Source organism: Amblyomma maculatum, chromosome 1, assembly GCF_055883805.1.
Source record: "Amblyomma maculatum isolate TAMU_Amacu chromosome 1, ASM5588380v1, whole genome shotgun sequence".
NCBI lineage: Eukaryota > Metazoa > Arthropoda > Arachnida > Ixodida > Ixodidae > Amblyomma > Amblyomma maculatum.
Genome location: NC_139344.1, coordinates 419,027,445 through 419,301,174, shown reverse-complemented (window position 1 = coordinate 419,301,174; position 273,730 = coordinate 419,027,445). Strand labels below are relative to the sequence as shown.

General features: G+C 45.2%; 6 protein-coding genes across 10 annotated transcripts; 3 read left to right on the top strand and 3 right to left on the bottom strand.

Annotated features, from left to right (window-relative positions):
• Window positions 1-28,310: 28,310 nt before the first annotated feature.
• Window positions 28,311-78,597, top strand: LOC146209214 (sodium-coupled monocarboxylate transporter 1-like). Its single transcript, XM_084587370.1, has 17 exons — window positions 28,311-28,376; window positions 41,848-41,967; window positions 43,932-44,000; window positions 47,728-47,779; window positions 51,045-51,112; window positions 51,834-51,914; window positions 55,872-55,945; window positions 59,366-59,506; window positions 60,128-60,257; window positions 64,270-64,358; window positions 65,225-65,334; window positions 68,047-68,114; window positions 70,117-70,203; window positions 71,496-71,662; window positions 74,429-74,526; window positions 75,525-75,640; window positions 76,767-78,597. Exons 1-17 carry the CDS (start codon window positions 28,326-28,328, stop codon window positions 76,830-76,832), a joined length of 1,587 nt encoding a protein of 528 aa, XP_084443496.1. The 5' UTR covers window positions 28,311-28,325; the 3' UTR covers window positions 76,833-78,597.
• A 26,975-nt stretch (window positions 78,598-105,572) lies between these two features.
• Faf2 (Fas-associated factor 2) lies at window positions 105,573-163,976 on the bottom strand. 2 transcript variants are annotated; one of them, XM_084597137.1, is made up of 12 exons: window positions 163,859-163,976; window positions 163,396-163,464; window positions 163,199-163,302; window positions 160,623-160,741; window positions 156,688-156,717; window positions 154,679-154,779; window positions 143,992-144,077; window positions 139,777-139,868; window positions 139,263-139,440; window positions 125,009-125,180; window positions 119,135-119,278; window positions 105,573-107,548 (listed from the first exon to the last, which is right to left on the bottom strand). In XM_084597137.1, exons 1-12 carry the CDS (start codon window positions 163,931-163,933, stop codon window positions 107,369-107,371), a joined length of 1,350 nt encoding a protein of 449 aa, XP_084453263.1. In that variant the 5' UTR covers window positions 163,934-163,976; the 3' UTR covers window positions 105,573-107,368. The 2 variants fall into 2 exon arrangements, with proteins under 2 accessions (XP_084453263.1, XP_084453271.1); XM_084597145.1 differs by lacking the exon at window positions 163,859-163,976 and adding an exon at window positions 163,788-163,809.
• Window positions 163,977-164,063: 87 nt separating this feature from the next.
• Window positions 164,064-165,059, top strand: LOC146209212 (BRCA2 and CDKN1A-interacting protein). Its single transcript, XM_084597157.1, has one exon. The coding sequence runs from the start codon at window positions 164,178-164,180 to the stop codon at window positions 165,033-165,035; it is 858 nt and encodes a 285-aa protein (XP_084453283.1). The 5' UTR covers window positions 164,064-164,177; the 3' UTR covers window positions 165,036-165,059.
• A 7,152-nt stretch (window positions 165,060-172,211) lies between these two features.
• Window positions 172,212-201,387, bottom strand: botv (exostosin like glycosyltransferase 3). Its single transcript, XM_084597114.1, has 9 exons — window positions 201,076-201,387; window positions 200,467-200,637; window positions 198,695-200,195; window positions 195,623-195,724; window positions 190,783-190,937; window positions 187,310-187,437; window positions 184,528-184,672; window positions 183,143-183,271; window positions 172,212-180,251 (listed from the first exon to the last, which is right to left on the bottom strand). Exons 1-9 carry the CDS (start codon window positions 201,223-201,225, stop codon window positions 180,042-180,044), a joined length of 2,691 nt encoding a protein of 896 aa, XP_084453240.1. The 5' UTR covers window positions 201,226-201,387; the 3' UTR covers window positions 172,212-180,041.
• RagC-D (Ras-related GTP binding C/D) lies at window positions 201,307-244,891 on the top strand. 2 transcript variants are annotated; one of them, XM_084597128.1, is made up of 9 exons: window positions 201,307-201,447; window positions 201,979-202,133; window positions 202,285-202,379; window positions 215,448-215,581; window positions 218,851-219,050; window positions 228,826-228,940; window positions 233,659-233,801; window positions 235,159-235,307; window positions 244,410-244,890. In XM_084597128.1, the coding sequence occupies exons 1-9, from the start codon at window positions 201,445-201,447 to the stop codon at window positions 244,556-244,558; spliced, it is 1,143 nt and encodes a 380-aa protein (XP_084453254.1). In that variant the 5' UTR covers window positions 201,307-201,444; the 3' UTR covers window positions 244,559-244,890. The 2 variants fall into 2 exon arrangements, with proteins under 2 accessions (XP_084453254.1, XP_084453249.1); XM_084597123.1 differs by lacking the exon at window positions 201,307-201,447 and having other exon boundaries at window positions 201,952-202,133; window positions 244,410-244,891.
• A 6,677-nt stretch (window positions 244,892-251,568) lies between these two features.
• LOC146209209 (putative protein-lysine deacylase ABHD14B) lies at window positions 251,569-265,945 on the bottom strand. Of its 3 annotated transcripts, none has more exons than XM_084597069.1 (5): window positions 265,704-265,945; window positions 262,907-263,139; window positions 261,108-261,273; window positions 260,135-260,439; window positions 251,569-255,120 (listed from the first exon to the last, which is right to left on the bottom strand). In XM_084597069.1, exons 1-5 carry the CDS (start codon window positions 265,711-265,713, stop codon window positions 254,914-254,916), a joined length of 921 nt encoding a protein of 306 aa, XP_084453195.1. In that variant the 5' UTR covers window positions 265,714-265,945; the 3' UTR covers window positions 251,569-254,913. The 3 variants fall into 3 exon arrangements, with proteins under 3 accessions (XP_084453195.1, XP_084453206.1, XP_084453202.1); XM_084597080.1 differs by having other exon boundaries at window positions 262,907-263,067; window positions 265,704-265,944; XM_084597076.1 differs by having other exon boundaries at window positions 262,907-263,070; window positions 265,704-265,943.
• Window positions 265,946-273,730: the final 7,785 nt, after the last annotated feature.

Sequence of the window (273,730 nt, the reverse complement as noted above, 5' to 3'; positions counted from 1 at the left end):
GAATCGTCCACGAACTTCAATTGCGGCATGCAACATGAAATGAAATGACAAAAAATATAACAAAAGTACTTCGGCTAACTCAAATGTAACTATGACCTCTTTCTCGTTAACTTGCGTTCGTTGAGCCCAACGCAGTCTCAGTGAAGGTAACATCCACATAACGAGCGGAGCCCTTAGATACAATCTTTTGCATCCGTCGGTCGACGCCTTCACGGCTGTTCTCGGAACTCCCGCAGGGTTAGCAGCAACGCGACGCAAATACATTGCTTGTCCCGCGGGGGTTGCAAGATCTGTCGCGGCCGGATGCTGTCTCAGCAGTCATCGACACAGCGAAAAGCCCCCAAACCTCTTAACCCAGCAAAAGAAAGGGAGATGTACAAGGCCGGGCAAAAGTGGAGGGACCGTGCGATTTGACAAAATTGCATGGCAGCGTGCAGTAGCTGTTTTCACGATTTGCATATGTAAACCACATGACATGCTTGCACGCTTGCCCGAGTACTTTTGCAGGCGCACATTTTTATATAGAAAATCAGAAATCGCAGTGGGTCGCGTCGTCTCTCCACTTTTGCGCAGCACTGTACATAGAACCCCTTACTAACATATCAGAAGGAATGTGGAGACTCGGAGCGACAAACGTCGGTACTTGCTCGAAATAAATCGAAAAAAAAAAAACTTGCTTCACTTGGTTCTGACAAATTATGCAATGTCTTAGAGTTTAAGAAGCAGCAACCGTAAGACCTTCTTCAATTTTTGTTTTTAATGCGAGATCGTTCAAGGCCTCGTTTTGCGGAAAGTCCGCCATTGTCGTCATTGTCAAAGGAGTATCACGACCATTCGGGAATCTGGCAGCTAAATGGTATGGTCGGGCTCTGATTGGTCCTCGAGCTGTGTGGAGTCACGATCGAGGCGGCCGAAAATGGCAAGATGTACCAAATCGGGTGGCTTCTTTGAGATGGGATTCGAACCCAACGGGCTCCATGAGCGCTGAGAACGACATGCTATACTTCTAGGCCACGCAGGCTCTTTCGTGAAGCATGGATAAAGCGGACCTTTTATCTATGTCAGGTGGTCTTTCCCGAAAGATGGTAGCTTAAGACTGCGCGTTAATAAAATGTGCGAAATATTAGAGACATAATTTATTATTGACTATAAGCAAATAGCGGAGTGAATGCATAAGGATAAGGATTTATAAGACAGACCTAGGACAGGAGGCATTAACAGTCACGATATACTTAAGGTGCGGTGAGACATTGAAACTGAGGTTCAGGTATTGGCTGTTCAGTAGTAGTAATAAAGGTTATGGCTATAACATTTGCAAGGAATTTTAAAGGCAGACGAAGCTTTCATTAGAGTTAAAAATTAGTCTTAAACTTTTAATAGTATATGTTATTTTTATTACACATATTTTTATTCGTATGTATGTTTGCCTTAAGATCTGCTATCCGCAGAGTATTGTAATTTTGTCTAATTGTAGCAACAAATAGTTCACAAAAATGGAACTAAAATTATTCGCGTGCAGCCAAAGCTAAATTTGTTGTTTTGTTTTTTTTTTTTTTTTTTTTAGTTTTGTCTATGCAAGAAAATTGTCACTTATAACCGGTCTCTTTAAACTGAAACAAAAATACAAACGCACCTAGGTTATTTATTTATTTATTTATTTATTTATTTATTTATTTATTTATTTATTTATTTATTTATTTATTTATTTATTTATTTATTTATTTATTTATTTATTTATTTTGTAAAGAAGACAAAGAACGAAAAACGCTGCGGCACCGCCATCACCATCGCTTGTCTCCGGCGCCCATCTCTCGTGCTGAAGCTGGGCCCTGCGGCTGGCAATTCGACCCTGCTGTGCCCGAATTACTGGCAGCGCTAGACGTTCAAACCAACTATTAAATCCACATTTCAATTTATTTATTTATTTATTTATTTATTTATTTATTTATTTATTTATTTATTTATTTATTTATTTATTTATTTATTTATTTATTTATTTATTTATTTATTTATTTATTTATTTATTTATTTATTTATTTATTCGAGTACCTGCATATCGCCGTGGTGGGCATTACAGTAGGGGGGACGAGGTAAAAGACACGGACACTTGTTATTGATTCTAGTTCCAGTTCTGTAAGTGACACTCATTACCATAAACTGAGAATTTTGGGTTGCTTATGCCTTATAGTTTCCAAGAAAAAGGTACACAAACCCTCAAAAATGTTGTTTTGAAAAAAAAATGCCGATAAATCATTTTAAACTATTTGAAAACATTTTTATTCTTCAAAAAGTTTCTGGGATGTAGTCTTTTGAAGTGGCATCATTGCTGCCCCCTTTATCTTTGTTCCTTCTGTCATTTCGTTCTTGTCTTAAGATCTCAGCTCGAAATCACTTTTCTGGACCCTCCGTCTGTCCATAAATGTTAGCGTTGATACACTCAGAGGTCCACGAGTGGCTCCCAACTGTTTAAACACCCTTAATCGTGCTACATTTCTGTAATCAAAGCAAGCATGACCGACAGTTGTATCAACTGTTTTAAGACTGACAAATGTGGTTTTAGGATAACTCACACATATTATTTGGTTAAGTGCCCCATTGCCATTCTGGGCCCTCCCTTGAAGGCACCTTGAACGTTTTTTTTTTTTTTTGTTTGTTTTTTTTTCGTTTTTTTTTTTGTTTTTTTAACAGAAGAGCAACAGGACATCCCAATGGCTTAAATATGTACTAGTCGCAAGAGTAAATTAAATTCCAAACCGAAACAGGAGTTCGTAATCAAAAAGTTCAAAGCATTGACTTTCAGCAAGTATCGGAAACGAAGAGACCACGTCGAGATGCACCACTTTTCCTGACAACATGTCAAAGAAAAAGGACAAAAATATTTTTGAAACCGCAAATACCTAAGTATGATATATATTTGGAAAAATGAAAAACTTCTCTATCAGGTGATGGCATACTCTCAAAATCGAGTTTTTTGACCAAACAAAGCCTTTCCTCATCTCAAAAGAGGAGCTTATAGGTATCTCGATGGTTCTTACCACTGAAAAATAAAAATATAATACTAGATTTGTTGCCTAAAAATCGGCATTTATATTAATGTTAAGTACATATTGCAATTATTTTCGCTCCTCAAATTAGCAGAGTACTGGGTCCAAACTTGGCAACATCTGGGAGCCTGTATTACCTTTTTTGTAACGATATGTATTGCCTTAGGGCATCAGTTGGGTATGAAAAGAATAATGAAGAAATGATTAAATGAATGGAAAAAAGATTTGCTGATTTCATGAAATCCAGGAGTGAGCGATGATGTGGTCTCTGCTTCCAGGCGATATACGATGCAGGATTGCTTGCTGATAAACCAGCTATCATCAGTTTCCGGATTCTTGTTGGTTTCAATGCTGAGAAGTCCCACAGCAAGTGGTGAATGTCGGCTTCAGCATTTTCGTTTCTACATATCGGACACCCTGGGCGGGGATATAAGCGTCCGAAGTGAGACCATGTCCCAATGACAGCTGGTGTGAGGGCAACCCCGACCCGGATCCTCCTAAACGCAACCTCCTCAGCACGAGTATAAGACCACGCGGGGAAGGGTTACAGCACACGTAGGGATAAGCGCACGTGTGCTGCGCCGGAGGTGCTCCTTTATTGATAAAAGTAAGATGGCGTCATCCACATCAAACAGTCGTGGCACTGATGAACCTTGAGTCACGAGGCGGGTCGCTGAATGGGCGGGCCTTTGGGAAGGCAGAAGGTGCCGTGTGACTCACTGAATATGTAATAACTGCGGAATGCGTGCCGCAAGCTGGTGGATGTCGTGACATATTTTTGGTGAACGGCTGACACGTCAGAGCAACCGTACTGCTTGAAGTACATCAGTGCGGAGGACAACTTGGGCAGCAGGGAACTTATAGTTGTAGTGGCCACGGAACAGAGTGCCTTCTGAACTCCCAAGAGCTAAGCGCAGAACGATGTAGGTGGTTCCGAAAGCTGAAGCACAGTGGTCTGATTCAGGCTAAATCTGTACGGACAGTAGATTGCTGCTTTTGCTTCACAGTCTTGTATGCTTGCATCCTTGTACACTACATTGGCCCTTGAGGCAAGTGAGCATCTTGCTCTTCAAACCTCTGGCGAAGCGACGATGCCGAGTTAGCAGATGTTGGTCTGCCGTTATCAGTTGGCTTGTTGTCGCTTAACTGTACAAACTTCCGGGGAGGGAGAACTGGCACAGGCAGCTGAAGAATAATTTATGAAGGTGAATACGCCCTCTGTGCTTGCATGCAACGTCATGGAGTTGCCTTAAGCCTGCGAGTGTCACGGCGCTGCCGCACCAGCTCATATCGATAATGTTGAGCTGCGCACTCTCTTGTAACGCTACGACCGGTGTGATTCGTAGAAGGCATGTAATATGTAAGACATATTATTGTTCTGCAGAAAAGTTTCATGACGCCTGCACCAATTCGTTTCTCTTGTCTCTGTTTTCACCCTATCAGTGCAAAACGTACATCGGGCTGATCAGAGATATCAAGCACCACCATGCGTGCGCGTCACAGCAGGAGTCACTGTCAGAAATTTAAAACCTCCATCGCCCTGAAGCACAATGCTACTCGATACTGATATGAAGGGATGGAATCTTAATTCAATGATGGTCAATTTTGAAGAATCTATACTTATTATTCTGTGAAGCGGACAAGTGCGAACTTTTCGACGTCAGGCCAGCTTTGTGAGCCACTGTAGGGAAGACGGAATCGGGGGCACGTGGGGAATGAATGGCTCTGAGGCAATTAAGAAGAGATGCTCCATGATAGCGGGGACATAACGTTTGGGGAAAAAAAGATCATAATGAAAATTATGCACTAAACATCGTGCTGGACCGATGCGCGTGCTTAGATGTTTGGCTTTGAACGTTCAAGGCGGCGAGCCTTTTGAGGTGTGGAATAGTGTTGAAGTTGCGTGCAATGTTGCATCGGAGTCTTGTCGTAGAAGCCTGCCTCGTCCGTCATAAGCGGAGAAATTCAAAGTGTCACGGATACCCAGGTGACAGTCTCGTTGGCAAGCTGTTAAGCTAGCCAGTTGCTGGAAATTCCTGCGCGTCTTGGCACTCACACCCCTCTTACTGAGACGGAGCAAGGTCGGGAGGGCGTGGATTAAGTTTATGGGAATGTTCACGGTAAGGCGTCACGTGCCAACTGCCTGAACGACTTCCATTCAATCTGTGCAAGTCGGATAACTCCGGAACGCATGATTGAAGAACCGGGCCAATTTCCCGCCTTCATTACCTAAGTGATGTTGCATCTTCCAGAGAGACTGAACTGGGGGAAGTACACAGCCACAAATATTAAATATATTTTAATATATTTTGTGACGTTAAAGACATATTATAATATTGTTACTTGGTGACAAGCAAAGAAAATGGCACAACATGGCGACATGATGAACGATGATTTAATGGCTGGCCTACCGCGAGGGCTTTTCTAGCGCCACTGCCGATCTTATTCGAAAAGCTTCCCGGGGCCACCGAGCGATCGTACCGATCGGTTCGTTTAAGTCGATGATGACATGATGGTGTAGATGTTCAAGAAAAGTTAGAAGAGAATGATGCGCTTGCCACCACGTAACAATATTATGTGCTAAGTTATTATTTTTGCACTAAAAGCGCTATGCTTTTAGCATACCTGGACAGTCAATTTCAAGCTCAGACGGCAGCAATGACCCCGCCTCGACTGGAGACTTTCTACTGGCTTTTATGTTGTTGTTCTCATACAAATTAAATAGTTTCCGTAAAAGGCCCTAGCCAAAGAGAACGCCCCTTTTAGAACAAAGTCTTAACGACAAAAAGAAAAGTGCAGAAGTCGGAATATGGATTTTTACGCCGGTGGAGTTTGTGACGGCAGCAGACTGCTCTTTTATTTTTATTTTTCAAAGCCCCTGTGGGAACAGGTATGGTTTTATCTCCTAGGAAAAACTGACAATGTGCGCAATTTTCTTCTTCTGCATACATATATATATATATATATATATATATATATATATATATATATATATATATATATATATATATATATATATATATATATATATATATATATATATATATATATATATATATATATATATATATATATATATGTATATATATATATATATATATATATATATATATATATATATATATTACATTGACCTAATTGAAATATGACGTTATTCATTGCCAGCATATCAGCAGAAAAACACAATTTATATAAAATGCGTGCCTCGCAAACCTTAATGCTTCTGTGTCATTAAAGAGGTTCTATCATCCGTATGAATTCAAGGTGATAACGGCGTCAGAATGCCTCGAACTCCTGCCGTGAGTGATCTATGTGCACTTACCGTCCACACCGCGGAGAATCGCCAAGAATGGCAAGCGGGGCATCCCGTCGACACAACGAGAGGAAAAAACTTTTCATTCCGACATGTGGTATGAGACAGGTCCTAACCGGACTATCGAAAAAACTTGGGCCTTCCTCCAGTAAATACGCTATATTCGTGCTAAAATCCGCATTCAAGGGGAAAGAAAAATAAAAAAATACGCGTCGGTTACGCACCGCTGGGTAACGCGCCGTATTGACGAAGGCAGTTCCAGGTACTGCTGACACGATGCCGCCGTTAAGCGGTGACATATGCGCCAGGATCGCGGGATTCGAATGACACTTTGGCACGAACAGGTGCGGCGCCTTCTCGTTTACGCACAAAGTTGAAGCATATTATTCGTGTCCGCTGTCGCAATTTCCGACGCAAGCGCTTACACTACTCCAGTTGCGAGGACACCAAACATGGCTCGAACCGCAGTTGGCCGTAAACGAAGAACAAATGGCCGAACGGCTTCGCACGCATTTCACAATCGTGTTTGCAGGTAACAATCGCCCACCGTTGCAAAATGGGTCTTATTTAACAGAGCACGGGCGACGCGTCACTCCTCACAATAGCATTCGTCAAAGTCGCCTCATGCTTGCATTTCCATGCTGCTACGCAGTTTTGCAGCGTTGTTCAACGGCTGCCTGCGCTTGCTACTCGGCAGCGTCCGTCGATGATCCAGGGTATATCTCCCCTCTCATCACCCCCCCCCCCCCCCCATGTACCGTCAACGTAGCCTCTCACAGCCACGCGTATAACGCACGCGTCTCACGAGTGTGGGCGATAAAGAATGGTTACCGAACCCTCCCTGACATTCATGATGCAAGCCATGAAATGAACTTCAGAACGTGTAATCACTGCCCGATGAGGTTCTTGTGCACGGCAGGATCAACTGAAAAAAATTGTTTGAGGAAAGGTAACGTGGAAGAAACTGGAAAAAAGGAGTCTTCCGGAATTCGCAGCTCTTAAGCAATTGACACCCCGAAGGGATTAACCCTCGGAGCAAAAAATGCGAAGGAATTGCGTACTTAGACCGCATGGTGTGCACTTGTCCTAGCTTTGGAGATACGAACAGAAATGGAGATTCCTGGTAGGCAGTGTTGCTTGGCCGGAAGAACAAGACCAGCGTCAAGTCATCGGTCTGGCCATGACTGCCACCGCGATTCAAGAGATCCCGGCCGACAGCTTGGGAGTAAAAGTGACCTGCCTCCGGTGGTGCCAATAAAGGTCCTCTCTCTACCTCTCTCTCTCTCTCTTGGGGAAAGCAAAAGTGCAGTATCTATCTCACTTCTCGGTGGAGGCCTGAACCACACTGTGATGGAAAGAAAATAGGGAAAATGTGTCGCAGCGAAAGGCTTAAGAATACTTTCGACCACGTGCGGATATTTACCTCGCACTGACATGGCAAAGCACAGAGATGCATCTGTGTTTCATCTCCTTCGATACGCGGCTACCACAGGTGAGTTCGAAGCCGAGTACTCCAATTGTGTAACCGGGCATCAGGACCACTCAACTACCTGTGCGAAACAGGGCGCAAGTCGAGGGTGCATCTCTGTGTTCCAACTTCGTTACAGGTATATTCGACAGCATTTATTTATAAGTTGCAAAGTAACGAGCGGGTTGCTATGCCTTCGGTCGAAGAAGTGGAACATCATCCAACGCAAGTGCCCCTTACCTTATAGTGTTCCCGCACTCTACAGGCGGGTAGTTTTCTTAAGAGGAACTGAAATCTGATGCTTCTGCTGGACTCTCAAGTTGCGAAAGCATAATCTACACTGAATATATTAATGTAGTTCTAAACCGACTGTTCGCTTTCACTTCAAGAGCATGGGTATGATTACTACAGTATCCCACCAGCCCCCCATCCAGAATCTACTGTGTGTTGAAGCGAAGCCTCAATCTTAGAAACCAGCCTCCACATTGTGAAGCATCAGCCACCTCGCCACCTCCCTACCGCCCCCTTTACTAGGCCAGAACAGAACAACCAGCCGTTGCTTCACGTGCCACCGCAGCCGCCATATTTATTTTCTTCTCCCAGCGGCAGTGCGTACTTGGCGAAGCCAGAGGAATGCGCTACAGAGTCAAAGCATCAAATAATTCATCTAGGGTAAACTCAATTGTTCTCGTCACGCAGTTGTATCAGATGTTTGATCATTCAGTAATCTTTTACGCGAAGAGTATCAGTCTCGTTCAGTCGAAAAGCTGTCGCCGTACCCCAGTTCCCCCTCGGGTGTTGTCGGGAGTTGTCAGAAGTGTTTGAAACGTGGTAGGTAAGTGGGGGGTCTGTATCATCATCATCATCATCATCAGCCTGACTATACCCACTGCAGGGCGAAGGCCTCTCCCATATTTCTCCACTTAACCCGGTTCTGTGCAAGCTGCATCCACTTGACCCCCGCGAACTTCTTAACCTCATCCGCCCACCTAACTTTCTGCCGCCCCCTGCTACGCTTTCCTTCTCTTAGAATCCAGTTTGTTACCAGTTTGTTAAGGGTATATTACTAGCATCTTACCGGTATCCCTCAAGAGGAAAGTATACAACAGTTGCATCTTACCTGTACTCACCTATGGGGCTGAAACGTGGAGGCTAACCAACAATTCTACTTAAGTTGAGGACAACCCAGAGGGCTATGGAACGCAAAATGGTAGGTGTATAACATTAAGAGATAGAAAGCGTACAGAGTGGATCAGAGAAATAACTCATGTTACCGACATTCTAGTGGAAATTAAGAAGAAATGGGCATGGGCGGGACATGTAGTGCGAAGAGAGGATAACCGATGGTCGCTTAGGGTAACAAACTGGGGTCTGTATAATCCTTTTCAAAAGAACCCCTTAATTCGGTGCGCCCGCAGTGACGCTTCTGGTGCAGAAAGTATCTTGTCATAGTTACTAATTCCCTCTAGGCTGTCACATCGTGAGAGCCTTCATCGACTCTCATGTAGGGTTTCAGCTTGCTATCCTCAACCAGGTCTTACTCGCACCGGAAGTCCCACCGGTATCGTTGTGCGTATGAGGATGCTGTATCAGTCAACGCAAGTGTAATACTTTAGGCATCATAGTGTGTCCACAACACAGGCCTAGGCGAGATACACGTCAGTACGATACGTTAACGCTCCACCAGTTCCCCGCATCGCACGAACTGATCCGTCAGAGTGGATTGCTGCCATCAAAGGAAAAAACTTCGACGTAAAAAACATTGTCGCGTGTGCTTTCGCGCCACTTTGTTGGCAGTAAGAAAACCGAGGAGAATGCAGCCCCCACGCTGAATTTCGAGCATAGCAGAAAGACAAGCCACGATCGTCCGTTGTTAAAACCGGTGAATGCGTGCCCAGTTGCGCTCACTGATTCACCATATACGATGCCACTAAATGCTGGCAACTTGTGACGGTGCCACTTCTCGTTTCAGAAGAATCACCTCATTGTTTATATTTTGCGTAAGCCGTTACCTACCCACCCAGACTGCAAGTAATTATGATTCCAAAGCCTTGCTCGAGGAGGAGAGTGAGCGCCGAGTTGGGACGGCAGTAAAGAACGGCAATCAGCGACTGGTGTGCCTTCCTTCTTCTACAATTTATGGTGCCGAAACCTGGGAGGCTGTCGTGAGCTCCGCCATTGATCCTGCCTGGAGGTTACCAAGAACAACGTCTCAAACCTCCAGGTAGGCTACCAGAGCTCTTCCAGCGGACCTCCAAGAGAAGAGAAGCGCCCACCTGACACCAGCCGCCTTTCTAACTCCAGATGGAGCGCGCCAAAGCTAAGCGTACCGCCCAGCGTGCTTTACATACCCGTTTGAGGAATGAAGTGGCTCAACGCATCTAATTGGGCACTGGCACTCTGCTCGCCTTCAGGCGAGCTTCAACAGCGCCTCAGAGTATGCAACGATGGCCTGCGATCCCTCAACGGACAGCTAGAGACATTCGTTTCGGACGAAGACGTGGGAGAAGAATTTGCTTTAGTCTTACAGTACGAATACTCAGCCGCCGAAACTTTGACTCTACTCCATCACCACATCGAGGATTTGCAAGTGCCACCTCCTGTTGTGCATGCTCCTACTCATACTACCGACACTGCTAGTGAAATCCCGACGGCAGACAGTGTATCAACTGCGATGAGTGCTGTTGAACGACCACGCCGAGTTGATTCACCGTCTGCCAAAGCTCGACTTGCTTCGCTTTAATGGCAACGTGTCCAACTGGCCAGCTTTTTGGGACATGTACAATCATACCGTCCATTCTAACGCAGACTTGAGCATTAATGGATAATAGCCTGCTCAGTGGAATGACGGCGCAAGCAATCGACGGCATTCAATATGGAGAAACCTCATACGGCGACGCCATCATCATAATAAAGACTCGCTTGGGAAATCAACAGATTATTATAAGCGGTACTTGGCTAACCTCTGCACACTTAAGCCTGTCAAGTCTTCTGCTGATGTGGTTGCGTTACGCAGTCTTCTGGGCTACGCCACCATCAATACCAGAGGGTTGCAGGCGCTCGGTGTGCATGAGTTATCTCACTCTGCCATGCTGGTAGAGACTCTTGTAAAAGCAATACCGAGTGAAGTCATGATAGACTACTACAAGCAGCGAAGCATCCAAGAGACTCTGAACAGCAGTCAGCAGAACTGGAGCTCCGACGATTGCTGGATCACCCATGCATCGAGATGGAAGCTCGAGAACAAGCTGGATACATTGGGCGATCGAACTGTCAAGCGGTCGTGACCACACGCACTGATAATGACGAAACACGCGGCTGGCGTCGGAACTCCTTGCCGGCTTCTGTGCTGCACAGCGCCACGTCTGTTCAAAGCGGTGAGTGCTTATTCTGCCTTTCGACGTCGCACGGAACGCAATTTTGCACTTTCAGCATGAGTCTACCTCAGCGGAGAAGCCTCTTAGCCAGATCCGGCCGTTGTTTTAGCTGCACGAATCCAGGGCACAGGTCGAAAGACTGTCGATGTAACATTCGCTGTTTGAAGTGCGAATGGAGGCATGCGACTTCAATGTGAAGTATGCTGATACTTCACGGCAAACAGCTACCACTGAAAACGACGTCAGCTTGCATACCGCGGCTAATGGTGCAACAAGTTACGTACAGACAGAAGTACTGTTGCAAACGTTTAGAGCGTGGCTGATCACAGAGAGCCATTCCATGTACATCAGAGGCACTTTTGATAAGTGCAGCAAACGGACTTTCATTACAAACGACGTCTCACGGAAATTAGGACTAAAGCCCGTGAAAACTATCGATTTGGCCATAAAACCTTTCGGGACAGCTACGGAATCACCGACACGCAAGCTCAACTTGGTGCGCCTACATCTGCGAAGCCAATATGACAACATCAAACACGAAATTGGGGCAATAGAAGTTCCGTGATTTGAGATGCACTGGCTGAAGTTCCTAGTGCACAAGTCCTTGTTAAACAGTTGGTTGGTGCGAAGAAGTCTCTTGCTGACGTGATGAAGTTTCCAGGCCTGATTGACAGCAAAAGAGTCGATTTGCTTATCGGGGCAGACCAACTTTCCAAGTTCATTTTAAATAAAATCTCTTCCCATAACCAGGCAAATGGCCTCGCAGCCTTTAATACAAGGCTTGCTTGGACATTGCAAGGCCCTGATTCTTGTGATGGAGGCATTTTATCTCAGGTAGGACAGTCTTCGTGCTACGAATGAGCTCTGTCGTCTCAGAAATTTCGAATAAATTCCACCGTTTCTGGGAGCTGGACAGCATTGGTGTATGTGATCCTTCAACGAGTGCTTGCGAAGACAGCTTAGTTTTAGAGAATTGTCCCGAAAACATCCAGCTGCGCAACGTCGGGTATGAAGTCATACTTCCGGGGCAGGCCTTGGATGCTAACCTCGATGACAATCGTTCGGTGGCGCCCACTCTGCACTACAGCTTGGTTCAACGCCTTGGCGTTGGTACCGACTTGCTTCAGCAGTACGACGCAGCAGTCAGGCAACATGAAGTGGACGGGTATACAGGAAACATACCGTCCGAGCAGTAGCTCAGAGAGAAGATTTATTACATGCCTCACAAATCTGCGGTTCCAGAATCATCTACATCAAAGCGGCTACCCGTCGTTTCGAATGCGTCGTCACACCCGAATGGTTTTTCATCAGTGTAGGAACGCTCGAGGAAAGTCACTTACCTCAGGGGCGGTATGATGACGATGTAATTTTTCTACTGAATTCGATAGGCCTCACCGCTAACGTGCCAGATGGTTTTCTGCGGTTCGCTTCTCAGTGGCATGACCAAGATGATCTGCGTTTCTTATGGCTTCAGCACGCACCACTGCCCGAGAGTCATTTGCCGGTCATTCAGGAACACAAAATGACATGCGTGCTCTTACAACACGTTGAGGCTTGTTTACAACTTACACGGATATCAAGCTACATCACTAACAGTAATTCACTGTTCACTGGTCGTACCAGTTCACTTGACGCACAAGAACTGCGACAGGTCAAGACTCTTCAGGTGGAACCAAGTTCAGAATGATGTTTTTATTATGGAGATCTTCCTCCAACACACCAAGGGAAAACGTTTTGACGCATCCTTGATGAGAGGTCTTCACCCTTTCATTAATGACGACTTTGTGCTCAGGATTAGCACCTGGCTTCTGAATACTCCAGTGAAGTCCACTGAAGTTGCGCCTGTGATGCTCCCTGTGGAAAACCCGTCAACACGCCTTGTGCTGTTGCATTCATATCGTAATGTTCTCCGTGGCGGTGTGCGAGATGCGAGGAAGGATTCAGATGACACGACCTTGTCAGTGTGTCAATGTTTCAATGTGTCCACGCAAAATATGTGGTGTGTGCGCGTTTTCGGCTGAAAGCAGCTGATGCTCCGACAGCATCTCTTCCGTGCGAAAGGCTGCAGGACGCTCAACCTTTCGAAATCCGGTCTGTTGATTTTCCTGATCAGTCAAAAGACCATCTAGGGACGTAGTAAAGTTTCAAATTTCTATTAGACAGTAACACGTGAAAGACTACTGGGCTAGTGACATTAGAACATAGCAGTTTATTGTCCAGACAGCTGCTTCGTGGGGAGGGGAAAGACTCGTCAGACTCGTTAAGGCATGCCTGCGGAAAACGTTTCGAAAAGCAGATTTTATACGCCAGAGCTCAGAACACTGCTATCTGAAACTGAAGCCGGTGTTAATTCAAAAACAATCACCTTCATTTACGCCAGTGCTAATGAGCCAGGTGTGTGCGAAAGCTGAACAATGCGCGAAAGCTGTTTGGTCGACTGGTGTTATCGTGGAATGTATAGGGAGTAAGGATTCGGTAGTCTGCTCGTACCGACTTCGTTTACAGCAAAGATAGGAGGTAGTTAGGCATATTAGATATTTTCATTTCATTTCAATTATTAATACTGTCAGCCACCAAAAGGGGCTGTAACAGAAGTGGAAAATAGAAAACAACACGATGAAAATCAATAGCCAATCAAACATTGTCTTTAAATGCACACACAAACAAAACAAAAATGAATTACACAGAAATCGGAACAACAGCCATCCTACACAACAGCAATAGAACCTCATCACCCTGTGGTAGTGCCATAGATGAAATTTTCTAAATGGCGTACAAATTCAGATAATGATGATGATCGAACAGCAGAATCTGGAAGAGAGTTCCAGTCCTTACAAGTTCGCGGGAAATAATTAAACTTGAAGCAATTATTTTTTGTAGCCGGCAATGGGATGAACCTACTATGACGATGCCTTGATGTCTCATTAGTTTTGATCTCAGAGTAGTCTGATTTATTAATTTTTAGATAATTATTGATACTGAGGTAAAGAGTTTTTAGTCTTTCATACCTGGTTAATTCTGCTTTCTAACATTGGTAGTTGGGCTTGTTGGCAGAGGTCTGTTGAAGAATGGTTACGGCGGTATTTATTATATATAAACCTTGCAGCGAGCCGCTGAATCCTATCTAGCTTGTGAATGTTAGTTGCTGTGTGAGGATCCCATACTACTTTGGCATATTCAATAATTGGTTTTGTAAGCCAGGCACTTTACATCCGGGGTAGCACTGTGCATTGTGCGCCGCAGGTACCATAGTGTTTTAAAAGCTTTGGAGATGACATTTTCAATGTGGGTATTCCATCGTAGGTCTGATGTAAGAGTTAAGCCTAGGTATTTATACTGATCAACTCTTTCGAGCAACCCTATCTATTACCGATTGTCACCTCGGGGCCGGGAGTGTGTTGAAGATTTGAGCCTGATAGTTGAGAATGACGAAAAGGAAGAGGAAGTGCGAGAGCGTGGGGCTCGAGGAGGAGAGTGAGCACCATGTTGGGACGGCAGTAAACAACGGCAATCAGCGACTGGTGTGTCTTCCTTCTTCTACACACGTAGCGAAAGCCGCACACATTTACTCTAAGTGCTGCGTAATGTTCTTTTGTCTACTATGGGCCATCCGCATGAGTCATCCAACCAATATTTCACATCGTATGAATGAGCGCACGTCTCAGAATCTGCCAAAAAATAAAAGTACGTGCATGCCACATGCGCATGAAATGAAACGGAATAGTAAAACATAACACTGTACCCTGCACTCCAAAGTACAGGTAAATACTACATTCGCTCAAAGCTACAGAAGAGAGAATGCAAGCAGCTCATTTGTTAGTGGCTTTACGTGGCCGCGCTCTAGCACAAACATTTTCTAGGAAGACAATTAAGCAAACCTAGTCTCTCATAGCCTGAGTCGCTTTGGGACGGTAAACCCCACAAACCAAACCTAGTAAAAGCTTAACAATTCCGCTTCTTACGTCAAACATTACACCACTCAAGCGCTCTAGAACGGCTTTTCATGCGTATGCTCTTACTAGAAGATAGATAGGGAGGGGGAGGGAAGGCAGGGATGTTAACCAGAAAAGTTTCCATTTGGCTACCCTACACAGGGGAAAAGGGGTAAGGGGATTAAAGAGGGGAAGAGAAAAGGGACGTGCAGCAGAGTCACAGTTTGCCACTCACGCCGGTGGCTGACAAGTGGCATGCTTAGTAACCAAAATGCTTGTCGCAGGCCGTTTGCAAGGCTTAAAAATATGAATAAATGGGCTTAGCAAGAAATTTTGTAATACATACACTGCTATTAGCAGTGACCAACACTTTCCACTCGGATGGACCCGGCGTACTCATAGGCGGCGGTAACTAGGTAGATGCATTAGCCTTCGCATGTCAAGAAAGGCTGAAACTAATCTAACCCCTGTGACTGAACTGTCTTGCGGGTGCTTGTGATGACGACGCAAAGCAGAAATGTCAGAGTTAGATAAATATTTACCGCGAGAGGGCATGAGCATACACGAAGCAATCAGGCTGAATTGGCATGGCAATAGCCGTGCATGGCGTTTTCGAAATCTTTTTCCGCTACGCGTCGTGCGCATGGCACCATAATGCCAGCTATGAACCAGATTTGAAAAGTTCAATAAATAATTGATAAGCGCTAGGTGATGGATGGGAAGTGTGCTGCTGACTAGTGACAAATACTAAAGGCATAATTGATTAATTATTAACCAACAATGAAGATAATAAAAGATCATAAAGTAAAAATAAAACAATAACGAGGAATCAAAAATAAAATTGCCAAGACTAAAATGTTAATTCATTGTGCAGTTGTTCGTCGTGGCTTAAAAAGTAGACAAAGCGAAAAAGAATGGGCGCTACCTACTTTTAAGGCGAAGCTTAAAAGTCGTCCTATTTATTTTATATTGATGTTTTCTTTTTCATAGCTGTCTTCTGCAACGGCTTGCGGGAAAGCAAAGCGTAAAAGTAAATCTACAATAAAAGCAGAAAATTCAAGGAAACGAAACTCCTGATGTTTTCGTTCCGCAAGCAGGATATAATGTTAATAACGCTGACTTCCTTTGCGCATTTCTCTCTCTCTCTATTGTGACGAAACTTTGACAAAATTATCGCGAAAATCTTGCGTTGAGCACTCATTACCGGCACATGGAAAGGTGTTACAATTTAGCATCATGCGAATTCAGCTACTCCATCATCACCACGCTTACGCATTCCAGTATATTCATCTCGCTGAAAACAACAACGACTTAGAGGGGATAGAGGGAGAGAAAGGACCTCCAATGAAACCGCTCGAATGGTCTCAACTGTCGGCAGTGCGCTTAACAGCTGAATTTTCATGCGCCGCACGTTTCGCCAACTGGTTTCCGTTCTGAGCACAGCCGACCACATTGCGTCGAACTCTCGTCGCGTCCCGCGAGAAGCGGCACACTCTCACCTGTGCTTTTCAGTCGACGGCTTTACATTACTCTGCCGACAAGCGTCCGTCGTGTGGGACCATTGTATCGGTCAACGCGTGGACAACGTGCGGCCTCCCGGGTACAATCACTGTTCAAACTGCGGACGAACGGTAGGTGAATAAGCATTATGTATTGCACGTAGCATTCAAACAAGGTAACTTGTTTATAGGTATATAAAAATTAAAAACTTGCCCTACGAAGGTCAGATATACTGAAAAAAAAATAAAACACCGTCTCAATACTAGCCTTATTGCCCTTGGTACATAAGGATGTTCTCATGAAGACTGGTCCCTGAGCCGAAGCGTCAAGTAAGATATTCAAATTAAATCAATTATTTTCCTTTTAATCATAAACCTCCAGCAATGCAAGCAATGTATAGTATGTATAGATTCGGATTATGATTAAAACCACGTTTGCTTTCGGACCGTTACTTCATATTGTCCTTCCATTTTATGTTTCATTTTACTGACCATGGTAGTAGAATTTAGTAAACACTTCGAAAGCTTGCATTGTTGGTTAGGTTTGTTAGAGAGGTAAAGCATGAACCAGTTCACCGCTTCGTGCCTCTTCTGTGCGCTTTGTTAACTCTGGGCAGATGTTTCCCCTTTTAGTGCAAACTTCTCAAGACAAAAATAAATCAATCAATAAATAAATAAATGTGAGAGAAAGCCCGAACCGAAAAAACAGGTTGTAGCAGGCAATAAAACCCTGTTTTCTACGCACTTTAAGGAAACCTGGCTTGATATATCAAAACGATCTTAGCACCTTTTTATCAAACGGAACCGCCTTAAAAGAGCTAGAACCAAAGGTTTAAAACTTCTCGTTACACTACGCGATAGAAGCCCTGCGAAACGCGCCACATTTGCCCCTTAATGCCAGAAATGCACATATTAACTGAGTATGCGGGCACGTTACCATCGCCTACATTTTCGGGAAGTGAAAGTGCATCTGAAGAGTTGAAGCTTTAACTCACGGATAGCACACACAGCTCGCTCAGTCGAAACGTGGTTGCCGCAACCCACAAATAAAAAAAACGTGTCGGAAAACATTCGCACGTGATTCCGTGTGAAGCCTGTGAGACAACTGTTATTTGGGTGAGGTTCGAGAGGGTGTTATATAATTTCTCTTTCGATTAACCGTCTTCTGATAATCAGTTTGCAGACTACTCCGCGATAGGTATTTGAGCCGACGACCGTTCATTGTAAGTGTACGTGGCCAAAGTGACGAGACTAAACGAAAACTAATCTCCTTGTTGACGAGCATATGGGTGCTAATAGAAGGGGAAATGGAATGAAACCACCATGAATGCGGCAAAAAAATGGTTTCATTACAATTTTTGCACGAAATGAAATGCTTTTTTTTTTCGACACGTTTTCTTTTCTTTCTTTCTTGTTTTTTCCGGTTTGGAAGACGAAAAGGTCGTTTCGACCGAAAGAGCTGTAAGCGTTATCGTGTAAAAAGATAGTTTTTAAAAACGCATATCATTACCGTGAGAGAGGAAATACACAACATTGAACGGTGGGGCAAGCGTGACAAATTTCAAACGTGAGACGCCGCTTGCATGCAGTCATTTATGAGTCTCATGAAATGCATTGGTCGCTCTATGAAGCCACCACTGAAAATTTGCGAGACGCGATTATTTGCGAACAAATCTACTTTATTGCTACCTTGCGGTCGTACCGGCTGGGATTCATAGCAGGCGCTGGAGCATGTTCGTTCGCTCAAATTTCAGATATTCCACTCGAGTCAATCGCGTGACAGCAAAGAAATATTTTACCGTCCTTCGGCACACCGCAATACTGCCGTCTACAAATCCTTAATATATAGCGCCTTTAGAATTTATTTATTAATTATTTGTTTATTTATTCGCAAATACTGTTGACCATGGGGCCATTACCGCATTGGGACGTAACATGGTTTTATTTCAAAGCATTTACAAGGAATACAAATTTCACAATATATTTCAATCATACCGTATGCAACGTAATACTTAAGGCAATTTTTGTAACCGTTCTTTGATTTTCAGGCCTTCAACGCAAGTGAAGATAAATCACACAAACAAGAGAACAAAAATTCAGAGTACTTTTCCGGTGTAGATATGATAGAGCATACAGTCCCCGGGGGAAGCTTGGCTATTCGTTTTTGAGTTTAAAGCAGAAATAGATTTTTTTTTTTTTTTGCTTTTTTCAGATGTTGTTAAAGTAGCGGCCTGTAACGGAGATGGCGAATTATTCCATTCTGCTGTCGTCCTAGGAAAGTAAGAATTGGCATATACATAAATGCGCGGAACCGGGGCTTGGTAGTGATATTTATGGCTTGCTCTTAGATGCTTAACTTGTTTGGGCACTTAATGGTAGAACTGTTGATAATCAGGAGTTACTGGAAACCCAAAACATGAATTTCAATCTGGCCAAGCACCGACACTGATTTAAAGGTGGCATATTAAGAAGGAGCAGCATCTCTGTGACAGAGTCGGCACGTGCATATTGAGATATTATACATCGAGTCGTTAAGTGTTTTATTATTCCGCTTTCCATGGGATCAATGCTTGCTTATTCTAACGTTGACCATGCATAATTTAAATTGGCAGTTAGTTTGGCAGCTTGCGATGTCAGCTTTAATCTTCCACGCATAAACCAGTTTCTTTTCAGCATATGAGCAAATTTTTAGAACATGATTTTTCCAGTCTAAGTCTCGAGAAATGAGGACTCGCAGATATTTAAGTGTGTCGACTATGTTAAGTAAAGTAGAACCGAGTTCATAACTGTAGTCACGCACAAGTTTGGTCTTGTTCGTTACTCGTAAAACTGCAGTTTTTTTTCATTGTTTAATTTTCCATCACTCACACCACTTTTCAACTGCTGCGACAGCATCATTAAGCATTTTCTGGCTATAACAGTATAGAGGAGACAGTCATCTGCAGAAAGTCTACCTTTAACGTCTTTATTATTATCGGAAGCAATGCAATTGATATATATTAAGAACAAAACGGGGCCTGAGACGGAGCCCTGAGGTACTGAGGAAGTTATGTTTATTGATACTGATTTGCTGCCATTTATTTCAACAAACTGGGCTCTACCGCTAAGATATGCTGCTATCCATTGTACTAGCTCGTTATTAATTACAATTAGTGCTAGCTTGTTAATTAGATTTCTGTGGTGGACTCTGTCGAAAACCTTGGAAAGGTCCAGGCATATGACATCAATTTTATTTTTATTACCCAGTGCCTTGACTAAATTATTAGCTTTATCTACTAGGCGTGTTACAGTGGAAAACGTTTGTTGAACCGCATGCTGATTTGAAAAAGAAAAGTGTTTGTTGTTTTAAGATGTGTATAGATTTCGTTTGATATTATATGCTCACAATGTTTGCAACACACGCCAGTTAGAGACGGGTCTTTAATGTCAACTGCCCTCCTATCTCCAGTTTTGTTCACGTCGACGACTTTAGCTAAGAGAGAGTCATTAAGAATGCGTTTCTTTTTTTTTTTTTTTTTTTTGTACGCAAACTTGCCATAAGGCATATTATATAAAGTGAAGTAGGGAAGTTTTAAATATAATCATCAGATAATGGCTGACCCATTCCACATGCGTGCGGCGCTTGGAATGTTGTCCGGCCCGACGGAGTTTTTTTTTTTATTTATATTTAAAGCAAGTCATAACACTCCTTCATAGGTTATTTCAATGCCGGGCATTGCTGTCGCTTGTGTCTGAGACGACAGCTCCGATTGCAGACAGGTTGTTGATGGGGATGTAAATACAGATTGAAAAAAACCTATTGTAAGTGTTCGCTATCACAAAAGAGTCTGTAGTCACCTGATCATTGACGACAATATTATAAGAGCTATCATCCCTTTGTCACAAGTGATGCCAAAATCAACATGGAGAATATGCCATGTAATTAGTTAATGCGTCACCTAATGTATAGTTTTTTACTTTTCTGAGAGTTTTTTGCAAGAGGCTTGATGCATAAGGTATAAACTACAATTTCCCGGCACTTCCTTTTCCGACTGATTCTCCTTTTCAAGTGTTTAATATCCCGAGTAATCCAGGAATTATGTTTGTTCCTCCTCTTTCATCTTGTTGGAATAAGTGTGTTGACGCAGTGGAAGACGACATCTTTAAACTTTAACTCCCTGATAATGACGTAATGCTCCTTTTCAAATCTATCGAAGGGAAAAGATAAGTAGTCGATAACACTTGTGCGGTCCGCTTTACTTAAATCAGGTACATGGATGACGTGCTCTTTCAACCTTTGCAATCCAGGTTGTGCCGTTATCTGAACAAAAATCACTTTGTGGTCGGACACACCCTCTTCAACGTTCACTTCGTAATTGTATATTCGCCCATCAAGAAACAGTAAATCCAACGTTGATTTAGCTGTGCCTGCTACACGTGTACTTTCAGTCACCACCAGCGTCCGGTCATTATTAAAAGCACTATCCAGGAGCAGTTCACTGCTTTCTGCGTCTCTAGTTATCAAGCAATTCCAGCCAATGCCTGTAAAATTTAAATCTCCTGCAATAATCAGCCTATGATTCCTGAGTTTTATATTTTCTAGGTAGTACTCCAAATTTTCTAGATTCTAAAGTGGTGCATTTGGCGGTCTATAGAGCGCTCCTACGAGATAAGAGGTTTTACACGTATTTAACTGGCACTAGAAACTTTCGTGATTCGGGATACCATTTAAGGGTGAGAATTGGATGCCTTTTTTATCAATCGATCAATCAATCAACTTTTATTTCCAAACAGAAAAACACATAAAAGGTATGCTGGTCAATCTAAGCACGCAGTGCTTGTAAGATAACCAGGCAGCCAGTGTTGTATGTTTTAGAGGAAATAAAGCATCACAAATTCGGAAACAGTGCACCATCGAGGAAAGAAAAAAAAATCACGCACACACAAATAAAATCATAACACCAAGTTTCGCACTAGGCAAAAAAAAATAGTCATGTGAAAACTTACACGTCACAATACAAAGATAAACACCACTTCCTTACATTTTTCAGCATTTTCATTCGTGATTTTGCTCCATACAGTGTTTCACTTAGTTCACTAAACGTTTCCGGTACATAATAATTTCGGAAACAATGCGACGCCCCCTCTTCGCGTTTTCCGGTCACTGCGAACTATCCTGTATCCTGAAGGCATCAATTCGCTATCATTTATTTCCGGACATAGCCAAGTTACGCTGAATTAACTACAAACGGGTCGTAATTGGCTATTACGTACTCTAATTCTGCAATTTTATTGACCAGACGCCTAGCGTTGAGATTTATCAGCCGGAATGAAGGAAGCTGAATGTCAGCTTAAAATTCATTCCTGATTTCGAGTAAGCGGATGCTTTTTTGCACAGCGAATTTTAACGCGGCTGGCCTTAGACTAATCCCCGAAGAAACCCTCACCGTCTATAACCAAATTTTCGCATATAAGTCGAACCTTTTCCCTCGTCTCGGTCTTTCTTGCAGAGTTCCACAGATTATCGCCTATTGAAATACAAGTTCCTTTTAGTTTTCTGCTGTTTCTGAACAGTTCTTGCTTTTCCCTGTATTCATTGAGCTTACGAATAACCGGTCGAGGCTTCTTAGCTTTTTCCTCACTGATTCTGCGAATTCTTTCCACGGTTTCCACTGTAACACTTAATTTATCCTGAAAGACATTTGTAACAACTTTAGTGCAGAGATGTTCCGTATTTTCTTCCTCGCTTTCCTCTATTCCGAACGCCATTAGATTATTCCGTCTGCTTCTAGCTTCTAAAGCAATTGTTTTTCTCGTTTTGTTTTTAAGGGTGCTGTCAAAGATATTAACTATCTTTGTCAGCTGTTCAATAATGCGGGCGTAGTCCTTAAATGCTTTTAGGCTGGTTTCAACCTCTTGAAAAATCAGTGACTGAGTACTGCTTTAATGCTACAGTTCGTCCTTAGGGCTCTCAAACTACGCGTAGCGAACTGCCCGTTACGATTAAGATATTCGAGTTATGAAAATCAAAACCGCGTAACCTGTCGAAAAGCGATAACAATTTTCTCACTCTAATTTTCAAAGCGTTGTTCCCGTTCATGCAAGAGATAGATCCTGGAAACGTATATTTGAAACATTTTATTTGCAGACATGTATTATGCCCCATTCATCATGAGACTCAGAAATTCCGCTGGTGGCATTACTTGGAAAAGGTTTCAGAGTGTACGTGTAGCGAAACGTTCATTCCCGTACAGATGTGCGGCATCTAGGGCAGCTCCGACCACCCAGCGAAAACAGGATGTATCACAATAAATGGCCAAAAAGAAAAATAACGTGATTACGCTTTATGTTCTACGTCTGTTTTACACTATAAAAAATCGGGTGAATAAGCTGTCATAAATGCAAAGCGTCACTGCAGCGGAGAGGGAGGATTATTATTTGAACCGTCTGATGTCTCCAGTTAGTGTGGCGGATACCGCACCGAGGAGCATTGCGATGTTGAAGGATGATGGCCGCTTTGTACAGCTGGAAAACTTCAGTATGGCCGCTTACAGTAAAAAATTGAGAGTTGTTAGAAACGTGCTGCAGAAATGAGCAGAGAGCAGTTCCTCCCAGAGATGGGCTATTCCACAGATCGTTTACTACTCGCAGAATGTTTAAACGTAAAGCCATTACCTCCTATAAGCTTGTGAGCGATAGAATAAGAGCTGAAGCGTTTCCCTGCCGTAATGTCACCATCACACTGAATAAGGCGGCGGCTTCTGGGGCAAAGGTTTTGGATCTCTAAACTGTTGTACAAACGCGTGACTAATTGCGTTCGAAACTGCATGAGATCTAATGCAGGTGTGCTGGCCATAGATTTTCCCCCAGGCCTCGGTCAACAGGCGGAATGCAAACCAGCACATGCATGGGCGTCGGAAAAAGATTGTAGGCCCCCAAAATGTGACCCCCAACTGCAGGAATTATCGCGTTCGAAGTTGCGTAAGATCTAGCACAGAAATGCTAATATCGACTTGCGATCAGCCGTCAGTCGAGATTCGACCGGTCAGCGAACGTTAACATGCAAGTCTCTATGGCATCGGACTGGCCCACATAATTAGTATAGTGTCCACCGTTTGGGGATAATTTTAGGAGGTGATGGCTACATATAGATCGCAGAGCATATGGCCTACTACATACAGTCCGTAACTTGGCAAAATGTGGAAATGTGGTTGGTTGATTGACAGGCTGATTCGCTGCTTGACTAAGTGATTGGATAATTGGTTGCATAAGTGAGTGATTGCCTGTGGATTGGCTTAATCATTTACTGATTTATTTGTTGGTTGATTTAATTAGAGAATAAGAAACAGATTGATTGATTGATTGATTGATTGATTGGTTGACTGATTGAGTAATTGATTGATTGATTGATTGATTGATTTATTGATTGATTGATTGATTGATTGATTGATTGATTGATTGATTGATTGATTGATTGATTGATTGATTGATTGATTGATTGATTGATTGATTGATTGATTGATTGATTGATTGATTGATTGATTGATTGATTGATTGATTGATTGATTGATTGAAGTAATGAATGGTTGACTAAGTGATTGTTTGCGCGACTGACTTAATTGTAGACTGACTGACTGACTTCTTCGGTGATTGATTAAAAAGATCCATCTGGTGTGATTTTTATTCCTTTGCTTAAGGGGAAGAAGGTAGGCATATTAGGGCGAGAATGCATTGTTATTGTACAGGATGCAAGAAAGAGGACACCTCAGGCTGCCGAGGGTGTGCGATGTGCTGTTTCTTAATTCCAAAAAAAAATCCGTTCAGGCATATATGATCTAATAGGTCCGTGCTTGTTTTGTCTGAGACGGGTATCCTCATGTCACGCCGCCATGGTCCTCACTGTGATCTAATTGTGATGAAGCAACCAGACAGTTAATAATAACAGCATGGAAAGCAAATGAGCCAAGAAGGCAACTATTTTTTTTACAGCTTTCCGCTATATATAGACCATGCGCACGAAAAAGACGTGCACTGCGCTGACATCTGCTGACAAAGAAAATGATTGCTGCAATGCCAGGTTTTTTCATGATTTACCTGCATCTCATGGCGATATTATGACATCAATCTGGCAGTATAGAGTTTACTTCTCTGAACATTTGCGCTCGGCAAGGAGACTATATATGCATAAACACATCGCGCTTTGTAAAGAAAAGTGATCATCATCATTAGCCGGACTATATCATCCACTGCAAGTCAAACGCCTCTCCCATGTTCCTTCAAATGACCCGGTCCTGTGCTAGCTGTATCCACTTGTACCCTGCAAACTTCTTAACTTCATCCGCCCGTCTGACTTTCTGCTGCCCTCTGCTACGCTTGTCTTCCCTTGGTATCACATTCGTTCCCTTTTCGACCATCGATTATATTCCCTTCGTGCTACATGCCCTGACTATGCCCATTTCCTCTTCTTGATTTCCACTTGAAAAGCTAGCACAGAACCGGGTTAATTGGAGAAATATGGGAGAGACCTTCGCCCTGCAGTGGGTATAGTCAGGATGATGATGATGATGATGATGATGATGATGATGATGATGATGATGATGATGATGATGATGTGCTAGCTGCATCCACTTGGCCCCTGCGAACTTCTTAACCTCGTCCGCCCACCTAACTTTCTGCTGCCCCCTGCTACGCTTTCCTTCCCTTGAAATCCAGTTTGTTACCCTAAGCGACCACCGGTTATCCTCTCTTCGCCCTACGTGTCCTTCGTGTTTCAGCCCCACAGATGAGTACAGGTAAGATGCAACTGTTCTATACTTTCTTCTTGAGCAATACCGGTAAGTTGCTAGTCATAATCTGCGAGTGCTTGCCAAATGGGCTCCATCTCAATCTTATTCTTCTTGTTATTTGCTTTTCATGGTTCGGATCTGCGGTTACCACCTGTCCTAAGAAGACATATTCGCCCACTACTTCCAGTACTTCGCTACCTAAAGTAAAGTGCTGTTCCTTCCTGAGGCTGTTGAACATTACCTTAGCCTTCTGCATATTGATTTTCAAGCCTACTTTTCTACTTTTCCTGTCAAGGTCATCAATCATTACTTTCAGTTTATCCCCCGAGTAGCTTAGCAAGGCAATGTCATCAGCAAATCGCAGATTACTGAGGTATTCTCCATCTACCCTTATCCCTAACTGCTCCAGAAGTATGGTTGCTGGTTGCTGCGCAAAAACTATAGAGATCTTCCAGTACTTTCACATTCTGCTCATCTGCACCCTAATATCGCAATGCCTGCATGACTGCAGAGGTTTCAGTTGAGGGGAAAGAGAGGTACCGGAATCATAATGAACGATGCTGGTGGGGTAGCAAGTCATCACCTTCATCGCACTAAATTAGTCGAAGTGTCGGAAGCTATCGTCCCGCTGGTGCCCTAAGTCTGCTTTTCTGCCACTGGGAGAGCTGGCTTGGCCAGGTGCTCGTTGCATAAAGCAAGACTTCTAGTCACCTGTTTTTTTTTTCTTGCTCCTGTGTTTGACATCCGACTAACTACGTCTTGAAAGTCCATTTAGATGCCCACCGTACCCACCACTCTGACGTCTTGTAGCAATCGAAAGAAGCCACTGCAAAGTCATGGCGTTCAGGGCGCTCTGGGAAGGCGTGTATGGTCACGATGCTTGCTGCTGTATAAATAGTCAAGGTCCAAGTTACGGGGTTGTAGTGGAAACAGTGGTTATCAGATAAAAGAAGCATACGCCAGCCTCTCAAGACGAGCCTTCCAAGATATATCTGGGCGTCGTTACGTTTCACGCTGATAACAATATTTTTTCAAGCTAGAGAGAGCCAGATTTGCCATTCCCAACAAAAATCGGAACAAATATATTTATCCCGTAATCTAAATTGCGAACCTGCCGTCTATGTATACTTTTAATATTCACGGTAAAGGTGCGTGTTTTTAACTCTAAGCGTGTCATATGGAAGCAGCGGTATATGGGAGGCTGATAGAGGTTTAAAAGAAACACATTGCAACCTAGTGATTTGGAATATACGTCGCAGCAGCGGTCTTGAAAGGCACTGTCAAAGGCATGATCAGTGATGGAACACCCCAAGCATGACACGACTACCGAAGTACGCATTGCGGATAGAAAGTAGCCTGAAAAGATAAAACAAAGCATTTACAGAAACTTTAAGGGAATGCAGGGAGGCTATGCTTCGCCAGTGATTCGAATGAAGAGCTGCGTTGATTAGCTCACCGAGCAAGAAAGCTCAACAAGGTTCTATGTACAGTGCCTTCAACTGCATAAAATGACGATTCTCCAATCAGGATCAGATTGGTGACATCACGTCACCGCGACAAACAACGGGGACAATAAGAGTAACGACTTTTACATTTGCCGATTGCTTCATACTTGTTTCGTCTAAAAATATCTGGACAAAATTGTGAGATTATCGGTTTAATTCGCTATTTTTGAGCTGGTATATTGTACAGAAACTTCCAGCGTATGGGCTCGGTGACGTGATACTATTTATTAGCGTAAGAGAATTATTACTATCAATAGCTGATTAATTAGTCACCAAGTGCTAAAGAGGGCGCCATATATCTCCAAATCCGGACCAAGACGGTTCTCGTAGGTGTTTCTATTTGAGATAGCCGAGCACTGTTGCTTGGTCACCTCAAGCTTATACTGAGGGATATTAAACATGTTCTCTCTCTGTAATTAGTTCAGTTTGCTTGTTGCGTTGCCCGTATGCACAGTTGAGGTAATATGCGTATGTACGACTGCGCTCATTTTGTGAGTCCCGAAACTAGAAAAGTACAGCAGTTGCATACGCAAGCTGCATGCGATCAATTTGTTTTGAAGAGAACGCAAGAAGGACACCGATATATTTCGTTGATATTGTTTTCAAGAGAAATACTACATTACATAGAACTGAAAGTCTCTTTGGTGGCGAAGAGTTTGGGTTTGCTTTTCTTGGCAGCACTCCGAAAAAGAAAGGGGGGTGGGGGGGGGGGGGGGGGGGAGCTGTTATTAAGCCCCGAAAGAAGCAGGCTTGCGCTGCGTATACGGGCTGTGATAAAAAGGACTCTTATCTACTTTTTCTTACGGCGTCCCTGCCCGAAACAAACAGCTAACTGCACACATCCTTGGCCCTCACCTGCTTTCTCCATCTGATCACGTTGCCGTCGCTAGCATTTATGGTCGCCAAGTTTCATTACATGGCGAATCAGCACATCACCTTTGCTTCGGCAACACTCACAGCCGCAGCAGCAGCGATTTACCCTCACTCTCCTTTGTTTTGCATCACCTGTCGACGTTCTTTCTTTGGTCCATTTTATATGGCCCGGGGTCCGCCAGGCCGGCATCAACAGCTGCTTTTCTTTATTACCAGCGAATAACGGGTGGGTTGTGGCGCAGTTATAAGGTGTCATTTATATACCGCAAATATCCGGGCCAACTTATATTTTTTGCCCCCGTCCCCTCCCATGTCCACGGGAGATGCCCACAGCCCGACAAACGTTGGTGTGCGGCCCAGCGCAGCGCTGAGATCTGCAGAGCTATGGCGGGTGGATTCACGGCGATGGACTACGGGGTCCTGGCGTTCCTGTTGGCCCTGTCAATGTCCATCGGCGTCTGGGTGGCGTGGCAAGACCGACGCCGCCAGAGCAGCCGCCACTTCCTCACGGCACGCGGACAATTGGGCTGGCTGCCCGTCTCCCTATCCATGATGGCAAGCTTCTTCTCGGCTGTCAATGTGCTCGGCCTACCTGCGCAGGTGAGGAGCCGCTCTCGTTGGTGAAGTTTGACGCGGTCACTCATACTTTATCTCACAGATTCCTTCTCAAGAGGGGAGATTGCCAGGGCACGAAGATGGCTTCCGAAAGTGTGCGCTTTCCTTGTACTTCCTTTTGATATCGTGTGTACGCATTGATTTGCTAACCAAGCTACAGTGAATAAGAGCGAGGATTTTCTAACAGCCTAATAAACGAATTAAACTTCTAGCGCACGTACGAGGAAGGGAAGTAGAAAATAGTAGAGTGTAACGTCTCACAACGATACGTATGCTGTCAGAGGCGCTTTCAGCGCAATCCATGGTGGTGTTTTTTTAGAAAACTGAAAAGCGTAGCATGCATGAAGTTTTTTCATTTCACTTCACCCAGGTGCTTGCAGGGAAAAAAAATAGAGGCTGTGAGTAAGATACATTAGTGACATCCTCTCTACATCCTCTTGAACGCTATGCTCTAGCAGTTTAACCGTCTCTAAACGTTTCAGTATTTCCGCATTGGATTTCACTTCATAGGTCAGCTTGAAATATGACAGTGCTCACAAGCTATAAAGCAAGACAGGCCATCACAATATGAGAACGTTGCTTTAAGGGCAGATTTTCCACTTATGATAAGTCGAAAAACCTAAAACTACACGTGGCCATTAGAGACTGTGCGCTGTTTTTGACAGCATCTATTGTAACAACAGGTTAACATCAGAATTTGATGGTTAAAAACGAAAAGTACAACACAAATACAGGCTGCAGAAACGTACAACAGGAAAAAAACTGCACAGGTTGAGCATACGAACGAATGGCGTTGACGCAAAAGATGAAGCACCGACAGCGTCAGCTGCCAAGTTCCGCCTGTGTTCAAGGACGGAAATACATGTGTTGTGTCTTTAGCGCGCTCTTTGTTCTTCGTCCATTCCGGCTGGCTATTTGACGCGCTTTTCCCCCGGCACTGGTTCACGGCGAGCTATGTCGTCTAGATGGCCATAAGCGACCAGACGAATGCGCCCGGGAGTCGATGGACACGACGCGGCCCACCTTGTATGGTGAGACGAGAAACAAGCGGGCGCCGCCAAAGCAATTATTGAACTCCCTTCCTAGTCACGTGGTAAAGCAGTGGAGAGGCACAGCAGTGCGAGAGGCGAGGTTGAGCAAGTGTCATAGCTACGCCTCTCATAGCACATCGCGTGGTAAGACGTCACAGCCACACCTCCGCTCCGCACACAGCTGAAAGTCAAATTGTATCGAGCCTGGACTTGGGAGTTGTACCTCCAAGATTATAGCTCTCGATTTAAATCGACGCAACTACAAAACAAATTCTACAAAACTAGAGGAACGTAGTAGTTTACGACAAAACCGTAGAATATCTTGTCTTATTTTTGACACCGCGCTGTAGTTTTTCGGTTGGTTGATTTCCCTGCGTCAGTGGCCCTGTGGTTAGTGTACTGGAATGCGGATTCGGTATTTCCCCGGTTCAATCCCGCCCCCGGCGGCCACGCTTTTGTGGAGGCAAAACGTAAAAGGCGGTCGTATACTGTACCATGTCAGAACACGTTAAAAGACAACTTGGGGTCAAAGTTATCCGTAGGGCCTTCCACTATGTTGTCTCTCATAGCTTGATTCCTTTTGGAACAATAGACCCCATTTACGACACACTTCAGCCCGCAGCTTTAAAAGCAGCCCAGAAATTCTGGACAAGCATATTTTTTGGGTGAGAGGTTGTTAATTAGTGAATCTTTATGGCAGATCCCAATATTAGACCATCACAAACAATATAATCATAGATTTTCTTTTGGGAGGCTTCTACCTTTTTGGAGTTGTCAAAATAGTACCGCCCCCCCCCCCCCAACCCCGGGTTTTCTATGACTGTTTCACTACTCAAAAATAGCATAGGATGAGCATTACGAGCGAGATCGGTTTTGCTATGCATCGAGAATTAGAACAATTCTGCGAAATTGTTAATAACAGTTTCGTTCCACAGGTGTCGCACAGTTAAAAGCGATGTCCCAGAAAGCTGCCCTTGAAACAGATGAACGCCGGTAGAAGCGCATAGCGCAGCGTTGCCATTTTCCTGCTTTCCGTGCTTCCCTTTCCTTGTGGCACCTTTTCCCGAGTTCACGTGAGTAAATGCACTTTGCTGCTCGCCTCATTACTAATATTTTAATGTGCGCCCCTATTGTTCTGCATATTGTTACGGTGAAATAGCAAAGGGGGTATTTATTTACAGTGATATGGCAGTGGGACAAGGTGAAGCCTGCTAGCCTCCAGGCATCAACGCTTTCTCCTCTTCTTCTGCCAGACACGCGCAATCCTTCCTCGTCGTCAGTAGCGTGACATATCCCCCTACTCAGCCTAAGCCCTCTGGGCGTGTTCGTGAGTCGTGCGAGGCTGACATGGCTTCACGCGGGCAACATGACATAGTTCTGTTTTGGCAGACCGACGACCCGATGCTATCAGGCGGGCTATTGCAGAAGTTAAATTGCTGATGCGTTTGACAACCACATATGGGCCGTCATAGTGGGCCAAGAGTTTTTGATGTAGGCCACGGCGCCGAATTGGACGCCACAGCCAGACTAAATCGCCTACAGAGTACGTGACCCGCCGGTGACTGGCGTCGTATCGCAGTTTAGAACGTTCTTGTGAAACACCAGACCATAATCGGGCGATTCTCCGAGCTTCTTCGGCGAGACAGAGGATCTCAGCCAGGCAGGGGTCTTCACGGCTTGTGAAGGGCAGGATAGTATTCAGGGAGTAAGCGTGGCGGTCTGACATACAGCAGTAAGAATGGGCTGTACCCAGTCGTCTCATTCATGGCGGTATTAAACGCATACGTAATGAAGGGTAGTATGGTGTCCCAGTTCTTATGCCCTGCATCCACATACATGGCTAGCATGTTTATAAGCGTTCTGTTTACGCGCTCAATCAAGCCATTTGTCTGGGGATGGTATGGCGTCCAGTGTCGGGAAGTTACGGCGCATAAACGCATGCGCTCTTCAACAACATCAGCAGTGAATTGTCGGCCCCGATCAGTGACGACAATTCGTGGCGGCCCGTGTCGTAAGATGACTGAGTGCAGCAAGAAAAGCGACACCTGATGCGCCGTAGTGCATGGAAGAGCGGCGGTTTCGCAGCAACGTGTGAGATAGTCCACGCAGATTACAATCCAGCGATTTCAATCCACAGACTTTGGAAACGGACCTACGAGGTCAATGCCTACTTGACCAAGCAGAGCTGTCGGGGTCTTCATGGGGTACAGTAAGTCAGACGGAGTTTAATTGGGCGTTTCTGGCGCTGACAATGCTTGCAACTGACAACGTATTGTTCAATCGTCGAGCGCATTCTGGGCCAGTAAAATCTTTCTTGAGCACGGTGGAGTGTTCGAACCGATCTCAAATGCCCAGAAGTTGGATCATCATGCATGACACCCAATACGTCCGTGCACAGCGTCTTGGGAGCTACGAGTAGGTATCGCTGGCCGACAGGCGAATAACCCTTTTGCTATAGAAAGCCATCACGCACACAAAAACGGCTTGTAGGTACGCTGGCTTGGGCGACGGCAAAGAGAGGCTGCAGACTGCTATCATTTTATTGTTCCTTTTTTAAAACATTCGTGTCGGGGAACGCTGGCTCGAGGTTCGATATATAATTGTCGAAATCGTCGCTGTCAGGTCCAGTCGTGATCATTGGCATCCTATAGAAAGACAATCTGCGTCTGCATGACGCCTCCCGCTTTTGTACACGACGACAAAGTGATATTCCTGTAACCGGAGGGCCCAGCGTGCGAGGCGACCACATGGGTCTCGAAGGTTCCGCAGCCAACAAAGTGAATGATGGTCAGTTACGATAGTAAACGACCGTCCGTACAATATGAACGGAAACGCTGCACAGCAAAAGCTACAGCCAGGCATTCCTGTTCGGGGAGAGTGAAGTTTCGCTCCGGCTTGCTCAGGGTACGACTTGCGTACGCGATAACATGCTCTCGTTCATCGTGCCGTTGGACAAGGACTGCCCTGAGATCGATTCCACTAGCGTCCGTGTGAACTTCTGTCACTGCAGCAGGATTGAAGTGACGTTAGATGGGTTTTGATATTAAAAGAAACTTCAGTTGACGAAATGACGCGTCGCATTCTGGTGTCCAGTCAAAAGTGGAGTTTTTGTTGAGAAGGCACGTCAATGGGTAAGCAACGTCATCAAAATGATGTATAAAGCGTCTAAAATATGAACACAACCCTAGAAAACTGCGCAGCTCCTTCACTGTCTGCGGGGGTTTAAAATACTCAACAGCGGCAGTTTTCTGGAGATCCGGCATTACACCATCACTATTGACAAGGTGTCCTAGCACCAGCGCTTGGCGCTCTCCAAAGCGGCACTTTTTCGAGTTTAGAATTAGGGCGGCGTTGTGCAGACAATTCAAGGCGCGTACTAGACGGTCATTGTGTTCTTGGAAGGACTTCCCAAATATGACGACATATTCCAGATAGCAAAGACAAATGTCCCAGTTTAAGCCGCGCAAAACTGCGTCCATAAAGCGTTTAAATGTGGCTGGCGCATTACACAGCCCGAATGGCATAACATTAAACTCATGAAGGCTCTCTGGCGTTAGGAAGGCTGTTTTTTTTCCTATCCGCAGGGTCCATTGGAATTTGCCAGTAGCTAGATCTGAGATCAAGACAAGAAAAATAGGACACACCAGAGAGTCAGTCGAGGGCATCATCTATGTGAGGAAGAGGATAGACGTCCTTTTTCGTAACAGAATTTAGACGCCGATAACCGACGCAGAATCGCCACGAACCGTCTTTCTTGCATACAAGAATAACAGGGCGGCCCAGGGGCTAGATGATTCCTATATCACCTTCTTCCGTAGCATGTCCTCCCCTTGCTCATGAATGACTTTGCGCTCAGATGGGGACGCGCGATATGGCTTTTGACGAATGGGACGAGCCGAACCAGTGTCCATAGTATGATGGGTCCGATGTACAGGGCGAGAGGTTGGTCCATCTGTTTAAGAAAAGTCAAACACAGGCGAAAAGGGTAGAAGAATATCCACAAGAGTACGGCGTTGAGGTGAGTTGAGATCGGCGCTGACTATGCGAAAGATCGAAGTTTCATCAGCAGCTAGAGGTACGGTGGCATCTGTGACCAAAGCAACGACGTGGGGCGCATCGGGTCCACAGGAGGCAAGCTTCAATCCCGGTGGTAAAACTGCGGGCTCGGACGATGGATTTATTGTCCATAACGAGGCACTACCAAGATGCACAGAGATCATACAATGAGGGATAATAACATTTTTCTTCAGGCATGCTGAGTGAACTGGGTGCACCACGGCCTGAAATGAAAACTGGTCAAGAAGTGGAGCGGACACAGGGACGAACACGGCAGACAAAGGGGGAACTACCGTGTCTTCGGTAATACTAAAAACTGTTTCTTCATTACTGCCACTTTCAAAAAGAGTCGGCAGATGCGAGCCGTCAAAATGAACCTCTTGACTTCGGCAGTCCACGGTAGCGCCGCAAAACTTCAAGAAGTCCATTCCTAAAATGATGTCATGCGTAGAGTGGGGTAAGACTACGAATTGAGCTTGAAAAATTGCACCACCCACAGACACTTCCGCACTACACACACCCAGTGGCTGCAACGCCTCTCCACTCACACCACAAAACGTTGAAGCACGGTCATATTCAAACATCACTTTGCGTCCCAACAAGCGCCTAAACTGATTACTCATCACAGACACAGTCGCACCCGTATCTACCAAAGCTAATGTACACACACCATCAATGAACACACGAATTTTGTTTTTGAGCATTATAGTTGGAGTTGGAGCATTATAATATAGTTATTCATTCAGTCACCATCACAAGATATCAGTCCATTGATGACCAGTTGGCATAAATATAAATGCCCGCTTTAACAAAAGCGGAACGACAGTGCCTGCATGGCCACTGGGCTGAATGTTTACCGCGGAACCCAAGAGTCCTTTAGAGCTGCTTTCTGATCCCATCCTCTCCCCCAAGGCGAAGCCCGAGTATGATGCGCCTACAACTCAGCAACTCAGCTACGTCATATGGTTCCATGACGTCACGCTACCTGTCAATCAATCAGTGCATGACCATGTCACCAGCTGGCTACCACTTGCCAGGGCCATGCCCGTGACCCTTCGCTTACAGCGCCCCCACGGGATATTCGGGAGAATGGAGCTTTTGAGGAGAGCATGTGCTTTTTTTGCTATTAGCAGTTGTACCTCGCATCTGACTACATTATAGTAAGTGGAAACAACATAGGTTGGGCTCATCGCTTCCTGACTGATTTGCCGAAAGATGTCCGTTTACTCTGCTTTACATATCGTTCATGTAATTGCGTACACCTATAAGCATCTCGATAGCAACTCAGGACTTTAAAGCCAAGAAGTAAGAAATTAACGTTTTGGATAATCGGTCTAGGAATCGTTGCGCCGTCTCCTTTCATCATCTTTAAAAAAGTACTTTATTGCGCTCAAAGCGCATTAACATACTAAGGTTCCGAAGCAATAGAAGGACGAGACTGGCAAACGTAACGCTTTAGAAGCAGTATAGCATAAACACAGCAATATGTAAAATTGTATGACTAAACACAAGCTTTTTTGCATCTTACACAGTAATAACAGCGATTTTTAGCGTAATAACAGCGGTACCCGCCCATTGGGTAAGACTACAGTTGTCAACCACCGCATTGACACCGGGGACGCCAGTCCTATTCACAGGCGGCCCTATCGTGTTTCGCTTGCTGAGCGACGCGTCATTCAAACGGAGGTCGAAAAGATTTTAGCGAACGACATAATCGAGCCTTCCAGTAGACCCTGGGCATCCCCTGTGGTGTTGGTCAAGAAGAAAGATAACAGTTGGAGATTCTGCGTTGACTACCGTCATTGGAATAAGATGACCGAAAAGATGTATAACCTCTTCCGCGCATCGACGACACGCTTGATAGTTTGCACGGAGCCAGCTACTTTTCATCCATCGACCTTCGTTCCGGCTACTGGCAGATTTCTGTCGATGAGAGAGACCGTGAAAAGACAGCGTTCATCACCCCTGACGGCCTCTATCAATTTAAAGCCATGCCTTTTGGCCTATGTAACGCCCCTGCAACTTTCGAACGGATGATGGACTCGTTGCTGCGCGGCTTCAAGTGGACGACTTGTCTTTGTTACTTAGACGACGTCATTGTTTTCTCGTCCACTTTTGACAGCCACCTCTCTCGCCTTTCTACCATTCCCGAGCTATTCCGCCGCGCCGGCCTTCAACTCAACTCAAAGAAATGCAGTTTCGGCTATCGGGAAATCAAAGTGCTTGGTCACTTGGTTAATGCTTCCGGTGTTCAGCCTGACCCTGACAAGATGCGTGCCGTCAAAGATTTTCCCCCTCCGCGTTCATCCAGTGATGTCTGAAGCTTTATTGTCCTGTATTCCTATTTCCGACGATTCGTCCCGAACTTCGCAGTCCTTGCTCGTCCGTTCACCCACCTTCTCAAGAAATACGTTTCATTCTATTGGGGCCTGAACAAGTTGCAGCTTTCTCAGAGCTCATTGCTGCTCTACCTGCTCCACCAGTCTTGGCCAACTCCAACCCTTCCGCCAATACTGAACTCCGCACCGACGCAAATGGCCATGGCATAGGAGCTATACTCGCTCAGCGACAACACGGCCGTACAAGGGTGATTGCGTATGCCAGCCGCCTCCACTCAACACCCGAACAAAATTATTCTAAATAAGACTTGAAATTTCTCCAACCAACACTTTTATTTTATAAAACCCGACGTTTCGGAGCCGGCTCGGCTCCTTCTTCAGGGGTGCATGACGCGGGGCTGCGTGCAGCTATAAGTAAAGGATTGGTCGAGGGGGAGAAGAAGGTGGGGGGGGGGGGGGGGGGGAGAATGGGGAGGGGGTGGAATGTGTGTGAAAGGAATGAGAAGGAAGGAGGGGGGTTTAGACGAGTGAGGGTGCCGCAGGTGCATGTGTGCTCGCTGGCGACTTTTTTCTTTTCTTCTGTGAAGTGGCCAGGAAAGAGCGAAGACCTTGCAAGTATACAGCAGGGAGGTTGCCTGTTGTCCGGTTGATGTTATTTGCGGTAGACTTTCAAGTCTTATTTAGTTATCAACCCAACCAGACAGGCAAATCTGTCGAAATGTTTAGCTTTCAAAATTATTCTATTACAGAGCGAGAGTGCCTGGCGCTTGTCTGGGCTATTACAAAATTCCGCCCTTATTTGTTTGGCCGCCATTTTACTGTGATAACAGACCATCATGCCTTGTGCTGGCTTTCCTCTCTCAAAGATCCTACTGGCCGTTTGGGGCGCTGGGTGCTACGATCACAAGAATACACTTTTTCCGTCATCTACAAGTCCGGCCGGCTTCACCAAGATGCAGACTGTTTGTCACGTCATCCCGTCGACTCCCCTAGTCCTACAGACTCTGACGATGACGCATGTGTCTTGTCTGTCTCTGCCTTTTCTGACATTGCCGACGAACAGCACTTAGATCCCTCTCTGCGTTCCATTATCCTCCGTCTTACCTCCAACCACACTGATCCGTCGCTGACCTTATTTGTGCTGCACGAGAACACCCCCTATAGAGACGTAACATGCGACCAGATGGCACAGACATTTTGCTCGTCGTTCCCCAACACCTGCGTTCCATCATCTTTGAAAAGTTCCATGATGCTCCCACGGCTGGCCACCTGGGTGTCCCTCGCATATACGACAGCCTACGCCGACATTTCTACTGGCCGGGGTTACCGCTCTGCCCAGCAGTACATTGCCGCATGAGAACTGTGTCGACGTCAGAAGAAGCCCACAATTTTGCCTTCAGGCCATATGCAGCCGATACCTATACCGACTAATCCGTTTTCCTGTATAGGCGCTGGCCTCCTTGGCCCCTTTCCAGTTTCCGCCTCGGGGAATAAATGGATCGCCGTCGTCACCGATTACTCTACTTGGTACGCTATTACCCGAGCCACCCCGACCAGCTGCGCCACAGACGTCGCTGACTTCCTTCTACAAAACGTAATTTTTCATCATGGTGCTCCTCGTGAACTACTAACTGACCCTTGCCGCTATTTCCTGTCGCGAGTGGTTGACGAAATTCTCCGTTCGTGCTCCGTCCGCCACAAATTCACCACCACCTATCACCCCCAGACCAACGGTCTCACGAAACGTCTAAACAGTACCCTCACAGACATACTGGTCATGTATGTGTCTGACGACCATCGGGAATGGGACGTTCATCGCCCCTTTGTAACATCTGCCTACAATTCAACTGTCTATTCTACCACTGGATACTCCCCATTTTATTTTTTATTTGACCGGCACCCATTACTGCCCTTCGACACCTCCCTACCCGCGGCAGACGCCACCAGTACTTACGCCAGTGATGCCGTCGCCTGCGCTCATGATGCCCGCCGGATAGCTCATTCCAGGCTCTCTGCATCCCAAGAATTCTAAAAGTTTCGGTACCGCAGTCGCCGCCGTGATGTCCACTACACTCCATGATCTCTCGTCTTGCTGTGGCTCCCGTGCCGTCGAGTCGGCTTGTGTGAAAAACTTTTGCCCCGTTACACAGGCCCTTACCGTGTTTTGCACCCCGTGACCGACATCACCTACGAAGTTGAATCTGTGTTTCCGAAGTCCTCGTCCACAGCGCGAACCTCCGAAATAGTGCATGTGTCCCGTCTGAAGCCCTATTATAAACGTTCTACTTCCCTAACGTAGACCGCACCGAGACTGTGCTTTTCCCGCGGGAGGGTAGTGTTACTTAGCTCTGTTCACCGTTCGTGATGAGGATGAAGAAGTGCAACAGACTCCGAGAAGACGACGACACTAAGGGTTGTGAAATCGGTGCTCTAATCAACGTTAGTTGTGCGGGCAACTTTCGGACTGTAGATCTTCCACGTAACAGTATACTACAGTATTCATACGTGAATTACGCTACACGGCACACTACACCGTTGCAGTACTCATACGCCAATTACCCTACATGACATATTATGTCACTGCAATATTCATTCACATATTACAGTACACGACATATACCACGCCGCTGCAGTGCTCATACACATACTTTGTCACTCACTCCAATGCCTCCGACGACCTCCGGCGCTGCATGGTTATACACAAAAAAAATCACTACACACACAAGAGAACTAAACCAAAACGTTAACACAGAGCCCATCATCTGTGTTAACGTCTTGGTTTAATTATTTTGTGTGTGTGTTGTGTTTGTGTATAACCATGCAGCGCCAGAGGTCGTCGGAGTCGTATAGCTAACTAGCCCTCTCGCAAGTACTACTGAGCTTTAGAACTCCAATGTATTCACTATCCCCCCCCCCACCCCCGGTCGAGAACACTTGTATCAACATAGAGCGTTGTTGGGCGAGTCAGTCAATCATGATACATAAAAGAGGGGTATTACGCACAAAAAGCCAAGGACCAGAAGTGAACACCACAAGCGCAGGCTCGCGACTGAGTTTTATTTTAAAAACACATCTTATATAGCTTCAACCTGTCAAGTCACACACCAAGGCAGTCTAAAAACCCGCCTTCCCTCTGATACAATCTGATTAATGGGCCACTAACGCAAACTTCACCTTCCTCCTTTACACAAAACACTTCGGCCAACTCACGTGCCACGTGGTTATGGCTCCTCTTCAAAACTTTAGTATCTGCCAACAAAGGCAGGCACGGCCAATGACGTGTAGCATCTGGGCACGCGCCACTTATATCAACTTGTGTGACCTGTATGTGCCGCGCCCTCTGACATGAAGAGCGCCTCCTTTCTATCGTCAACGCCGGAAATTTCACCACTTCATTTTAGAGCATAGTTCTACTCTTCTCAACGCAGCTCCCAACGTCATTCATTGCGCGTTTGACATTGAGCCGCCGGTGCGGGACTAGGGCAAGAACCCCTGCCGACGCCACTGCCCGCTCCTGCGTCTTCCTCGTCTGTAGTCCTAACAGGGCCCGCCGAGCGATAGTCCCGATCGTAGACACAGAGTCTATCCGCTCATACGGCATGGCTAGGCGATGGTTTAACTAATGATTCACCTACACTCGATCACTCAGTCCCGCCGTGAATGAGATGCTTGCCGTTCCGACTGCGTCAACGCTTCGGCGATCGTCCAGCCGGTACAGATCGCCGAAAAGTAGCAAAGAAGAGAAATCCTGATCGGCTCGAGGCGAAAACCGACGAAGAGTGAGAAGCTCGCGTTGAGAAGAAACGCCAGTGTGACCGTGTAGCCGTGCTTAAAATAGCTTACACGATATGAGAGCTCACATTCGGATAACTATACGTTTAACCTGGATAAACCTCTGCAATTTTATAAAACTATTTTTTTAAGAACTCCCAATAATGCAGGGTCATCCTTAGCAAGGTTGACTTCATTTGGACTTGCCCTTGATTTGGTAACTTGATTTTCAGATTCTTGAGCCATTTTCAACAGACGCCACTGCGGACTATGGTGGGCTTTCTATGTTACGAGCTCTTTACCTCTATCGCGCTAAACATATTTCCGCGCTTCTTAATTAGCCCATGTGGGTATGGTTTGAGTGCTAGCATGCGCTCGTTTATAAACAGCAGTTTAATAAAAACATTGATACTGCAAGCCAGCCTGCATTCCGAGCCACCTTCGGCCCTCTGTTTCTCCGGTTCTGAGTCAGTAGTACCTTCTGCAGTTTAAAAATTAGAAATAAACATAACAGAAGGCAATAATATACTTTTATTATCCCTCGAAATTCATATAGACATAAGCATGCAGCACACCCGTAAAGCACTTTTTTTTTTTCAGATAGATGCAGCCAAAAATGATTTATCAAACAATTCCCAACAAAATATAGCTAGTGGATTAGTGGAGTTAGAGCGCGAATGTTTTGCGCCCAGTGAATCTAATTCCCGAATTGCACTCTGAACGTGCAGTCATTTAGAGAATCACACTCAGTACATACGCGCACACAGATCACTCAGTTTAATCGTATTGTGGAAATGAATATAAATACAAAAACGAAGTTATGCGATGAAACACAGGTCAAATGAACTCTGCACGGAATGCAAATAAACTCCATGTGAAACGATATTGCCATTTACAGACGTGCCATTTGGCATAAGACGGGGATGACCAATAGGTAAATAGGTGGTAGAGGCTATTGTTTTCGAAAAAACGGAGCAAGGTCCGGCTCTTAGAGTTGTCCGTCAGCCACAAGCTCAGATTTGCCTCCCTTGTAGCCGACAGTACCTCCTTTATAATCGTAGGGTTCTCGTGGTCAGTATTCTTGGACACGTTCATAAAAAAAATGGCGAAGGTTCACCATAGAGGCTGGTATGAAACACATAATGCATGTGTTCAGCAAAGCGTCATCAAGCAATGCACTGGTAGCTACACGCACAGGAAAACATGCGTTCGCAGCTTGAATTTTTCAAACGCGAAAATACTGATATCGATGTTGATATCAATACGTATCATAACAGTTCACTACATCAACACACCAACGCCAAGCTGTCAGAACGGATCCTCGATCGTGAGTTCTCCGCGGAGAACTCACGATCAAGGATGCTTCACCGAGGATACTTCAGCAACGCAGCAGTAAATTGTGAATTGCTGCTTTGGAGCCGTACACACGCATGTAATGCATTGGTCAAGCGTATGTACGCCGAATAATCTTTTTTAGTCGCACAGTGGGAACAGATACGGCATTATTAAAACACCAAAAGGCCTTCAAATGCCAACAGTTAAGCTCTTACTCCGAAAAAAAAAAAAAACACCTGCTCTTAGATTTCGAAGGCTTATTGGTGTTAATGGTGCCATGACGGCTCCTTTACGCGTCTGAATAAATATTATTCGGCTTAAAAACATTTATGACGACTGTACCTTAAACCTCTAACAACGCGTGGATAAACATAACGTGAACACGAGGTATGGTGACGCCAGAGAAAAATAACCTCAGCTTCTGGGAGCAGCTCAAGGGAGGTGCAGCAGATCGGTTCCTTTCCCATGTCCACGGCTGCTCGGGGCATGCAAAGAAGAGCACGTCGCCGCGTCGGTCGCATGTGGTCCTGTATAAAAAGCAAAAACATTCTTTCACAAAATATAAGTTGCATAGGCCATTGCTGATTGTAAGTTGCATAGAAGTAACTGTACACGTTACCAGAACTGTACACAGTGTTTTCACTTTCGTAATGTTGATAATTCTGGCAGAGTGTTCTTGCTTGTTCATTTCCATAAAAGGTAGTGCTGAGTAGGTTCGTGCGCGAGTGACAAAGTTGGTCTTGCGCTTCGGTCCCTCGCTTATGCCGAGTAGACTTTCACCCCAGAATAAATAGTTGGAAGTCAGCGCCCCTATTGTATTATTCTTCTTTATATTTATTTTTTTTTCGTTGTATCCGCGCAATCCTTTTATGGGTACTGACGAGTGTGCCACGCGAAGCTGAGGTTTGGCGCTTGTTCCCGCAGGTGTTCATGAGAGGATCGGGCCTGTGGATGGGCGTATTCTCCACTTCTGCGGGCGTCCTGTTGTCGGCGTACATCTTTCTGCCCGTCTACCATGGCCTCGGCGTCACTAGCATCAACGAGGTATGCGATGTGGGCTGCTCAGTTCACGAACTGTGATTGTAAAAGCAAGTGTCGTGGGCGAGAGCAAAGGTCACGAAAAAAGTAGCACAAATTTAATAGAACGAGCGCTGAGAGCAACACGCCGCCGAAAGCGGGAGCTTGAAAATCATTGAAGGAAGCAAGCGTCTCGTACGGCACAACATTCGTCAACGCAATTACTCATAGATACAGTACTTCGTTTGCAACCTGATTATCATTACTTCCCAATACGCAAGCAGGCACATTGTTTCTTTTTTTTTTTTTTTTTTTACGGATGTACACACAAATATTCACCCTACCGTTTCACTTCTGAAAGGAGTTCTCGGGTTGCACGATATGTTTGGGCGGAACCACTTCGACATTCGCAGTGTAGACCTCCTTAACAATAAAGCCCCTGTCCGTACACTAAATACCATCTGGCCGCGAGGGTACAGGTTACCCACCTTGTCCAGATGAGGATGGGCGAAAACGAATAAAGAGACAGTCTCAATAGAATGTGTGGCCTTCTGTGCGTCATAGATCGGTGTGCATTTATACATGCATCCGCTGTTCAGTGTGTCTCTACGTGTGTACCCGCAATATTCCTTTATCCCGCTGTGGTGCATTAGATTCACTAACGTTCATTTCAGCATATTTTGCGTACGTCAAACATCAGCTCTGGTGCGCTCAAAGCAGGCCCTGAAACACCTTCCTTCGATTGCGATCATCCTGAAACTACGCGTGACGGCGCCCCAAATATATTTTTCTTCCTAAACACGCACCCCGAGATGAGAATATGAACGCATAATGTTCCTCTTACGCCGCTTCCCTCAATTGGAGGTCACCGTCCGGTTTACTGTCAACCACCACTGCCCGAAGGGCGGCGCGGGTGCTAAACGCACATAGAAACTGCTGTCCACGCCATTGTGGACCACGTAATGTCACCAAATTGCTTGCGGTAATGACGCAATCTGACGCAATCTGTGCCTTTAAGGAATAACTGTCCCCGAAAACGGCGCAATAGTTTTGCAAGGGCTTGGTTGAGAATGAGGCCCGACTATAGTTGTGTCTGGCGGCAATCGGCTATAGGGTAGCGAGAGGCGGCACTGAGACTGTTTCTGTGATACGAGTGCTCTCTTTGTCGATCGACTTGCATTTACTTTCGTACCGATTGGCGTCATGAGGCCAGATGCAACGAAACCTAAATGAAACTTTTAGGCCCCTGCGAATATTACAACTAATTGAAAAGCGAATCGAATAGCCTCCTATTTGGTTCTCAGAACGAATCAGAAAGTGCGTGCTCAAAATTATTCGGAGCTATTTGGATACGTACCGGTGGGGACAAAAGTAAACGGAGCACGCGATTCCCTTCTAAAATTTCTCAAATTCCCCTTCTATAAACTGGAACTCATGGTATGTGCGAACCAGTAATGGACGAAATGGAACAAGAGCGGTGACAGAAACGATCTCGGACGCAGCGCCGTCTCTGTACCCCTTCATACACTTCATATTCAAGAAATCGTGCGCCAAATCGCAAGTCAGAATATTTTACAAAATTAAGGTATTTTAGGTGAAGATGGTGAGCAAGCAAGCTCACTTGAAGTGACGAAATCGTAAAACAAAAAAATATCGCTCTTGCAGAGGCACGTCATATATTGGCTGGTTCATTGCATCTGCAAAAAATGGTAGCAGTGTGTCGAGACAACGCTAGGACTTATTCTGGTTTAGAATCTTCAGTGATGCCCTTCTGCCCCAAGGAAGGGACGCGACGCCACAGTGAAAGAAAGGCTCACTTTTTTCCAGGAAAGCTGCCTTTAGGTGGTAGAATTCGCGGAGATTATTTTTCACCACACTAACGCAGTCTAGCTCGTAATGAACATTTTAGTTTATACTTGCCTCTAAAATCCAGCAATTCTGCACTTTATTGTGACCCTTGTTTACAGGATTGCGTTTCTGTCTATTTTCAGTATCTCGAAAAGCGGTTCGCCTCAACTCTCATCAGGAACATAGCCTCCGGTATCTTCGTACTTCAGACAGTAAGTGCTCCGAAATCTTCTCAAAGCATTGACAAGCTGCTTCTTTTATTCTTTAGCGAAGCGCGCGGCCATTCTCAACGTAACCATGTGTCCAGGCCACGTAATGATCTGGTGAGTGAGTGAGTGAGTGAGTGAGTGAGTGAGTGAGTGAGTGAGTGAGTGAGTGAGTGAGTGAGTGAGTGAGTGAGTGAGTGAGTGAGTGAGTGAGTGAGTGAGTGAGTGAGTGAGTGAGTGAGTGAGTGAGTGAGTGAGTGAGTGAGTGAGTGAGTGAGTGAGTGAGTGAGTGAGTGAGTGAGTGAGTGAGTGAGTGAGTGAGTGGCGGGAAATTTAAATAGCATATTCAGATGCCTCGGTTCACTCCGCAACAAAGCGCGTGAACCCAACGGAGAGCATTCACACCAAATCCGCTTAAAAGTGCTGTTTTGGCTGGCGGAAGCTGGGGACTGAGAAAAGTTCGCTCATCGCTCACAGAAAATACCAAGAGTTCATCTCACTCTCTCGCTTGCGTCGTCTGTTGTGGGTCAGAATAGAAGATATCGCTGGAGAGAAGCATGCCGATGCGACGCAATCTAGTTAGAAAAATGTGTGACTCAGTGGCTCAGTGTTTGAAGCGCAACTGCTAGCATCCAGAATACGCCAGTTCAATCCAGGCCGCGGTAGCCGGTTTTTGATGGTAGCGAGAAACAAGGCACCCGTGTGCTGTACGATGTCAGTACACATTATTTAAAAAAAAAAAAACAGGTGTCGAAATTTCTGGCGCCCTCCACTGCGACCTCTCTCATAACCTGAGTCGCTTTCGGACGTTAATCCCCGTAAACCAAACCAGAAAACGTAGACCCATAAGTGTTTAGAATCTGCGATTGAAACTCACAAGGAGTGAGTGATGGAGTGCGCCGGCGGTTCTTGTGAGCATCGCGTCATGAGGTGGAGATCGGTGAATGACGATAATGACAGCAGCTCTTTGCGCTTCGGGAGCTCTAGAAGGAAACCTATCGTTGCTGTCCTCACTGTGCACGGTGCTCGCAGAAATCCCCCAGGCAAACGCTTTGAAGCTATCCGTGCCCATTCCCTTTTCTTACAGGGCTCTGAACGAATAAAACGTGCTGAAAGTACCGTTTTCGCAAAGCTTGGTTAGCGCAATGGATGGAGATCAAGCTGTTTTCATTCTGTTGCAAGCTAGAGTGAATATTCATCATGCAACAATCAGCTTATAGGTACCGTCTTTGCCTAAATTAACCAGGCTGCAGGGTCTGATTCTCAGCCATCTGGTTCAGAACTCATACCACTTCTTAAGATATAAATATCTGCAACGTAAATACGGGTCCTTGTCCCCACTTATTAAGGCGTTGTGATGTTCTGGAAATCCTAACTGGCTTTATAATACAACGAAAAAGCAAACCGTGCAGTCTGGTTACTTTTGGCTGAGACGGTACATCAAAATTTATAAATTCATTCTATGGGGGTTGCAGACGCAGGGAAAGATGATTTTAGGTCTAGCACTTTTGTTTTCATAATTATGTTTCCGTTGAGAAAACCCCTTCACCTTCTCTTCTCACAACCAGTTCAGAAAAGGGGCGCCAGGTTACAGCCGCCATTTAGCAGGTGCGGCTCGGAAGCCGTCGACATCAGGGCTGCATGAAGCACATGACGGCCTTGATTGCTCGTATGTCAATAAATCTAAGATAACACACACACAGAGAGAGAACAGTCAATCGTGGACGCTGTGTCAGTGTTGATGAACCGCTCCAGGTGAATCGCTCGCAGCTGCGGTTGGCAAAATGTAACGTGTGCAGCTCCTGTCAGTAGTAAATCCCCGCCTGTTCGCGCTGTGCGCTGGTTTCTAAAAGTCAGTGACTCTGATCTTTCTTTGTAAATGTAGATGTAGCCATCTGTTTTTAGCTCTCTTTTTTTTTTTGCTCACTACTGCCTCGCCTATTAGACTTCATGCATGCGTACGTCGGCCTTCATTCAGAAGGGCTGCAGGCAAGTCATTCACGCGAGAGAAGCCTTTTCCAAACTGCAAAAGTTGGTCGTAAGCGAAGCTGGTCATTCAAAAAAAAAAATCATTGATTGGCCACGCTCGACACGCAATTGGTTCATGGGTAAAGGCCATAATTCAGCACGTATAGAAGACAGAGTTAATGCGTTATTCAACGGAATAGAAGCAGAAGCGACATGGTGTACACCGACTCATCCCCATGTCATACGTAGGGGCTGATTGCTAGGATGGTAGGCAGCTTACCCGAGCGTCAACTAAGAAGCGCCCCCATCGCCGCAGAAAACTCCTCGGCAGCTGAGTCGGCAACAATAGCTCCCGCGGTCGTACACCGCTGGTGAACCAATAAAAGCCTAATGGTTGTTACATAATCACAGGAAGTTCGCGAAGCCTATATGAACTGCATGATCGACATGAACGCCCTCAAAATTTGGTATAAACCAGCAAATCAACCTATATAATAAATGGATACTGGGCCATGAAGGATTACTCAGCATCGAGAGAGCAAACATGCTAGCGCGAGCCTATACAAAAGAGCAACACATGATATACCCTCGTACCTGGGATGCACTTTGTTCACTGATCGGCTAGAACAACATCGTTACCTTAAGTGCTGCCATGCTTTTCCGCGTATGGAATAATGCCAAGACTGGCAAAGAAAGAATTCAAATGTGGTTTATCTAAACCTACTTTACATAATCGCATGTATCCGACTAGGTGCAGGGACAACTGTGCCTGGTGCGAAGACTCGCATTCCTCTCTAGAATGCATTGCGTAGAACTGCGTGGTGAAGCTCGACGCATACGTACTTCTCGAGAGCAATGGCAGTCCCTGCTGTCCACCTGTATAGATTTAGCGAACAGCTTAAGCTATTCGTAGAGGTCGGCAAGGCTGCGAGAGACAGTGAACTAAGTACCCATCCCAAACCGTCGTTTATCCTCTCTTCGAACTACATGTCCAGCTCATGTCCATTTTTTTCTTGATTTCCACCAGAACGTCATTAAATCGAGTTATTTCTGACGCACTCTGCACGCTTCCTATCTCTTAACGTTACACTTACCATTTCCCGTTCTAAAGCTCTACCCCATAAAGCCCGCAATAGGAACCAAACGAAATTTAATTATTTGCTTTCATTTTAGTGTAAACTAAGTTCCGTTATATTGTGCGCGTACAGCAGTGTTTTAATTTATTAACATTCTGGCTTTTTTCTTGCTCCGATTTTCTTTTGTATTGTAGCTTTGTCTGACTAGATATTTCACCATAATATGCAAGTGTTGTCTTCCTTTATTAGTTGCTACTGGAGTATTATTTTTCTTTAATACTTCCTCTTTCCTGATTATTCTGTATGCTGTAAAGTAGAGCCCAACTAGCATTACTGATTCCCCCGTATAGCTTTTATGTCCTGTCCCATTTGCTGTACAGCACTATGGAATAAACCGTTTTAATCAACAGCCAACTAGCTACTTGCAACAAGCTCTGCTACATATTTTGCGTTTGCAACTTCAAAAGCTCCCACTACAGTCTGAGGACTAGTCGATCTTCTTCTGTATAGCCCCTGAGATATGAGTAAACCCATTTTGACTATGGTACAGCTATGCTTCGAGGTACTCCATTAGGACAGAAGAATACTTTTTAAAGCGCCATAGCATGTCTAACTTTAATAGTTTATGAACGACTACTGGTCACTAAGCAAGCCACACAGACCTGCCAAACTTATTGCTCGTGTCGCAGGTACTGTACACCGGAGTGGCACTCTACGGGCCGTCCTTGGCAGTCTCATCGGGTAAGGTTCGTTTTTTCTCTCACTGCTGTTGAATGCGAGAGCATGATGTGCCAGCACTCTCTCTCTCTCTCTCTCTCTATCTCTCTCTCTCTCCAATTCTTAAATTAGAGTGATAATCACAGGTACGGAACGAATCGGTAGCACTGAAAAAAAGAAATCACACCAAGTCACGATGAAGCTCATTCTGTTCACGTTCAAAGCAGGGGATCAGTTACAATTGTTGGATAGGCGGAGAAATGCAGGGAAATATTCCGTTTATCAGTTCAGTTCAGGCGTTCAGTCGTGTCCGACTCTTCGCGACCCTATGGACCATGTCACGCCACGCTTTCCGGTCTCTCACTATCTTCTTAACATCACATAGCTTCATCTGCAATGCCTCGAGAATGCCATCTAACCATCGCGTTCGCTGCCTACCCCTTCTCCGGCGACCCTCAACCTTTCCCAACATTAAATCTTTCTCCAGCGACTCCTCTCTTCTCATCAGATGACCAAAGTAGCTGAGCTTTAACTTTAGAATTTGACCCTCCAATGAGCAGTCAGGGTTTATGGTCGACAATATCGACTGATTTGATCTTCTGGCAGTCCAAGGAACTCTTAAGAGTCTTCGCCAGCACCACAATTCAAACGCGTCAATTCTTCGGCGGTCAGCCTTTTTCACAGTCCAACTCTCGCATCCATACATCACAACTGGAAAGACCATAGCACGGGTTATACGGATCTTGGTTGGCAGACTAATGTCTCTGCTCTTTACTAGGCGGTCAAGGCTAACCATTGTTCTCTTTCCCAGAAGCAGGCGTCTCCTAATTTCATGGCTGCAGTCTCCTTCCGGGGTAATTTTGGAGCCTAAGAGGAGAAAAACTGTCACAGCTTCCACATCTTGTAGCTTGATGCTCCAGGACTTGATAGGGCAAGACGCCATGATCTTCGTCTTTTTAATGTTCAGTTTAAGCCCAAACTTCTCACTCTCTTCTTGTACGCGCATCAGAAGTCTCTTGAGTTCCACTTAACTTTCTGCCATTAAAGTGGTATCATCCGCATATCTAAGGTTGTTGATACGTTTTCCAGCAATCTTCACTCCAGCTGAAGACTCGTCCAGACCGGCCTTCCTCATGATGCACTCTGCATATAGGTTAAATAGGCAGGGCGACAGTATGCAGCCTTGCCTCACCCCTTTCTCAATCGGAAACCAATCAGTAAGACCATGCCCAGTTCTGACTGTGGCCTCTTGCCCTTCATAAAGGTTCCTGAGGAGACAGATGAGGTGAATTGGAACTCCCATCTCTTGGAGAGCTTGCCACAATCTGCTGTGATCTACGCAGTCAAACGCTTTCGCATAATCAATAAAGCAGAAGTAAATGGGTTTCTGGAACTCTCTTGCTTTTTCCATGATCCAGCGAAGGTTGGCAATTTGGTCTCTAGTTCCTCTGCCCTTGCGAAACCCAGCTTGCACGTCCGGAAGCTCCCGATCCACATACTGCTGCAGCCTACCTTGCAGGATTTTTAACATCACCTTGCTAGCATGCGAAATAAGCGCGATCGTGCGGTAGTTGGAACAATCTTTGGCACTGCCTTTCTTTGGAATGGGGATGTAAACTGACCTCCTCCAATCCTGTGGCCACTGCAGGGTTGTCCAAATCTTTTGACATAATGTGTGCAGTGTGTTAACAGCGTCGTGGTTGAGGTTTTGAAGCAACTCAGCTGGAATACCATCAATTCCGCTAGCTTTGTTCTTAGCAAGGCTGGCTAAGGCCCATTCAACTTCACTCTTCAGGATGCCCGGCTCGAGATCAGTAATCACAACCGTCCTATGTTGGGTTTGCACATCCGGGTCCTTCTTGTACAGTTCTTCTGTGTATTCCTGCCACCTCTTCTTTATCTCTGAGGCTTCAGTGAGTTCCTTGCCTCGTTTGTCCTTTATCACGCCCAGCTTAGCACAGAAGCTTCCTTTGATATCTTTGATTGTCTTATACAGAGCTCTTGTGTTCCTTAATTGGCTGTTGTCCTCAACTGCTTGACACTGTATGTTCAGGAAGGCATTCTTATCTCTCCTTGCTATTTTCTGAAAATCTGCATTGAGAACCTTGTATCTTTCTCTTTCCCCCACACGCATCTATTTCGCTGTTCTCCTTGAATTATTGCAATGTCTGTTAGTACTGGCACAAACATCGTGCCACAAGATTATGAGTTCGAAAGCACTATTCTGGAGGCTGTTCCACCGTGCAAAACCTTGTCTTGCTTGCTTAATTTTGAAGCAGCTACATAGCAACGCTAGGCATACAAACGCAGCGATGCTTCCATTTAACCTCACTGGCGGAGCTTGAGATGCAGCTCTCTGTAATATGTGATTTAATTGTGGACGAATGTATGTCTCATTTTAGCCAACTACACAAAGCCTGGTGGCACAAGAGGAAAACCTGCGCAACACCGCATTCCAGCAATAATAGAAACTCCGCCATAATTGTCTGCACATTTTTATTTTGCTGCTCATTCAGTTTGGTAGCTGATGAGCGTTGTATCATAGGAATGCCAATTTACGGGATAGAAGCGGAAGCAACCTCAGAGATCCCTGCAGAAAATGCATTGGGAGAATGCGAAAGCATTAGCATGGCACGAAGTTGGTGGCTCATATAGTCGACGCCTTTCTACGTCTACTTACCCATATGGCATGACCCAGCCCTTTTTATTTCATAAACTATGACTCCTGAATCCCATCACTTGGGACTTATTAAATTACATGACTCAAGATTTTCATGTCTCATGACTCATTGGTGATAAAGCTCGTCTTTATACCATGACTTACAGCTCTCATTCGGTTAGTGACTGACAAAGCCACTTGGTGATGACGTCACGAGGAGACCCACTTCCGGCTGCACATTTTGCGGACTCTCCCGGCGCCAACAAAGCCTACTAATGCTTTCGCATTAATAACACCATTTACTGTACCTCGCTATTCAGGAGAAGCCGGTACATGCGCCCTCGTCACAATTGCATAGCTGCCGATAACTTGAGCAGTCTCCAGGCTATCTGGTTAAGCAGGGCTAATGCGAAGCTGCTCCTGCTGAACCCGTGGTGTCCGTACTTGTCCTATTATAGCAAATTATGGCATGCCATGCAACCGTCTGCAGCCGATTGCTAATTTTAGCACCGTATTAATGGCAAGCGGCCATTACCACTGTCATAAACCTTGTTCGGTTAAATCACTCTCCTTTTGTGCCTTAAGTAACTGCGTGTTGCGTTCAGTAATATTTGCTTTCGTATTTTCAAGTGACCGGCATGTCTGTTTGGTCTTCAATCATCATCAACGGTTTGGTCTGCACCTTCTATACAAACATCGTAAGTGCGAAATACGTCCGGCAGAATCTGACAAAGTCCTATCACTACTCATAGCCTTTAAATAAGGCCGTTTCCGTCGACGTAAACTTTGAGATACCTATTCTGTGACAATAAGCTGTCAGCTATATCACTTTCTATGCAGATCAGAAGCTGAAGCATGTCGTAAATGTAATCGCCCGTTTAAAAAAAAAAAGGAAGACTGAAGTGGTGAGGTCATGTGCAAAAGCGGTTCCCTTTCGAGTTACGGCAAGTTTCAGGCGAGGTGGGTGGGATTGAAAACAATAAAATCGAAGGCGTACACTGTTGAATGTTTCTGCACACTAAGTCATGCGACCTTCGCCGCCATCTGGTTAGATACATTGGCTCAAAACTCTAAAGTAGTAGCTTTCTCATTTTTATTATAGTTTGTTTTACTGGGACAATATCCCGGATGTACTGACACCTGTGTGTCGTCCCTTTAGCATTGTTCTATGTTGTACATCGTTTAGTTGCTGATGGTATTAACAACGTCAGAAAGAAGTGCGTATGGCCATCAGAATAAATACAGAGGACTATACTGAGCGCGTACTCAATGTCGATTGAACAGGCTTTTAATAACAGGGGTGTCATTGACAACCGCTTCTCATTGCTTTTTCAATAAACTTTGTTTAGGAACAGAATCCGCGTTTTTCTCTTTTGAAACGCCAATTTCAAATGTATGTATTATCTTCTCCTGCACCAGGGAGGACTGAAGGCAGTTGTGTGGACAGACGCTGTTCAGATGATATTGATCTACGCGAGTTATCTTCTAGTCATCACCGGGGTACGTATCTACCAGTATTTTACACTTTCCAGTACAAGTTTGTAGGTGGTAATAGGATCATTTACTGCTATTCTACGAATTCCACCGTAGCACTGCCTTATTCTCCGCTTTTGCAGCAATCCATCGAAGTCTACGCTTCACCTCATAATACTAACGAACAAAACGTGATATTCGTTTGGAACCTTTTCAGATAGTGAGGAGTTGGACAGAATACTAAAGGCCTCTGAATAAAGTAACTCTTCTGCGCCGCCATTTAAAATCAAACACACAGATGAAAGATTTGATATGTGAATATCATGTTTTGTTTGTTTTTTCGAGCCCTATAATCATCATTTCTTGAATTTTTTCCTTGCTACTGATGAGAGTAATTTATGCTTTTATTTTAATTTTATAACTTAAAGAATATATGAAACTTTGTGAATGTAATATTTGGATGTGGAAATCGCACACGTTAAACTACTTAGTCTATATACCTTACGTTTTGCCTCCGTACCAAGGGGCTGAATTGGCCTCGTCATCTGTATAAGCGACAGCTTATGCAGCTTATTCGACCGAACAGCCGTCGGCGTCGTAGTAGCAGTATTTGTAGCCGTAGTAGCCGTCACTGCGCATTAAAAATAATCGAGGCTACGTAAAAAAAAAAAAAAGGTAGTCAAATCATGTAAGGGCAGCAAGCTTAGCGTGTTTTTCACAGCGAAACCTCACAAAATTTAATGACCATTTAGAACAATTGTCACAGAGAGGGAATCACGGCAAAATGTCGTTGGCCAATTTCTAACACCCAAGCTTTCAACCCTGGAACCATGTGACCCATTTGCAATAAAAAGTTCCCTGGATCTCAAATGGGCACTTAAGCAAGGAATTCAAGAATCGAAAACCGCTATCTCTGTTGACATCGAGGAACTTTACTACTCTGTGCCCTATGAACAGCTATTTGAGGCAGTGCGGGACTTGATCAAGGAATTTATTGCAGTTCAGTTCCAAAACCTGTGTGGTTGCTCAGTGGGGGATTTTATAGAACTTCTAAGGCCTACCATGTCTTCTACGACGATTGACTTTAATGGTGACGTGTTTGTACAAAAGAGGGGAATAAGTATAGGATGCAGTGTGGCAATAGTTTTAAACATTTATTTACCCCGTTTTGACACCCTACTTGACGGACGATTGGAAATGACCTGTGTGACTAAAGTCTTCAGATATGTTGATGACTTCTTAGTACTTTTAAATGTTCCTCCCGTTGAAAATCCGCATAATAAAGCCGCTGACATTTTGGACTGCTTTATATCATGTTCTAAAGCTCTAACATTCACTGACGAACTACCAGACCTCAACAGTATTAAATTTTTAGACATCGTCCTGACGTATCATTTTAACGGGCCTCTTAGCTGGGCCTATTCTCCACGTAAAAAGAAGGCCTTGCTACCATTCAGCCCTTGTCATTCAAAGCTAACTAAAAGGAGTATAGCTAACCTGTGCCTCAAGAACGCGTTGCAGAAAAGCTGCTTTCACACCGTGCAAGATAGCTTTCTGCCACAAGAGAAACGTTTTATAGAATCAGAGTTTCCTATGCATGTAATTCAAAGGATATCTGAAAAACTGCTGAAGGCAGTGAAGACGAAGCAAACGAAGCTGACAGATTAAATGGAAAAAAGCAAAATGAAGACATGCCTTATGTGCACACATTTTCACACAACATAAAACGGTCATCAATCGTCAAGGTGTTCAAGTAGTTTTTTTTTTCGCTCCACGTAAGTTGGCTAATTTGTGCAGGAGAATTAGTAATAAGAAAAAGTCACAGTACACGGTGAACCACGAGGCGAAGTTTGTACCCTGTGCAACGCAACTTGCGTATTGCATTCCGTTATCATGCGGGAATATGTACGTTGCACAGACAAATCGGTGCTTAAATGCGCGACTTCGTGAGCATAAAAGATCTGTACTTTCCGACGAGGGGCCCAATTTGCCAAACCACTGCTGGAAGCATAAATGCAGACCATTGCTTAAGGAAACCGTCATTCTGGGGCTGGGTAAAACAAATAGCCAACGCGAAATCCTGGAAGCATTTCACATTGTTAAGGGAGCACTGTTACCAATCCTTCACAATGCGCGAATAAATTGAAGTTCCTCTCAGTGACCTTCCCAATGAATTTTCACAAGTTCAGCTTCTGCGACAACTTTCAGTTGTGCGGCAACTATGGAATGTATGCACAGGTTGAGGGGAATGGTCTAAGCTTCCGATGCATAGTCAAACTTTGCCTGACGTGGTGGCGCAGTGGTTAGAGCGCTCGTCTACTGTTCCGAAAGATACGGGATCGAATCCTTGCCTCGGCGGCCTCTTTACGCTGGAGGTGAACAGCAAGGCGCCCGTGAGCTGTGCGATCTTAGTGCACGTTGATGAACCCCAAGTAGTCGACATTTTCGGAGCGCTTCACTACGGCGTCTCTCATAGCCTGAGTTGCTCTGCGATGTTAAACCCCACAAACTAAGTCAAACCATAGCAAAACTTTGTAATTAATGTTTAGCCTGCGCTTGCGCTGAGCATAAACAACCATTACCACTGTTCTTCAACGTGATCCTCTAAATATTATCTTATCATCTTTTATAAATGGTCAATTGGCTACGTTTTAGAGCGCAGGCACTAAGGCACTCAGTTTATATGCCGTCGTCTATCTGCGCGATGGCTCTGACCTTACTAGGAAGAAAATAAATATGACCGAGACCAGGTTTCTGCCCCGTGGTTGTGCAAACAGATGACGTGGAACCACGAGAAGGGATGCCCAAAAAGACGAACTAAGAATAAATAAGTTGCGCCATTAGGCACCCAGTGTGCTTTTTGGTTTGTTTTGTTTTCTTTACATATATTGCGCGACATCTCTGCGTGATCTACAGTTCGTACGCGCTTTTATGTGTTCGACTGTACGTATGTTCAATGCTGCAGTGGGTTTGCATCGACGCTGTCGAGCAGGTAATTTGTTGGCAAAGAAGTCCGCGAAGAGATGCAAGAAAACGTGCGTAATTCTTGCAAACACTAAAGCAGCGAGCTGTCCTCGCTCGAGAGTAAATTAACTAATGAGAACCTTTAAAACATCATGTTGCCGTAAAGCACACTCAAAATTATGATCCTAGAGTGTTGCGAGAGCTCGATTATGACTTCGCAGCTTGCGAAAAGACTGGAAAAATTTCGGCTTTCTATATTTTTTGCCGATACAATGAACTGTTTATGCAATACAATAACGGCGCATCACCTTTAGTACTTATGTCCTCTTTCCGCGATCAATAAATGTGCTGCGGCCCAGTAGAATATGAAATTGCAATTCCACATTTTTGGACAATACAGAAAGAGGTCACTCACTACAAAATAGCGCTCACCAAACGCTTTACGATTTAATTGCCGTGACAAGCAGAAATGTGAAAAACGTTTACTGTATCGTATATAAACACAAGAAAGAAAGCAAAATAGAAAGAGAAATAAGATGCAGTGCCGAGCACATGCCCTAAGTGTCCAAGGCCGGCCGCCAAGGCGAATCTTCGACACCTTTTATGGACATGCCCAGGGACGCGGCCATCAAGAATAAGAGGATTAAAAGAGATTGGGCTGTCTTCTACAAGGGAGGAAGACCTGCACTTGTGGGTAATGGGCATTAAGAACCGAAGCTTACTCCGGTTTCTTGAAGACAGTAGACTACATGACTTATTTTAAGTTAAAGACAGCCCAATTCTGTGCCACGTGGCAAGTAATCGAACAACAAAAAAAAGAAAAAAAAGAACGAGAAAGAAACAAAAACTCACCAAGACAATCTCCCGCAGGAGACACCTTATATTTATGTCAATTACACAGCGGGACACACGTCATTCGCCTGTCTAATTCAACTTATAAAATGCGTTGTTGTATTTCCAATTAAACTCAGCATCACGAAGCATTGTGGACGCCTGCTATACTCCTTATCTCGAACGCAGGCTACGCTGCACGTAGGAGGGTTCAAGAACATGTTCAAGCTGGCTGAAGAAGGCGGACGGATCACAATATTCAAGTAAGCGGGCGATTACGTATAATCTTCTCTGAAAAGCTCCGAAAAAAAGCCAGTGGCTGCCCATGACATGTATAGCTAGTATGACAGTGCATTTACTAGCCCAGCTTTCTGTTATCTGAGTGCACTTAAGACGATGCCTAGGTCAAGCCCGGCTGCCATATGAATTGTAGCAATTTTATTTGCATGTTTTTATGAATGTAGCAAGGGATTTAAACGTATTTTCGCGATTCTAAGCACCCCCGCTAATTTTGAAAACAAAAATGCATACGAATCTAAGGAAAGCAACCCCTTTATTTGCGAGGACGAGTTCATAGACAAGCCTGCCACCGCACTTGTTAACAATGTCTTCGAGTCGCAGCCGTCGGAGTCAGCCCGCGGCGCAACACGTAGGCTCCCCAGGCGCGATCTTCGGCTTCTTGTGTTGCTGTGTACCGACACCACACGACAGCTGGCGGCACAGAGCGCCAAAAGCCAGCCACAGGTGGTACTGATAACTCTATCAGCGTGTTGTGACGTGGTCCTGCAGAATCGGCGGCCGTTCAGCGGAGTTCGACAGGTTTCGCAGGCATCGCCGGCCTGCGTTAGTTTGTTTGGTGTCAAGCTGTTTCACGACCGTAACGCAAGATGACTTTGAAAAGGGCTGCCATAGCTTGAACTTCAAGCGAATTGGGGTGTATTGTAGGTTTTTCTAATTACATCGCACCCCTCATTTTCAGCATCTTGATCGGGAAGCAAGAAAAGAAAAAGAAAACATCAATGCATCTACCGCGCGGCGATCAAAACTGCATTGCAACCCGCGTTACGTACCGACGTGTGCACTCAGAGCGGAAACCACCACACTAGCTGCTTCACGTCAACAGTGATGATGCTAGTTAACACAACTGATGGAGGTATACAATTCGACAGTTCGCATGTTTGTGTATACTTTCAGTTACTTTTCTTCAGCTATATACACTCTGGCTTGTTTTCGTCTCATGATGCCCCATAGGACTTTTCGTTTTTCATTATTAGAAGCTTATGTTTGAACATGTTTTTAGCTGAATCCATTCTTATATCAATTTCAAGTTCCCTTCCCATCTCTGCGGCGATGCAGCAAAGAAAATGGGCGTATAAAGCGTGCTTTATATCAGTCATGGCGGCTCCTGAGCCTGAACACGCGGTGTTCGCTTTTCCTCCCTGTGTTTGTTACTGCTGTTAAAATAGAACCTTAGCTGCTATAGAAGCCACATGCAAGGAAGAGCGGCTTATCTATACGTAAATATGGTCCAGCACGAGCAGAGCGTCTTTTTTTTTTTTTTTTCAATCTTTCAATGGAAATTAAGCTCTCCCATTTCATCACCAAGGCACGCTGACGAGCAAATGCAGTACTGAAGAATTCTCAATAACCTGTTGTAACAATTGGGGTGAATTTCAATCGCTGATCTGGAACGGTGCTAACGCCTCGCGGTGAAGTGCTTGAATCCGGCGCAGACGATTCGCCCTGATTATGCGTCTAGGATAATAATGCTTCAGTACCAGCAAACTCTATTCCTCGCTCACCGCTCACAAAAAAAAAAAAATGCCCGGCGTTCCGCGCTCGCGGGCGCGTCGTCTGCTGTGGACCGGCAGACAACTAATTTGCAGTAAGAAAGCGCGCCTACGCCAGTCAGAATTCATCGACTTCGTCAAATAAGCCAGCATATGGCATGGCAACTGCTTCTCATCTGCTTGTGGAAGAGGAATTCCGAGGTCCAGACTTGCGACTGGAATACAGTTGCTCCGAAAAGATCAGAAAACGTTTCTCTGGAAGGGCTCTCAATCTGCAACTAGAGGTCAGCTTTAGCTTTCCCTTCAGAAGCGAAAAGTTTCGGCGATACCATGGCTTAGATTGTGGTTGCTTGGCGTAGTTGTGGCTTACCTTGTTGTTCACGGTTGCACCGTATAGATATTTCATAGCTTATCATCATGGTGACACATTCATTACAGCCGTACATCACATAAGATAAGCGCGCGGCACCGGCTAAAGATCAACCGGCGGAGTCGCGGCGGCGGTTGCGGCGACAGCGGCGGCTCCGGCGTCCTGTGACGTCGGAGCCTCTGTGACGTCGGAGCCTGTCCTCTCTTGTGACGTCACGTGGTTTGCGCATGCGCAGCCGTGGCTTTTTCTAACGACGGAGCACACGCGAGACTCGGAGTCAACTAGCCTAGTGAAGCTTTTCGCTTCAAAACTAAAGTCAGCTTTGCCTTTGTCGACATTTTCACTTCTGAGGATTCGGATCCCAGCGCCGGCATATCGTCATTTCTTCCGCTTTCTATTTTATCTGAAGTGAAATGATTTCACTGCCAATATCCCGTGTGTCAGCGCCAAGAGCTCAAAAATATGTATTCACATCCTTGTGTTTGAGTAGTGTTCCATTAGTTTACTTCGTACTTATAATCAATCGTTTTATCATTAAAAATGTAAACAATTATTTGTTATATATGCAACGTCTAAATGTAATACCATTCAATGTTTAGTGCGCAATAAAGAATACAAATTACAAGACTCTCAAAGCCTCAAAGTGCTTTATTGGTTGAGTGCGGCCACCATGACACACAAAATTGTGCAAAACTGTAGCGGTAAAGGCAAACAAACTGCGTTACTTTTAAAATCTGATAGTCTGGATTGTTTTGTCGCCTCGTGTCTTGCGCTCGCGTCTATGACTTGGGAGGGCGATTAATATTACAGTAATATAGTTTTCACGCGTTTTTATTTCGCATTTTGTTGCAGCCTTGGGGATCATGTACGAATCTCTGGGTCTTAGGCAATGAGTACACCGGCTGGGGGTACACCGTATCTTGTGATCGCAAACAACATTGTGCAATAACTAACTTTTTCCCTCTCTTGCATTGCTTCACTGCTAGCCTTGGTATGCAATGTTACTTTGATAACCTGCTGCCACCCTTTTTCACGTAGCGTTTACATCTCCTTGAATCGTGACAACCTGGATCGAAAACACAAAAAGGCTCAGCCAGCCATGAAAGCGAAATTCTAGGTTTAGAAAATACGGAAATGCACCACAGCCTTGCTTCTAAATTTCGCCCTAATAGATCAAAGTTCAAGGGTCAAGAAGTCAAAGATCAATGGTCTTGACCACCGCGTGGATATCGGCCATGCTGAGGTACTGGGCAAGCTATGTGCACAGCCAACTATAATACCTTAGTGTAACTTAGCGCCAATCTTATGCTGTGCTTCTCAAGGCTAAGTGAAGGTCAAAACAGATCCATCCTGTTGAAAAACTTTTCCAATGAGTAGATAAGCTACAGCTCTAAATGTTAGTGAGTATACTGCGCTGTGGATGTCTGAGTACCGGCAGCGATGCGGGTTGGTTAAGCTAAGACAAGTCCGCCTCCAAAGCGGTTTAAGCTGGAACTAAGCAGGTTGATGGGACATGCTCGCAGCTGGAGCCCGAACCCGTACGAGACAGTTACCTCGTGGGTGGTGCTGCTGTCGTGGTCGGTGCGCTGGTGCTCGGTGTACTGCGCCAGCCAGACGCAGATGCAGCGATTCGTCAGCCTCGCATCGGTCGCACAGGCACGCCGGTGAGTCGGAAGCAAACTTGGCACTGGCCGCTGGGCTCTATCCAGGGGCTTTCTGCATTCTGGCATCTTGGAACACGCAGGGAAAATTTCGCAGGCTTTCTTTCCTCTGCATTTATCGCGACAGACACTCTAGGCAAAACGTAAAGGAATAAAAAGTTAGCGAGAACACACCCAGGCATGGGGGAACAAAAATAAGGTGTACTCAGAAAAGAGACACTGATAACTCTACCTTTGTGCATGTTTGAGTCCCTTCATGCTCGTCACTTTGATCAGTTTTTCTCGTATAAACTATCCCCAGGCCAGCTAGGTGAAATATCGCAAAGTCTTCTTTGTACAACCTGCACTAGCAAGGTGTACATAGGAGGGAACCAAGATACATTAACACAAGGGAAAATGTAGAGGAATGCTGACATGTGCTGAATGCGCCTAGGTTAAAAGGGACTAGCTTAACGTAAGCTGAACATCTACGCAATTACCTACGTGCATGCGTGCGTATGTGTAAGTTCGCAAATTATAGCCTAGATGAAAACAAAGGACGTAACATATGGTAAAGTACGGTGTATTGTACAGAAACATATTTCTTGTTTTCTTCTCTCCTCTCTATGCTGGTACCTATTCAAGCGCCGTATTGTTCAACCTTCCGGCCGCGGCAGTCACGATGCTGCTGCCCGTCCTCTCCGGTATCGCGTTGGTTGCAGTCTACAAGGACTGCGATCCGAGGCTCACCGGAGACATCAAGAAGGCCGACGAGGTATAACCCCCAACTGCCTGTGAAAACAGGTTACGTCCCTTTTGAAGGCATGCATTTTTCCGCAAGCGCTTCTAAGGAAACTAGGCTGTAAACCTAATCATCAAGCAAAACATGCAATTGCTACATTATGTAATTATAAGCAAAGGCTTTGTTCAGCTACAGGGTGGCTCAACTTCGGGCTAATCACGAATTATCGTGCGGTAGCATGGCTTCCAGTTTTTTCATGGTTTATCTGAACTTTTCATGATTCTGCTTGATTTTAACTGCCTTACCTCGGTTGACATATCAAAAGATACATGCAGCTCCCGTTGCCATAAGCTCCCCCCCCCCCCCGCCTCTCATCTTAATCAATCTGTACTAGAGCCCTCCAGTGTCTCTAAGCAGAATGTCCGACTCGGGTCCCGGTGGCTTTGATTCCCATCTCAATAATACTGCCCAAATTGGCAGCGCCTATGTCGGCCATGACAGGTAGTCTCATGACGTCGCATAACCCGCCGACCAATCAATGGTGGGCACGTCACTTGGCAACTACCACCTGCCAGACGCATGCTCGTGAGGAAGACCAGGCAGACACACAAAAGAGAGAGAGAGGGAGACAACGGTATTTCGGTGAAGAAGAAGCTCTTGTGCTAGTGCACTAAAAACAAACATCATCTCAGAGACCATCCAAAACCATGGCGACGCCCTCGTCACAACCTCGCCCCCAGACATCACACCTCACAATTCAAATAAATTTCGGCTGTGAGTCATCGTGTCCCGTATACCTTCTTTTCTATCATCCGCATCAGCGCAATGCCCCAAGTTGCAAAGATGGAGGTTAGAGACAGAGCTCATATGTGAGAGACCAAATCTATGGATGAGATGCAGGCCTGCCGCAATATCCAACGTCTTCTGGTGGCTGCCGGACAGACGGGGCTCTGGAGGGATTGTAGGGGTGTAAGAAGCCCGTGACAGTCTCCGGTGAGACAAGTGGCCGGGGAGTTTGAGAGATTTTATGAGAGTACTGCCCTCGGAGAAAAGCTCGAGGGTATGCTGTAGCGTAAGGGGAAGGTAGAGGGCCATGTTATAATATATATAGGGTTTTGTAGCAAATAAGCAAACAGGACAAAGTAGAGGATATTTTTCAAGCGCTTATGCGAGCTGCTCGGGGCTCACAATGGGGCAGCCTGCCTCTTAGCCACACGCCGAAAGAAATGACTGATGCTTATTTTACAGTAGGGGTATTGAACATGGTGTGTGAATCCATTCTGCGCACATTACAAGAGGATATCTGTGGAATGGGCACAGGTCTAGTGAGATGAGGCCTCTTGTATGCAGCACTGTTAACGGGTATGTACGAGTAGGAGTTCGAATTTTCCGGTGCTGGCTGAAGTCCAGAAGAAGACAAGAAAAAAAAAATTAAATGTAAGCCTTGTTTCTGTGTCCCCCGCCTGTCCGGACAACCCATAGTGCACTTGAAGGGGATGTGCCGTAGTCTGGGATTAGAATAATGTTTTCTAACAACAGGAACCATGGCAAGGTTAAAAAGTGCGGTCGATAACCCCACGTGCTGCGTCGTCACCTGCGAGAGGAATACGGAATTGAAGAGGATATTATGCAATCAGAACAGCTCACATCCCTTCTTGGTTATTCTTGCTACGCACTCTACAGACGAAACAAAGCAGGCGAACGGCAATACGGAGCGTGAACTGGCAACTGTTTACTAAGTTACGGTGTTTAACTAATTTCATAGAGAAAAGCCCCATGACATATATTTCTGCATAAAAATTGATAGCCATGGTTCATCGTGACTTAGCAAGTAGTCGTAAGCTCGCGCTCTGTGCGTGCGTTCGTCTTCTGCGTATCCTCCGTAAAGCGTATGTATATACGAATTGCAACCTGGGCTAGGAATTGCAGGCTATGATTGAGGGCCTATACAGTCAAAGCAGAACGGTCGGTCTAACATTTATATGCAGTGAACGAGAGTAAGATCCAAGTCTCGGAAGAAATGAGGAATTACATCTACTTTTAGGGCAGGTAGTTACAGCAGATCCAAACCATAGGAGTGAAATGACAAAATAAATAATAAAGGGATAAAGTAAAGTGCGTTCTGAGGTATCGCATGTCGTAACTACAAGTTCATGAGTAACGTATACAATACAAAAGCGTGCAACAGCTGCATTTCACTGGCACACATATTTGGGGGAAGGTATGTAGGCTGATGAAAATGGTGAAACTGAAATTAAAAGCAAAACATTGAGCAGTGGAACGAAAAATGGATAGCTGTGATGTTAAGAGATAAAGAGACAGCAGAGCGAGTCAGGGAACAAACGTGAGAACAAGCGAAGCAAAATGGACATGGCGAGGACATGTAATAATAAATGAAAATAACCGGCGGTTCCTCGACGCAATACAGTGGATTCCAAGGGAAGGCAAGCGTAGCAGAGGGCGACACTGTCAGGAGGCAAGTTTAATTATTAAAGTGGTATGAAGAAGCCAATTGTTCTGCTATAAACGCAGTTATCCTGGCAGTGATGAATATTACGAGGGACTTTAGCGACTAAAGTAGTGAAAGGCGAAAGCATGCGTGCCACATTCTGCTACGCAACTGGCATTAATTAGCAATTATGTATTTAGCTAGATAATCACCTAATTAGTTATTAAGTGGGTAATTATTACTTACGTACTTAATCATATTAGTTATTTATTACATTACTTCATTTGTCATAAATTGGTAATTAACTAATTGATTAATTAGTAATTGGTCATTGATTGGCATATGACCATATAAGGCACGCATTCGCGCATACTGTGGTGGTGCTCTGTGATTGGTCGAGACCTCTATGACGTCATCATGCCTCGGCCAATCAGAACGCCGCAAAAAAGCCGGACACATTTTGTCCACGACAGCATGAGCCATTAAAGTCTTTCGCCTTAATATCCTTCTGCGGCACAGCATTCACATTCGTGAATGCGACTTTCACATTTTTTTCTCGAAGCGTAACGTTTCCAGGAATTTAGTGATGCCTGGCTACGTTTGATACCCCCGCTGGACACACTGAGAACGGCATTTTGTGACTTCAAATGAGAATCACTCTTCCTAAGAAATAGGCTAGAACAAGACAAAGAAGATGGCTCTATGGTATGAAAGAGCACTGAACAAGGGTAGAGGGGAGAGCCTCAGTTCGCAAATCGAGCCAACAATTCGACAAGTGGACTTGTAGACTGGAAACTGTCTTCCAGACGAATACAAGTCCACTTGTCCAAACGTTGGCTCGACTTGCGCACTAAGGCTCTCCCCCTCTACCCTTGTTCAATACTCTTCCAAGGAAAGAATAGAGACGGGCGTCGCGTAGTTACACAACGCACCTAGAAAGTGCTGTCTGGCGCTGTCAATTCTTTCTTCTCCCGCAGAGTGAGTGAGTGAGTGAGTGAGTGAGTGAGTGAGTGAGTGAGTGAGTGAGTGAGTGAGTGAGTGAGTGAGTGAGTGAGTGAGTGAGTGAGTGAGTGAGTGAGTGAGTGAGTGAGTGAGTGAGTGAGTGAGTGAGTGAGTGAGTGAGTGAGTGAGTGAGTGAGTGAGTGAGTGAGTGAGTGAGTGAGTGAGTGAGTGAGTGAGTGAGTGAGTGAGTGAGTGAGTGAGTGAGTGAGTGAGTGAGTGAGTGAGTGAGTGAGTGAGTGAGTGAGTGAGTGAGTGAGTGAGTGAGTGAGTGAGTGAGTGAGTTACTAGATGGCACTGCGGCTGATGTTTCGTTGCGAAAGTGTTTTGGATAATAAAAGCGCGAACATTGGGCATAATTTTTTAACTAAGGCTACAATTATGTCAGCGTGAAAGGGTGCGGCGTGCATGACTTCTGAAGTTTATGGATCATTTTTGTGATTCTTATGAAATATGGGGCTGCAAGTATGCGTTACAAATTTTCTTATTTTGTTTTCTCGGTAGTAAAAGATAATTCGTGCTTGAGAGGGTTAAGAGGATTAAGGTATAGCAAAAACTTTACTGTTTCTTCGCGTATGATTTGCTGAATCTGTGCAGCTTATGCCGTACGTCGTTCAAGACCTGATGGGACAATACCCTGGCTTGTCCGGGCTTCTAGTGGCGTCCGTCTTTAGCGGTTCTCTGAGGTGAGTTCAGAAAGCGGGTCCAATATTTAACCATAAAAAAGATCGCCCTACATCTCAAAATCTTTGTTCCGCATTTCGTCATTCGATAAAATAAACTTACGTACAATATAATTGCATCCAAAAGAGGAACAATTATTCCCCTGAGTAATTATAACAAATTTAGCTTGGATCCCTGAACCATCTGCAGTGCTATCATGAAATGTACACTGATTCGGTTATGCCAGTGATTAGGGCGAACAACCGTATTACGAACCACAAATAATTCGCAAGAAACCGTTTTCATAAATTCTAACGTTAGAAAAAAATGAGCCATTTGTATTACTCAGCCAAACCCTCATACAATTATAGGAGTTCATTTTACCGCTTGGTCCATGATTCAGTTACATGTTCCTGCCTGTGCCTCCTTATACCTTGCTTTCATTTTCATAATTTGGTATTCCTTAATTCCATAGTAAGGTTTTCACTTCAAGCGGAGACCTTGAACTAAAGATGCAGAATCGGAAAACGTTCTCAATCTCTCTACTTTAATAAATGAAAGTACAACACGTATGAGGGCACCGGGGCTAAAGTGTCAGCGTGGTAAATAATGCTAGAAACAGAGAAGCATGCAAACATAACACTATTGGCACAGTTTATCATGCACTCCTTCCGCAATAATTTCGACAGCGTGTCAGGTGTGAGATTTCTGTTGTCTTAACTGCTATAGCTATTTCACTGGTTAGCTACAACATTTGCCATTTAACGTGTGAATGGGCTTGAGTCATTCGGTCTCATTCGTATTAGGCTTGACCAAATTCCTATATTCCTACTAGCCAACATGTCTGAGGAGTGTGTCGGTGTGCACTCAACGCTTTCCGCATTCGCAGCACCCTCTCCTCGGGTTTCAATTCCATGGCCGCAGTCACGTGGGACGACCTGATCCGGCCTCGGGTGAAGCTGACCGAGGGCCAGTCCATCGCACTCCTCAAGTGCGTCGGTGCGTTCATTCCAGGCAGCAAAGGCGCACAAAGATGCCAGCACCGGCTTTTCTATTTAACGATGCCATTGACTACGTGGCTGGCGGGCTCTTACATCCTCAGGGATCACTCATGTTGCCATTGTGCTTGAACATATTTTATTTTACGCTTGCGCGTTGGGGTAGCTGTGTGATAGTTTCACTGAATATGAGAAGCTACAAGAATGCTGGCAGCTTCTCATGGCCAAAACAATTAGAAGGATGCTTGAGCTTCGTCTTGCGAGTAGACGAGAAGTGCCTTTACCACCGCTTTTCTTTGCGCGAATTTTTAATTTTTCTTGTTTAAATCATTTCATTTTTTTAATAATTGTTGCTGTAACATCAGTATGCTTCCCAAACAGACATTAGTAAGTCACACGCCCCGCAACGCGTTAATAAGGTGCCTCTCCAACACGCTTGGTAACAGCGACTCTTCCTGGCCTATTAATAATGAAAAATAAGCCCCTTCACGGCATATATGCATTGCGTGCCCGTCTGGCATGCAGAGGACCTCAGTTCAAACCCCAATGGTGACCAATTTATTTCATTGGAATAATTCTAATTTCAGAAATAGCTTAACTAGTGGAACCTCCTCACCAATTTTGGCTTCATTTGAAGCCTTCCCAATTCGTTGTATACCTTTATTTCGAATATGGAGTGTTTGAGATTTCCGCACAGAACATGTGGTTGCCACGTGATAACACTATCGGCCTATTAGGATTTAATTATTTTGTACAAGCGGGGGCGACTACTACAGCAACTGCTGTTACGCCGATCGCTATTCGACTGAACGAGCTGCTTCGCGTAAAAGGGAATCATACAATCACACCTGCATTCTCAGCCTCATATTTTCAGAATACGCCCACAAGGCATTTATACGGAGCGCCCTGAAGAGCGGAAGGCGGTTCATTTTGTTAACTTTTCTCAATAGCAAAGCATGGCACATAGCCTCCTTTGTGCGCCATCAGATGTCACATCCGCATACACCTCCGCAGAGAGTTTCTCGTCACGAGAAGTTGTTTTACAGCCGTCTTTTGCGCCGTGTTAGTAGATGTTTAGCGCGTGTAATGACTCTTACTCAGTGACTTGCCCCTTTAGCACTGGAGGAAACACGTGAAGTCTTGCTGAATGGGGCAATGCCTCAAGCACCGGGTCAGCTGATGAGGTCACCCTGGCCCGAACTTTGCGAGAAGAAAATGGTACAACGCGAAAGAAAAATGAAATGTCAGATATGGGATCTTGGCAATTCGGCATATCTGCATTACTTTGTCCAGGTGTATAGTTTCCTTGCAGAGTTGTTTTACCTTGGAGTTGTGCTCTCATGCGTGAATTACGATTCAATGCACAATGGCAAGAGAAGAGTCCTCCTCCTCAGACCTCTCACTAAAATCTGCCACGAATGGTTTTCTGGTTATTGTGTTTCTGTTTTTGCAGAGCTCAATGAGCGTTTTAAGTTGTGAGAAATACGTCTGTGCGGGCTTGAGGTATTTGCCGTGCAGCGCGTTTTCGGCGAGCTCTGAAAAGCGTTGTCCTTTTTTACGGGATTACATGGCCTACTTGTCCGGCGTTAAAAACTCGGGCTTCGCCTTTGAGATGGGAGGGCGAGATCGGAACCAAGCCCTCCAATTACCATCGGATTCCGCGCGCCTTAATACGTGCAGGCGCATTCGGTTTGCTTGATTGAAGCGGGGCTCTATACCGGGTGGTATTTCATACCATGGGGTATCCAACAATGCTATGCTTATAAGTATGTGTTGTTTGATAAAAGCACGAACTAAAAGATTAATGACGGAGCGAGTAGCCAAGGGTGTGCACGCGAAAGAGTATCCGCGAAGGGCGTCGGCAAACGGGAGCCATTAACGCAGTCTCGTCATATTGTTAAAGGCGGAACATATGCGTCTCCATTTTTTTTTTAGCCGTATACTGCCACCGAATAGCTCAATGGTTGGGTCTGGTTTGTTGGGTTTAACGTCCCAAAGCGACACAGGCTATGAGAGACCCCGTAGTGTAGGGCTGCAGAAATTTCGACCACCTGAAGTTCTTTAACGTGCACTGACACCGCACAGCACGCAGGCGCCTTGCTTTTCGCCTCCATCGAAAAACGGCCGCCGAGGCCGGGATTCGATCCCGCTTCCTTGAGAAGAGTAGTCGAGCGCCTTAACCACTGCGTCATCCCGGCGGGGTAACGTTTGCTCAGGTTTGCTATAGCATCTGACGCGCTAACGGCTCTCGACCACCTAAACATTGCAGAGCCCTCATTTCCGGCTTCATTTGACGTTTGGGCTTCTCGTAAGTCCTTTCCTCCATGACAAATCTTGACGAAATGCGCGACATTACCGCTAGCAGGCGCAATAAGGCATCGGTAGCTAGAGTTACTATATAGGCGTTGCCTATATAGTAACTTGCACAGCCTATATATAGCCTATAGTAATTCTACAGCTGGCTTGCCTACCATGCTGTGCTCGCTGTGCTTCAAGGCAACAGCGTATTATCTGTAAGCCGATGACTTGCCGCTCACTGAAGGAGAATCTAAGAATCTCAGCCCTGCTTCCAGTACGCGGTACCAGAGTCTAGCTATCTTTGGTGCTGACAGAGTTCGGAAAGTCTGGACGGCAGACCAAGCCACTTTCTGCTGGCGATCCGCTCCTGTGATTCGTCTGTGTCCTAATGGCGATCTCCACTTTTTCACTGCAGGCACAGCCTATGGTTTCCTCTCCATAGCCGTGGCTTTCCTGGTCGGCTCTCTCAAGTCCCTGATGCAGGTAAGCAGCGCGTAGATCTTCTTTCTCGCTCAGAAGCTTTATTTTTCATTAAATATATAATTCACATATATCTCAGGACAAATTTAATTCTGGCAACAGCAAGACATTAAGAGATTATTACACAATGCCTCTCCTACAGCGGGCCCGCAGTAGCCGCGAAATGGGTTGAAGCAAGTTTCTAGTGTAATAAAGTCAGGGGCTAAATAGATCGGCAAATTATTGCGCACTCGAGGAAAAACGTTTAGCGCATCTGAAAACGTTTTCCGCTGTCCGTCTTTACCACATTAGTCAAGTAGATAGTTATTTTCCCACCTGAATGAAGTCCGTGCGTGCGTGCGTATTTAAAGTTCGCGCACCTTAGATGTGCCTTCACGGGATGTGCGCATTTGCTCAGAAAACTCGTTTTAAGCGCATAGTCTTGACTGCAGTGGCACACTGCACAAGAAAGAACGAAGAGAAGGACGGACGAACACAGGGCTGACTGGCTACTGATTTGTGGCATGCAAATATACTCTAAGCTCAGCGCATGCGCGTACCCTGAAATGGAAGAATATAAACAATGCAACAACCTTTATCTCAGAAACTTTTTCAGAAACATATTGTCTGCGCTAACGTCTTTTTCTGCGCTTGTATAATCCAGGAAGAATTGTGTCAAATTTTCTGAGAGAAAGGTGTGATGCGTTGCTCTTTTTTTTTTCTTTTGCACGCGCGGTGTGCTCCTGCGCTGGTCTCCGAGTATTTAAGCTGTTTGTGCGCACCCTCATCCCTAGCGCCGGCGAGAGTCACGAACGTGATCATTAGGGAGGGCGGCAACTGTGCGAGAACACTCTTACGCTACCTTTTCGACCTCAAGACTGCCTGAACCGAGACCCTCACAAGCTATTAAGCAGACAATTGAAGAGGAAATGGACTCGTTATTATAGAATTTAGAGAAGCCAACAGTCTACGAGTCGAAGACAAGGGTGGCGCCGGTGGTCGCTCACAGGTTTCGGTTACAGTCAACATAAATACCCATGAAAGCGGAAGGTTGGATAGCCTTCGATGTAGCTCAGTTCAATAAAGAAAAAAAAATTCTATGTAGCTCAGTTGGAAGAGCACCGGACGCGTTATTCGGAGGTCGTGGGTTCGACTCCCACCATCGGCGCGTTGTTTTATTTTCTTCCGCTTTGCATTTAATGTTCTTTAACCCTAAAATTATCGTAAGACTAATTCTCGTCAATACTAACAACAAGACATGAAAAACAAATATCTCCAATGCTTGCCTTTGACTCGTAGACTATTGGCTTCTTTAAAGTATATATATATATATATATATATATATATATATATATATATATATATATATATAGCTTACGGGGGTCTCGGTTCTGGCAGTCTTGAAGCCATAGGTAGCGTAAGAAGGTTCTAGCACAGCTTTCGCCCTCGCTCTTGATCACGTTCTACGTGACGCTGGCGGTAACAAAGGACGTTCCACGTCCGCCGCTATGGTTGAGGGTGGCGCTGGTGAACACTCTCAAGGTTCGTATACAGACAACATAAATACCCAAGAAAGTAAAGTAGCAGGGGGGACAGCGGCCGATGTAGCTCAGTTGGAAGAGCACCGGACGCGATATTCGGAGGTCGTGCGTTCGGTTCCCACCATCGGCAAGTTGTTTTTTCTTCTACTTTGTGTTTAATTATATTTCCCCTAAACAGATTACATTACTAATTTCTGTGATTATCCAAGTAAACATTAAAAAAAAAAGACAAAGTACCATCCCCAATGCTTTCCTTGGCCTCGCCGACTGTTGGCTTCTTTCCTTCATGTGTATATATATATATATATATATATATATATATATATATATATATATATATATATATATATATATATATATATATATATATATATAATGAGAGATAGAGAAATGCGTAGAGAAATGGAAGCCAGGGCGTTTGAATGCCTGCATCAACACCAGTTTGAAGCTGGAGCTTGCGTTTACCTCCACTCCATGTTCCACAGGCTTCTACTAGTCTCCTAGGGATAACCTCAGGTCCTCTGCTGGCCATCTTTCTCCTAGGTGTCTTGGCACCTTGCTGCAAGAAAACGGTAAGTAACGTTCCCGGGAAAAACAATCGACCGTGGCATCCACGGAATTGCGAAATCAGTGTTAGTACAGAGAAGCGGGCCGATGCTAAAGAAAAACTCTTTGAGCAGGCAACTTCTACATGCATCAGTATTCTTAATAGAGTAGGTGACCGGGGCTTCAAAAGCCCCTGACATCACATTTCTCAGTGTGTGCATAGATGAGCTAACCTGAACAGCGATAAATGACTGTAGTATTGCACTGAGTACTGATTAAGTGCTTATCTGAAAGCAAGCGAAGCGGCGGATGGGGATGGAGAGGTGGTATTTGTTGCTGCAACAATCACTGCAGCGGGCTTGGTTCTGAGCGGGGTTCCTTTTTTTTTTTTTTTTCAGTCTCGCGCATGCGCAGTAGCAGTGGTTGCGCACATTCTACAAAGGCTTATGTTATGAACGCATGCGCTTCCTTGTCGGCAGCGTCAGCCCATAGGCAGCACAGGTGACTTGAAGCTTCGCCAAAGTTTCTTCATGTGCGCCTTCGTGTTTCCAGTTCTCCAGTATACAGCGCTGTCACCTGAGGCGCGCCGATAACAGGAGCTAAAAGCATGTCATGCCAGAAACATGACTTGTTTGAGGCCCTCTTTCGAGGGCCCAACATAATGTTTCTCACTGCCGGTTTCTTCGCTAGCTGGTGTCCACTTGAAGCTCAGCTCAGTGTCATTCAAGCCAGAACAATGTGAATGATATCATCACCGTTTTAACTTGACAAAATGTGTTCACTTACTCCTCTACGCATGAGCTGCACCGTACTTTGACATGCTTACTAATGCCATTGGTGCTCAAACCGTGACGTAATGTGAGGAGAACTTTAGATAATCTTGCGCATCCACGAGCAAATTTCTGGACACTGACGTGACATCAAAGAGCGAGCGGAGAGACCTTGAGTTGGCTGATGCACGTCCTGTATAAGTTGTTTGAGACCTCAGAGGTACGCATGCGTATCAGTAGCTTCTTGCACTGTGTTTAAATTTTTCGGCAATTTTAGTTCACTGTTTAGAGCATATACGATTGGAAGAAAGAAAAGAGGACCGACTATGTCGACAGATATCAGTCCTACGTATGACGTCCGCAAATCACTTGTAATGCTATGGCAATTGATCTGTACAAGAAAGGATGCCGTCCCTTCTGCTTTTCCTTTGGTTGCAACCGGCAGTCTTCGCTCCTGCTTTCTCTTAGTTTCATATCAATAGTTGCTGGCTTGCGTACAACAAAAATGCTGTCGTATACATGAACTCTACTTGCTTCGTATTTTCTAGGGCGCTCTTTCAGGAATGCTGGCCGGGCTGTTCGTTGCTTCTTGGCTCGTGGTCGGGTCAATCGTGTACCCGCGTCCCATGAACCAGCTTCCCACGTCCACGGCAGGCTGCGTTGGTTTCAACAGGACGCTGACGATGGGCTCGTTCCAGCCAGTGCAAACCCCCAGGTATGTTCGCACCCTGGGCGTGCATTCGTCAAAACGAATTTCAAGAAGAATAAGAAGTGCTGTGCATTGTTTTTCTTTGCGTCTCAACGAGCTGTCTCGGGCGCGCGGTCGTTTTGTTTGTTGTCATGTGGTGATAGAAACATTTTATTGTCATTGGAAGAAATAGTGGGACCCTTGCATGGCACTTGCATGGAAATACCCTTATAAGGCAAAAAAAAAAAAAAGTCCTTGAAGAGTAATCCTCCTCATAGCACTGGAAATGATCTTCCGTTGGTCTTGACTTGAAGTGCTCTTTCTGAGAGACTCCCAGTAGCACTCAGCGACGTTCGGTGATGGGGATGGGGAAAGGTGTGGCACGAAGAAGGATTCTTACACTTCATGCGTTTGAAAGGAAATTAGAGGGTGTGATGAAAGCGGGGATAGACACATCATCCTCTTAACCTGAAAGGTAGTAAACCAAGTCTTTTTACTGTTTCTTATGCTGTGCACGTCGTGATCTTGTTCGCTGACTGGATATTTCGTACAGCAAGCGTTAGGCTGCGTTCTGTCCTAGTTGGCGTGACAGGCCAAAGATGACGAGTTTAGTCTCCCGCGTGTCCTGCTGCGGTATATCCATCGCTGTGCATAGCGTTCGAATGCCTGCCTGCACAGGTCTCGGGGTTAAATTCCTACCCCAGCGGCCTATTTCGACGCGACCTATGCAAAAACGCCGTGGTGTTCTGCTATGTGAGCGTAAATTTGGGAACCTCAGGTGATAGAAATTATTCAGGAAACCTCTCTACCCTAATGATTCCCTCTTCCTACCTGCACCTCCGCTATTATCCTTTCTCTGGCGGGATGAAACATGATCCACAGTGCGGGCTACAATTTCTGCTTCTTTCGTTTCTTCAGTAGTGATTAGCCCGTGTACAGTGCTATATGCGCAATAACATGCGCTCCGTAGAATGCTTCTCCCACCTACACTGCTGATTCCTGGTTGTTCAAATTTCGCACAGAAATGGCACTTTCCTTTGTAGCAGTTATTTGATTCAATCAGAAGTCAGATGTTCGCACTGTCTGTGGCGGCGGCGAATCATGACAAGCCGCTGCCACAGCGATGACACCAGTAGCGCCACCTAGCCTCGTTTCGAGCATAAGATTTATTGCGATACACAAACAAAATTATTCCAATGTAGTGTAATTTTGACCAAATCATGACAGTTATTTATAAAGCAGTTATCAAAGCTCTTCAAACGTTCAGCAAAACAAATCTTCTGGCCTACCTTCCTTCACTGAAACTCTGTAGCTAGTGTCGCTGAAAAGAGCACGAGGTGGCGCCACCGATACCATTGCAGGTACAGTAGCTTGTTTTGCTCTGCCGCTCCCACAGGCGATGCGAAAATCTGACTTCTGATCGAATTAGGCAAGTACCCCAAACAAACTTTGTATAAAAAATACGACAAAATGCCGTTTTTGTATGAAGTTTGAACCAAAAGGATTCATCGTTTAGCCGGGAGAAGCCTTCTCGGACACAACTTAGATCTACATATATTATGGTGAGGCTACCCAAAAAAAGACATAAATTAATGTGCCTCTGCCCGTGCCACTAGGTATAACGGGCTTAACTTAGATCTACAGAAACCACCACGCAGCCATTGTTAATAAAAACAGCACAAACAGGAAAAAAATAGGACAAGGTAAACGGAAGCTACAGGACAAGCGCCGACTAACATTTCAGCCTCAAACTTTATTCCAAGGTCCTGAAGAAATAAATGCGACGAAAATGAAGCCCTTTCGCGCAAAACATCCTTGGATTCATATGCTATAAATCACTCAAAAAAAAACCTCTTTGCTTGAAAGAGCAAGAGAGGTCTTGCTGATACGTTTGATGTCCTTTGAAATAAAATATGCTTCTACCACTCCTCTCGACAATTTTTCTCTGTGCCGATATAAAATGCTGACATGGTCAAATAAGGCAGTACACTTCTTCACCTTCATTGTCACACAAGGTTGACAATAGGAGACCAGAAAAGTTTTATCTCCCATTGCTAACCTTATGGAACAATGAAGAAGGAAAAGAAGAATTGTACTCCCCTATTTGATCATGTTAGAATTTTATATCGGCACAGGGAAGAATTGGCGAGAGAAGTGGTAGAAGCACATTTTATTTCAAAGGACATCAAATGCGTCAACAAGACTTCTCTTGCTCTTTCAAACAACGAGGTTTCTTTTTTGAGTGATTTTTTTTTTAATAGCCTATGAATCCAGGAGGGTTTCACTCGAAAGGGCTTCGTTTTCGTCACCTTTCTTTTTTCTGGGCCTTGGATTGAAGGCTGAGGCTGAGTTGCAAGTCAGCGCTTGTCCTGCAGCTTCCTTTTATCTTGTCCTATGTTTTCCTGTTCGTGCTGTTTTTATTAACAATGGAAGTTTACTAACTCGTCCAACAAAATCTCTTGTTTACCGCCACACAGATTTCCTCTGTGGAAGACAGTAGATTGTTTTAAAAGCTTTTGTTGATACCGGAATAAGAAGCTAGTCACAGACCAAATTATAAGATCAGCGATTTTGGTACCTCTAGCTTGTTTGATATATAGTCAAATATTAAAAACTGGATTCGTTTATTTGTTCAGCGGAGTAATACATACGCTACGTGCCATGGTCCATGGTTAACAACTACTGCTTGTTTTTAAGTACCACCCTAATTTTAACACGATGGTGTCCAAATTGCTTCGCCGATAACCGCTATGACCACATGACATTTTTTTTTTTTTTTTTACCTTCATCCAGTGGCATGAACCGCTTCTACCATGTGTCTTTCATGTGGACCCACTTCGTCGGCTTTATTACCTCGCTTCTGACCTCACTGACTGTCAGCCTCATATTCGGTCTGTTGCACTTTTGAATTACTATTAAATAAGTTACATGATCTGCATGCTTTTCGGTAATGATTTTCGCAGAGAGATTTTGCATTAACCATAAAGTACCTCGCAAAGCATATATCAGAAGGACGGACACAGGTTCGGAATCGCAAGTCGAGATCGCGTTTGTAGTAGCAGAAAACATGCACTTTTGAATGTATGCGACATAAAACGTTTTTAAGAGGTACTCGAGGCTGGAAAACACAGGTGCATTTAAAGTTTTTTTTTTTTTTTTTTTTCATTTTCACTTTGTTCTCTGCTGGAAGGATAAAAAAAAAGATAATCAGGCAGTGGAATTCGTAAAACCCTTTAACACGAGCGCGTTCCAAATGACCCGGACGCATGGAGAGCAGCACATTGTAGACCATTCTAGCATTTGGAACAGATAAACGCATAAAAAGTGCGCTTATGGTCTGTTATTGACGCTAGAATTTAAAACAATGAATTTGTTACTACATTTTAGTGTAGCATATAAATATCCAGCATTACTCCTGTTGGCACCTTACCGGATGTACTAAACCGGATGTACCTGTCTTAACTGCCCTTTGCTGTTTGCGAGTGAACAGCTGTTGTAATGCGACTCAGCTATCGATTCCCATGGCCTGATTAATATCGGTCATAGTTTCATAATATACTGCTAAACATATAATATTCGTTACGTGTGCAGTTAGGAGGTCATTTATATGTCAATTTTTGTTTTCAAGGCACTTTTGCCCAGATGTCGGGAGCTTTGCAACCTGCACAGGTATTTCTGTTCCCATGAACACACCGCGCAGTCATGAATTGCTGTTCTCGAAGAAACTTCAACTTCGATAATTAGAGGATAAATGTACAGCTGTGGTAATCGCAGGACACAGTTCATTATTGATTGATTGATTGATTGATTGATTGATTGATTGATTGATTGATTGATTGATTGATTGATTGATTGATTGATTGATTGATTGATTTTGTACTGCGTACAGACAGGGACAGCACCGAAGAGGTCGATCCCAAGTACCTTTCGCCGCTTGTGAAACGATTCTTCAGAAGCCAAAGGAGTAAAGAGCCACAAGTTCAAGCTTTATGGGTGCCCGAAAAGGTAAGTGGAGATCAATATGTTTCGGCCGCGCCCGGAAGAACCTTGCAGTTCGCCTGCAAGCTGACAGATATGGCACCGATTTAGGGATAACGGGCGCATAATAAAATTTCGATTTTCAGGGCGGTGATGAAGTCGATGCTGAGCATATTTCGCCCGTGGCACTGTGAAGTATACTTGGAAACCAGGGGTTACAGTTTCCTGTAACGCTCATCAAATACCACCAGGATGCGCATGCGCCGCTCGGGCTGCAGGACAAAGCATTGACTGCATCTTACGGCGAGCTGGCTTCGCCCACTGCTGAGCTAGAAAGACGCCTATTAATAATTACGCAGCTTCAGCTGCAGCAGAGCATGTAGGCAACAGAGAGTTACCCGAAAGTTCATTCAGGTTCGTCTTCGTGTAACGAAACAAACCGGTGGCATGCCGACAATTGGAGATAAAAGCAGTTCATGTTTAACAGGCCTCAATCCGACAATACGCATCATGCTGCCGTGTATTTACTTGCACCTAGTTAGTACATATGTACTTTAACTTTACTAGCCACCATTCCCCACTGTTCCTTATTCTGTTCGAGAATAAGGGAGCAGCGACGCGACGCAGTCCGTTGATGTGGCGAAGTTGATAATGCTTATAAATGAGACCTTCGAGATCGAGAGAAGCTAAAGGGTTAAACCGTGCTTAGCGAACCCTGCATTCGTGCCAAATATTAGAGGTCATGACTCACACTCTCGGCCCTCTCAGCAAGTGAGATTTGGTTCTGGATTCTTCGCTGTCGTCATAAGCAGACGGAAATTTTCGTATGCGTGGCTAGACTGAAGTCGACCGTGTGTCCCCTGGTGGAGATTGGTCTTACGTCTTTCTACAGCTACAGTTTAAATATAGCGCTGTCGATATTTCGAATGGATATCGGTAACTGTACTATTATTTGCAAAGGCATAATGAATTGCTCAAACATTCTATTCGCGTTCGTTTTAGTTTTTAACTATGCTATCCACATTCGATTCCCTATCCACACTAGGTCTGCTTTCGAAAACTACTATTCGCTCATTCCTAATCACAATAGACTTGTATTATGATAAAGCAACAGCTTGCTGCACACCATCTCTTCTGCATTTTTTCGCCACAGGTCAAGGCTTCGGCAGTGGAGCTCAGAAGACTAGTGGACACCGATCCGAAAAGGCAACCGGCATAGACGCTACAAGACGACCTGTCATGACCAACGTTACTAGAACAAACTCAGTTTCACAGCTCAGACTGGAGAGGTGTCCTCTGTGGCGGTCGCGTGAACTAACGGCGCTGCAGTTGACTCTTGCTCCTTGGTGGGCGCGTCGTCTGCTACACGCGGAGCAGAAGCATGGAGAGGCCGGCATACACGTAACTGTTACGTGCTGTCGTTGCACTCTACATGGCTGCAGTGCAGTTATGACTACATCATGACAGTTTTGGCTTCCAAGGCATGCATTACCTCAGAGGACGCGTTTGTGTGATGCGAAATTTAATATCGTGAAACAAGTGTGACAGCGTTGTCGACTTGCTTGCCAGAACCAGCGTTCTAGTAATGTTGTTTGCTCTTCGATTTCATTTCTTTTTTATTATGCGATATCGTTACGCGCAAGCCATTTTGTATCAAATTATGACGTAGCAGTTCACTGCGCAGCGTTCAGCGTGCTGTCATGTAACTTTTCGCTTCTTATTCAGCATCCAAGTTCTTTTCCAGTTTCAGTCCAATTTCTGACCGAGATTCAAGTCGCGTACATGTGTGCCTCCAATTCTGTGCCGTTCACTGTAAACGTAGAGTGTGTGCCGAGAAGATGCTGCATATTTACCCTAAACTCAAAAACAAATAGACGTAAGCTTTGCCAACTACGTGCCAGCCTCTAGATGCCTAAAATTGGTGGAATGAAGAGACGGCGTTAAAGGCGCTATCGAGTCCTCTTTTAAGGCGAAGCTTTCTGCTATATATTTTTCTAAACATCAGACCTCTTTATGCTGGCCTGCATGCTTTACACCGGGGGCAACGAAGCCTATTGAAACGATTACTAGGAAGTCTGCCATTTGTTCGTGTCACTGACAGACTTCCTCGATCGATATTAAAAGGTGGGCACAAGCTCGGATCTCCATTTAGAGAAGAATTAGAATTTCTGATCTGCATTTAGAGGAACTATATTCAAGTACTCTCGTGATGTAGTTCGTGTAACAAGGCTCTTTATTTTCTTGCTGGTACATATTTTGAGCGCGAAAGACATTATATATACCGAAGGGAGAGCACCCTAATAATCGCGCTGCCCCGTGTGTTTCGACAGCAATGCCAGTAGAGAACTTGCGCAAGATTCCAAGAGCCTATTAGCGTATATAGCGCAAATCGAAAAGCTGAGCTGCACAGACGGATTTTGATTTGGATCATTTTGAGTTCGTCGCAATACCAGCAATTTAAAGTAAATTTGAGTATTTTCGCGACGAGGAAGTATACGAGCCCTGAGGGCGAGGAATTTTGCTGGTTGTGAAGACGTTTGTCATGGAGCGGTTAATTGTCATGGCGATGATATGTTGAGCATAAAGTTCTCATGTCATGTGAATTGAGCGTTGATTACAGCTCTTCTGAATCATGTCAATGAAGCCAAATTGTGCGCAGGGCTTCCCACTCAGAGCTAAGGCGAAGAGAAGAGACATCATAAGGACTGCAGAGAAATTCCACAAGCAAGATGATCACAAAAATTAAAGTATCTTCAAAATAACTGAGCATGCGACGTAGAAAACGAATTCGTGCTCAGTTATTTTGAAAACGAAAACTGACAAAACGAATGCTGCGAGCTGTGGCAGCTGACGAAAAAGATAATGAATGAATAAAGCCTTTATTTGATTAAGGGATGACTCTCCACCCGTGTTTGGTTAGGAGAGATGGGCGTGTAGCTTATCGCTTCTTCACGGTTCTTCAAGCTGTTTCTCCTTTTTAAAAGTTAAGCATCTAAAGATCTGAGCATCTAAAAAGCTTAGAAGAGGTTCTAGATTGGCATCTACAAGCTAGGTCTTCCAGACTTCCAATCGCTGGTATGTCAAGCTCCTGCCTGGACTGATGTATATGTCGAACGGCTTCGCAACTGCATTTTTGTAAGGCGGGCAAACGCAAAAGCTTATATATAAGCTTCTGAATGAACCAAGCATATGAGCTCTTTGATGTATTTATTGAGGTGAATTTGCTGCAAATATGTTTTTGCTGTTGCAGGAATACAAAATCAGATGCAAAAGAAAAAAGATGGTCAGAAGTTTGGAACGCTAACGCTCATTTATAGACACACACACAAAAATGATTATGCTGCCCACTCAAATATTTCCGAAAAGAAGTATATGTTTTCCGCTTAATTGCTTGTAACCGTGCAATGTTTGTCTACGTTGATGAAGTCAAGTTCTAGTCGTTTGCTGCATTTCATTAGCATTCGACATTGTTGTTGTTGACAATATTGCATTGTCGCTCACTTTTTTTTGTTGCGCTAATAAATAACTTAAGTTCATGCAATTCACTTCTAATGCCCTTTCCAGCGCTATAGATTATCTTAATTATCGTGTTTTAAAATTGCAATCCAGTGCTAGTTTGAAATTACATTAACTTCCTCTACAAGCAGCAAAATTATGCCGTTTTTCTTTTCTCTGTGTGTGTGTGTGTGTGTGTGTGTGTGTGTGTGTGTGTGTGTGTGTGTGTGTGTGTGTGTGTGTGTGTGTGTGTGTGTGTGTGTGTGTGTGTGTGTGTGTGTGTGTGTGTGTGTGTGTGTGTGTGTGTGTGTGTGTGTGTGTGTGTGTGTGTGTGTGTGTGTGTGTGTGTGTGTGTGTGTGTGTGTGTGTGTGTGTGTGTGTGTGTGTGTGTGTGTGTGTGTGTGTGTGTGTGTGTGTGTGTGTGTGTGTGTGTGTGTGTGTGTGTGTGTGTGTGTGTGTGTGTGTGTGTGTGTGTGTGTGTGTGTGTGTGTGTGTGTGTGTGTGTGTGTGTGTGTGTGTGTGTGTGTGTGTGTGTGTGTGTGTGTGTGTGTGTGTGTGTGTGTGTGTGTGTGTGTGTGTGTGTGTGTGTGTGTGTGTGTGTGTGTGTGTGTGTGTGTGTGTGTGTGTGTGTGTGTGTGTGTGTGTGTGTGTGTGTGTGTGTGTGTGTGTGTGTGTGTGTGTGTGTGTGTGTGTGTGTGTGTGTGTGTGTGTGTGTGTGTGTGTGTGTGTGTGTGTGTGTGTGTGTGTGTGTGTGTGTGTGTGTGTGTGTGTGTGTGTGTGTGTGTGTGTGTGTGTGTGTGTGTGTGTGTGTGTGTGTGTGTGTGTGTGTGTGTGTGTGTGTGTGTGTGTGTGTGTGTGTGTGTGTGTGTGTGTGTGTGTGTGTGTGTGTGTGTGTGTGTGTGTGTGTGTGTGTGTGTGTGTGTGTGTGTGTGTGTGTGTGTGTGTGTGTGTGTGTGTGTGTGTGTGTGTGTGTGTGTGTGTGTGTGTGTGTGTGTGTGTGTGTGTGTGTGTGTGTGTGTGTGTGTGTGTGTGTGTGTGTGTGTGTGTGTGTGTGTGTGTGTGTGTGTGTGTGTGTGTGTGTGTGTGTGTGTGTGTGTGTGTGTGTGTGTGTGTGTGTGTGTGTGTGTGTGTGTGTGTGTGTGTGTGTGTGTGTGTGTGTGTGTGTGTGTGTGTGTGTGTGTGTGTGTGTGTGTGTGTGTGTGTGTGTGTGTGTGTGTGTGTGTGTGTGTGTGTGTGTGTGTGTGTGTGTGTGTGTGTGTGTGTGTGTGTGTGTGTGTGTGTGTGTGTGTGTGTGTGTGTGTGTGTGTGTGTGTGTGTGTGTGTGTGTGTGTGTGTGTGTGTGTGTTTAAAGAGGGAGGGAAATCTCTTAAAGGCACGACTTGATTACTCGCAATGTAGGTTTTTTGAATAGACACATCGAATTGTTCAGGCATTTCCTTTCGCAGTGCACACGCCTATTATCACTGATTCCACTCTTAGTAAAGTCATTAAATGACTCTCCACATCTGACGTTGTTTTAGACGACAAAGGAATGTATATATATATATATATATTTTTTACATTCTATATACGGGAGTGCGAGAGTGCCGATTCGGAGCTATGTCAAATCAAATTTATTTCACATCCGCGCCATACCTCGAAAGTGAGGCATTGAAAAGTGCTTCTGATTAGGTGACGACGGCGGCCGTTTATTCGTAATATGTGTTCACGTTTAACGCCAGTAGCCAGACTTCATGCACTGCATGAACAGGCTGCCCAGGCTAGCAGATTTTTGCGTGCAATGGAGTCAATCTGCGTAGCGCAGTATTAAACGTGATACCCACTGCGTTACATTCTAAGGTTAGAGTGCTCCTATACCCTGAATGAACATACTACAAAACACAGGCCAGGAAGTATAGAAACAGTACTTGTGAGCAAGCCGACGGCACTCACCCTTGTTTCACAGCATTAAAGCATTAACAAGTGTTTCAGCATTAAAGCATTAACAAGTGAATTTCGCATAACACAAACGCGTTCTCCAAGGTAATGCGTCGCTTCGAAGCCAAAGCTGTCATAATTTAAATTATACTGCAGCCATGTACAGTCCAACGGCAGCCCGCAAAAGCTACGTGTGTGCTGGCCGGCCGCGACCCATGCTCTCGCACGCGCCCGGCAAGGAGCAAGGGTTCACTGCAGCGCCGCTAGTTCTCGCGACCGCCACCTGGGACACACTCCTCCGCTGGCGGTATGGGGAGCTGTTAAACTGAGTTTGTTCTAGTAATGTTGTTCATGACCGCCGCCCATATACCTGCAGCGAAAATGGCCACTGCGTACGCTTAATTTTTACTGCTGGAGCAGCGTAAGCTGCGAAACAGGTCACCTTCTTGTACATATATACATACTTGTCTACAGTTCAGTATACACGTTAATAAACCAGCGCCCTTGGTGCCGAATATACACTTTGCAAAGGAGGTATATGCAGCTGCGTGTTGGCGTGGTGCGATAGAAACTCGGTTCTTGAAGAAATACTTTTGCGTGCTACATACCTCGTGCCAAGACTCTACAGAAGCAAAACACTTAACATTCATTTTACTCGCTGCTCGAGTGCATAACCGCACTTGATAACGAGCAAATGCATGCTTTATTTTAATACGCAGCTCTTAGCCACCCGTTCTTGCCTTGAGTGGCGTCGCCGTTGGCCACCTTATCGCAGTTTGCAGCGGTCAACCTGGGTTGGTGCAAGTGCTGTAGGTGACGGTGGTGAAGAGCGTTTCTTGGCATGTATTTATAGAGAGGTGCTCGGGAAGAGGCCCCAGTGAGCTTCGCCCCTTACACTATCAGGCGGAGTCCCTCATTCTGGGAGACCGTTGGTCTTAACCGCTGCGCAGATCCGTTGAGCCAGGGCCTATTGGGCCGATAGTTCCTGGAAGCCGATCAGGGCCATCTCCCAGTCCCCTCAAGTTGGGGAAGGGTTGATGGAATGAGAGAAGCCTGAATGCGCATGCACAGACCATCTGGAAGGTGTCGGCCACCTGCCACTTTATCACAGAATGAGCAGCGGTCGTCAGAAGAAGGAATAAAGTGCTTGAGAACCAACAGACACAGCAGGGTGTTGGTAAGAATCCTAAGAAGAGTTCGTTCGTCGGTTTTGCGAGTTCTTTATCAAAAGTTGCTGTCGAGCTAGTTGGTGACCATCTGCAGAAGCCATGAAAAAATGCGCTAAAAAATACGACACACACGACAAGGGCACACAGAACAGGACGAGCGCAAATCTGTTTGCGCTCGTCCTGTTTTGTGTCTTCCTCTTGTGCGTCGTATTTCTGAGTGCATTTCCCGTGGTTTTACCCAGCCTTTCGTAAAAACGGGGTTATACCAATGTTCGGTACGATAGAGCTGTGTAGTGTCAACGTCTTTCCAGTGAGGTAAGTGATTCCATGGTAACTGATGGCTTCCTGCCTCATTAACGGCTTTGTTGCCTGCATGTCTTGGTGTCTGGGGCGGGAGCCATATGACTGAGCGACGAGTTGTGATGTCACGGGTATTGCAAAGAGGAACTTCGTGAGCGAGTAGTGATCCAAACGAACTGAACGTTCCGACAGGTTCCGCCAGAGTCTGTGAGGATGAATTTAGAGTCGGGATGTGAGGCTGCGAAGGCGATTGCCACCTTCTCCGCATGCGTTGAGCTGGGCGTTCTGAACGTGAGGCAGTCTACCTGTGCTCTATCGTGTATGACTGCAGCCGCGTGTACCAACTCCCTAACTGGACTGGCTGGGGCCTTCAATGTCGACATAAAAGGCGTGCTTTTTTTGGCCATAGCGGTGGCGCCGGGCATCCGCTTTCGCCCGGCGCCGGCCGAATTATATTCTTCCTTGCTCATCTTAGTTGAAAGGGGTCGAAAATAGAGAGCTCCACGGTTCGGGCACTCTCGTATGGCAGCCACGTTTGATATGTAAAAATGACCCAAGAGACGGCGACCAGACACTGTATGGACGAGACTCGTGCATTGGTTGACGAGATGTGCATCGCGAAGCTCCCTACGGGTATTCATCACCCCCAACGCCAGGAGCGCGCGCTGGAAGCGGAAGTCGGGAGGTCGAAGACTAGGGAGCATTTTGCCGAGTACAACCTCTAAGCAACCTTCATGCTTTCGTCAATAAATATAGGAAGTCGAATACAATAATTGGCTAGTTACGAAGGCATGTGCAAGCCGCATCGCATCCTCACTTCACAACTCTCTTCGCTTGTTCAAAACGAGGTGGACCCTCCGGCCCCCTTGGTCGCTGTTTTTGCGTTGTTTGGAAAGCTTTTAATCTGCCTTGTGATGCCGGTTAATGAAGAGACCGAGTATTCGAAGCTCCTGCGCTTGATGGATGGGGCCGCTCGAGACAGAAAGCTGACCGGATATTTTTGCATTTCGGGGAAGGTCGAATATGCACAAATTCAAACATGGACGTGGAGTATTGGTGGCCGCAGTACGTGACATAGTGATTTACTATGCTCGCCGCTGCTTGCAGGCATTGCTATGTTTCCTGCAATGACCCAGACGGGATGTTTTAGCTTCCAGCGCATGCTGAACACTGCCGACACCCGCCAGCTATACCGGGATATGTATCATGACAATGGTAAAATGAAGCGTGGTCAAAACAACACATAGTGGTCTGCCACGCGTTCTAATGTCAAACGGGCAGTACTTGGTCTCATGAATGCGTATCTAGGTCAACCGGTCCGCTCAGAAATATTTTATGTTGAATGTACGAGGACAGCGCTTAGTCAACTTAGTCTCGCTAAGATGCTTAGTATGACGCCGTCCTTAAAGGCCAACTCCGGAGGTTTTTTGACATTCGAATATTCTAGTAAACATTTCACTGTAGGTTCTCCTCTCCATCCTGACGCATTCTATAAAATTTGGGCACCGCACGATAATCGGTTCGCGCGCAGCACAACTTTAATATATGCCGTTTTCATGGCTTGAGTTGCGACTATTTCTGCGGGCAACACTGAGTTTCTGACGTCACAAACAGTATACTGGCTGTAATGTCCACTTCCCGCGTGATTATGAAATCGGAAGGATTATATTGAACTACCTCAGACATTTTATGATTTCCATACTTGATTTTCACCATCCAACGCACGTACGTGTGTTTTTCTAATACTGAGTGTGACGTCACCATTTCATTAACTGGGACGCCGTTCCTGGCCGGGAAAACAGTTTCGGTTTCGATTTGCTGTTTTTCCCTTTTGAAAATACTCCTATTTGAAACTTCGAGAAACGGTTTTTTGTGTCGAAGTCAGGACGTGCCGAGGAATGTAATTCAACCAAAAACACAAAATGATGAAAATCCCACCGGAGCTGCCCTTTAAAGGGGCCAACCAATGACGACACGCTGCGGGGCCAATCGAAACCGCATACATGAGCACGTCACTACAACGCCGTGGAAGATGGCTTCCCATGGTCTCCTGGTCTCTGTAACACATTTTTGCTAATGCTGACCTCTATTTAATGGCTAAAACCACGTGGGTAGAGTGGGCGCCTCGCAGAAATACCATATGGAACAAAGAGACAAGGAACAGGCAGGAGAAAAAGACATTCTTTTTTCACCATGCATGCACCCTCGACTATTGTGATTTTCTTGGCAGCCCGCTCCTTGACCACCGCTTCCTCTCCATCCGCAGGAATCCTACAATAGCGAGGAGCGACTGGCGTTCCTGCCTAACTTCGGCTGCACAGTACACCATACTGCACAGCCTTAGTATGGTGTGTTCGCGTGTAAAGGTCGTGAACGTCTTTGATGCAAAGTAGTAACCAATGCCTCTAGTGCTTTTTGTATCACTTGTTTGCATCACCTATGTGTAAAGCAAACATATTGGATTTATTCACTTAATATAAAATACAACGCGACATAGCACATTTTTCGTAATGGACCCAACTTGCAGTGCATTTTCTATTTGTCCAGTCGTCAAACGATCGCCAGTTGACGTCATATCAGCCACAAAGAACCACCACTGCGTGCCGACATTATCAAAACCATGATTTTTGTTCTCAAGCAAGTGAAGATATTAAATACCATTAACACCATCGGCAGGTCAACAATTGCAACAAAGAAGCATAACAATGCACTCAAATAATGTTACAGGACTTTTCCAACGTTACCTCGCCGGGATGGCACAGTGTTTACGGCGCTCAGCTCAGCTACTGCGTCCAAGGATGAGAGATGGATCCCGGCCTCGCCTGCCACTTTTCGATAGAGGCAAAAAGCAAGGCGCCCGTGTGCTGTGGTCCCAAGGTGACCGAAATTTTCGGACTCCTCCACTACGGCGTCTCTCATAGCCTGAGTTAAACCGTTTAAAGTTGTCGACGGCACTCTTGAGATCGAGCGCCAGAACTACACCTTGTCGTTGTATGGGCGTTCTGTGGATTCGAAGCTGTAAAACGATGTAACATGGGGCCAGCGAAGATATATTTGGGATATTCTGAAAGGCGGTTACGAACCATCGTTGTCATGAGTTTTCCTACGCATGATGTGACGGGATGAGCCGGAAGTTGTCTGCGTTTAGCGATTTCCCCACCTTCGGGATAAAGGCTACCAATAATGCCTTCCAATCGGGTAACAACGCAGTGCCCCCGGTCCAAATGACGTTGATATAATCGAATAAGGTTTCGTAACCCAATCGGGAAGGTTTGCCAATAGCTTGACTGTCACGCACCTTGTCCCTCCCGGGCACCGCGCCCTGCATTTTCCAAGAGCCGCGCAAAGGTCATGAAGCTGGAAAATCTGATCCGTATCTGGATTATCGCAGCCCGCATAAAACTAGTTCCGCCCGCACTGATCACGATTATGATTAAAGTATCGGGAACGCAAAGCGTTCGCTACTTTCTCCGTGTTTCTTTAAAAGCTATATGTATATGGAGCGAGTGAGGTTTGCGAGGGTATGCGTGTGGGATAAATATATGAGACTCCTAAAGAAACGCCACGTATTGCAGCTCGGGCTCGGCATCTGTCTTATTGCACAGTTGCATCTGTCTACCCGGTTAGTGTCGGCGAGATTGCCAGCATATATACTCGGCAGCTTGCTGGGTGAAGGCAGAGATACGAGCGCGGAGTTACATTTCTACCCGCCGTCATTGTGCAGTTGGGCAGCGGCGAGCTTCCAAGACATAGATCGGTGGTTATCCAAGTCCTAATCATGTTCCGTAAATTGTATCTGCTCTCTGTGTGAACGGAGTGTTTGCATGACTACGTGCGATCAAGTGGATTAGCCTTGTTCTAAGAGTGAAGTTAATAGGAGGGTCTGGCGGTAAGCATTCCAGTCGGGAAGTTTGACTTGTGCAATGGGGAAATAAATATTTAGAGTAAATGAATGTTCAGTATGCTATGGTCGTTACCATGGTTGTCCTCGGTGTTGGTCCAGTCTGGGTGTCGGATGTGTTTCGTGAGGGTAAGCTCGAGGTAGGTGCATCGAGTGACGGAATTCCCTACACGTGTTGAGTGGAGCAGGTCGTTTAGAAGAGCGATGCCCAGCATATCAGTTCCGCCAACTTGCGAAGCCCCACGTGTACAAAGGCCGTTAAAATCGCCCACTATCGAACGGGTCCTACGCTAAACATGTTATAAAAAGTGGTGTTTTTTTTTAGTTTCGTGAGGCAGCATATACTGTCACGAGTATTGGGTTATCTCGAGAGAGCCGAAGAAGAAGCAGGGGAAGTGATAGGCAGCAGAAGCTGGCATGCCTTGGGAGCTCTCAGTATCTACGCTTAAACAAACATCCCCGTTACGCACTTAGTACGTAACAATATATTAAGCATGTGTGCGGAGCTATCTGCTCGCCAAAGAGGGAGGACAAGGACCATGACGTACGCACATCCCAGATTTAGGTCGAGATCAACCTCCTGCATTGCGTAGCCCTTAAGAGCTAGCTGAGACAGGTTGACAAGTCTCGCTGAAAAGCGTTATGTCCGATAGCTTAATTGCGTTCAGGGCCTCGCAAGGACTGCTGCGGAGTGTTCGATGTTGTCTATGTACGCCCTTAGTAGGTGCGTTTCCTCTTTTCTGTGAAATACTGGCAGTTCCATTGTACAAAGGAGAAAGCTTGCTGTTATAGCGCCCCTCGCGCCACGCTCGGTCGCAAGCCACGGCACGTTTGCAAGAGGCGTGGCTGCGCGAGGAGCGCACCTCAACGCTGTCAGAGCTCATCCTTCCTCGTCAACTGCGGCAGATTTGGCGACACGACATTGCACACACATCCCATCCCCCCAAAATGGTTAACGTGAAAATACGGGCTAGTTGGTCTTAGGACGATAAATTCATTTTTCTGCGCAAAAAAAAAAAAAAGAAACTAAGGACAAAGAAATCAGGCAGACGCAGGACGAACACTGAACTTCAAACTTCAAGTTCAGCGTTAGTCCTGCGTCTGCCTTGTTGGGACTTGGTTAGCGACGCCATCGTCTCCTCCGGTGTTGGTGTCATGCTCGAAGAAGCGAGAGGCTCAGTTGAGAGAAGAAGAGGAAGAGACTTTATAGAAGAGGTTACATGTTTCAGGTTCACAGTGAGAGAGAGCTCGCATAAGATGGAGCTTTGTATTTCTAGCGAAACAGTTCCCCAGGTCCCCATACAGAGTCCCTAGGCCCGCACATCACATGACGTAACTGCTGGAGAGAGTCCAGAGGAACGCACGGAGTTAAAGGGCAGCATGACGCAGGTTAAATTTTATGACCGCGGCGGAAGCGGCCGCTCTTCGGAGGTGGTATCAGAACCCATCGGAAAAGGCTGCGCCGCCGGCTCCGTCCGTTCCGCTTCACGGCAAATGGCCCGGGAGTCGCGTCTCGGCCGCGGCGCGAAGCGACGAAAACAGAGCAGTTAGACAGCACCGCGTAAACGCAGTTCTTGTGAGATCGGCGCCAACTGCTGTGTGTGTTTCTCTTTTTGGGCGGAGAAGGCGCAGACAGTCATAAATTCCCGATACACGTCGAAACAAGGAATGAAGAGAATGCGTGGCACAGGAAATCGTTTACTGTGGCCTCTTGGAAAGGCGCTTGGCCAGATGTCCCGTTGAAGTTCAACAAGGTTGACGACTGGGCACGTTGGTATGGGTTCATACTTAACCAGCCAAAAGACGAGACACAGCAAAGAGGAGGACAGGACAAGGCTGGACTATCAACTGAATGTTTATTGATCAGAAGAAAACAACGAAGACTCCTTCCGAAAAGCTCGCGCACAACCCAACCGGTGGAATGGCAGGGGAATGGCCATTCCACCTGTTGGGTTGTGCGCGAGCTTTTCGGAAGGAGTCTTCGTTGTTTTCTTCTGATCAATAAACATTCAGTTGATAGTCCAGCCTTGTCCTGTCCTCCTCTTTGCTGTGTCTCGTCTTTTGGCTGGTTAAGTATGTCCCGTTGAAGCCGCCGTCCGGACGCAACAGTCTGCTTTCTTCGTCCTGCATTTGTTTTTTTTTGTTTTTTTTTTTTTTTTTTGCTGAAATATGCATTCATCGCTCTGCTGGCCTGGCTCTTCCGGCCTTCCTACAGGCGGCGACCCGCTCCAGGACGTTCGGTGCCCTTCGTTGGCCACGTTCCAAAGAGTCAACCTGTCGCCATTCTCGCCCAACGGCACTCGAGCCTGCAGCTACTCCAGGCTGAGGCGCATTTCCAGCTGCGGCGTATCGCCAGCTAGGAGACCAAATTCCTGTTCTCAATTCCTCCCGATGTTGCCGAGGAGTTAGCGGACATCACCTCGCTGGGCCCGGCCCGAACATTCGACACCTTGAAGGCGGCTATCGTGGACCGTAGGTCACCATCTGCGCGCACCAGACTCCAGCAGCTTCTCACCGCTAAGAGCTCGATGACCGCCAGTTGCTTGAAGACCCCACCGGCCAGCAGGACACTATTCTGCATGAGCAGTTTATCCAGCGCGTTCCCCAGAACATGGTCCCCATTCTCGCGACTGCAGGTGAAGTCCCACTGGACAAACTAGCCGACCGACTACTCATGGTGCGCCAATCTCCGCGCCATGAACACTCCGCCTCCAGCTACTACCACATACTCCGATCTGCTGAACATAGAAGGTCGACTGGATAATCTTGCCAGGCGGCTCGATGAATCGCACCTTTGCCACGCCGTTCTCCCTGGGGTTCAGGTCGCGCGCCGCCGCTCCCCAGCACCTTCGTTCTTCCCAGAGCTCTAAAGATCCGACGAGCGGCAAGACGCTTCCTCCTCTGTTGTGTGCTACTACCACCGTGTTTTCGGCAGCTCTGCAAACAAATTGCACCCACCAGTGCTTCTGATCGAAAAATACTGCGACCAACCACTGGTGACATGGTACTGCTGGACGGATATCGCCTATAAAGTTTCTGACACGATCACTGGCGCTCGTTTCCTTGTTGACACTCTTGGGCCGGTCGCTGTCAGAAACAACCTCGCCTCTCCACGCGATAAACAACTCCACCATCCGCACGTACGGTCAACGGTTTCGTACACTTAATGACTGCGCCGCACGTTTCGTTAGATTTTCTTCCTCGCCGACATCTCCCCAGGTTTTCTCGGCGCTGACTTCCTGTTTCTTCAACCTCGTCGTCGGCATGCATGCCCATCTACTCACTGACCTCACCCCGAACCTCTCAGCGAACGGCGCGCACTCCACAACACTTCGGCGACAGGTCTTCGAACTCTCGTCCCCACTTCACCATATGAAAAATATTTTGCCATTTCCCAAAAATTACGAAGGCACACACCGGAAAGTCAGCGGTGAAACACTCGATCACCCACCGCATTGTGACCTCTGCACCCCAAGTGTTTGGTCGCCTTCTCCGCCTGTCTGGAGAACGCCTCGCTATCGCTCGCCGTGCGTTTCAACATATGCTTCAACTTGGCATCGTGCACCATTTCGCCAGCAACTAGGCATCGCCACTGCACATAGTGCCGAAGAAAGAACCCCAGGTAGTCGAAATTGCCGGAGTCCTCCACTACGGCGTCTCTCATGGCCTGAGTCGCTTTGGGATGTTAAACCTCACACAACAAACAAACAAACAAATCCGGGCTGACCATACGGGGATTACCATGTCCTCAACGTCCACACATTACCAGACCGCCATCCACTTCCTCAGGTACAGGATGCTGCCATCTTCCTCCCCGTTTATTACGTGCGCAATGTCAACTGGTGCTCCGCGCTTACGTGCGTTTGGTTTTCCATCGCGCCATTTTCGACAAACTGCACATGAATCATCCTGGTATTCGTGCGACACAGATGCTGGCCACATCTCGTAGCGCTCCTCGCGCCACGCTCAGTCGCAAGCCACGGCGCGTAATTCCGTCTTCTCAACGGTAGGGTCCCGCAACTTCTTTCTCGTCACTGGTTGCCTCTGAGCGGGTTAAACGGCGATTGGTACTGAGAGATGTGTCTGAACGCAACCTAAAGGCAACATACACTCACTAAGGGCAGGAAATGATTACGTTGAAAACTATAAAATAGTGCAAGCGTTGTCATTCTGTTGTCTCGCGGCTGTGTTCACGGCAGGTTTTGTAGCTATTAAGAAATTAAAAACATCACATGATGCAACCTAAAGGGGAACACCCTCCAGAAAGATATTAGTAGCTTATTTTATTGTTGCAATTTAAAAAACAAATTTCGAAAAAATTTACAAATGCAGGATTCGAACATACATTTCATTCACTAACTGCTCAGGTAAGTAATGCTAATCCATTGCGCCACTGAGGCAACAAGTACGGCACGCTTTAAATGTGCTCTTATTCATTTTTAGAATATTTCCACTATCTGTCGCCAGGTGACGCTGCTCAGAGGACCCTACCGTTGAGAGAACGGAATCACGCAGCCACGGCACGGCGCTGAACAAGAAAAGTTGGCACGATGCGCGGCTGCGCGAGAAGCGCAATAAGAAAACAAGTTCGAACCTCAACTAGGGTGTCCTACCTCAACGCTATCAGAGCACGTTCTTCCTCGTCTTAGCTCCGACACTGTCTATTCGGGGGCGGCACCCTCTGTTGATTCGGAGGGGACGCAGTCATGTTGATTTGAAGGGAGGTTATCTTGGATAGCTGGCAGAGGTGCTGTCATCTGCAACGGGAGCAGTTATGGCTCCTTCGAGATTTCGATTAGATTGATGGGTATACGTTGAATTTTGTTGGGAGGTTCGCGTCTTTTAGGGTCCCATTCGGCGAAAAAGCCTGGGATTTGGCTAGCCACGCCTTAATCTTGGCTACATGGTTCTCTGGCAGAGTGGTGATCAGGAATGCCGCCTGTCATGCTGCCGTAACCGTGGCCTTGAGTGCCTTCAGAAGTCTGTCTTTCATTTGGCCAAAATGTGATACCTTAGGGTTTAATTCGGCAAAGGCGTTTTCGAGGACGGTCAAACACATGTCTAGACTAGAGAGTGTCGGGTCCCCCTGCACTTTTTGCACCGGTTCCGGACTTCCCAAGATACTTTGTTGGGCGAGTTGGTACTTATTCGTTATTAATTTAAACAGCGCGAACACGAAGTCAGCGCTTGTACTGTGGCTTTCTTTTATCTTGTCCTTTGTCTTCGTGTTCGCGCTGTTTAAATTAATAATGAACCGGTTCCAGAGTTGCCGGAGTAGTAGGCGGGAACGACAGAGCCGATTCTAGAGTGTTAGTATTTGTGTGGAGTTGAGCATTTTCTGCTCGGAGAGTCTAGAGTTCGCGGCAGACTGCGATGTCAGAATGAATGAGGGGGGGGGGGGGGGGGGAGGAAGCCAAGAACAAGGAAGCTTGGTGGAGGTGAAGATTGGAGAGTACGGGGAAGCGGAGGCTCGTCTCGGCTGCCTCCCTTGAGCTGTGACGTCTTTGGCGCCCCAGGCAGACCCTAGAGACCAAGGAAATCCCTTCTTGGAATGTGGGGACGCCTGGATCATTTGATGCCTTCGGAAAAATTCAGAGGCAGTTTAAGGACGTCTGGGCATGGCGCCCCTTGTCCTGGGTGGCGCCACTGAACGGGGGAACCGTAGGAGCGGAGCCACGGTCCGGGAGGCGTATTGACAAACCATATCCCGTAGGAGCACTCGAGCAGACGACGCTCTGACGCGCAAGCACGTGACACAACGTGTCTTCGCGAGTAGCAGCGACGCTGTTTTCCCCTAGCGCCTTGTGACGAGACTCCTCATGGTTTCAGTTTCGTTTCGCGCAGGGCTCGCATTTACGTTGTTTTCCCCACTGGTGCTTGTCAAAGGTACGCATGTTTCGGTGTCGTTTTCGCGCAGGGCTCGTACTTCCGCACGGCTGTCAGCTGAAGTTCTCGTAAAAGTCACGCAAATTGCCGTCAGCTAAAAGTTCGGTCACTCGATCACGTTAATTTCGGTCCAGTGGCTGTGCGGGCTTTTTTCTGGTGTTCTGTAAACGTCGGTCGGTTACCGGTCACGTGTCATGTAAATTTCAGTCCAGTGGTCACTTGCGTGGCTGTTCTTTTCTGGTATGTTCTGGAATCGTCGCTCGGCTCGGCTACACCCCGAAGTTTGCACTTCTCCCCATCCGCATAGCTCCGCGCAGTTCGTCCGGTACTTCTGGGTTGTACGCACGTGCACATGGCTCATCCGTTGCGCGCTGCGCTAGCCAGGGTGATTTTGTGCTTGACGAACTTGTGTGTCAATTGCGGATAACTAGAGATGATGGACGAGCTCCTGCAGAGCCGCTCGAGCTCGTAAAAGATGAGCTCGCATCAAAAGGGCACGAATCGGTGTATCGCGCGAACCTGGCAAACGAGGCAGCCGTCAACGAATGGCTGGAAGCCTACAGCGTCGAAACACGTCTTGGATCGTGCAAAAGGTTCAAAACGATGGAGAAAGGTACGTACATTGCCGATCAGCCCGTATTGCTCTTAGCAGTATAATTTCAATCATTGTCAAATAATTTATACTCGGCTAGTGCTATATGTGGGTTGGATTTTAGTCAATTTAATAAAAAGCGGAGCTACACTTCTCGCTTATACTGGAGTCGAAAGTACACGAACGCAATATATTAGGCGATAGTCTCCATGCAGACCTATGCAGTTAGCTGGCAAGCTCGAGAGAAGAGACTTTTGAAGGAAGTCATCACCTCGAAGGTAAATGACTAATTGTAGAAATGATGACACAAAGTGCTAGTCACATGCCATCAATCTGATAACTTTCCCTTGTAAACGTTCGTAAAATCAGTTTACAAAAAAAAAAAAAAAAATCTTAGCATAAGAACTTGTACTCAGTGAACACCCAGTGAATATCTGCCGCAATTAAATGTTAATAATATATCATTATAGTATACATTATAATGTCCATTTGGAGAACAGGCACTTCATGTGTTATACGTCGACTATGCGAGATGAGTGCAATCCACTGTGTGCGTAGTCTTCTCTATAACTCGAACCAATTCACTGCACTACAACATTGTCATCAACCATTTGTATCATCATTCTCCTTTTATTTCCCTTTTCTCCCTTATCTAGTGTTGAGCAGTACGCTAGGGTCATATCGCTGCTGGTCGAACTCTCCACCTTTCTTTTCATTGAATTATTTTCATCGCTATCTTGCTTATTCACTGTGCTTTGGCCCACTTGCAAACACAAATGTGGCTATTTGCAATTCAAAGTAGTTTCTTTGATGGCTGCATGGCTGCCCAGTGTCATTTGTAGAACTGAAGTCACATCTGCCACTTTTTCCTGCCAAAAAGTTGAAGGCATTTGCCAGTAAAACAAACTGCTTCTGCATAAATGGTTTACAATGTATTGCTTGCCGTGCATTTACTAAACAGCAAAGGCATTGTTTCACCTCAATTTAGAAGCAGTGCATTTCAGTTTTGTTCAGTATAGTGTCCCAATTTGACGTAGGCTCTGCAGGATTCTGCAGTGTAGGTCTTCGGCTCATTTTTGACCAATGATTTTTTTTTAACATGCACTGGCATCACACAGTAAATGGGTGCCTTACATTTTCCTCTATCAAAACATGGTCGCTATGGCTGGGATCGAACTCGGGTTTCTCAAATTTAAATGCCTAAAACTGGCTGTTTCATACTATTTCCTAGACTTTCATCGGGGTAGCCTTGTAGTACCTAATTTACTATAGCCACAAGTCCTTGTAGTACCTAATTTACTATAAACACACTTGTGGCACATGATGATGACATTAACAAGCGTTTCTTGAAAAGTTGGTTTGCTAGCTGACCAGTGTGCAAACCATAAGGGAGCGATGTCAAAATACTCTGGTTCTCCCCGCTTCAAGTGTTGCTATAATTTGTGAGCTTAATCCTTTAATTTTGTAGCAATGCTTCCTTCTTCAAAAAAATTGGTAGGCATAATGGTGCAAGTACAATATGTCACCTAATTCAGAAGCTTTTGAAGCGGCTGTAAGATAGTTTGGAATTCAAGTTAGCCAAGGTCACTTTGAGATGTATACAAGGAATAAACAGTTGTTGTGAAAGCCAGCACTTATTTGACTCAATATTGAGCTGCACCATCCTGCGTAAGCATGTTATGAGGTGCCCACGACTGCAAAAATAAACACTCTTGTTTCTTCTTGCCATGACACTTGAGCAGAATACCGATCACATACATAAAGAGTTACAAAAAACACATTACACAGCATGCTATGCCACTGCCTAACAGGTGCAGTTAAGTTAGCTACTGCGCTCAACAAATGCCCATTCAACGCAGTGCTCTCAAACAAGCGTGAGTACTTTAAGAGGGTGGAAATTCTGGCTGGTTGGTGCATGATCTGTGGCTAAAAACAGCGCTAACACGAGACGAAGCAGACGAAACAGCATCGTGTCCCCTCTGCTTCGTCTCTTGTCAGCGCCGTTTTTAGCCACAGAAGCGTGAGTACTTGGTTATCGAATTCACCTAATATCCCACTACTTTCAGAATCAATAATTTGACGTCGCCAGATTATGGGCTTCAGAAAAGGGCGGTTGCCGCTATGAACAGGGCGCCGTAATCATGCGTGCGTTCACAAAACGAGAACATGTTTTCATTTCAAGGATCATTACCGCTAATTTCAGAAAACTGGCTCCGCTTTCCCAGCATGTTGCCATATATAAACATTTCCGTATTTAAATGCCGGAAACTGAAAAAAAAAAGACCCCCTCGAGCAGCGATGCAGCATCACAGCAAATGTTTCACAAATATACCACGTAACCACGTTTTTTTATCCTTTTTTTCCCCCCTTTTTAACCCCCTTATTCCAACGGTGCCTATCCAAACATTGCAGTGCTATTAACCAAGGCAGCACTTTCAGCGACTAGTGGCTCCAAGGCGAACATCCAACGGCGCTGCGCAGCTTTCTTGGAATCGACGCACTTGCACATCCAGCACCAGCACAGTCGGCATCCAACATGCTTAGGCAGCAAAAGTTCAGCAGTCGTGGCTTCACAAAATCGCTTGCTGTCGGAGTCAAACATGACGGCCAAAACACTTGTTTCGAACTGCAAGCATCACAGTATCCAGCATCCAAATGGCACGGCTTGAGCCACTGCGTTTATAAAGCCTCAAAATGTGGCCGCAGCACCCCTTATGCCACAGGCACTACCACAAAGCCATGGTAGAAGGATACGCGTTTGTCTGGCTAACCAACGCCCCAACGCCAGCATCGGCGAAGCGTTTAATGGCGCGTTTAATGGCGCGCGCGTGTGCGCCGCCATCATTTTGGCGTAGAAAAATAGAAACAAGCAAAAAAAAAAAAACAACGTAGAGGAAGTGACGTCGTGTCACGTGCTTGCGCGTCAGAGCGTCGTCTGCTCGAGCGTTGGCTAGCTCGAGTGCTCCTACGGGATATGGTTTGTCAATACGCGTCCGGGAGCAGTATACTCTTTTCGTTGACTGGCCTGGTTTTCCGGTTCTTGCAGGCGTCGGAACTTGGCTTTGCAGCCTTGTGAGCCTGTAGGATTGACGCCACCGCAGATGATGCACGAGGGAGTGCACCCTTGCGCGTTATGTTGTAGTATTCGAGGAATGAAGCCGTCTGCATAACCGTAGTGTCCGCAACGATTGTGTTGAGGATTCGGGCATATAACCGCATGGTGATCGACGATGCCGCAATGAAAACAAGCAGAAAGTCTGCTTAATATGCGCACCACAACCACACTGTTCATCATCATGATCATCAGCCTGACTATATCCACTGCAGGGCGAAGGCCTCTCCCATATTTCTCCAATTACCCGGTTCTGTGCTAGCTCCATCACTTGAACCCTGCGAACTTCTTAACCTCATTCGCCCACCTAACTTTCTGCCGCCCCCTGCTACGCTTTCCTTTCCTTGGAATCCTGTTTGTTACCCTAAGCAACCATCGGTTATCCTCTCTTCGCCCTACCTACATGTTCTGCCCATGCCCATTTCTTCTTCTTGATTTTCACTAGAATGTAAGTAACTTGTTATTTCTCTGACTCACTCTGCACGCTTCCTATCTCTTAATGTTACCCCTACCATTTTTCGTTCCATAGCCCTCTGCGTTGTTCTCAACTTAAGTAGAACCCTCTTAGTTAGCCTGCACGTTTCAGCCCCATAGGTGAGTACAGGTAAGATGCAACTGTTGTATACTTTCCTCTTCAGCGATACCGGTAAGCTGCTAGTCATAATCTGCGAGTGCTTGCCAAATGCGCCCCATCCCAATCTTATTTTTGTTATTTCCTTTTCATGGTCCGGATCTGCTGTTACTACCTGTCCTAAGTAAACATATTCGCCTACTAGTTCCAGCGCTTCGCTACTGTTAAAGTGCACGTAACACGGTACTCTTTGCCCCAAGAAGTCATCACCATCATCATCATCATCAGCCTAATTATACCCACTGCAGGGCGAAGGCCTCTCCCATATTTCTCCACTTAACCCGGTTCTGTGCTAGCTGCATCCACTTGACCCCTGCGAACTTCTTAATCTCATCCGCCCACCTAACTTTCTGCCACCCCCTGCTACGCTTTCCTTCCCTTGGAATCCAGTTTGTTACCCTCAGCGACCATCGGTTATCCTCTCTTCGCACTACATGTCCTGCCCATGTCCATTTCTTCTTCTTAATTTCTACTAGAATGTCGGTAACTTGAGTTATTTCTCTGACCCACTCTGCACACTTTCTATCTCTTAATGTTACCCCTACCATTTTTCGTTCCATAGCCCTCTGGGTTGTCCTCAACTTAAGTAGAACTCTCTTGGTTAGCCTCCACGTTTCAGCCCCATAGGTGAGTACAGGCAAGATGCAACTGTTGTATACTTTCCTCTTGAGCAACACCGGTAAGCTGCTAGTCATAATCTGCGAGTACTTGCCAAATGCGCTCCATCCCAATCTTATTCTTCTTATTTCCTTTTCATGGTCCGGATCTGCGGTTACTACCTGTCCTAAGTAGACATATTCGTCCACTACTTCCAGTATTTCGCTACCTAATGCAAACTGCTGTTCCTTCCCGATTTTCAAGCCTACCTTTCTACTTTTCCTGTCTAGGTCATCAATCATTATTTGCAGTCCATCCCCCGAGTTGCTTAGCAAGGCAATGTCATCAGCAAATCGCAGATTACTGAGGTATTCTCCATCTACCCTTATCCCTAACTGCTCCCATTCCAAGTCTCTGAATACTTCCTCTAAACAAGCTGTGAATAGTACTGGAGAGATTGTGTCTCCTTGCCTAACACCTTTCTTTATGGGAATTTTGTTACTTTCTTTATGCAGAACTATGGTTGCTGTGCAGCCACTATATATATCTTCCAGCACTTTCACGTACGGCTCGTCTACCCCCTGATTTCGCAATGCCTGCATCACCGCCGAGGTTTCAACTGAGTCAAATGCTTTTTCGTAATCAATAATGAATGCTATGTATAAGGGCTGGTTATATTCCGAGCATTTTTCTATCACCTGATTGATGGTATGGATATGATCGATAGTAGAGTACCGTTTCCAAAATCCTGCTTGATCCTTTGCTTGATTGCAGTCTAAGGTTGTCTCGATTCTATTAGCGATTACCTTAGTAAATACCTTATACGTAACAGACAGTAAGCTGATTGGTCTGTAATTTTTAAGGTCCTTAGAGTCCCCTTTCTTGTGAATGAGGATAATGTTTGCATTCTTCCATGGTTCCGGTACCGTCGATGACACCAGGCACTGCGTATACAGGGTGGCCAGTTTTTCTAGCACGATATCCCCCCCGTCCTTCAGCAAGTCTGTAGTTACCTGATCCTCTCCAGCTGATTTCCCCCTTTTCATAGTTTCTAGTGCTTTCTTGACCTCGTCCTTCGTCACTGGTGGAACGTCTGACTGTTTTTCCCTACCGCCAATCTCATTACGGTCCCGACCAGAGGTGGGCAAATGCCCTCATTTTGGCCTTTCCTCCCTCGCCCTCAATTTCAAATCGGGAGCCCTCCCTCACCCTCAGCCTCACTTAAAAAAATTTCTTCGCCCTCCCTCATCCTCATCCTCACTTAAAAAATTTTTCTGGTCCTCACTCACCCTCACCCTCAACTCATCTGCCCTCCCTCACCCTCAACCTCATGCCCAGCAGTTTTAATATTTGTTATTTTTCATTATTTTCGATCTATGGCAATGTTACAGTGAGTCAAAGTAAGCGCAAACTATTCTCTGCGTCTGTTTTCGGCAATGTCAAGCTGCGTTGATCATTTAGCAATCTGAATTTCTCTAAGCTAATAATGGACTTGTTCATGCTGTAGCGTATCACTGGAAAGAGTCGTCTGGTACTTGTTGCGATCGACAGTTGCTGAGATTAAGATATGTACTGCACATGGAAACCAGAGGCTGTGAAAAGTGCAAAGAACAATCCTGGAATTGCCCTAAGCATGCCAATCAAAGGCGAAACTGCGAGGAGGAAGAAAAATAACCACTGCCGTAATTTACTGGGCAAACATGCCCACCGGTTCACACTCCATGTGTTTGAAGGAGATAGAGTGATGAAACACGTTTACACAGTGCATGAGGAAGGAGGAGGTTCTAACTTCTAACCAGCCACAGACGGAAGGCATGAGGCGTATACGGCATATTAGACAACAGAACAATGTAATCTAATTCAAGTAACAAAAAAAAAAAAACGCTATCACACAGAAGCGTAAATTTCGAGGGAGTCAGGGGGTCATGACCCTCGATCGCTTCGCAGGAGGGGGTGGGATGGAGGGACATAGCATGTGAGCCCGGAGCCGTGCTCGACAATTTCAGACATGTACATGTAGTGTCATTTGGGAAACGCCGCGTAAAAATGCGGTTGTTAGGACACGGTGCCGCAGGTGCCACCGATGATGTGCCCCGATCGCATCCCGCCTTCCCCCAAGAACAAACCGAAAACGCAAAGTGAAACACGTAACTCTCTGCCCTTCTGGTGTTCACGAACGCCGCCTCAGTGTCGCATAAAATCGCTTTTTTTTTTTCACTTTTTATTAAAGTTATACGAGAACAGGACGAGACAGCGCCTAACTAGAGCAGTACGACGTGCAAAGTGAACAGGCCAGAATTTCATGCATAAGGTTTGATTATGCTTCCTTAATAGTGTGCTTAAATCTAGGATTACTTATAAAAAAAGCAGTGCTTATAGAACGGGAACAGAAGAGCAACACATATGCGCCAATTACCCGGAATCAGTACTCTGCATCAGTTCGTCTAAGTTCACATCTCCTAGCTGATCTGCTTCATTCCGGATAGAACCCGCATATGCAAAAGCCGGAAAACGGATTGTCTGCACTGTGAAGGCAAGAGCGGCAAAATAATGAAACTCACCTGGAACCTGCATGACGTCGTACACACCTTTCACTTGGACCGCACATTTCCCAATAATATCCGAGGACACTGCCACAATTCAAACTTATTCGCGCACATAGTACAAGGACGTCCTTGAGCATATAGAATTTGCAACAGCGCACCAAAGTGTTGCTTTAACAAGCATCAGCAACTTGAGTGGTCCAATCGAAAGGACACAGCAACACAAACTGAAGGGCTTCCTCAGCCGTTCCTGCAGCTCGCTTTTCTTCTTTTTATTATTATTATTTTTTGGGGGGGTGGGGTTGGAGACATTGGGCTGAAGGAAGACCCTTTCTTTGGACAGAGAGAGCGGGAAAGGAACGCACGGTGGTGGACGCGTGTGTATCCTTCCGGGAGCAATGCTGCCACGTCCATTCATGTCTCCACCCGGTGCCTCAGGGAGATCTGATAAGACCAGCCACAGCCGCCTCTTGAGCCCAGCCGTGGACCAGCGTGCCTGCTCTGCCCACCGCTCGGAGATTTTTTTTTTTCTGTTTTGAACAGCTTTCCTAATGACAGCTGCCTTCGCTGTGGGGGGAGTCTAGCGCCTGTCCTCGGCGCATTGCCACAGGGTGCAAAGCCAGGCGCACACTGATTGTTTTGTGCGTTATCTGTCGCCCTCCCAAGCGGTCTTCAAACGAAGAGCCGCCAACCAAAGCTCTCGGGCGTGCAGTCTGAGGTGCGCCCCGGCTAACAACGTTCCGGCTTACAGCCTTGTAGACACTGTAGCCCGCCGAATGTAACGTCTTCCTGCGGCCTAGTACGAGTAGTGGTGTTCGTTGCTTCGTTTTTAGTTTGCTTAGCAACCCACACATGGTGTATGCATGTGTTTGGCACAAGACAGAAAAATTAGCAGACATCTCGCTGATCATTCCACTGCTTCACATGAGAAGCGATCAACTGCTTGCACAACAACACGGGAAATCCGCGGAAGAGAGGAGGCCTCTTTCCTTCCACGGAAATGGCTATGCACAATCAGGTGTACAAAAATCAGTGCGGTCATAGTTTCAACCTGCCAGCTGGAGATCCTAGGACATGCCATGACTACGCGGAACCGGGTTTACTTTTATCTCAGCTGTCTGCTTTATTAATATTGAGTCAGTCATAGAGTGAATGTGGGGCGCTGAAGCTGAGGTAGTGCTGCGCGTTCGAAAGCAGGTATCACGCAAACCCTCGAAGAGTCTTCCTCTTCTTCAGACCTGGCAGACGCTTTAACATTATGCGTGACAGGTGCTCTCTGGCGCGACTCTAGCCTTAGCGGCATGCATAAAGGTATTTCATCTCAGCTGGTCATCTTTATGTTAAGAAAATGTAGTGACACGTATTAAAACGTTCTCATAAAGTCCGAAGCTACAATTACAGCCCGTTTTAATCAAACGCAACAAATGTGCCTGCGTGGTTTTGGGGCAGCGGGTCTTACTCGAGGTTTAAGCGTCCTGGAGAGCTGGACTTCGACGTCACCCTCTCATCTCATAGGTCAAAAACACTCAGTACGGACCTCTCTAACCGAATGTGAATTGATGTTTTGTAGCCTTCCTCGAATCTAAACCCTGCTTTGCGTCAGTTAAAAATTTCAGTACAGCGGTTGCCTTATTCGGCAGCATTGAACCTACATCACTTTTTCGCTTTATATCGCGATATACCAAACACAGGAAACCATGATTTGGATAAGAAGCTGTTGAAAGCCGACATAAACGTGGTCTACCCCTACAGTGAAGTTGATCTTGGCAAATTAAGTAATAGCAAAATAAGAACACTGGCACGTTGCCGTAGGTACGACTCCTTAAGTTATCGGAGGCCTCTATTGCTAACACAAATGGTGAATTCCATCTTATTGTATAGTACGCTTCGTGTACTTTTCTGCTCAGTTTGAACGCAAACTTCTACAAGATTGTCGTTTCACGGAAAGAGGCGCACGCCTTTGAAACAGAACCACGACACTGACAACATAGACGGCCGGGTCCCCACCACCACCCCGCCAGTGCGTCTACTCATGCGTGGAGCTCTGAAGTGGGGCGTTTCTGCAACATCTAATTTGTTCTGTGTAGCTTCTGACACAGTACATCGGTATATGGTAAACGACGGCACTCTCCCTCGGGATGAACCTGCCTAAGTGTTTGATACTGCATCCTTAGCTCCTTGTGCTTTCCTTGCACCATATTGCACAAGCCAGCCAGTTTTTCGGATACAGTGATGATTACCAGGACGTCACCTTTCTGAGCCATGCACTTTTTTTAAGCAGTGGGAGATTTGATAGTAATATGGAATGCCAACGGATCTTGTACCTTGCGCTTTTTCAGCGCAGCGGTGCTGCTCTACATCCCTGGCATCCCTGGCAAGGTGCTTTAAAACAGAGGTGACCACCTCAAAGGGAAATCCTGCACTGGTCAGTGTTTGCAGCCAGACATCCACGCTATACATGTCATATTATGTAGGCAGGATTTGTAAAGAGCAGCATGCAGGTAGTTTTTAGCAATGCTCTTCTTAAGAACCTTGGAATGAGCTAACTGGTGGCTTAAAGTACCTTCTTTTTTTATAGCGAGGCTGATACCTCCAGCACGCTTTGATTTTGCAAACAGCAACACATGTATCTAAGAACTGCAAGCACCCTTGCGCACCCAACCCGAAAGCAGATTCGGCAAAGAATTAAACCGGTTCAGCATTGTCATACCCCCTTCATACGTGAGTCTGTGACAACATACGGCCTTACGATCGTCGGGCATTTCCATGCATTAAACTTATTCCGAATACAGAGCAGATGCTAAGTACATCCCCGTAACAATATTAAAGAACCTTACTCCAGTACAGGACTTCAACAGGTTAACACGAAATAAGCCTATCTTTATTTCACAAACTTTTCCACAGTCCTATGCGCATCGCACCTTATATTCTTCCCCCCACACGCATATCTCATCGCACCAGCCATCAGCTACAAGTTGCCCGTCCACGTTCACGTACCGTCACGTTTTCAAATTCCTTTTTTCCTCGAACAGCTGCAGACTGGAACGGCCTTCCGGACAACATTGCTCTCATCACTTGCACACCACAGTTCATCGATAGTGTCAAAACTTTCCTGTTATTGTGATTATGTATTTTTGCTCTTGCCACCCCTTATGTAACACCCCTTTTTAGGGGCCTTTAAGGTAATAAAATGAAATGAAATGAAAAAAGAACACTCTATAGACTGCATACTGGAAATGAAACAACTCTTTCGTGAAATTGTGTTCAATGCTCATACGCTCTAGTTATTACTTTCAAATCGATGTTATGTTAAAACCCATCTGAAGAAAACTGTCTTAAGAAAATAAAAAAAGTGAAACTTAATGCTATAGAAATTGCAGAAAGAACAATGCGCTGTAATTACGAGCCGCACATATTAATGCACGATTTGACAATTTTGCTAATTTGCAACAAAGCGAAAAATGGTAAAAGAAATAAGAAAATACTTCTTGCTTCTGCAAACGCATGACAAAGATTGCAACTGATATTGAACTGCGGTTTATTTTATTGCAGCTATTATCAGCACAAATTCACTGCTGTTCATTTTCCTTTGGTTTTGTTGCAAATTGTAATTTACACAATTTATGAAAGTTTTATGCAAAACCTTGCTAACCAAACAGTCAAGTAACACTGTCAAGAAACACTTCTCATGCGTCGGCTACTCATGCAAGCTATCCAGACGGGGAAAAAAAAGAAACACATGTGGCAGGGCCCCAGCAGATAAGATCACCCCACCTCGGTGTTTTGTGTTCGTTCCTCTGCGCGTCCCCTCTATTTCGGACGCGCTTTTTTTTTTCTGAGCGTGCTTTTCCCTGAATGGCGAACATTAGCAGTTAGAAACTGTTGTCCTGTGTACTTTGCCGGTCCCGTCGTGTTCTGTGAGGCTGGAAGCAGCGGCATCGCTCTCGGTGACTCCCTGCAGCTTCCTAGGGTCGTTTTTAGACTTTTCTTCACCACGAGCGCCGGGGCAATTTTGTGGCTTTCGTTCCTGCTTCCTCTATAGCTGCAGCGCCCGTGTCCCGTTCCATTACATCTGTTTTCTATACAACACATGCATAGTGGAGGAGAACGTGTATTGTCACTCTTGCCTTTCGGGTTGCCGCATTTTTTCTTACTGCAGAAACTACGCCTTTCGTTGAACATTTGCCCTCGCCCCTCGGACTCTGTATATTTCCCTCCCTCACCCTCCCCTCATCGTCTCTGCCCTCCCTCACCCTCGTCCTCACAAATTTTTCAGCGGCGATCCTCCCTCGCCCTCACCTCACCGAGTCAGATCCTCACGAGGTGAGGGTGAGGACGCCTTCATGAGGGTTCACCCTCGTGAGGATGCCCATGTCTGGTCCCGACTACTTTGGCTACTGTAGAGATCTGTATAGAACTCCTCGGCTACTTTGACTATCTTTTCCATATTAGTGATGACGTTGCCCGCTTTGTCCCTTATCGCATACATCTGGTTTTTGCCTATGCCCAATTTCTTCTTTACCGCTTTAAGGCTTCCCCTGTTCTTTACAGCATGCTCAATTTTCTCCATGTTATACTTCCTTATATCGGCCACCTTGCGCTTATTGATTAGCTTTGATATCTCGGCCAATTCAATCTGGTCTGTTGGATTTGAAGCTTTCATACTCTGGCGTTTCGTAATCAAATCTTTCGTCTCCTTAGACAGCTTACCGGTATCCTCTCTAACTATCCTACCGCCTACTTCTACCGCGCACTCAGTAATGATATCTGTGAAATTATTGTTCCTTGCCTCTAAGGTAATGTCGCCATCCTCGGTTAGAGCTGAATACCTATTTTGTAGCGAGATCCTGAACTCTTCTGCCCTCCCCCTCACCGCTAATTCGTTTATGGGTTTCTTTCTTACTAATCTGTTGCGTTCCTTCTTCAGATTTAGGCAAATTCGGGACCTCACCATCCTGTGGTCACTGCATCGCACTTTCCCGATTACCTCTACATCTTGCATAATGGCGGGGGTTGAACACATTGAGCCCCAAGAAGTACAGCAGGGCAATCGTCGACTTCCCCAGCATGCAGATGAAGGCATCTCCACTCTGCTGACCTAAAATCTAAAATCCAGCTGGATTTAAGATTTCAGGATGATAGAGGTATCCTGCTCGTGGACTGTAACAATCTCTCTACTGACTTCACCCTTAACTTTGGCGTGACTGACCATCAAGATAGGGCCTTTGGAATAAACAAGGGTAAATTCCCGAATTTCCTGAACAAACGCGTTAATCTGGGTCCCGAGTGGCGGCGATATGCTCTATCACTCTGTTGGCCAGAGAACTTGAAAGACCCGTTGGAAAGATTCACGCGTTAGAGCCGCTATACTCAGTTCGAATTACCTCCCGCGAGGCAATGTGGTTGGGACCTGAAGAAAGAGCCTGGCCGATCAGAGTAATGGCACAAACAACAATGGTCAGACGAGATTGTTGGTTGGTGGTGGTGAGCGCAAAACTGCTTTCCCACTAATATTGGCAATTTCTGCCAAGCATGCACAGAAAACAAAGTGCCATATGGCATGTAAAAAACTGCCCAAATTCCATAAATAATGAGTGGATGTACATACTGCTGTAAAGTATTGCAAGACATTACTAATAAAGCAAAGGTTGAGGCTGAGGTCTGCATAGATATAGGCATTCTGCGAACCCAAAAGGTTAAGGAAACCAAGGGTTGTGGAGAACCCAGCGTGATAGCTTCTGCACTAGTGTAATGCTTTGTAATTCTGTAGCCAAAAAGGAATGAGCAGTGGATTTCGTTCAACAAACAGAGCCAAGTCATACAGTCTTCCCTTCTTTTTATTGAAGTAAAAATCAGGCACATTAGCTGAGCTTGTGGCTACGTCAAAATCAGTAGCTGGACAATAGCGTGACATACCATGCCACTCGAACTCGACGACGCCACAAAACCTAACTCTCTCTCTCTCTCAAAACTTTTTGTATAGATATCTTTATACCTTTATATATAAATTAATTACATGCTGCTTGATTCTGGCAAACAGCACAGAGGAGGAGCCAGACTGGGGATGAAAACCAGGCAAACCATTCACTGAACGTTGCATGAATCAGGAATGCAAGTCCTGCCAACAGTAAACACTAGTGGGTCGTCATCACAACTTGGTTTAGGTAGTACTTGAAGAAATTCCTGCTGTAGTGGCTGACAACACTATGAGGAAGGTAAAGTCACAAAGGCAGCAGAGAGAAAAAAAAAGAAAAGGAGGCGAAGGCAGAAACCCATTACCGCCCTGCACACTGAAAAAAAAAAAAAAGAGTGGGCTCACAAGCGCAAAATCAGACATCCACATGCCCACTCCACTCTGGTCTTCATACAACATAACTCAACGAATGAGACTTGTGGGCGCAACAGACGATTGACCCACGTGACCAGTGCTCCTAACAGTTGACATGCAGGTCTAACATCATGGTAGACCTGAAAGTGTGTCACAAACCTACTGCCGCTCTTTTTTATCGCACCTTAGACCATACCCAACTTAGTAACGTGGTCCAAGTGGTAAAAAGAAAAGCAGTAAGAAGTCGAAGAATGCAAACAACATATTTCTGGACTGTACACAGTCTAAGGGAGCCAAAACAAACTCAGTTGCCCTTGTGTGACAGACTGCTAGTAATTGCGCGGAAGTGTTTCTGCAAACGTGAATTTGAATGTCTCAAGTCAGTGGTCAAGCTATATACAATAGTCGATCCAATGAAGAAAATTGCAGTCTTCTATTGCATCTCTGTTCAAAGTGAACACAGATTAAAAGTGAGTCCAGCTGTCGTGGCGCTCATCGATTGGTTTCATTAAATCTGGAGAAGTCAGAGTATATTTGGGACTGCACAGAAGGCGCTGCGAGGTCGGTCGATATGATTGCGCAGTCCGAAGGTAACTGAAAAAAAAGGAACACCAATCTGCTCAAAACTTGTGCCATTCTGGGTGCAAAGCGTGCTGAAGCAGTTCCCCTTGAACAAAAACACACAAAAAAAAAAAAAAAAACAAATATCAGAGAGACGAGGTTGCCCGCAACAGCATGAGGTTCAGCACACTCATTGTCCAACAGATTCTTCAGTGATTTGCATGAAAACAGATGACGAGAACAAAAGCAGGCAACAAGCGGCCTTCAGGGAGGAGCATCTCCCCGTAAACCAATACTCTATTATATATCAGGCTGGCGGTCTTTCTCAAACCATTAACGGCTTATCGCAAAACTGCACAAAGGGAAAGACAAGCACAAACAGACACGAACGTAGTGGCGAATGCCATCGACCCGTTCCTGCTTCTGCATAACTTGACAATGATGGATAATCAATGGGCCCAAGCCTAAACCCTGTCAAATCTTATGCACATGGCAAGGGCAACTTATTTCCCTGTTCTGTCCCCCTTTTTGGACCACACACAACGCAAGCAGCAATGAATGACAGTTCATGATGGCTGTCAGCGTTCGGGGATGAAAAAGAAAGACAGGGCCGCCGTTGAACACCACCCAGCGGTGAAAAGGAGCAAGCAGCGGGGCAGTAGGAGGACAGGTGGACCACAGCTGGTGTCCTCCAGGAGTGCAAAGAGAGAGGGTGAAGTGGGCTCATGCCTCCAGGTCATGGACGAACACAGTCTCTGTCTTTCCTAAGCCAAGTTCAGCGAAGCTCGGCGGCTCGGGGCATTCGCGTGTGGGCTCACATGGCAGTGTCCGCCGGGGGAAGTTTGTGATGATCTCGAAGCTGCTGGGTGCATCCGAGTGGCAGAAGACGTAGAAATAGAGGTACTGCGTGGAATGGGAAAGAAAAAGAGGGGAGAGGGACAAGGTCATTCTAGGCAGATGAAGACTGCTTGAAAGTTGCGCATAAAAATTGGTTTGGTTTATGAGCTTTACCGTTCTAAAGAGACTGAGGCTATGAGAGATGCCTTAGTGTGGACTCCGAAATTTCCGACCACCTAGGGTTCCTTAACGTGCACCGACATCACACAGCACATGGGCGCCTTGCTTTTCTCCTCCATCGAAATACGGCTGCTAAGGCTGGGATTCATTCCCGCATCCTTGGGCACACAAGTCGAGCACCATAACCACAGCACCACCGCAGCAAGGCTGGTTGTGCATAACGAGAGCACATGAGCAAGCAACATGTGGTAAGACCCAAGAGAGCATTTCGAGTTGTTTTCCAAGCCAGCAACAGCCATGCAGGAACCTGTGTCTTCCGACTGTTTATTGGTTTTGCTCTATTAGCACTAAAACTGAAGAAAGTGCCTGCATTTCCTTGCATATTGTTCAGTGCGCAACTTAGGTAGACCCTCTAATATTTGGGAACTGGGAAAGAAAAAGAAACCAATTATGTAGATCAGATATTAAGCAAAAGCTTCGAGTAGTCAAAGTGCAACTAAAGGAGCAAAGACATCAAACTTGTGGGTGAATTTTTCTTTTCTACTTTCAAATGACATGCAAGAAATAGTATACACGATTCACAATGTATAATTTGTATATGCAAGCTCAAGGATTCATTGCTGTTAGTTTTCAAACGGCAAATGATAACTGTCACATAAAAAAGTCACGCGAGGTGTAAAAAAACTAATACCACTGGCAGTTTTCTCTCATTCCAGCTCTTGGAGAGGCTTGCATAAGAGTTAGCAAGATTTGAAATGAAGAAAGCGGGAACTGCACTGCAGTTTTTGTATGCCTCCTATGGCCTCAACTTGCCTTTACGTTACAGCCAGTTTGGCTGCTGAAGGCAAAAAACACCAGAGCAAAAAAATTACAGAACTGCGCTTAAATCTGCTTAAGAGGAGAATGGCAAAAGCCACTTTCCAGGAGTCTTTTCACTAAATGTATTGTCACTGCCATCTCTAATATTATCATCACCATCACTGTTACCATTATAATCTACTAATGGCACCATCATTATCATAGCTACTATCACGATAATCACTGTCACTGATTGCATCATTGTAATTGCTACTAGTATTATGCTCACACAAGACAAGGAGAATTGCGACCAGTTTCTCACGAGCCCAGCGTGGCCTAGTAGTGGTTTGTGCAGTAGGCTGGAGATCGGAGGGATCACGGTTCAATTCTCAATGGATATGACAGGTATTTTTTCGCAACTGTCTGTTCATGTGAACATTTCCACAGTCCTTGATCCTAGAAAGGCTCTTGCCTTAAAGAGTCAGCTATGAAGTATTTACTGCTTGCTGGCACAAATCCATATATACCTGTCCATATTTTCTTGTTGCTGTGCATCATTTGAAAGAAAAAAAAACACAGAACTGAAATTTGGTGTCTGCACTCCGGAGAACGCGACTCACTCCGGAGAATGAGACTCACTCTGGAGAATGCGACTTTGAAATAATGAAAAAAAAAAAAACATTATTTGAAATTTTTCGTGCTCACTTGTCAGCCTCATTTTTCATGCTGTTCCAAAGTTATCAAGGACACTGAGAGCAGTTTGCGGCACCACGCAGCCCACATGTCGTCATCTCCTGTCGTGCTGTACGCGCCACAAGCACACAGAGGCAGGTGGATATTCTACAATAACGGCTACTGACAGCTCCAAAAGGAGCGGAGTGGGCACTACACATACAGCACCATATCCTTTCACCGACACTACGTTAGATGCACTTGCAGCAAAGCTCAACAGCTATTGCTGGGAGCTTCCATTAAGGGAGGAGGAGGGGATTAAAGCTAACTTTTTTTGTTTCTTGACAGAATAGGCTGAAATTTGGCACACACATTGCAGATTGCAGTAGAAAGAAAAATATAAAGTTTCATAAAAATATCTTCGTTAGGTTTTGTTGTATAGTAATTTATATGTTATCTGCTTGTGGAAAGCCTGGCACAGTAACAAAACAGGGTACGGAGTCAGGAATACTTTGCATGCTTGCTCAAATGTCTAATCACAGCAAGACAGTGTTAATTTTTTTTTTCTAGCGCTAATCATTTTTTATCAAACATTACATGCACATGACTGTACGTCACTGCATAGAGCCATGTACTTATTGTGAAATAATAAAATAATGGAAAGATAAAGAAACATTTCAAGACTGTATTGAAGTACAGCACTTTTTATGGATCACAGCAAAACAAACTGGATCAAAATCGGTTCATCTATTGTTGTGCTATTCTTTCCACAAGCGAGGTGATCGGCAAAAAAGGCGTAATTGAGAAAACAGTTTGCAAACGTTTGCAAGCCCTGCAAATTTACTAGAAAGCACCAGGGCTATAATATTTCGTATCACTGCTGTCAGGCATCTTATACCCCAGTCACACGGCACTTCTCCAAGGTCTTTACTGCAAAGGAGCTGTATTGCATTAAAGGAGCAAAACTAAAAAGGAGAAGCAGCGCAGCTACACGGCAAGTGCAAAGGAGATAGATGGCGATGATGATAATGATGATAATCAGATATTCTTCTTGAGCGTCATCTGTCGAGCGGCAATCACAACGGCTGTCAACCGCTGCGCTTGAAATGGCGCTAGTAGCAGCTACCAAAATTTAAGTGGACGATATCTTTCACCTTAACTGATAAGTGAACAAGACTGGCCTTGTGTATGTTAGGAAAAGTAACCGACTCATTATTGCAAAAAGACTCTGAAGGTTTGATGAAGGTTTGAAGCGGATGTTTAGTGACAAGAATTTCTTTTTTCCTTTCCATTCTGACCACGGTAGACACGCACTCGTCGTTACACCTGGTTTCGCATGCGAAGCATACTTTACTTGTGCGAATTTCGAATAAATTTTAATAGGTTGTGTTCGATCAACGTAATCAACGTGCATGTTACAACCATGAGCGACGAGACCCAGGACGTAGAAGTATGGTGGCTGTAGCATAGTGAAAGCAAATGCGAAATCACAAGGAGACATCGATGTCGATGCGGCTGCTGAAACGTTCGAACTCTTCTATCAATACTCGGAGATTTTTAAAGTTCATTAAAATGCAAAGTTAACGCCTAAAAGGCCACCCCATGGAGCGAACTTTCTCTGCGAACTTCATGCGATGCGGCGCAACGCTAACGCACCGTCGCCGTGCCGTACCACATGCAGCGAAGCGCCGTTGGCGCCAGAGTGAGAAAACCCACGAGCTAGTCCGCTTCAACAACGCACTTTTCACAATAAATGACATTTCAAGAGCAACACATAAAATAGGCAGCGTCTAAAATGGCGCCTGACAGCGCTTGCATACAGCCTTCGAGTACGCCTGACGCCGCAACAACAGCGTACTGCAGGCACGTCGCTTTGCAGCAGAGCTTGAGCGAGTGTTGTTGAGCAGGACGTCGAAAAAGGTCCCGCTTCGGCTCCATCATCAGAGTAGACAAAATTGCAACGCTTACAGCACCTTATGGCGCGACCTTACCAAAGCGGTGCATGCCGCTAGCGCGGCGAACAACAGTGCTCTGGCCGTGCGCTGCTCCCTAGTCATCGCTAGGCCTGTTTTGTTTCGCATCGATGGCACATGAAACAGCGCTATGAAATTCCTTCGTGCTATAGTAAATGGTCTACTCATAGAACTGCCTAACTCTCAGTCCCATTCTCTAGTAATAAAAGCAAATTATGATTAATTTCGGCTTCACTTTTTAACGGAGCTGGCGTGCAGGCGGGCCGCAGCACCCGCTTCGCAACGGCGACAGCCGGCTGTGAGCAGAAACTTGCTTGCAAGTTGTCGCTTCTATACCAGTGACCCGGTAAGGCTCAACGATCCTCAAGAAGGACTCAGTTCTGACATTCGACTTATTATTTACGGCAACAACAAAATTTAGCACACTTTTTCCGAGTTTTTTCGTATTGCCGGCGAGCACGACTACAAGCTACTGAATAGCCGGCTTGGTCAGCGGCGAACGGCTGCCAGGCCGCTGTTCGCAAGGTTTGCTGCGAGAAAATCGCTCCATGTGGGTCAGCGTCAATTAAGCTTAAATATAATGTTCAAAATTATATTTGTGTCAACTTTGTTTTTTTTTTTCTTGTTTTTTTTAGTCCGCTCCGTGGCGTTCATGTTCGGACTGCTCCTTTACGAAGCTGAAGGTCGCTAACGACCGCCTTTCCCAATACGGGCCCTTATCGCAACGGGCCCACGACTTTGCCGTGTAGCTGAGCGTCAACCGCCTTTGGAGCAAAAGAACCTTAATTCTCAAGGCCTTACAGTGCCCGAGTGAAAGGAGTATTATACCTCTGCCTCTTTGTTTGGTGAGCTTTGGATACCTTCTTGGAGCGTTCCTGGTCCATTTTCTGAGCCCTGTGGACGGCGAGGGCACCAGGATGTACACCCAAGGTGGAACATAATTCTGAGTAGGCTCTTTGGCTCCCAGAATTGTACTTTATGACTGCCTCGTTTACTGCCGCCTCGACCGCAAAAAAGTGAGGCATGCTCGTGTGTTGACAGTGTGGACCAATAATGGAGTGCAAGCTCTCAGCTGCATTCTGTGTCCTTCCATCCTTGCAGCCCTCTAGCAAGCGGACGTCTGAAAGACGCTGGTACAAGGGCAGCATGGCTTGGACAACTCTGCTCATATGCTTATATTTATGAGAAGGCTGTGTTTCTTTTTTTGCTTCTGCTGCTCTCTGCTCACACCAGCTGAGTAGACCAGGGGGGCACAGTTCATGGTGGAGGTCACTGTCAGTAAATGTTGCATGTCAGTATGTGGCCATGACAGCTTTGTGCATTGCAGCAACATCACTGGTGTTCCTGCCGATATCCGGACCAAAGCAGTTGGCGAGCTTTTTTATCAGCTGTTGCATGAGCGCACCTTTGCCACCGAGCGGTTCCCCTTTCTTGGCCTTACTCACTATGGAGCAAAGGCCAGTGCGCATTCTTTTTTTTTTTACAAGATATATGCAGTCTTCTTTTGTGACTGCTATAAACCCATGTGGCTGTTCCCCTTGTAATGCCTTGAACATGTTGCTGTCTCCATGATAGACAACTGCCGTATATTGCAGGTCGTTCTTTGCCAATGAACGGCCAAAATGGCGCAATGCAGCCTCCCCTCTAAATGGCCAGAGCCAACTTCCGTGTTTTTTTGGCACTGATGTTGCTGTTTCCTCCGAAGGTGTCTGGGGTCACTCTCTGCTGGTCCTAAGCTGCACCCAAGGCAGAAGTTTGAAAGAACAATGCTGTCCAGCACAAGCCCAGTGTAAAACTCTGTTATGCACCCGACCCCAATATGGAAGCGATGACCGCGCGTCAGCCAGGTTCCATCATAAAAAATGGTCACATTTTTAGTGAAGCCAACTTCCATCTCGCTGTACACCTTTTTCACAGCAGCTGCGGCATCCGTAAAGACGCTGTCGACACCCTCCTCTGCAGCAGGCTTGAACAACCCCTTCAAGTGGCCCTGGAATGTCTTGTGGTGTAAATCACGATGGGACACATTCATGGTAGCCCAGAAATCGATCAGAGCTGTTTGCCCTTTCCCCATTGCTTTAACAGCTTGCATTGAACGAATGTTTACATCAAACACCCGTGCACCTTCCTTCCTTTGAGACGACCACTGGGACTCTATTGGACCACAAGTAGTGCATGACAGCACCCTTTTCACGGCCAAACCGAGTCTTGTATCGCAGAGTACACTCACAACACTGTTGACTGCTTGGGCACAAAGTTTTAGCGAGCAAAGAGTTCACCGCGGAAACCTGCTCAACTTCCGTTGAGTTGCGGACACTGCACGAAGGGAGTCACAGACACCACATGCCTGCGCTTCTGTCATCGCCGACACAAAACCTGGCTCGTGGTGCGCCTGAATGGTATGACGGTCGGGTGACGAATCATCCGGTGAATTTTCAGGCACCCCACATTAGCTTGTTCGTGATTGCGGCTCATTCGCAGGCTGCGTGTCCATGTCGCACGATGCGCTCGAAATGGACTACACCATCTCTGCCGGCGATGGTGACCTTTGACCAGCATCGTTTGCAACAACGCAATCTCGACTGCTGGTTTGCGCTGCCGTACGCTGAGGTGAGAGAGCCTCCGCTGATGCGTCTTTCGTCGACTGGGTTACCGGCGTTCATGGCATATGGCGATTGTCGGCTTCGCTGCTGCTGTCGAACAGCACAAGATAGCACGCCACGCTATCTGCATGTTCAGTAGGGTGCTCTGCTTCTCGTGCTGGCCGCCCTCTTTTTCTTGCCGTAGAAGGCTTACGCTTCCATTTTCCGAAGGTGTGCTTCATCGAAAATTTATTCTCAAACAAGCGATCCATCCCTATCGTGAGAGCCGCGAGAAATCCGAATTCGCATGTCAAATGAAGACACCGGCATGGTTTGTGAAGCAGACAACTACGTTCCACTGCGGTTGCCAACTTGCCCGCTGCCGCAGCAGCAGCCAATGGGAAGGCGCCTTTCAACACGGCAGCCAATCGGAGGTGCGCTTTCATCGAAGGACCCGCCTGATCGCTCCTGGCAGACCCGCGCTTCTCTTGTGTTTGTGCGATTGTTACAAGATGGCGTCGACCGAAGAATTCAGAAATGAAATGGCGAGACGTTGCGCTTTCCAACGATACCAAAATGGCAGCACTCGGTGGTGGGAAAGACGAGATATGGCTCCGCAAACTGCGGTGATTTTGCGTGATTTAAAGCTGTTATCTCGCCTTGTGTACTGACAAATTTTTTTTTTTTTTTTCGGTTCCTTTTAGTGCGTTTTCAGTCAAACCATTTTGACGCAATGTAGATTAGGTGTTGCAGATACTGGAACGCTTGGTTTCCAAAAAGTGTTTTCTTTTCGTGACCCCTTAAGCAGCTTAGCGCACACATTTGCTTGTTTTCTTTTAATCAGATCTGCGCGAGAATTTATAAAGTGCCTAACAAAAAGAAAAAAAAAATGGCAGCAGAGAACTTTCCACTCGTCATACAACTTGTTACAGTTGCATTTGCAAGAAGATATTCATTTAAGACAGCCCTACAGTGCAGCCCAATATATGGCGATACCAGATATAACAATACATTCCTTATAGCAATCAAATTCTTTCTTGGCATTCTTGGTAGTTATCATTTTCCCATCGGCCCAATGTAAAAATAAATCAGATATAACGATCGAATATCGGCAGTAGACCGGATACAACGACAGCTTTATCGCCGACCGGTAGATGTTTACCACGAAAATTTGTCGGAATGTTTAATAAAACGTAAAATACTACGAAGAGAATGACGTGAAAACTAGACATATGCAGTGAAAACTAGACATATGCAGTGAAAACGGACTGTCATGGAGAAATCCACGAGTGCAATTGTGCGCGGTTAGAAAATGAGCACTATCATCATAGCAATCGCTGCCTGTTGCCGCACAAAGGGTGCGGCTGCATTGTCATCGCCATAGCAGATTGTGCGTCCATGGAAGACGGCGCCGACCACATTGACGGCGCGATAGCTCTCAAGATGAAACAGCAGATTCATCGGGATTTCTGGCAGGGTTTCAAGGTTGGAAGCCCTGTGAAAAAATGCGGGAATTCGCACTTTACGATTTCAACGATTAAGGCTGGGGATGTCCTTCAGTTCATCCAGTCGCTAATCGGTTTCGTGCACGCAAAAAAGACCAGCATACGCGGCAATGCTTATACAGTGAAACCTCATTATAACGAACAGTAAAAAAATCGGAAAATAGTTCGCGCTATCCATAATTCGTAATATAAAATTTCGTAGAAAATACATGCAAGAGCAGCGAAATTCAATCAGAGAAGGCATAGCAACTGGGAGGGTGCCTACTTGGGTCACGTCCATTTATTTACGTGCAAAGAACTGCGTTATCGCGGCCTGCTTTTTTGTGTTGATCGCGTTCCGTATCGCGTCCTGTTCCACCAGTTTGCAAACACTCAACAAGGGAAAATCCACTGCTCTCAATAGCACTGCAGTGGCGGCGCAGCAAATTCAATGCAGCAAGCGCTTCTTGTGAAGGAATGTTCTCATAGTCTTCACGGTCAGCCTGAGCTTCCTCAAACTTCCACAGCGATTTCGGCGTCCGTCAGTACAGCCGTGGTCGCCGCAATGTCGTCGCCGCCTCAAAAGTCCTCTACAGTCATTGTTGCAGGCATGTCACCAACAAAATGCGAAAAATCGTTCCAGGCTCATCGAGCTCGCGAAGCTCTGCTTCTGCTTCGTCACTTGATGCACGGGCCTCTGCTGGAACAAAACCTGCGTGTCGAAAGCAGTTGGCAATCGTTTCACCTTTCACGCTGTACTATGCCGCTTTAATGCTCCCAGCAAGTCGATCTTCAAGTCCTGCTTATTATAAGCTTCACGAAAAGAGTGTCAATCAGCCTCCTCTTGTAAACTGCCTTGAAGGCCTCGATTTTATCTTGAGCTTGGTCTTTAAGTCAGTGCTGCTCTTTTTTTTTTTTCACGTTCACCGCCCTCACAGCACTACGCATACCCGCGCACAACACTTGACACGACGACCGACGCAGCCTCCGCCGAACGCTATGACGGCCACGTCGATGCTAACACTAAAACCAAAAAACGCGAAAGACGCAAAAACCAAAAAGGCAAAGGCATGTTTTTTCCTTCCTTTATGGGCAAAAGCAACACTCGATCGTGCCGCTGCCGCCGCCGCTGAAGCGGCGCTGTCAGCGATTGTGAGATGCGAACGATTTCTCATGGCCTCCGAGATTACCTCAGCACGCACAAACCGGCACGCAACTGTGATCTCGGAGGCCATTGATTTCTTTGGCTGTCAATTTCCAATGCCGTCGTGGCATCTGTGGCGCTCTCAGCGCCTGCGAGGTAGTCCTGAACGTTTGCTGCGCCACACAACACACATGTAGTGCAACGAAGCCTGCCTCCTGTAGTGCTTGGCGTCGCAAAGTTCGTAATATCCGTTTTATGCTGAGCCGCGTTCGCTATGGGAAGTTAAAAATACATGTGTTTGACAAAAATATTTCGGAAGGGTTTGATATATTCAATAATTCGTTTTATGCATGTTCGTTATATCGAGGTTTGACTGTAGCGACTGTCAAGCTTCAGATGCTGCTAAAGGAAGCGCGAATTTCCAACATTTTTTTAGTATGCTTAAGTTATTTTACGTCTATTGATGTATTCTGTAATAAAGTGTATACAGTCGAACCCGGTTATATCGAACCCGGATATATCGAATTTTGGTTATATCGAACTCACGAAATATCCCCTTGAAAATCCCATGTAAAAGTATAGGAAAGCCGCGTCATATATCGAACTCAATTTCACCGGTCGTTCGATATATCGAACTCCGCACCACGCACTGGAAAGTGCACCTTCCCCAAAGACGATCGCATCACCCTTGGCCGTTTGCCACGTGACGTTTTCAAGCCACGCGCGGAAGGAATGAGAGGGGACAGTTCGGCGACGGCTGGTCTGGGCAGCGCCGCGCCCATCTGCAGTTGTCATTTTCCGTGCGCCAACACATGACGTTTGCAAGCCATGTGCGTGGGTGTGCCCATTCTTTTGCCGAGCTATCTCTCTCGTTCAGCACGCGCAACGCATGCACCAAGCCAGCTCAGCCCGTTTTCAGACAGACGTCGGACGCTTTCTCCAGCGTGTGTTGCGAACCCTCTGCGTGCGGCGGCGCGGCGGCTGACGTGGCTATGGCGCCTGCGGACTTTAAGAAGCGGCAGCTCTCTCTGTTTTTTTCTATTTTTTGCGAGAGTCATCCTTTCATACTGTTGTGCTGTACGCGCGGCGTAGCGTAAGATATGGCGGCTGCGGACGTTAAGAAACGGCAGGTTTTTTTTTTTTTTTTTTATCGTTTATCCTTGCATGTATGAATCAGCGAAAGCACGCGGTCAGCTGCTGCGATCATGACGCCCACCCCAAGCGCGGCGTGATAAATCGAACCAGGCTTGTGCAATCAAGCCATCACGGGCACTCTGCCAAGTTCGCTCCCCGCCACCGCAGGAGCTATTAAAAGATAAACGCGCCCTGACGTTATCGCTGCGCAGCATCTTGGTACGCTGCCAATAAGCTGTGGATGAGATGACCGGAACGGACTGACGCGCGCCATCGACATGCAAGCGAAAATGCTCGGGATTTCTGCCGCCGCGGCGACACAGAAACCGTGTTTTGAGCTGCCGCGGTGGCTCGAGCGGCGAGAGGGACGCAGTTCCAGCAAGTTTGAAAATTTTCGCTTTGTCGCTGCCGCTCGTTGCTGAGATCGCTCAGTCGCTTGCATGTGAGTGAGCTGGCCTTAACGCTTTTTTTTTTTCTTTCAAATTCTCGGGTGCAAAAGCGGAGGATGGGTTCATTATGTGAGTGGGATGATTACGCGAGTGGGTTGATTACGCGACAAATACGGTATCGTTTTTTCGCATCGTAAGTGTCGTCACAAGCCGATTTCTGTATATCAAATTATCGATATATCGAACTATTTCGCGATCCCCTTCGAGTTCGATATATCCGGGTTTGACTGTAATGCTCTTTAAGATGATCAGCATTGTTCAACTCAATATACTCATGACTTTTAAGTAGGCAAGCCTACATGCGTGGGAAAATACGAGTGTGTAGTTTTTGTTTTGTTTTTTTTTTTCTTCTGTTTTTAAGGCGAAAGTCTTGAATGCCTCATCGTTGTCAGCAGGAGCTGTCAGCAGAGCGTGTCACACTTTCGAGGCAAATTGTTGAAAATAAATAAATAAACCTTGTCTCCACCGGGAACCAAACCTCCATCTCTTGGATCCCCAGCCGAGCGCTTTACCAACAGCGCCACGCCCCGGATCGTGAAACGTTCATCCTAATTCTCCTTGTCTACCGTGAGGATAGCGGGATTCCGCAAATGACAGATACTGCGCTTTTAATTTCCTGTAAACAAATTATAGAACGCCGGTCAACTCAATGAACTTCTTTGATGCATTCAATGGAATGCTGGCTCTGTTCGACAAGGGGCGTGCCATGTAGCAACAAGACAGGTCATGACGTCACCAGGCGATTCATGCACAGACAAAGCTGACCCCGCCGGGCGTCCGATCCAGGCGGCACCTTTCATTTGCCGCTTCCTCGAACGCCACACCATACAGCAAACAGAAGCAGACCCACATGTCTAGGAGTCGTTGGTACAGCAGGCATCGGCGACATTTGAAATTGATTTACAGGATAGAAAAGGTGCAGTATCTGTCACAATTCTCGCCAGACACACGTAACACGCCGTAAAGGAAGGGAGGAAGGTGGGAACGAAAGAAGAGGTGGAGATAGAGGTGCCGTAGTGGAGGGCTACGATCCCCCACGCTATAATTGCCGTCGCCTCATCGCACTTGAGTGGTCGAAAGTGCCCTCTAGAATGTTTTTTCCCCAGTCCAGATATAACGATAATCGATTACAACAATCGGATTTTCCAGTTTTCTCAATATCATTAAAGTGGACTGCCCTGTATTACCAATGGCAGCCTGTGCAGAGGGCGCAAGCCACCAGGCAAGCTAACGCACCTTGATTGACTGGGACCGCCTGAAGCGCCTTTCGAGGCGTGTTCCAGCCGGCAGCTTGATCACCAGGTGGATGCTTTGCGGGTCGGAATCAGGAGGCTCCTCAGGAATCTGGTCCACCAACTCCAGCTTCATCCTCTGAATCTCCTGCAACAAAAATGAAAATGACGCCCACCCTTGAACGAAAATCCATTGACACAAAACTGGCAAGACAAGAAAGAGGAACTAGCGTTCTCTTTTTAATGACATCCCACTGGCTGTTTCTGTAGCCAGCAAAGTTTACTAGTATGATTTTCTAGTTTTGCAGGGAATTACACAACAGTTAAACCTCTACGTAACGAACCCCCATGCAGTGATTCCCTCGATATTACGAAGTTTTTCAATGGCACAACGCCAACCCAATTGAGGTGCTTACATTAAAGAATTCCACGTAACGAACCTTTGCTGTAAATGTACCGCCACCGTACATTTACAGCAAAAACCCTCAAACAGTTAATGGAGGGAGTGAAAGAACTGAGACATGCATTCTGAAAAAGTTGCACTTGACCACCTGCCCCCACACAACAAAATGCATGCAGGAGAAAGATAAGCAAGGGAAGAGTGCACGTGCACAGAAAATGTGCAGCACACTCTAAAAAAAACGTCATTTAAATGCTAGTCAACAATCTGATTTCATTTCAGGAGGCTATTATAGCAACTTTCCAAAGCAGCTGGATGGATAATATAGAAGTTTTTTCCAATAAACATCACTCTGTTTGTTTTTCTCTTATTCTCAGAACGCAAATTTTGGACTCCGAGTGAATTTCAAAGTGGCATATCTCAGCATCTATAGCTGAGAGAACCACAATTCTTTATTTAGTATGTAGCCAGGTTATCCAAGCATGCAATGATGGAAGCAGATTTTTTAATTAAGGTGCGAACATTTTTTAATTATCTAGTTCTTAACTGCATGTTAGTCACAATGTTTTACACAAATTCATTTTGCTGTAAAATCAGTAATGCTGGTAAAATTACAGAAAACATTGCGTTTCACATTCTTTCTAGAGTCTAACCACATGCCACTTATGAGCTCTTTTTAATTTTCTCTCCCTTGTTCTAGTAAGCAATAGGTGTCTAATTGTACCTTGAGAACTAATTGTATTATCAAAAAAGTAATCGCATTTTTTAAATTAGCACGAGAAATTAGTTAGGGATACGCAATTTCGTTGAGTTTGGTGGAGAAATAAAAAACATTTCTCTAGAAGCAGTTTCCCCCCTTTAGTGGCTATACACTCAGCACATCTTGTTGCTTTACAAAAAAAGCTCTACAATACCTTCCATCTCTTTCTTATCACCTATTTGTGCCATTTTCTATCCATTTTTTATTTTTCGATTTTTTTTTTTAACATTTTATGGACGTACCTTTTTAGCATGAATGCAAAGTGGATACGAATACAATTAGTTCGATTTCATGTGAAAACCAAAGCACTGCATGGACATGGCATCATTTTCCATTGTTTCTGTCTTTTTAGAGGATATAGGTGAGAAATGCGCGGGACAGTCAGGTACTGTAAAACTGTACAGGCCGCGCTCACCAATTTTCTGTGAAAATTCGGCCGTTTCTTCCCTTTTTCTTGCCGCACTTTTACTCTCTCACTTTTTAAATGGACCTTGCCACCTTCTTCAACGTTTGTAGCCGGGTTTAAATCTTTTTTTCCCTATGCGCTGTATGCTTTCCCTCACAACTTCAAGGCCTATGCAAAGCTGGCTTCTCCTGAGCACTGATGAGCCTGGTGGTAAAAGCACTAAAAAAAATGCGTTCTTATTTTACTTTTAAAGAAAAATCTGGGTAGCATGCGTGCGGCGATGTGATTTCGTGGGAAGTCGTCACTGTGACCACACGCGCTTTACTGTAGCCAATTTTTACCAAAGATGTCTTTACTATAAACGAGTAAAAATATACACTAGTCGTCTACGGAAGATGAACTGGGACTCCAGTCTCAGTTTACTAATCGGAGTTTTTACTATATCTGAATTTACTATAGCGGGGTCTAAATTTCCTTTTGGCAATTGTAGTCACCCTGGTGGCCATTTTGGTGAGCCAAAATGTGATATTCAGATCTGTATGTATGCATCTTTTGATGTGCGAAAAGTAGTTGGTGGCCTCGTTTCTTTGTTGCAAAGTTGTCAAGTTCACTTCAATGAAAATTTTCCTACGTGAAACTCTTGTTACAAAACATTTGCTGCAAGGGAAAACTACCGTATTTACTCGCATAATTTGCACCCTCGCGTAATTTGCACACCCGTAACTTATTTACTCGGATTTATAAAAAAAAACATATAACCGCATATTTTGCGCACCTCATTACGCGAAAACACCAGCATGCACACAGGAACGCACAAGCAGACCGCATCGGTGCGGCGCACTGCCAAGGCCAAGCCAAAGCAATGCCAGCCGTAGCGCAGTAGTGCTCATTGTGTGTCTGGCGCGTCCATCTGTTTGTTGTCGGTGGTTCGGTTTTGTGCGTAGTGGTAGGGTGGCTAGTTGTGGTTTGACGTGTGGTTGTTCGGTTGGGGGGGGTACCACAACTATCGAATTTGCCGAAGAAAATGGAAATTGTGCCGCTGCCAGGCAGTACAAGCTTAATGACAGCCACGTGCGGTACTGGCGAAAGCAGAAGGCAGAGCTGAGAAATGCAAGCCCGGGAAGGAGAGCATTTTGGGGACCTAAGTAAATTTCCCCGTTGAAGAACTCGAGCGTTATGTTCATGTGCGTCGGGCCCCTGGGATCGCAGTGTCGTGCAAGAGAGAGACAAAGGGATCTCAGCTGCGACGTTCAAAGCAAGCAGCGGGTGGGTGACCCGTTTTATGAGATGCTACCACGTGTCTCAGAGACGAAGGAAGGACAACTCTCTGCCAGCGTTTGCCCATAGACTAGGAAGAGGAAGTGGTGGCATATCACCGTTTCGTGATAGCGCTGCGCAGGACGGAAGGTTTCATCATGTCCCAGATCGGGAACGACGACAAGACGCCACTGACATTCGGCATGCCACCCAACATCACGGTGAGCGGAAAGGGAGTTTCGTCTGTTGCCATAAAAACCGGCAGCGAAAAGCAACGGTGCACTGCAATGCTGGCAATGACCACTGACGGTCGCAGACTACCACCCTTCGTCATATTTAAGCGGAAGACTATGCCGAAATTGAAAGATAAAGGACGCATCTATGTTCGTGTGCACAAAAAAAGGGTGGATAAATGAGGCATTAATGCTTGACTGGCTGGACACTGTGTGGGGGAAGCGACCAGGCGCTCTTTTGCGACTGTCATCGATGTTGGTCCTTGATACCTTCAAGGACCATCTCGTCGACAGTGTCAAACCAACCTGGCTGTCATCCCAAGCGGCCTAACATCAGTCCTGCAGCCGTTGGATGTCTCCATTGCTGTTTAAAGACAATGCGCGGAAGTTGTACGTCGAGTGGATGGCCAGCAGAGAACACGATCTCACTCCGACTGGAAGAATCAAGAGGCCTGCTTTGGAGACTGTCTGTGAATGGATACTGGCAGCGTGGGGCAGGCTCTCTCCCAATATTGTGGAGCATAGCTTCAAAAAAAACTGGACAGTCAAATGCGCTTGATGGAACTGAGGATGGCGCTATTTGGGATGCCAGTGACGATGGTGACGACGGCTGCGACGATGTCAGCCACGGCTCGGAATCCAGTTTTTCCAGCAAGGACTCCAACTAGACAAAGTATGTGCACTTAATAACTGAAAGTGTTTTGTTTGCATGTGATGCCTCATTTTTTTAGATATATATGCTTTATATCATTTTTGCGGATGAGCTTTTAAGGCATATTTGCGAAATTTTCGCGTAATTTGTGCACCGCCTTTTTGAAGCCTTAATTTATAGAAAAAAAAATGCGAAAATTATGCGAATAAATACAATACTTACATTAACTTATATGGTTCGCTGATACATATATAAAATTATTTCACTGTAGTGTCTGTTGAAGGAGCTCGACGCGATGATCCTTCCCCATTGCTCAATGACGAAATCATTGACTAATGGCGGTTTCCACTGATCGCTCCGGAGCACGTTTTCTTGCTCCGGGATGACGATTTCGAATTCCGCTGGTCGACCAAAGATAGGTTGCGCGTATTCCGCTGGTCGTTTGGAGCAGCTCGGGACGCTCTCGCTCAATCCACCAACCAGAGTCGGATTTCGCCGGAAGTCCTTGTCGCAGATGCGGTCATTTCCGGAAGCTGCTGGATTATTTTGGCTGTTTTTGGCCGTTTCAGCCACATTGGCAAAGGACAGTGGGAATCACCGTTTTTTTTGAGCGAATATGTCGAAGTGCATACAGTCGAACCCGGTTATATCGAATTTTGGTTATATCGAACTCACGAAATATCCCCTTGAAAATCCCATGTAAAAGTATAGGAAAGCCGCGTCATATATCGAACTCAATTTCACTGGTCGTTCAATATATCGAACTCCGCACCGCGCACTGGAAAGTGTGCCTTTCATAAAGACGATCGCATCACCCTTGGCCGTTTGCCGCGTGACGTTTTCAAGCCACGCGCGAAAGGAATGAGAGGGGACAGTTCGGCGACGGCTGGTCTTTGCAGCGCCACGCCCATTTCCCAAAGGCGTGCGCATCTGCAGTTGTCGTTTCCCACGCGCCAACACATGACGTTTGCAAGCCATGTGCGTGGGTGTGCCCATTCTTTTGCCGAGCTATCTCTCTCCTTCAGCACGCGCAACGCATGCACCAAGCCAGCTCAGCCCGTTTTCAGACAGACGTCGGACGCTTTCTCTAGCGTGTGTTGCGAACCCTTTTATTTTATTTATTTATTTTTTTAATCGTTTATCCTTGCATGTATGAATCAGCGAAAGTATGCGGTCAGCTGCTGCGATCATGACGCCCGCCCCAAGCGCGGCGTGATAAATCCGAACCAGGCTTGTGCAATCAAGCCATCACGGGCACTCTGCCAGGTTCGCCCCCGCCACCGCAGGAGCTATCAAAAGATAAATGCGCCCTGACGTTATCGCAGTTCAGCATCTTGGCACGCTGCCAATGAGCTGTGGATGAGACAACCGAAATGGACTGACGCGCGCCATCGACATGCAAGCGAAAATGCTTGCTATTTCTGCTGCCGCGGCGACACAGAAACCTTGTTTTGAGCTGTCGCGGTGGCTCGAGCAGCGAGAGGGACGCAGTTCCAAATTTTCGCTCTGTTGCTGCCACTCGTCGCTTGCATGTGAGCAAGCTGGCTTTAACGCATTTTTTATTTTTTTTTTAAATTTCTCAGGTGCAGAAGTGGAGGGTGGGTTCATTATGCGAGTGGGTTGATTACACGACAAATACGGTATCTTTTTTTCGCATCGTAAGTGCCGTCACAAGCCGATTTCTGTATATCGAATTATCGATATATCGAACTATTTCACGATCCCCTTCAAATTCGATATATCCGGGTTCGACTGTATAGCGAAAAATGTCTGCAGCATGAAATCAAGTTGTTAAGGGCTACACTCTTGCCTATTTATCAACCGCAAAAATTTTGGCGCTGGGATGCGGCTACAACTTTCAATACTGGCTCAGCATTACTTCCGCCGCACGCTCTACACACACGTAGGTTCGGGTGCCCAGCTCCGATCGACCAGTGGAAATCGCCATAAAACATAGAGATGATGGAACAGTGCACTGCCTGTCGTCATGGCGAAGTGTGCTGTGCTTAGGACTGTCACTGTTGTGCAGTGTACGGTAGAGCAACACGTTAGTGGTCCCAAGGCTGCTGCTTCAAATCCTGGTGCTATTGGCACTGTTTACACACACTGTTCGCCTGCCTTTCTTTGTGCTCTGTCCTCTGCTACTGACACGTTAGGCCAGGCTGCTGACCTCTCTCCTCTGCTGTTCCTGGAGGGCCCTTTCCCTCTGGCGCTGCTCCTCTTCCTCCCTGCGGCGGACCTCCTCGAGTCGCCGCCGCTCCTTTTCCTGGTCGGCCAGCAGAGATGCCTGGTAGGCTTCGTCCTGCTGCTGCCGAAGGCTCTGCGTTAGGCTCCGCTCATCCCTGCAAAAAAAAAAGCCACAGAAGTGGTAGGTGAAACACCCCCACTGGCCTCAACGTGGTTTTCTTCTTATGAAAGTGCACTACGAATAGACAAACGATGCAGGTGATCTCATGCAAGACTGGTTTAACAATGAAAATGCCGAATGTGCTGCACGGCTCCAGCTCCTTCACCTTGTAGCCCATCAACAACCCAAACCAAAGGGGTAGATGGAATGCTCATGACAACAAAAGAAGGGCCTCCACATGCTTATTTCACCGTGAACAATTTCACAGCTAATGAAATTGCCTGGAATCAAATGTAATAAAAGCATGTCAAGACTAATTTGCAAAGGGGATGCCAGTGTAGTTTGAATCAACGAAAGTGAAAAAGAAAAAAGAAGGCAGGGCGCTGAGATTAAGAAGCAGGCGGGCAGCGAGAGTCTCATTTTATTTCTACAGTCAAAGCTCGTTAATTCAAAACCATTAATTCGAAAAATCAAATGATTCGATGTGCACGCGAGGTCCCTACAATTCTATAATTAGTCTGGGGTGAAAGTTTCCTCAATTGGAACCAATTTTTGCCGTGCGCCGGTTAATTCTACCTCACTCTGCAGCCCGCCAAGTGGGTGCGCCGAGAGCAAAAAGAGAAAGAAAAAAAGTCACTGCCACGAGCAACGCTACTGTACGGCTGGTAGGTCATCGTATGGTTGCCGTCATCAGCAGGGTGAGGTAAGTGAGGTTTCGGCTGGCGTCGTTCTTTGTGCTTTGTTGTATTGCAGCAGTTGTGTAGGTGTTGTCTGCTTAACCCTATCGACAGCAAGTCTTGTTTTGGCATGTGTCGTTGTTTCCGCGTGCTGCTGCTACGACCGCGGCTATTTAACCATAAGGCAACGCCTTTTTCTGGTAATTGCGCGCTTTGCCAGTGTGTTTACTGAGCTGCTTTCGAGTAAGTAGCGCGCAGTGCCTGCGTGCCTCGCCTTTGTGTCCTGTTGCAACGGCGACACCAGCAAAGCAGCCAAAGTACCAGGCAAAGGACCTAGCAAAGAAAGTACAAATACTGAAGGCTCTCAAGGACGGTGTTTCCCGCCGCAATGTGATGGACAAGTATAATGTTAAAAGGACCACCTTAGCCATTTATGTAAAGAATGAAAGCACACTATGGAGGCGTTTGACAGTGAGGCCTACAGTGCCAAAAGAAAACGACTGTGAACGGAGGCCCACTCGAAACTAGAAGAAGCCGTACTGTGATGGATCAGAAACGCACATGAGGCCTATCTCCCCATGAGTGGGCCACTCATTTGTGCCCAGGCCGAAAGGTTCATCGCGAAAATTAACGTTGAAGAGTTCAAAGCTTCTGAAGGTTGGCTTGCTCATTTCAGCAGCAGCCACAATCTGACTTTTAAGAGTGTGTGTGGCGAAAGAGCTTCCATGGACGAAGACGTGATTGAGGAGGGGCATACCACCGGGCTTCGTGAACACCTGGTTGCATTCGATGCTCGGAATGTATTCAACACCGATGAGACAGCGTTGTTTTTTAGGGCACTCCCGGAAAAAACTATCACCTTCAAAGGCGACCCCTACACAGCAGGTAAAAGAATTAAAGAAAGGGTTACTGTGCTTACTGCCGCCAACATGACGAGAACAGAGCATCTGCCAATCCTAGTCATCGGAAAGGCACAGAAGCTGAGATGCTTCAAGAATGCGAGGCACCTTCCATTTGAATATCAAGCCAACAGGAAGGCTTGGATGACATCTAGCATATTGCAATCTTGGCTTCATCAGCTGGACCGGAGTTCGGGAGCGGAAGAACGGAAGGTCCTCATGGTTGTGGACAATTGCTGTGCTCATTGCAAGGTTTCAGGCCTGGAACGAATAAAGCTTATGTTCCTCCCGCCGAATGCAACCGCAGCCCTTCAGCCGAAGGATCAGGGCATAATTCTACATTTAAAACGCAAGTACAGGACACACATCTTGCAACGCATGCTTATGTGTATGGAAGCTGAGAAAAAAATATATTATGCTCCTTAGCGCTTTGAGCATTTTTGCTCATAAATGGGCCCTCACTCCTGCAGAAATCATTGCTAACTGCTTCCGGCACAGTGGTTTTGTGCAACCGAACTGCCGCGCAGAGGAACTGCCGCCCAAAGCAGCTGACTCAGCCGCAACCACAGAAGACGACAGCTGTTCGAGAGTGTCTTGTCCTCTGCAGTGCTGATCGATGATGGTGTCGCCGTTGCTGGTCATCTGACTGAGGATGAAATAATTGAAGTGCCAGGCGTTGACAACGACGATTCGTCGGAAGATGACGATTGTGAGCAGTTGCCCCAAATGCTGAAGCGTGTGGTAAAAGAGGCCGCAGAAACCTTGTCCATGCTGGAGGACTTCTGTGAACAAATCCCTGATGATGCATGTGCTGCGAAGCACCTGGCAGCTGTTAGAGCTATCGTAGTCGCTCGAATTCGCCCGAAAAAGCAGACAATAACACATTTTTTGCCAAATAAAAGTACATCCCGATGCGGCAAACATTGTTTTTTGTTGTTCATTTGATATTTCGAGATTCGGATAATTCGACAATTTTTCGCATCCACAAAGAGCATGTAACTACCTCGGAGCATAGTAGTAAGACCGAAAAATCAAGCACCAGGCGACCATTTGACGACTGCCACTTTCTTTCCAAACAACCACGCAACCCCAGTGGCTCACGAATTCAGACTTGCTTGCCGGTCATAGAGGTTGTGCCATCATTTAGGTAAAAAAAAAAAAAAAAAGAGTTGCCAAGACAGTCGCATGCTGCCTGCATTCACAGCCTTCCAATACTAAGTCGCAAACCATTAAACTGAAGAATGAGCTTTTTGGCAATATCCTGTGATAATGGGCCGATATCAATTTCAAGCATGGTTTTAGTATTCCCTCAGGATACTAGGCATATTAAACGCCTCGACAAACAACATTCAAACACTACAATGTAATGAGCCTCATCTTAAGGGGGGACCCTCTGGTAGATTTTGATGAAAGTTGCACCATTTATGCAGCTTTTTGTGCTGATTTCAAATATGCACATTAATATTATGTAAGCCATTTAGTTCTGAAGATATTGAGCACTTTATGTTCTTTGTTTGGCGGTGAGCTGTCAGTAAAACTACAGGAGTTATAATAAAAACTGATGTATCAAATCGATTTAGAACACACAGAGAATGCAAAAATCAAGATTGAATGTCCTAGTTCCATTTTAACCAAAGTTACAGCTTGTCAAAATTCAGAGACCAAAAAGCCACCTTGACACTCCAGAAAACATGAAATTTTTAAAAGCTTTCCTCATTAAATACCACAAATTCATTTATATTTTTGCACTGTACATGAGTTTACCTTTCTGGTGCAGATATCGCACCTCCAAACATGTACCGTCCTCAATATTTTGATTTTGAGAAATTGAAGAAAAACGTGTTGATAAATTTTTGAAGCACCAAAGCTAACAGTAACTCATTAAAGTTGGTTCTGACTAGCTCCTGATGCCAATGCATCATTTCCCATCTATATAATTCACCCGCAAAGAATGAAATTTCTGGCGAACGGAATGCATGGTCGGGAGGCCGCCACCAAGACGAGTGCGTTTGCATCGTGACCTCCGCAAAAGTTGGTGCCAAGTTCTGGCGCGCGATCGCCATTCTCACGTTCATGCTGTAAACGCAGTCAGCCGGCAACTAGTGATAAGCGACCGTTGCTCGTCTTGCACCGCGTAGCATTCAGACGAAAGTTTATTTCGACAAGATTTGGGATTCCGCGCAATCTTCTCTATGTTCCGCGTGTCGTGGGACGCTGCTTCACGACTGCCGCTGCGGCTGGTCGCGGCACCATAGAGAAAGAGATTGGTAAAGAGCGGACACTCCCATAGGGCCCAGCGGCCCATTTGACTGTAGTGCACCAAGCGGCCGGAGGCAACTACATCCGGTCTTGCTGAAGGGCGCGCGATTTGAATGCTAGCCATGCGCTGCGCCCTTCCCTGCCCTTTTGGCACATTATTTTGGTTTTAAATGGTCTGCTAGTGGTTCTATTTATTTTCAGCATGCATAGCAACAGGAAAAATAGATTCCCAGTTCTCTAAACTGCCCATCAACGCAGCTGCGCCACAGCCTTTGCAAAGCAGTAGTGCAGAAACGACGCCAAGTGCTTCGTGAAATGAATTTATTTTGCTGCATATAAAACACGAGATGCAACAGATGTATACGGATGCATTGACAATACTTGACACACATTAGGCGATGTGCACAATACAGAAAAATAAAAATACACAAGGTGAGAAACAGCACTTAGGTAGAGACAAAAAATAGCATAACTGATTTCCGAATTATTGCAAATGATATGTAACAAAACAGGCATTACACATAAACTACACAGTCCCAGTCGCGGCTACCTTAGCAAGGGTAACTTGTATTGTCCAGGGCAGAGAGGAGTACTGACGCTTGAGGAAAGGCCACACCATTCATTCGTCGCATCTGCCGTGCTTCGGCTGCAGTCCGTGGGTCCATGCAGTGCTGTTGGAAAAGGAATGAACATGATGCAGAAGGTTGCAATGAAATGTAAGGCCACTGCAACGCGCACACATCTGTGCATGTGGGTGGGTACTGAAAACTTGGTGAGCAGCAGTTATGGTCCAGAACAGAAAAGCTGTCATTAGTAAAATTGATACAAAAGCTACTCTTGCAACGTAGAGGTCAGGAAATGCAGGCTAACCGAACCTATCTGAAAATACATTTCTACAGAGCGTGAAATAACAGCCACTAAACTAACAATATTCTTTAAGAGCACTGAACAGCTGAAGCAATGAAGCTTGCCGCATAATAAAACATTTTTCACTTTAACGTTGTCCTGTTAAATGTAACGCGACACCACGCAAAACTAGCCGTTCGCAAAACCGCGGCCTGGCCTCACCGCGGCCGGCGAGCACGCCATGTTGGCTTGCCTTTCATACGCGACTTTGTGAAGCGCAGACCACCGCGCTGAGCTAAACTGCCCGAAATGCCTCGCAGTTTTACAAGAATGCAACATTTCTCACCTTGCGGTTGCCCTGTTAAACGCGACACCACGCAAAAACTAGCCGTTCGCAAAACCTCGCGCCATGTCACATGTCATCGCGGCCGCGAGCCATATTGGCGAGCGCCTTGTCATGCCTGTTGGCTGCCCTTCATGTGCGACTTTGTGAAGCGCAGACCACCGTACTGAGCTAAACTGCCTGAAATACTGCGTAGTTTGACAAGAAAGTCAAGAATGAAACGTTTCTCACTTTACCGTTGCTCTGCTAAACGCGACACTTAGTAAAACTAGCCGTTCGGCAAACTGCGTCACCATGGCCGCACCGGCCGGCGAACACGCCATTTTGGCGCAACGGCGTGCCTTGATGCCTTCACATGCCACTTTGTCAAGCGTTACGAGCTAAACTGTTCGAAATGAAGCTGTTTCCCGAGAACACAACATATTACACCTAGCCGTGGTTGGGAACCGCCAGAGTTACGGCGTAACGAACTGTGCGCCTGAACAGCTGGCGCGCCTGTTCACGAGCTGCGAAACTTATTGGCACCGGCCGGCATGGTCAGCGTAAACTGCTTGAAATGCAGCGTAGTTAAGCAAAAAACGTTGCTCACCTTGCCGTCGTTTCAAACCGCTGTCGTTCCGCGCAGCAGCCCACGAGAGGTCTGTGCCGCACAAGCGCGGCGAGGCACGAGCACACAGCTTCCTTCGACAACTTCTTGTCGTCTGCTAGTGCTCCGGCGGGCTACCGCTGCAGCGAGTGCCGTCGCGCGCGCGTCCGCGCATGCGCACGTTGGTGCCGCCATCCATCAATCGGCGGCAGCGCAAAAAGTCTCGCGTCATTTCCTGGGGCCAGTTTTCGCCGAGTGACCGCTCTTTACCAATCTCTTTCTCTATGGCGGCACTGCCTCACAGGGCGATCTATCCCGGCGTTGAAAGCTGCACTTGCTCATCTGCACTCTCACGGTTCCGTACGCGGCAGATCGTGTCGCTCCCCGCTATCGCACTGAGCACGACCGGCTATGCTACGCCGTTATCAGGCCATCGCGAACTCGACGCGGAGCGTCGGCGCTTCGTCATTGATTGCAGATAACCAGATGCGGCGATGCAGCGTCCCCGGCGCGCTTATCTCCTTTCGCTACTTTTTTTTTTTTTTGGCTAATAACGAAGCGTGAATCTCAATACAGTAGAATCTCGATGATACGAATTGCAAGGGAGCACGCAAAATATTCGTATCATCCCGAATTCGTATGATTCAAAACAAGTCAACATCCACGTGGGAATGAACTGAAAATGAACCAAAGTTTATTATGGCGAACTACTTGCGGCCGAAAAAGTCCGTAATGCTCGTCTGCACTTTTTTGCTGTTGATGTCGCGGACAAGCTCCGCCTGAAAGGCATAAAACCGTGCCGCGGTTTCGTCGCTCACGCTGCTGACACTTACGGTGCGGCGCAGAACGTCCAAAGCGTGAAGAGTATCTGCCTTTGACGGTGGCTGATCACACTCGTCATCAGCGTCACCATCGCTGTCAGGCTCACTTTCGCAATCATTCGCTTCATTGACCAAGTCTTCAATAGACCTCAGCTCACAGGTCGCGACATTGTCGTCCGCGGTAACGAAGTCCCGAACCGAAGCTTCAGTTTCCATATTGTCCCAGCCATCAATCGTGAGGTCTTCGTCTGGCTCTTGACAATCTCCTGCCGAAGCCGCAGCAAGTCCGATGGCAAATCCGCACTTTCTAAAACAGTTCGAGATTGTGTCTGAAGTTACACTATCCCACGACATGGCTAGAAAGTGCAAAGCATCTAAGAGACTGATCCGCAAGTTTGCTTCTTTACGGTCAATTTTTGCCAGCAGACGCCTCACTAGAAGTCCTTTGAAATGATGTTTCACATTTCTAATTATCCCAGCGTCCAGTGGCTGAAGATGGTTGGTAGTGTTCGCCGGCAGGAACCTGACTTTCACGTTATTGAATGTCATTTCCTTTGGGTGGGCAGAGCACTGGTCCACGAAAAGCAAACTTTTCCGGTTTCTTGACGCCATTTTCTGATCAAGGCTTGTCAAGAACTCGCGGAAAAAATCTCCAGTCATCCACGTCTTTCGGTTGCCTTTGTAAAAGACAGGCAAACGCTCCGCCGATCGGAAACACCTCGGTTTCTTCGACTTACCGATGACGGTAAGCTGGAGTTTCTCTGATCCATCCGAGTTGCAGCAAAAGAATACTGTTACTCTCTCCTTGCTTTTCTGGCCGCCCTGGCATGCCTGGCCTTTTACGCACAAACTTCTTTCTAGTTGAAGGTTGAAAAAGAGGCCCGCCTCGTCGGCATTAAATATGTCACGTGGCGCGTACTCCGAAATCAGCGCCAGCAGCGTGTTCAGCCACTCATCTACAGCTGACTGATCCACTTTCTTGCCTTCACCTGAGGCGACCCGGCAGACAAGTCCGCGCCGCTCCTTAAACCGGTGCAGCCATCCCCCAGACGCTTGGAAATTTTCAATTCCAAGCGAAAGCGCGACGGTGTCGGCTTTTTCACGTAGCACCTTGCTGTCCACGTTGACGCCGGCCGCTGTCACTTCGCGGAACCAAGTCAGCAGAACCTCTTCCAGCTTGACATGGGTCGCTGTTTTAGCCTGCTTCACGTTCGCACCGAAGTGCTGCACATTCTTCAAGATGACATCTCGCTACCCAACAATGGTGCAGAGTGTTGACGGTGCCAACCCTAGCTCTTTTGCTAAGTCGACACTCTTCTTTTCGTCGACCCTCTTCAGCACTTCAAGCTTTTCCTTAAAAGAAAGGGCTTTACGCTTCCGCGACATTTCGGCAGCAGCGAACGCTTGCGTCTTTCTAACGTTTGGGCAGTTCACGTCACAGCGAACGACAGAAAGATGCGGCGAACGGAGAACCGGAGAACCAGGGTTGCCAGGTCCAAAAAACGAAAAGTCGCCACAAAAATGGGAAAAGTAGCCAGAAAGTAGCCAACTAGAAGAATAGCAATAAAAGGTAGCCAAAAAGGAGCCATGGGGCCATGCATGGGGGGCAGTAAATAGAGCGCTCACTGCAAAAAGACAACCAAAAAAAATCGTTTAATAGTCGTTTTATTCCAACGCTCGTGAAGAAACAAACGCCAGTTGCGTCTTATAGCAACTAAATCACGCAGAAAAGTTTTCTGAAAAAAAAAAAAAAAAAAAAAGCTGGCTGCGTAACACGGGGATATTATATAAACAGACATAAAACTAAACTGACCAGATTGACAAGTGTTATCAAAAACTTCACTGTGATGATTAGAAACAGTATAAAATGCATAAAATTATGTCCACGAAAATGTAAGTATAAAATGTTAGTGGAGTTGGACGTCTCGAACATTGGCTACAAAAGGAGAATACGACGAAACGAAACTGCAACCACTCAGGTACGATGTTCAGGCCTGCCGTAAATAGTTGAGTTGACCTTCTCAATCATGGTTTGGGTTTATCAAGGATACGGCCAATGTGCAGGGGGTGTTCACATGATCACACACTTCTTTTTAATCATGACTACTAGACGTTGGACGGGAACCTTCGGTTTTTCAAGTATAATATTACATTATCGAGAGGCGTTTACCTTGCCTAGAGATATAGAAATCATTCTCTCATAGGTATACCGAGTATATTCGTAAGTTCCTTGACACCAGTGCCTAATAATGTTCGGCGAATTGCGGTCAATGAATGGTTTTCCGCGCTCATTGATCGCATTGAAAGTGCGCAACTGTTTTATTCAGTGAACAAACTAGAGGGCAAAAGCCACTTTCACACTGATGAGACAAACCTATGGACGGAAGATGCACTCATGACAAATTTATTGTCAGCGGGTGCACGCTAAATAAGACCTACTGCACGCAAATATGCACGGGCAAAGAAAAACATTTCAAAGCAGTTCGTGGTAAGCCTAGCTATAGTTAGCTCGGTTGTTGTGATGTTTATCTAAGTTTGGCTAGCTAGCATAATGCGTTTACACTTGCCCCTTAGTTGGCCATCTATAATGCAAAGTTCCGCTTTAAGTGCAATTAAATAATTAGCACTAATTAATTCGGTTTGATAACTAGCACAACTCATTTGCATTCAACCTAAGCTTTCGAAAGGTATATGACTCGATGCTATAATGCAAAGGGTGGTTTTGATTGCATATAGCTGACTAACGCAAATATGGATCGCTAATTCAGAGCATTTGGATTCATCCTAAGCTTTTCAACGGTATATGACTTGATCGTCTAGCTCGAAGTTTGGTTTTATAATTAATTAACTCATTAACGCAGATTAATGAGGATCGCTAACTACCACAGTGCCCTTACACTTGGCCTAAGCTTCAACACGGGATATGACTCGATGCTGCAGCGCAAATTTGGGTTTCAAGTGCGATTTACTAAATATTTAATTTGGCCCGTAGTTGGTCAAAATAAGTGTATAATTAACCAATGGTCCAAACTCAAAGTTTATCACGTGACATATACTATGCTTAGCCAAGCTAGCTTGAAAGTAGCGAAATAGACTAAGCGGCCGCTTTGACTTTCTCTGATCTTAAAGTTTAAAGCAGCAGCCTATCGTTTTCTCGTTTTGCGAAGTTTTACCGCGGTGATAGAGTTCACGCTCAAAAAAAAAAAAAAAGTACGAAGTCAGAGGCAGTACTAGATCCTGGAGCGCAGACCTAGCCCAAAAACGCGCGCTTCACTGATTGCTGTGGCCGGCCGGCGGGCGCCAGGGAGAAAAAGCCACGGCCGGTCTCGAGGGAGAGAGCGCGCGCTCTTTCTTACGGCCTTCTCAATCGCCGCGTGAACAAAGGGAATCTTTCTCCTTGAGTCACGCTCTCCGCCGCCGCAAGGGGCGCGACCTGCTCACTGTTCGCTCCGCATCTGCTTCAGTGGCGGCGGGTGGCTTTTGCCTGGTTTCGCGCTGTCGCCCGCGGGTTTCGTGGTGAGTGCAGCCCCTAAATGAAAGATTACAGAAGGTAGATGCTGCAGCAGCATCCTGTCAACGTGCTACACACGTGAATGGAGTCTATATATTAAAAAAACACTGTCGCTCAGCAAACGTTCGACAAGCATATGACATGTATTGCGGCATGGTATCTACATTGTTCATTTTAATCTGAATTTTTTCCCAAGCCTGTACAAGATGAAAAAAAAAAAAAAATGAATGAGCAGTGATCACATCGAAGCTTCTTCAAGGCAAACATAACAGCAACAATAGCAAAACCGTCTTTCAGCGCTAGATGAGAAACCATCGAGGTAACACCGAAGATGAAAATAATTTTATAAAAATGTAATATAAGTTGCACAATGCTTACATGACAAAGTATTAGTATAAAGTCAGAGTAAAAGTTTTGTTATCAATTTTGCTATAATTTATAGACCAGCAAATGTTTTATGTTGTATTATAAACATTATTTTATTTTGTAAATAAATGTTGGTTTAATGAAATGTTTACATGATACCATGATTATTTCATGAAAAAAAACAAAACAGGAAATCTATTTCAAGCACTCATTCCTAGCAATATTTTCTTTCTTTTTCTAGTATGTTTTTGAACTAATAGTTTTTGTAACTATCTGTGCAGTAATGCCTGCCTTAGAGAGCAATCGCTGCCCCATTATTTTGGTAGAATGCTTTGCTTATTACACATTAGCCACTGTTACTCAAGAGACACTCCTCGATAATGGATATAAAAACTTTTCTCTGTGCTATTTATTCAGAGGTGACTATAGGAGTTGTATGCCGCGCTGTATTGCGTAGTTGCGTACCGTCACCAATGGTAGGCTACATGCTCGTGCAGGGTTGTTTTATCATTTTCAAGAACGCTAGTATAATGCTGCATATATATTAGATATATGTTGTTAAAATGTTTATAGAAAGGTTATGCTAACGTTTATTTATAGCTCTATTAGGCGTTAAAAAAAAAGAACGTTAGGAACACCGGAATAACATTTGACCAAAACTGAAATTGAACACTACTGTAATATTTTGAGCGATAGCTGGGCCGAAATGGAGGAGAACAAAAAAAAATTAATTGCAGTCGTGCCTCATTAATATGGACAGTTTTGTTCCCGAGCAAATTTGTCCTTAAAACGAGTTGTCCGTAATAACGAATCGCGAATAAAAATTTTTCAAATATTATGCCATGATAGGATCTGCTTCTACGCATAGTGGGGTTCATTGAAGTTGGAATTAGACAATATCTTTGCCGCTCCAATCTCATTATCCTCGTTGTAATTATGCCTGAAATAACATAGTTCCGCTTCACTCGCTTGGATATTTATACGCTTAATGGCATATCTTATGTCTCTTACTCTTACTCTTACTCTTACCACGGCTGTTCATGCGATTGAATAGCTTGGTCCCCAGAAAAACTGCCCAAAATTGAGTTGTCCATATCAACGCGGCTTATATGTTAACGATCGAGGAACTTTAGCTTGTAGATAAATTTCCGGTCTGACCTATATGTACACGGTCTTGTGGAATATTGATATCTGCCTCTTTTCTTCTTTTTTTTTTTTTTTTAAACAAACCCACTTGAGTGGCGCCGGGTAGGCCGCTACACGATTGTTACAGGGTTGTGGCGGCCACCCGTGCCCTGGGGCACCTGAGGAGGGCACGGGCAGCGGCGTCCAGAAAGCTTACCGCACACGTGGTAGACAGATTGGGTCTTTTCTTTTTTTTTTCTTTTTTCCCCCGCTTCTTGCCCGTGCACACAGATGGACTCGGGTGCCATCAAGAAAGCACTCACAGGAATCATCTGGGACGCTGCTTTAAAGTCATGAACGCGTGCGCTAAAGCGCCCCAACCTAACTTCCATTTCCTTCCATTCGCCTGAGCGCAAAGCGATCGGCAGCCCGTGCTTTGCCGGCTTTTTCTCGAGATTCGCGTTTTGTTCCCTTGGACTTGGTGCACACGCCGCGTGCTCTCATCGCACTATGCCGCTGCAACCAGCGTTGTGCTTTGTGCCGTGAATTTTGGTGTGGATTTCAACCCGTTCCAAGCTTGCTCTGATTACGTGTTGTGTGGCGGCGTGGACTGCTCACCGCCGACTCTTCGACGCGCCGATGGTGTGCTGTTGGGTAGTACGAAGAGCGAGCGCGCGTTTCCCTTGCGCGTGAACGACTGTAGCGGAGGAGCAGCAGTGGGGCGGTGGCGACCCCACCGAGGCGCGGAGGGCGGTGAAAACAGACCCATTGGAGAGGCCATAAGAGAAGAGAGAAACGCGCTCTCCCTCGAGACCGGCCGTGAAAAAGCATGTCGTGCGCAGAGCTCACAGCCGACGCACCACCTTAGCCGCGCGAGGAGAATCGAGGAGGAAAGCGCGGCGCGGAGGTATGGTGGCTAGCGGAGGAGAGTGTCGCTACTTTCAAATTATCAAGGAGTTTTGGTGGATGGATGTTAAGAGCGTCCCCTTTGAAACAGGGTGGAGACAGTCGTCACCATGCACAGTTGGTTGTATTGCAGCGCTACCGTTGATAGATGTGCTATCTGTCTGTCTATAAAAATGAGCATCCTGAACAGTGCGCAAACGGGCTCGTTGGAATAGGCGAAAATTTTTCAAAAGTAGCCAGAAAGTAGCCAAGTAGCCAACCTAAATTTTTTGTCGCCAGGCGGCTCAGAAAGTAGCCAATTTGGCGTAAAGTAGCCAAATCTGGCAACCCTGCGGAGAACTACTGTAGCGGCAGCCAGCGTCACAGTCCTCCTGGGAACAGCCGGCGAGACAACTTTTCAATAGACCAATGAGCTGCCAGCGAATGAGTGACGTACACGACTGGGCACGTGCTTCGCCTTGGCCGTCCTTGTCTAGTGCTCGTCGGTTTGCTACGAAAGGGAGGGGGGAGGAGGGTGGCTAGTGGGGTGAGAGGCGTTGGAGAGGAGAGGCAGCGGCTGCGGTGGGTACCCTCTCCCCCTGTGAGCTCTTGCGCTGAGCTGCTCGGTGGCTTTGTGCGTTTGTACAACGTTCGTTCCTATAATTCGCGGCGGGGGGAGGGGGGGGGAGTTGGCGGCGGCCGCGTTGGTTATGTTGCCCTCTTGAGGCCAGCCGCGCCGGCCCGCTCGCATGCACGACTGGTTTGCACGTTCGTATCAACCGCGGCAGGTTCAGAAACTCTTCGTATCACCCCGAATCTTAACGTATTCTATACAATGTAGTCCGTTCAAAGCATTCTTAAAATTCGTATCATCCCGAAATTCGTACCAGCCGTAATCGTATCATCGAGATTCTACTGTATTGCGCATATCGCGTCGTGGTTACGATGAGGGAACGGCGCTAGGCCGACTAGGCCTAAAGGAGAGACCTTTTCAAAGTGGCGCCGGACCGCTAGCAGTCGACGCCGCCAGCCAACCAAAGCTCGCCTTTTGCTCACGTGCGGTGGGAGACCAATAGCAGGGCGTGTTTCACGCAATTTTATTCCTTTGTTTTCCGCTTCGGTGGGCTCGCTCATGGTCACCAACCGGGATATAGGAATGGCCTGAATCGCGATCTTTCGAACGACACCAAGATTATGCCCGCGGACCGCGTATTTCTCGAACTGCGGGAGATCGAAATTCGGCGCGATTTAACCTCAGTTTAACGGGCCACACGCGCAGATTCTCGTCTTCGGAATGCTGTAACACGCAAATTAGGCGATATTTTTCAACGAAACTTCGGAGATAGCTGCGGAAAGATCTCAGAATCGCGAAAACGAGAAGATTGAAAATCCAATTTTCTAACCGATTTTCGGCTGCAAAGACCCGGGTCTCCCCTTAACGCAAGGTTACCGCTGCAAAGAAGTGCATGCAACATGATGCAAACCACACTGTCAAAGTGAGACAAAAATGCACAGCAGCTACCAATGAAAACTCGAACTCATTTATTCCGCGTGTATCATTCTGTCCCCGAATGTGGCTCCAGCACACTGGTGACAACACCCAGGTGACCTTGGCACAGTTTGAATTATTAGTGACGAAACTAATTCACGCTTGAATTAACACCTGCTTTACCCATTTACCATGACTACCCATATACCATGTTCAAGTTAACGATATTTCACTGTATGACAAAAATGCACAAGTGGATAAGGCACTGACCTCTCCATGCGTGCCGTGATGAGGGCAGCCTCGTTGTCGGCCATGATCTGCTGCAGCCGCAGGATGACCGTCTCGGGCTCCATGAGGCCCTCCAGGCGGCCCACCACCGTCATGCGGTGCTCCCGCAGCACTATCACCGCCAGGAAGGGGTACGTGTTTTCTCGAAGGGCCTGCGATACTGCGAGCACGCAACAGATGTCCATGGTCGCAGGCGGACACACTTAGGTGACAGGTAATCAGAAGGAGCACTGTGCCGGACACAGTTGCACGCTCAGGTTCAGTGTTTACCACTGCAACAAGGCCCATTTCAGCACGAGGAGCATCAGCAGAGCAACTACGAGGTATGCATTTTCAATTCGTTTTCTCGGGATGGCACCGATCTCGTATGATCAGAATTTTTTAATGCCGCCATGGATAACCAAAAGGCATGTTTTGTGAAGGCTGCTATACTACCGGGACAACAAACGAAAAAAAAAATCATAATGCCTTTCTGTGTAAGCACTACGTGACTCACCTCGATAACCTTCGTAATAGTTGACAGAACAGGCCCAGAAGAGCATGTTGCCATTGATGAGGTCGATCAGAGGCCTGTACGAGAGCACATCCCTGCAAAGAAAGTGTACCACATTCACTCACACAATGACCAAGCGAACAAATGTGCTGAGAGTGAAATAAATAATGGAGCCATTAAATTGCGTTACTGATTCAGCTGGTTCATCAGTGATTGGCAGAAGATTCAGCTGCAGGTTTGTTTGAGCTGTAGCGTCTTCTGAGCATATTTTCAGCTTTGAATGCTGACCCTTTACCAGCTCTTCATTAAAGGTGAGTAAACTTGTACACTGAAACCTATCTTTGAAACGCGAGACAATTTCAAGCTAGTGTTGGCAAATTTCATTTTTAAATCCCAATGAGCAACAAAATAACTCTAGTCATTTGTACCCGTGCCTAGAGGCAAATGAAGTGTGCTGAAAGCAATTTTCAAAAATATCTGCTAAGCACCTTTTACATGAAATTCCCATCATATCCAAAAACATGCCGAGTTTCCGTATACACGCGTGTAATGGCCGCACTTTTTTTTCGAGATCGGGGTGAAAATCAGGGGGTGCGGCGATTACATGAGAAAAAAGACGGCGAAAAAAATTATTTGCGGTGGTACCTGCCTTTATTGTCAAAAAACTCCTCGTCTTCCTCCGCTAAGCTCGTTGGGATTTCAGGCTCGTCCCACGTCCAAAACATCACTCAGTCTCCGTCACATACTAGAGAAGTGAGTCTTCAACTTCCAGAAACATGCTCTGCTTCCCTCGGAAAGCGCGCCTCTGAACATTTGTTTTCCTGAGGGCATCTTCTTGGGAGCACCATCACCGTACACACTTTTTGTCAACGCCGAACTTTCGTCCAGCCACTCTTTTTCCTTCTTCTTTCGCGTAGTGAATCACTTTCAGCTTAAAGTGAGTGGTATAACTAACATATTTTCCCATCAAGGAAAAAGAAAATCTTCAGCTCACGAGCGCAGAACAAATCAGGGTAGCGATGTGTTCCGATTGCGAGATCACACATGATATGCTTCGGGCGATCGAGGAAATGGCTGTAAAACGGAGGAGCGAACAGACTTGGATTGGATTGGATTGGATTTGCTGGCCTCACCCTTTGTAACGGGCGGGCATCGCTGTGGCTAGGAGCGCCCCCTTTGTAACGGAGGTGGTGGCCGCTGCCCCCCTGCTCGACTTTTTTTTTCCTCAAATATTTTGTTCTTAATTCTTATTGGCAATTCTACTTCTAACCTTACGCTTCATTTTGGCTTTCACTTGATTTTTGGGCCCCACCTGGCGGCAGTAACCACAAAACGTTCCTTATTTCTGGCACCGCACAGTAGACGGCACTGCCCAACTTCCTGAAACTCATGGTGCGGCTTTTACTCGGGAAATTTTTTAAAAGTTTTTTTTCCCAATTTTCTTTCTAAAGTTCGGGGTGCGGCCATTACATGCGTGCGGCCATTACACGCGTGTATACGGTATATGACTAGGTTAACTGCAGTTGACTCAAACTTTAAGGAACCAAAAATTTGCTTGAACCAAAAGGACCCTTTCACTATATTTAGGTGCTAACAAGAGAGTGATGCTTGTTGAAATAAATCTAAAGTTTCAATTGAGTTCAAACTAATGAAAGTCAATTAAATGCCAAACAACAACACCAACAACAGTATAAGCATAATTTAACATGTCTTTTTTTTGCTTTTTGGTAGCCTTGTTAGCACCAGTTACAGCATGCAATTACATTTGATACTGTATATATCAAGCCTGCATATATCGAATTACTGCCTATATCAAATTCTTTCACTATCCTCTTGAAAAACCAAAGCAGAGAGTACAGCCGTGTTCTCGTCTATTGAAGACCTGTCCACAGATGGATGGACGGAAAAACTTCATTCAGTCAGAAAGCATGTCTGCACAATTCCATGTTAGATGGCCACTGGGCCACTCCACAGCCCTGAATGCATTCAATATACAGTAAAATCTCGGTGACATGAATCCGGTTGATACGAATTTTGGGATGATGCGAATTCGCGGAATTCCCCAGCCAGAGTGAATTGTTTACAATGGGCAAAATTTCGGATGGTCCAACACCCTCCCGCACCACTACGGATGATATGAACGTGCGAACTGTGACTGCAACCTTAAGCACTACACACGGCCACAATCGCCAGCTGCACTGTATGTACGCATCACGAACAGTTTGCAGTGACGCGTGGTCCGCACCTCGCCAATGTCGCGATTTTCTGTCGGGCTCAAGCCGCGAAAAGCTTTCTGCGGAGTGTGGCCCACAAACCACACCTGCCGCAACTGTGGCAGCTGCCAGCGGCGTACGCAGCTGGTGTGCACAGACTGGACATTGCTGGCTTCGCGATCACAATCCGTGAGCAGTTTATGGCGCCGCGCGGCCCGCATGTCGCCATCCCCATTTATTCTGTATGCGCCGCGAGAAGTACGCGGAAGCGGGCGGACTGCACGTCGCCGGCATTGTGATCATTTCCTTTGCCGCGAAAGGTTTGCAGCGACGCGCGGCCGTGAGTAGTAGTCGGCGGCGGGTGCGCACGGGCCGCACATCGTAGACTTCGCGGCCACTAGTCGCGCTGTACACATCGCGAGCAGTCTGCAGTGCCACGGGACTGGCACATCGCTGTCTCTTGTCGTGCTTTACGCGCCGCGAGAAGTCCGCGAAGCCACACAGCTCGCATGTCGCCGATGTCGCGATAGACTGTCGCGCTGTGTGCGCCCCGAGGGGCAAGCTATGACAGCGCGACCATAATAAAACTTCTCAGACGTAAACAGATATGCGTGACTGCCTTTCTTTAGCTTCTGCACACTTATTTTTGTTCGCTTTGATGATACGAATGTTCGGATGATACGAATTTTTTTTGCGACCCTGTGAGATTCGTATCACCAGGGTTCTACTGTATATAGATTGTTCAATATATAGAGCTGTGTCCCCACAAGATACGCTTCTCCTAATGGCGCTCCCAATAGCCAATCATGAGCATTGAGCCAGGTCAGCTGAGTGTCCCTGGGAACCTGCTGGCAGCGCTAGCACTGTAAAATGCATGACGAGCTGGACATCAAGTTCGCTTGAAAGTGGCCTTTGCTCTGAGGTGCCTATTTGCAACACTGCTGTAATCCGAGAGGCCGGCGTTTAGTGCACTGGTTGTGATGCAGCAAGGACAGCCTAGCTGACGAAACGGGTTATAAAGAAGCTTATCTATTGGCATTTCTTATTTATTTACCGAACTATCAATATACTAGATCCCCTCCAAGTTCAATATATTGAGGATCAACTGTATACAGGACCCGGACTGAACAGGGTGCGGACTATAGAGCAGGACAGCATTTCCTGATTCTGCCAATGACGAAGGAACTTCCTTCACAATGCCTCCCTTATTTCCCGCAAGAAAAAAAAACAAACAATAAAACAGTATTTGACAACAGCTAAAGGGTCTGTGAAAAGCTATTTACTAAAATTATAAAATATGCAATAGCTATAGGTATCCCATCAATTCTTCTCTGCAGTGCAAACATTTTAAGGTTATCTTTGTTAGCCCCAAACATATGGGTGATCGAAAATGATGCTCCTCTTTTCCCCACTCAACTCACGCTAGCGCGCCAGAAAAAAAGAAGAAAACAAGCTGCAACAGTGCCCCACCACAGCCCGTCCTGTTCGCCTAACTTGGGAGCGTCGAATGAGCGAGCGCGCCCAGCAACCCCACTGACGTCAGTGGGGAGGCTTCTGCGCGGCAATGTGTCGCCCATATCGGCTGCGAGCGGTCGCCATGATCACTTTTTAAGTATTACCTGCCAATTATCGGCTCCACGCAAACCTTTCAAATCTGACTTGAATACTCACAAAGACCACCTTCATGAGTTGCTTGCATTGGAATGTCATCCCAAGTAGCATTTAAGAGATCCAAAAGCTGAGCATCAATATTTCGGTCACCTCAAGATCTTCAGGTTACAGGCCTGACAAAGCCCAAGCCAGAAACATGACCCAAGCACTGCGGAGAGGTCAGGTGCTCGCAATCACAACATCCTGCTGAGAAATAATTCCTCCTGCTTCCCAGTTACATTTCACGGGATCTCCAGCCTGGTGCGCAGTTGCTCGCTTTTTCCAAGCACACAAGTTGATCTGTCTTGAAGAAAAGTAGCAAGACTACACTTGTATGTGAAGGTTAAAAGCTCACCTGCAGAAAGCAGGAGTGTCCTGGTGGTCGTCACCGTGCAGGTAGATCAAGAGGAACTTCAGCTCCTGCTTTGCATCATTCAGGGCCTAGGCAGATTAAAAAGAAAAAGAGAGGTGACATCAACAGCTACCACCATCACAAATCACCGCTAACTGAGACGTCTGTGGCTGCCAAGTCATTGAGTGGTCTGTTCCAAGGCCAGTACAATGACATGATCGTGGGCTAGCGAACCACTCTTTTTAAATTATTCGAATATTTCTGACAAAATTCCCTGACCACGGAAGAGGAGGGAAAATGCAGTGGCCAATGACAACGGACAATATGCAAGATCTTATTCAAGGCAGAAATACTGCTATATTTACTAAACTGAAAACGCTGCAATGAAAAAAAAAATTGCTCTTCCTGTTGGAGAGAGGAGATTTCCTTCAGAAGGACGTCCACCTTCAACCTGTGACTTAAGACACGATCGCCGATTCTGGCTGTTGGCGTTTCGTTTATCTGTTCATCCCTTCCAGCTGTAGAATATGGGTGGCTACCCTCTTCCTTGTTTTTCCCGGGCACCCAAACTTCAACTAGGCTATTGAATGACCAAAGCTTAAATTACAAAAAAAACATGCATCCACAAAATGCAGTGACGTAAAGACACAGACATAGCACAACAATATTTTACCCCATCTTCCCGTAATTTAATTTATGGCCATTAGCATCCCGAAGCAACTCTGGTTCATAGTTTATCATATCCCAAAACCAAATACGCAAGGGGCAAAACCAAAAGGGCAAGGAAGTCCGACCATTCCCAGGCTACTATCTTTTGCAATTCTGTCTCGTCACTTTACAGACAGCGAGCTCTGCTGGAGCACGCATGAACGATGCAATTTTGTTTCCTCCTTGCACTAATCTAATGTGGGAATACTCAGATGGAAGAGCAATGAGGTGGCCGAAGACAAGGTGCAGATTCCCCAGATTTAAACCACGTGCCTTCAGACCCATCATGTGCACACTGACTTTTTTTTGAGGCCCTTATAGACAAGCGTCATGTTTGTAAACAAAGGTGGCGCTGCGAGCGGCAGCGACATGGGTGTAGGCAAAAACGCAGCGTGCCTACACAGCACCAAGTGACGCTGCCTTCGAAACCAGTTCACACGTACGAATATTCTGAAGCGTAAGCTTCTTTTGTGCGTAGAAATAGTTTTGTTTATGCATGGAGAGTAGTTCACACTTTATCAACCGATTACTTCTGGAATTACCTGGCGAAGAGCGCTGAATTGGCTTCCTTCTCTGTGGCCTCAGCAGCGCGCGGCTATGGTGGGCGACTGTAGTGACCGAGTTAAATGAAAACTAGAAAGCGCAATGTATATAAAAAACTAACAGCCAACATAAACTCCGTGCCTACTGCTAGCGCATGCAAAGACGACGAATGAATGACTGGAAGTGTGTTTTTCATATGACAACTCTTAATGAGCTTTCTGATGCTCCAAGCACCTTCACTCTAAAGAACAATATATTGCCGACAACTATAGTGAACTAGAAATCATATTTCTAGCTCAGTGTGCCGGCAACTTAGGTCAGAATTTCAGTGAATAAGAACTCAATCTTTTATTTCTTTGTAACATATTCGCCTATAGTGCGTGCTGCCAATGTTTTATCCTGCTCGATAAAAAGGCGACGTCTGTTTCATCGTACAGATGTAGCCAAGGTCATTCACAGGTTAATAAATACATGAAGGTCCGTTAGAATGCTCTCCTTCTGTTTTTGTTTCTTTTGTTTTGTTGTTGTTTTTTGTCTTTAGGAAAGGTGCACGAACGGAAATGCAACATTCTCCGCGATCGCTTGCAGCAAAATTTGCACAATCTGTTAAGCTTTTTTAATATACTCTGAAACTGTTTATTCAAAAATGAGTCACCTTATCTGCTTATTTTGCATCCCTCATAGCCGCTTACTTTTTGTGACATTAAACTGCATGTACCATATATACCATACTTAAATATATCCTGCTTGATAAGAGCTACGTTGTATAAGTGGATATTTAATTCGTTCATCAAAATATTAATGACCTTTAAAAAGAAAGTTTCGAGAAATGACGCTGCATGGTTTTGCCCAGATCCTAACAATGCTTACTTGCTTTCTATAGGGCCGGTGATGAAAAGTTACTCGTTGAAACTCGCGAAAGTGATATGAGAGAAAAGCAGCTTCACAAGTTCAGGTCTGTTTCAGCAATATCGCGCTGGAATGTCCAGTCAAACTAACAGCAGTTACCTTCGCAGCAGCTTTTGCATCCTTTTCTGCACAAATATATGCACGGGCACAAGTGAATGGAACTCACAGGGCGGCGTCTTAACTTCAAAATGTGCACGAGCTGCAGGCATTTTCTGTTGCGCTATTCATTGTGGCCGAAAAGCAGTCCACGGCAATTAAGAGTTGCAAAAAAACTGATGAAGTTTCAGTGCAGAATTGTGCAACACACGTTAGCCGCAAAGGCGATCCGTCGCCGAAGGGTCTACTTGTCGCGCTCAACACTGCTGCCCATCGCTCTCATATTAGTCCGACCGCAAGAAACATGTGAAAACAGGTGCTATTTCCCTTTGTGTGCCTCGTGGCGCAACCAACCACACCACAGCTTGCAGGAATATTGGGAATTATGCCCAAAAACACAGCAAGCGCCGCGCATCCAATGCAGGCTACCCGAGCTTCTGCCTACACCACGAAAGTCACTGCTGTCGCTAGCACCGCCGCATCTCCACTGACGTCACGGGCTGACACTTGTCTATAGCACCATTACGTAAAAATGGCCTAGCAACAGTCGCAGTCTACGCACCAAAACGGTGAGTCAAAAACCTCATTAAAAATATTTCACAAGTGCGACTATCAAGCTTTTGTATTCCTAGGCGTAAACAAGACATTTAAATGCCTCTGCCGAAAATTTTTGTTGCAGTCTGCTAAAATAGTGCAAAACTATACGAAAACATTATCCCCAGCTGCACGCCATTATGTGACTCACATTATTCACCAACCAATCAACTATTTCAAAAGTACTCGCAAAGCTAAAGAAGTTTGGGAATCTACCTGTGCTGGCTGAATTCATGCCGCCTAACCAGAACCGAACTGACAGCCGAGTAAAATATAACGAATATTTTTTTTATGGCACAACGAACACTCAGTGTCCAGTGTGCTTGATTCTGCAACTGTTTTGTGAAAAATGGTGTACAAGATTTTTTTACTGATAATTTTCCACCAGCGAATGCAACCATTTTTATGTATCTCGATGCTGGAAACCATGATAAAAATTCACACATATCCGAAAATTTAAAATTTCAAATACAGTACAACTTCGTTAATTCGAAGTCATCGGGACCGCGAGAAATCTTCGAATTAAGCGGGTTTTCGAATTAACCGAACACACCAAGAAATAAGACTTAGGCAAAAAAATTCGTTGCAGGAACGTGTTACCTTTATTCGGCATATTTTGAATTACTACTGAAAGTAATCAGAGATGCTGGTTTGCCGCGTCCGGTAGTTTGCGGTTCCTAAGGTCATGCTCTCGAGTTGGTCAAATAGACGAAACATCTCTGAACTTCCACCGCGGCACTCAACAAAACTGCGGATAACGTTCAGCGATCCGATAACTTCACCAAGAGCAGGTGCTCGGGGAGGCTCGCCGGTGTCGTCGTCGCTATCGTCGCTGTCATCGCGCATGTTCGTACCAGCAGTGATCTCACTCTCTAAGTCAGAGTAGCCTTGTCTGCTCTTCGCTCTCAATGTTGATATGCTCGGCGAAGCCGACTGCGTTGGACTCATCCTCTGCGCAGAGCGCATTGATGCGGTCGCAATACTCTGCTCCTTCTTCGTCAAGAGTAGTAGTACATGGGTGGTCTGCATCGGCATCAACAGTGCTTTCACTGGAAAAACCAGCGTGTTCAAAACACTGCCTGATCAATGTGAGCTCCACTTGTTTCCAAGCGTACACCATGAGGCATATGGCTCCGAGGAGGTCGATGGAGTACCTTGCCATTGTCGTAGCAAATGAGCATGCGCTTGAGCAGGTGGTACCGATAAATCTTCCTAGTGTGGTGAATGACGCCTTGGTCCATCGGCTGTGAGATCGAAGTGGTGTTTGGAGGTAAAAATATCATCCTGATGGCCTGGAGATGTGGGATGTCGCCATGTGCCGGGCAGTTGTCGATGACAAATCGGACATTCCTGCCCGGGGCCGCGAACTTGCGGTCAAGTTGCCGCATGTACTCTTCAAATATTGCACCTGTCATCCAGGCTTTCTTATTGTGCATGTAGACGAGTTCATCCTTTGGCGGCAGCCGCGCATTTTTGGGCGGCAGATTGCGTTTACCGCACATGTTTGCGCCGAACAGCACAGTAATCCTGTCCTTGGCCTGTTTCCTACCCTTGATGGCGGTGTTCTTCACTGCGAATGTTTTTGTTGACAGCATCTTATAAAAAAGTGCAGCCTCGTCAAGGTTGTAAACGTCGTCTGCACCGTACTCGCTAAGCAGCGGCGCCAATGTGTGGTTTCTCCAATCCTCGACAACGCTCTCATTAGTGTTGCCGCTCTCCCCACAAATGGTGAGAAAGGTTAAATTATTGCGTTCTTTAAAACGGCAAAACCATCCATTGCTGCACTTAAATTCCTCGTGCCCAAGTTGTAGAGCTAGGTCGTTGGCCTTCTCCCGCAGTAGCGTTCCATTGACGGGAAGGTAGGCAGCGTTTGCTTTCTGCAGCCAGCAAAGCAGAGCAGCTTCCACATCTTGATACGTGGGAGCCCGCACTCGTGACCGCTTCGAAGAATAGGTCTTGCCGTAAGCCTCTAGTATTTTTGACTTGTTGCTCAATATTGTGGACAACGTCGAGAGGGGCACGCCATGCCTTTTGGCCAACTCGGTCTTCGAACAAGCGCTCTTGCCTGCTTCCTGGATCAAGCAGAACTTCTGCTGCAGCGTTAAAGTCTTGTACTTTGGCATTTCTGCACTGCTACGGTCACAAAGCTAGCACTTCTGCACAGTCCCGCCCAAAAAAAACGGCACAGTAGTCGAACCCTAACCACAGCGCACAACACAAAGAAATGGCGCAGGCGAGACCAGCACGGCGATGGTGGTGGCGTACTTGCAGCGTCGGAGGCACGGGGGAAGAGTGGACGAAGCACACCAAGGGATGGAGTGGGGGCGAGGTCACGTGACAAAAACCGATATGCCCGCCGTGTTGCAGTGAAGCAAGTCTTCTCCTCTGCAGGCGCGTGTTTCGGCGGTGCGCGAGGCGCACTGTGGACCCGATTTTTGTGCAGAGAGTGCTCCGGCTGGGGCGCTTCGCCTATAAATCATCACCATTACTATGTGGCTTTGCCTCGCGGCTCCGTAGGGCCGTCGTTTCGCCGGGTTTGCAGCGAAACATGGATCAGGCATTGCCGCATAGCAGTCCAAATTTTCAAATTAACCGGGCTGGCGCAGGCCGCCTGTTCGAATTATCCGGCCAAATTTACATTGGAAAATACGGGACCGCAGAAAACCTTCGAATTATCCGGGATTTCGAATTAACCGAGTTCGAATTATCGAGGCTGTACTGTACGAATATGAATCAAATAACAAACATGATTGTATTCGAAATTATAAATAAGTAAAAGCTCGTTAATTCGAACTCGAGGGAGACTGGAGTATTGTTCGAATTAAGTGGAGTTTGAAAATTAACGAACGGGCGACAAAAAAAAAAAGTGCCATCGCACCTGGCTGATCGGGCCGAAGCCAAAATAGCTATATCTGGGATCGTTATCGCGGAATACGCACTACTACTACACTTTGCGGTGGGCGTTTCCGGGTATTAAAATCATGCAAGTCCAAACACCAAAGGATATAAAGATAGCCAATAAATTTATGCGCCTGGAACTAATAAGAAATGTACCGACATGAGTTCCAAGCTTAATGATAAAATATGACACTACTTATGCTTCAAAAACATGTTTATTAACAATACACTGTCAATCGAAGCAGGTATCAAAATGAAAAATAATCTGTGATTTGCATTTGTTTGCGCTTTCTTTGCCGCGACTCAAGAGGCATTGTCTGCAACTTGCCCAACCTCTCCAGCGCAGCATCTGAATTCTCACTGGTGGAGAAAAAGCGCGTAGCCAGATCGAGTGCCGATACTGCTTCCCATGCGCTTGAGGGTGGCAACGGATCATGCACGCAGCCTCGATAATCTCGGCGTCATTTAAAGATGCCGTTGTCTCCACGCCGTTGTCTACGTCCACAAAGCTCTAAAGTCAACACCCTCCAATAAAACAGGGTCCAGCACGATGGGTCATCACCTTGAACCACTTGAACATCGAAGTCTGCCGTGCAGCAGGCTTCTGTGGTTTTACTAAAGCCACATTTGCGGAAACAGTTTGCGATGCTGTCTGCCTTGACATTGTTCCACGATGTTGCCAGCATGTGGCAAGCTGCGAGCAGGTTGACATTGTACGGCTTCCCGCTCTCCATACACACAAGAATCCGCTGTAGGAGGTGGCGCCTGTACAGTCCTGAGATTTTTAATAATCGCGAGGTCGATAGGTACAGCAGTAGTGTTTTTTGGCAAAAATGTCAGGCGGACCACATTCAGTCCATTGACGTCACAATGTGCCGAACAGTTGTCTACGAAACAAAAGAATATTCCTACTATTCTGTGCCACAAACTTTCTGTCTAGTGTGCGCAGCCAGTTCGCGTCATCTACGACTTTTTGTTCAAAGCGTACTCAACAGGGAGTCTTCAGGCCTTTAAAGCAACGAGGCTTCGCTGCTTTGTCTATCACTAGCAAGCGGCACCGTTCCGTGCCCGTCATGTTTGCACACACTAGCACGGCAACCCTTCCCTTGCTTCGCTTCCCGCTTGAGCCCATATTGCCTTTATAAATCCCAGTCTTGTTTGGGAGCAACTTAAAATAAAGTGTGGTTTCATCAGCATTGAAGACATCAGTGAGCGAGTAATAGGCAAGATACTCCTTTAGTTCACCCGAGACCCAATTTTCACAGGTTTCTTTGTCGAATGCGGCTGCCTCTCCACAGACATTTATAAACATCAGCCCATGGTGGGCCTTAAAACGAGATAACCAGCCTTCCGATGCGCTGAAGTCGCCGATGCCCATTTGGCCAGCGAAGTACACTGCCTTCGCAGCAATTATGGGTCCACTTAAAGAAATATTTCTGCTGCGAACATCCTTTATCCAAGTAATGACAGCATTCTCCATCTTGGGGTAAGCCGATGTCCGTAGTTTTCTTTTCCATAAGGGCTCAGTCTCCTTTTAATAGGCGTCAATGATGGCATCCTTGTTCTTGATGTAGGTAGACAACATGCTTTTTTTGATGGAATACTTCTCGGCAATCGCTGTCTTTGTTAAGAGACCATGTTCAAACGCCAGCAGTATTTCCATTTTTGTCTTTAAATCCTTTGCCGAGTACTTTCCATGGCTCGCCATGACTGGCACAGTCGATGAGACGTCACCGGCGAGACACGAAACCAGTAAGCAAGCTCATGCAACACGCGGCAACAAGAGTAAAATACTACTCGTTGGGCTGCTTCCACCAATCGCGGCCACCGCAGTGCAACGCAAACCCTGCAACTGTTTGCGTCGGCAAAAGCCGCGTCAGCAAAAGCCTGCTATGGCATGCACCAAATGCTCCAGCAACGAAATTCGTTCCGCCTTCTGTGCACCAAAATGTGTGCTGGTTTCATCAGCATTGTGCATATTAAAAAAAAATTCAATTCATTGTATTTGTTACCAGGCAAATTCTATTTATGAGAAACAGTCAGCCACCGCTTCTTTGTTCGAATTATCCAATGTGGATACCAGTTACAGTAGAATCTCGATGATACGATTACGGCTGGTACGAATTTCGGGATGATACGAATTTTAAGAATGCTTTGAACGAACTACATTGTATAGAATACGTTAAGATTCGGGGTGATACGAAGAGTTTCTGAACCTGCCGCGGTTGATACGAACGTGCAAACCAGTCGTGCATGCGAGCGGGCCGGCGCGGCTGGCCTCAAGAGGGTAACATAACCGACGCGGCCGCCGCCAACTCCCTCCCCCCCCCCCCTTCCCCCCCGCCGCGAATGATAGGAACGAACGTTGTACAAACGCACAAAGCCACCGAGCAGCTCAGTGCAAGAGCTCACAGGGGGAGAGGGTACCCACCGCGGCCGCTGCCTCTCCTCTCCAACACCTCTCACCCCACTAGCCACCCTACTCCCCCCTCCCTTTCGTAGCAAACCGACGAGCACTAGACAAGGACGGCCAAGGCGAAGCACGTGCCCAGTCGTGTACGTCACTCATTCGTTGGCAGCTCATTGGTCTATCGAAAAGTTGTCTCGCCGGCTGTTCCCAGGAGGACTGTGACGCTGGCTGCCGCTACAGTAGTTCTCCGGTTCTCCGTTCGCCGCTTCTTTCTGTCGTTCGCTGTGACGTGAACTGCCCAAACGTTAGAAAGACGCAAGCGTTCGCTGCTGCCGAAATGTCGCGGAAGCGTAAAGCCCTTTCTTTTAAGGAAAAGCTTGAAGTGCTGAAGAGGGTCGACGAAAACCCTAAGAAGAAGAGTGTTGACTTAGCAAAAGAGCTAGGGTTGGCACCGTCAACACTCTGCACCATTGTTGGGTAGCGAGATGTCATCTTGAAGAATGTGCAGCACTTCGGTGCGAACGTGAAGCAGGCTAAAACAGCCACCCATGTCAAGCTGGAAGAGGTTCTGCTGACTTGGTTCCGCGAAGTGACAGCGGCCGGCGTCAACGTGGACAGCAAGGTGCTACGTGAAAAAGCCGACACCGTCGCGCTTTCGCTTGGAATTGAAAATTTCCAAGCGTCTGGGGGATGGCTGCACCGGTTTAAGGAGCGGCACGGACTTGTCTGCCGGGTCGTCTCAGGTGAAGGCAAGAAAGTGGATCAGTCAGCTGTAGATGAGTGGCTGAACACGCTGCCGGCACTGATTTCGGAGTACGCGCCACATGACATATTTAATGCGGACGAGGCGGGCCTCTTTTTCAACCTTCAACTAGAAAGAAGTTTGTGCGTAAAAGGCCAGGCATGCCAGGGCCGCCAGAAAAGCAAGGAGAGAGTAACAGTACTCTTTTGCTGCAACTCGGATGGATCAGAGAAACTCCAGCTTACCGTCAATCGGTAAGTCGAAGAAACCGAGGTGTTTCCGATCGGTGGAGCGTTTGCCTGTCTTTTACAAAGGCAACCGAAAGACGTGGATGACTGGAGATTTTTTCCGCGAGTTCTTGACAAGCCTTGATCGGAAAATGGCGTCAAGAAACCGGAAAAGTTTGCTTTTCGTGGACCAGTGCTCTGCCCACCCAAAGGAAATGACATTCAATAACGTGAAAGTCAGGTTCCTGCCGGCGAACACTACCAGCCATCTTCAGCCACTGGACGCTGGGATAATTAGAAATGTGAAACATCATTTCAAAGGACTTGTAGTGTGGCGTCTGCTGGCAAAAATTGACCGTAAAGAAGCAAACTTGTGGATCAGTCTCTTAGATGCTTTGCACTTTATAGCCATGTCGTGGGATAGTGTAACTTCAGACACAATCTCGAACTGTTTTAGAAAGTGCGGATTTTCCATCGGACTTGCTGCTGCTTCGGCAGGAGATTGTCAAGAGCCAGACGAAGACCTCACGATTGATGGCTGGGACAATCTGGAAACTGAAGCTTCGGTTCGGGACTTCGTTACCGCGGATGACAATGTCGCGACCTGTGGGCTGAGGTCTATTGAAGACTTGGTCAATGAAGCGAATGATTGCGAAAGTGAGCCTGACAGCGATGGTGACGCTGATGACGAGTGTGATCAGCCACCGTCAAAGGCAGATACTCTTCACGCTTTGGACGTTCTGCGCCGCACCGTAAGTGCCAGCAGCGTGAGCGACGAAACCGCGGCACGGTTTTATGCCTTTCAGGCGGAGCTTGTCCGCGACATCAACAGCAAAAAAGTGCAGACAAGCATTACGGACTTTTTCGGCCGCAAGTAGTTCGCCATAATAAACTTTGGTTCATTTTCAATTCATTCCCGTGTGGATGTTGACTTGTTTTGAATCATACGAATTCGGGATGATACGAATATTTTGCGTGCTCCCTTGCAATTCGTATCATCGAGATTCTACTGTATGTGATGTTAGGAAGATAGTGAGAGACTGGAAAGCTTGGCGTGATATGGTCCATGGGGTCACGAAGAGTCGGACATGACCGAGCGACTGAACTGAGCTAATACCAGCATGTTCGAATTATCGGGAGTTTTGGCCCATTGATATACACAGGGTTTTGCAGGGACCTGGGCATCAGTTTGAATTAACCGGCAGCTCGAATTAAGCGATTTCAAATTAACGAGCTTTTACTTCGCACATCGCCAATTATACGGTCAACACTTTTGAAAGAAAAAGGAAAACGTTGAACATATCCATAACTAATACATCACTGAATGCACCAATGTAATGCAAAGATGCCACTGTGGGATGTTGCTTCAGCTTCTTTTTCAAGTTTTGTAATGCCAAATTGAGATTAGTAATCCCCACTTCTTCCCTATGTCTTTCAAAATTTTCGAAACATCAGACAAGATGTTTCAATTTTCACTGTAACCTCCAAACACAATACAATCATTTGTGGGTCCTTCGAAGTATATTTGTGCTGAGCAATCAAATAAAAAATAAAAAGACATACCTGGCTGTAGCTGCCCTGGTAAAAGACTGGATGGTTGCTCCCATATCTACTCTCAAAGCTTTGGATGAAGGCCATCACGTCAGCCAAGGGGTCTGTGGCCACTGAAAAAAAAAAGGCGCACAAGAGATGCAACTACTGGCAAGTTCTTGGTTTGTGTATACACAAAGAACAATACCATAACATCTGGAACCAGGAAGCCATCATGGTACTTCTCGAGTATGTGCACACTCCACCCTTTATCTACATACTCAGAAAAGTTCTGTAACATTTTAAATATGCTTAATATCAAAGCACTCCCCCTTTCTCTCTATCTCTCTAAAAATTAGAGCGAAAAAGAAACAAATGACACTGTTTAGAAAAACGGAGCAAGTATATACAGTAAGAGACTTGCATAACAAACCAAAATGTTGGAGGATGTTATTTAAAATATGAAAGAAACCATGAAAAAAAAGTGAAAAGAAGCTTCCAAGGAGACAAGCATTACGAGATGAAACTATACCCACTATTACAAACTATGAGCACTCCAAATCAGCAAACGAAATCAACACACACCTAATAAGTATTAGACACTTACAAAAACACTATTTCAAAGCCTCTAGACACTACACACACAAGAAAGAGTTTCACATCAAAGTTCCAATGAATCGTTGAATTTCTGAAAACCTTTCTGGGTCAGATCACTGCATTTCACTATAGTATTTGTTTTTCATATGTGGTTCAAGCAGTTCGCAGATTAATTTGGTGCACACTTGAGCTTTGCTGTTAATAGACGTGATAGCCTTAATGGCTCTCAGCTGCCGGCTCCCACTGCAGATCCTCGTTAGCATAATGCACTTTGCAGCAATTTGTGCTTCCATTAGTACCTCACACATACTCATTAGCATAGAGTCGTATTCTACCACATCATGTAAAAGATCAGCCTACCCAGATATAAAGTCCCCCTTTAACCAAGCTGTACAAACATGCCAGCCTGACTTCAGAGCACCACGTCCGGCCAAATGTCCAAGGGACCCGTTGGGTTCCATTTCCATTGCAAAAGTGGTGGCCAAGTTGCCAGTTCATGATAATACAGCCATGACATATGATAGCATGACATCACATGAACTGTCACCAACCAATCAGTCCCCAGCCACCTCGCCCAACAACTGCCACCTGTCAGGGGTATGTCTGTGACAAAGACTTGACAAATAAAGTATAGACTCCATGCCATAAAACTTCAATCAACATTCCTAAGAGTTTAAACTGTAGTCAGGAAGAGCCTAAAAAATTAGCCCTGCCCTGTTTTTGTTTTTTTCAGCGCAAAATTACATATGTGACATAGTAGACCTTCCCCTCACACCATTGTTATGCCCAAATGTCACAAAATAAGCTCAGGTACATAAACCACCAGAACGCGAGTGTGCCAAATAAGGAACAAGCTTGCAAAAGAGCCGTGTTTCAAAGAAAGTTTTCAAGTTCACAGATCTTTTATCACCACCTCCCTCCCTATCAGCTGTTATTTATCATGGCTCAGGTCCAACCTCCGTTCAGAGACAAACACCAAAGACCAAGCGATAACTAGCTCCTGGTTCCCATCAGAAACCCTTATCACCAAAACTTCCCAAAGCATCGGCTGCAATGACGTACTGAAGACATGACAAGCTGTGTTGCCAGATGCCTTTTCATTTGCATTAGATGCTTCGACACTTGTGACGAACAACACAGAGATAACAGCAATGCAGCATTCCTTTCGCCTTTGCAGAAGAAAAGTTTCATATTGTTTAAGGGGGAAGCATACCAAAATGATTCAGGCTTTGAGGGAAGCTGCAGTGTACGGCTTCAGATAATTTTGACCCCCCTGAGCATGCACCGACATGCACCGTACATGGGTGCCTCCACAGAGGTCATTTACGCCTTGAAACACTGCGTCCTCATCTTTCAGATGTTAGATTGTTCTGTGCACGTGTAGAAAAGAAACCAAGACATGAAGATGTTCCCTTATTCCCATGCTCAGCGATGTTGCAACTTACATCTTCTTGGGCCTGGCCAAATAATCCGCCCTGAAATAAACAAGAAAGAGAAAAAAAAAAGTCACTTTCAATACACCCTCAAAGGAGTATGCACTGCCACGAAGCAGAAAAAAATAAAGTACACTGAAAACATAAAACTTGAAACGTTACAAGATTCATCGCGAAGAAAGCTTAGAAATTTGGTGTGTCACTTAGTCGAAGACACATAAGGAGTGCATACGAAACAGCTACTTCAAGCTAAAAGCTTCGACAAAATTTTCCTTAATACAATACATCTTTAGAGCCAACACTCACTGAAGTGAGTCAAAGAAAACTGCAAATAACGTTCCCCAAATGTATGCAGAACATAAAATTTGCCTGCACAATACTGCCGACTTTTGTTTTTCGTTCCTCTAACTGCCCTTTATCCAAGATCTAACCTTTACTAAAATTATCAACATGAAGCGACTTTCTAAGTGATGCCACAAGTGTACTGTATTTACCAGTGTATAAGACACGGTTTTTCCACAAAATTGTGGTAGTGAGCCCTACGCAACGATGCATGCTATACACATTTTTTTGTGTGTGTATGTGCAACGTTCCTAGGTGAACTTCATCGCGAAACGGTGGTAGTAGCGACTTCTGCAATTACAATGCCTTAAGGTCGATTCACAGGCATCTGGATCATTAGTAATATAAAATGCCAAAAGATCAGACATCCGCACTGCTCACCCTTTTCACACTACTAAGACAAACTGGTGCACGTTTCCAGTTTGCGATGTACAACATTGTTTGATGACAACTGCATATGTTTTCCACCTCCTGCATATGCTTTTCCATGTGCATCACTGCGCTTGAGTGCAGCGACAGTCACTGCAGTGATTATGAGCGCGAAAGAGCCTCAACGCTGCTCCGCAAAATCTACAATTAATTTTTTTTTTGATACCCCATACGAAGATGAAACCTTTCGAGAACTTGAGTAATAATAAAGTGTTGTTGTTCTCACTGAGTGAGAGTATTTTAAGGTAGGAGTGTCACCTCTATTTATTTTTTTCCTATCATTTGCACGCAACGAGTTTTCTTTCAGGCACAGAGTGTTTCGTTTTGATTGCACAAGCATGTATAGTCAAATCCTATTGCCCTAACGTGGGTAAAATGAGGGTCGTCTTATGTAAGGAATTATTTGCTGAAAGAGTCTAAATATGAGGGGTGCATCTTATATGCAGAAAAATAGGTAAGAACACCATATATTCTGTCAACCAAACCTTCACATCACAAGAACCTAGTAAAAGGCATTTTGATTGCTTAAAACAGGTCTACTAAAGACACAAAAGAACAACCTAACCCTCAACAGCCCAACCCTCACTCAGCTTCCTGACATTGTAACTGAAACGCTCAGTCCATTTTAAAGGGGCGCTGTAATGTTCGCCAGAGCACCAATTCCAGCCAGCCTCTAGATTCTTTACACCTTCCCAAAGCCCAATCATAACGGCGAAATCATAGCGCATAATATTTTAATCCGCTTCAATAATTAGTGCTTTGGTAACGATGTGAGTGACACACGACAGTGAAGTTCGTTAACGGATATGATGTTCCCTTCTCGCTTGGCGCTGCATCGCTGTTTGATCATGCACTTTAGACTTTACATTCGAGTGTTCAAGTTACTATGCAGAAAACAAATAAAATGTGCTTTAATTCCAGATGTGTTCTTGAAGTGCTTGTAAAGATAGGGACTGTAAACTGCAGTGTTGTCAACGAGTCCTCAAATCCCAAAGTAGCTGACAATGTTCGGATCTCGGAGATCGACAAAACCACTGGACAGTACAAAATCACGTGGCTGATTGTTTCTGCCGACGCTCCACAGATGGCACAAGTTATGTCGAGCTCGCTCGTGAAGCAGCACTCCGCAGCGGACTTCTGCCAGCAAGCCATTGCCCAGAGAGTTGTCATATAGTCGTTCCCGGCAGATGACCACCTTCTGGCCCCATACAGGCACAGGGTAGGCTTCGCCTTAGCTCCCGCACGCCATTCCTCCGCCTCCGCCTTTCGCACTCGTTCTCGAACTTTCGCATAAGCACCACTCGAGTGGTACGTGACAGCAGCGGTGATGGACGCTGGCGGAACACCAAAGCGACACTGGTTTGCTAACCGTCAGGTCCACCTCGCCGATACTCCCGCAAAGATGGTGTGGAGCAGCGTCAGGTGGGCTAGGCTAGCTTTGGGCAGACAGAGAAGGCAGTCCTCATAGCACAGCTTCGCAGCGTCGTTACCATGACGCTGTCAAAAATTTCGGCTACAGGTTGAGTTGGACAGGTAACCATGGTGGATAGCTTCTGATACGCCAGCAGAAAGCTGCGTTTCTCATAGGTTCCGCACAAGTCTAGCGCTGGACGAGCGAAATGGGAGAGAAGCTCCCTTTCACATCGGCTAAGACGCGCTGTTCTTTTTTTCTTGTATTTAGAATTTTATAAACCGAATAACTCTCGTTTCTGCGTGCATATTTTTGTAATTCTTTTTGAGCCAACGTCGGCACAGTGCAAAGAACCTAGACGTTGGCTGGAATAAGCGGCCTGACTAACGTCACTGTGCCCCTTCAATCATGTGCAATGACTCCAGCAAATTTTTAAAGGACTATAGACGTATATTTTAGCTAGAGACATGCACCATTCAAATGATGAATTAGATATCAGAATATGTTGATTGCCTCGTCTCTCTCATTCTATGACAGCTAAATAGTTCCGATGTTGATGACGGTATTTCGGTTTGAATGGCCAAAAAATGAATGCTACGTTTCAGAACTATTCAGGTCATGCAAGCCATGAAAAAAAAAAAACTTTAGTATAACCACTAATACATGTGAGATCTAAAACATTTCAAGTCAGCCTGCTTCAAGAGCTAAAATGACGACAAGCAACATATCAATGATTATATTGCAGTTTTTTTCATGCCTCAAATGGTCTAAACAAAAAACTTCTTGCACGATGCAGTCACTGTTCAGTTGATGAAACTGAAATCAAAGCAACACGACTGAATTCAAGCACGCATACTTCACAGTTGTAGGCAAATAACACGCAATGATACAGGTATACTAATGTCTAATGCATTATTTGAAAGAAAAAGCCATGAGAAAGAATTTGGGGACAATACTTAAAGCTTTAACTTCATAATGCCTGACATATCATATGTGATAGAGGAAACAAGAATGAACAGTGGTGCACAGTAGAAGCAACCTCTCTGAGTATATTTATTACGACAGGGGAGAAAATGGTTTACCAGAAAATCCTTAACTGTGAAAGCTAACGACAATGGCAAAAAGCCTATAATTCCAATGAGTACCGACAAAAAATTTGCAATATCATTACAGGTTTAAGCTATGCATCTGCATATGAATGCACAATTTTACCATTCTCGGACATCCATAGATTACAGTGTAGTTAGCTTATTTCCTTTACATAGTAACTGAATCTTTTTTACTAAACCTCGCAGTTCGCTTTCTTAATTTCTGCAATGCAGGGACGACATTCAAGCAGTTTATTTCTACTCAAAGCGTGGGCATTACAAGGACTTTTTCTCCCCACTTTCCTATGGCTTCGCCTTTGCCGGAAGTTCCACATCAAAAGAACTGGAACCTTTCAGTGAGAGCATTACAACCAACGTGAGGTACAAGTCACTGCGACTGTCAAATAGAAGCATACTGGTGGGTACTGTTTCCATTTGCATTGCCTAAAACAAGCAAGAACCATCGTGCTGTTTGGTAGTAGCTAAAAGCAGAATGCAAACAAGCGGTGCTTTCCAGAAAGGTTTCAATCATAAAACGTCTACCTGAAATGTACCTCTGAAGCCAGTAGCCCGGTTGTGCAGATACTGGGCAGTGTATGCGAGTGCATGTAGTAAGAGTGTCATTTCGCTTATGCTGGGACTCAGTTTCGTGAAGGCCGACTGCAGGTCCCACTTACATGCATATCGGATGATGCTCATGAGGGTGCTGTAGACAAATGAAAAGGGAAACATGATGATGAATTTGCCCCATCCTAAAAGACCGCTGGGCCGCCAGCTCTGGACTGAGTAGAAGAACCTGGGTGAGGAGAAAGGGAAGGAGGGGGAGGAATGGCACACAGCATGAGTGACGCTCCACAATGTACCTGAATACCTCGCGCAAAAAGCATGATGCAGTTTAGACCACTCGCATTAAGTGCCATTTCAGAATAACACAAATATAAAGAACACGTCAATTCCGAGAGCAAATTCTTTCTTTAAAATGACAATGAGTTTAGTAGCAAGAAGCAGGTGTTCTCTGGCAACTTATCTGTCTCACTAAGCATACGAAACTGTGCTAACATCATAAGCAAAGAAAAAAACTACACCACCAAGTAAAGTATTATCTTGTCGAGCAAAAATCATGTTTACTGACCTGGTGCCACATGCAATAAAAAGAAATGATGCCTACAAAGCCTGCAACCTTACTGCAAGCCTTTGTCAGATATACAATAGTGCCAGAATAAGATATGCACTAAAAACTTCCCTTTTCTGACTTTTCCTGCAAAGTGTCATAATAAAGGTCGCCCTAAGGACATGATTTCAAACTGTGCTATGCCAAAACAAGCTGAAAGCCAATTCAAGCACAGCTTACTCACCAGCTTACTAAACAACAAGTGCACACTCGGGGGATTTACACAAACCCGGGTCGAATGGGCCTGTCGGGCTGAAAACAGGCTGTCGAGCTGAAAGCAAGTTGTCGGGCTGAAAACAAGCTTTTGGGCTCATGTATGTGCTAGGATGTCGAGCTAAACGACCGCCGAGTTGTGTTAAGTCAGCTCGACCCTACCCGCTGGGCCAGGAGCTTTTATACACTGACGCATCAGAGCAGCGTCTCCTCTCCTGCCTCTTTGCTGGCCGGGCAGCAGCAGGGGACGGGACTGTGAGCTGTTCATCTGAGCATTCCTCCTCTCTCGCCTGATACTGGTTCGCTTGCTCAACGCAAAGATGTAGCAGCGATCTCGGCCTGACAGAAACGAGTTCATGTAAACCCGGACAGGTCGGGCTGACTTAGCCGGACAACCAGCTCCCGCCTACTTGGTCCGCTTGCGTCAAGCTTACATATACAAAGCTACTGACACTAGTGTCGTAACTATCTGTGTGAGTTTACAAAGCATACTTAGCCCTGGACTGGAGATATGCCTGATATTTGTGCCAGCACATTCCAAAAAAATGTTGGCACTAATGGTTGCTTTGAACACCCTTTAACAACTGTCAAAAGAAAAAAAAGGTTTTGACATGTCTGTGGAATTTCTTCCAAAAAAGAAACTGCTATCCTTTATCCGTTTTTTTCACTCCTTGAATCCTGTGACTGCGTTAAAGGCCCCTTTGGCAAAAAATGTAGTGTTCCCAGTGTTGCGGGCGAAAAATCACTGACACTGCCCGGGCGAGTGGTAGCTGGCAGGCTAGATGGCTGAATGATGGTTGTGCAATGTCACAAGACCATGCAACATGGAAGGGGTTGCCATCTTGGGCTTCCCTTCTGAAATGAAAATTTAACCCATCGGGCCTTTGGATCCTGTGTAAGACACACTACTCTAATGCAATGCAAGGATGTTTCTAGCGCTTGCTTAAATTGGGGCTTTACATCTATGTCAGGTGGAGTTTCAGATAATGGTCCAGCTTAAAACTATACTTAAGATTATGCCCAACATAACTGAGGCAAAAATTAAGGCATTAGTGATTAAGCGAGCAGAAAAGTGCATAGGTGCAAATGAGGATGAGCCTTTTTTTGCACCATGCAGCTACAGATTTATCTTTTGAATGCAGACACTGAAATAAACAAAAAGAGAGCCACTGCAGCACAAATAACTATCTGCTGAACACAACACATACCTAAATGGGCTCCAAAAGTTATAATCTAGCGCGACTTTCTTTCAAATTTATTATTTTGTCAATACTGCCACTGGCCAATACAGCCTCCGATAACAGGGACAGCAACGTAAGATAGCTAGACTGCAAGCCAGCTAGCTACAGGCGGGATAGGTCAGTCACAGTGTCAGGAGAATTAATATTTTAGCATGTGTGCTGCAATAGGATTTTCTTAAAAACGAACGCCTCAGACATCGGCGTGTGTATGTGCTCACGAATACATTCAAAGGACAGACGGATGTGCAGCTTCAATTCTACACAGCAGACCTAAATAACTGTGACTTAGATGAGGTGCTATTTCTGCCGTCTCCGAATTCGTTCAAAGCCGATGGATCTGCTTTTATTTCGTATTCAATCCAATTTATATCGAAAGTTTTTACACGTCCACAAGTGGCAGTTAACGTGACCGTCATTATACCAAAAACTTCATAATTTACCAGCGCAACAGACCGTCTGACAGTAGCGATGAGTCCGTCTTGTGTCAAGCTTGCCAACAGCGTGTTTACTATCGTAACTGCTGCAACGGCCTCGTGTTCAGCACGGGGACATGCCGCCTCGGGTGGGCCGTAATGTAAAGCACGACAGCGGCGGACAGCATGCAAGCATAATCACAACACTGGCTCACCTTTGGTCCGCGTGATCGACTACAACCGACGGTTGCCGACTAGAAGGAGGCGAATAGACAGATGGCGAGCCTTCCTGGATATTGAGAGTATCTTGAACAGCACCCTGCGCCGAAACACCATCACACCGACACCGTTAACTGCGCACGGGCGGTGATGCAAATAAAAATAAAATTGCTGATCCGCATCAAGCTCTCACCTCGAGGTCCCAGTTGTGCCTACTCAGTATTTCCCGACATCTCTCAAGGTCTTCTATCGTCGTGAGATCCTGCGAAAATCGAGGGCGCTGACTGTAAGCGCTAGTTGCAGGAATATGGTTCTTTCAATTAGGATCACACACCTTAGCATGTGCTAGTCATCGAGCTCAGTTCCACTGTCAGGCGCTGCTTGGCATTGCGAACCACAAAACTAACATTCACAACGCAAACTATGGAGACAGTGGCATTATTGATGGACCCGACAAGGCATGAAAGAATTTTTGGCAGAAATAATCACTGGCCGCGTGATGCTGTTGTTGCTCGGAGAGAAGAGCAATGAACGCAACGTTGGTTCCCGAAATAATACAAGTGAAAATGCCTCTCCTAAGCACACCTGCATGAGGATGCGCAATAAGCGACCGTTGATAACCGAGAGTCAAGGTGCCATACAACATCGACACCCACCTGAAATTGGAGAAGTTTCTCTGTTTGCGAGGCTGACAAGTCATTGCTTTCCGCCATTTTGCTTGCAATGACCATTCGCGTCACCTGGCGAACAAAGTTTAGATGAGTTTTGTGCACAGATTGTGTTGATGCATACTTATAGGTAAGCATATAAAAATGTATAAATAAAAATTTGCTTTACTTTATTTTTGACATGAGTACGCATGGAGCCAAACAAGCAACGCTACACAGAGCTATTACTCGGCTAACCTTGTCACAAAGCTCTCTAAGCTCCTTCCTATGTCGGGAACGTTGTAACCATTCAATCTGAGAGAGAAACATGGCGATGTCAAAACGTCAGAAGAGGCTCGGAGAAGATGAAGAGAGTGACGGTTCAAACCAATCCCAGAACGACAACAGTGACTCCGAGGAAGACGAGTTAGTCGACACCGAGGTGAACGTCGACTTCGAGGCGCGCACTCCCGACGACTCGGACTATCATGGCATCAAGCGGCTCCTCCAGCAACTGTTCCTCAAGGCACGTGTCAACCTCTCGGACCTCACAAACCTTATTCTAGAGCGCAACTTTGTCGCGAGCGTCATCAAGCAGTGCGACGACGACGTCGACGACGATTCCATGGAGGAAGACGACGACGAAGACGGCGTCTTCGGCGTGATGAGCGTCATCAACGTCACCGAGACCCAGCAGCGCGAGTGTGTCCGACAGATCATGACTTTGCTGCGCGACCAGTGCCGTGCGTCCGCCAGTGGACTGGCAGCAAAGTTCGACGAATACTTCACCGAGGAGAGTTACCAGCTCGGCTTGGTCATCAGCGAGCGTTTCGTCAACATTCCGCCGCGGATTGCCTTACCCCTGTACGACGCCCTTATGCGAGACGTGGAAGCGGCCAAGGCGGCCGGTAAGAAGTACGACTTCACACATGTCTTGCTCATATGCAAGCAGTACAAGCCATCAGAAGAGGACCAGGGCGCCGTATTCGCTAACGCCGAGGAAGAGCTGTTCGAGGAGGAGGCCGAGCTTCAGTTCGAGTACAACGTGACCGGAGACGCCGATACCGCAGTCGCCGGCGACTGGAAAGAGGAGGACGCGGAGATGACGCAGATACGCAAGGTTCTCGTCATACCCACCACCAAGTGGGACCGCATAATGGAGAAGCTCAAGAGTGCGTTACAATAAAGTGCGCACTGTTTGAACGTCGAACAGCGTCGTGCCCGCCCGACTTTTTGCACGCGAGCACTGAGCAAGCCGCACGCGCCGTTTGCCAAATTCTGAATGGTGGAGGGCACGCCTTGTGTACGAGTACTATTTCATTTTTTACATTCAGGTGTTCAGCAGGCTCTCATAGAACGAATCTGCTTTGCGTTTCACTTCATTCCGTTAATTTGCTGCTTCCTTTCTGGTCTATAACCTAATGCAGACTGTTGCTGGCAACACACATGCTGAATATAATATTCTTTTTGTGAAATTTGTTTACTTCATGTTGCCTTGTCCCCCAGCTCCTCAACTCTGTCTCCGTTCCATAGCACAGTTCCAAAATGCACTTGCGTTGCCAACTACCCCACTTGTCAGCATGCCACATGTCTTTTTTGCTGTAGAAATGGTTGCTGCAAATATCAGGCAGCCATTCATGTCCCACAGTTCTACCCCTTTATTTTGTGGAAAAAGAGTTCCAGGCTTACTGAGATTTTACTAATTCAACCTACGTGCATGTTTTGATGTGCTAGCATTAGAATCCATTTTCCAAGAAAAACCTGGTAGCGCCTTGCATCTCTCATGATAATCACTGATTGATTGAAGAAAGTTATGTGCTTAGTCTCGTATCATCACACCAAAGAGGAAAAAAAAACAAAACAGAGGAAGTGTACATAGACGTTTCTGAAGTCTAGATGTTAAAAACAAAATAGTATTCATTCGCGTTCTTACGACATGGCGTCGGTAGCTCAAAACTGAGTTTCACTTTCGCTCATTGCACATCAGCATCGTCACGCCTACGCTTGAAATTTGAGATGTGCCGCGCATGCAGCCCATTGAAACTTAGATCACTTCAATTCACATTCTGCTGGATCTGCTGGACGCGCACTTCCCCCCATAGCTTATGCATTCACTGAAAATCCCCGAAACCAAGCTGGGTTGCAGTCTGGCAACTATTTGGGCCAAATTCCCAACATTCATTGCATGCAAGGGCCTTTGCAGGGAGGAGGCAGCAGCGTCACGAGGTTGGCTTGCAGGGGCTGAGCATGTGATGTGACACTTCCTCCTGGTTTTTTTTTTTTCCTTCATGTGTCATATACCCCTCCAACCAATAAGGGAATTTTGTAGGAAAGTTGACAGCTGCTCATCAGAGTGCCACAATACCACGTGGCGTGGACGAGTTGGCAGGTGCTCTGGCAGAAGGTTTCAGCAGAGTTGTGATGTCATCCACATGGCCACAATCTCAGCCAGACACCATTGCAAAGCGCCTTTGAAAAAAGAAATGCAGTTTCACTGAAAAGGAGAATAGGTAATCAAACGAAATAAAACTGCTGCCGTTGCATCGTGAGCTAGTTGATCTGTCCCTCCTCTAAGGAGCATTTGTTCAGTATGGTATTAACTGCCTCATAACATAGACAGCAGCCATACATTACAGTGACACTTTGATGAAATTAAGGTCACTAATTTGCACTACTAAGTAGACCTAAGGAATACTACTACCTAGTTCTACTAATTAGTGACTAATTTAGACCATTATTTAAGAACAATTCACAATGTGCGTACAGCAGTGCTGTCACAACTCTTAAGGAAACATCCCCTATGTTATACTGTTGGCTCATAGTAACCGCAGACTTACTGAAGCATAAGGTAGTGGCAAACATGCCAGTGAAAGGTGTTATGAAACAAAACCATAGCCCATATCTGGCCCACATATAGAAAACCCAGCTGCTGAAGGAATGGCAATGAGCAGACTGCTACATAAGCCAGCTACTAGAGAGAGGTTAGTTGGAGCAGCTTGACAGTCATGAGATTCACTTAAAAGCTTTGAACCATTATGCACATAGTGTGGAAGTGGTAAACCAGGCTATTGTTTATTGCAAACCTCCTAATCTTTTCTGCAAAATGAATGCTGGCTACCAGGTGGTGATAAGCAGATTATAGATGGCTTGCTCATAACACTGGGCTGTTCTGAGATGGAAAGCTTGTCGTACATGCGTGCATATTTTTGCCATACTCCTCATCCTACAACATGGCAGCTTGTAGGACACCAGTTCAAGCCATGTGCTGTTCCTCATTAGCACGACTGCTGTGGTGTTAGTGCCAGCAGTCTGCAATTAAAATAAGTATGATGGATGCATACTGCACATTTCCTCAAATTCTTCTTATGTTATTACTTGTGATATACTTGAAACCTGCCTGTTGCAACAAAGTCGCAAAGGAATGGACACATACATGATGGTTGCCTAGTAAAAACACATTTGGAACATGGATTTCTGGATATGTTATCAAATGGCAATTTCAAGGTCACCTTATCAAGAAGTGCGGAAGCAGTTTATGTGCTTTCACATTCACCCTGCTGTTTTGCATTATGTGTCATCACGGTGAAAGCAGAAACATCAAGGGGAAGAAGAGATTATGAGCACATGTTTCTAGACTCTTCTCTCACTGAGCATCTAATGCATCATTGGTGGCCTCCAGACTTATGGCCCAGCTTAGGTGATGTCGATGTTTGGTGGCATGAAACACCTGCACATCGTGTGAGATGCTTGCATTAAACTACTGTAAACAACTTTATTTCAAGAGGACCCAGCTTTGGCACTTCTCGCAAACTGCATACAACTATTGTGCAAAAAATAATTGAACAGAATGACAATAGACCGATCCCACCGACCGATCTGCGGATGCGCTGGTTTTTCAGAAGTTGCACCACCGCCATGTTTGTTGTAGTCGGCTGGTCAGCACGCGCACATCCGACTGCACTATTGCAATCTCCACTCCACAGGAACTCAAAGCACATTTCCCAAGAAAAATTCGTCATTTCACAAATTTAAAGTGACTGTTACATGCAAAACAAGTGTTCTAAGGGATTTAAATTTGTTTTCTTTAACCAGTAGCCTCATTCAGTTGTGAAGAGCTTGTCGGAAACAATCGAGGGCTACATGCGTACAAAATATTGTATCATGATAATTTGTGGTTCTGGTCATTGATGGTTAATTAGTGTGTGATAGATGATGGTGGGGTAATCATTGTAATTGATGAATTCAAAAAAAGAAAAATTAATGAATTGGATAAAGGGGTTTTCAACGGTGTCAAAATGCTCAGAATGAAAGCCGATGCATTATGATGCTAATAGAAAGTTTATATTATGTAATTGATCCATTAGGTGAAATTCAAAAAAATGAGAAAATTGGAAAAATGGGTTTCAAAGGTGTCAAAATGCTCACAATGAAAAGCCAATGCTTGATGATCTAATAAAGAAAATTGAGTGTAATTGTTCAAATAATTGAAATAAAAGAAAAAAATGAGGTTCTAAGGTGCTAAATTGCATAGAACAAGAAGTAAATGCTTGATATACTGATCAAGAAAATTTAGAGGGTGAAACTGACCAATTATTTATTGAAATATAGAAAAATTGAAAAATTATGAAGAGGGGTCAAACACACAATGAAATGTAAATGCTTGATGATGAAAAATTTATAGTGTATAAGTGAAACTAAAAATTTCAATGATTGCATAAAATAAAAAAGTGCATCAAACTGATTTTGACACCTTTGAACCACCTTTTCTAATAAGATTTTCAGTTATTTCCATTAATTATTTGATCAATTATGCACTAAATTTTTTTTGCACCATCTAGCATTTTTTCTTCCCGGGCATTTTGACACCTTTGAACACCATTTTCCGGATTTTTACTTTTTTCAATTATTTTCGTTAACCAATTACACACTTCAAATTTTTTTAATTAGTATCACCGATTGGCTTTGCATTCCCAACATTTTGACACCTTTCAACCCTTGTTCTAATTCATTTTTGAAATTGCTATTAATTGATTAATTACTAAATTTTCTTCCTTCAATCTCAAGCCTTGGGTTTTTGGTCTCAGAATTTTAGCACCCTTGAACTGTTTTTTTCCAATTTTTAAAAAATTATTTGATCAATTACAAAATTTTTTAATTTGCATGATCAAGCATTGGCTTTTCATTGTGACAATTTTGAAACCTTTGAGGCCCCAATTTTATCATTCTTGATTTTTTCAATTTAATTACACAATACACAATCTCAATTTTCATAAACAGCACCATCTGCCTTTTCATTCAGGTAATAGGACGCACAAGCTCTCAGTCAATTATTTCAACTAATAAGTGGCAAATTACACTAAATTTTCTAAGTTAGCATCATCAAGTTTGCTTTTCATTCTATCGTTCTGACTTAAACCACACATTTTCCAATTTTTTTATTTCCTTATTTAATCGATTAATCATATTGATTCCATTAGCTCATCGTTGCCTGTCAAACACCAATCAGTTGTGAATCAGCAGGACAAATTACCATGATACGGTTTTTTATGCAGCCCTCCTTATTTCCGACATGCGGTGCCGACAACTATTACTTCTACTACTACAACAATGCCGACAACTTTTCAGCCGAACGAGCTGTATAAGCCGTTGCCTAAATGTATAAATCTAGAGTAATATGTGCCATGTGCTTTAAATTTGACATGTACAGGTGAATTTTTCTAATGCACTACGGCATGCACACGAGCTAAAAGTCATTTGGAAAAATGGCGCGCAGGCTGTCCGTGCGGTTGGAGCGGCCGGTTGACTACATGTACCAGTATGCACCGCGACAGCGGTGGCGTCGTGAAACTGGCCGTTGGGATCGGTCTATATATATATTTGCTAAAAGGAGCCTCTAATGAAGAGTGCACTGCTACTGCTTTCAGTACATGCTTTCTACGTACAGTACAGATTTCTTCGTAGCACATTATTGATTTCATAAATAGATAATTACATTTGATGTAACTTTGCAATTTCTTTTTTTCAAATGATGATGTTCTGAGTAATGGTACTTTTGCCTTTAATCGATTATTCGTAATCACTTACTTTTTTTTAAGAACAAGTTAGAGCCAAGGGTAGAGCTTTGAGAACCTCAACTTGGCGGCAAACACTGAGTACAAGATGGTTTGGTTTGTCGAATTTAATGTCCCAAAGCAACTCGGATTATGAAGAAAGGAACTTCCCATTGTGACCACAGGACAATAGACTGGCTGCAGAGAAGTATCTCACACAGTCTTGTTTGAACCACAGCCGGGTCACCACCATTTTTTACAGCACTTCTCGTCCCGAGATGTATTGCAAAGTATTGCATGTCCATCCAGTATGGAACCCCTAGCACTGTCAGATGGTGCTGCAACTTTCATCTTACTATGCTCCTCTTCGCATCTTGCACACAATAGCATGAACACAGCTCAGGAAAGTGTGCAACGCAAGGATTCGGTTGAAACCAGAGGGTTTCATCGCTTAAGCTGGTTTTTCATATTTTCCTTGCTTGTACTTCATAATACCACTTTTGTCTGCAGCACATTCTTTGAGAGAACGCTCAATGCAACTGCCGACTTCTCTGCGATAAAATGTTGGGAAATTAGTGGCAGTTTCTAAAAACTACTCCTTCTTAAAATTAATTTGTGAAAAAAATATATATTAATGCAAACCAAACTAGTTCCCTGTAGTGCAGGTAAATTTCTGTTACAGTAGAAGAAAAATTTACATTCTATACGGACTGATTATAATTGTTATTGGTTACTTATTCATCACATGATATTCAGCATACCCATAGTGATTCTTCCTTCTACCATCTGTGGAACTTTTAGTGTGAAGCACATCAAGCCAAGCATAATAGATTTCGCCAATTTCCAGATTCTATCTGTCAAACCAAGTACTGCTATGAATGACAATGACAACCATGACCGAAGTTAAGGCTAATTAGGAATAATTCACACTAACTACACATATTTTAAGCACAGGTTAGAAAATTGAACACACATTCACCTAATTAGGCTTTCTAAGCTTAATTTTGTGTGTTAGGCTTGGTAAAACCTAGCTATGCCTAAAGGTCTGCAAGGCTACATTACAGTAGCACTGTGTGTTGTGCAATTATATGCATCCCGTATGGTGCTTCTCCCAGCTAAATTATTCAACCCCCAGAACTCCAATTTCACACAGAAGTGGAATTTGATTGATGATAATGTTTTATATTGCATTTGTTTGGCAGTACTGGCCTAGCCCCATTTGATCAAAATAATTCAAATATTCACATAGCCTGTAGGGATGGCGAAGAAAAGCACGTCGCTGTCCCAGTGACGGCACAGACGGCACCATCTCATTGCATTCCAAGCGCAAAAAAAATTTGTTGATATACACAAACTTGAAATTTAGTGCAATTTTGGTCCATCTAAGTTTATGTGAATATTATTAATAAAGCAGTCAATAAAGCTCCTCATTTGAACCTTCTGCAAAACAACACTGTCTGCCCACCTACCTTCCTTTGCAAAACTTCTCTGGCAGTTTCGATGCTAGAAACACAAGATGGTGTAATCACTAGGACAGCGGCGTTTTGCTTTGCTGTCAGTGCAGACAATGTGAATATGCGGCTGATGGTCGAAATGGGCAAGTATCCCAAATATGGTAAAAAAGAATAATGACAATCAAATGCGTTTTCTGAGCAAATTTGAGCTTCCAGCGATATAGCTGGGAGCAGCATTCCATGGAATGTGTACAACTGTGCAGCATGCAGTATGTTACTGTAACACACATTGGCCGCAATTACACCTGTCCAAGTATAGGTGATTAAGCTTGATTAGGCTTATAGCAAAACTTGATAGGCCTAACCAAGCCTATTTATTGCGAAGGCACTTCTAGCTTTCGCATGTAAAACTTGTGCTTAGCTATCGCTAAATCACTGTCATTTTTTTATATGTATGGCATTCATTTTGTAACCAAAAATAAAATGCCATTATTATTATATGTCATGAAATGAGAGTTGCAGTGAATATAAGTTTTTGTAAAAAAATTATCTGCAGAGGACACTCTCTGAATCTGACTGTAAATTAGCTCTGAAAGTGTATAGGTATACTCATAGTCCAAGTCCATTGAACAGCATGTCATTTGACCAGGAGGCTAGCTTGAAAGTTTCAGCTGTGAAATACTATGACACTACTGTTTAGCCCAATTAGCATACAACTGCAAAATTTGCATGTATGACTGACCTCATATTGGGAACTGCATACACCGTCAATGTAAAATGTGCTTTTGAATGAGTTGGTAACGAAATGCGAAAGTTTGGGAAGAGAGTATGCGGACGAAAAAAAGACATAGAAAAATGTAGATTTCCTATAATGCAAAAAATTTATTACTGAATGTTTGACATGACAGTTTGTCGCACTAAGGCAAGTAGCACATGGTCTATATGCTCAAATGGGCAATGAATGTACAAAGATACACTTGTGCGATGAGGAGGGAGAACACACTTGAATCATACAGCCACACTCGTATGAGAAACTTGGACAAACTAGGAACAGCAGTGCATAATGCAGCTTTCTAGCACAGAGAAAAAATTAAGAAAATGCTAAGTGACATCACTCTCATTCACTACACAGCGCTGGCTGCTCATAACATATTCCAGTTAAGGCTGGGACAAAGTCAAAGACAACTTGAATCAATTGAAAGCTGACTGATTTTTTCAATCGGTTTCCAAACGGTTTCAGTTATGGTAAAGCCTATTCCAGTCATAATATGTAACATCAAAATATGACGAAGTAAAGAAAACCTTCACTATGCAAGCGCTACTAGACTATAACAATTTTCAAAGCTAATGTGCATACTACAAAGAAACCCAATGTCCAAAACACATTTAATTTTACATGAATTATAAATCAACCACCAATGTCCAAAACACGCTTAATTTTACATAAATTATAAATCAACCTCTGTGGCTGAAGGAAAATGTGCCCTTCCCATGTTTCCAAAGAATGTCACTGTAGCATAGTAGGTCATTAAATTTATATCACGACACAGTTGGCAACATAATGTGATTCATATAAATGTACGGACATTTCATACAATATCATGTTCTAGAATTATTTCCTGGAAATATGCAAATCAACATGACTTTAACTTGTATGATAACAAAAAGTTCACAAAAACGAAGGTTGATGACCTTGTGTGAGGACTATTTGGAAAGCAGCACACCTTTGCTTACATCAGGTAAAAGTAGCGAGCCAAACTTCGAGTTTAGTAGTCCATAAAAAGAAAATTACAATGCTCGCGGCACTGCAGTTAAATTACCACTGTCCCATGTTTTCGCTTAACATGTGGTAAGAGAATCAGCGAAATTACTATGCACTCTGCCAAAGTAGCATTCTGAACGAGCTTAACTGTCAAATTTCTTCTGAACTGGTTATCATTAACTACATTTCATCTTTTTCCGAGTATCTGATAAGTGCAAGGAGCTTAACAGAACACCTAATTAGTTGCTGTCTTCAGTAAACACCAATTTAGCAACGTAGTTCTTTTCCTGAGTTGCAAACTCATGACAAATGTTTTTTGTTGCTGGTGGGCATGTGGATGCTCACAGCATTGAATTCTTAGATAAAGTTGTGATATGAATCACGGGAAAGCACACGAGATGGAGATCAATTGCTACAGCCCTGCAACAGATTAAGCAGTCATGGGTACTGTTGTCTGTTTCCAGCACAATATACACAATGCACTTTACGTATTTGCAAACAAAGCTGCCAAGCAAGAAGTTTGAGAAACATCAGAATTAGACACCTTTTATAAATTACTTTAAAAAAAAAGTCTTTTTCAGCCCTTCAGGTGCCAGTATTTATAGCTTGGCTGATTTCACTCCAATAGAATCAATAGCACACAGGCTTACGTTTATCTCTGCTTTCAGCAAAGCTCCAGCATCTTTAAACCCCACATAAAATGTTACTCAAGCACATTAATTCTGGCTCAATAGAATGTTGAACAGCTTAAAGCTTGAGCAAGTGTTCAATGTACCGAAGGTGCACATCAGCCTATTCGCTAAGGAGAGGTGCCTGCTGAACAAAAAATAAGAAAGATAGTCATCTTTTGCATGCAGTTAACCTAGAATACTTATTCGCTGGTGTATGGACACAGCAAGGGAGCTGTTACATGCACAGGAGCAGTAATTCTTTGCTCTTTGAAAGTTCAATGCATGATACAAGACTGGCTGCTTTCCAAATAGACCTCACGCTGCAGGCTTCCCAGTACAAAATATTTCGCATTGTTCTAGAAATTCACTGAAGCAAGGTCAGGCCCCTCAACCGCGATGCATAAATTAAAAAATTTGTTCGACGCCAAACAAAGAAGTACAATTCCTGCAGAACTTTGAACAGGACCTTTTTTTTTTTTCACAATAGGAATAAAACTGTCTCCAGCCTTGTAATGCATAACATAGAAAAAATGAACCCTCTTCTTGTTCAGCAGCAATGATGAGGCTCACATAAAGATACCTTTTGTTCATGAACAAAGCTGCAGTTCGGGGGCTGGTGAATTCAGTGACTGTGCACGTTGGAATGGAAGACTGTTTCTTTGTTCCATTAGTCGTGATAGTCGACGAGCATCCAAAAAGACAACAATGCGTACATATGGTAAACCTTGCTCAAAACTGTGACGACAAGCACGAGGGAGCAAAAGCAGGATGTTGGCAGGTGAATTATTGCAAACAACTTCTGGCCCAAGACTGTACAGAAACCTGTTACTAGCGCAACACTTGCTACAAGGAACACAACATTGTGTGGCTTAGTGGCATGGAAAGCAGAGCAGAAACTCGTTAAATCTTGTATTTACAGCAGCAATGCTACAAACAGTTAACACATGTATAACAGCTACACGACGTACACTGCTCAAGACAGACATACGGCACTCAGGGAACGGTCAATGTTGGTGCGTGTATGTACACAATAGAATTATTTAGGTCAGAATGTATACCAGCAAGAAGCTGGAAGGATTGTATCGGCAAGTTGATTCCTTCTGGGTGGATGTAAGCAGACAGTTATTGCTAGTAATTCCCTCCTTGTTGCCCAAGCTTTGACATCTGTATTTTCAGGCACTCTCAAGTCAAAATCAAATCAATGAGTTCAGATAAATACCCAACATTGATATGAGAGTGTCTGGGTAATATAATAAAAGCATACAAGACAACTTTCATTGGGAAACTTGTATGAAAAGTCCTTACATCTTCTTACTCATATGGAAACACATCTCACAGCTATTAGATTGTAACCTGAGTCTGAGGCAATTAGACATGACCTCTTAAAATTTAATTGCGCATTAACAACCACTGACATTTAGTTCTGTATCCTTTCAAGTTTGCCTTATGCCCTTCACCATTTTTTTTTTTTTCCGAAGCCCATTTCCACAATCGCTGAGGTATCTGGTATCTTCGGACTTCATTTCGATGAGGCTGTGATCAACCATTGATAACCAATGCGGTTATCAATGAAAACACAAGGGCTCCTGCATTGATTCAGAGCAAAGTAGTGTAATTTCAAACCTGACCGAGTCTCAGGTTTCTATCCTCACCACAGAAAAGCCTTCTCACTGTTTCTCATCATGACCTTCTGTGATTCCTTGTTAATATGGTTCAAGTAGAACAAAGTTTGCTCTTGACTTCATACCCCATACATAACGGTTCATGAGAATCGCATGTCATCAGGACTATGCGATACACAATGGTCCCTCTTAATGACGTTCTTCCTGACTTCACCTTCGAAGGCATGCTACCGTAGTGGGCGGTTGGATAAATAAAAAGGGAAGAGAAAAAGGGTAGCAAAATGCCAGAAACAAGAGCCACAATAAATATATGCCACAAAGTAAAAGCTACCCATCAGTATGCTACAGGAAGCAACATAAGAAGCAATTCAAGACCGGATATTTACACTTTCCAAACAAATGACTAGAAGTATTATACAAATGGCACACAGGGCAAGTAAATGCAGTCTAGCAAGATGACAACGGTGACAACAAAAGTTAATAGACGAGCTAGTATGGACAAGTTACTCATACTGAAGGCTACGCCAAGACACGAGAGCCTTTCTGCAAATCCGAAACTAAAAGACACACCGAGACGAAATCAAAACTAAAGGCAGTGGGAAAAAATAAGACCAACAGAAAAGATATAAATATATGGCAACTTTTTCACCCTCACTTTGTTCTCTTTTGCAATCCCTGACACAAACAAGAAAAGCAGAACCAATCCAGAACAGCGATGGTTTCAATCATGCCCCAAACGAAGAGCTACTGAGGAAAATTACTACAAATTATCCCAAAATAAATTCAACTGTCTTACTGTGCAAGATGGAGTCCTGACTCCTCAATGGTAACAATACTTTCTCTTCTTTCAAGTGCACTTTCTCTACAGGCAGGAGTTAACAAAATGGTCTCTGTACAGCTACTCTTTCATTAAAATGATTACAACTTTTATCTCAAATAAAATATTGTTCTCTGATTCGAGAAAATCTGTCATCTGACAAGTCTTGTGTGTCTCTACAGCGCTTAATGAAAGTTTTGCAAAATTATAGTTCACAGATTGTGCAGTTCACTGACTACCACACCATCTTGTTCGACTTGGTCGATGTCACCATAGTTAAAGCATTCATAGTTTGCTGGTCAAAACAGGGCTGTACACAGCAGCATCTACTCTTAAAAGTTGACACATATAAATTGGCCACCATGAAATAAATTCGGCAAGCTTTCGCAGACACAGCATAGAAGCAAGTCAATACAAAGTCAATAACGAATTTGGGGCAGGCACTTTCGGCAGCTAGCGCTTCTTCCTTCACAAGAAATGATTGCTTTTTTTTTAGACTGCATTTTTTGACATGGACATATGCGAAGGGACAGGAAGAAGGGACGTGACAAGGACAGAAATAAATGCTGAGAATGGGACATGAAAATAGACTCAGTCAAGCGTGTAACTAAAGATGCAGATTTGCAGGCCGCGCCTGTTGTACGATTATAGTCACTTCTCTCAAAATAGTCTGGACCTCACACAGCTCCAAGTGAAGTGACTGTGAGAGCCACACAGCACATATAGGTAGATTTGCATTGCTCGCATACAAAAACAGTACACACAAACATAAACAGTATACAAAAATATTAATGACTCTTCAGATGAGCTTAAATATAACGATAGGCCCAGGGTGTGATAAAAATGATGAGCTCACTTAAGAACAAAAAATTGTGCCATGGACAAGCCTTCATCACGCACTGCCTCTCTGCTTGATTACTGCGTCCAATCCCATGAGGCAACCTCACTAATAAACGCTTTTATGCATTAAAAACAAATACGGCAGCCAATTACACACAGCACACATTATGCGTGAACTCAAAATTCAAACAGACCAGAACTAAACGGAAACACCACTTACACACTGTAACTTAAACCTGCGGTTTTGACATCGACAGCCATGTGAATGCTGATTGTGCGCATGTAGTTCTTTATAGATAAATGCAAACTACATATCACTTGCTACTCCGTGGGCAAATGCGGAAAATGAAGTAGTAAGTGTGCCCCTGCTAATATGTATTGTGTGCAATAATGTTTATGATTATGACACATAACACTGCTTTCTCTTAAGCAGTGGTGTGCAAACAACCTCAAAAATTGCCAGAAAAAAAGAGCGTTTCAGCCTGACGTGGAGGCTGTCAATTTCTGATAATCCTTAGTCAACGGAATCCCGGACCACTTTCAATAAAAAGTTCTCCTCAGCTAAGGAAGGCCACTCTGATCAATCGCAGGTCGAACATAGGTCAATGTATAATTGACATTCTCTCTTAGTAAACACATGCCTACTAGGCATTAGGTATATCAACCAGTCAACTGCAAAGTCTATGTAATACTTACTCAATGTGGCTGGGCATTGTGCAGTAGAGTGCAAGTTACCAGTAATCTAATATAACTAACATAGCACATGTCACATTTTCCTGAATTTTCTATGCACATGACACAGACAGAAGTGAAAGCTGGGAATGGGACATGAAAACAGAGACTATGACTCTAATTCAATCATGTATAAAACTAACAATGCATCTATGTACAGTCATAGTCACTTCTCTCAAAATAGCAAGGACCTAACACAGTTCCAAGTGGAGTGACTCTGACCATGCCAGAAATGTAGGCTAAAAATGTGCACCTAACAAAAGCACAATGAAATGTGACATTCAATGCGTTTGACATGTGGATGAATGCCGAGCTCCACATAGACTCGCAATGTCCTTTTTCAATAATTGATCTATAACTTAGCTCAACTACAAACACACAGTCACGGGACTGTTTACACACTGACACTACTTGGCAAACATCCTTCTTTTAGCCGTCAGGCAAAAATAACTTTCGATCAAGAAACTGTGACCACAAAATGCCCGCTTAAGAAGTTGAGTAGGGAATAATTCAGACGTGCCACTAGAAGTGAACACCCGAGCATCTACAAGAATGCAGCATAGACAGAAACAAATGTAACCTTTTCAGCACTTGCTGAGAGCAGAGAAGGGCAAGGTTTTTGTTTGTGAGTTAATGCTATGCATAAAAAAAATGAGGAAATAGTTACTGCCACAAGTTTCGGAGCAAGTACACAATTTGCCTATGGCTTGATCTGAACACCAAGTCAATTTGAAGCTCAGCCGATCTCAGTCTACAAGGATGATGAAACGACTGCCAAGTTTCAACATGATTAACCAATACAGAAAACCTTCATGTTTCTAAACCACCTTACACTGTCCATAATATGTCTCGCAGACTTGTAATAACAAAAACAGATCTGAGAATTGTACCAAGTGCCTGATATGGTTGAAAAGGATATTTGCCTGAAGCATGCTTAAAGCTGTGAAGTAGTAGCAACAGTGGCTCTAATAAACCTTCAGCCTTATGAATGTTGCACGCATTGGTGACAGTATGTCATGCCAAAAGAACATAACATCTCTGCACTAAAGTGACAAACAGAACATAAGCCTGACTAATAGTCTGAGTATGGAACTAAAAATCGCTGACGACTCATGCCTTCACTCTAATTAGCAGTCAGTTATGGACCTAAATGTGATGGTTGCTACACAGTGTCTAGCGGGCAGAAACCTGGTGTGAACAACAAATGATAAAAAAAAAGCTAACCTCAATCTTAAAACTACCTTCACGACCCCACAATTGTGATTGGTCGTGGGAGGAGACAGAGATAAAAGAACTGATGAAAACAATGACAGCACTGCACTTCCAGTTCTTACGACAGTAATGTTTGGTACTTCGCAACTTGTCTTTTGTGCGCTATCACTTAGACAGCTTTCATCGAAAGTTTCCAGCCCGCTGTGAGAATGGCCAGAGTAGGCATAACGATGAGCACCGGTGCTACTATCAGCGACGCTTGCAGGTCCTCCGGTTGCGTCAGGCGAAGAAAAGAGTCCCTGTCATTGCCACGCCCACAGTGAAGTCTCATCAGAGTGGAGAACTCAAGTTCTCATCTGACACAACCTTGGTATACAGCTCTTCAGTTGACCAATACTAGTGGGTGTTGTTAGTTAAAGCAGGTACGTATACAAATGTTTCAGTAACCATAGCTACGTGTGTAACACAAATAGCCTGTTTCTTTGAAAATAAATAAAACAATCTGCTATCCACAGCAATTACTGCCTACTGCATAGCAATTCTGAAACTTAGTGATCGAAGAGGTCCTACAGGGCACTTGTTCTCATTCCTGTTTCTGCTGTTCCTTCCTTTGTGGTTACCAGCACAATCATAAAGCATCACTTGTCGTCAAAAAGTGAAATGTTGGCCATTTGTCCCATTTTCCCCTCTGGCGAGCATCTTACTGTTCATCAAGAGGCAAAACTATGCGTTAGCCACGAAGCCTGCGCATATATTACAGCCTGTCCGGCTTGTTCTGGATCAAGCCACCATCTTCATACTCTGCATCTGCCAAAATTCGCTACAAGAAGGCTTCGCTCAGTAGGTGTCAAAATGAGGTAGAGCCTTAACCAGTAAAAGCGCTTGCTACCTGCCTTGTTTCAGGGCATGACAGTTAGCGCCAACAGCTGGTACATATCCTTTTGCACTGGCACCATGAGGTCCGCTGGTGGTCGAATGCCAACCGATGGTCACTGCAGCAACCTGTGTGTTGAGACGCACGCATGTTGGGGCTCAGATGAACTTGAAGCACTTCTGCTTGTCATGGGGTATGCGCGTCTTGAATAGAACCGAGTCCAGGCGGAACTGCGTGTACAAGAGGGGCATGTAGCCGTACACTTTGACAAAGAAATTCAAGCACGTGTGACGCTCCTGGAAGTGGGAGTTGTCCTCCGACAGTGACACTGTGCAACCAGGACACCGGAAGGTCCACCGTGACGTCACCTGAGAATAAGAAGGTGGGACACGCAAATGGTAACTTGGTGTGCTGACAGCGAGATGTGCTCAGATCATGTTTTCACTGTAAGGGAATAATACTGCTGCTCCCATAGATTTGGTCAGTCTATGAGATGCTTCCGGGGCTCACTCACAGCAGGTATTTACCGTATGTACTTGCATAATGATCGCACTTTAAAAAGAAGAAAAAAACATGCAAATTTCGGGGTGAGATCGTTAAGCAAGGTAAATTTTCCACAACAATTTTTTGAGCCCCGTAAAACTCAAACAAGTTGCAGGTCAGACGTCTTAGAACAGATATCAAGATTACAACCAAAAATAAAAGTTGAGTGAGGCTTACCTTCGCAATAAACAGGCACATTAAGTATCCCATGAACTGCACAATGACCATTTATTTTTCTCGTAAGTACTCTAAGCCGAGTCTAAATCATTGCCGAGTCGCTTTCATTGCCGCACGACTCACCATCGAAACGGCAGTGTCGTCACTGGGATCATTTTCACAATCCCATAGAAAGTCATCTTCCGTTCCATCCAAAGCGTTCAATATGCCTGTCCTCTTAAAGCTACCTCGTCGGAGATAGTGCTCCACGCTTCTGCGATCCACGAGCAAAGCATCTCCATGGATGGCCTTCTGATCTTCCTGTTTGGCGTCAAATCATGCTGGCCCATCGCCATCCACTCTGCATAAAGTCTTCGAACGCTGTCCTTGAACAGTTTGTTCATCGACACATCGAGGCTGCAGCAGCGAAGTCAGACCCCCAGGAATTACTGCAATGTTTGTGCGTAGCTCTTTAAGCTTAGCATGCACGCTGTCCACAAGGTGACCCCTGAAACTGTCCAAAACCTGAAGCGAGGGAAGCAGAAGTGCTCCTGGTCTTCGTCCCCAAACAGTCTTAATCCAGTCGACCATCAGGTCTGTAGTCATTCATCCTTTCATTTGTGCACGTATATGGATGCCATGGGGATGCTTCCCTTCGGAATAGTCTTTCGTTTGAAGATGACGTATGGTGGCAGCTTCCGCACGTCGGCTGTCACAGCAAGCATGACGGTGCATCGCTGTCTTTCTGCTCCAGACGTCTTCACGAGGACGCTCCGAGCACCCTTCTCGTCCATGGTTGTATTCCGGGGCATGTCGAACGTCAGTGAAGCTTGATCGGTGTTTCCAATTTGCAACATGAGGTAACTGCTTTTCTCGTGAAGCCTAGTGATGAAGTGATGGAAGTCTATTACTTTGCTTTCATACGTGGATGGGAGCCGCTGGCACAATGACGTCCGCCGCGTCAGGGAAAGTCCATTCCGTTGCATAAAGCGAGTTGTCCAACCAGACCTACTGCGGAAATCCTTTACGGTAATTCCCAGCTTCCGAGCAGTTCTGCGCGCCTGCGTTTGTATAATTTCTAATGAGGCTGCACAACCATCCTTGCGCAGGTCCCTCAAGTATTCTAGGACCGCCTCCTCAACACAAGGGAACTTGCCCGTTTTGGGTCCGCGGAAAGCCCGCTGTGTCTTGTTCGCAGCCATCAGCTTCTCGCGCTGCTTCTTCCAATAGCGTATCCTGATTTCGTCGACGCCGAAATGCCTGCCAGCAGCACGGTTGCCATGCTCCAGTGCATAGTCAACAGCCTTGAGCTTGAACGTGGCGATGTAGCTGGCATACCACCCCATGGTGAAATGACGTAAACTCCCACAAAACTACAAAGCACGCTGCGACGCTGCCGAATTGCAAAATGGCGAACGCTGCAAAGCACGTTTTAATTAAGGAATCATGAGAACTCGTCGGAATGCATTCGCTGCGGGATGACTGCAGATCAACCAACAGGCGGCTGCCGCTATAACAGTGCGGGACATGAAAACAAAAATGGCGGCGGAAGCAAGTTTGGGGTGCGATCACTACGCAGGGAATTTAAGAAATGGAATTTGACCTCAAAATTCAGGGATGCGATCATTACGCGAGTGTCATTATGTGAGTAAATACGGTAAATTGAAAAGGAGTCTGAGAACCACGTTTTCTATGATTTCGTGTTGTTTTCATTTCACTTGCCTGTGATGTCAATTGTGAGAATGGCAATAGGAGGTAAACAAGCAATGCACTTATCGTTTATGTTCTCCTCACAACCACTGACCTGTAACTGAACTCATATTGGTTCGTGCTATTACATCTCTGTTCTTCCAGCATTCTCTGGCGTGCTTTAAGCCTTTCCAGTATTTACGCACAGTAGCATAAATCAGAGCTTACAGGCCAGCTTGTGCATCGCTTCAAGTACCGAACAATGGTAGCGTGTTTCTTCACTTGTGACATATGTTTTTCGCTCTATTTCGAGTGCTTGTCTTGTGGCAGTGCCCTCAGAAGCCCATGTTAAGGTTGTCATCTACATCCGCATGCCCAGTGTTTTGCCGAGCTCACCTGAATAGCATTGATAATCTAGACTCGTGCCTATGCAGCCCTTCATGCAGTGTACACTGTATATCATTATGTACACAGGGGGCCCCAACAAAGGTTAGGTTGTAGTTATTTTAGCAGGGTCAATCTAAAGTTGGACCAAAAAACAAATAAAAAAATATATGGGCACAGAGAAGGAAAAATGTGCCCGCACAGAATATATATCACGCATTAAAATATTTCACGTTAGCAGCATGTGCTTTAAACACTGTCCTTGAATATTGATGGATGGATGAATTATAATTGCGTCCCCTTTTCACAATGCTCAGCTTTATTTTCCCTATACCATATATCTTAAGCGCTGTTATAAATCCGTCAACTATTTCGTCATTTCAATCACTAAATCTTTATTTCTATGCTTCTAAGCTTACGTCAAATATACCTGACCTATGCTGCCATCTGGTGTGCCTGTTCCCAACTATACATTCAGAGTTCTTACCTTGAGTGGTGGCTTTCGAGTGATATGTGAGACTAGGAAGTTCATAGCAATGTCCTCACAGTTCATGTACTCGTCCACTTTGTCCCTGATGGCTTGGGGCATCACGTACGTGTACACGTACGAGTAGTACTGCGCATGCGTAAAACAACAGACATGGTCTCAGTCTCTAGGATCAGCAAATACTTTCCTTGCTTATGCGAGTGCTTTCACACTATATAACACTGCGCACATTACTTAGGCAAAAGCCTTACTAGGCTATGTTGTGTCCGCAAAATCTGTCATCGAAATGTATCGCCGGATGTGACGTCGGCACTTGCGGCCGGAAATGAGTTGTGAGTCAGGGTATAAAGAACTTGGAATTAATATTGATTTATTAATCATTAGCCATTAATGATTATAATTAATGATACTAAAACAATATTAATATTCAATGATGATGGTAACAATTATTGACACAGGTAAATAAAAATAATAAAATAAAATATAAACAAAATATAGAAGCAAAAATAAAAACGTCGTTGCAACACTTCATGCCTTTATATTCTCCCAATGCAGTTTCTACAGTGACTTCTAGGTTTTTTGTGTTTTATGACGCATAGGAAGTTAAGGCTGTAATGTACCGAATGCAAAACCTGAAAGTATCTGGTATCTGAATGGCATCCTACACTGTATCAAAAAGGAACTTGGAACATTACTTGTTCAGAGAAGGTAAAGTTTTGCCCCATTGCAGACCGTGTGTGTATTTGCCAAGATCAATATGCACCGTTCAGATCAGACGAATATAAACGGCCTAATGATGGTGTCTCCACGGGGAACCCGTGCTATCAGTTTAATCCATTAAGAGTTTTAAACCTACTTCTAGGCTCTGCACAGCTGCTAAAGCTGCTCAAAATGATTATTGACCAATAAGCAAAAAACATATTCAACAGAAATAGCGTACCACCGTGCAGCCATATAGGACACTCATTACACAGTTGTTAAAGGGTCCCTGACCACATTAAACTAGAAAATGTGTTTTAATTTGGTCGTTTGAGGCATTGCCTAGTGAACGCGCGACAGCAAACATTTTTTTCTGAGCACTCAAGAATATTGGAGTTATAGCCAACAAAATCAGTTTACATAGCCACGCTCCTCTCTTTCAGGTGGGTGGCTAGAGCCAATGGTAAGATTGAAGCTGTGAGCAATATAAAATTGACAATATAGTTTTGTTCTGGGAGAAAATCTAAATGGTTTTAATTTAAACCAAGTAATTTTTGGGTGTGAAACTAATGGAACTCAACTGGATCAGACACAGTATCCACTCGATTGAAAGAAGCTGCCAAGTATGGAGAACCTAAATGCTATGGGTATTGTGCAATGCAGCCAATACGGATGTGTTTGCGCACCTTGTGGAAGAAAGCTGCACCCATGAGCACCATAGAGAGCTCGCACGAGTAATTGCTGTTGTAGTACCATGACTTGTGGCCCATGTCCCATGCATGGTAGCGACCCGGGAAGCCCACGATGCGGTCTCGGGCTTCGCGCCACACCCTGAAACCACAAATGGCAGCCCAAGTTGTTTGCCTAGTGACAGCTCGAGAAACTTTTGATTATGATGTGATTAATAGACAGTTGGGGGCTGCTTGTCATATCATTGTGTCTTGTCACATTATTCATTAAGTCAGAATAGAGATTAACACAAAGACAATCACCATGTGATAAAAGTTGATGTGCTTTTACTGCAAATGGCAAATGTTGGGGGAACAATTCTCTCTCCCTCTCTCAAATACACATGTGTATATAGCGAAACGAGTGTGCGATAAGTGCAATATTTCTAAACGTTTCTTTATCGAGTATGTTAGTAGAAAACAGAACACTGATTCTAATATATGAGTACAGTGATTCTAATTATACCTCTGTTCCAGGCTCACCTGAACATGCGATAAAATTAAGCAGCACTTTTAACCTGGCCCATGCTCCCAATGTTTAACAAAATTGTGCACAAGAACATGGTTATACCGACCGTCGCATCACTCCGAGCACGGCGAAAAATAAATCTCTTGGCTTTACTGTTTCCTTATTCAGGCTCAAATTTCACACATAACTGACATTTTGTGGTAACTTTTTTTTTTAATGCTAGATGCTCAGTTCTCTGATGGGTGCAGGCAGTGCTATGAGTACCACTGCTGCAAAGCTTTGCAGTTTTGGTCTGTCGTCACTGCGGACAATGAAGATGACGATTAAAGGATTAAGTCTAAACGAATGAGGCAAGTGCTTAATCTAAACACATGACCTGCATGATTAGAGTGAACAAAAATTAGCACTGAATGCCCACAATGAGTGAAATTTGAGCCCAATCAAGCAAATGGCTGGACCAAGGGAATTTGTCCATGGCATGCTCAGAAAAAGGCAACCATCAGCAACTACAAATGAACAACAAATTGAGCTGCTGAAAGCTTTTGCATGAAGACTACTGAATGAAAAGCAAGCTATCACGATAGGTGACAGCACGAGATCCCATAGCTCCCTGAATGATGATTAGCTGGTACACACTGATCAAACAGTAATCACAGAAAATTTTATCTGTAGAATTCATGCATCGTTTATGCTCCACTGGAAAAATTAGTTTGGTGCATAATGCATGCTATGCGATGACAATGCGTCTGGCCTGGCACAGCTGCCTGCCTTTCTTTTTTTTAATCTGTGTTGTGTGTCGTCCGCCGATCAGTTGCTCATGCCATTCACGCGTGTAGGAAGGTTGATTTTTTTTTGTCGCAGATTATCTTATCGCAAAGTTTGTGCGAGATCTGACGATGACTGCAGTCAGTGAAAGTGCCAAGAAGATAGGAAAGCAGCTTCCGCTGCAAGAAACTAGCGCAGGGAAAAAGCAAAATGCCTCTGCAAACAGCTAGCATTGCCCCATCAACTGTAAGATCATTTTGAAAAGCTGAGACAAGATTTTCAAATTTCAGGGAACACTGAAGAGGAGGTCAGATCAAAATCTGATATGTTTTTTTTTCTTTCTTTCTTTTTTTTTTTTTTTGCACATGGTAAGTCCGTACTTTCGGCACTCGGTGCATTCACGCACCCGATGAGGTGTTGTGCAAAGTGGAAGGTGTATGTGCTGTAGTGGTGTAATGCAGAGTGTGATCATGTGTGCTGCATGTGACAGAAGAAAACAACTAATTTCTTTAAATAAATCAACTTTGAAGTCAGTGCAAAAATTTCCTTTCAGCTTTTGTTTGTCTCCATGACGTACTGCAAAGGCACGTCATTTTCATACCCATGTTTGCCCACTGGCTTATAATCGCATATTTCTCATTATGATATTTCAAAATAATGAACAATTTTCTGTGGTCCCGTGCGATTCGTTATATAAAGATTTGATTCTATATGCCTACATTGTGAGCACACATGTATCACACCCCTCACCTGTAGGCCCCTATGCTGTGCTACTGTGCATCTGCTGAATTGCTGTGCTACATGTGTCAAATGTGGAAATGTGGTGCTGAAGGCTTAATTAGATGATTTGTATATCTCCTTTCAGCCTCAATTTTGTGGAAAACCATATCTGCCGAAATTTCACCACCCTCATGAGTCTCCGCCAATCACGCACACTCATTCTATCCATGCAGATATGAGAAACACTTCTGTCTGGCTCTTCTTAACAATGGGGCTCCATTGTTAAAAAAATGCGCATCTAGGAGAAACACTTCTGTCTGGCTCTTCTTAACAATGGGGCTCCATTGTTAAAAAAAACGCATCTAGGAGTTCTAAGGCTGCCCCGCCGGGGTGGTGCAGTGGTAAGACGCCCGACTACTGTGCCGGAGTACCCGGGTTTGAACCCAACCACGGCGGCTGCGTTTCGATGGAGGCGAAACGAAGTGGCGTCCGTGTGCTGTGCGATGTCAGCGCACGTTAAAGATCCCCAGGTGGTCGAAATTACTCCGTAGCCCTCCACTACGGCTCCCCTTTCTCTCTTTCCACTTTCACTCCCACCTTCCTCCCTTCCCTTACGGCGCGGTTCGGGTGTCCACAGAGCAAGTGTGCCAGTTACTGCGCCTTTCCCTTCCTGTGAACCAATTATTATTATTATTAGGAGTTCTAAGGGGGTAAGACTGCTGGCATAACATGTTGCATTACATGAAGCTGTACTACACGCGTACATATGCACAAGCATGCACATACCTGAATCCAAAGACTATTTCATCGTGGCGCAAATGGGTGTCATCATCGACCGAAAGCACAGCCTCCGTTTCGATCGAGGAAAATGGCAGGAACCGGTTGTTCAGGCTATTCTTTTTTGCACGTACCACCTGGCAGAAAGAGAGATCCTTTTCAGCTGTGCGTCCGCCAACCCAGACAATCTGGAAGTTGGCGCAACTCAGACACCAGCTAAATCACAGCAGCTGCTTCAGCTCCTACTGGCACTTGTGGGCCAGACCACTAATCCCTGGACAACCCGACAATGCAATAAAGATGAGAGCGCCATTTTAAGAGGCCTGCCTTTGCTGGAACTTTCAGTGGCAGGGAAATGCTGCAGAAAATTTACTGCTACTAAATTCGTGAAATCCCATGTTTTAATAAACAATACTATCCTCATTATTATTATTATAATGATAATAGTATTCTCTTTAGCTTTTTTCTTGTGTATAATACGATCTCCCAAACCTGTGACAGCCCCAACCGAGACTAGCATTACATTGCAAATAAATAAATAAAATAAATAACCATTATTATCCTAGCACCTTCATCCTCGCATGGCATCCTCGAGGTGCTGCAGATGAAGTTATGTAATGTTAGGAAGATAGTGAGAGACCGGAAAGTGTGGCGTGATGTGGTCCATAGGGTCACAAAGAGTCGGACACGACTGAACTGAACTGAGCACCTTCAAGTCGCATCTTTTCATGTTCCCCAAATGCATGTCACCTTTCTTGACTGTGCTAACTATTTTTCATTCTGCAGCATGCGCTCCTACAAAGGCATGCCCCTTAAAAAGAGGTTCATAGATCAAAGAGAAACAACTGCTCTGGTTTCAACGTAAATAATTATCATGCACTTCTGGTTCCAACACCATTATATTGGCTAACGAGCTGTGATCAGACCTGCGAACCCCACAGTGCTCAATCTACTATAGGGAATGCCAAAATATACTAAGATTCGGTGAAAAATACCAAAATGTTTTTATTACTAAAAATCCCTTTTGAATTAAGGAAACAGAGCAGTCCAAACTAGAGTTTTAAAAAGTCACGTAAACAAAATTTCAGAAAGATGTATTTGAAAAGAAAGGCTGGGGCAGTACTGAGGAGGTTACCGCTTTTGCCTTCTGCAGGAAGTCCTTGACATGGAGGAGCAAAACCTGGTGCACATCTTCTTGACTTTGCTACACACTATTTTACACTCTGCGTTACTGCATGGGAGAGTCAGAATGCATAACGTAACTTTTGAGAGCTTATCATACTTGAAAGTATGATCAATGCCCTGAAGACTGGCAACAGAGTGCCCTGCTCGTCTATGCACTCCTGAATGGTTAGGTTCTTCTACTCGATCAGTAAAGCCGTGAAGAGACACTCGGCTTGAATAGTGTCTTAGTCCACTTCAGAATTAAAATACCCACTAATCTTCTCGTTGGTGTCAACGATACTCACTTATTCTTCTTTGTACCGAGATAGAGAAGAATTTCCCGACGACCGGCATGCGCAATATTCACATCAAGCGGCAGTAGGTGCAGAAAGCGTACCTTTCGCTTTTGCTATATTTCGTATGAACAAAAAATCCGTTGAATATTTGGGCATGAACACTTGAAAGTACTTCTTGTAGACATCTCACAATCACATCCGCTGCAACTACACAGCCAACCACGTAAGCCTAACTAACAACTTGACAGCCTCGGCTAGCCAAAAAGTCAACGATTGTGACGACGATGTAGTCGATGTGAACGGGCATGATCTGATTGGAGTAGAGGTGCTGAGAAGGAATGTGGCAAACAAATCAGATGTGCCACGGAGTACACAGCCCATCATGAGACGGCGCATGCGGCAAAAAACCAGTTGGGTTCGCGTTTTCGCATGTCTACTCGGTCGAACCCTGCTACCTTTTTTTTAATCAACACAGATATCAAGAAAAATCATAAAATGAGAGTGGGCACTACGATACTCGTAAGAAAGCACTAAAAATCGGGCACTTTATGATAAAACCATAAAACTTGGCAGGTATGCCTGATGCTATGACCACATCTAGGACTCCTAAAAGGCTCAGACTGCTGGCACAATGCGTGATGCTACTCCAGCAGACATCATTAGACGTCACTCTGACAAAGGTAGTTCCAACGGCATCAAAAAAATTATGGAGGACACTTAAGCTCCATCTTGAAGGGTATGATGCGATAGTGTAGGCTACCAGCCCACATACAAAGCCCCACTTTAGCCAAGCTACCAGCTGCAACCTGCCAGCACCATGCTTATGATTTTTCGCTCACAACGCCAACACCGATGGATGGCCGCCGACATCGACCCTCAATGTTCAGCAAACACATCCTTCAATACTGTCACATTAAAAAAAAAAAGAGTGCAAGGAACGCAATGCATGCCAATCCCACAAAGTGGTTATGTGCAACTGCAGTGGTTACTTCAATGAACAACTGTTCATGCGCTGTTGCCATTCCATGCAATTCCGTAATATGCGTTCCAGACATAAGGCAACCCCCCAACTGCCCCTCCACCTCACCAAAAAAATGACTCCAAGGATTCCAAACTGATATTGCTGTGAAGGCTGCATTGAGAAAATTTCATCCCTCGCAGGCCAGAAGCCAGAGTAATAAAAAAGAAAAAGTAATAACAAAAGCAACTATAAAATTAGAGACCAATACGTAATGGTATTGCAAATAAAAGTAATTCGAAAGAGCTTGTTCCGAGAGCCCAATCTCTCATTCTTCGTAAAAACTAAAAGTGAAGCCTTCTGCCTAACCACCACTTCAGGATGACTAGGAGAAAGCTACTGAAAGGGCACAATGGTTAATACCCAGGTCACTTACACTGAAAAGAAAAAAAAAAGAATGTAGATTTAGAGATGATAGAGAGGCCAAGCTGTCCAGCGCCTCACTCCTGAAGGCAGCCGACGTTCTTATAAGCTGACGCTTCTCTTCGTTTTCCAAACACAATGCACATCATCTAGTGACGAGGTCTTTTAGTCGATTTCAGTTGATTTGGACATAGGGATTCCTGACGTTACGTTTGGCAGGAGCTGCCAACTCGAACATCTCTTTTCACATGAGAGGATGACATTAGAATCAGCTTGCTCTCGCATTCACGTTACCTCTAGGTAAGGAAGACACATTCATATGGCTTGGTTAAAGCGAGCTTGATATGTCATGCAGTAGCCTACGCTATCAAGTGATCAAGTCATCCCCTAAAGGCAGAGCTGAAGAGTTCCCATACAATTTTTGATGCGTAGTTTCCCATGAATTGGCATTGCGGCAAGTATGCAGTTCAGAGTAATAAAGATATAATAATGCAATTGCAATGACGATGGCGGCAGTCGAATGGAAATCAAAGACGATACAATCACATGTGGCAATATAAAACAGCCACTTCTGGCAACCGAATAGGCTGCAACCATTTGTATTTCCCACAAAAAAAGAGGACAAATACGACCGCACTCACCTCAATGGGGACACCAATGTCAGGCCAGCGCAGGTCAGGAGATGGCGGCTTCAGGCTGTTCCACACAACTATGACCTTGTTGAGGTGAGGAAGGCTGTGCAACCTCTGAAGAGAATCGATGAGCACTGCTTCCCTCTCGTAGGTCAGCATCACCACTGCAAACAGGAATAGGGGGGGGCAAAGGTCAGCACGAGCCAGGTACCATGAGAAGAGAGCGTGTTGCACCTCTGCTTGTGTAGTTGGGTTGATGTTAGACAATCTCAACAAATGGTTAAAGGGACCCTGAAACGACATCTATCGTAATAGTCTAATGCAACAAATCTATAGAGTATTCGAGTGAAATTTAAAAGCTCTTTGTGGGCCCTATAATATACCTACAAATGATTTTTAAAACATACTCCTGGCGATACCTCAATGCCCGTTCGTGACAGCCCCCCTCCTGTTGACGTCAACTGGGCTTTCTGGATGCGCCCCTCTTATGTGACATGCTCAAGTGATGCGGGTGTCAGTGCGCATTGGGGCGCAGTCATGACATATTTTCTTCACTTTTGTTTATTATGATAGTGCTAACAGACCAGTTTCGCAGAAAATCTGGCATTGTGAGTGAAAAATATTGCACATAATTTTGGCATAATTTTGGCTGGCAGGTAGCATGGCTGGGTAATGATTGCTGCGTGGCGTCTTGAGACTACATGACATGACACAGCAGAGACTGCCACCTTTGGCTTCTCATTTCAGATGGAAGGGTGGGATGGGAAATAAACCTTTCAGGACCCCTTGGGCAAATGAGTAAGGCACGCTAGTACTAGACCATGCAAGCATGTCTGCACGGTTTGGTTAGAGCAGGTTAGAGCGCGGCTTGGTTAGAGCCAAACCATGCATAGGTATACATGGTTTGGCTCGGGGGGTTCGATGTCACCAGAGCTATATATTCCCTTTGGGAGAGTTTGGCGGAGAAGTGGAGCCAACAACCACCCAAATTTAGCGGCGGTGCTGTCCGCCATTTTGTGCCGAGGCACCCAAAGCTCACCTTGGCGACCTAGCTAGCGCTGCGTCTCTGGCTAGCTTTTATCGGAGAAAATAACCACAAATAATGTGTGCATTTGAACATGTTCACAGAAAGGCAGATTTAGAGAAGCAGAATCTTACGTGTCAAAGGCAGGCCTGCATTTGCGAGTGGAAATGCACTGTGCGCAGCGGTTCGCAATAGAACTGCCGTTGTGCGCTGCACCTCGCTGTGTACCACATTCGCGCACTTCCAGTTTACATTTGCCACGTAAATCAAATAAAATCGTCTTTCAGGCACTGAGATACATACCTTTGACATTTTGTTATGTTGGACATTTATACAGTTAAACTTGGATATATCAAACCCGGATAATTCGAATTTTCGTTATATCGAACTTATGAAATATGCCCTTGAAAATCCCATGTAAAAGTATAGGAAAGCTGTGTCGTATATCGAACTCAATTTCACCGGTCGTTCAATATATCGAACTCCGCACCACGCACTGCAACGTGCGCCTTCCCCAGAGACGATCACATCACTGTCGGCCCTTTACCGCGTGAGGCTCAAGCCACGCGCGGAATTGATTGATTGAAAACTTTATTGAGTGCATGGGAATCCTCGGAGTTGTGGGTGGTCCGCCTATTCCAGCAACCCAGTGGCCTACGCCGCAGCATGGGCCCTGCGAACCAGTCCTCGTTGTTGGTCGGGATCCTCGCTGTGCAGAATGGCCTCCCACTGCTCCAAATTGGGATTAGGAAGTTTATCGATAGAGGGATTTAATTGGCATGCCCACACCATGTGAAAAGCCGTAGCTATTTCTCCACAGTGTGGGCACCCTGGTGTGTAAAGTGAGGGGCACCATTGGCGGAGTTTAGATGGTGTAACGAGAGTGTCTGTTTGTAGCCGCCAGAGGGTGTGTTCTTCCACCTTGTCTAGAGTTTTGTGAGATGTGGGGTATGTCTGTCTGGCCTGCCTGTAGGCCTGCAGGAGTTCAGCAAAGGTGATTGTGGGCTGCGTGATATTCCCTTTTTCCTCGTCTGCTAAGGGGGAATCCCGGTGTAAGAGAGCTCGGGCGTGCCTGTGGGCGGTGTCATTCCCACCCGTATGTTCCGTGTGTCCCGGAAACCATATGATTGAGGCCTTATTAGTAGGGTGTTTTGCTAATAATGTCAAACATAATTGATAGATTAGTCTGCTGGTAATATTTCTGCACGAATTTTGGGAGTCTGTGAGTACAATAGCGTTTGGGTTGGTAGCTAGCGCTAGTGCAATGGTTGCCTCTGCGTGAGTGGGGTTGGACGCGCGGGCTGACGCGCAGTTGATTAATTTGCCCTTGGGATTCGTTATTGTGATGTTTATCTGACCTTGGATTCGACTGGCTGCATCCACGTAGAGTGTGCCCGGGTGGCCATCCCATTTCTTGCGAAGGCTTTCGGCTCTGGCGTTTCTTCGCTCCGCGTTAAATGTTGGATGAATGTTTTTGGGTATTTGATGGACATAGATTTCTTGAGGGTGGAGATAGAGGAGGTTTCGTCCTTTGGTCCACTGTGTAGGGTACTTCAAGGTGTATCTTGTTCAGAAGGGTTTGGCCTGTTCGAGTGATGGCCAAGTGGTTGAGCTGTGACAGTCTTTGCGCCTCCCAGATTTCTTGGAGTGTGTTGTGGATGCCGAGAGACATGAGGCGCGATGTTGATGTGGTCTTCGGCAGACCCAGTACCATTTTATAGGCCGCCCATATTAGCGACTCCAGCTTTGCGATTTCTGACGAGGTGAGGTGGAGGTAGGCCTTTCCGTACATTATTCGTGAGACAACAAAAGCTTGTACAAAGTGAATTGCGTCCCTTTATTTTATGCCGTGGTGCTTGTTGCAAATGCATAAATCTGAGCATCCTGGTTATCTGCTGCATTGTTGTTGCGAATTTATTGACGGTCGTGGTGTTTTGGCGGGCTTGTGGTATGTACTGGCCAAGGATTTTAATTTCGGATGGCTTGGAGATTTCGTGTCGATCGATGCTGATTGAGATGTTTTGGGCTAGAGGTTGTCTCAGGTTCTTGAGTATGAGCAGTTCCGACTTTTCTGGGGGGCATTTTAGACCTAGAGTTCTTGCGTACTGGTGGACCACGTCGGCTGCAGCCTGGAGACGTTCCACCTCTGCGTCGTTCCCAGTGCGGCGCCAGATCGTAATGTCACCTGAAACTTGTGATCGGATGAACAAGATAATTCACTCCACACCGGGCACCAATGAGAAAATACTAAATCAGTTGCAGGACCGGTACTTAAGCGTAAGCCCACACATACCCCATGTCGAGTATACTGGCCTACCCAACGAGGCGCCTTGATGCCCCAGTCACGGAGGCAGAGGTCAGGGTCAAACTCGCTGCCATGAAAAAAAACACCGCTGCAGGGCCAGACAAGGTGACGGCCCAGATTCTATACAATCACCTCGGCGACCAGATTACATCATTACTCCAATATTTAAACGAGAAGCACTCGGATACAGGACAACTGCCATCATCCTGGAAAATGGCTGACATACATTTCATGTCTGCAATTTCTGCCGTGGTGACGCAAATGTCTATTTTGAGCTGTTGTGGCAGCTCGAGCGACGCAGTTCCCAACAAGTTTGAAATTTTTTGCGCTATCTCATTCACTCTATCGCTTGCGCGTAAACCGGCCTTAACGCTTTTTTCTTTTTCAAATTCTCGAGGGCAAAAGTGGAGGGTGGGTTCATTATGTGAGTGAGTTGATTCAATACCACCTAGTCTAGGTGGTATTGGTTGATTACGTGACAAATACGGTATCATTTTTAATGACCGCAAGTGGCATCTCAAGGCGATTTCTGTATATCAAATTACCGATATATCCAATTATTTTGCGATCCCCCTCGAGCTTGATATATCCGGGTTTGACTGTATAACTGTTGGCGTTAAAGGTTTTGACGAAACTTTTTATACAGTCACTTAACTGCATGTCTTCTCATTTTTCGTGTGTCCCATTTGAGAACGCTGCCAAGTACGACATTAAATTTTTTTAGGCCTTTTTAATGCTTTCACTGCTCGCCAGTGAGAAAGTGAAGTAGTTTTGCGCACAGACCAAAATATAACGAGTTGTACTTCAGCACACGCCAGCATCTGAATTTTTACAGGTGTGCAGTGATTGAACATTTATCACTCGATTTTCCTTCGTAAACAAACCTGATGAGTATGCTCTTGAATGGGCTACTTGAACTTGCTGCAGGCTCAGTAAGGGAACTAGCAAATGAGGTCATCGTGAAAAAAATGTACAAAGCACAGCATGAACAAAAAATGCAAATCAGTGAAACTGTCTTATCTATAATTTCAGTGCTGGTAAAGAATGATAATTGGTGGCTTGTCTCACTGAGAGCGGCTTGATTCAATCGTGTATGGTCTGAGTAAAAATATTTAGCAATTTGAAACTGTAAAAAGTATTGTGCTACATATTGTGGTCTATCGCCTGGCTATTTTTGTTGCAATCATGGCTTATGCATAAATGAGATTTACATGTTTATTTGCTTATTCATTTATGTAATAAACCTAAAGGGACTTTTAATAGACGGCCAAATGCAGAGGGCCAATTGCAAGATATAAAAGGGGCTGTTTGATGGCTGCCTAAAAAAAATGAAGTAACAAAATGGCACACACAATTTTGAGTTAAAAGCTGTGTACAAAAATAAAGAAAGGTAAAGTATGACTAGAATCAAGTGGATTTCGAGTGGTTCCCCATAAGCTTTCAGGCCAATTCCAATTAGACTTTTTTTAAAGAAGGTTTGGTTCTACCTTCTTTAGTAGGGCAATCAAGAGATAGCTTGCCTGTAAATTGTTCCCTGGGAACATTTCCACCGAGGACTTCACCAAACTCTTTTCCAGAACCACCGGCCCCTTGTGCAATTGGCCTGAAACCAAAACTGGAACCTGTAAGGCAGAAATACACAGAAAACTTAAGAGGAAAAGGTGCAAACATTAATCACAGCACATAATATACGTGGAAACTACCCAAGTGTGAAAGTTAAAGCTTTATGTCATGCGAGCTGGGTTGCTTTTAAATGTCATAAATAAAACAATCTTACAACAAAGTGACCACAGCTACAAAAGTTCCTGATGCACCTGTGACATCTTGGGTGAATGTCATTAAAACACCAGCAAGTTACCTTCCTGGCATAAGGTAAGTCAAGGGGAGAGCAGTTAATGTCACAGTCAAAACAGTGATGCCAGACTACACTCATAGCTTTGTAATAAGTGTCCTGGGACTTTTGTAACATTGCCCGCAATATTAAATACACATGTACTGGTGGCGAAAATCCAAACGTGATGTCAGCATTTACAGTGTTTGCTTGAATTAATTAAAGGAAAACACTGCCATATGTAAATGTGGCCAAGACTCTGGTTATATATGCCCGCAGATCTAAGCTCATTGCTGCGCTGTCTCATTATACTTAACAATGCTTAGCAGTTAATTTCCCATGAGCTGAGCAAGCCTGGGAGTGCCATGTTTTTAAACACAAACACCAATATGCAATCTCTGCATGCTCAATCAAAAGACAAAGAATAATAAATTACACGGATAACGTCGGCATGAAAAAATACACAATGCACACACACAAAAAAAAAATCGCAACAACAGCAGCAAGTACACTTAGTAAAATCTGCAGAAATTATTTGTCGCCCAAAAGTGACAGTTCTCATTTTAGGACTGCTAACAAAAGTGTGTCCTGACACATGCATTTCTTTGTACCAATATCTTGCGAGCTTTCATTCTTTTCCTCGCAGTTTTGTCCCTGTTTTTTGTGATTACAGCTGCTTCATAATACAGTGGCACACACTGTTTCTCTTCTTTCTTTGCCCAATCACAATCCTGACATATATTATGGTGAGGCTGCCCAAAGATAACAAAAAATAATATGCCCATGCCACTAAGTATGACGGGTTTTACAAACCTGCCAGTGAATCCCAAGGAGAAGTCTAAGGTTTGACAAAATTGTCTGGTCGGGTAGCAAGGTCATTATTATATGAAAAAAGGAATACGCTGACCAAAAGTATGGGTAAAAAAAAATGTAGACATTTCGGCTTGCATACGTTTCAATAATCGTCCGAGGCATCTTGCATACGCAGGCGGCAGACTATTGAAACATTCTTCAGCAGCGCTCTTTGAGCGAAGTTTTCAGTAAACATGGTTTCCGTATGGAAGCCGAAACGTCTACATTTTTGACCCATACCTTTGGTCGACATATTCCTTTTTTGGTACTAATAATGAATTCCAAGGTGTCCACAAACTGCTTTTGAAAGTTCATAGTAGTGTTGTTTTAGTCCTTTTATACAGCATTCAGCCTGCCCTACGTACAGTCCATTGTGAAAAGGAATCAGATTAACCGCCTTATCGCAAAGGACAGAGCGTTGCCGATGCTTCATTGCATACTTGGCCAGCTTTTCCCTTAACTTCATTTATAGCTTGGCGCAAGCTAGCCAGACAACAAAGCGCAGGAAACATCACTTCAAAGCTACTTTTTTCCCCAACTTTCTCAGTGAGTGCAAAATTCTATGCAAATAGGGAATCAGAGCCAAACATTTGCTCTTCCCGTCTGATTCCATGCCATCACGTTTTGCTAAACTTGACATGCCTGTCTTTAGGGCCAACTCGGCCACCAATGTGTGAAGTTGCAGAGAAAAACCAGCAGAAAGTGGCATTTTTACCTGTGATTCCCTACCTGCACGAAATTTCGCACTCCCTGAAAAAAAAAAACAAATATATGTGGGAGAAAACGTAGGTGTTGGTGTAATGCTCTCTGTACCTGATTGTCTGGCTAGCTTGTGCCAAGTTGTGAATGATGAGTGGGGAAAGGTGTCCAAGTGTACAAAGAAGCACCTGCAATGCTTGGTCCCTTGACAAAAGGGGATTGTGCATATGATTCCTCTTCCCTGGAGTGGGCAGTACATACGGAAGATTGGAAGAAGAATAAGTGAAACACTGCCATACAATTTCAAAAGTAGTTTTTGGATACCTCACAACTCGCTGCTGGAACTGTGAATGGGCAAAGAAAGAAGAAAAACAGTGCATACCACTGTATCATGAAACAGCTTTAATCAGAATAAAGCAGGTGAAGGAAAAAAAAAAAAAAATCAAGGCTGACAAGATATTGAAATAGGGAAATGCATGTGTCAGGACCTCTTGGTCAGCACCCCTAGAAAAAGAAGTGTTACTTTTGATGACTGACAATTTCTATTTTAACAAAGTGTCCTTTTGCTGTTGTGATTTCTTCTTTTTCTTTTCATTGTGTACTTTTCCATGCCGACGCCATCTGTGCACATTTATTATTATTCTTCTCCTTGAGCAAGATGAAGGACAAACAGAACCTTCAGTTGTTAGCACTGCTTTCATCGCTCTTCTCGTCTCTTGTACTTGTTCTGTATCTGCGCTGTTCCACGCAAGATGCTTCACCAACTAGCCCACCAAAACACTTTAACACAGACTAACCCTGCCTCTTCATTTTTGTTTGCATGCATATTTTACTACAGTAAAGTTACACCCCATCCCCACTGATTTGCAAAATGATCACTAGTAAACTGTGCAGGACAGTTTGTAAAGCACATCACGTGCAAACTGCAGCACGTGCGTAGGAATTCAAGACAAGCACACTGGTATGGCTTGAAATGCCTGGAAAGCATTCTACGCTACTGTGAGATTAGAAACAATACCAGAATTTTGTAGAAGATGGCACTGATAAGAAATTTCTTTTCACTTTTTCCTATAATTGTCTTTTTCTTGAAGTCGGGATATTTTGTGTATCCACCCACTGTCAAGGGGTTGGTCATCACATCGTCCTCATCAGGCACCTCTCTAATTGCACAATTTTTAGATGCAGATTCAACATTTTTTAACTCACTCACCCATGAACTTGGCCTCAGAAGGGAGGATAGGGTCTTGAGCTCCATAAGGATACATAGTGTGCGGGTCAAATTCTTCATTCCACACTTTCATCTGGTCATTCAGAGTGACAGAGAAGTTCCGCTGATATGTCAACGATGGAAATGGTGGCTCGATGGGACCAAGCATTTCATCCATCTCCGTGTTCGGTGCAGCTTCTACCGTGAGCGGACGAAATGTGCTATTGAACACGCTCGGAGACGTTTCCTCGTGTGCGGGTGGAGCAGGTATTCCAAGTCTCGCACGAATGAGCGACAGTGTCGCCTTGATCACGCGAGAAGTTGTGGACAGGTAGTTCTCCCAAACCAGCCGGCCACGGCGACGAAGCTCCACAATGTCCACGTCCAGGTACGTCCGCAAGACAAAGTGGACTTCAGTGATGCGGGCCAGCGGTAGCATAAGAGCAGCCCGTGACCAGTCGACAAACTCTGCGAACGGGAGCTCGACAGCATCGCCTCCGAGAATAACAGGGATAGCCCCATTCTGTAAACTTTCGCGGATACGTGTCAGAAAGCCTGCGGTAGAGACAAATTCAGTGGGAGGGGCAAAGATTAGAGAGAATGTTGACTCTTGCAAGAGCTGGGCACGACTTGAGCTATCACCGCAGAGAGCCCACTCATGTGGCACATGGGATGAATTGTCGCCTGTGGAGCACGTGAAATTGAAGTTCAACTCATTGTCAAAGCCTTGTGACATTTTTTTCAGAAGGTTTACAATCATTTCACCTGCATGGGCTGTGACAGTCATGTTAGTGGCATGAACGAGTTTTCCCTGAAAACTCAACAGGTATCGCCTGCGAGCAGGTACAATCACTGGCGTTGACTGCCACAAGTGTTCTGGCTCCTTGCCCAAAATTACCGGTGGTATGACAAGATCAAACCTCCGTCGAAAAGCCATTGAGCCTACAGATGGCTGTGCAATAATGGCTCGTTGCACATAGTTTTCGTTAAGAACAGCCGCACTCCCCAAATTAATTACAACATGATTGCGCCCACTGCCGTTCCAATGAATGAGCTGCCGAAGATAATTTCCCACTGCGCCTGATGCCAGGTTGTTGTTGAGGATGACCACATAAACACATGCAGTAGTTGGGTCAAAAGTAGCATGAACATTTGTGTCCAGGATTTGGGCGACAGATGCCCTGACATTCGGATCCAGCACTGACTCCTCAGTTGGATAGAAATAAACGGGAAAGCCTGAAGTGAGGGAGCAGTGTGAGTAATCAAAGCATGAGTGCATCTGGCACTTTGGTGGTGGCTCTGGCGCTGGCAGGAACGGCTGATGCGCATCTTCTAACAGGAGTTTCAAAGGCGGGCGAAGAAGCGGTATGTTTCGGCTTTCCAATTCTTCTCGAGCATAGGCAGCTTGTTTTAGGGAAAGCTTGATGCGGTCCAGCTCAAGACGATTTTGAGTGTAGCCGCGCTTTGATTCTTCAACACTCTGTGTCAAAGTGAAGATTTCAGCCTACAAAAAAAAAAAAAAAAAAAGGGGGGGGGGGGGGGGGGAGGAATGGTGAAAACGAGTATGAGAAAATAGTGAAGTTTCACATTGCACAAATAAACGATGCAAAGTAAATAAGAAATATAGACAGACTATAGTATACAGTGCACAAATACAAAAGCTTGTAGGTAATGCTGTCGAAATTTGACACACGACAAAACATGTCTCCAGGCCGTGGACGTTCAGTTATCCGTTGTAGCATATCATATGCTTATGCACACACCTGAGAACTTACCTGCAGTTTCTGCCGCTTCTTTTCAAGGTCTCGAAGCTCGCCGCTCACGGACAATTTTATGCGAAGAAATTCTTCAATCCTAAGTTTTAAGTCTTTTAATTCTAAGATGTGAATGTCGTCAAGATGGATCCTCCTCTGCAGGTCTTTCGTGGAGTCCACCGAACCCACAAACTGCAATAATGCGAACGGTTTTAGCAAGTAAGAATAGACAATGAAAACCTAATCAAATGAGATCGCATCATGTGCTGCTGTTACCGTCAAGAGGAGGGAGATCATTATGAAACAGGCTTTGCGTATATACTTTGTTTAGCTTTTCAACCAAAATTACCCGTGCATGTTCACCAGACGTGTCAAAGAAAAACAACTAAAAACGTCCATGTAGTTCTTTTCTACCATGCTCTGACAGTTAGAGGTAAAACGGCATTAAATGAGTTCCTTTTCCACGCTTGGCTGCACAGCACCTCGCCCGCAGCTCAAAAAGAAACGTACACGAAGCTATCAAGAGTGAATGCAAAAGACATGAACTAAAACCTGACATAACTTTTGTAGACGAGTGACACCCAATCGCAGTCAACAGTAGTGACAAAGGCAATAAAGAAGACAGCTCACTTTTGAAATGTAGTGATGCATAAATAACGGTACAATAATCAGGGCGAGGAGAGCAAGCACCAGGAACCTTGAAGTTCTGACTCCGGCAAACCACACGCGCAGAGGCTTTGAACTTAGACATCTCTGTAAACACCGCTCGTGATAGGCCATTCCTCAGGTTTGTGATGCCAGCTTTGTGAGTTTGAGGGCTGAGGAAGAACACGCGAAAAAATTTAAGAACGACATCGGCTCCCGCAAAGACGCGCCGCGTCTATCAGATCCATGGGCGCCGCCATGTTTACTCTCGCCGAATCACGTGAGACCGCAATGGGCCAAGTGAGAGAGAGCGGCCTGTCATATGATGGTTAGGTGTGCGGACGGTTTGCGCTGATGGTAATGTTCGCTCCCGTGCCGTTTTTCGCTTCTTGCTCTCTTCGAATTTGTGTGTGCCTATGCATGTGTGCTCGAATGCGAGATGTAGATTGCTACCGTTCTGTGTTCGATCTCCTGCTTGAGTGCGCGGGGCCTGGGCGTTCACGGCGGCGGTGACGGCGGTAGCAGTCTGCGAGTGGCAGGCTGTCCGTGGTAGTGTGTGTAACCGCTGGTTTTGCACGGCAAAGACACGCATTTTGCAGTGCTGCCGAGTGCACGCATCGCACCCAGCTTTCCTTCCACGGCATCTGGTCGTGCGCAGTGCATTTTCATCACTTATCCGCCGAACCACGCGGCTCCCACTTGCCGTTTTCCGCCGTTTGTGACCGCGCCGACCGGGGCGGGCGATCCGTTGTCACACTGAAGAGAGGCGTTATTGGATGTTGCGACAGTGTTCGTCCAACCCGGCACCTTTCGCGGGGCTCTGTGCTTGTTTTCAAAAGCTGCAATTTGTGACGGACGTGTTCTGACAACGCTTCGATGTCGTTTCAGTCTTTCGCCGAGGACGAAGACGGGTACTCGTCGAACTACCACGTCGGGTCTCTGCCGCGTGATTACGCCTACGGACCCGACGACGCCGAGGGAGACCTAACACATGCCACGCAATGTGCGAGAAAAAGAAAAATCCTTCTCATGGGGTCCAAGGGGTAAGCGCGCCGTGCCCGCTTGTTTCTGCCTGGTGATCTGCCGATCCTTTTCAAAGCATACGTAGATCGCGACCGGTGCTTACTCTTGGAGCTATTAAGAGCTGACATTTTTTTATTATTGCTTATTTGGTCTGTTTCTGTGATGTTTCAGGAGCGGGAAGTCATCCATCGAGAAGGTGGTTTTTCACAAAATGTCACCTAACGAAACACTGTTCTTGGAGAGCACCAATAAGATTGTGCGAAACGGTATGACTCATCCCCATTCTTATCGCTGTACTGATGAGCGTTTTTCGTTGACATGCACGCTCTATCATGCATGCATACACCAGATACTTGGAGCTTGTCTGTCGTTAGATTGCAAGAGGAAAGCACTGCCTGCAGAAAGCAGGCAGTCGTACAGCGTGTGAGGACATAAGTAATGGCTGCATTCAGAGCTGTACTGCTGATTTGAGGAACACTGCTATACTTAGAGCATGCCACAGATCCAATTGATGGGAGTCTGAATCCGCTTTCAGAGACTGTGGTGATTGCGATCCAGGTTGGCTTTGCCCACTGACATGGCAGTAAAGTGTATGTATGTGCAATACTCTAGCATTTCGCAGACATCAATTGGCAATACCATGCTACCTTAGTGAATTTGGACTCACATGATGCTACGGAAAGCATTATTTGAAAATGTATACTCTCCACATGACCTAAATTTCTGCGATGTTGAAGCTTAGCCACAAGGTTCTACATTAAAAGACTAGTGCATTAACTGATAAACATGTCTCTCCCACACTCGTGGATTTATCTGCATGGTATGGCATGTGATAGGGGGGCACATGTTGGACAGTACTCACTCACGAGGCTAGCTGCTTTGCGGTTAACTGCACACATTCTGCTCTTTACAAAGGAGGGAGTTGGTATTTTTGGAAATGGTAAGGAAAGCTTACATATCTGGCATGGAAGATTTCATAGTGCTGCTGCTCAAGTTATGATCAATAATGTGGGCATACTGGCTTTAGTGTATACACCATGGACTGCTTCATTGTTGATAGTGTTGTGGCTAGCGGTTAGGGTGCCTAACTAATAGGTGTGGTGGCCGCATTTTGATAGAGGCTGAACGCAAGGCACCCGTGTGCTTTGCAATGTCGGCACACACTAAAGAATACCAAGTAGTAGAAATTACCAGCAGTTCTTTTCTACGGTGTGTTAATTGCTTTGTGACTTTGCACCTCATATACCATAGCATGTTTAGCAAGGATGGAATTTTTTTGTATTTTTCAGTAAATACGAAAAATGACCTTGCAACTTCATTGCTATTATACTTAATGGTCAGATGTAGTTTTTTTCACTTACTACTGCCTAGCATTTTTTTTGGCCCTTCTTGGCCCCTCTTAACGGAAGGGAGTGCCGCGCCATGACTTATTTATAAACATTTATTTACGGCACATTCTTCGCTGCGTTCACAGTGCAACTTCCGCCTAGTTTGTCATCTTTCTAATGTATGCCTCAATTAGTGCAGGTCACGCAATTGTATACCTCCTCAGTTTCACTCTATTTCTTGAACTAAAATGTGTTGAAAAAAAAGGACACACAGCTTCCCTCATCACTGAGGTAGTCTTCCCTATCTACGAAATCGTTTGACAGCCTTCCGTAAAATGTGGGCAGTGGAATGGAAGTTATGCCGCAGTGTCTTCGCACCATGTCGGGGCTTCTAAATATATTTCTGTGGCCAGTATGGTTCTCTTATCCGCCTGGAGATAAAAGAAATATCTTACCTGCAGGCTACAACCATATTTTATCAGGTGGCACGTCCGTTTCATGACAGATATGACTGGCAAAACGTGCGGTGTTCGGCAGTTCCCTGACCAGCTGACCAGATGCACACTTTTCTGCTGTCGGCTAGGGCCCAACACAAGTCCAGAAAGCGTTCAGTGTGAGGAACACAGGTCTGCCCCATAATCGTCTTTAAGACCATCAGAGTCTGCACGTAGCCACGCACAGACATTGATAATGAAACCGAAATTGCCCGACTTAAACTTGAAAGTGTCAGATTTGGGGACTTTTCATGAACCAATAGCAACTGTTAAAGGGACCGTGAAACGCTATTTTCTAAAACTAGAAAGTGTGCATAAATAGCCTCTATTATTTCAGTGCTCTCCGCAACGCAAAATACTTCTTATCTAGTTTTGACTGTATTGCAAATATTGGTGATAAAAATTATGCTTTTTCTTTCCCCCTCAGCTCGGTGCACAGTGATGCACAAAAAAAAAAAAAGAAAAAGAAAAAAAAAAAAGAAACAGGCCCGGACTTTGTCCCATCGCACCCTGTCCCACCCACATCACTCGGAGAGCGCCCTACGAGAAAGCGCACGTAGAGAGCTTAGTTGATGTCTGTGGGAATGGGGCTGCTACAAACGCCTGATAAGATTTTGCACTATTCGGTTTCGAGTGGTCACCAGAAGGAACTTTTAAAACGTGAAAGCTTTTAAATTTGACTCGAATACTCACAAAGACCATCTCTGTAGATTTCATGCATTAACATATTGTCACTGAAGCCAGTGAAACTGGTTCAGCAGGTTTACTTAAGACTAAGTAAAAGCACCGGCAAGATCAGGCACGGAACCGACTGGCGGGCGAGCACCGAGAGCGAAGAAGACGAGCGCGTGCCAGTCTCCCGAGCTCGCCATATGGTGGCGCCAGTACGATAACATTGCGGCATTGCCCCTCCCGGTGGAAAAGGCATCGTCCCGATGCCGAGTGGCGAGGTCGAGGATAACCGTAGTCGGCGTGGATGCGCGTTCACATCAAGTAGTTAAAGGAAGCAAAGAAAAAAAAAACACATGTAGCTTGACCTAGCGGGAGTAGAAGGGCTTCATCCTGGCGAGATGTACGACTTCCGATTGTGCTTGCCGTCGGGATGAGCGAACAGTTCCTAGCGGGGTCACTTCGTAGGTGACGTCGCTGAGTTTGCGTTGTACTTCATACGGGCCGAAGTAGTGGCGCAGAAGCATCTCGGAGCGACCCCGCTGGCGAACAGGTGTCCACATCCAAACCTGATCGCCAGGGTTGTAAATTACCTCCCTGTGACAAAGGTTATACCGTCGAACATCTTTAACTTGCTGTGTCCGGACTCTCAGTCTAGCCAGCTGGCGAGCGGCCTCGGCATGCTGGACGAATTGGTCGGCACCGGCAATCGATGGGTGGGCAACATCTGGCAGTAGCATTGCATCCAGCATGGTGACAGCTTCGCGACCGTACGCCAAACGAAACGGTGTAAAGCGGGTCGTTTCCTGCACGGCGGTGTTATAAGCAAATGTTGCGTACGGTAGTATCTGGTCCCAGTTCTTATGATCTTCGTTGACGTACATAGAAAGCATATCGGCGATGGTCTTATTGAGTCGCTCAGTAAGGCCATTCTTCTAAGGGTGGTAAGCTGTTGTTCTGCGATGACAGGTGCCACTGAGCCGCATCACTTCCTGTGTTAGAGCTGAAGTAAATGCCGTGCCTCTGTCAGTTAAAACGATCGCAGGGGCACTGTAACGAAGGACCAGATTAAAGATGAAAAAGTTCGCAATATCAGTAGACGTGCCGCTAGGAAGAGCTTTCGTCTCACAATAGCGGGTTAGATAATCTGTGGCGACTATAATGTACCTGTTGCCCAATGATGACGTAGAAAATGGCCCGAGCAAGTCCATACCGACTTGGTGAAAAGGTACTCGCGGAGGAACAGTAGGCTGCAGCAGGCCGGCCGGTTTGACAGGTGGTATCTTCCAACGTTGGCAATCACGGCACGTCCTAACATAGCCCTGAACCATAGCGGCAAGCTTGGGCCAGTAGTACTTTTGTCGTACTCGTGCCAAGGTGCGCGAAAAACCGAGATGTCCGGCAGAAAGCTCGTCGTGGCATGCCTGTAAAACATCGGTACGGAGCGGCGTTGGGACAACCAGCAGATACTGAATGTCTGTGGAAGCATAGTTTTTCTTGTAGAGGACGCCGTCACGCAAGCAGAATAACGACAGGCCACGTGTGAAAAGGCGAGGCGGCGATGAGGCGGTTCCTTCGAGGTAATCGATGAGGGGCCGCAGTTCGGTGTCGTCTCGCTGCTGTTGAGCGAGGTCTGGCATCTAGAGAGTGCCGAGAAAGACGGAGTCATCTGTTTCACTTGAAGAACACGGAATAGGGTCTCGGGATAGGCAGTCAGTGTCACTGTGTTTCTTGCCGGACTTGTACACAGTAGTGACGTCGAACTGCTGTAAGCGGAGACTCCAGCGGGCTAACCTGCCTGAAGGATCTTTAAGGTTCGCTAACCAACAGAGTGAATGGTGGTTGCTGACTACTCTAAATGGCCGACCATACAAATACGGCCGAAATTTTGTTACCGCCCACACAACTGCAAGGCACTCCTTTTCGGTAGTAGAATAATTCGCTTCGGAACGAGACAGGGTGCGGCTGGCGTAAGCAATCACCCGCTCAACGCCTTCTTGCACTGAACGAGAACTGCACCGAGGCCAACGTTACTGGCGTCGGTATGCAATTCTGTGTCGTCCTCCTCGTCGAAGTGGCCAAGTACAAGCGTTGTTTAAAGGTGCTTGGGAAGCTCCTCGAAGGCCCTTTGCTGCTCGTCGGCCCAGATGAAAGGCTGGTCGTCCTTTATTAGACGAGTCAATGGTTACGCTATTCGGGAGAAGTCGTGCACGAATCTCCTGTAATATGCACAGAGGCCCAAAAACCGACGCACGGAACTTTTATCAGTGGGGGTCGGGAAAGCAGCTACGGCAGCCATCTTCTCTGGATCAGGGCTAATTTCTCAGCACTCACGACGTGACCCAGGAACTTGAGCTGTTGGAATGCAAAGTGGCATTTTTCTGGTTTTAGTGAGAGTCCGGCCCCGCGGATGGCATTTAGCACGGCCGTCAATCGTTTGAGGTGCTCTTCGTAGGTCGCAGAGAAAATCACAACGTTGTCAAGGTAGACGAGGCACGTCTGCCATTTCAGGCCGGCTAGGACAGTGGCCATCATTCTTTGAAAGGTTGCGGGAGCAGAACACAAATCGAAGAGAAGCACCTTAAATTCGTACAGTCCGTCAGGAGTAATGAATGCGGTTTTCTCTCGATCACGTTCATCGACTTCGATCTGCCAGTACCCACTGCGTAGATCGAGCGATGAAAAGTATCGGGCGTGGCGAAGTCGGTCGAACGAGTCATCGATTCGAGGCAGTGGGTAGACGTCCTTTTTCGTAATTTTGTTAAGCCTCCTATAGTCGATGCAGAATCTGAGTGCTCCGTCCTATTTAGCGACCAGCACAACTGGTGAGGCCCATGGACTTGTGGACGGCTGGATCACATCATCGCGGAGCATTTCATCAACTTGCGCCCGAATAGCCTCTCATTCTTTCGGCGATACTCGGTAGGGGTGTTGGCGGATAGGGTGCTCGGAGGGATCAACTATATCGATGTTTGGTTACTGACGTCTGTTTCACTTTGGAAGTGACGGCAGAGCAGTCACGGTAAGTGTCCAGAATTGCTTGAAGGCGGCGTTTCTGGGTAAGGGACAAAGCTGGGTTCAAGTCAGTTTGAACAGTATGTCCAGTGCTCTCGGGAGGGTTCTCGTTGGCCAGCGAAAGGGCGCAATGGGTGGATGGCGCACTGACTTCGTCAAAATAAGCGATAGCTGTACCTTGCGGTAAATGGCGGTATTCGGCACTAAAGTTTGTTAAAAGTAGCTCAGTTCGTTTATTTCTCAAGGCAAAGATCCCCCGAGCGACGCAGACTTGTAGGCTCAACAATAAATTCACACCCCGCCGGGGTGGCGCAGTGGTTACGGCGCTCGACTGCTGTTCCCAAGGACGCGGGATCGAATCCCGGCCTTGGCGGCAGCTTTTCGATGGAGGCGAAAAGCAAGGCGCCCGTGTGCTGTGCGATGTCAGTGCACGTTAAAGAACCCCAGGTGGTCGAAATTACCGGAGTCCTCCACTACGGCGTCTCTCATAGCCTGAGTTGCTTTGGGACGTTAAACCCCACAAACCAACCAACCAATAAATTCACGTTCGTTTCCGCGAGGCCTTGAAAGGCGGGGGGGTTGTCGCACTGCACTGTGACAAACAAGCTGGTGCGTGGAGGTAGAGTGACATGGTCGTCGCACACTCGGAAAACTGGCCTGTCTGTGTAGTTGTCTCTGTGCTGTCTGTACTCGTCGGAAATTGCGCGGTGAGTGGAAAAAGCCACCATGAAGTCACGGAGGTCGATGATTGCGTCGTTTTCACTAAGAAAATCAAGGCCGAGAATCAGGTCCTTGGAGCACTCTGCTAGCACAACAAAGCAACACGAGAAAGTTACGTGGTGAATCTCGACGCGAGCGGTGCACACTCCGAGCGGCGTTACCACATGCCCTCCGGCTGTCCTTATCGGGGCTCCGTGCCAAGGAGTCAGGACTTTTCGCAGAATGGTAGCAAGGCCATGACTCATAATGCAAAAATCAGCGCCGGTATCTACAAGGGCATTCGTGTTGTGTTTATCAACGACGATCGGTATCTCGGCGGAATTTAGCTCACCGTCGACAAAGTGCAGCGTGTCAGGGATCGTCGTGCTGATGGGTCATTCGTTGTGTCGAATTACGGCGTCGAAGGTAAGCTTCTGTGATCGTCAGGAGGTCGTCGGACTCGGTCGTGCGGTGCGTCGATTGGGGGCGTCGGAGGAAAGCTTCGGCGATCGTCGAAAAGTGGTCGGACTGTTGGTCGGAGCGAAGGGTGGGAGGTCGGTCTGTGTGATCGAATCGGTGAGCGGAGGATGTTGGTCGTAGTGTCCATCGACGGCGGCCCTACCCCCGAGGGTCGCCGTCTTCAGTTTTCCCAGTGCGGACTTAGGGACTGCCTGAGGAAAGAACGGCGCCTGGTTGAAAACTGTCTCGGCGGTGGTGACCTGGACTGGCGTCGCTGGAAGGACGCAGTAGGGACGTGGTCGCTGAGGTATTGGTCGATGTCCCGAGGTCGTTCGCCATAGCGCGGCCGAGGGGCATCCGGGGAAAATCCGCGCAAGCCCATCCGACGGTACGGGCAGTGGGGCAGAACGTGACCGGCTTCGCCGCAGTGAAAGCACAAAGGCAGATTGTTCGGCGTGCGCCACGCGTGTGCTTTGCGAACGGGTGGTCGAGCTTCAGGCACACCAGTCGAAACTGGATATTGGGGTGGAGGACGAGCGGGAGGAGCAGGGTTGCAGGGTGCCAATGGTTCAGGCGCAGGGGACGCAACACGTCGCTGTGCGTCATGATCTGTGGCGCAGGCGGCTGGGGTGACGGTACTGATGGCACTGCTTGGCGGAGCTCTTCGCGCACAATATCCGAGATGCCCCCAACACGTGAATGTTGTTCGAGAGAGGGCAGCTTTCGCAGCTCTTCGCGCCCGATGCTTCGGATAAGTTCGCGAAGGCCTCCCCTGTCGTTTCCAGCCATTGGCAAGTGGAAGTCTACGGCAGCGATGTTCGCAGAGCGATCAAAATGTACAAATCGCTGATTCAAGGCACGCTCGATGCTTGTTGCTTCTTTCGTAAAATCAGCAACAGTACGTGGAGGGTCACGTACAAGGCCAACGAACAGCTGCTCCTTGACACCTTGCATAAGGTTGCGCACCTTCTTTACCTCCGACATGGACGGATCCGCCCGGTTGAAAAGGCAAGTCATTTCTTCCACAAACATGGCGACGCTTTCATTAGGCCGCTGTGCTCGGGACTGTAGAATGAGTTCGGCCATCTCATTTCTTGCATCGTTGCCGAATGTTGCGAGCAGCTGCCGCCGAAAATCCTGCCAGGTGGAAATGGTAGCCTCATGGTTTTCGAACCACATCTTGGCAGCGTCTTCTAGTGTGAAATAAACATTCTGCAATTGTCGCTCCTCGTCTCACGCATTAAACACAGGGACTCGGTCGTAGCTGGTCAGCCAGTCCTCAGCGTCTTCGAACTTGTCGTCTTGAAACGGCGTGGGCATACGTGGAGTATGGCAGATCAGCTGCTGGGCACTCACGGGAAGCTGAGTGGTGGTCTGAATTGCCGCTGTAGTCATCGTGGTTCGCGGTGAGGAAACAAGAGGACCACACTCGGGTGCTAAGCCTCTCAAGCGACGGCTCGCCTTGTGCACAGGTGTCGTGTCCACGGTGTGTAGATGGGCGTAGGGGGCAGCCAGAGGCTCTTCGTACATGGGATCTACCCAGCACCTCCACCAAAAATGTCACAGAAGCCAGTTTACTTAGGACTAAGTAAAAGCACCGGCAAGATCAGGCACGGAACCGACTGGCGGGCGAGCACCGAGAGCGAAGACGAAGCGCGCGTGCCAGTCTCCCGAGCTCGCCACATGGCGGCGCCAGTACGATAACATTGCGGCAATATTCTTTCAAGTACCGCTTTAGGGGCCATTAAAGGTCACCCAAAGGCACATTAACTATAGTGGTTAAGTTCAATGTTCTCAGCCGTAATGCAGCGAATGTTGGTTTGTAACAGAAGTGCAGAAGTATAATTGTATAGCTCCAATGACTTGGCACTAGTGGGAACTGTTGGTAGATAAACAATGATGAAATAGTGCTGCTGTTAAAAAAAGAATACAGTAAAAGCTCGTTAATTCAAATTCCACGGGGCCGCCAGGCCAGTTCGAATTAACCAAAATTCGAACTAATGAAAGTGAGCAAAAATGAAGGCGTTTGATGCCCGGAGGGCACGAAAAACATTTATTTAGCAAAAATGTCTGTTATCATCGTCTGCTTCTTCTCTCTGAGGGCTACCGTACTCACTCTGTCTTCTAGCATGCGAATGCGACGCAGGGAGTCTTCTTTGGCTTCTCCAGACAACACCCGGAAGACAAGATTATGTCTGTCTCTAAAGCGGTGAAACCATCCTTCGGAGGCGACAAAATCTTCCACATTCAAGCGCAGGGCGAAATCGGCCGCCTTCGCCATGATAATTGGGCCGCTCAGTGGAATGTCAGCGCTTCTCATTTCTTTCACCCACGTGATCACAGCGGTCTCAATTTCCGGATACTTGGCTAACCGAAGCCTTTTTCTGTTGCTGGCGAAATCTTCGGCTTCATAGGCATCCTCGATGGCCTTCCTATTTCGGACGTACGTCGACAACGTGCTTGGTGGAATCCCGTGCTTTTTCGCGATTTCCACTTTGCTGGCCTTCCGTTCATCCACCTTGCGTAAAATAGCCACTTTCTCCTTCACCGTCTTGGCACAGTATTTCCCACACATCTCGCGGACACAAGCTCACAACAAGCGGCGTGCAAAACGAGGGCTCACGAAATGCAACACGAAACCGTGGTCGATAACACTAAAACGTCGTTCCTTGAAGGATTCGCGGCAGGAAAGACTGTTTAGTACTTGTTCCAGCACCCTAGCGGCGCCCCGATGGTTGTGCCATCTATCGTTCTGCCGTGAAAGCTTCCAACGATGGTTTTTAACAGCGCCGCTTGGCGGCGCGCAGTTCGAATTATGGGTGGCGGCGCCAATTTTTGAGTGAATTAACGAGCTGTTACGCGCATAGACTTCTATGCACTGCGGACCGGACCACGATGACTATTTCGAATTATCCAAAATTTCGAATTAACGAGTTGTGAATTAACGAGCTTTCACTGTAGTAGGGTTTTATCGTAGTTAAACCGAGTAGGACATGTAAAAGCTTTTGCGCACAAATGGAAATTGGTGAAGACGACAGCATGCACGGCACAGTGCATGAGTATTTTACAGTTTAACATACGGGGAAATCAACTGCAGCCATAGCTGCAATGTTGCCTAAATGCTTTCCACTAGAAATTCCTGGGTTCGAATTTGCTTCACTCCTAAAGTTTCTAAAATTATCCGTGGTTTAACCTAGTTTGAGCAATGATATTGTGTGAAAGCACTGTTTGAATTAACCCTCACCGGGACACGCCTGTGACAATTATGGCCTAGTGAACTAATTAGGAGTCAGGCACGACGGTTGACAAGATTCTTACTTGGCTTTGTTGTCCGTACTCACACACACACACACACTAAAAGCATATAGACCAGACACTTTTACCCTCGCACGCAGGCTGCCAGCATGCTCCTACTCTCGACACCAGGTGCCATCTGTCGAGTGCACGAGGCCTGAGGACTGCAGGTCGTGCGGGCTCCTCGCGTATAATGTTTGTTCGTGAGCATGCATTCTTCAGTTATTTCATTAATGCGCTCTACCATATATGCTGGTTTGGTTTGTGGGGTTTAACGTTCCAAAGCGAACTCAGGCTATGAGAGACGTCATAGTGGAGGACTGGAAATTTTGACCACCAGAGATTCTTTAATGTTCACTGACATTGTGCAGCACACAGGCACCTTGCTTTTCGCCCCCATCGAAAAGTGGCCACCGAGGTCTGGATTTGATCCCGCATCTTTGGGAGCAATAGTCGAGCACCGTAACCACTGTGCCACCCTGGCGGGGCTCTGCCATATATGCATGTAGGTGCGTGCTGTGCATCGGTTTCCCTCTTCTAGAGAGTACTATAGCAGTATGAAGTGGACTGTTCCATTGTTTACGCGTTATCCGAGAGCAGTCTACCATGCAGGCTATGAACTGGGAAATACTGTTTATTAGCAGTAATGTGCTTCTGACTGGCGCGCCAGTTTTGGGTGCTGCAGAAAATGGCCGTGCCAGAGAACGGCTGAAAAACCTGGTCTACAGGTGTGCCCTCGAGAAATGTTTTCCCAGAATAACCCCCCGAAAAAAACTTTTTTTTTTGTAAGAAATGATACCAAATTTGTCTGTTTTTTTTTGTCTTTGAGGATGTGGTATTTTTGTAGGCGTAAACATGAAGAACACCAGAAGAAATGTTTTCTTTCATATAGCGACATTTGTTACGCATATTTGTGTTGTGTGGAAATGCAGTTGGTCGCATCGCCGCTCGTCCGCTCTGCCATGTTAATTTGTGACAGTTTCTCCATTTAAGCCAATTAAAAGTAATCACCCCTTCAATTTCTTTGTTGCCATCTCTCTGCAGAACAAAAACAAAATGCTCTAGGTGAGCTCTGCTCATCCCGAGCCGTGGTCGGAGTGCCACAAAGCGCACAATGAGCTGGATTCCTCGTGAGTCAAAAATGACAGTTGACTTATGACAAACCTGGCTCATTCAAGTCCGTGAGGTCTAAGAGAATGCTAGTAGTGGTCATCAAGACTCGCGTAGGAGCACATAGTGATAGTACTGTTAACGGAGCATAGTTGCTTAATTTTTGTTTGCGGGATTTATTATTTGAAAAGATGCATAAGACATTACTATATACTATACATGGATCACCACATGCTGTCTGTCTACGACTGCTATATATGTCATAATTGAATTTCGTAATTCACTTGTTTCAGTTTCAATGGCCGAGTGATGGCTGTGACGTCAAAGTTCAGTGTAGGTCATGTGAGAGAAAAAAACTGCAATATAATCGCTCTTACATCGTTCTGATTCGCTTTAACGCTGAAGCCAGCCAGCCTCGAGAACAGGAATCGCAACGAGCAATGAAGCAGCTACAGTTTTTTATCCTTCACATCCATCATAGCCACTTCTTAGCCGTTTAGACTAAAACCGAAACAGGTGAGGAAAAAAGAATTAAATTATGAATTATATAGAGGTCTTGGGCAATACCATGTGGTGATGCTTGTGCAGTGATCACCTGTGCGTAAATAACGAAAGGAAAAATTCAACCAAAAGTTGATGTCTATACTTCTTTAGACAATAGTCACATAGAATACCTATTTATACATAAATTATCGCTTGGAGTATTTCGTCTCAGACAGACTGACAAGAAACACTTTCACAAGACAACCATAAAGGAAACGCCATACAACTTGAGACGTGAAACAATTTCTTTACCACTAATACGTACCAACTATGGAGCACAGGCTATGGATATTCACTTACCTGCCTTATTAAACAACCACACCTCTATATAATAGAGAAGCTGGATACATGTCATTCTATCGCGATTTTTAAAACAGATGCAAAAATTTACTTTTTTGCAAAATTTATTACATAACATCGCCATATGTGCTGTCATATTGTCTTTAAAACTTTTGACAGTGGCTTTCATTTTATTTGTTTCTAAATGCTTGTTTGTTTACAGCCTGCTCAGAGGCTGTAAGTTTGTATTTGCTCATTGAATGAAAGTGCTACTTGTTTTGCTGTTGTATTCTTTGGAGTGTATAATTGCTTTGGGTGTTGTAGCCCTTGTCAGGCAAAAAGTATTGCCTTTTGTCACAAGGCCTGAGACTCCTCTTCGTCTCAAAAACTACTAAATAAAGTAAAAAGTACTTACATTGGTTGACACTGTAAAGTGAACCAATTCATTCATGCTTTAGAATCATGCTTGGGTGATTCAGAAGGAAGACAAGGATTTTGAACTTGTAACTTAGACACTTTCTTGCCTTGTATTATACGACTTCCCGGGTTTTCCTTGCCAATGTGGTGATGATGGCAAAACTTTATTGTTGCCACTTAGGCTTGGTGAGGGTGAGGAAAGGGAAAGGGCAGGACGGCGACAGGCCCTCGGGCTGCTCTATCTGACCGGCACATTTGGGCTGCGGCGACCTTCAAGGCCCTGTCCATGATGCGAAGCTGTAGCTCCGGTTGTGAGCTGCGCAGAGCAGCCTTCCATCCCTCTTCTGATTCTACTCCTTTAAAGGAGGGTTTTACTAGGGCAAATTTGATAGGTGTGCCTGAAATCATCTCTGGTACTTGGGCATAATATACAGTTAGATTTTTCCTCTTCATATATGAGGGAAAGAAGGAAAGGGGAAGGCATTGTGGTGGTTTGAAGTCGACGCTAAGCCACCTGTTCGGTTTTGGAGAGGGAATGGTGAGGAGGGGGGTAGATTTTGCGGGAGTTTTTATAATGCATAGTTACGTCGTGTAATACTGCAGTGTGCCTTGCACTTCTTGGATTTTACGGCAAAAGCTTTTGTCGGCTCATGAGTCACGACTGGATTTGTGTGTCCCGCGGAGGGTGTCACACAGTCATTGTCGAGAAATGAGTCGATTGACGAGTACAAGAACGATTGTATGAGATAGAGGGTGAGAAAACTAGTCTTTGGGCAAAATGATGTTCAAGCAAAGTAATTAATAAATTGGAGAAAAAAAGGTCAATTTGATGTCAGAATAGCCAGGGACGTCGATATATTGTGCAGCCGTCAAAACAGCCGCGGACATCGAAATTGTGCAAAATATGTCAGCATTGTTAAAAAAAAATGTGGGAATTAACGAAACTGGAAAAAGTAAAAAGAATAAAAAGAAGAAAAAAATCAAATGAGTGCATATGAGCGGCTGCTCCCATTTTCTTTCCTTGCAGATATCTCAAATAGCTCATTTGTCAAGCTGGACATATGGGATATCCCCGGCCAGGTTGACTTTGTTGACCAGGTGTCTGACTTCAAGAACGTCTTTGGTGGCTGGGGAGCCCTTGTGTTTGTAATTGATGCTCAGGTGAGGTCTGGATGGGTGATCTGAATTTCCCTCTTGTGCTGTTATCCTCTTACAATTTTCATGATGAACATTTTTTCCTCTATAACTAATAACTTTCATTTTTGCCAGAAACCTGGTGCCTTAAAGCGTTAAGGAAATATATAAAATGATATCTGTAATGTAGGCTTGTAGAATTCTATGCAAGCAGCCTTTCTGTGACATTCACTTTTTATATTCTTCACTTTCCAGGTACAAGGGTACTGTACTTCAGTAAGGGTGTAGCAAAGCTTACACACAGTATTCAAGGACAAGAATGGCCAATTTAGCATTTCCACATTTACAGGCATGTGCCTCTGCTAAGATTCCTGTTCTAGAGAGGAAGCATTGGTACATACGTTTGCTGACCCATCTGACCACACACATGTACTTGCCATTTATTTGAAATATCAGGCTCTTGTAGCCCAAGACGAATTTTGCTCTCCTCTATAAATTCAGGTTTTCATTGTATTGCCAGTTACAAAAGAATTTTCGCAATGATTTTTTTTTCCTATATGAAATAAGAAAAGTACCGACAGGTCATGGCATAGTCGTCACCACATAGATTAGTGTCGCATGTGTTAAGCAAAACAGAGTTGTTTAGTAAGTTGTTTCTGCTTTCTGTTACACAGATGCAGAGCCTCTCAAAGATGCCTAGTCAGTTAAATAATAGTTATGTATTCTGCTATGAGCAATTAAAGTATGATTAGTTTCAAAATAAAGCATGAATTCAGGCACGCCTTTACGTAGGTGCTTGGAGAACTGGAAGGGAACCTGATGGAACCCAAGGGTACTATCGTGATGAGAGGTTTCATTGGGACTGCTGGTAACATAGCTTGGGTTTAAGAAATAAAATATTATATTTTCTTTATTTTCATCGCTTTCTCTCACCTATGCTGTGTCAAAAGAACAGCACTTTCTACTGCTTGCACAAAACTGAAATGTACTGAGGTCGCGGTGCAAAGTAATAGAGCCCCAAATCATCATTGTTAGCCCAGCTGTGTCCACAGCAGGGCAGCAGGGCCTCTCCCATACTACTGTCTCTCCACTTGACACAGTCTTATGTCTGTTGTGGCTATCCCCATAGAGTTCTTTACTCTTACCTAGAGGGAAAGCTGGGGGTGCTGCATTTCAGCCACCATGGGCGCGCTAAGAATCATGGGCCGGTGTGCTACTTGGTACAAGACAGTTGCATTTATTCAGAAACATAGTGGCGTTAGTTACTAAGCGTTCTCATCACGCTCATCATCATCTCGCAGTGCGAACATAGAGCGCAAAAACCTTAGTAGCGAAGACGCAGAAGTAGACACCAGTAAATGCTTTTTGTTTTCCGAAATGCCATTAAAAAGCTGCCTAAAGTAACTGAGCGACTATATATATTTTAGAGAATTTTTTTCTTTTTAAAGCATGCCTATCAGATGCGAAATATTAGTTTCTGTGCTGCTCAATAGTTAGCCGATAGGAGAGAGAGCCATCGCTTATTTTGGGCGAATTTTACACTTACATGCTGTTTCACTCGCTTTTTGCAATTTGCAGTCAAAATATTGAATGTTAGGACATTTTTTTATTGTACAGCATTTATCTTTGCATTATTTTTGGCCTAAGTTGTAGTTCTGCACTCGGTAGCTCTTCGCCCCATGATGTTTTGCGCGCCCATGGTCACTGAACTGGTCATCAGGAAGCTGCATGCTAATTCCCTCAAGGTAAGAGGTAAGGAAATCTATGGCTGCCCCCACTCACTTTAATATCTCATCTGTTCACTTCGCTTCCTGTTGCTGCTTGCTGTATTTACATTATCTTAATCTGTAATGTGCAGTACTTGCCCGTGTTCATATCCTCTCGATTTCAGACTGGATATCGTTTATGTCGTATCTTTAACGAGAGGTCATTAACTCCAGGTTGCTGAAATTTACCGTGAACCAGAGAAGGGTATATTTCGTTAAATTGTAGTTAGGTACAACTCAAAAACAAAGGGGCTCTAACCAGTGCAGTTGTTGGCTGTATTGTTACTACTAATCTCTCTCTGCCTCTTCCAGCAAGACATTGCAGGGTGCTAGCTAGTGCAAGGTGATTAAAAGTGCGTTAGTGTGTTAATCAGGTTAACCATAATCTTCTGAAAAATTGATCACTGCTGGAGTGCCCCCTTTGGGCGGGGACATTTGCTACTTTGTTCTTGAGTTGCGTTCGACTGCAGTAGACTCCCGTCAAGACTCGAAGGGACCCCGAAAACTGTCTTATCAGAAGGTTGTCTTATGAGGAGTGCCTCCAAAAATGATCCTATATCGGCGTGTAGATTGTGTCCGAATACTCCCTAAAGAAGAACAGGTTAATGAGTTGGCCTCATAAAGGAAAACATATCTGCGATTTAACCATCATACCCTTTCCATCAGCAAAACATTGTGCACCCTTGACTGTCACCCAGTCTCTTATTTTCTTTTGTGCTCGCCACTAAAACGGTCGTCTCAGCCAACTTCCTGAGAAATCTTTCAGTGCCCTCACACTGTTTGAAAAACTATAGCAGAGTATCTGGGTGAGGATCGGCTGCACCATAAACTCGGCGTTTTCTAATGCCGTAGTAACCAGCACACTTTCAGAATCTATTTTCATCTATATTTGGAATCCGGCTGGCACGAACTTCATTCAACACGTCAGCCTTCTTACGAAGCTTGAGTGGCTTTTTGCAAGTGGTTAGTGAACTGACCTAAACTCAGCACAGTGCACACAGCGGGCAGGGAAAAAATAGTGTGCATCACGAGGCGACGCGACGTCATAAGGTGGCAGCGCTGCCGTGACAACGTAGTCACATGATCCCCACCACCTTCTTGCAGTTATGACAGCCGTCAGGTTGTTTTTGGAAGTCAATTGTTGGGAGCTCTCGCAAACTTTGAAACTATTATTCAGGCATCTCTGTCTGGCCTACATAACATATAGCCCACAGGATAGCGCAATTCGCCATTGTAGCCTGTCAGTCTACAGTTTTTTTCTCTTCTGTTCATTGTTTGAGTGAGTGCAATGGAGATGTTGCATTGGGGCTCGGTACTATGTTGATCAGCTTCCATGGCCAGATTCCATCCCAGATGTGCTGGCTGTTTCCCTCTGCTGTGGCTAGCCTCGTAGCATAGCTTTAGCATGTACATGTGTGAACACTGTGAACTTTTGTTCCCTTGTCCCTCTCTTGCTTTGAGCAGTGGAGGTAGTTGAAGCATTGTGTTGCCTCGGGCTCTCGCAGTGATATTTCCTGTTTTTGCACGCAGGATGACTACATGGAGGCCTTGCAGAAATTGAACAAGACAGTGGTGATGGCAACCAAAGCAAACCCAGACATGAAGATCGAGGTGTTCATACACAAGGTGGACGGCCTCTCGGACGACCACAAAATCGAGATCCAGAGGGATATCCACCAACGGGCCACGGATGACCTTGCCGACAGGGGCCTCGACAGCGTTCAGCTCAGGTGAGCTGCTGGCTTTGCATTCTCTGTTCTTTTTCTTTTAACAACGAAGCTGCCAGCGTCTTACTTCAGGCTTCAGTGTCGGCATTGGCATCTTTTGCATGATCTGACGTCACTGGAAGGAAGCAGCTGTCCTAGCTTGCTCCTTTCAGGTTTCAGCAGAGCCTTATTTAACCGTAAACACACAAGCAGTTATGCTAGTAATGCTCGTTTGCTTGTTAATGAGGAATCATAATCATGGAAGCCTTTGAATCGTTGAATCATATGATTCGTTCAGTTTTTTCCAGGCCTGTAGAAATTTATTTTGTATTCTTTTCCATTTTTATGTGGCATAGATGTTACACGAAAATTGCTGCGTACATTGTCTCTGCCGTAAGAAGGGGCATGTTTTCTAGTCCTGTTTTTCTTGCACAATTGAGGTGTAGTGTAACAGTTGCTGTGTAAATTCTCATAAAAGCAGGTTTCTGCCTTCCAGTGTTCTTTGCCAAAGCAAGTGACGTGGTCAGGCTGCGGTACACTTTTTAAGCTGTAAAATTCAAACTTGTGGCCCAGAATGACCTTGCAGGTTGGCTTGCTACAATGACCCTGTCATGAAAAAATGATTGGGAGTCTCTTGCACATTGATTTGTTATTTTTGGAATGTAGAAGTACCTTCTGAGTTTCTGTATTCATATGTTTTACTATGCTCACAGCTTAAAACGAACCAAGGTTAGTGTAGAAATTTCCTCTGTTGGGCCTCATTTAGTGAGCGTGCTGAAACAGAGGTGACCACGGAAATCCTAGCTGTGCAAAAGTTGCTCCTAAATAAAGCACAAGCCATCGCTTTATCTCCAATATCTTATCAGGTTGCCTGAATGGTCTGTAGACTAGGGAGAAAAAGATATGTTGTCTTCAATTTGTCCAGACTAATCTTGTTTTCCCTGAACCACTAGGACACCAGTTCTCTTTTTGTGAAGCTTCACGAAGTTTCACGGGAACTAATTCGAGCTTATAGTAGCTAGACGATGTTTGCACGTGTAAAGAAGGCTGCCTTGCCCACTGAGCGAAAAATTTTCTTTTACCTTTTCTGAATTGCTGTCAATATGCCACTGCAGGTATATTGCAGAAAGATAAAACCGATCATTACAAAAGTGGACCTTATTTTTTAATTACTGAGCAGGTTAGAAGTAGAAATAGAAGGGCAGCAACAGGGATCTTTGGCACTGAAAAATGGCAAAAAAAAAAAAAAAGGTCTTTTAAAAATAGTATTTTCAAAATCTACAGCCCATTTTGTGCCTATCTATAGCACTCAATACATGAACTCGACAGAATGTTGGTCAAGTTGATTGTTCGACAGAAACAGCAGGTTTTAAGAATGAAATCATGGCTAGTCTCTACTCTCTTTTTGTAATCGTTACGCTTTCCCCCTAATAGGAAACTTGACTCGACATGTGCCAAGTTCCTGAAGTGTTTAAGCGTAACATATAAGGCATTTTGTTTTAGATCAAATTTTAAGTAATTTCAGTAGTATGATTTCAATTTATACCCTATCTTGTTAAGGGGGGACACGGCTCTTTGGCACCGAAAATCGGCCTGAAAATCGGATTTTCAATTTTTTCATTTTCGTATTCCTCGCACCATTCCGCATCTGCACGCAAATTTTCATCCTTATACCCAGCTTATTTATGAAGTTATAGCGATTAAAAAATGCAGTACCACACCCACTGCCCTTTAAATTGTGGACAAACGACACCCAATTTCGATCGCCCGGCGCATGAGAACTACGCGCTCCACCGCGGCGATTTTGGTCTCGTTCGAAAGCGCGCGCTTTCGGCTTATTTTTTCTTTCGGAAAGCAACCCTGTGCGCTCCGCCTTCCCCATAAAAAACAAGCAAAAAGATAGCATGCAGCGCGCGCTACTATTGGCCGGTTAAGGCACGTGATCAAAATGGCGTCGTTTGGTTGGTTCCAGTATAGTGCCTAGAATATACTGACTAGTGTGTCGAGCGCGCCGGCTGGGATGGCTTGATTAGCAATGAAAGCCGCCGGCGGCCGCATAGCGGCGCTGTGGTGCGAGAGGGTGCGAGCCGGTTTCTCGCGCACATTGCGCCGCGCTGCTGAGAGTTGGAAAGGGAGCTGCGCGTTGCTTTGGCTCACGTTTAATACTTTGTTTTAGAGCTCTTTCAGGAGCTTAGGATTGATATAACGTTTTAACATGCTAATGTTAATATCGAATTGCTTTGTGCAGATTGCTCGAACTTGAAAGCTAAATCGGTACGTGAGCCACACGCTAACCCGGTAAACGCACATGAGAGCTTTCGCGTTTGGAGGAATTCAAACTCAAAGAGTACAAGTCACGAAACACAGGTTCGGTTTAATAGAACGAAGGCAGCATGTTTAATCAAAGGTGATAATGCGAGTGGAAGGCAATGCTGGCATGTTCTTCCCACTTGTCCAGATATCCTAAAAAGTCTTCCAAGAAACGCATGTCTGGGCTACCCGGCTTAAGTGCACGTTTGGTTATCCTGGAGGTCATTACTCGTATCAGGCGATTGATTAGCTTGACAAAGTCTTCTGTTGGTTGCACCCGAGTGTATATAGTCTCCACATGCCGCCGGTGCAAAAAAAGTCCTTTAATAACCTCATCTCCAAAAAGTTGGAATGCAAGGTCAACCTTATTCATCTTTTCAAAGATATTGGGTCTTAAGCATAAGCTAGGCTGTCATCCACGGAAGGTATCCGCATCCATGTAACCGGAATGAGAATGTCATCAAACGGATGACGGCCTCCGTGGTGGTTAGGTGTCTGCAGTGTAGCCTGGCTGCCACTCTGTTCACCCACAATGCCCGCTTCACTGGAGCCGGAGGAGTCGTTGCAGTCTTGAAAGCCAGCTTCGAAAAAACAGGAGTCCTCGTTGATTTCCGAGCCCGAATCGCCGGGTCCAGTCCCTGCGTCCCGCTTATGGCGTTTACGAGCTGGTTGCTGCTCGCATATGTTTCTTTCCTTCCTTTTTGGTGCCGTCTTGGGCACAAGGTGTGGAGGGTAAATGTTAACGTTTTGAAAATAACGATGTTAAAATAACCATCTTCTACATGCTTCTGTTTCGCACCCCAGTTATGTAACCCCCCTCACATAATACTCCAATCGGAGCCCGTGAGGTATTTGAATTAAAAAAAAAATAAAAAACAGCAGAGCACAAACGAGGAACCTTTACTTACAGCGGCTAAGGTACATCGCGGCCTGTTGCACAAGGTTTTGCCGAAGTCACCATCTTTTGGAATGAAGAAGCTGACAAAATTTTTTTTTTTTTCTCAGATACACAATATGCACAAGACGCGGCCGCTTCATCGCGATGAAGCTCGTTGGTAATGCCGCGCTTACGGTGAAACATGCGCCTAATATATAACTGCATCCGTATGACATATGTGTAGCGCAAAAGGACAATCGAGGGACACAGAAAAGATACACAACACAGGTGCTGTCTGTAGCGCCTGATTGTGTACACTCTGTGCTACACACTGTCATGGAGCACCGTTACCGACTCGCCCAAGTTTCCATCCTTGTGAATATAACTGCATGCTCTAAAAATATTTCTCGCCAACAAAAGCAGCTGTCGTTTACCTTCCGTCATTTCTATCGATGCTTCGTTCCCATTGTACAGAATGCGTACTTACGTAGCATCAGATAGCGCAGTAATACGTACGCTCCTTGTTCTAGCGGTAGCCCCGTTTGCCAAAAAAGCAAGTCTTCTCTGTGCACCACTGCTTTCTCTTTGGCATTTTTCTCTGCAGTCTAGTGAGAGGCACTGGGGAAACAACAATCGGGAACCGCGCTTGACCACTGGCGACACAGTAAAAAAAAGATACAGGCGAGCACAGAACGCGTGCACAAAACGAGGAAAAAAAAACCGATGCAATCGTCGCCGAGCAGGTACAAGTGCGGAACGACTCGCATTAGCAAACACCTACACCGTAAATAAACTACTGCACCTTCGTGAAAGCAAAAGACGCGCAGAAGCAGGTTTAACACGCACGCACAACACCAACAGATTGCCGTATTCTGAACAGAGAAAACTGCGTCGTCTGCTCAGGTGGCACCCTCCCGACAAGCAGCGCCCTCTGCCGCTAACGATTGGCTTTCATTGCAAATAGCGCCATCCTCGCCCATAGGGAAGCGCGGGCGCTCGTCACACTAGCCAGTATATTCTAGGCACTATAGTTCCAGCAAGCTAGCCCTGAAATGCGGACTCCCAGTGACGCCATTTTGTCTTTCTGCCGACCACGCCAGTGCAACGCGAGAGTCATGCCAGGCGCGAAGAAGTACCGCTCTTTGCACAAGTTCGGGCGAAAGCAACCAAAGAAACGCGTTAAGAATGCGACTTCGTTGCATACTGTGCAAGAAGCAAGTGCCAGTGCTGCGGGATTGTGTGACGATCACGTTGCGGGCGGCGACGCTTCTCCGATTCCGCTGGACAACGGCGCCGTTCTTCGTGCCGACTGCAGTCGTGTACGTATTGATACCGCGCCTGTCACTAACAGTGACATAACTCAAGTGAGTGCCCGTGAGCAGGCTACGCTTGATAGACTGGTATCGACGCCGGCGACGGCACGAAAGACCGCGCTGTTCGCCGATGCAAGTGGTGCGTCCGCAGAGTCAGATGCGGACGGAACAGCCTCCTATGCGGTAATCGACCTCAGCATTGTGAATATCCTTCTGGATGCCGTGCGGTGCAAAACGTGTCGTGGATGCGTGCGTTTAATTACCAGCGACCGGAGCTATGGCCTCGCCGTAAAACTGATCGTGCTGTGCGACAACTGCGGTGAGATTGCGGCCGAGTGGAACTCGCGGAGGGTTGACGGCGAGAAAAGGTGCAATCCTTTTGAGCTGAATATTCTGGCTAGTCGAGCAATGCTGTCGACCGGTAACGGCCAGACAGCAATGAACGATATCTTTTCGGCGATGGGGTTGTCGCGGCGCGGGATGCACAACAAGACGTTTCAACGGCATCTGAAGAACACACTGCAACCCGCTGCTACCCGAGCCGCCACGACCGCTATGGCACAAGCCGCGCAGGCAGCGGCGAAGGTCTACGATGACTTGTGTTTTGGGCATAGGGGGAACATTGCCGTGTGCTACGACGGCACATGGATGACGCGCGGACACTCATCACATATAGGCGTCGGTGCCGTGGTGGAACTCTTCACTGGTTACGTGCTTGATTATGTGGTGTTGTCAAACTTTTGTCTGGGCTGCGAAATTGGTCCCAAGCCAAACACTGACGGCTACGAACTTTGGAAATCACGCCACCAGTGTCAAAAAAACACCAACTCCAAGGCTGGTCAAATGGAAGTAGAGGCTGGCAAAATTCTGTTTGAAAGATCTCTGCAGCGCCACAACATGCGCTACACAACCATGCTATGCGATGGGGACAGTCGCACGTTCAGTGCTCTTAAAGATGCTGCAATCTATGGCTACATTGAAATAGTCAAAGAGGACTGCATAAATCACGTGCACAAGCGTATGGGAGCAGCTTTGCGCAACCTCTTGCAGAGACACAAGGGTGCAGGGAAGCAAAGTCTTGGCGGCAGAGGAAGGCTGACAGCTGATCTAGTTGACAAGCTGGCAATATATTATTGCCGAGCGCTTCGATCAAATGTAGGTGATGTGGATGCCATGCAGCGAGCTGTGATGGCGACATATTACCACATCACATCTACTGATGACTGCCCCAAACACAGTTTGTGTCCTACCGGTGAGAAGTCATGGTGCCGCCACAACGCTGCAAAGGCAAAAGAGGAGCCTGCACCAAAGCACAATTACAGTCTGCCAAGAGATGTGGCTGATGCTCTTTTGCCTGTTTATAGTCGTTTATCAGAGAAGAGCCTGCTGCAGAGGTGCATTCGGGGGAAGACCCAGAACTCGAACGAAAGCTTCCACTCGGTCATCTGGACCTTGATCCACAAAGAGCGGCACTCATCACTGTTTGCTGTGGAAGCAGCCACAGCAGAAGCTGTGCTGCGCTTCAATGCCGGCTGCAAGCATACAGCAGCAGCAATTCTGCAAGAATGCAGTACAAATGTGACAGCAACTGGGTCCAGGAGAGCTGAAGAAAAGGACTTGCACCGTAGCGTACGTTCTGCAAAGAAGCGGGCGGCTTCGCTTGGCGTTGCTAAAACAGAAAAAAGAAAACACCGCGACAGCATGCACCCCGACTATGCTCCTGGTGCATTTTAATAGCATGAGGTCTTTGGGGTTGCCCTTCCTGATTAAATGCCGTGAGGCTTGAGTGCTTCCGACAATCCCCCAATTTTGGTAGTGTTGCATTTTTTAAAGATCAATATCTCTGGTCCTGTTCTTGCTATTGCTTTAAAAAATTTCTTTCTAGAAAGGGAATCCTGCGAGTCTCATGAAACCAAGGTAAATGCAGTGACGACAAAAGAAAATTTGCTGAGAAGGTTGTGTTGTCTTCGGTACCCAAATGGAATTTTCCTTTCAAGCGTTTCCTATTGCGTAACTTTGGCTCAAATTGGCATAGGCCATTAATTTTCGCTTCAGATCACTTTCCACCTGTTTCTGATCTTGTTGACATATCAATCATTGACATAATTTACACCTACATGCTGTGAAGTGTTTTTCCTCGTTTTCTCAAAACTGCAATTTTGAGGGTGCTGCAATTTTGGAGGAGAGATATCTCTTAGTCTATTTGTGCTATAGCTCTCATTCTTGTCTTGTTAGAAAGAGAAAACCTTCGACAGTGCCGTAGGACAAAAATATGTACAGTTATTATGCGGCAACATTTACAGAATAATTATCAATCTTAGGTGCCAACCTGGGCTTTTATTCATAAAAGTTTGACTTATTGTAACTTTGGTTCAAATTCTTCTACCACGTTAATTCATGACTAGCGGCACTCTATGATCCTTCTAGATCACTCTGGCAGGGCTATTCTCCTCATGCCATAAAGTGTTTAGTAATTAACTCACCTCCAAACGAAGAACATGAATTAGGGATTATTTTGAAAGCTATTTCATCTACAAGAAAACTAATCAGATATTTGAAATCAGCATGCAAAAGTACATTAATGGTGCGAGTTTCAGTCAGATCCACCCATAAATAAGGAAAAAAGTTTTAAGAGGGGTGTCCCCCCTTAACACAAATCTGATTGTTTTCATGTATATGGAGAGTACATGATCCAGAGCAACTAGAGCAGTAATTTTTGCCATAGCATGCTCCTAATTGGTTAAAGCTTCCAATATTGGGAGTAAATTTTTCAGTTTATGCTTGCAAATTATTTTGTGTCCTGTAATATAATACTGAGTAGATCTGAACGGTACATTCATCTGTAAATTTAAGATTGCTCATTAATCATTCCTGTGAATGCTGAATTTCATTGGGCTGAAAAATATACTGAGTAGATCTGAACGGTACATTCAGCATTGCATTTTTTGTACATAGTATTATTTAGTCACATGTTACTAATAGGTTTTTTTTCTTTTTTTTACTTTTGTGCTGTCAGAAAAAAGTCTGAAAGTGGTTTAGTGTTTGTTTAGTGGGTTTCTTCTTTTCGACGGCGGCAAAAATCAAGGCGCCCAAGAACATAGAACCCCAGGGTGGTCAAAATTTTTTAATACAGAGTCTCTCATAGCTTGAGTTGCTTTGGGACGTTAAACTGCACAAACCAAACCAGCCAACCTTTTAACACTCAGTTATTGCGTTTTCATAGTTCAAGGCACACATCTCGTAGTTGTGGGAGAAACTGCAAGCTTATTTTGGTTACAGTAGTTTTTACCTGTTAATATCCTGAATGAAACTCTATTCTCTAAAATTTGACCTGGTATATTTTTCTTTGGAGTGCAGCATACCTAATTAGGGTAGGCAATTAATGACGGAGGGCTGTAGTAACTGTACAGTTCATGCTGTGTGAGCTTGGGCATAGCAGTAAGTTCATGCTACGTTAAAAAATAAAATCTCGTTATGCAGTAAGTTCATGCTACGTTAACAAATAAAATCTCGTTAGGTGCTGACACACAGACTAGAAACAAGCATTAGGACAACTCAAATGCAAAATTATGAATGTATAACGAAAAGCGAGAAGTGATGCCAGTAGCCTGTAGCAACTTGTCCGATGTCCACTAGAAAAGCAGCATTCTACAAGTGGAGAAACAGTGGCACTGGAAAAATGCAAAGATGGCCACCCCGCTAGCATCTTGCACCAGTAAGGAACAGCACACTCTTAGAAACAAGCATTAAGGCGACTGAAATGGAAATCACGAATCTGTAACGAAAAGCGAAAAATGATGCCAGTAGCCTGTAACAATGTGTCCGATGTCCACTAGAAAAGCAGCATTCTACAATTGGAGAAACAGTGGCATTGGAAGAATGCAAAATGGGCCGCCTCGCTAGCAACTTGTACCAGTAAGGAACAGCATACACTTATTCAGTTCCTGCTTTATGAGGTTGCAAAACCTATTGAAATCCATCACAGAATGAAGTCCAGTGTGATGGTATTTTTGTCACCCCCTGTTGCCCTGTTGCCTGTTGATGGTGATGATGTCGCTCTATGGCTCCAGAAGGCTATTGCAGTCATTGAAGCCACGTGGATGGATGGAAAACCACCAGGTCGCACTACTGGATGACATTGAAGCAACTATAAACATCGATCATAGTTGAGCATACCACATTGTGCATGATGGGTTCGAATTTCACAAAGTTGCCCAGGCAGCTGACCTGAAAGAGCAACTTGTTGATGGATGCCAACAAACCGCTGCTCCATGTTGAACAAGACGTTGATTGCCTTCCTCGCAAGAATTATTACTGGTAACAAAACCTGTGCCTATCGCTGCCAACCAGGAATGAAGAGAGCAAGGAACGACATAATCTCTCGCCACCCTAGTAACAAAAGTCCGAACACAGCCATCAGTGGGAAGAGCCATGCAGACCTTCTTTTTGGACTGAAAAGGCGATGTCTGGGAGTCTACATGTTATCATGGATCGCTGTCACTGGTGCCTCATACTCGTCATCTTTAGCCTGCAGTCAAATCGAAAAAGTGATTTTGGTCTGTTGCAACATGAAATGCGCAGCAGTTGTGACAGTAGCCAACTTGAAGCTTGAGTACCTTCTGCATCTACCGTGCTCACCAGACCTTGTCGTCAGCAATTTCTGTATGTTGGGACTACACAAGGAAGCACAAGATGGCAAGAAATTTTGTTTTGATGAAGTATGGCACGCACTGTGTGAGTGATTGCACATGCTGTCATATTTTTTTCTACGAGGATTCGGACGTTTTATGGCGTTGGCGAGGTAGTATTAAGTGTAGGGAAGATTGTATCGAAAAGTGATGCAGCTTTGTGTTGTGTGTGTGCAATAAATAACATTTAAAGTACTATTCTAAGGTTTGCATTTGGCTCGCCCTTGTATAAGAACATCGGGGCTTATCTGAAATGTGGAAGACGATGGGAGACTGTCTGACGTACTTTTGAAGAGAATTAATAGGCTGTAGTAGTAATATGGCAACGGCTGGCAGTTAGGAAACAGATAGCAACAGAGGTAATAGTGTGTAAAAATCAAGAATGATCGAGTTATGCTTATAAAATATAAAAGCTCAAAACAAGCTAAAAAATATTGATGATTGCCGAAAATGTAACCAATGTGACAAACGATGCCACTGGATGAAATGGTGGGATGTGTTGTGGTGTGTAACCTTCTTGGCATGTAATTAACAGTTGGTGTGTGAAGGTTTTCCTGCCTGTCCTTCACGTCTTTGACCTTTTTCTCTACTTGTTTTCCCCTGTGTTTCAGTTTCTATCTCACCAGCATATACGACCACTCCATTTTCGAGGCATTCAGCAAAGTACTCCAGAAATTGATACCGGAGCTGCCGACGTTAGAAAATCTCCTCAACATATTCATCTCGGTGAGTGTCAGCTCCTCCTTGTATAAGTGCGGTTAGACTGTGGGATTCACTGTTCCATTTCTGCGTGTGGTTAAAAAAGAAGGGCCAGGCATGTTGCTTGAGAAAGGCTTTCACGTGCAATGCCTGTGAATCTTTAATGCACCTTTAACACTTGAGGCAAGCCTCCAAAAGTTACCAAAATGGTGTTGGCACCACTGAATTCTCGTGCTAAAACACTGGGACAGTGTAAGTGTAGGCAAAAATAATTTCTCTTGTTTGGCGGAGACCATGTTGAAAAGATGTGCAGAAAAGGAAAAACATTGCTGCATGAGCGCTTCGGGTTTGAAGAACATGAAACTGAAAGCACGTTTCTAGTACAGTCATGACTCAATTTAACGAAACCCAATTTAATGAAGATATAGTAATTCCCCCTCAGATGCCCATAGGATCCAATGCTCTGACTAGCTCGAATAACGAAATCAATTCCATGATCTGTCCCAATTTAACAAACGTTTTTTCGAAAAGTGAAGGTGGAAATGTGCTATTTTTGGTCTTTTGTAGAGAGCACCTCAAAATTTCTTGATTGCGAGCCGACGATAACATTGTGGAGCACTTTTGTCCCTCTTTTTTTTTTTTTTTACTGCGCGGCACAAAACGAGAGCTTTAATGTTCAGTTACATTCACCGGATGGTGCAAGTGGTAAAAAAAAAATGTCTCATGTTGCATTCTAAGGGCCGGTGTTGCAATTTTATGCTTTGGGTGGTTCGTTCGCCATTGTGCTTCTGTTGATATTTTCCCGTTCCTTTAAGTGCATGCTTCTCACAAGCTCAGCTTGATAGGCCTACAGTGCTACATAACTCTTCAGACCTATGAGAAATCGGTGCAGACATTGCTCACAAAGCGCACGCAGGCAAAGATCACCGACTTCTTTGGTGGAAAATAAATTTGTAGTCCTCTCAGGCTGTCTTGATGAGTAACAATTTTTGTTCCTTGTGCGCTACTGGCACCGCTCATTTTTGCTGGCCGCATTTCATTTTGGGAGCATTAAGGATACACAAGTATGATGCTGCAGTAGTTTTTTGGATACCACCGCATCTTATAATCGAATGCACCAAATTATAGGACACAGAAATGCCTCACTCGATTTAACGAAATAATTCACGGCTCCCCTCAACTTCGTTAAATCGAGTTTCAACTGTATGTGCCTGTTAAGATTTTGAAAGCTGAGCCATTTGGAATCCACTAACAGGACTCCTGCCTCTTATTAGTTCAAACTGGTAGTTTATTCATTTGATTTGCACTAGGAAATGTTGTTTTTCTAAGATTGGCTGAAACTGGTTCAAGGCAAAACCAGCTGAAGATCATTGGGCCTTTGGCTTGCTTGCAACTCGACTCCGTTTACGGCAATTATGAATCCAGCGACCGTTAAGGGGGTACGCGGGTTTTAGAATGGTCAAAATGGCCAAAAAATCACTTTTGAGAAAAACTTATTTTTGGAGTGTTTGTCCCTTCAAGCACCTGTCATCAAATTATTAACGCTGAATTCGATCGGGAAATGCGAGAAAAATCGGTTTTCAAAACACCATGAGAGCCCCAAAATGTCCAAAAAAGGGCAATTTTTGTTCGAACTTCCCGTGCACGCCACGGGCAAACCAGCTGGGTGATCACCGCCATCTCGGGCCTGTTTTGAAGCTAGTTGCGTATTCCGCAGCATCTCATAATAACGTTGCTCAGGCAGAACGGTCGCCCTTCCCAGTTTTCTGAGAGAAACTACCGGGCCGCTAATTGGATCGCAGGTGCGCGTTTCAAGCAACCTTTTCCACACCTCCCTTTGGCTGGGGTGACCGCCGCCTCATGTTTTCTTTTTTCTTTTTTTTTTTCTGCGTTTACTGTGTGACTAATGCTTAGTGCGTCTTGATTTTCAATAAAGTTCTCGTTCGATCCTTTTTCTTGACGCATCATGTTTCTGTTCTGTGTCGGAATCACTGGGGTCGTTCGCCTAAAGAAGACACGCGAAGCATACGGAAAGAAACGAAAGCGTCCATAGAACGCACAACCGAAGGATGACGGTATTGCCTAGGTACCAGCTGCCCCGGACGAAGGCGCACTACCAGGATCGCCTGTTGCGTTCAAACCGGCCTGTTCTCTACTTAGCCAGCCTAGCTGCAATATTTAGCATTATCGACCTGTCAGTGGACACTTCTAGAGGCATCAAAGACCACATCGCCAGAGTGTTCTATTCTGCCGATTAGTCTGCTGAATGTGCGAGAAATGCTGCGAATGTGAAAGAATGTATGGCATAGCAGAGCACAACAGAACGGAAGTTCAAGCCTCTAGATGTTAGATGAGTGAGGGACAGCGGGAAGGAAAACAGTACTACAAAATTTATCATTGAGGAGCCGCGCTGAATACTTTCTTGGGCTTGTGCTTTGCCCCGAGTGCGGAACGACAAGCGTGATTTTGTCGAAGTCGGGCATAGAGTAAGGGCTATGTGCTAAGCTTGTGCTCTCCTGTCGCACCTGCTCCCTGAGCTGCTCCAAAATGTCTGAGCCTGCTCGCACCCCTGTGTGTTGTTGTTTTTCATTGATGCAGATGACCCTGTGAGATTCTTGTCTGTATTTTACTGTAAATACATGCTTGAAACTGTGTGTATCACGGCAGGGAGGAGAAGAGAAGGGTTGTAATTCTGTCAACTAGAGTGGGTTTGAAAACTTGTAGCATGCCATTGGGTAGTGGTTTATTGACTGAGTCATAGGGTGTGCACAGGTCCTTGAAAACCCTTGAATTTGAAAATTTCATTTTCAAGGCCCTTGAAAATCCTAGAATTTTTTCCGCTCCTTGAATATCCTTGAATTCCTAGCGTGCTGCATGCGAATGGTTATTAATCAGAAAAATAATGTGGTGAAACCATTTGTATTTTCAATAATGTGTTTCAGTATCTGCGTTTCAGGCGTAAAATATCAGTTTGTGCTAATATAGCCAACGTTATACGACGGTTAGCCACATTGGAGCCACTCGCTCTGAAGCCAACTTGAGCCGATTCAATCCAATCCAATTTTGGCACTTTGTTATGGTGGTTGATGACATTGTATTTTTACGTCTGTTCTGCACCCGACTTGTTGGGGCTGAAGCATCCAGCTGCAAAGCTAATGCCTGGGAAATGCTAATTTCAAGGCACATGGCTTCACAGCGACGCTTACAAAGACTGGATTGCGCCAGATATGACGAGTGAGCACCGCGCAAGATGTAGGCCTTGCAGCAAGACCTTCAATATAACCACCATGGGCGAGTTGGCGTTAAAGAGCCATATGAAGAGTGCTAAGCATGCTGGTGTCATGAAGATTGCAGCCAACAGCTTGGTGCGAAAGTATTTAGTTCAAAGTACGAGCCAACAGTCAGCCGTCCTGCCTCATTTGCAATCGGGAAAGCTAGATGATGCTTGCAAGGCACACGAGCTGGTGACGAATGCAGAGATTCTGTGGACTTTGAAGGTTGTCGCATCGCATTTCTCCTATCGGTCATCATAGGAAGCAGGCCAGCTATTCCAGCGTATGTTCCCGGACAGTGACGTGGCCAAAGCATTTTCTTGCAGAGAAAAAAAATGTGCCTACGTGACGTGCCATGGTCTGAGACCCTTCTTTTTATCTGCTTTGCAGCGGGAGATAAAAGATTGTGATTACTATGTGGTACTCTTCGACGGGTCCACAAACGACTATCTCCAGCGAAAACAAATGGACGTTCACATACGGTTTTGGAATTCGTCTCAAGGCGGCAACGAGGTACTATACCTCGGCGTTTATAGGGCACTCTACATTTGAGGATATCCAATAAAGGTGCTGAGTGCGGTCGAGCCTTTCTCTCGAAAAAATTCTTCAGATTTCAATGGATGGTCACATTGTTAACCCTGAGTTACTCAAGAATTTCCAAGAGCACCTGCATCAAGCATACCAAGTTCAATGTCTGAACATTGGGACCTATGGCCTCCGCACTATGCGCAACGCCTACAGGGCAGGTGTTACAGCAAGTAAGTGGGGAGTTGACTGTCTGCTCTCCAGTCTGAGCATGCTTTTCCATGGTTCTTCTGCAAGGAGAGAAGACTTCTCAGCAGTTGCTGGTCAGGAGACTTTTCCCCTGAACTTTGTTGCACACTGGTTTCACCAGCTTGCACTGTTTCACATCAGCTTCAGCAGATACGTATGCTGAAAAAGCAGAGGCAGCTAATGATCCGAAGTAAATTGTCAGATCCAATAGCCTGAGGAAGGCTGCATGAAGCAAGACTGAAGAACTGTGTAGCCTCAACGAAAAGATTCAGGAACAGCGGCAGGAGCTCCCCTGAAGTTGCCATTGGCAGTTTTGCAGAATGGATTGCTCTTCGCCATTGGTGCAATGCATTGCAGGGTGTTTTTCAAGACTGAACATTTTTTAATTATTTTGACTTAGTGCAATACTAGCTTTATTATGTTGGCTTAGTGCAATACAAGCTGTTCTTTGAAATATTTCTTTCTCGATTTTTTTCAGTAAAATTAGTACCTGATATTGAAAACTGCTGCATGTAGCATTGTGTTGAGTCCTTGAAAATTCTCCAACTGGGCCTTGAAATTCCTTGAATATCCTTGAACTTTCCTGTTTTGAATCTGTACGAACCCTGCTGAGTCGGCAAACTTGTGGCTTGAGGTGTTTTGAAACACGGACTTTAACTGTGTTTCCTAAGTTCCTCTGCTCTCGAAACATATCTGCAGAACTCTGGGATCGACAAGGCATTCCTGTTTGACGTGGTGACCAAAATGTACATTGCGACCGACAACTCACCCGTGGACATGCAGTCGTACGAGCTCTGCTGCGACATGATCGACGTGATTATTGACATCTCGTCTATCTACGGGTAAGTTGTAGTCTGACGTCGTCGTCTATTCTGCGGGACCAGAGTCAGGCTATTAGTATTGCTGAGCAGTGATGGTTGCCTAGAAGGCGGATAAAGGAAAATAAGTACATGTCCCTCACCTTTCTGTATACAACACTCAACAACATTAAAGTTACGCACAAAACTCCTCAGTCTTTAATGATAGCAATTGTCAGAAAAAACCGCGTTATGAAATCCGACACGTAGTCAACATAAAATCTGCAGTTGCATTGTGATCGCTAGCATCACCATCAATGGCTGCACTAGCGTCACTGGCTAAGCAGACACTCAAAGCCAGATAAAAAATGACTGTAGCTCACTGCATTTCACATTCGCTGTTGTAGTTGCTTGTGCGAATGTTTAGGGCTAGCTGCGTGAAGTTGGCATTCTGATCTGTTTGAAGCCATGGAGCTGTCAAAGCTCAGGAAGAGGTATTTGCATACCTGTTTGCCATCCTATTCTGAATTTCCGTGCTTCGTGACACCTTTGTATTTGTCACAATGTGTGGATGTGACGTCAGCGTGTCTCCTCACGGTGGGGAAGGTGACTTGAAACTGAAAGTAGAACTGAAATTCGCTTATCAGTGTGCAAGACAACCCGCGAACATCTGCTGCTGCTGAAGAGACAACAATCTACAGCGACGGATTTTTGAAGCTAGCAAAGTCCGCTACTGTAAGGACCGTGAAAAAGGACTCATTGGACACTTCCTGAAAGTTTGATCAACACCACCCCTCCCCCTCATTTTGGTGTGAATAAGATATCCCAATTTTCTTTCTTCTCAGGCTGATAGGTGTAGGATGACATTGATGCCTCACGCGCGAATTCTCTCTGCGGATGCCCCATTTTCTTGCCCTATGGATTTTTTAAGACATATTTTGCCTAGGTTAGCATCCATGTAAACTGAGGCTCAGTAAGACTGTCTGATGGAGATTATCGTTTTCCTATTTTAACTGAAAGTTTCAGAGAGATTACTTCACATTGTTATTCCTGCTGGTGACGGTTTGTGGACAATATCTGCCTCATTTATATAGTACAGTGCTGCGCGAAAGTGGAGCGACCACGCGATTGACAAAACTGCGTGCCAGCATTTCCTGATAGCGCAGCGGCTGTTTTTTTTTACGATTTTCATATGGTAACCCCCGTCCATGATATGCTTTCCCGCTTGCCCAAGTACTTGTCAGGCGCGCATTTTTACTTAGAAAATCGGCAATCGCAGCGGATCGTGTGGTCTCTCCACTTTTGCGCAGCGCTGTACATGGGAACTAAAAGTCATACACTAGAGCAGTGACATGTTAAAGGCACATATTCGAGCAGACGTCCGTCCCCTTTCTCTGTGCAGCCTGCAAGCGGATGGCGAGGGGAGCACCTTTGACAGCGAGTCGGCCAGCATCATCAAGCTGAACAACGGGACAGTGCTGTACCTGCAGGAAGTGAACAGGTTCCTTGCACTCGTCTGCATACTCAGGGACGAGAACTTTGACAAGCAGGGTGGGTGAACGAGCCCCGATCATCCGGGGTGGCCACGGCTGCCTGTTTCCTTTTGTCGAGCTGCGCCACCATTTGTGGTGGGCCACTGGGGCGTATTTACTGCTCCATTCGTCCTCATCGTAGCAGCATCACAAAATGATCCGGCAGTAAAGCAGTGCTCTTATATTGGTGGGGTGAGATCTAGGAGCTTGGCACCATTCCAAAAGCATCGTACCATATTGTAAACTACTTATTATTCGCTATCGTGATTAAGCCTGACCACATGGCAAGCTCCAATAATGCTTGGACGCTGTGTCAGACAAACGCCATTTTTCAGACATTGTGGTATAAGTGCCCAACCAAGAGTGAATGCCGCCTAGGAGCTCCAGTTGTTATGATGGCAGAAAGAATGAGGTCTACCTAAGGGCTGCTTCTTTTGGCATGTTTATAAGCCAACATTTTGCCCAAATTATCTGTGGAGACAATATTTGCTCGAGTTGTAAGGCATTTGAAGTCATTCACAGTGTTTGCACGAATCTAACAGGAGGTTTTTACATAATGCATTTTGCGTAATATTTGGGAATTTGCCAAATTACTGATTTCAAGGTGAAATGTAGTAGTTCTCTTTTTCAAGTGCTCAAAGTAGAATACTTGCCAAGAAGCTTGCATTTGCATTTGTTTTGCGCTCTGTTTCGCCTACCTGATCATCTTGAGGTATCATTTTTTTCTTTGTTTCATTTGAAGTTTCCAGTACCACATTGTGTTATATTGCAGTATACTTTGTCAAGCTTTCTTACCTTTAATGGCTGTCCGCACGAGCGGCGCACCTGATTGATCGACAGAGAAGTGACGTCACCAGCCACCAAATTCAGAGCGACCAATCAGAATAGTTAAGCAGATGCCCATAGGAACCCATTCATTTGGAGGTTATCGTAATTATCATTAACCATCACTTACTAGTTAAAGGATGTTTAACTATAGTAATGGTTAGACGTTTTTTGATGTCATGACCGGACGTCACATCCGGTCATGTCTAATAACCAGAAGTGATAATGACGTCACATCCGGTCATGACTGGTGATGACGTCACCAGGAGATTCACGCAGATCTGAAGCTGACTCAGCCGGACGTTCGATCCAGGCGTCTGTGCGGCGCCTTTTATTTGGCGCTTCCTCGAACACCGCACCACAGAGCATATATAGAAATAGGCGCAGGCGGCATTTAAAATTGGTTGACAGCAAGGAAGAGGCGCAGTATCTGTCACAATTCTAGCCAATCACAAATGGTCTCGCAGTCAATGCATGCCTAAGCAGTGTGGCGGGGAAGGCTTCCGCCTTGAAGCACTTTAGTGAGCCAAAGTGCCCCCTGAATTTCTTTCTATATTATGTTTTGTATTTAATGCATGTTTTAAAATGCTTAGCCATTGTATACAGCGAGTTTTATGACAGAAGTGAGTCAAAAGCAGCAAACTAATATCACAAGGCTATGACTCACAATGTGGATCATGCGACTCTGGACAGTGTGTGCCTCATTTGCGAGGATGCAAATTTTTTTCTGTGCATTTTTTGTGTTCTTAATGAAATCCGGGAGTTCTAATGTTTCCCGTCCTTTACGCAATAATTTGCTCCTGAGGCGTAAAACCAAACGTAAAACCCAAGAATGCACATTAACAATTTCCAACTTGTTTTTGTGACTGATGTGAACATATGGCAGTAAACTCACACTATAGTAAACTGAAAAAATATTAAAAACTTGTTTATAGTAAAGTGAAACTGAAGTCCCAGTTCAATTTCCATGGCCGCCTTTACATTCATAGTAAATATATTTTTGATAAAAACCAGTTATAGTGAAGTACGCCTTGCTGCGGTGGCAACTTCCCACGAATTGACATGCTGTATGCACGCTACCTAAGAAAAGCGGGGCAAATTTTTTGGAAAAGAAAAACGCCGAGATTTTTTTTTTTTTTTTGATGGCTTTACCACTAGGCCCACCAGCACCCAAGGAAGCCAACTTTACGTAGGCTTGGAGCCATGAGGAAAAGCATCCAGCGTGTAGGAAAAAAAAAAAAGTAAAACTGTCTACAAACATGGAAGGAAGGTGGCGCAGTCTGTTCAGAAAGTAAACGAATAAAAGTGAGAAATGGGGAAGGGAAGAATCAGCCATATATTGACAGCACTGTGCAGCCGTGGCAAGAACTGGAGGCGAGTTCGCAATCCACAAACGCAGACAGCGCAAAAAAGGCGCGAACATAGCAAAAACATAAATGAGCTCAAGATTTTCGGCACGCTAGGTATAGGAAACCTGCACTGCCCAGGAGGCACGCTTAAAATTAGACACCCAGTGCCGCCTGGTTTCAAAATGAGCAAGTGTATAGTAGGACGGAGCACGCTGCTCGCCGTGCCCTGGCTGCGCCCATCGGCAGATTGTGAGTTTTCTATTTCGTGCATAATGCTTTTATCTCAGATTTAATGTTCTGAAGAACTTGGAGCTTTTTTGATTGACTTAAAGGCGCAACCTGGCCTCCTCAGCTGCCTTTCAACTTGGCTACGAGCCACGTCGTCACCTCTGCATTATCGAAGCTATAATGTAGCTATGCGCAGGTTTGAAACGGTTCTCGTGAGTTCAGTCTTTCTTTTTTTTTTTCTTGCTATGGGGCGCTTGCAAACTGGAGTGTCCCTGCACTGGGAATTACGTGCGCACTTTCTAGCAAATAAGATTAACCTGCGTTGAGGCATCACTAGTGGAGGGTAAACATATCACAGCAAAATAAAACAACCTCCCTGCTATATTAACATTCGATAGGATTTGGGAATTCTATGCGCGTTAAGCCCATTGAACGCGTGCTGTACTCACCTGCTGCCCTTTTGCGGAGCAGTAATGATTCAACAGCTTTATGATGAGAAATATTTGTCGACCAAAGAAGTGCCTCGTACGTCACGAAATGTAACGCACTATTATTTAAGGCGATTTTATTGAATGCATATTAAGAAAAACAAAGGCCTGCAGTCGCATTTTGACACTTGCCTGCTTATGATAGCGAACGCAGTTGATGGATTTTAGTGTTTGTTTTTTTCATTCTTGAAGTGAATAACAATGAGATCCGCTGCAAAGCATGGATCTAAAAGGCTCACAGTGCTAGGACTATAAATAGTGAAGTGACCACAACTATCTCGTTGATAAATTTGGGCGGAAATTATCGGTGCCCTGCAATGTGAGAACGTGGGGGAGAGTTGCCATACCTTAAAGGTCAACTCCGGTGGTTTTTCCATCATTCTGTGTTTTTGGTTGAATTACATTCCTCGGCACGTCCTGACTAGAACACAAAAAACCGTTTTTCGAAATTCCAATTAGAAGTATTTTTAAAAAGAAAAAACAGCAAATCGAAACCGAAACTGCTTTCACGGCCAGAAACGACGTCCCGGGTGACGAAATGGTGACGTCACACTCAGTATTAGAGAAACACTCGTACGTGCGTTGGATGGTGAAAATAAAGTATGGAAATCATGAAGCATTGCATAAAATGTCTGAGGTAGTTCAATATAAGCCTCACAACTTCATAATCATGCAGGAAGTGGACAGTAACGCCGGTATACTGTTTGTGACGTCAGAAACTCAGTGTTGCCGGCAGAAATAGTCTCAACTTAAGCCATGAAAACAGCATATTTTAAAGCCGTGTTGCGTGCGAACGGATTATCGTACGGCGCCCAAATTTTGTAGAATGCGCCAGGACGGAGAGGAGAATCTACAGTAAAATTTTTATTAGAATATTCGAATGTCAAAAAAACCCCGGAGTTGCCCTTTAAACCCCCTTAGTCTAAACCCGAGCCAAGAATGAACTGCATCGAAGGATGGGATTAGTATTGGTGATGGTTAACAGAAAAAAACATCAGTGCGAAATTGACACAAAAAAGTTGCTATGCTTTGTTCCTTGCACAGAATGAAAATTGCTGCAGGCACCATTTACCTGTCTGATGTGTGTGACTATACATTGACGTACCCCCCCTAACTCCTCCATCCACCCTGTGCGCCGACTGCGACTAGAGATCGGTGTATATAGACTATTTCATGCCCAAAAAATACTCCAGCAACCATGGTGAGTTAGCAGCATAAGTGCTCTACTACAATCATTCATCGTGAAGCAGCTAGATTGTACAGCGTGATATTTACAATAGGCAAGTTGTTCTGGATTGAACATGAAGAATATCTACCTACAAATTTGTACGTGTGCTAAAACAAATATTGGCATGAATGTTTTCAGCGATCCGTCAGCCACCAAACTCAAATATCCAAGTTAAACGCATAAAGTGCTTTCTGTCCTCCTGAAGCAATACGTCTTTTATTCGAAGCAAACAACAAATGAATTAATTGGTTAATAGGGGAGGTGTTTTCAAGCACGGCTCTTTTATTGACCCATTGGAAAAGTGTAAGGGTCACTAGGGATTTGCGATAGTTAAAATCAGGAAGACGTCTGAAAGCATGCCGGTTAGGGCATTACACGACTCTTTGCACTTCCGACAAAATAGTGCGCATTTGGTTACGTGGTTAACTCTTGGTTTTTCATCTATAGATGATTGCAATATGCACATCAGGATGCCACTTACTTTCGCCCTTTGTTGACTTTGAGTTGCCATCCATTTTGCAACGGCTCCACTCAAGTGCACGAGCAACGCTCAACGATCCAGTGCTCGCGTGTGAACCTCAAGCTCATGCCCCATCTAAAAGGCGCCCTTCACAAGTTTTCATCAGATTGCGCAAATGATAAAAGCGAATAAACAGAACTTTATATGTACGCTACGGAAGGCGAAGCCACGTTATGAAGCGTTATAAGTAGCGCACAAACGACGAGCTCAGCAGTCCTCCGTAGTCATCCAGTATCCTGAATTCAGCTGAGTTCTATCGCCACTGTGTTTTGTACCAGTGTGTTTGAATAGAATACAGATCAATCTTTTTATCGTAACTGAGCACTTCTAAACTCAGCAGCATGCCTTTAGTTTCGCTATAAATTAGCCACTCTTCAGCGCCTTCAGCTGCGGCAGTCTCAGTCGTTCTACCAAGACAGTGGCGTGATAGCGCCTTCGTCACAAGCGAAACTGCTTCACGCTTCTGTGTTGCCATTTTGGGTGACAGAGCCAAAGGACTCGCGGAGTGCAACGAGCGCGCACAGGTCTGTTGGAGTGGTAGAGGCATGGCAGGGGCTCGCGCATGACGAGGCAATGGGGATCACATGCCTGTCAGCCATTGCATGGCCGGACTCTAGTGGTGGCCTCCGAGGTCATCGCGCGGCGGGAGGGTAACCTGCGAGGTTCTGCGGCGGGCGGTCCAACCGATTGAAAAATTGTGTTTCTTGAAGTTTTTTCTAGCTCCTTCACGCATTTCTTTGCCATTTCAATGTAAAAAACCGGCTTCTTTATAATCAGTCGAGCATCAAATTTTGAATTTTTTGTTTCATTGTACAGAATAAGAAATGAAGCATAGACCAACCAAACTTTGATATTAGTTCGTCTTATCCAATATTCACTGTACCAGTGTTTGTTACAGCGAGGTTCGACCTGTGAGCAAGAAAAACCCAATTTTACAAAGTAAAAGAAATAAAATGCAAAATGAACTTACTAAAGATATAACCTTACCTAAAACAACAAATAAATAGAATAAGTTACCCCAGGAAGTCGTTTTTCTCCCCCACTGTAATGTCAAACGACGCTATTGGTAATGTGATAAATAAATATAAACACTTTAGGCCAGATATTCAGTATTGATATGTACACAAGTTTTCATCTTGATGTGGTGTACTGTCTCGTATAGGCTGGCGCGATCACTCGTGGCTCGACTTACTCGGGCTCACTCATGCTCACATTCAGATCGTAATTGAGTCCGAGCTCAGGTCATGATGTGTTTTCGTCACAGTTGTATGCACCTTTTTTTTTTTTTTTTTTTTCATGATTTACTGACAGCAGAGGGGAGGATAGATTCATCGTTACAAAAATTGAAGGATGCTTGCTGGCACAATGGCTCGGGGCGACGTCTCTTGGTGGCAGGAAAAGAGAATTCTGTGGAAAGCCTTCCTGTGTGCGCTTCCTGGCATATTTTGTGCATTTTGCTCATAACGAATGTTGCCACTTGTATATATTACTTAAGATGGATAGAGGCCTATTCATTCCCTTTCTGACTTTTTGTTTGTCTGCTGACAGCATTTAATATTAAACTTTGGTTGTAACTGATATCAAAGTAAAAATCACATGTGGTGCTTCACTGACAAGAAAAACAATCATCTGAACTAAAGCACAAAGAGTGAAGCCTAATTACTGTGCTCAGGGCCACTTGGGCTAAAGAAATTGCTCAGGTCAGTGAGACCAATTGACCCTTGAATCCAAATCAGTGAGCCATATAGGTATGAGATATCCATGAGTCATGAGTTGAGTTCAAGGTGAGCCCAAAGGAGGCGTGAGTTGAACTGTATCAAAATGAGCGAGTCTGGATGAGTTGTGAGTTGAGTGAGTGAGTTCAGATAAGCCGGGAGTTTCAACGAGTGGTTGACTCTGGATCAGTCGTGAGTCTATTCAAGTTTTAGCTCACGAGTTCAACAAGCCCGAGCATGTATGAGTCGCCATGTATGCCATGCATCTATGAGTACCATGCTATTAGTTACTTACAGAAACCCCGGGAGCAGCACTCACGACGAACAGGCAGCTCCACGAGTGAGCACCGGAAGATTTTCATAGTGAGACGCGCGGCCGCCTAGGCAGGGCGCGTGCTTGAAAAAGGCGGCTTGCGCACCGAAACAGTGGCAGTTTCAGCCAGCTCGAGCGACGTAGCGAAGCACAAACAATGCAAGAGCCACATGACACAAGGCAGAGAGACAAGGACGAGCCCTGGCTACCCGCTGGGCATTTATTTCTAGGCTGGAAACACGAGAAACGGAAGACAGAAGAAGCACGTGCAGTTGGAAAAGGCCGAGCAAAAAACAATAAAGGTGGGTGGGTGGGGGGCGTAAAAAACACGGTAAAATTGTAAAAAAATAGAAAAAACATTTGTGGTGAACACCCCTCCTCCCAAGTGTGGCACAGCTTCACAAAGGCCAACCTAGAACGCTCCAAGCTGGGGTAGCTGAGAAAAAAAAAAAAAAGCTGCGGGGAGTCGAGCAGTCGAGAAGGATGGAACGAGTGTGGGAGAATAGGAATGAATGAAGCTGGAGTCGAAGATGAGAAAAAAGCCAAGTGACAAGCCTGAAAACTCGAGAACGCAATTACCGGGGCCTGAAAATGCCGCAGGCACTTATACTGCGCAGACAGCTTTTGAAGAACTTTAGCTGTTTTCTGGTGAGGTGATTACCACTTTTCTCGACGATAAAGGAAAGGATGGCAGATGGCACGTGGTCTCTGATACAGCGGCACAGCTATGAGAATGGAAACTCCCCAGCACGGCACAAGTGATCTACAGTTTCTAATACACATGCATGTCTTCCTCTCTGTCACATGTCAGAATTGTAGTATGCCTAATTTTCTTTTTCGTTCAAAGAAGTCCTGCATCATCCCGACTTGAATGCTAACTTTCTTTTTTTTTCTGAACGATCCTTATTGCCTCTAAAGAGGGAATAAGGTACTTTCAAGTCCTCTGCCTTAAAATTAAGGTTTGACAGGGGAGGGTAACAGGTGGCAGCCAGCCGCTCGACAACTTGTTTGGAGCAGGATGGCATGCAGTGAATGCAAGATCTGTTCAGATCTTGCATTCTGAATGTTATGACTGAATGAATGACTGAATGAATAAATGAATGAATGAATGAATTTGAAAAAAAATATATATATATATATATATATTTTTTTACTTATTTTGTACTATAGTCTCTATTGAGCAGTATGGCTCAGAAACAGTTCATCATTCGATGTTCAACAGCTCAGTTGACATCGAAATGTCATTAACATAACTAAATGAATAAAGCGTATAGAATGGCAGGCAAGGGCTTTATGAATCAAATCTACAGAGGAGGGCGAAGCGGACAGCGAAGGATGGCGAGAAAAAAAAAACCATCAGGCTGGGGGACGGACAAAGGAAACCGCCCAAGAGGAGAAGAAAAGTAGCGCCATAAGCGTGGAAGGAAAGGGTGTGGAAAGAAAAAAAGGAACAAGCTGAGAGGGAGTAAAAAAAATAATGAAAGCAAGCAAAATAAAAAGTTGCCGAGCCAAATTCGTGATAAGCGTAAGACGTAAAAAATGCGCAATTAAAACGCTCCGTTCCCATTGATTACTCTCTGCATTGTACTGGTGCTTATGCAAGCTATCGTAGACAGGGAAATATACACCACAGGACAGCTTAAATAAAAATTATGCAATGAACAACTGCATCAACGAGCGCGGCCCACTGGGCGCACACGGTGGTCCCAGTAGCGCTGATGCCTATGAGTTGCCCAATTTTTTAAAATATATATATTTTTTTGCGGGTTGCGAAAGAATGCTAATGCAAGTGAAGGTAGTGTGTCCCCTTTCGGGAAAAATGCTTCGTGGTAAATCTGGGCGCGGCAATACCTGGCATGATTGCCAGCTCACTGCTCGTTGGAAAGCAGCGATCCAAACTTAGCGTCGCTTGGCTTCGTAAAGCTTATTCAGTGACGTGAAAGATATTTTATCAGGCCAGTGTAAATGTGTGCAACAGCAGCAATCCAGGGACTGCAACCTAGCAATCCATTTATGACCATAGAATGCCACGAATCGAAAGAATGAACGACGAGTGTGCCCCACGCACAGCAGATCACCGCGTCTCCCTACCAAACTGTTCTTCCTTCCGCGAGTTACTCCTGCTCGATGCCTATTAGTATTGTAATAGGGCGTTTATTGACGCTCAGATGGAGAGCTGTGAGGAGAGGACCTTGCAACGGCGAGCCCAGCGTACTTCTTCTTTGTCTTCGTCGCACAACGCACTGGTGCATGTCGATGGCTGAAGTGCTGACTATCACAGTACAGTATGTACAATCACGTACTAGTTTGAGTGAGCCCTCAGGTTGAGAAAAAAAATTTTTAGTACATGTGAGTAAATACTTTCGACTTTGCTGAGATAAGAATCTCGAAACGGCACAAATTTTTGTGGTGTGTGTACCAAGCCTACTAACGACAGCACGGTGCCTCTTTGCAGGGCTCATTGACTACAACTTCCAGTGCTTCCGTCAGGCCATCCACGAAGTGTTTGAAGTGCAGTGCCGCACATCGCAAGCATCCGGGACACCAGGCTACAACAGTTCGGCAGACCTGAACCTCAGCAATGGCTACCCGGAGGCCCGATGAGCTTGTCCAAACCTACCGCCTTCTTTCCCCTAAACCTGCCACCTTTCTCGTGTACATAAGCCCTTTGCTGCTTGGTGGATCACAGACAGGTCGCGGAGAGTCGACGATGAGGACACCCCCCCCCTCCAAAACATCTAGCCTGCCGACCCCCGTAGGTACCAAGACCTCACACGTGCACTGTGGAGCACACGTATTGAAGCTTTAAGAGGAAACGTTTTAACTCATGCGACCCCCCTCCTTTCTTCCTCTCCTTTTTTTTTTTTTTTTTTCTGTGTGTTCCGTCGGCTATTAAGTTATGGGATTTGTGTTAGTTGAATAAAAAAAAATACTATGTTTCATTACAAGGTGCTGTGTGTCTTGCTGTTTGTGCTGGCATGTTAGTCCACACACTGAGATTTTTGAGTTGATGCATGCATTCTTGTGGATTACACAATTGGTGCATTCTGGCTGAAAAGTAATTTTGGTTGAAAATGTGATTGCGATATTGAGACTGCACATTTTTTACCACGTGCCGATAGCTCACCGAGTTAATGGATTTGCACCAATTTAAGAAAAATGTTTATTGCCTACCCCATTCATGCAGTATGTTCAGTTTGTTATGCAGTAATATGACAGTGAAGATGGCTAAATATTTGCGAAAATTCGGAGCTTCTAGTTTTCTTGCGTGCTTGTTCTTTCGGATTTTTTTTGTGGTACCGCGACATATGTAATCATTGTCCGGCGAGAGTATGGAGCATCAGAATGGGCACAAAGCTGCTTTCTTCTTCCTCCACCAAAGTGGCCATCAAAAGTTTACGTAAAATGATTTTTTCTCAAGTTTTCTTTTTCAGACGTTTTTGTGATCCCCAGCGAGTCCAAGAAATCTGTCGTCAACTGTTCCTTGTGTTGAGCGTACAAGAGAAGGCACCATTTGGTGGAATACATAGTTATATTCCATTGAAACATTGGGCCATAATTTCATTGAAATGAAATATGAACTAAACATTATGAAATAAGTTACATTCAATACACACGAGTTCAGGTCATGTGAGCCGTGAAATGACTGGGGTACAATCACGAGAGTGAGATGGCGAACTAGTGGGCATTTCATTATGAAAACGATGTCTTCTTCGTGTGTCTTCTGTGTTCCTCCATTTTGTCGTTTTTTTTCTGCTGTCTGCGCAATGCAGTATAACTGCTGGTTATTCATGTTTGCGATTTCAGCTCTTGGGAAGGCTTGTGGAAGAGGTTACGCACATCGGACCATAATGAACAAAGCAGCAGCCATCCTGGAGCTTTTTTTTTCACGTCACCTCATATTGCTTGACATCACAGCTGTCGCTTGGCAATTGAAACAAAACAGCATTGGAGCAAAAAATTCAGTTATAAACTATTTACCACTTTCTCGTGCTATCCACATGGTGTCCATTTTTTGTAATGTGCTATGCATAGTTGCAAGGACAGAAACAAAAAACTAAAATGCAGTTGTTGTACTTCTTTAAAGAGAAACGTGGGGCTAAAGGGCTAGCTTTCGAACTTTCGCGCCAGTCTTTATAGAATTTTCAGGGTTGGCTTTTCTTCCCTTATTAGATTATATTCCAAGTTTCATCACCTTAGCACAAATACAGTTATAGCTGTATAATAAGTAGAGACCGGATTTTAGGCAAATGCCTATTTTTTTCAACGCTTCGTAGGCACACCATTTTTACATATGAGCACGAATTAGGTGTTGACAATATGTTTAATACTCTTTTTATAGTGCCTATAAATGTCTATTTCCGATGTCAGTGCCTAAAAATGCCCTATTTTACAGAAAAGGGGCTCAAACAATAGAGTAAATGACTCAAACAATGTTGATTTAATGCTTGCATGAAGGCCACTCTTCCGGCGTCACTCCCGCGCCATATTCCCTCGATCATTAAATCTAAATGGTTTCTTCGCTCTTTGCCAGATGGCGCAATGTCCCTGTAAACATACTGCTAACAAAAGCACCAGAAGCGGCGCTGGCGCATCCCGAGTTGACGCATCATGCCTTGTTAGTCGTTATTTTCAAGTGGTAAGGGACCTGCACCGGGCTTCTCAGCCATGCCGAAAGGAAAGACCTCAAAGAGCGCATTGATTCGGCAATGGACTACTGATTCCCCATGCTGGTGAAACTGTCTTCTGCCAATCATGCGGAAAGAAGGTGAGCACGTGTAACAGACGTGTTTTATGGAATCATTTATTGGAATCATCCGAAATTTGTAAAGCATTCCACTGCAGCTCCTCGCCACATTTATTTTACCGCGTGCCGCTAATTCAAGTAGATTGTCCGTGTTTTTATAAAATTTGCGTATTGCTCTCGTACATATTGTGGCACAAAGGCTCAGCTCTTCACGCCCTAGTTATTAGCATGTTTTATATCCTGTAGCAGATATCGGTGTATTTTTCTCGCAGATTCCTCGAGAAAAAAAGTATCATCTGGACCAGCATGAAAAAACTGCAGGACATCAGGCAAATGTTCAACGCCAGAAGCCCTCAACCTCAAGGCAATCGTTATTGACACAAGCCTTTAAGGACAATCTGAAAAATCCTTTCTGCACTGATTTATGCGAGGCCTTAGTGGCTGCTAACATTCCATGGACAAAAATCGAAAATCCAGTATTCAAACAGTCCTTACAGAAGTATTGCAATATGAACGTGCCATCTGAATCTACACTGCGAAAAAACTACCTCAGACCTCCGTATGAAGAAACCCTTGGAAAGATACGAGATGAGATCGGCGACTCCTGCACTTGGATCTCCGTAGATGAAACAACGGATGTGAAGGGACGGTTTATTGGTCACTTTCTAGCAGGAAAGCTTGAATCCGATGAGGCGATAAGGCCATTCCTTGTATGCTCTAAGCGTTTGGAGAGGACCAATGGGGAAACTATAGCCTGCTTTGTCAACCAATCCTTAAAAGTGCTCTACCCAAATGGTGTAGAAGACAGCAAGGTTTTGCTTCTTTTCACGGATGCAGCAACCTATATGCACAAGGCCGCATTTCTGCTGAAGCCGTTCCACCCGCACATGGTCCATGTCGCCTACCTAGCGCATGGGCTTCACCGTATTTGTGAAGAACTCGGAAAGCACTTCAAGGACGTTGATGAACTTATTGCTTCAGTCAAGGGTGTGTTTTTGAAAGCGCCTTCTCGTGTGTGCACGTTTAAAGAGCAGTTGCCGGAAGTGCCTCTCCCGCGGAAACCTATCATCACACGTTTTTGGATTGTGGCTGGAAGCCGTTGAATACTACAACTACCACCTTTCTGACCTGAAGACTGTCAAACAGCTTCTTGAGTGATGAGAGTGCTCTGTCAGGAGGGCTCAAGCTGCCCTCTCTCGGGACAACCTCCAAGGAGACCTCGTGTACTTGTGCGCTATAAGAAAAATGGAATGTGGGGGTGTAATGCTCACTACCAACATTGGACTAATTGAGAATGTGCAGCAACGAATCGCTGCTCTTCCTCACGGAGAAGTTGGCGAGAAAATCCGTGCAAAGTTGCAGTCCGTTTTGGACAAAAACGAGGGGTTCTCAGTCATCAAGCAAATTTCAGGAGTACTTACCGGCGAACATTCTATGATACCGAGCAGTGTAAAGCCATCAAATGTTCCTAAGTACAAGCACGCTCCTGTAACATCCGTTGATGTTGAGCGTTCCTTTTTAGCATACAAGCTTGTTCTTACTGAGAGGCGTAAATTTGAGCCCATCAACCTGGAGATTGCGCTTGTCTGCTACTGCTTCCATAGCTTTAACAGTGATTTCTAGATGGATGATGTTTATTTTACCATGGATCCTCGTGGATGTGGATGTAGGCCCGTGCAGAACTATATTTCTTTTCGGTATATTCCGCATCAAGCAGCACTGTGTGTAACATTTTATAGCATCTTGTATTTATGGTTTCCAGACCCTTCTAATGGCAAGCACCATTTGATAGTCGCGTGGCTCCAGACACGTGAAGCCACAAACTATAAAACACTGTTTACACAAATGACAACATATTTATTAATGTTGAAGCATCGTGTATGCCTGCAATAAATAAATTTAATTCCTGTGTGAGCGAAGGTTGAACTCATTTGTCAGATGCTTTGAATTGACAATGTTTCTATCAATTTCTAAATACATGGCCTCGTGTTAAGGTGTTCATTGTTTCTACGTTTGTACACTACAAGCGAATTGCTTATTTTGAGGTACTATACCAAAGTGTTTTAAAAGGGTTGGTAACCGTCCCTTTTGCTCTGCTGAAGCATGTGTATTGTACGAAAAGTTGCGCAACAGCCTTAAAAAAAAAACTGCTTCTAATGCTCGCACCTTGCTTAAGGTCCCAAATAATTCCTGCTGTGTTTTTATTTTATTTTACGGAAGATATTGCGCGCTGAAGTTCGGAACTGTGTGCACTTTTGATAAAGTTTATTGTACCTATTTTTCTCTGTTAGGTGCCTAAAATTCAATTTTAGGCGCCTATTTATGGTGCCTGAAACGTGCTTTTTAGTGCCTAAAAATCTGGCCTCTAGTAATGAGTAATTAAGTACATCAGCTTGGAAAAACTATCATTTAATTTGGGATGTGCTAACCGCTTGGACTTCTCCTAGGTAGTTCATTGTGCAGGATAAGGCCAATTGCAGGTTCTTTATGGAATTTTTTATAAAAATCTGAGCACTTCAAAAATGAACTTATTTCTTTACCGTTATATATCGCATACTTGATAATATATTTACCTTAGATGACAATTAAAAATCCAAAAAGTACCTTATCGTGTTCCCAATAAATTTTAGTCCAGAAGCCACCTTGAAAGCAGCCTTTGGCGAGAGAGTTTGGAAATGGTAATTTTCTTAATGGTTGTGCTCTTGCAAAAAGTTTGAACCGAGAAAAATGAGTTCGAAGATTTCACAACGTGCTGTTGAAATTTATGGCCTAAATTAATAAATCACAGTGCCCTGGTGCATTCTTTGAGCTGTGCTTTTTAACGCGACTCTACTCTTTGGCAACTGCTTCTTTTTTCTTCTTTACAGCTGTCCAGCACCATTTTCTGCACTCGTGAAATGCTCCTTTGGTTGCTTGCTGGGCGTGCCTCTTCCTCTAGGCTTCGTATATACTACCTCCAGCTTGTCGAGCGCTTTGCTTAGAAAGACTCCCAGTGGCGCGGAAAACGGCGTTTAAAAGTTACATGCTGCGTTTTGGTCAACCCAAACTTCTATTTCGGTTTACCAGCCAAGCCTCTGTTGCCCAGGGCCAAAATTTGCCTCTTTCAATTCTTTTTATCTGCTGCACTCTCGATAGTAGGTTCTTTTTGGCTACAAGGTGAAAAACGAGCATTGTACATTGGGAATGCACTCCTCATTCAGTTTCTTGCCCGCAGTGCTGTTGAGTCTTTTGATGTTCTACATTCGGTGCGCGTTTCAGCAAGATCTTGCAACATAATATTTGCCACTATCAGCTGGAACAAAAGAACAATGCTATGCTTACGGGTGCTATCTTAGACAGAAAAAAAAAGAAGGAAGGCCTTGGCAACAGTGCCCACTTATAGCACACTTCACTCACACATTCTCTGCACCCACGTTAGCTGTAAAGTGGGTCCACTGATAGACGCCTGTTTGCCGAGAGGCCGTTGCCACGATTTTGCCCATGGGTACGGCATGCAGTCTTCTCTTAGTGTACATAGTGTGTGTCGGTCAGTCGTTCTCCATGCAAGCTCTGTGCTAGCACTCTTCGAACCCCTGTCCACTCAGCTCATCAATTTGACAGCCCAAATGGTGGTCATAGCAGCGAGAAAAGACCGGTTGGATTCATTTCTTAATTCTGGGTTTTCGAACTACCATCTGGCCTTTACAACTAGAACAAGATGCTTCTTCCGCCATATACTTGGCATGCAGCCTTATTGCTCAAAGTGTTCACCTCAGATCGTAGTAATGCACTCCATTGAGTAGAGCTTCGGTAGTCCATAGTGCAGTATTGGTAGGACAAAATACAAGCTACCCTGTCGGCTTGAAAGAAGTCAATGTGCACAGTAAGGTAAGCACAAGCTTACTGGGCCTGGAGAGCTTTTAACGCGGTAGCGTTAAGGAGCTCGTGTCGCAGAAAAGCCGGTGTCGTCGGCGTCGTTGGCAGTGAGCGATAAATCCCGGCATGCACTTCGTAAATAAAAAGCAACTTCCAAGACGGGCTGGGTGGGAAGCGAGCCACGAGTTCAATGCTTGAAAGCGGTACAAAAGCGCTTCTAGTGAATGCGATGTTGCCTTAGAAACGTGCCGTAGAACGTTATACTGCGGTGTATATCGGTAATTATGAGCATGTTGCTTACAGAAGTCGCAGTCACACGAGTAGCGAAGTACGTTTCCGCTACATTTCTTCTGCGCACATGCAGAACCATCTTGCGGCAAACACAGAAGAACCCCTCCTCGCAATGTGCGGCGCTGCCCCGGCACGTGGCGCGCCACTCGCCCCTGACGTTTCGCCGTGCACCCTCACTGGTTGTAAAATCAAGCGTCTTTCCTTTCTTTAGATCACTATCTTCGCTCACCCGCTTCTCCCCTTCGGGCCGCGCGGGTACCGGTGCGAGGATGCCCCAATACCCTTGCATTTAGTAAGTTTTCTCGACGAGGTGCAATAACGCTATCGCGTTCCACTCTTGAAGGCGAAGCTTAAGCGTCCTCCAAATTTTTTTTAAACAAACACCAGATCACAACATGGTGCGCCAGTAAAAAGTGTGGTGGCGCTCTCTCTTGAAAGAGGCCTTTTGTTAGGCAGGTCAAGTAGTTTTGCTTTGCTTCACAGCTTGTGATTTACTGAGCATTTGGGAGATTAGAATGTGATGCAACACATCTTGCAAGAATGCCATCAAGCACTGTTTTCTCTTGCATTTTTTTCAGCACAGAAGAAACAAAGTTGAGTGCTCTGTCCTGTCAGGTTCGTTCTTTGCTAAGCTGTTTTTTTTTAACTAGAAATTAAGTCTGCAATGCACCAGCTAACCTGTGCAAAACGTTCTCGCATTGACTCAGCTGTGAACAGCACAAAAGTTTTGCACAAAATTTATTTTCAACATCAGAATGATACAAAAATAAAAAGGCACCAAAACTCGCCACTTTGAAACGGGAACAAAAACAACTCTGAAATCAGTTTCATGTACATCTAGGCCGATAAAGGCAGATATATATATGAAAATAACTCCGAGAAACATACTCTGTGCGATCTCTGGATATAAATGCGCTATAAATTGGGCGTAACAGTGTGCATAAAAAATGTCAGTTGCACCGCAACAGCTGCAATGCTTTGTCATGAGGAGAAAGAAATAAGCTACCATACATTCAGAGTGCTCTCCATGATTTCAGATATCACAATTATTCACTGTCACCAACCTCTCAAAAAAAAAAAATGCTTCTTGGGAGAATGCACACACTCTGAAACACATACATCAAAACAATTTGCCACTCAAGAGTAAAACCAGTCTTTTGAGCTAGTTGATTCCCAACCAAGAGGCTTGCTGTATTATAATGGAGCATAGAGAGTTCCAGTAGAGCCTTCCAAGAAATTTATTCTTCAGCCTTGTATAGTACACATGTTCCATTAGCCGTATCAGTATACAAGAAACCAAACTGAAGAATACCACTGAAATTTTTTACATACCATTAGTGCAAAAGCTACATATTTTCACATTCTTCTATGCTGGTGTAAGCACTGGGTTGTTTTTCTTGCATACCAGTGAAACTTATGGAAAATGGACAAACTTTGCAGAAAACATTGAAAAAAAAAAACTATATCAGTCACATTTATTTTCTCTGGTCTTGTTTTTAGTGCAGAAAGTCCTCTTGTCATTCACATTAATGACCCCTAACAATTCTCGCAGTCTACCGGCCACTCTGAAACTGCTGCCATTGTGGTAGGACTAGCTTATTTCTGGTCAACCTCTTATCAGCAAGATCCATTTTCAATATCAGTTTCATTGCTACCGTAGAAGAGAGAAGGTGAAAGTGGACTACTCTCACTTCCAAGAAACCATACTGATAAAGAAACTTAAAATGTCAACACCTAACTAAACTACCAGCAGGTGACTGATTTAGAGGGTGTTCACTTATTTCAATACGTGCAAGAATGTACACAGTTTAGTCCCTCAGGGGAGGTATCTTAATTTTCCCATTTTGATGACACACAAAACATCCTAAACTATGTCAGCCAAGGTAAGTTAGTTGAAATAAAGGTAAATCGTGCAAAACCAGGGCTAACCGCACCAGAGCATAGAACACTGAACTGCCCGCCCATGTTTTTTTCCTCAATAAATTATCGTTTTTACTTCTACACTAAGCCACCAGTATTGATGTTCCAGATATTCATGGCATTCATCATTGCCTGTTGCTAAGAAAGCAACTAAAGCACCTGAGCATTTTAACGCAGGAAAATGGCGTATTGAAATGCATATTTTGAGAAGCATATTCTCTTAACTCCTGAGCATTTTGAGGTAAATACTGGTGAAAATGCTGAATGTGTACCAACTCAAAGATTGTGCACGATTCACACGGGTAATCTGAGCTGCTACACTGGTAACCTCAATACCCGTTCATTTCCAATGCTGCCTTATTAGTATGGTAATTCTGTGATGCTAACGATATGGTGATGGTGACGAAATGGGGAACGCAACACCAGTGTTGTCTTGCCACACAACTATAAACTATGCAAAAGCCTGTTGCTGCAATCGGTCTGAACTAGGTGAATATGACGAGGTATTCTTTAGTTGAGAAACTAACCCATTGGCTCTTAATATCCATTTATCTAAAGCTTCATTTCTTCAGTTAGGCCAGCACGGTCGCATTGTGAAAACTCAAACAATGCCCTTTACTACCTGTATCAATGGAAAGAAAAAAGAAAACATTTTGGACGAAACTTGTTGCAATGTGAGCATAACCTGAAAAATACAAGTGTTTCCACAGGTTGCAGGGGCCTCGCAAAATTGTCCTGAATTGAACTGAAAATTAGCACACCTCTCTGAATGTGCCTATACTTGGACCAATATGCAGCATTCCCACACAAAACTCTATAACAACTAAAATGTAACCATGCACACAAATGCACACAAAAAAAAAGCACAAGCAAATGAACACCCCTACTGTCATACAAGCTATGGCAATGATACTTAGCTTTCACGCTTTCACAGACTAACCGGCACATGGAACAGCCTTGCAAAGGTCAATTCAACATTCTCATGTTTTATTTTTCTCTAATGTCTAGTAACACCAGGAAGGCAGGCTTAACTGCAAAGGCATAAACAGTATCCAGCAGTAACAAAATGGTAGTGTATCGACCGTAGCTTCAGTACACACACATCACACAGATTTGACAAAGTTACGTGACGTGGTTTACTTGACACAACTCTGCCAAAACACAATCTCATTTACTTGTGCATTAAAATATATATATATAGAAAAAAAAAAGCAGTAACAGTTTTCTGGATAAGGTTACTCTGGAAACAGATATATACTATGGCATACTGCAACATGTGCAGCCTCAATGAGAGGTAGTATTAACACAGGCACTACAAACTCTTAACATTTTTCTCCATGCAAACAAACAAAAAAAGATATCAAAAGTACTCAGGCTTATATGGGCCATCATTCTACAAATATAGCTGAGAATGTGAATAAATCGAGAGCAAAGAGTCTCGCTTTGCAATTCGTGGGGGCTCACAGAGTGGCATGCACTCAATCAACAGCTAGCAAGACCTTGCATTCACAGCATCAGATTGCACCAGTTGAAACACACGACCATTCACACTTTGATTGTTTTGGACCAAACCGAACCGAACCAAACAACCTCGTGGCTTTGGAAGGCCCTGAAATAAAGATCACAGCACTGGTAACACTTGTACACTCCAGACAGCAGACATAAAAAATTGAACTTCTGAGATAGTAAGGTTCTTCGGAGCTGTTACCTACAAACAACCGGAGGAGACAATGTCAACAAACTTTCACATTAGTAAGCAACAGTTTAAAATAAGGCTACAATACTGGAAAATGGCACAACAGAACTAGGTCTTTTTTTTTGCTAGTGGCGTGTTTACTTCAGGGCATAAAGATACAAATACTTTCAACGCGAACAAAACTGCCTTTCTTTGCTCCTCCCCATACATACTAACACACCCGCCATAACAAGGACTTCCCAGGACAGTTGTGGCTCGCTTCGACTACTTCAAGGTCATCTCCCAGCTTCCTTCACCACCTAATCACCGTAAAGACACATCTGTCACAAACATTCCCATTCCCCGCTCCCCTCCATTTCATAAGCTTGGACAGTTCAGGCCACCCATCCCCTCTCCCCAGATGCCATGTGTGTATTTGTGACGAGCGTGACGTGTGACGGGTGGGGGTGCTCACGAGCCCCCCTTGGCGGTGGCCTTGAGCTCATGGCGCAGCCGCAGCAGGAAGTTGTAGAGCGCCTGGTGCCACAGGTTGGGGTTGTCCAGGTAGGCCGGGTGGCGGCCGTGGGGGACCTCGACGGCCACGCTGTTGGGCAGCAGGTGGAGCATGGCCGAACTGGTGCCTCTGTCGTGCTCACCAAACACCACCAGCGTCGGCACCTGCGACCACAGTAGCAGCACAGACACCCGAATATAAGGTGGAAGTTGGGCAGTTGTGAGACATTTTTAAAGTGAAAGCCTTTAACAGCTTGCGAGTGGCGTCCGCAGAAAGTATGCGCGAGATGTGCCCGCAAGAGTTCACGGGATATTGTGCGGGGTTCTGTCTAACCTTTAAGAAAAAATCATACTCCACCGAGCGCGCTAACCGACTACGCCATGCTGGGCACGTGAGAAACATTAGCTCTTTGTCTAGCGTTCCTGCCATCTCCACGGCTACCTAAGGGTGCAACGATGACATCTTCAACTCGTGTTCCAGGCAAGAGCGTGGCGCACGCCATCGGCTGTCAACTCTGAAGACGAAGCGGCGCAACGAGCGCATGCCATCGCCACCAAGTGGAGCTGCTCACCTCGAATCTAGCACGGAAGAACCTGCTGTCCTGAGCTGAGTGGTGGCAGGGTTCTGTCAAACACTACAGTAGAACCAGCCCCACACACTTTCACTCTTTATCAGGTCTTCAAGTGCTTCAAGAACATTTCTTTACAGTGCCTAGTACAGCCAAATATGACATGTCGCCTTTGGCCAACCTCCAAAACTTGCCTAATGAGCATATCTTATAATGAGCATTGTAGCCTATAATGCATTATATACAGCATTCTAGCCTATAAAACAGTATTACAGTCATTACAGCTATAATGAGCAACTAGCATCACTACCACAAATTGCCTAAATAACCAATCCAAGCAACATCTCAACAGTGTTCGATCAACCACTGCATATAAGCCCTTACCCCCACAGCTGGTTTACTTCTATTTCTATTAATATTTCCACAATTCATTGGCAATGACTGGTGCAACATTTTCATGTTAGGAGCACCCACCTTCCCTTAAACACAGGTATCTGGGACGTTGAACAACGTCCTCTCCTGTCCTGGCCCACTGCGTTATGCCGTTCCTCGGGGTTGCCAAGGTCACCAGAGTTGCCCTGTTCACTGATCTGGTTGCTATATGTATGGCTCTCTATAAGAATGCCGCACTTCTAGGGCTGCATGTGCATTACGGTTTGTATCACACCATGGTAGCGTAGTGTTTAGTTCGGTTTATGGGGTTTAACAACCCAAAGCAACTCAGACTGAGAGACGCCGTAGTGGAGGACTCCGGAAAGTTCGACCACCTGTGGTTTTTTTTTTTTTTTAGAATGTACTGACATCGCACAGCACACTGGCACCTTGCTTTTCACCGCCATCGAAAAGCGGTCGCCGCGGCCGGGATTCAGCGCCCTAATCACTGCACCACCCACAGTGAAGCCATACCTCTGGCTGCGCTGTCCACAACCCTTGGCAACTAAACTAAAAAAAATATCCTGAGATCCCTTTTCTTGGAAGCATTTGAGAGTTCCTTGAGGAATAGCCACATCAGCCTCTGGGATGATGAGACACTTGTCGCGCAGTGAAGTGGCAACAAGGCCAGCAATGCCAACCAAAACTGGTGCAAAGCAGCCTACATTGGCTTATGCGCCTAGAAAATAGGGTTAAATATTCTGAACCGCTCTCTTTCCATCGTCTCCAATATTTCTCAAAGACTCGTCCTCTAGGTACTGTAACTGAAGCAGACCACGGAAAAAAATGGCTGCACACCGGAGAGGCTGTACCTATGTCTAGGGACATGTAACGTGCATGCCAGCGGCTTCTTCAACACACGTTGCTGGCATACTGAACACTGCCTACGTAGTCCTCGGTCTACACACTGGCATGCAAGTCTGTTCACGTGCGACAGTTGTAGCCAATGCCACTAATGACTAACAAAGAAATGGACATGACACAATGTAAGAACATATTTAGGTGTTGACACTTTCCCTGGTAATGCGACCATTCCTCCTCACCACTCTTCATGATTCTTTTTCAACGAGGGCAGATGGGGCCATGCAAAGTGGGCTTCTCAAGTTGCAGAGTTGCGACGGCTGTACTGTATGTTTTGTGGGATCGTTTGGTGCCGTGGTAAGTACACGTGCTTGTCTAAACGTGGCAAGGCACACAAGGATTGAAACTGTTGTCGATACAGAGTCATTTTACGCTACTCCGTGCCCTAATTGCCGGGACTGCATGAATAGGTGAAACAGTAGCGAGAATGTGACCCTCTGATCCTTATATATTCAATGCAAGGTTTTTATTGCTCATCTGCATTACAGCCTGTGAAATGAGGCCTGCTGTGCAGAGAACATGATTTATTTGCACAACCTTAAGGTCTATTCACACTTGCGACTAGATGAGGTCGCGCGACCAGAGGAGAGGAGCTCGCCACTACCGATGTTCACACTTGCGGCTGTCGCCTTCTCGTTCTGTTTTGTTCCGAACGAGTTGGGAGTAGGAGAGCTGCTGGACGATGACAGCGAACGTCGGTAGCAGCCGCTTGCCAGACACTTCAGCCTTTTCAGGCGAGCCCGTGCGCCGGCGACGAATAGATGGTGTCAATCACCGTGGTGTCAATATAAAATGTTGCGCCTGCATGAAAAACCCATTTCTCAAAAGTTCATGGTACTTACCGGATAGTCTGAATATCTTTCCAATCTCCTCCCAGGCCATATATTCCTTCTCCCTGCCTTTGAATTCCGGGTGCCGTTTGTTGAAAACGTAGGGGTATTCTTTAATTGCATTGAGAATGTGCTCGATCGAGTACTCCGGGACCTCGCTGATTGGTGAAATGGTTTGCGACTAGTAGTCGCGCGACTGGAAATTCGAGCAGTACCTGATCGGCCCGCGGGCAGTCGCTTTTCGACCAAAACGGTCGCGCGACTGCTGCTAGTTGCAAGTGTGAAATGGCCTTTAGGGTCTTTAATGTGAACAGAAATCTCGAGCACGTTTCCACATTTTGCTTGCATCAGATATGAGGCCCCTACAGCCAGGAATAACTCATGCTCTCATGATGGGTAGCAGAATGTCTCTGCTGCTATATGTGCAAACATAGGGACAAAAAGAAAACCAAGAATGTATTTGTGGCATTTTAATGGCTAGTGCAGTGCACTCTGCTACACAATGAAAAGTGTTTGTGGAATGCGTCTAATGTTCCTCCCGACAAGCTCGTTTCCTACACAGACACCAACGATGCCGAGTAGTTAACCATCTCAAGGAAAGACGGAGTGCACACAAAGACAAAACAAGCAGTACTTACACTGCTGTAAACTGGGCTGGGTGGATGTCAGTTGAAAACTGAAATGGCCTTGCTAAAGTAACTGTGTTGCGATAACGAGATCGTCGACTACTGTGCCATCTCACATCTAGTGTGCCTACCGTGGCTCGCAAAGTGCAAGGAGTCCTCTAAATAGCAAGGGCGAAACCAGACCATCATTAGCGGCCCGGATTTTGTCTGTGGCTAACCTCGTGATCTTGATAGTTTTGTCAAGGAATATGTCAGGAGCTATAAGGCGCTTGCCGCTGAGCCAGAGGGCACGTCCTAGCTGTGGTGACAGTGGTCCAATTGAGGCAGAATGCAAAAGGTGACCGTGCGCTGTGTGATGTCTGCACATGACAAATTATCCGAAGTGATCTTAAGACCAAGCCTAACATTGTTTATGCCTCCCTATCATATTGGATTAAACTATGCACAACTGCCTAAAAAAAAAATATGCGGATAGGGCAACATGAACCTCCATCTTCCAGATGCATAAGAAAAGCTGAGTTATAGATGCGCAACTAAAGATTCTTTTACACTGTCTAGTTAGCGTATTTTCGAATTGTAAACAGCACAGTGCAGGCTGCCAACTGCACCACCATGCGAGAACTAGAGTATTTGCAAGGACGGGTTAGAACACTGTTAGCGCCACCTAATATTGCTGCTTCTGTGGAGCAATTGGCCAGCACTCTGCTTCTGAATGCATATAACAGCAGTTTAAATTCCAGTTTTGCCCGTATGCACATCTGATTTATAATTACCACACTCAAATTGGTCACCTGACCCTTACAGCGCGTTTGTTGCCTTTTAGGTCACATTTTGAGATGCTTTTAAGAGAGAACTGGTTTTGTTTGGTTTATTGGTTTAACATTCCAAAGCAACTCAACTCGGGCTATGAGAGACTCTGTAGTGAAGGGCTCCGGAAATTTCGACCACCTGGGGTTCTTTAACGTGCACACAGGCTTTCGATGGAGGCGAAAAGCGGCTGCAGAGGCAGATATTCGATCCCATATCCTTGGGCACAGTAATCAAGCGCCCAAACCACTGCGCCATCTCGACAGGGCTTTAAGTGAGAACTGCTCTTTCAACCCATCAATCTTTTTCTTGCTTTCAGACACTAACTACTGTCTAGTAAATAATTTACAATTAGCTTATTACCTTTTGAGTTACCTTCTGAGGTACTTGACAGCCAAAATCACCATTCAGAAAACTGCGATACGACTCTGGATGCAGGTGCATTGTATTGTTTACACTTTGGAAACAATAGTCCAGTTTACCGATGCAACCCCATACTTCAGCTCATACTGCACCACTGCTTCTCCGCATGAATCATCACGGTGACCATGTAACCAAACCTACATTTAACCAGAAGACCTTCCTGTCCAGCTAATACAATCTGCAGTGGCACTGCTTTGAGCTACACTGCCAGGCTTCTTCATTATGCTTAATCCCCCTTCCCCGCAAAAGCAGTTTCCAGTGTGCACAACTGAAAAGCTCCCAACAAAAACTGAGAACATCGGAGGAGCAAACCAGCTGTGGAGCAGAATTTCACCATCCTAACAAGTAGAAGCAACCTCTACTTTCAAAGAGTGCTTGTTCTCCATGCAAGGAGCCATTGTCTGCACAAAAATAATGACAGTCACGCTTTCCTATTAACTACCAAGTGTGTTACAGACAGGCTTGAATGCAAGCGACAGCACCAACAGTCAATGTGACATCCATGTCCATAAGCCGCTATTTAAGCAAGGCACCTCATATCAACAGCGTTGCTGAGTAACGGTGGAGTGTACACTGAGCACAGCACAAGACAGTGAATGAGAACACTTGCAACCACACCAACGTGACATACCTTTATGCAGCTGAGGTTGGGAATCTGTTTAGGCAGGTGCACCTGGAGTGGTGGGTGCACAGCGGACTTATCCACCGGAGCGTCACCGGTGTCGCACTGAACCTGCTCCAGCACATTCCAGCCAACCGGGGCGACCGGAATGTAGCCAGCCATCTGTTGCCAGTGCTTGACCACAAAGGGCAGGCTCAGCTGGCCACTCAGGCTAGGGCTCACAATCACTGGTCGCACAAGGTGAAGGGCGGATACAAGGTGCTGGATAAACGCTGCCTTGTCCGGAATTTTGCCATCTGGGGAGTTGCCAAAACCTGTCGAGGAAGTGTTTGACATGCTTTCATTACAGGACATCGACGGAAAGGAACCACATTGGTGTGGCAACCGTGCCACTACGTGCAAGTGAAGGCAGCTATGGCACATTAAAAAACACTTGTCAATCGGCAAACGTGCATCAATCGCAAAACAGTTCAATGATAGTGAACAGCATAGATTGAGGAAGGGTAAAGAACACATGAGGGAAATGCAAACCTTATCCATTGTCTTCATTGTCTGTTGCTGTGACACGAAATATACATCACCAACTAGCCCGCCAGTCCACCTTAGCCTTGTCGACAACACTGTGCGTCGCAATTAGCATAGCGCATTTTCAAGTCTTACAGTTGCACTCAGTATAAATTGCAATACCTTGATTTGCGCTCTACGGCAAATGAATACGTCATGTTGCTTTGGAGATGAACTTGTACTGCCAGGAGAGTGTTGAAAGTCATGCCAAGCAAGATTGTATGTAATGCCCTTTCAATCAAAGCATGCAAACCTTCCATATAAAATGCCACAGGTAAGTTCAGGCACAACAACACACTTACTCAGCTTGCCATAATCAGTATATTTATTTGAACGCACATGGCACGATGAGCTGGACAGAGCTCCGACAGGAGAGGTAAATAAGAGGCAATGAGTGCTTAACTATCGTCTCACTGACCAGGCATGTCAATGGCCACCACTCTGTAACCCATCAGGCCAAGCATGCCGAGGGTTCCGAGGTTGAACCAGGTCTCCGACTTGAAGGCCGCGCCGTGGAGCATGAGGACACTCAAGTCGGTGCAGGCCCCCTCAGGGTTCACCTCTCGATAGAACACAGTGAGGTCCTGCAGTAGAACACAAAACCATACGAAAGTGGCATCACAACAGGGTACCCAGCCTAAGGTCAAAGGCCAACAGACCTAGGGGGGGGGGGTCAACATGTCTGATGAAAACAGTGACATGTAAAAAGGCAGCTCCAGGTGACCTTTGGATACTTTGAGCCGATTACACTATATTTCTTTGCTAAACTTGCGATTAACTGTTAGTCAAAATAAGAAAATTCAATGCAGTGAGAAAGAAAACAAAATCGAAACATTATTGTTCTACTCAACAAACATCAAAAACAATAGCCAAAAGCTCCCAGGTGCACATAAAGAGGGTAAACAATGCCTGTAAACAACAGTCCCATGTATAAAATGCCAAAATGATGAAAACAAGCTCAACATTTTCTTAAGAAAGAACCAAGCAAATATCAACATGAAAGGACTGCTGGGGTAGTTGGTAGAAGGCACACGCTAGTTTCCTCTCTATGAAATATCAACACACCGGTAGTTGAAGACAATACAAGTGTAGCACTTCTCGTAGATGACAGCCTGACTAGAGCCACTGTTGGGAAACCAAGACCTATTTTGGCTGAAATAAAAAAGCCACATGCTTGCCAAATTTGATATAAAGATCAGGAGACTAAGCAATCCTTCTGGCACAAGTTTAGGTAAGCAGCATGAACCTCAAGAAATAACTGGAGTTGCTCTTTAACACAACCTTCTTTCACTTCCCTCATGGTCTTGGCTGTGACATGCATTTTTCTCAACTGTTACACATTAATAACTTGGAAGGCTTGGTCTTTATAGAAACTGTGGCAGCAAGTGATGACAGCAAAAATAATTTTGCCATTGAACAGACCAATATACCAATTATGGCAACGATACAAGCCTCTGTCACAAAATACTATTTTATACTTAGTGTGTGTGGATGCAACAGTATATAAAACTATTTACTGCTGATGGCACTAGGGCTTTGCACATTCGGGAGTAAAAACATGTTCCAAAAAGAAAGGTATTCTTAAAAGGATGCTGGGGAGAACACCATCCGATTATTTCTTGCACTGAATATTGATTCATGGTTCTTTCTGGCGATTTTTGAGATTATTGCCAAGAATTTAAAATTTGCTTGGCATTGAATCCTAACCCGTGAGATTAGGACCGAAAAAAGAAAAAATAGAGGGACTCTGCAATCGATGTCCTAAAGTGAACAACAGCATTGCCTGGCTTCACGCATTCCAGCCCCCCCCCCCCCCCCCCCTTCACCAAAAAAAAAGTAACTGTCTTAGCTGTTGTAGTGTGCTTATAAAAATGGCCACTATGAACTATTACTGATAGCTTATTTATATTTACTTGATTTTGCTACCTTTCCTGGCTTGTAAAAGCTCTAGCAAAAGCAGCCTCTGTATCATCTGCATCATTGGAACCTGATAACCCATCAATATGGGTCAACACAAATTTGTTCCTCTGGCTCGTTTAAATTAGTCACTGCTCATGTGCTGGTCCTACACCGCGTTTATAACTGGAGAGTGAAACTGTCACTGCAAAGACAAAAGCACTCTTTAAAACTAACTGCAATCTCTCAACAGTCAGGTAACGGGTCATATGAACAGTGCAATTACCGTGCCGTAATTCTCATGTATCATACACAACTCACATCGACAAGGACAGTCGCCTCCGTAGGCTTGACCTCGTTGGCTGTGCTGCTGACGCTGCTCGGCACATTCAGTTTCTTGTAGTCGAATGAGCGCCATGAGCTCTTGACGTCAGCAGAGGATGGCAGGTCAAGGTCATTCCTGGGGATCACTGTCGTCTTTTCTTCTGGCAAGCCGATGAAAATTCCATAAAAAAATATGCCAAACACAAGAACAACCACAAGGATCCGAGGACCTAGCAGGAGCAGGGAGGTGAAGACGACACAGGGAAAGAAAAGCTTGTTGCTGCATGCAACACCGGGCTGGCAACAACTAGGGACACAAACACAAAGCAGAGAATGGAAATTCTAAAACAGTTCGCAGCATGGTGCATTCAGAGACTTGAAATGTGCAAATAATGAGTAAATACCCTACTGCGGCTTTAATACTTGACTCAAATTTTCACATACCATAGCTCAGGGAACAACTGCATAGTGCATGTCAAAATGCCACATTGCTGCGAAGTACACCACCACGGATAAGAAAACTGAAAATGACATGCCTTGTCAAAAAGAAACCCTTAATCTGGATAAAGATTTCGGTACATGAGCTCTTTCCCCAGCACCGAAATTTGGCAGCTGTGATGAAGGTGGAACCTCCAGTACACCTCATGTGCAAGTGCAGTAGCAAAAAAACACCACTGTGACTGAGCCACTTTATGGCTGCCATCTGCAAGTCAACAAATCAAACAGCAGAAATGGTTTCCTAAGCCATCACAATTTATTTGAAGCATTGTAGATAAAGTTAAACACAATTTGTAGACATTGATGGAAGTCCAAATTCATTTTGCCTCACACTTTGTTAGTTTAAACCAAAGCCTGCACAATTTGTTTACAGTTCTATGGCTCCACAAAAACAGGTATCCAAGTTCCCCAATGTTTACTTGTTAGAGTAAACTTGATAAATTTGTTAGAGTAAACTTGATAAATCTGAATGAGGGAAAAGATTAAATTTGAATTTATTATTCAAGTCTGCATTGCGTAGCTTTGCATTAGGCCTCTGCACAATTAACTTATTCCCAAAAGGCACTTGTGGCTAAGGTAATTAAACTTACGAAGCAACGACCAAAGACATGGTGACAGCATGCAGGTATGAGAATATGACCCAGTAATAAGATTAAATATCAAGGCTGACAGAGCGCACCTGGACCCCCAATAACTGGTGCTAAAGAAGCTGAGGGCTGTGTCTTGGTTGCACACTGTTGCAACATCATTAAAATTCACCCCCAATGAATTCACACTATTGCAAAAATGTTGTCATGCTTCTGTCACCTTGTTACACAAATGGGCCTTCACATTTGCTATCTCAGCAGGGTCACACCACTTGAGATAAGAGGAAGGCAGCAATCTCATGCTGGTGCTTATCTACTTGGTTCACGCCCTCATGGCTACACAGAGCCATCACAAGTGTTTGGTCGAGGTCCTACTCGCACAATGCATTTATTCAAATTTAGGAAAAAAAAAGTTTTCCAAGGATAATTCGTGCCTGAGGCGGGGCTGACAACCCACGTATCCACTCCTGTGGTCGACCGACACGGACTTGGGCTCATTCGCCGCGGGAGCATACCCGAAAAAGTTAATGAAGCGAGCAACCGCAGAACGGTGAAAACAGCGAGAAAAAAAAAAAAAAAAAAAAAAGGGGGGGGGGGGGGGGCACAAACAAAGAACAGAGTATATAACCGCACAAGAGACTGGTTGCAGTTCTCTTTTCCTGGCTGGTATCACCCCTTCTGCAGATTATTAACCAACAGGCCGTCCATTTAGCCTTGCTTGCATAGAAATAAGTGCCGAATACCATTCGTCACGCGCACGACCTACTGGTCACGCGCGACACAAGTGATACTACTCAAGCCTCTGCACTACCTTCGAACTCAATGGCAATAGCGGCAGCAAGAGCAACCGTTAGAATTTTCTTCGAGCAACATTATTGTTTACCACGAAGCATGCATAAAACTAAGAAGACAGCAGCGGCTGCACTTCAAACGAACGCATTTCAATCTACTGTTATCAGTCATAACGCAAGCAACAATCTTCTAAGCGCTGCCGACCCAAGGTTGAGAAACACTATTCTGTGCACCTGTGATATCTGCTGAATAGGCGAGAATAACTGCTTTGGTGGTACGACCGGGAGCTTAAAAAGGGTTTATGCAGCAGGTATTTATTGCAGCGCTTCTATTTTCCCGACTGCTTCCGGCATCAAAAAAAGTCAGTCGATGTCCGCGGTTGCGAATGCCAACAAACACGCCCCGTGAAGCATGGCAAGCTACAAGTTTCCAAGTGAGTGTTAGAAAGTTGCGCTCAAAGCGAACAACCATATTCCTTTCCGGTTCGAAAAGGAATGCGGTTGCTCCCAGCGCGCTGGGAGAGCGGTCGCCACAACAAAACATTTGTCGACAAACGACAAACTAACGGCACTACCGGTCAATGTTTCGGAGCGGCGCAACTGGTTGTTCTGAAGAATGAAACCGGCGCTCAGTTCATTTGAGGTGCTTACAAACTGGACCTAGCTTTCTCTAACACGCTGCGCGTCAAATGTCACAACGACGTGTTAACTGCAACGAACAACAGCTGTAACCGTTGACCGCTAGTGCACACTGTCTACACGATTAAGTGCCCTCGTTAAACCTAAATTAGCAGTACAAAAACACAGAGAAACGAAAGCACAGCAGCACATGTTACACGTGATGTGGGAGGGTGCTTTTTTTTTTCCCCACTAGAATTTCCTAAATTTAAGCGGGAATTACATAAGCGGATGATTTACCTGATGCCATGTTCTTTTTTCCCGTGGAGGCGAGCCGTTGGTGAAGTTCGTCCTTGAGTAACACGCGCAATAGGGGATAAGCACGGAAAAGATGTCGCCGCGTTAATACGGCCAAGGCCTGCGAGTTCAATGAGCCCGAAGCTCAAGCAGCTCAAGGATCCACGGCTGCAATAACTTTTACTGCACCAAGCAGCAAAAAATGCAGAACCGACCGGCAGCGCCGCAAATGGATCGGATTGGATTGAAAAAACTACGCCAGCACCGATACCACGTTTCTCTATGCGAGACCTGCCATTTGTCAGAAGAGCAGCGAAAGTGGGAGTTTACAGCCCGCAGATGTCGCTAGCTGCCTACTTGCGGCAAATTTAATTCCTTTATTTTTGTTTTTGTTTGGGGGGGGGGGGGGTGCATAGCAGGGGAGGATACTGAAGACACCTTGGTTTAGAACAATTAACTGTAGAAGAACTGCAGATTGGGCTAGTTGGTGTTGCTTCATAATGGTGGTTTTATCAGCACAAAACAGACACAGCCCAAGAAAGAAACGAAACGAGACACGAACCAGCGGAGGGTACTGTAGATGCCTGTTTTAGAGCAACAATTAACTGTAGAACTGCAGATTGGGCTAGTTGGTGTTGCTTCATAATGGTGGTTTAACAGCACAAAACAGACACAGATCAAGGAAGAAACGAAATGAGCCAACACACCAATTCCCAGGGACGTCCCATTTAAGTCCCTACCTCCCACATCCTAACAGGGTAATCCGCAGGACGTTTCTGCTAACTCTCTTCTGGGCTATGTTCGAACCCCCAAAGAAAGATCTCCGTGGGACGTCCCATTTACTTGTCCTTTTATAAGACCACGCTAAATACATTCCAGGGCAGTTGTAGGCATCATGCCCCCCGTTGCAAGAAAGCTAGTGAACAAGAACCACACAAATTCGCTTGAAATGTCAAAAACAAAATGCATCATCACTATAACTAGAAATTGGCGCCGTCCCTGCTACGATACTCAACAGTTGGTAACTAAATTTCAGTTGCGCTTTTCCAAGAGGCTATGTTCGGGGGTTGCAAGTGATTGTCCATCGTGGTTTTTCAGAGCATATGAACAGCGAATGTAAGCTCATAACTGCATTAGCTAATGCATGGGAATTGGTTCCTTTGGAAAGTATATAAAAGGCGGTCACGAAATACGCTGCATTACATGCAGCCTACCATGATATGAGAGGTAAAGTTCAATGGGAATCGTGTTCGCAAAGAGGGTTGGTTGGTTAGTTGGTTCTCAGGAAGGGAAAGGCGCAGTATCTGTCACACTTGCTCTGTGGACACCTGAACCGCGCCGTAAGAGAAGGGAGGAGGATGGGAGTGAAAGTGGAAAGAGAGAAAGGGGAGCTGTAGTGGAGGGCTACGGAGTAATTTCGACCACCTGGGGATCTTTAACGTGCGCTGACATCGCACAGCACACGGACGCCACTTCGTTTCGCCTCCATCGAAACGCAGCCGCCGTGGTCGGGTTCGAACCCGGGAACTCCGGCACAGTGGTCGGGCGTCTTACCACTGCACCACCCCGGCGGGGCATCGCATATGCCAATTGCAATAGCTAAACGTGGCGCCCAACTAGCACGTGGCGCCCAACTTTTCTGAAGAACACAAATCAGCTCTAATTAATGGCTTTATTTTTATGGTCGACAAGGAAATGAAGAGCTTCAGTTAACAGAATGCGACATGGGACTTTGGTTAACTGCACTGCTAACAAAATATATAACTATCCAAGAGATAATTTTATATAGCTTTGCACATATGCAGTGTATAGCTTGCACATGATCAGGACACCCTTGTTGTGGAGTATATATATGGACTATATGCTTGAGAAGTGTGGTGATCTCAATATTATGACTCCTCTGTTCTTTGCAAAGTGTGAATATGTGCGTAAGTTTTGTGTGTGTAATTACTCAATAACCGCAAGGTTTTCACTGTGTGGTTATTATGCATAGTGTGCGACACCCGGTATATAGGCACATGCAGAAAACGTGTGTTGTACAGGTTGCAGCATGCAGTGTTCAACGCCCCCAAATATCGCTTTGCACACGGGCGTTTATCAAGTAAAATGTTTTTAGGCAAATATTATATATGTTTTGAATCTTAGTTAAACACAAAATAATTATAACTAGAAATTTTGAGAATGGTCACCTGCAGCATAGTGGTTTTCCCGTTCAAATTCAACTCTGCCTCCAATTCTTCCTAAATCATCCCTGCCCTAATTGCCCCAATACAAATTAAAGATGGCAACTTGAGTCTGCTCATAACACCAATATGAGCTGAGATTCATATAATTGCATGCTTCTTATGAGGCCTCGACCAAGACAGGGCCTAGAATAAAAACCAGAGGAAAACCTCCTAAGCAATGTCCCAATAAGCTCCTAAAATACTCCAAACATGTCCCACCTCGGTATTGTTTTGGACGTCCTGAAGAAGTCACTTGTTTCATTTGGGATGTTTTGGGGATTTTTGTGGGACTTTTCCGGACTTACCTAGGACATCCGAAACTCTCATAATCAGAATCCCTGGGATGTCCCTGGGACGTATCGATCATTTCGTTTCTTTCTTGGTATGTGTCTGTTTTGAGCTACCAACATTATGAAGCAGCAATTAAACCATTTTCAGAGGAAGAATCATGGAGCTGACTGAACGGTTAGTGGACAATGATAGTATGTATGGTGCTAGAGCCGAACGATGGAACAGAAGGGATCGTGACGACACTCAAACCAAGGAAAGCATGAGGAAATGTTTCTTTTATATATGTTGGATTAAGCAATAAGAAGTTAGTGGTGTAACATTTTTTTCTTATTTTACCTGTAAGATAAATAACTAATTGCAAGCAGAAGAAAAACAACGCGTCGCCGCGGTGATCCGTACCCAATAGGTTACGGCGGTCGGCTGTCAAATCTTCATTGGCCTCTTCAGTTTCAGTTGTGCAAGACTGCTCGTGCAAATTTCACTTTCTGCTCCCAATCCTATTCCCTGCTGTTGTCTAAATTGTGATTTTTAACAGTTCACGGGAGGGGTTGCGAAAATGTGAGGATAATGATTACCATCGGTAATTATCAATCACTGTCAGATTCACAGCTATACTACGAGTCGATAAATTGTCCTGACTGTTGAAGAAATCTTTTATCAGGTGCTAATTAACTTACTAAAATGCGATATTGTCCAGAAAGGGGTATACAAGGAGTGGCTCATTATAGAGTCACCGAAACCAAGAAAGCATGCATGCTTCTGTGTATTTTTTTTTAAATATAATTTCGCTGCTGATCATTGAAGAAATAGTAGTATAATCGGCTTATGACTTCGAGATCGTTGATTAAAATGGGGCTGAAAAAAACAAAGAAGCTCACAGGACATGTGTGACGCAAGATATTCATCGACGTTCAGCAGAACACGTTGTTAGGCTAGGTTGGTGCAATTGCATGAGGAAATTATATACCAGCCAAATGGACGGACACAGGAAAACAGAGAAGCAGACAGGAAAGAGGCTCTTCCAGCCTGACTCCTGTCTGCTGCTCTGTTTTCCTGTGTCTGTCTTTTTGGATCCCAGCAAATCATCTCATATTCAATGGACATTCAGTGAACATCCATCACTAGATATCTGATGCCCATATGTTGTTTACAAAAGTTGATATCATATTGACATAGCATCCATAGAATGTCCATTTTGACACCTGTGGACCCCCATATAATGCCCACAGCATGTCCACACACAATATTGATGAGACATTAAATGATATTGTGGGGATATTAACCAATATATTTTAGGTGCTGTGAGTTGTGCATTAGCAGCACCCTAATTTATAATAAGCGAGTAATTGATCAATAATAGAATTGAATTGAAAAAATTATTTCCAGTAATATACAGGAAATGGGCCTCGGGCGAAAAGCTACAATGATAGCTTGAGTGATGCCCGAGGCCCAGTAATGGCAGAGCAACTAGACGTGTGACGTTAAGGCGAAGATATACATATATAACATAAATATTATGAAGCACAGAAAGAGCACATATATACAAATGAATCAGCAAGTTAAACCAGCACAGTAAATTAACGGTCCACAATAATGTAACAGTATTCACAAAACATGGCAAAACGTAATGAAAATGAAGTGACTATTCTTACAATAATGTTTAAGGCAAGGAACGGAAAGTACAGAGAGACATTGCGGATTTGATAAAATATAGCTTAAAGTCCTTAATTGAGGCGGTAAAAATGTTTGGGTTGTGTATGTTATATGTAAAGTAAAACGAAGGCTCTGGTTACCGTATAACGTCCTCGTTCGAGGAACGTCCCATATTTGTTTACTTCTGGTGTGAAAGGATTTTTCGTAAGGCTTAAGTCTAGATATATTTTTCAAGAAGTCAGTTAAGCATTGAGGTGACAATTTAAGGCTGTGAAGTAGATGATACTCAAACATGGTATGCACACGATGAATCCTATATTGCGGAAATGATGTTTCTGTGTAGGCAGTGTAGCATGCACCAGCGATCGGTCTAATTGCCTTCTTTTGGAGACCAAGTATGATGTTTAGATTTGTTTTTGATGTTGTACCCCAAACGAGGTGACAGTAGTTTATGTGTGATTGAATTATAGCGTGATAAATAAGGAGCTTATGCTTTGGGGAAAATTTGTTACGCAGTCTCGAGAGGAAACCAACTGATCTAGTAAGCATGCTTTCAATATACATTACATGGTCAGACCACCTCATGCGAGAGTCGAATACAACACCGAGCGATTTGAACTTGTCTGCAATTTCAATAATGTTATTTTCTAGATGCAGAGTATTGTTTACTGTAATATCAAGGCTAAGGGTCGAAAAAAGAATGGTTTGGTCTTGGTAGAGTTAACTACCAAACCATTAGCTGTGGACCATGTGTGGAGAGCACAAAGAACCAAATTTGCACTATTGATTAGTTCATCGGCAGAAGATCCCTTAAGAAAAAAACTATGTCGTCAGCGTACTGAATACAACTTGTATGATAGGCTATGCTCGCAAGGTCGTTTGCATAGACATTAAAGAGGAACGGGCCGAGAAGGCTACCTTGCGGGACACCACATTCAATGAAAAGAGAGCCAGACTTATGATTATCGATCGAAACGACCTGCTGACGCATGTTTAAATAAGAACGAAAGAGTTGGAGGGAAAGACCACGGACACCATAGCTTTCAAGTTTACAGAGTAGTATTTCATGAATAAGAAGGTCGAAAGCTTTTGTAAAGTCGATGAAAATACCAAGGGTCAAACTTTTAGCTTCGATATTATTTAAAATAATTTCCTTTTGCAAGAGTAAAGCAGATTCCGTGGACTTGCCCTTTCGAAATCCAAACTGACTGACCCAAGCACAACCATATGGCTCCACTTGGGTGGACGTTGTTGTGCAGCTACCATCCTGCAAATATATTTCTCCTTGGGGGATATCCCCTAAATACATTTGGAGTACACTATCTTAGCTTAATTGATTTCATACTTTGCAGCGACTGCTGAAAATAACCAAGAAAATTGCTGCAGTAAAGTCATGTTTATTTGGTCATTTATGTTTTATTTTGCCTCTGTTATATCAGGTTCGGGGGGGCACATTGATGACCTGTTAATATACAAATGCACATATATGAATATATGCTCAATAGTAACGGCAGCAAATTTAGCACAAACATGAAAAAAGTAGAATGTTGGGTATGCTGTGAAGGAATTCAGCATCTTCACTGATGCAATCTGAGCTTGTAAAAATGAACTCAGCAACAGTCGGAATGCACTTACAGTATAACCTAGCTAAACAAATACACTAGTGGAGACAGCCTTTCCCTTCCTGTGAACCAATTATTATTATTATTATTATTATTATTATTATTATTATTATTATTATTATTATTATTATTATTATTATTATTATTATTATTATTATTATTATTATTATTATTATTATTATATCCTTTGAATGACACTCGGTTTATTCACCACCTGCATTGTATTTATTTTGTAAATAAATGTGTTTTGATCTGGGGAAAAAAAATCGTGGGCGTGGCGCAGTTGGTAAAGCGCCGGGCGGGGGATTCAAGGGATAGCGGTTGGATTCCCGACGGAGACAAGGTGTATTAATTTATTGCCTCCTTGTCTCCAACGGGAATCGAACCTCCATCTCTTGGATCCCCAGCCCAGCGCTTTACCAACTGCACCACGCCCCTCTTTTTTTTTCTTTATTGCCAAATGTATAATCGGATTTCACAGAACTTTACTCCACAAACATGGGTTAAAAATTAAAGAGCACTGCAGAATCTACATTGGAGTGATGAGATAGCGCGGATGCTGCTGTTGGTTGCTTCTGGTTGCTTCTAGTAGCTTAATTCACTTCTTGTTTGCCCATTTTTTCTTTGATACTTTCAAACTGTGCGCCAATCCCTTCCTATGCACTTTTTTTCGGCTCAACTTTCGGTTGCGTGACGTCAAATCCTTGACGTCATATCCCCTACGGCACCCGTTTTTCTCTTCCCGCTATCTCTCCCACCTGCCTCCCTTCCCCTAAGGCGCGGTTAGCTGTCCACAGAACAAGTGTGGCAGATACTGTGTCATTCCTTTTCTGTGAACCAGTTATTCTAATCAATTACCTAATTAACTTGTTGGCCTAATTATTTTTTCCGCAGCAATATTACGTCAGCCTCTATCGATTGACAGTACTCATTAACCTCTACCACATTTCAATTACCCGCAACTGCTGCGGACACAATTTTACGGACGCGGTCTGCAGACATGGTCTATGGAGAGAAATCTGTGAACATAGCGAAGTAACGCTTTCGCGTTAGAAATATCATGAAGAAATTGTATACAACACTACAAACTCACTAGAATGTAAACCAATGCCCACGCTCCAAGCCATTTCGGGCTGCGTGATCCATGCTTGACCTAGAGAAAGGCTTCGGCACGATGTCTTATCAATTTTAAAGCATGCGCCACCCCCTCATCGTGAAACGCTCTTCATAATTCTGCTTGTTTACTGTGAAGATGATAGCGGAATTCCGCGAGTGACATATACTGCGCCTTTCCTTTCCTGTAAACGAATTATAGAACGCCGGTGAACTTTGATGCGCTGAAATGAAATGCGGGTTGTGTTCGACAAGGGGCGCGCGATGTACCGTCACGACAGGTCATGACGTCATCAGGAGATTCATGCATATACGAAGCTGACCTCGCCCGGTGTCCGATCCAGGCGTCCGTGCGGCGCCTTTCATTTGCCGCTTCCTCGAGCGCCGCACCACAGAGCAAGCAGAATTATTTACAGGATAAAAATGGCGCAGTACCTTTCACAAATGGAGGAAGGTGGTAAAGACAGAAGAGAGGGAGACGGAGGTGCCGTAGTGGAGGGCTACGATCCAACGCGCTATAATGGCTTTCGCCTCATCGCAGTTTAGTGGTCCGAGGTGCCCTCTAGAATGTTTTTAACTCTCGCTCTCGAAAGCGTGACAACACGTCTTTCTACACTGTCGGGTCGCCGCCTCCTTGTCCGGCTACACACCCAACATACCACCCTTATAGAAGAGCGTGTACGTCTCCATTTCGAGTGGAGATGTGCCCTCCACGTACGCCCTCTTCCTAACAACATGACACGTGAAGACCACGTACAATGGCCGGTGCCTGTCGCGGGCGGAAGCCCTGGGCCGCCAGTATGGGTCGAAACCCGGCATTTATTATGTGGAAGCCTACGACCCCCGCCATGGGAGATGGTACACGGCCGCAGTAGTCCATCAATACAAAACTGTTAACGGGCTTACATTTCGCGCCCGCGACATAACTCACGCGGAGGAGGTCGCCATTGCGCTAGCAGCTACCCACACTGATTCCAAAATAATTATCTCCGATTCGCGAGGGGCCTGTCGGAACGCCGAGCAAGGCTGGCCTCCATACTTAGCCTACCGACTACTACAAAATTGCACCTATACCGGGGACCCCGCTGACCGGAAAATAGTATGGGCTCCTGCTCATATGGGTCTC

Coding starts and splice junctions, on each gene's coding strand:
- LOC146209214 (XM_084587370.1), top strand. CDS start 28,326: ATGATGGCAAGCTTCTTCTCGGCTGTCAATGTGCTCGGCCTACCTGCG. Junction 51,915..55,871: donor ATCTTCTAGTCATCACCGGG/GTACGTATCTAC, acceptor TCTCGAACGCAG/GCTACGCTGCACGTAGGAGG. Junction 71,663..74,428: donor CAGCCAGTGCAAACCCCCAG/GTATGTTCGCAC, acceptor ACCTTCATCCAG/TGGCATGAACCGCTTCTACC.
- Faf2 (XM_084597137.1), bottom strand. CDS start 163,933: ATGGTCATTGCAAGCAAAATGGCGGAAAGCAATGACTTGTCAGCCTCG. Junction 160,742..163,198: donor GTCGATCACGCGGACCAAAG/GTGAGCCAGTGT, acceptor CTCCTCACCCAG/GTTCTTCTACTCAGTCCAGA. Junction 144,078..154,678: donor ACCAGGGCAGCTACAGCCAG/GTATGTCTTTTT, acceptor TAATCTGCCTAG/GCCCTGAATGATGCAAAGCA.
- LOC146209212 (XM_084597157.1), top strand. CDS start 164,178: ATGGCGATGTCAAAACGTCAGAAGAGGCTCGGAGAAGATGAAGAGAGT.
- botv (XM_084597114.1), bottom strand. CDS start 201,225: ATGGCCTATCACGAGCGGTGTTTACAGAGATGTCTAAGTTCAAAGCCT. Junction 200,638..201,075: donor TGCATCACTACATTTCAAAA/GTGAGCTGTCTT, acceptor GCATTATTGCAG/TTTGTGGGTTCGGTGGACTC. Junction 184,673..187,309: donor GAAATAGTCTTTGGATTCAG/GTATGTGCATGC, acceptor TTGTGGTTTCAG/GGTGTGGCGCGAAGCCCGAG.
- RagC-D (XM_084597123.1), top strand. CDS start 201,967: ATGTCGTTTCAGTCTTTCGCCGAGGACGAAGACGGGTACTCGTCGAAC. Junction 202,380..215,447: donor CAATAAGATTGTGCGAAACG/GTATGACTCATC, acceptor CTTTCCTTGCAG/ATATCTCAAATAGCTCATTT. Junction 215,582..218,850: donor TGTTTGTAATTGATGCTCAG/GTGAGGTCTGGA, acceptor TTTTGCACGCAG/GATGACTACATGGAGGCCTT.
- LOC146209209 (XM_084597069.1), bottom strand. Junction 261,274..262,906: donor AGGCGACTGTCCTTGTCGAT/GTGAGTTGTGTA, acceptor GTTCTACTGCAG/GACCTCACTGTGTTCTATCG. Junction 255,121..260,134: donor CCAACCTCAGCTGCATAAAG/GTATGTCACGTT, acceptor CTGTGGTCGCAG/GTGCCGACGCTGGTGGTGTT.